We start from the raw sequence: 281,168 nt of genomic DNA, 5'->3' as shown, positions 1-281,168 counted from the left end.
CCAAAAAAAAAAAGAAACCCCAGAAACAGAAGACACACTTATCATCCATATACAGACACTCACATATGCACACACGGGCAGGACCTAACACCTAGGCTGAGAACCGGGAAAATCTGCCCTTCTGTAGTGGGTGCTTCAGAACACGTCACGTGATGACCTATGTGCGTTTAGAACTGTCAAACATCGTGGCACTCTTTTACAGTGATCTTTATTTTCTGAATGCTTTTAGGATAGTTGATGGTGTAAAATAAGTTTCTCTTGTTTGTTTTCTCTAGTTCTATCGTATACTATCTGTTTTCTTGATTGCAAGTGTGGAAATGTTGGGGGAAAGTGTGGAAGAAAGACTGTATTGATATATATATGTTTTTGTGTTTATGAAATGACCATGGCATATATTTATCCATATAATTACATATATAAAAATTATATACGACTGTCACAAAAGTCAGAGTATAAGCCTTTACTCTCTGAATCCGGACTCAGAAAAGACTCTTTGGCATAATTTTGGGACATAAGGTATTATGTATGGTGTTATGTTGACAGACTAATATCTGTAAGCCATACTCTTGAGTATGACTTCATCTCTTTAGAACTGGCATTTTGAGGAATATTCTGATTTCAGCTACGTTTCCTAACTTAATTTTTATTTTCTTAATTGAATTTATATATTGCTAGACATTAAACGGAAACTCTGCTGGCGTAGTGGTTAAGAGCTATGGCTGTTAACCAAAAGGTTGGCAGTTCGAATCCACCAGGTGCTCCTTGGAAACCCTTTGTGGGCAGTTCTTCTCTGTTCTATAGGGTCGCTATGAGTTGGAATTGACTCAATGGCAATGGGTTTTTTAAGACATTAAACAGCTTCTCTTAAAAATCAGCTGGCAGTTTTTGAGAACGAAATGTTTGGCGTATAGTTGCTAGTTCCTCAGATGCATAATCCAGTCACCCCATTTCTATTTGGAAGTTCTGTGATTGCCTCTGCGGGGTTTGCCCTGGTGCATACACACGTAGACGGTGATAACTAAATGACAACTGTCTTATTCGCCTAGTGCTGTAACGGAAGTACCAGAAGTAGGTGGCTTTAACAAACAGAAATATTTTTCTCACAGTTTAGGAGGCTAGAAGGCCAAATTGAGGACGCTTGTTCTAGGGAAGGCTTTCTTTTTCTCTCGGCTCTAAGCTTCTGTTCCTTGGCTCCTTGGTGATAGTCATGTGGTATGGTGTCTCTCTTCTCCTATCTCTGCTTCTATTGCTTGTTTGTTTAATCTCTTTTCTATATCAGAAGAGATTGACTGAAGACACACCTTATACTAATCTTGCCTCATTCACATAACAAAGACAACCCATTCCCAAGTGGGATTATAACCACAGACATAGAGGCTAGGATTTACAACACATATTTTGGCAGGATACAATTCAGTCCATAACAACAGCCTACTTCTGTTTCTGATACCAAAAAAAAGAAAAACAAATCAAACCCAGTGCTGTCGAGTCGATTCCGACTCATAGCGACCCTATAGGACAGAGTAGAACTGCCCCATTGAGTTTCCAAGGAGCGCCTGGAGGATTCAAACTGCTGACCGTTTGGTTAGCAGCCATAGCAGTTAACCACTACTCCACCAGGGTTTCCCCCTGTTTCTGATAGTCACATTCTATTTTCAGAAAAATTGTGAAAAAGCTATGTCTTAATATTGGGGACATAAAGTACTTCTGTGGTGAACAGCTTGCTGATTGCCTCTCTGTTTTGCTTTTTCTTATTATTTTTAAAAATTGATTTTGTTGGTGTTGAGGATGTATACAACAAAGGATACACCAACTCAACGGTCTCTGCCTGTACGATTCAGTGACACCGATGACATCCTTCAAGTTGTGAAACCATTCTCACCCTCCTTTTCTGAGTTGTTCCTCCCCTATTAACATAAACTCACTGCCCGCAAGCTTCCTATCTAATCCTTTGAGTTGATGTTGTCACTTGGATCTTATAAGAGCATAATGCCTAAGGCAGGCATTCTTTACAAGTTTAGCTAATCTACTGCTTGGTTTTAAGAAAACTGCAAGGGATATTGTCAGTTTAAGTTTTAAAGATTATCTCAGGACAATAGTTTCAGGGGTCCATCTACCCCGCATGACTCCAGAAAGTCTGGAGTCTGTGAGCATTTGAAATTCCGTTCTGCATTTTTTCCCTTTTGATCAGGATCCTTCTGTAAAATCTTTAATCAAAATGTTCAGTAATGGAATCAAACACTTATGCTCATCAAAAGATTTCACCAAAAGAGTAAAAAGAGAACCTACAGACTGGGAAAAAAATTTTGGCTGTGACATATCCAATAAGAGTCTAATCTCTAAAATCTGCAAGATACTAAAACATCTTAATGACAAAAAGACAATACAGTTACAAAATGGACAAAGGATACGAACAGACACTTCACCAAAGAAGACATTCAGGCAGCTAACAGACACATGAGGCAATGCTCATGATCATTAGCCATTAGAGAAATGCAAATCAAAACTACAATAAGATACCATCTCACCCCAACAAGGCTGGCACTAATCCAAAAAACACAAAATAATAAATGTCGGGGAGGTTGTGGAGAGACTGGAACACATATACACTGCTGGTGGGAATGTAAAATGATACAACCACTTTGGAAAATGATTTGGCTCTTCCTTTAGAAAAATAGAAATACCATATGATCCAGCAATCCTACTCCTAGGAATATATCCTAGAGAAACAAGAGCCATCACACAAATAGACATATGCATATCCATTCATTGCAGCATTGTTCACAATAGAATAAAGATGGAAACAACCTAGTGCCCATCAACAGATGAATGGATAAACAAATTGTAGTACATACACTCAATGGAATACTATGCAATGGTAAAGAACAATGATGAACCTTTGATACCTCTCACAACATGGATGAATCTGGAGGGAATTATGCTGAGTGAGATTAGTCAGTCACAAAAGGACAAATGTTATATGAGACCACTATTATGAAAACTCAAGAACAGGTTTAAACTCAAAAATTCTTTGGTGGTTACAAGGGTGGGGGATGGGGAGAGGAATTCACTAATTAGATAGTAGACATATAGGGGAATATAGGGGAAGTCAGCACAACTGGACCAAAGCAAAAGCTAAGAAGTTTCCTGGACACATCCAAACACTTTGAAGGAAAGAGTAGCTGGGACTGGGGCCTGGGGACCATAGTTTCGGGGAACATCTAGGTCAATTGGCATAATAGTTTGTTAAAAAAAATTCTGCAAGCCACTTTGGTGAGTGGCATCTGGGGTCTTAAAAACTTCCAAGCAGCCATCTAAGAAGCATCAATTGGTCCCATCCCACTTGGAGCAAAGGAGAATGAAGAAAACCAAAGATACAAGAAAAATACTAGCCCAAGAGACTAAAGGACCACACCGACCAGAGACTCTACCAGCCTGAGACTAGAAGAAATAGACTGTGCCTGGCTACCACCAATAACCACACTGACAGGGAACACAGCAGAGAGTCCTGGATGGAATGGGATAAAAGTGTGGAGCAAAACTCAAATTCTCATAAAAAGATCAGACTTAATGGTCTGACAGAGACTGGAGGAACCCCTGAAACTATGGCCCCTGAAAGCTCTGTTAACCCAGAACTGAAACCATTCCCGAAGCCCACTCTCCAGACAAAGATTAGACAGGAATATAAAACAAAAAATAATACACATAAGAGGTATGCTTCTTAGTTCAATCTGATACATGAGACCGAATGGGAGGCTCCCATCCGGAAGCAGGATGGGAAGGCAGGAAGGGACAGGAACTGGTTGAATGGGCACAGAAAACCCAGGGTGGAAAGGGGGAGTGTGCTGTCATATTGTGGGGATTCCACCTAATGTCACATAACGACATGTGTATAAATTTTTGTATGAGAAATTATCTTGAGCTGTAAACTTTCACCTAAAGCACAATTTAAAAAAAAGTTCAGTGGTAGCTGGGCACCACCTAGTTCTTCTGTTCTCATGGCAAAGGAGGCAGTTGTTCGTGGAGGCAATTAGCCAAACAACAGAAATGCATTGTCTCACAATTCTGAGAGCTAGAAGTCATGCTGTCTCCATAGTCTCTAGGGGAAAATCATTTTTTGCCTCTCCCACCTTATGGGGTCACTATGGGTCCGAGTTGACTTGAGGGCAGCGGTTTTGGTTTTGGTTTCGGAGTTTATGGTAGCCCCAGGCATTCAGTGGCTTTTAGAGGCATTTTCACATGGCTGTCCTTTCGCTGTGTGTCCCTCTGTACCTCCTCTTTTAAAAGGACACCATTCAGATTGGATTAGGGCCCATCCTACTGCAATATGACCTCTTGTTAACTGATAACATTTTGAAAGACTTTATTTCCGAACGAGGTCAAATTCACAGGTACAGGGGTTAAGATTGCAACACAGAACGAGGTCGAATTCACAGGTACAGGGGTTAAGATTGCAACACAGAACGAGGTCAAATTCACAGGTACAGGGGTTAAGATTGCAACACAGAACGAGGTCGAATTCACAGGTACAGGGGTTAAGATTGCAACAAATTTTTGGAGGACACAATTCAATCCATAACAGGTGGTAATAGTGTGAACTCGGCCTTTATTTTGGTGTCCATCTCATTCTGTTGAAGTAAAACCCGTATTAAGCCAATTACAGAAATTGATTAAAGTTTATTGAATATATAATTTGCAAATTGGAGAACAATGTGGCTGGAATGTTGAGAATGCTCCAGGGAAGAAAGATTTTTACAGTTTTATATAACTCAGTTTATCTGAGTCTATAGCTAGTGTTTATATATTATCGTAGAAACAGGGTCATAGTAATTTATAACATTAAAAAAAATAGTAAGTTAAACAATCAATGATCAGCCTTAAAGAACAGCTTCTCATCTAACCTTTCGAATTGCTGTTTTCAATTTGCTCACACACAGATAATTCTTTAAAAGAGCACGATGCTCAAGACAAACATTCTTTTGCGGAATAAGCTAAAGTATTACGGTTTCAGGGGCTACCTAGGTATCTTAATGCTGCTCTAACAGAAATAACACACTGGGTGGCTTTAATGAACAGAAATTTATTTTCTTACAGTTTAGGAGGCTGAATTCAGAGGGACTCTGAATTCTAGGGACTTTGTTGGCCCGGGGTGGGCGGGGAGATCTTTGTCTCTTCCAGCTTCTCTTCCTGTGTTCCTTGGTGAGCTCCGTGTGGCATGTGTCTTCTCCCTTTTGTCCTTGCTTTCTTCTGTGCATGAGCTCATCTTTTAGATCTCAAAAGTGATTGGCTTAAGACACAACTACACTGATATGGCCTCATTTTCACAGCAAAGAAAACCCCATTCTCAAATGAGATTACAATCATAGGTATCAGGGTTAGGATTTACAGCACATATTTCTGGGGAACACATTTCCATCCATAACACTAGGGCCATGGTTTCTGGGACTCATCCTACCTCAGTGGTTCTAGTAAGTCTGGATTCCATGAGGATCATTTTAAATTTGTTGTACGTTTTCTTCCCTTTTGATTAGAAATCTTTTATGGAATCTTTGATCAAAACACTTAGTTGTAGCCAAGCGCCATCCAGTTCTCCTGGCATTATGGAACTTTTATAAATTTGTTGTCAAGGGACTTAGATATATAGCTCAGTTCTTGTTTTGGTCCTTGTTCATTTTTCTTTTGCTGTTCCACACAAACAAACGAGTTGATACATCTTGTATAGCTGCTTGCAAGCTTTTAAGACCCCAGGCACTATAAAATGAAGTTGGAGATGGGACAGAAAAGTTAGAAGTAATACAAGGCCACTTGGTTGGAATACTCCATGAAACTATGACCCTATACCTCCAAACCAAGAAAATAAATCCCACATCTGTTCAGGTTAGGAATAAGCTACTTCTGCAGCTGTCTAAGCATATGTCACTGTATTTTTCAGCTTTAGTATCATTGATGTATACACAACACTTTGGCCCTATAGACTATTCTGTGTAAGGCCAACAGGTAATCTAAAGCTAACCTACAAAATCCTGGTTCACACTTCAGACAATTATTAATTATGGTCTTTACAGCTTTTCCAAGTTTAACAGTGGAAATTTCTAATTTGAAGACTGCAATATCTAAAACCATTGGAGGTTTGATTATTTTCCTTCCAATGCAAGAATCTGCTATTTTAGTAACTAATGACATTATGCCAGCTATAGGGCATTGTATAAGTGTTTCTACCATAAGAGGTTTTTCATATCTTAATTCTTTTAGTCTTTTTAGAGTTTCTTCTCTGCTTTCTAATTTTATGTTTGTTTTCATGTTCCTAAATTTTTCCTTTGGGTAATTGATTATGTATGGGCACTTAGGGAATAGCATAATCCATGAAGCAAGAACCAGTCCAATCTGTAGGCAGAGGACAAAAAAGCATTATTTGTCTGTAGTTTACAAAGACTTGTAAAGTGGTTTAAAGACAATGATCGAGATCAGGATCTGAGAGTGCACAAGGATTCCATACAATTTTTTATTGAAACATAAAGCTTCTCTCTATAATCACCCTCCTTTTGAGTTTTCTAATTTTGGAGGGATCAGGCAGGGAGAAAAAGATAAATGTCTCATTTCTGTTTATAAAACATAATCTACTAAATTGTTATAAGTTATAGATATTTTAGAAAAAGAGAGAAAGGGGTTTCCTATATTCATAAGAGTACTAAAATATCAACAATACCCCACACAAAACCCACAATAATCTTTCAGTCCATCTAGTCCTATGCTATTTGGAGACCATCTCAATAACCGATTTGACCCTTTGAACACTAATGACCGATGACCAGATGAGTTGTGAAATGACATCAAGGACATCATACATGAAGAAAGCAAGAAGTCATTAAAAAGACAGGAAAAAAAGAAAAGACCAAAGTGCATGTCAGAAGAGACTCTGAAACTTGCTCTTGAATGTCAAGTAGCTAAAGCTAAAAGAAGAACTGATAAAGTAAAAGAGCTGAATCAAAGATTTCAAAGGGTGACTTGAGAAGACCAAGTAAAACATTATAATGACGTGTGTAAAGACCTGGAGATAGAAAACCAAAAGGGAGAACACCCTCAACATTTCTCAAGCTGAAAGAACTGAAGAAAAAATTCAAGCCTAGAGTTGCAATACTGAAGAATCCTGTGAGGGAACTATTAGATGATGCAGGAAGCATCCAAAGAAGATAGAAAGAATACACAGTCACTATACCCAAAAGAATTTGTTGATATTCAACCATTTCAGAAGGTACCATATGGTCAGGAACCGATAGTACTGAAGGAAGAAGTCCAAAGCACTGGTGAAAAACAAGGCTCCAGGAATTGGTGGAATACCAACTGAGATGTTTCAACAAATGGATGCAGTGCTGGAAGTGCTCACTCATCTATGCCAAGAAATTTGGAAGACAGCCATCTGTCCAACTGACGGGGAGACATCCATATTTATGCCTATTCCCAAGAAAGGTGATACAACCGAGTGCAGAAATTATCTAACAATATCATTAATAGCACATGCAAGCAAAATTTTGCTGAAGATCATTCAAAAGCGGCTGTAGCAGTGTACTGACTGAAAGCTGCCAGAAATTCAAGCCAGATTCAGAAGAGGACGTGGAACCACGGATATCATTGCTGATGTCAAATGGATCCTGGCTGAAAACAGAAAATACAAGAAAGATGTTTACCTCTGTTTTATTGACTGTGCAAAGGCATTCAACTGTGTGGATCATAACAAATTATGGATAACATTGTGAAGAATTGGAATTTCTGAACACTTAATTGTGCTCATAAGGAACCTGTACATGGATCAAGAGGCAGCCGTTCCAACAGAACAAGGGGATACTGCATGATTTAAAGTTAGGAAAGGTGTGCATCAGGGTTGTATCCTTTCACCATACTTATTCAATCTGTATGCTGAGCAAATAATCCAAGAAGCTGGGGTATATGAAGAAGAATGGGGCATCAGGATTGGAAGAAGACTTATTAACAACCTGTGTTATGCAGATGATACAATCTTACTTGCTGAAAGTGAAGGGGCCTTGAAGCACTTACTGATAAAGATCAAAGACCACAGCCCTCAGTATGGATTACGCCTCAACATAAAGAAAACAAAAATTCTCACAACTGGACCAATAGGCAACATCTTGATAAATGGAGAAAAGATCGAAGTTGTCAAGGATTTCATTTTACTTGGATCCACAATAAATGCCCTTGGAAACAGCAGTCAAGAAATCAAATGACACATTGCATTGGGCAAATTTGCTGCAATAGGCCTCTTTAAAGTGGAAAAGCAAAGATGTCAGCTTGAAAACTAAGGTGCACCTGACTCAATCCATGGTGTTTTCAATTGCCACATATGCATGCGAAAGCTGGATAATGAATAAGGAAGATCAAAGAAGAATTGACGCCTTTGAATTGTGGTGTTGGTGAAAAATATTGAGTATATCATGGACTGCCAAAAGATCAAACAGATCTGTCTTGGAAGAAGCACAGCCAGAATGCTCCTTAGAAGCAAAGATCGAGAGATTACATCTCACATAGTTTGGACTGCTGTCAGGAGGGACCAGTCCCTGGAGAAAGACATCATGCTTGGCAAAGTAGAGGGTCAGCGAAAATGAGAAAGATCCTCATGGAGATGGGTTGACACAGTGGCTACAACATGGCTCAAGCATAATAATGATTGTGAGGATGGCGAAGGACTGGACGGTGTTTCATTCTGTTGTACATAGGGTTGCTTTGAGTCGGAACTGGCTCGACGGCACCTAACAACAACAGTCCTGTGCAGTTCATTTCTATCCTATATGATCTTGGGTTTGCAGTCTTGTGTACCTATCAGTTTCTCTACTAGAGTTCTGAAAATCATTATTAGTCTGATTATTTAAGCAGTGTAATTAGAAGTCTATGCCCCAAAAATTTGGTATAGTCTTTTTCGTGGGCCTCTGAGATTTTTTTTTTTGTTGGAATATTCTGGTCTGTGGTTGATTGCAAGTACTTTCAGTACGTCATCAAGGTAAAAAATAAAAACTGTATGTAGACAAACCTTTAAAAGACCATGTTTAACATACCACTAATATTTTCTTTTTAAGTGAAAGGGCTGATAGAATTCATTACAAAAGTAAGGAAATTGACAAAAAATTTTGGTTGTCTTTGTGATATGCAAAGCAAAATAAAGCCAATTCAAAAAACTTTAGACAAAATATGTCTGAACATAATGATTAACCTATTTTCAAAGAATAAAACCTAGTGCCGTCCAGTCGATTCCGACTCATAGTGACCCTATAGGACAGAGTAGAACTGCCCCATAGAGTTTCCAGGGAGCGCCTGGCAGATTCAAACTGCCAACCCTTTGGTTAGTAGCCATAGCATTTAACCACTACACCACCAGGGTTTCCATTTCAAAGAATAGTGGATATTATATCTAATTTATGGAAACTGATGAACATAACCCTTAGAGGGAAAAGAACTTTGAGATATAGCATATAATAATCCTGAGACATAGTATAATATGAATGTCCTAAGCATGTAGTTAGGATATACCAAGAATATACGAAGGTTATCAGTTAAAGAGATTTGGTAATCTGGAGTAAATCCTAAACACATTCATTAATAAAAATCCGTAGGTAACTGATATAAAGACCCAGTAGAAAACCATTGGCCTAGATGATGCTAGATTCAAATTACAGGAATAAAGTTAACAATTTTTAAAAAAGGGCTGAGATTATGATGATAATACTATCTACATTCTGCTTTGGTGATTAGCGTCTGGGGTCTTAAAAGCTTATGAGCAGGCATCTAAGATGCTCTACTGGTGTCACCCCACCTGGAGCAAGGCAGAAGGAAGAAAACCAAAGACACACGGGAAAGATTAGTCCAAAGGACTAATGGACCACAAGTACTACAGGCTCCGCCAGACTGAGTCCAGGACAACTAGCTGGTCCCTGGCTGCCACCACTGACTGCTCTGACAGGGATCACAATAGAGGATCCTGGACAGAGCTGGAGATAAATTAGAACAACATTCTAACTCACACACACACACACAAAGACCAGACTTACTGGCCTAACAGAGACCGGAGAAACCCCAGAGTATGGCCCCTGGACATTCTTTTAGCTCAGTAATGAAGTCACTCCTGAAGTTCACCCATCAACCAAAGATTAGACACGCCCATAAAACAAAATGAGACTGAAGTGGCACACTTGCCCAGGAGCAAGGACTAGAAGGCAGGAAGGGACAGGAAAGGTGGTAATGGGGAACCCAAGGTTGGCAAGGGAGAGTGTTGACATGTTGTGGGGTTGGTAACCAATGTCACAAAACAATATGTGTACTAACTGTTTAATGAGAAGCTAGTTTGTTCTGTTCAACCATGAAAAGTATATATATAAAAGAAACAAAATAGATAATTAAAAAAACTGAAATTGTAACTGATACTTTATTTTTTTGTCTAATATTAGAGAAAACATCACCAGGATGCAGGAAGGACACTGATACCTATACAAAATTTTAACCTGAAGAAAGTTAGACATGTCCCCCGATTTGACAATGCTTCCCATGCAATATAGCAAATAAACCTGATTATTTCTAGCACTTTTTCCCTCGCCAAACTTTCTTCTGCCATTAGTTTGGACTCATAGACACCCTCTAGGACAAAGTAGAACTGGCCCACAGGATGGTGGGTTCGAACTGCCAACCTTTTGGTTAGCAGCCGAGCTCTTAGCTACTGTGCCACCAGGGCTCCTCTCCCCTCACAGAAAAAAAAAAAAATTTTTTTTTTTTTTTTGGGGAAAAAACAGATCTTTTGTGACTTTCCAGCAACTCTCTGGGAAGTCCCAAAAGACAATGTTTTAGGTATAAAAGATATAATTTAGGATTAAATTTTGGGAGGGCAAAATACCAAAAGTTGTTAGGATTTTTAACATTTAGGTAAATAGGATCATAGGTCACTGAAAAAAAAATACCTGGATAGATATTTAACCAGAGTGACAACAAAAAGATTTTAAAAGTTAATACAGAAGGTGACTTGATTGTGAAAACCTCAACTTTTTCAAAATCAGGAAGGCTTGGTTCTCTAAGACAGTCAAGGACGTGATGAAGTCAACATAAACTGGGGAACTTATTCTGATGAAACACAGGATTTCTACCTTCTAGGCAGATTACACAGAAGATTAAGAGAAACTTTTGCTGCCATTTACTAAAAGCAATCCAGAAATTTTTTTAAAAAATGGTCAGTTTAGTAGAGAGAAAACCAAATTTTAGTTCTATGTACTATTTGATACTAAAAACTCTTTAAAAAATTATGACTAAGCCTATTAAATCTTAGTGCGTTTTGACCGCAAGAAATAATAGTCCTTATAGAGCTTTTTTTTTTTTTTTTATAGAGCAAATTTTCAGGATGGGGAAATAAACGGGGCATGTTCATTTGCAGACCCAAATAGATGATAGATAGATAGATAGATGGATGGATGGATAGATAGATAGATAGATAGATAGATAGATATAGGTATACGAGTATATAGTTATATATGTAGTCTTTTCGTGGCATATAAAATAAAAAATGAAAATATATAAACTTATGTAGTCTTTTTGTGGCATATAAAACAAAAAACAAAAATATAAACTTAAATCATAATTAATATCCATCAATTAACTCAATTTAGTATTCAAGATTTTAAGCTATCTAAAGGTCTTGGAAATTACTTTTAAGCTACAAAACATAATTACTATTGAAGTAAATTTTGTCAGAATTATAACATGATGTGTTTAAACACAAATTTATGTATTTTTATAATCTTAAATATTTAGTAGAAGTAATGTTAGTTTGTTCTATTAGTAAACTTGTGTAAGTTAGGAAAAGCACACACAAGGAGAATAAAAATGTACGCTTATATTATACCGAACAGTGGTAACTCAGAAAAACATGGCAGATTTTATTATATCAAAATTAAATGTTTAGTTTGTCAAATGTTTATCTAAATTATGTGAGCTTTAATTTTTTAAAAGTTTCTGTGATACCTGTTTTTTAAAATTGAAAAAAAAGCATTCAATGTTGAATTTCCTTAATTTCAGGGACTTTCAGGAATATTCAATTTATATAGAAAAAAATAAACCTGTTGCCGTCTAGTCGATTCCCACTCAATCTATATAAGGACTGTAAAAAAACAAACAAAAAAACCCATTGCCATTTCAGTTGATTCGGACTCGTAGCAACCCTATAGGGCAGAGAAGAGCTGCCACAAAGGATTTCCAAGGAGCAGCTGGTGAGTTCAAACTGCTGACCTTCTGTTAGCAGGCAAACACTTAACCACTGTGCCATCCGGCCTACTATTTTATTTCTAAACCAATCAGAATAAAGCTCCTTGAAGGGCTATTATAATCTAATTTTGTAATACTATCCAGGGGTAGGAACATTTTACATCTACATAACCATGTCTTCTTCAAGCTTTAAAGAATTTTTAAGAGAAGCAATTTTAGAATAATTTTGTCTTTCTGAGGCCTTGTTATACTACTCAAAATAAATGCCCCATCCTTTTCCCAGTGCACTTTTAAAATGAACCAATTTATATCAAAAGTTTCTCAAAGTGGCCACTGAAGGCCCAAATCATCCTTAGCAACATTATGCCACAAGAATTAGGAACAAGAGAACTCATAGGAAGCAGTTTTTCCTTAAAGAAGAAAATCGAAACTTAAATGAGCCCATGGAAACCCTGGTGGCAGTTAAGTGCTACGGTTGCTAACCAAGAGGTCAGCAGTTCGAATCTGCCAGGCGCTCCTTGGAAACTCTACGGGTTAGTTCTACTCTGTCCTATAGGGTTGCTATGAGTTGGAATCCACTCGACGGCAGTGGGTTTGGTTTTTGGTTTATGAGACCTGGCAACAGTCAATCTCAGGCCCCCAAACTGTCAGCAGACAGAAAAACCAGATAGAATGCTCTCTCTGGATTAAAGCCCAGCGTCTCAGGACAAAAACAAGATGTAATTTGTCTTAGGTTGGGCTCTCTAAAGAAGCAAAACCAGTGAAACATGTATATATGTGGAGAGAGAGAGAGATTCATCTCAAGGAAATGACTCAAGCAGTTGTAGAAGCTGGCAAATCCCAAGTCCATGGGTTAGGCTCAGGCTGGAGGCTTCTCCTGACTCACATAGCTGCAGGGGCTGACAAGTTGAAGATTGACAGGTCAGATGGCAGGCTGCCAGCTTATGGGCTGTGGAGGCTGACTAATCCAAGATCAGCAGGCAATACGGCAGGCTGCTGTCAGATGATGATGAGCTGGATGCAGGATACAGACCAAGCAAAAGCCAGCGAAAGTTGCCAGAATGTCCATATATATGTCAGATGTAGGCCACTTACAACTGATTGGCTAATCACATCAGATCACATCATGGAGATGATTACATTATATCACAAAATGGAGGATAACTACATCATTACATAACTGCCAAACAACATCATTGCATAACTGTCAAACCTCTGAGAATCATGGCCCAGCCAAGCTGACACATAACTTTAACCATCACAGAAGAAGACCCTGACTTGGTTTAATAGGTGACTCACAGCAAAGTTTGTCCAAGCAGACATTGGTCTGGTAAGAATCACAAACTCAACAGTCTGTGAGGCTAGATTGAACAATAGCTTATAGGGCCTGTGTTCCCCCACGGGTCTGTTGGTTTGTTGTTATGTGGAGGCTGGCATGTTGCTGTGATGGAGGAAGCTATGCCAGTGGTATTCAAATGCTAGCAGGGTCGCCAATGGTGGACAGGCATTAGCTGAGCTTCCAGACTAAGACAGACTTGGAAGAAAGACCTGGCAGCCTATTTCTGAAAAGAATTAGCCAGTGAAACCTTATAAATAGCAGCAAAACATTGCTATAGTGCCGGAAGATGAGCCCATCAGGTTGGAAGCCATTTAAAAGACAACTGGGGAAAAGCTGGGTCCTCAAAGTAGAGTTAACCTGTTAAGTGGTTGGAGTCAAGCTTTTAGGACCTGCATTAACCGATGTGGCATGACTCAAAATGAAAAGAAACAGCTGCAAACATACATTAATAATAGAATGTGGAATGTACAAAGTATAAATCTAGGAAAATTGGAACCCATCAAAAATGAAATGGAACACATAAAAATTGATATCCTAGGCATTAATGAGCTGAAATGGACTGGTATTGGCCATTTTGAATCAGACAATCATGTGGTCTACTATGCCAGGAATGAAAACTTGAAGAGGAATGGCATAGCATTCATTGTCAAAAAGAACATTTCAAGATCTATTCTGAAGTACAATGCTGTCAGTGATAGGATAATATTCATACACCTACAAGGAAGACGAGTTAATACAACTATTATTCAAATTTACCCGCCAACCACTAAGGCCAAAGATGAAGAAATTGAAGATTTTTACCAACTTCTACAGTCTGAAATTGAGCAAACATGCAATCAGGATGCATCAATAATTACTGGTGATTGGAATGTTGAAGTTGGAAACAAAGAAGAAGAATCGGTAGTTGGAAAATGTGGCCTTGGTGGTAAAAACAATGCTAGAGATCACATGATAGAATTTTGCAAGACCAATGACTTCTTCATTGCAAATACCTTTTTTCTACCAACATAAACTGCAACCATACACATGGACCTCACCAGATGGAATACACAGGAATCAAATGAACTACATCTGTGGAAAGAGATAATGGAAAAATTTAATATCATCAGTCAGAACAAGGCCAGAGGCCAACTGTGGAACAGACCATCAATTGCTCATGTGCAAATTAGAGCAGAAGCTTAAGAAAATTAACACAAGCCCATGAGAGCCAAAGTATGACCTTGAGTATATCCTACCTGAATTTAGAGACTGTCTCAAGAACTGATTTGATGCATTGGACTGTAATGACTAAAGACCAGATGAGTTGTGTAATGGCATCAAGGACATCATACATGAAGAAAGCAAGAGGTCATTAAAAAGACAGGAAAGAAAGATAAGACCAACATGGATGTCAGAAGAGACTCTGAAACTTGCTCTTGAACATTGAGTAGCTAAAACAAACAGAAGAAATGATAAAGGAAAAGAGCTGAACAGAAGATTTCAATGGGCAGCTCAAGAAGATAAAGTAATATAATGACATGTGCAAAGACCTGGAATTAGAAAACCAAAAGGGGAGAACAAGGTGGACATTTCTCAAGCTGAAAGAACTGTAGAAAAAAATTCAAAGTTGTAATATTGAAGGATTCTACTGGGATTTTGCAGGAAGCATCCAAAGAAGATAGAAGGAATATGCAGTCATTATTTTATTTTATATATTTTTTTTTTTATAGCAAAAGCAATTGGTTGATGTTCAACCATTTTAGGAGGTAGGATATGATCAGGAACCAATGGTATTGAGGGAAGAAGTCCAAGCTGCACTGAAGTCATTGGTGAAAAACAAAGCTCCAGGAATTGACAGAATACCAATTGAGATGTTTCAACAAATGGATGTAGCACTGGAAATTTGGAAGTCAGCCACGTGTCCAACTGACTGGAAGAGATCTATGTTTATACCTGTTCCCAAGAAAGGTGATCCAACTGAATGTGGAAATTATCAAACAATATCATATCACACGTAAGTAAAATTTTGCTGAAGATCATTCAAAAGTGGCTGCAGCAGTATATTGACAGGGAACTGCCAGAAATTCAAGCCGGATTCAGAAGAGGATGTGGAACTAGAGATATTATTGCTGATGTCAATAGATCCTGGCTGAAAGCAGAGAATACCAGAAAGATGTTTACCTGTGTTTTATTGACTATGCAAGGGTATTCGACTACGTGGATCATAACTAATTCTCGATAACATTGTGAAGAATGGGAATTCCCGAACACTTAATTGTGCTCATGAGGTATCTGTACGTGGATCAAGAGGCAATTGTTCGAATAGAACAAGGAGATATTGTGTGGTTTAAAGTCATGAAGGGTGTGCATCAGTGTTGTGTCCTTTCACCATACTTATTCAATCTATATGCTGAGCAAATAATCTGAGAAGGATTGGAGGAAAACTCATTAACAATCTGCATTACGCATGTGATGCAATCTTCCTTGCTGAAAGTGAAGAAGGCTTGAAACACTGATGAAGATCAAAGACCACACAGCCTTCAGTATGGACCATACCTCAACATAAAGAAAACAAAAATCCTTACAAATGGACCAATAAGCAACATCGTGATAAACAGAGAGAAGACTGAAGTTGTCAAGGATTTCATTTTACTTGGATCCGCAATAAATGACCATGAAAGCAGCAACCAAAAAATTGAAGGACACGTTGCATTGGGCAAATCTGCTGCAAAAGACCTCTTTAGAGTGTTGAAAAGCAAAGATGTCACCTTGGAGACTAAAGTGCACCTAACCCAAGCCATGGTGTTTTCAATTGCATCATACGCATGAGAAAGTTGGACAATGAATAAGGAAGACCAAAGAAGAATTGATGCCTTTGAATTGTGGTGTTCGTGAATAATATTGAATACACCATGGACTGCCAAAAGAATGAATAAATCTGTCTTAGAAGAAGTACAACCAGAATGCTCCTTAGAAGCAAGGATGGCAGGACTTCGTCTCACATACTTTGGACATGTTATCAGAAGAGATCAGTCCTTGGAGTAGGACATCATGCTTGGTAAAGTAGAGGGTCAGTGAAAAAGAGGGAGACCCTCAAGGAGATGGATTGACACAATGACTGTAACAATGGGCTCAGGCATAACAAAGATGGTGAAGATGGGGCAGCACCGGGAAGTGTTTTGTTCTTTTATACATGGGGTTGCTATGAGTCGGAATCGACTTGACGGCACCTAAAATGACATGCCTGTGTTACATTTGTTATTCTCCTTTTTATGACAAGCAACAGTTTTAGACATCACAAAACAAAACAAATGGAAACCCCTTTCTCTATAGTGGCCACTGCAATTCCAAATTACCTTTAGTATATTCAGTCATTCTTTTTTCAAAAACAAACAACTATGTGTCTTATAGTGCTTTGAACAGGAAGCTCAGCCCACATCTCGGTAGGGGAAACTCCAAGCTCACTTACCTTAGATCCCCAGGATTCCATCTTCCTTAGCTTAGAACTTTGGTTCCCCAGGAAAAAAAAAAAAACAACAACAACCAAACCTGTGGTTGTCCAGTGGATTCTGACTCATAGCGGCCTTATAGAATCTGTTGCCCTGGAATCAATTCCGACTCATATCGAGCCTTGGTGGTGCAGTGGTTAAGAGTTCGGCTGCTAACCAAAAGGTCAGCAGTTCAAATCCACCAGCCGCTCCTTGGAAACCCTGTAGGGCAGTTCTACTCTGTCCTATAGAGTCACTATGAGCCACCCTATACAAAAAACCTAATAGGGAACCTACCAGGGAGTTTTGTTCAGTGTTTTGTTTCACAGTGTTCCTTGGTTGCACAAGAATTGTTTTGTGGCTGGTGGATGACCTAATGTCATTGTGTCCATCCTTGCCTGAGAGCCTTAGATTATACTGGCGAGTGCCCTATTAGCTTTTTCGTGATCTGCTCCAGCCCACTGATTCTGCTGCTGAAAGGCTCTGAGACTCCTCCACGAGCCTAGTCCACCCCGTCGACTTTCTCGGAGACCCCGTCTCTCGTAAACTTCGTATCAGTTTCAGAGCTCTGAGTTGCGACACAAAACATGGACCTCATGGATTCTAGAGGACTTCCTGTGACTCTGACGAGACTGGAGACAAGCAGTGGGCAAAAAAAAATCTGTGGGTACCCGGCACTTGTTTCCTCCAAACCCCTTTTCTGCCCCCATGTTCTGTTGAAATAAAGCCAACATAAAGCCAATTGCAGAAATTGATTGAAGTTTATTGAATACACAATTTGAAAATTGGAGAACAGTCCGATTAGAATGTCGTAAGTGCTCCGGAGAAGAAAGATTTTTACAAACTTGTTTATCGGAGCCTATTACTAGTAATAATACATCACTGTGGAAATGGGGTCAGAATAGGGGCATGATGGATTGAAATGTGTCACCCAAGAATACGTGTTGGAAATCCTAACCCCTAAATCTGTGGAGGAGCCCTGGTGGTGCAATGGCTAAGAGCTCAGGTACTAACCAAAAGGTCAGCAGTTCAAATCTACCAGCTGCTCCTTGGAAATCCTGTGGGGCAGTTTTACTCTGTCCCGTAGGGTCACTATGAGTCGGAATTGACTTAATGGCAATGGGCTTGGGTTTGGTTTGTTTATCAGTGTAGAATGTGTCTTAAGCCAATCACTTCTGAGATAGGAAAGGAGCAGGTTGGGCACAGAAGCAAGTAGAAATGGGGGAAAGATAGACATCACGTGCAGATCGCCAAGGAACCGAGAAACAAGCTGAAAAGAGATCAGGAAGACCTTCCCCCAGAGCCGACACAGAGAAAGCCTTTCCTAGATGCCTGGAATTAGGACTTCTAGCATCCTAAACTGTAAGAAAATAGATTTCTGTTCATTAAAGCCACCCACTTGTGGTATTCTTGTGGTATTTCTGTTACAGCAGCACTAAGTAACTAAGACAAAAAAAAAAAAAACAAACAAGGAATTATCAAATAGCTTGTGGACGGGCAGGATCCCATGCAACATTTTTGAAAAACAAGTTAAATAATCAATGATAGATCTTACAGCATAGCCCTTATCTAGCCTTTTGGGTTGTTGTTGTCAATTCGATTAAAAAAATAATTCTTTTTTTTTTTTTTTATTACTCACAGATAATTCTTTAAAAGAGCACAATGTTTGAGGCAAACATTCTTTTACAGAGTAAGCTCAATAAAGTGTTTATGGTTTCAGCAGCTACCTAGAACCTTGGTTTCTGGGAATTACCCAGCTTCAAAGGTTCCAGTCTGGATTCCATGAGAATTTTAAATCTGTTCTACAATTCCTTAATTCAGCAAGTTTTTACTGGACCTCTACCACGTGCCGGGCACTGGGCTAAGCTCTGGGATTACAATGAATCAAACAGAGAACTTTGTTGCCCACTCAGACCTACATGTGATTGTACCCTGTGACAGCTGCTGGGAGAAAAAGAACGGAGTTTTATGAGAGCTTCTTTTTTTTTTTTTTTCTAAAAGAGGTCTGGGAATAGTGGTGGTTTAGTGGTAGAATTCTCACCTTCCATGTGGGAGACCCAGGTTCGATTCCTGGCCAATGCACCTCATGTGTAGCCACCACCCGTCTGTCAGTGGAGGCTTGAGTGTTGCCATGCTGCTGAATAGGTTTCAGCAGAGCTTCCAGTCTAAGATGGACTAGGAAGAAAAGCCTGGCAATCTACTTCTGAAAAATCAGTTGCTGAAAACCCTATGGATCACAACAATCCAAGTTGCAACTGATCATGGGAACGGTGCAGGAGTGGTAAGCATTTTGTTCCACTGTACATGAGGTTGCCATGAGTCAGGGCCCGACTCGGCAACAGCTAACAACAACAGGGGTCTGCACAAAGGCTTCCCAGAGGAAGTGGTCCATGAGTAGTGCTGAACCCTGGAAGGATGATGAAGGACAGCAGTGCAGGTGGGTGTGGTAGACATGAGGATGAGCCCTCCTTCTGCACGAGAGAACTTACAGATAGCCTCCACCTGGCAGTACCTGCAGGGTCTGTCTCACGTAGAGAGCTGCCTTGCCCAAGGTGGAGGCCATGCTGTCCCCAGAGAAGACTTCCCTAAACGACTGTGCGAGGCGGGCTGTAGGAGTCTGGCCATTTCAGCCCAACATGGGACGCATTGGAGCGGTGATTTCTTCAGAAATCACTGGGTAGGCTGAGTCTTTATCGAACCTACGTCATATTTTTTTCTTTCTTTTCTCTGCCAAATATCGCTTCCTCCCACTCCCTATTGTAGGTCATTGTTGTTGGGTGCTATCAAGTTGGCTCCAACTCATAGCAACACCATGTGACAGAGTAGAACTGCCCAACAGGGTTTTCTTGACTGTAATCTTTATAGAAGTATATTACCAGGTCTTTCTCATGTGGAGGCATTGAGTGGGTTCAAACTACCAACCTTTTGGATAGCAGTCAAGCACTTAACCATTATGCCACCAGGGCTCTTCCTCTCCTAGGATATTAGGGGTCAACTCTCTAATAAATGCCAAGGATTCCATTTTCCTTAGCTTAGGAAGGAGGAGTTGATCCCTAAAATCCATCTTTGAATGAGTTGATCCCTAATATCCCTAATAATATTAGGGATCAACTCCCTAATAGGTACTGAGGACCCCACTTTCCTTAGGTTAGGAAGGAGGAGTTGATCCCTAATATCCATTTTGTACAATATACTCTGTCACCACTGATGCTGATGGAGTGTAGGCTGCTTCCATAAAGATTATAGCTAACACTTTGGAAATCGATTTGGCGCTTCCTTAAAAAACTAGAAATAGAACTACCATACAATCCAGCAATCCCACTCCTTGGAATATATCCTAGAGAAATAAGAGCCTTTGCACAAACAGATATATGCACACCCATGTTTATTGCAGCACTGTTTACAATAGCAAAAGGATGGAAGCAACCAATGTGCCAAACGACGGAAGAATGAATAAATAAATTATGGTATATTCACAGAATGGAATACTACGCATCGATAAAGAAGAACGATGAATCTGTGAAACATTTTATAACACGGAGGAACTTGGACGGCATTATGCTGACTGAAATTAGTCAGTTGCAAAAGGACAAATATTGTATAAGACCCCTATTATAAGAACTTCGGAAATAGTTTAAACTGAGAAGAAAACATTCTTTTGTGGTTACGAGAAGGGGGAAGGAAGGAGGGTGGGAGAGGGGTATTCACTAATTGGATAGTAGATAAGAACTACTTTAGGCGAAGGGAAAGACAACACGCAAGACGGGAGGTCAGCACAACTGGACTAAATCAAAAGCAAAGAAGTTTCCTGAATAAACTGAATGCTTCGAAGGCCAGCGTAGCAGGGGCAGGGGTTTGGGGACCATGGTTTCAGGGGACATCTAAGTCAATCGGCATAATAAAATATATTAAGAAAACATTTTGCGGGGGGGCGGAGCCAAGATGGCGGACTAGGCAGACGTTACCTCGGATCCCTCTTACAACAAAGACACGGAAAAACAAGTGAATCGATCACATACATAACAATCTACGAACCCTGAACAACAAACACAGATTTAGAGACGGAGAACGAACTAATACGGGGAAGCAGCGATAGTTTCCAGAGCCTGGAGCCAGCGTACCAGTCAGGTACGGCACAAGCACAGAGACCTGCTCCACCCCCCTGAACTAACCCCGGGAGGGGGACCAGCAGGTTCCACGGGCGGCGTGGGACGCAGCCGGTAGGAGAAGTCCCCGGGAGGCAGTGACTGATCTTGGAGCAGAAAGAGCAGCATCCGAGCCGGGGAACCGTCCCGCAGGGATTTGGACTGCACGCAGGTACGCCATAAACACGGAGAGTTGCTCCACCCCCTGAACTAACCCCGGGAAGGGGACCAGCCGGGTCGCGCGGGCGGCGTGGGACGCAGCCGGTAGGAGAAGTCCCCGGGAGGCAGCAACTGGTATTGGAGTGGGGAGAACAGCGTTCCAGCCGGGACACTCGGTCGCGGCACAAGCACGGGGAGCTACTCCACCCATCTGAACTAACCCCGGGAGGGGGCCCACCTGGTTCACAGGGGCGGCACGGCCACGCGGCTGGAGGGACGAGAAGTCCCCGGGAGGCAGCGACTGATTTTGGAGTTGAGAGTGCACCGTCCCAGTAGGGGAGCCTTGACGCTGGGCGTGGGGCTGGAAGCGGAGGATCTGACCGTGACTCCAGAGGGCCAGACCCCCTGGGGGCAATCTCCACACAGCCAGCACACATAGGCGACGCGCCTGCGGGAATCTCAGATATAACAGTCATTCCAAGCAAGACAAGCAACTTTGGCTATATTCTGAGGTGCTACTCTCCTATCTCTCTGTTCCCTCCCCCACCCTCCCCAGGCGGCTTCATTAACATCTGAATAGCCTGAGCCAGAGGGAGAACTCTGATAGGGATCTGACTGCAGTTTTTTTTTAGCGGATTTTCTGGAAAAACTAGTTTCCCAGTGATGGCTCGGAGACAACAATCCATATCAAACCACTTAAAGAAGCAGACCGTGACAGCTTCTCCAACCCCCCAAACAAAAGAATCAAAATCTTTCCCAAATGAAGATACAATTTTGGAATTATCAGATACAGAATATAAAAAACTAATTTACAGAATGCTTAATGATATCACAAATGAAATTAGGATATCTGCAGAAAAAGCCAAGGAACACACTGATAAAACTGTTGAAGAACTCAAAAAGATTATTCAAGAACATACTGGAAAAATTAATAAGTTGCAAGAATCCATAGAGAGACAGCATGTAGAAATCCAAAAGATTAACAATAAAATAACAGAATTAGACAACACACTAGGAAGTCAGAGGAGCAGACTCGAGCAATTAGAATGCAGACTGGGACATCTGGAGGACCAGGGAATCAACACCAACATAGCTGAAAAAAAATCAGATAAAAGAATTAAAAAAAATGAAGAAACCCTAAGAATTATGTGGGACTCTATCAAGAAGGATAACCTGCGGGTGATTGGAGTCCCAGAACAGGGAGGGGGGACAGAAAACACAGAGAAAATAGTTGAAGAACTTCTGACAGAAAACTTCCCTGACATCATGAAAGACGAAAGGATATCTATCCAAGATGCTCATCGAACCCCATTTAAGATTGATCCAAAAAGAAAAACACCAAGACATATTATCATCAAACTCACCAAAACCAAAGATAAACAGAAAATTTTAAAAGCAGCCAGGGAGAAAAGAAAGGTTTCCTTCAAGGGAGAATCAATAAGAATATGTTCTGACTACTCAGCAGAAACCATGCAGGCAAGAAGGGAATGGGACGACATATACAGAACACTGAAGGAGAAAAACTGCCAACCAAGGATCATATATCCAGCAAAACTCTCTCTGAAATATGAAGGCGAAATTAAGATATTTACAGACAAACACAAGTTTAGAGAATTTGCAAAAACCAAACCAAAGCTACAAGAAATACTAAAGGATATTGTTTGGTCACAGAACCAATAATATCAGATATCAGCACAACACAAGGTCACAAAACAGAACGTCCTGATATCAACTCAAATAGGGAAATCACAAAAACAAACAAATTAAGATTAATTAAAAAAAAAAATACACATAACAGGGAATCATGGAAGTCAATAGGTAAAAGATCACAATAATCAAAAAGAGGGACTAAATACAGGAGGCATTGAACTGCCATATGGAGAGTGATACAAGGCGATATAGAACAATACAAGTTAGGTTTTTACTTAGAAAAATAGGGGTATATAATGAGGTAACCACAAAAAGGTATAACAACTCTATAACTCAAGATAAAAGCCAAGAAAAACGTAACGACTCAACTAACATAAAGTCAAACACTATGAAAATGAGGATCTCACAATTTACTAAGAAAAACGCCTCAGCACAAAAAAGTATGTGGAAAAATGAAATTGTCAACAACACACATAAAAAGGCATCAAAATGACAGCACTAAAAACTTATTTATCTATAATTACCCTGAATGTAAATGGACTAAATGCACCAATAAAAAGACAGAGAGTCACAGACTGGATAAAGAAACACGATCCATCTATATGCTGCCTACAAGAGACTCACCTTAGACTTAGAGACACAAACAAACTAAAACTCAAAGGATGGAAAAAAGTATATCAAGCAAACAATAAGCAAAAAAGAAGAGGAGTAGCAATATTAATTTCTGACAAAATAGACTTTAGACTTAAATCCACCACAAAGGATAAAGAAGGACACTATATAATGATAAAAGGGACAATTGATCAGGAAGACATAACCATATTAAATATTTACGCACCCAATGACAGGGCTGCAAGATACATAAATCAAATTTTAACAGAACTGAAAAGCGAGATAGATACCTCCACATTTATAGTAGGAGACTTCAACACACCACTTTCGGAGAAGGACAGGACATCCAGTAAGAAGCTCAACAGAGACACGGAAGATCTAATTACAACAATCAACCAACTTGACCTCATTGACTTATACAGAACTCTCCACCCAACAGCTGCAAAATATACTTTTTTTTCCAGCGCACATGGAACATTCTCTAGAATAGACCACATATTAGGTCATAAAACAAACCTTTGCAGAGTCCAAAACATCGAAATATTACAAAGCATCTTCTCAGACCACAAGGCAATAAAACTAGAGATCAATAACAGAAAAACGAGGGAAAAGAAATCAAATACTTGGAAAATGAACAATACCCTCCTGAAAAAAGACTGGGTTATAGAAGACATCAAGGAGGGAATAAGGAAATTCATAGAAAGCAACGAGAATGAAAATACTTCCTATCAAAACCTCTGGGACACAGCAAAAGCAGTGCTCAGAGGCCAATTTATATCAATAAATGCACACATACAAAAAGAAGAAAGAGCCAAAATCAGAGAACTGTCCCTACAACTTGAACAAATAGAAAGTGAGCAACAAAAGAATCCATCAGGCATCAGAAGAAAACAAATAATAAAAATTAGAGCTGAACTAAATGAATTAGAGAACAGAAAAACAATCGAAAGAATTAACAAAGCCAAAAGCTGGTTCTTTGAAAAAATTAACAAAATTGATAAACCATTGGCTAGACTGACTAAAGAAATACAGGAAAGGAAACAAATAACCCGAATAAGAAATGAGAAGGACCACATCACAACAGAACCAAATGAAATTCAAAGAATCATTTCAGATTATTATGAAAAATTGTACTCTAACAAATTTGCAAACCTAGAAGAAATGGATGAATTCCTGGAAAAACACTACCTACCTAAACTAACACATTCAGAAGTAGAACAACTAAATAGACCCATAACAAAAAAAGAGATTGAAACGGTAATCAAAAAACTCCCAACAAAAAAAAGTCCTGGCCCGGACGGCTTCACTGCAGAGTTCTACCAAATTTTCAGAGAAGAGTTAACACCACTACTACTAAAGGTATTCCAAAGCATAGAAAATGACGGAATACTACCCAACTCATTCTATGAAGCCACCATCTCCCTGATACCAAAACCAGGTAAAGACATTACAAAAAAAGAAAATTATAGACCTATATCCCTCATGAACATTGATGCAAAAATCCTCAACAAAATTCTAGCCAATAGAATCCAACAACACATCAAAAAAATAATTCACCCTGATCAAGTGGGATTTATACCAGGTATGCAAGGCTGGTTTAATATCAGAAAAACCATTAATGTAATCCATCACATAAATAAAACAAAAGACAAAAACCACATGATCTTATCAATTGATGCAGAAAAGGCATTTGACAAAGTCCAACACCCATTCATGATAAAAACTCTTACCAAAATAGGAATTGAAGGAAAATTCCTCAACATAATAAAGGGCATCTATGCAAAGCCAACAGCCAATATCACTCTAAATGGAGAGAACCTGAAAGCATTTCCCTTGAGAACGGGAACCAGACAAGGATGCCCTTTATCACCGCTCCTATTCAACATCGTGCTGGAAGTCTTAGCCAGGGCAATCAGGCTAGACAAAGAAATAAAAGGTATCCGGATTGGCAAGGAAGAAGTAAAGTTATCACTATTTGCAGATGACATGATTATATACACAGAAAACCCTAAGGAATCCTCCAGAAAACTACTGAAACTAATAGAAGAGTTTGGCAGAGTCTCAGGTTATAAAATAAACATACAAAAATCACTTGGATTCCTCTACATCAACAAAAAGAACACCGAAGAGGAAATAACCAAATCAATACCATTCACAGTAGCCCCCAAGAAGATAAGATACTTAGGAATAAATCTTACCAAGGATGTAAAAGACCTATACAAAGAAAACTACAAAGCTCTACTACAAGAAATTCAAAAGGACATACTTAAGTGGAAAAACATACCTTGCTCATGGATAGGAAGACTTAACATAGTAAAAATGTCTATTCTACCAAAAGCCATCTATACATTTAACGCACTTCCGATCCAAATTCCAATGTCATATTTTAAGGGGATAGAGAAACAAATCACCAATTTCATATGGAACGGAAAGAAGCCCCGAATAAGCAAAGCACTACTGAAAAAGAAGAAGAAAGTGGGAGGCCTCACCTTACCTGACTTCAGAACCTATTATACAGCCACAGTAGTCAAAACAGCCTGGTATTGGTACAACAACAGACACATAGACCAATGGAACAGAATTGAGAACCCAGACATAGATCCATCCACGTATGAGCAGCTGATATTTGACAAAGGACCAGTGTCAATTAACTGGGGAAAAGATAGCCTTTTTAACAAATGGTGCTGGCATAACTGGATATCCATTTGCAAAAAAATGAAACAGGACCCATACCTCACACCATGCACAAAAACTAACTCCAAGTGGATCAAAGACCTAAACATAAAGACTAAAACGATAAAGATCATGGAAGAAAAAATTGGGACAACCCTAGGAGCCCTAATACAAGGTATAAACAGAATACAAAACATTACCAAAAATGATGAAGAGAAACCCGATAACTGGGAGCTCCTAAAAATCAAACACCTATGCTCATCTAAAGACTTCACCAAAAGAGTAAAAAGACCACCTACAGATTGGGAAAGAATTTTCAGCTATGACATCTCCGACCAGCGCCTGATCTCTAAAATCTACATGATTCTGTCAAAACTCAACCACAAAAAGACAAACAACCCAATCAAGAAGTGGGCAAAGGATATGAACACACATTTCTCTAAAGAAGATATTCAGGCAGCCAACAGATACATGAGAAAATGCTCTCGATCATTAGCCATTAGAGAAATGCAAATTAAAACTACGATGAGATTCCATCTCACACCAGCAAGGCTGGCATTAATCCAAAAAACACAAAATAATAAATGTTGGAGAGGCTGCGGAGAGATTGGAACTCTCATACACTGCTGGTGGGAATGTAAAATGGTACAACCACTTTGGAAATCTATCTGGCGTTATCTTAAACAGTTAGAAATAGAACTACCATACAACCCAGAAATCCCACTCCTAGGAATATACCCTAGAGATACAAGAGCCTTCATACAAACAGATATATGCACACCCATGTTTATTGCAGCTCTGTTTACAATAGCAAAAAGTTGGAAGCAACCAAGGTGTCCATCAACGGATGAATGGGTAAATAAATTGTGGTATATTCACACAATGGAATACTATGCATCGATAAAGAACAGTGACGAATCTCTGAAACATTTCATAACATGGAGGAACCTGGAAGGCATTATGCTGAGCGAAATTAGTCAGAGGCAAAAGGACAAATATTGTATAAGACCACTATTATAAGATCTTGAGAAATAGTAAACCTGAGAAGAACACATACTTTTGTGGTTACGAGGGGGGGAGGGAGGGAGGGTGGGAGAGGGTTTTTTTTATTGATTAATCAGTAGATAAGAACTGCTTTGGGTGAAGGGAAAGACAACACTCAATACATAGAAGGTCAGCTCAATTGGACTGGACCAAAAGCAAAGAAGTTTCCGGGATAAAATGAATGCTTCAAAGGTCAGTGGAGCAAGGGCGGGGGTCTGGGGAACATGGTTTGCAGGGACTTCTAAGTCAATTGGCAAAATAATTCTATTATGAAATCATTCTGCATCCCACTTTGAAATGTGGCATCTGGGGTCTTAAATGCTAACAAGCAGCCATCTAAGATGCAGCAATTGGTCTCAACCCACCTGGAGCAAAGGAAAATGAAGAACACCAAGCCCACATGACAACTAAGAGCCCAAGAGACAGAAAGGGCCACATGAACCAGAGACCTACATCATCCTGAGACCAGAAGAACTAGTTGGTGCCTGGCCACAATCGATGACTGCCCTGACAGGGAGCTCAGCAGAGGACCCCTGAGGGAGCAGGAGATCAGTGGGATGCAGACCCCAAATTCTCATAAGAAGACCAAACTTAATGGTCTGACTGAGACTGGAGGAATCCCGGCGGCCATGCTCCCCAGACCTTCAGTTGACACAGGACAGGAACCATCCCCGAAGACAACTCATCAGAAATGAAAGGGACTGGTCAGCGGGTGGGAGAGAGATGCTGATGAAGAGTGAGCTAATTATATCAGGTGGACACTTGAGATTGTGTTGGCAACTCTTGTCTGGAGGGGGGATGGGAGGATAGAGAGAGAGGGAACCCGGCAAAATTGTCAAGAAAGGAGAGACTGAAAGGGCTGACTCAAGACGGGGAGAGTAAGTGGGAGTAGGGAGTGAGATGTATGTAAACTTATATGTGACAGACTGATTGGATTTGTAAACGTTCACTTGAAGCTTAATAAAAGTTATTATAAAAAAAAAAAAAAAGAAAACATTTTGCATCCCACTTTAAAGAGTGGTGTCTGGTGTCATAAAATCTAGCAAGCGACCATCTAAGATGCATCAATGAGTCTCAACCCACCTGGATCAAAGGAGAATGAAGAACAGCAAGGACACAAGGTAATTATGAGCCCAAGAGACAGAAAGGGCCACATGAACCAGAGACTACATCATCTTGAGACCAGAAGAACTAGATGGTGCATGGCTACAACTGATAACTGCCCTAACAGGGAACACAACAGAGAACCCCTGAGGGAGCAGGAGAGCAGTGGGATGCAGACCCCAAATTCTCATAAAAAGACCAGAATTAATGGTCTGACTGAGACTAGAAGGACCCCAGTGGTCATGGCCCCCAGACCTTCTGTTGGCCCAGGACAGGAACCATTCCTGAAGCCAACTCTTCAAACATGGATTGGACTGGACAATGAGCTGGAGAGGGATGCTGGTGAGGAGTGAGCTTCTTGGATCAGGTGGACACCTGAGACTATGTTGGTATCTCTTGCCTGGAGGGGAGATGAGAAGGTAGAGGGAATTAGAAGCTGGTGAAATGGACACGAAAGAGAGAGTGGAGCGAGGGAGGGAGCGGGCTGTCTTATTAGGGGGAGAGTAATTGGGAGTATGTAGCAAGGTGTATATAAGTTTTTGTGTGAGAGACTGACTTGATTTGTAAACATTCACTTAAAGCACAATAAAAATTATATATTAAAAAAAGAACAGTAAACAGAAAAAAAAAAAAAAAGATTACAGCCAAGAAAAACCCTATGGAGCAGTTCTACTCTGTAACACACGGGGTTGCCATGAATTGGAATTGACTTGATGGCAGTGGGTTTGGTGTTATGGTTTTGGCTTGCTGCATGGAGAATGGATTGAGGGGGGGCAGTGGAGGGTGCAGGAGAATGAATTGTGATGCTGATGAGGTCCCATGTTGGTCTGGAGGAGGGTGTGGGTGATGGGAAGTTGACAGACCCTTCTGTATCCCCAGCACCTAGCATAGATCTGGCACACATAGGTCCTCAATAAATTTTTGTTTCATAAATGAATGAATGAATGAACGAGGAAGTGTGTTCTCTCAAGCTGTCTACAGTTCAGCAGGGAGATGGGTGGCGAGTGATAAGCGAAGTAAGGGCAGCCCCAAGAGCGCAGAAGAGCCAGTCTCAGGGGTCAGGTGAGGGCTCTTCCACTTGGTAGGGACGAGGCAGGCTGTTGGTAAGTAATCACAGGGCAGCAGACAAAGGGAGGGGGTCTCCCCAGAAGAGCAGATGGGTGCTGTGCAGGGCTTCAAACCTGTTTATTTAAGTTTGACCCCCTGCTGAGAATTTGCCTTTCCACCCCAGATATACTAAATCAGAATCTACATTTTAACAAGATCACCAGATGACCCATAAGAATCACCTAGGAATCCTGTTAAAATGTAGATTCTGAGTTAGTATATTTGGGGTGGAAATGTAAATTCTCAGCAGGGGTTGAACCCAAAGGAACCGGTTTGAAGCCCTGGTGCTGTGAGGCTGCAGGGAGGGAAGAATGTCCTTCCCAAAAAAGGGAAGACTCTTTTTGGGCCTTAGCCTCCTCGTCTACAGGACTACCTGCATTTCTTCCTGATTTCTGAGTTACCTTGCTCTCCTGAGAAACTTGAAGACATTACAGCCTCCCCTTCCAAGTTAGTTTTAATTCCGTTTTACCATAATGCTGTGCAATGTGAATTATCTCAGAGTTGGCCGAGAAAGTGACACCAATGTCACAAGGAGCCACCTGAGGGTGGGTGGGGAGGTGGATAAGAGCATTGCATGCTGGGACCAGTAGCTCCCCACCTCCCAGATGTTTGGTTTTCCAGCTCACTTGTAAGACAGTGAGGTTGGACATGTGGTCTAGCAGAGTTAGGGAGTTCTTTTGTATTGCTGCCCCCGAGTAGGGTGCCTCCCACCCCAAGATATCCTAGATTGAGGATGTTGTGAGTAGCCCTTCTTGTCATTCAGATGAGAGGGGGCATTAGAGGGGCCTCCCAGAATACCTAACGAATCATGCTTGAATTAAGGGGCGTGGGTGGCTGCTCTTAGACTCTTCTGCCGAAGCATGGGGGTGTGACTTTGGGGACAGCCTGACTGACTCCTGCACTCAAGCTAAACCCTTGTCACACTGAGCCTCCATTTCCTCACGGTCAGTGTGTGATTAGGGTGCCCGCCTAAGAGGGTTGATGAGAGGATTAGAAATGGCATTCTCAAAAGTTATTTTCCTTATGGATATTTGGGTAGATTAGATGGTCTAAAAGGATAATGGTTAATGGTTATCTTTGAGTGATGGGATTATCAGTGACTAGTATTTCTTCTTTCTTTAATATATTTTCAAAGTTTTAAAAAAAAATGAGTGAAGATTTCTTCTGTAATTCAAGAAAATTTAAAAAGAGAAACAATCCAAACCCTGCAATGCCCGTGGCTTTGTTTAAGACATGGCTACAACCCATCTCTTCTCTCTCTCTGTCTGTCGCATTTCATTCCGCTCCCAACTTTGCCCGCCATATTTCTTTTTAAATAAGGGCCTCTTCTTTTTTAAAGTCAGGGTTGAGTTTTTAGGGGTAGATTAGGGAAAGTTTTCATTAAGATCCTACCTGCTCTGTCTTTTTAAAGCAAATCATTGTTTCTCTGTTGTCGTTGTTGTTAGGTGTCACCGAGTCAGTTCCAACTCACCGCGGCACTATGTACAACAGAAGGAAACACTGCCCGGGCCTGCACCACCCTCACCACAATCATTGCTATGTTTGAGCCCATTGTTCCAACCACTGTGTCAATCCATCTCGTTGAGGGTCTCCCTCTTTCTCGTTGACCATCTACTTTACCAAGCATGGTGCCCTTCTCCAGGGCCTGGGCCCTCCTGACAACGTGTCTCCTAACAAGTAAATATTGGTTGAAGTGAGCTAATAGTCAGGGCATATGTTTCAATAAGCTTTCAGTGTGGCGTGCAAAATAGGTTAAAGGTCAACTTGTGATACAAAGCCACTAGAAAAAGGCTACTGGCAAGCTCAACATAAATGTAATTTATGAAGATTGAGACTGAATAAAAGCAATTCACAAAAGCGGTATTTATCCAGTTCACTACTACACAGATAACATTTCAAAGAGAGGCAGGCACATTTTGGTCTTAGCAGCAGATTTAACTAAATCCAGGTGAGAATGAGGGGAGGCAGAGTGGAAGAGGTTAAAGAGTAACAAAGAACCATTGTATAAGCTTCATAAACGAAACCTCTTTCTTCAGAGCTTGTTTGTTTTTCTACATTTCTTGGTTTCTTGCTTCCTGGATTTGGAGGGACTCTAGGGCTCTTTGACATTTACTTCTGCTGTGGAGGAAATTTAGGAGTAATCTCTATTAATCTAGTAGAGAATCTGTAGCAGCAAACTCAGTGACTTCACCTGTGAGAGTGCCTAAAACACAGACAAAATATGAAGAATGGCTCAAATCAAATCAGTATTTCCAGGTATTTACTAAGTGTTCCCCGATATTGTCTTCGTGAAACACGATGTCTTTCACCTAGAGGAGCTTGCAAAGTAATTTTGAGACCTAAGAACTCAGAAGAAAAAGTATTGTGCAATGTTGTAAGCTATTATGATTTATAATTCTCTTTTATTTTTTTGAGTACTAGTACTTATTCCCACCACGCATCTGTCAGTGTGTTGTCCTGTGGTGGTTTGTATGTTGCTGTGACACTGGAAGCTTTGCCACTGGTATTTCAAATACCAACAGGGTCATACTCCGTGGACAGGTTTCAGCAGAGCTTACAGACTATGACCAGGAGGAAAGACCTGGTGGCCTACTTCTGAAAAAATCAGCCGTTGAAACCTTATGAATGGCAGCAAAACATTGCCTGATATGGCGCTGGAAAATGAGCCCCTCAGGTTGGAAGGCCCTCAAAATACAATCGAGGAAAAGCTGCCTCCTTAAAGTAGAGTGGACTCAAGCTTTCAGGACCTTCATTTGCTATGTGGCATGGCTCAAAATGATAAGAAACAGCTGCAAACTTCCATTAATAATTGGAACGTGGAGTGTACGAAGTATGAACCTAAGAAAATTGGAAACTGTCAAAAATGAAATGGAACGCATAAACGTTGATATCCTAGGCATTCATGAACTGAAATGGACTGGTATTGGCCATTTTGAATTGGACAATTATATGATCTTCTATGCCAGGAATGACAACTTTAAGAGGAATGGCATTGCATTCATTATCAAAAAGAACATTTCAAGATCCATCCTGAAGTACAATGCTGTTAGTGATAAGGTAATATCCATATGACTTCAAGGAAGATCAGTTAATAGGACTATTCAAATTTATGCACCAACTGCTAAGGCCAAAGATGAAGAAACTGAAGGTTTTTATCAACTTCTACAGTCTGAAATTAATCAAACGTGCAATCAAGACACATTGATAATTACTGGCGATTGGAATGTGAAAGTTGGAAACAAAGAAATGTCAGTAGTTGGACAATATGGCCTTGGTGGTGGAAACAAAGCCAGAGGTTACATGATAGAATTTTGCAAGATCAACAATTTTATGCAAATACTTTTTTTCGACTACATAAACAGCAACCATACACATGGACCTTGCCAGATGGAATACACAGGAATCAAATCAACTACATCTGTGGAAAGAGACAATGGAAAAGCCCAATACCATCAGTCAGAACAAGGCCAGGGGCTGACTGTGGAACAGACCATCAATTACTGATATGCAGATTCAAGTTAAAGCTGAACAAAATTACAGCCAGTCCACGTGAGCCAAAATATGACCTTGAGTATATTCCACCTGAATTTAGAGATTTGATGCATTAAACACTAATGACCAAAGACCAAATGAGTTGTGGGATGACATCAAGGATGTCATATATGAAGAAAGTAAGTGGTCATTTAAAAGACGAGAAAGAAAGAAAAGACAAAATGGTTGTCAGAAGAGACCTTGAAACTTGCTCATGAACAGAGAGTAGGTAAAGCAAATGGAAGAAATAGTAAAGTAAAAGAGCTGAACAGAAGACTTCAAAGATGGTTTGAGAAGACAAAGAAAAGTGTTATAATGAAATATGCAAAGACCTGGAGTTAGAAAACCAGAAGGGTAGAACACGCTTGGCATTTCTCAAGCTGAAATAACTGAAGAAAAAATTCAAGCCTTGAGTTACAATATTGAAGGATTCTACAGGCAAAAATATTGAATGATGCAGGAAGCATCAAAAGAAGATAACAAAAACCCAGTGCCGTCGAGTCAATTCTGACTCATAATAAAAGAAGATAGAAGGAAAAAAAATAAAAAGAAGGGATACACAGTCACTGTACCAAGAAAAATTGGTTGACATTCAACCATTTAAGGAGGTAACATATGATCAAGAACCAATGGCACTGAAGGAAGAAGTCCAAGCTGCAATGATGGCGTTGGTGAAAAACAAGGGTCCAGGAACTGACAGAATACCAATCAAGATGTTTTGACAAACAGATGCAGCGCTGGAAGTGCTCACTCGTCTATGCCAAGAAATTTGGAAGATAGCTGCCTGGTCAACTGATTGGAAGAGATCCATATTTGTGCCCATTTCAAAGAAACGTGATCCAACAGAACATGGAAATTATCTAACAATGTCATTAATATCTCACACAAGTAAAATTTTGCTGAAGATCATTCAAAAGTGGTTGAAGCAATATAGGACGGGGAAAAGCCAGAAATTCAAACCGGATTCAGAAGAGGACATGGAACAAAGGCTATCATTACTGATGTCAGATGGGTCCTGGCTGAAAGCAGAGAATACCAGAAAGATGTTTACCTGTGTTTTATTGACTATGTAAAGGCATTTAAGTGTGTGGATCATAACAAATTATGGATAAAATTGCAAAGAATGGGAATTCCAGAACACTTAACTGTGTTCATGAGGAATCTGTACATATGTCAAGAGACAGTCATTCGAACAGAACAAGGGGATACTGAGTGGTTTCAAGTCAAGAAAGGTGTGTGTCAGGGTTGTATCCTTTTATCATATTTATTCAGTCTGTATGCTGAGCAAATAATATGAGAAGCTGGACTGTATGAAGAAGAATGGAATGGAGGAAAATTCATTAACAACCTACGATATACAGATGACACGATCTTGTTTCCTGAAAGTAAAGAGGACCTGAAGTACTTACTGATGAAGATCAAATACTACAGCATTCAGTATGGATTCCACCTCAACAAAAAGAAAGCAAAAATCCTCACAACTGGACCAATAGGCAACATCATGATAAACGGAGAAAAGATTGAAGTTTTACTTGGATCCACAATCAATGGAAGCAGCAGTAAAGAAATCAAACAACATATTGCTTTGGGCAAATGTGCTGCAAAAGACCTTTTTAAAATGTTAATAAGCAAAGATGTCACCTTGAAGACTAAGGTGCCCCTGACCCAAGCCATGATATTTTCAATTGCCTCATATGCATGCAAAGGCTGGCAATGAATAAGGAAGACTGAAGAAGAATTGATGCCTTTGAATTATGGAGTTGATGAAGAATATTGAATATTCCATTGCCTGCCAGAAGAATGAACAAATCTGTCTTGGAAGAAGTACATCCGGAACGCTCCTTGGTAGCAAGGATAATGAGACTTCGTCCCACATACTTCGGACATGTTGTCAGGAGGGACCAGTCGCTGGAGAAGGACATCATTCTCAGTAAAGTAGAGGGTCAGCGAGGAAGAGGAAGACCCTCAACGAGATGAATTGACACAGTGGCTGCAACAACGGGCTCAAGCATAGCAACGACTGTGAGAATGGTGCAGAACCGGGCTATATTTCGTTCTGTTGTACGTAGGGTCACTATGATCTGCGACCAGACTCAAGGGCACCCAACAACAACAGTACTTATTCATTCTTCAGGCCCCTTCGTGTCTCCAGAAAGGAAATCTGTTTCTTTTTTTATGACTGAGGAAATAGGCACAGATCAGACGCTTGCCCAAGGGCGTATCTGTGATTTGGGTTTCGCACTGGGGTGGCCTGGCGCAAAGCTTCCTTTTTTTAATAATGATATTATTAAAATTGTAGCTAATATGTATTGAGCACTTTTCATGTGCTGGGTGCTGTGCTGAATGTTTTACTGCACCATCCCATATAAGCCTCAGAACCACCATAAACATACTTACTACCATTGTCCCCAGTACATAGATGGGAAAACTGAGGTTAAGAGACATTGGACTACTTGCGAAGATCACATAGCCAGTGGCAGAGCTGAGACTTGGGTCTGTCTGATTCCAAGGTCTATGCTGTAAACCACCATGATCTTTCTGATGGTTTATGGTTCAGCATCTTTCTAACAGTGCATGACCATAGTAAATTCTTTGTGGTCTTTGCCAGACAGGTCACAGGTGGAGAAGTGGGGCAAGCCAGGGCCTGTCAAGCACGCTGGTGTCTTCACTTCCGCATGTTGATAAAAGTCCAGAAGGTCAGAGCTGAAAGGCCCTGGCAATTATCAAGCCCCACTCCTCACTTGCTCTCAAACATCGAGCAGCTAAAGCAAAAGGAAGAATTAATGAAGTAAAAGAACTGAACAGAATATTTCAAAGGGCATCTCAAGAAGACAAAGTAAAGTATTATAATGACATGTGCAAAGAGCTGGAGATGGAAAATGAAAAGGGAAGAACACACTTGGCGTTTCTCAAGCTGAAAGAACTGAAGAAAAAATTCAAGCCTCGAGTTGCAATAGGATTCTATGGGGAAAATATTAAATGATGCAGGAAGCATCAAAAGAAGATGGAAGGAATACACAGAGTCATTATACCAAAAAGAATTAGTTGATGTTCAACCATTTCAAGAGGTGGCATATAATCAGGAACTGATGGTACTGAAGGAAGAAGTCCAAGCTGCTCTGAAGGCATTGCCGAAAAACAAGGCTCCAGGAATTGATGGAATATCAGTTGAGATGTTTCAACAAACAGATGCAGCGCTGGAGGTACTCACTCATCTATGCCAAGAAATATCGAAGACAGCTTCCTGGTCAACTGACTGGAAGAGATCCATATTTATGCCTATTCCCAAGAAAGATGATCCAACCAAATGTGGAAATTGTAGAACAATATCATTAATATCACCCGCAAGCAAAATTTTGCTGAACATCTTTCAAAAACAGCTGCAGCAGTATATTGACAGGAAATTGCCAGAAATTCAAGCCGGTTTCAGAAGAGGACATGGAACCAGGGATATCATTGCTGATGTCAGATGGATACTGGTTGAAAGCAGAGAATACCAGAAGGATGTTTGCCTATGTTTTATTGACTATGCAAAGGCATTCGACTGTGTGGATCATAACAAATTATGGATAACATTGCAAAGAATGGGAATTTCAGAACACTTAATTGAGCTCATGAGGAACCTTTACATAGATCAAGAGGCAGTTGTTCGGACAGAACAAGGGGATATTGATTGGTTTGAAGTCAGGAAAAGTGTGCGTCAGGGTTGTATTCTTTCACCATACCTATTCAATCTGTATGCTGAGCAAATAATAGGAGAAGATGGACTATATGAAGAAGAACGGGGCATCAGGATTGGAGGAAGACTCATTAACAACCTGTGTTATGCAGATGACACAAGCTTGCTTGCTGAAAGTGAAGAGGACTTGAAGCACTCAGTAATGAAGATCAAAGACCATAGCCTTCAGTATGGATTGTACCTCAACGTAAAGAAAACAAAAATTCTCACAACTGGACCAATAAGCAACATCGTGATAAACGGAGAAAAGATTGATGTTGTCAAGGATTTCATTTTACTTGGATCCACAATCAACAACCACGGAAGCAGCAGTCAAGAAATCAAAAGACGCATTGCATTGGGTAAATCTGCTGCAAAGGACCTCTTCAAAGTGTTGAAGAGCAAAGATGTCACCTTGAAGACTAAGATGCCCCTGACCCAAGCCCTGGTATTTTAAATTGCATCATATGCGTGTGAAAGCTGGACAATGAATAAGGAAGACCGAAGAAGAATTGATGCCTTTGAATTGTGGCGTTGGTGAAGAATATTGAATATACCACGGACTGCCAAAAGAACGAACAAATCTGTCTTAGAGGAAGTACAACCAGAATGCTCCTTAGAAGCAAGGATGGCGAGACTGCGTCTTACATACTTTGGACATGTTCTCAAGAGGGATCAGTCCCTGCAGAAGGACATCATGCTTGGCAAAGTACAGGGTCTGCAGCGGAAAAGAGCAAGGCCCTTAACGAGGTGGATCGACACAGTGGCTGCAACAGTGAGCTCAAGCACAACAACGATTGTAAGGATGGCTCGGGACCGGGCAGTGTTTCGTTCTGTTGTGCATAGGGTCGCTATGAGTCGGAACCGACTGGATGGCACCTAACAACAACAACAACAACCCCTCACTGTGAGGATGGGGGCAGCTGGGGGCAGTATGTCCCTGGCATAAGCCTGTGAGGTCTGAAATGAAATGTTTCTCTTTTTCATCCTGGGAATAAAATCAGGACAGCTTTATATGTCCTTTTTTTTTTTGTCCTCTCTTTCAATTTCCAACCCCCCTGAGGGACAGATGTTATTAACCTATTTTGTACAGTTGAGAAAACATGGACAGAATAAAGCTCAGGGCATTTCTTCACGGCCACACGCGTTACCTAGTGTCAGAGCCAGAACTTTTGATTAGAAACCCCCGTCTATGCCGAATGGCTGTAACTTCTGGGCTGGCTGAAGTCACACATTCAGTGTGGAATCACCATCTCTGCTTGGGTAGACAAAGGACATGATGCTACCTCCTGAAGGTGACAAGGATGAGGGGCAGGGGAGGCCAGATTCCAGGACAGGAAAGAAGGACAGACTTTTCAGGACCATTTGTGACTGGTTATAACACAGCAGTGATGCAAGGCTCAGATAGGCAAGGACAGGAGCTGCTGGGAACAGACCCCTTTCTTTTAAATGAAAAGTGTCAGTTCACAAGAGCTCCAAGCACAAGGAGGAAGTGAAAGTATTTCTATACTTAGAGAACCAGTGCCTTGGCCATCCAGAGGCAAGGCCCTGGCTCCTGGCCCGCGGTCCCCGACTTTTCTTTCTTGTCTCAGTATCAGGCCCTCATCTTGCTGAGTTAGACATTGACTGACACGTTGGTCACCAGCACAGAGCTCCCTGTTCTTGCTGCCTCAGCACATGGAGGACAGAGGTTCTCTGCTTTGGACGGGCTTAGGGAAACAGAGCAGACAAAAATAACACATGTGAGAAAAAGGCAAATCTTACAAAGACCAGACAATTTTGTGCCAGTCTAGAGCGTCCAGGTCCCAGCTACAGTCAGGGCAACTCAGAAGTCAAGAAAACCTCAAGTCAAGTACATTGTTTGAGAGTAACTGTTTAACTAATGGGGAAAGCCAAAGTAAGGTACAACAGTTGTGGTAAAGTTTTATTTATTTATGATGATTTTAGTAAACATTTTTCTATGAAAATTTTTAAACTCACATAAAAGTAGGACCCCATATATATACCCACCACCTAGATTCAACAGCTGTTAACATTTCTGCCATATCTGCTTCATCTATATTGTAATGCAATGCTGGAGGTACTCAATCATCTATGCCAAGAAATTTGGAAGACAGCTATCTGGCCACTGACTGGAAGAGATCCATATCTGTGCCCATTCCAAAGAAAGGTGATCCAACAAAATGGAGCACTTATTGAGCAATATCATTAATTTCCCTGAAGTGTCTGTCAGTTTGTCATACTGTGGGAGCTTGGGTGTTGCTGTGATGCTAGAAGCTATGCCACTGGTATTCAGATAGCAGGAGGGTCACCCATGGTGGACAGGTTTCAGCTAAGCTTCCAGACTAAGACAGACCAGGAAGAAGGACCCAGCAGTCTACTTCTGAAAAGCATTATCCAGTGAAAACCTTATGAATAGCAGCAGAACATTGGCTGATATAGTGCTGGAAGATGAGCCCCCCAGGTTGGAAGGCACTCAAAATATGACTGGGAAAGAGCTGCCTTCTCAAAGTAGAGTCAACTTTAATGACGTGGATGGAGTCAAACTTCCAGGACCTTCATTTGCTGATGTGGCACAACTCAAAATGAGAAGAAACAGCCGCAAACACCCATTAATAATTGGAACGTGGGGAAATTTTAAAATCATCAAAAATGCAATGGAACACATAAACACTGATATACTAGGCATAGGTGAGCTGAAATGGACTGGTATTGGCCATTTTGAATCAGACAATCATATGGTCTACTATGCCAGGAACGACAACTTGAAGAGGAATGGCATTAAGTTCATCGTCAAAAAGAACATTTCAAGATCTATTCTGAAGTACAATGCTGTCAGTGATAGGATAATATTCATATGCCTACAAGGAAAATGAGTTAATACGACTATTATTCAAATTTACTCACCAACCACTAAGGTCAAAGAGGAAGAAATTGAAAATTTTTACCAGCTTTTGCAGTCTGAAATTGACTGAACTTGCAATCAGGACGCGTTGATAATTACTGGCGATTGGAATGGGAAAGCTGGAAACAAAGAAGAATTGGTAGTTGGAAAATACGGCCTTCATGATAGAAACAATACCAGAGACTGCATGATAGAATTTTGGAAGACCAATGACTTCTTTATTGCAAATACCTTTTTTTTTTTACCAACATAAATGGCAACTATACACATGGACCTGCCAAGATGGAATACACAGAAATCAAATCGACTACATCTGTGGAAAGAGAAGATGTAAAAGCTCAATATCATCAGTCAGAATAAGTCAGGGGCTGACTGTGGAACAGACCATCAATTGCTCACATGCAAATTCAAGCTGAAACTGAAGAAAATTAGAACAAGTCCACAAGAGCCAAAGTATGACCTTGAGTATATCCCATCTGAATTTATAGACCATGTCAAGAATAGATTTGATGTATTGAACACTAATGACGGAAGACCAGACAAGTTGTGGAATGACATCAAGGACATCATACATGAAGAAAGCAAGAGGTTATTAAAAAGACAGGAAAGAAAGAAAAGACAACAATGGATGTCAGAAGAGACTCTGAAACTTGCACTTGAATGTCGAACAGCTAAAGTAAAAGGAAGAGATAATGAAGTAAAAGAGCTAAACAGAAGACTTCGAAGGGCGGCTCGAGAAGACAAAGTATTAGAACACGCTCAGCATTTCTCAAGCTGAAAGAACTGAAGAAAAAATTCAAGCCTTAAGTCTCAATAGCGAAGGATTCTATGGGAAAAATATTAAACAATAGAGGAAGCATCAAAACAAGATGGAAGGAATACACAAAGTCATTATACCAAAAAGAATTGGTTGTTCAGTCATTTCAAGAGGTAGCTTATGATCAGGGACTGATGGTACTGAAGGAAGAAGTCCAAGCTGCACTAAAGACATTGGCAAAAAACAAAGCTCCAGGAATTGATGGAATATCGGTTGAGAAGTTTCAACAAATGGATGCAGTGCTGGAAGCGCTCGCTCGTCTATGCCAAGAAATTTGGAAGACAGCTACCTGACCGACAGGAAGAGATCCATATTTATGCCTATTCCCAAGAAAGGTGATCCAACTGAATGTGGAAACTATTGAACAACATCAATATCACAAGCAAGTAAAATTTTGCTGAAGATCATTCAAACGTGGTTGCAGCAGTATATCAACAGGGAACTGCCAGAAATTCAGACCAGATTCAGAAGAGGATGTAGAACTGGGGATATCTTTGGTGATGTCAGATGGATCCTGGCTGAAAGCAGAGAATACCAGCAGCATGTTTACCCGCGTTTTATTGACTATGCAAAGGCATTTGGCTGTGTGGATCATAACAAATTATGGACAACATTTCAAAGACCGGGAATTTCAGAATGCTTAATTGTGCCCATGAGGAACCTGTACATAGATCAAAGGCAGTTGTCCAGACAGAACAAGAGGATACTGCATGGTTCAAAATCAGGAAAGGTGTGATTCTCTACTTTATGAAATATGGTGTCCTTCCCCAGTGACTGATCCCTCCTGACAACATGTCCAAGTATGTACTTGCTTCTAAGGAGCATTCTGGTTGTATTTCTTCCAAGACAGATTTGTTCATTCTTTTGGCAGTCCATGGTATATTTAATATTCTTTGCCAACACCACAATTCAAAGGTGTCAATTCTTCTTTGGTCTTCATTTATTGTCCAGCTTTCACATGCATATGATGCTATTGAAAATAAAATGACTTGGGTCAGGCACACCTTAGTCTTCAAGGTGACGTCTTTGCTTTTCAACACTTTAAAGACGTCCTTTGCAGCAGATTTGCCCAATGCAATGTGTCTTTTGATTTCTTGACTGCTGCTTCCATGGGTGTTGATTGTGGACTCAAGAAAATGAAATAATTGAAAACTTCAATCTTTTCTCCTTTTATCACAATGTTGCTTATTGGTCCAGTTATAAGGATTTTTGCTTTCTTTTTTTTTTTTTATGTTGAGGTGTAATCTATACTGAAGGCTGTGGTCTTTGATCATCATCAGTTCTCTTCACTTTTAGGAAGCAAGGTTGTTTCATCTGCATATCGTAGGTTGTTAGTCGTCCATCAATCCTGATGCCATGTTCTTCTTTATATAGTCCACTTTCTCGGATTGTTTGATCAGCATGCAGACTGAATAGGTATGGTGAAAAGATACAACCATGACATACACTTTTCCTGTTTTTAAACTACGCAGTATCCTCTTGTTCTGTTCGCATGGGTGCCTCTTGGTCTACGTACAGGCTCCACATGAGGACAATTAAGTGTCCTGTAATTCCCATTCTTTGCAACGTTATCCATGTATTTTTTATGATCCACACAGTTGAATGCCTTTGCATAGTCAATAAAACACAGGTAAACATGTTTCTGATATTCTCTGCTTTCAGCTAAGATTGGTTCGACGTCAGCAATGATATCCCTCGTTCCACGTCCTCTTCTCAATCCAGCTTAAATTTCTGGCAGTTCCCTGCAGATATACTGCTGCAACCTTTCTGACTGATTTTCAGCAAAATTTTACTTGTGTGTGATATTAATGATATTTTTTGATAATTTACGCATTCTGTTGCATCTCCTTTCTTTGGAATGAACACAAATATGGATTCCTTCCAGTCAGTTGGCAAGGTAGCTGTCTGCCAGATTTCTTGGCATAGACAAGTGAGCGCTTCCAGCATTTCATCAGTTTGTTGAAACATCTCAATTGGTATTTCATCAGTTCCTGGAGCCTTCTTTTTCTCTGGTGCCTTCATTGCCGTTTGGACTTATTCTTTCAAAATCATTGGTTCTTGATCATATGCAACCTTCTGAAATTGTTGCATGCTGACCAGTTCTTTTTGGTACATTGCCTCTGTGTATTCCTTCCATCTTCTTTTGAAGCTTCCTGTGTTGTTCAATATTTTGCCTATTGAATCCTTCAATATTGCAACTCGAGGCTTGAATTTTTCAACAGTTCTTTCAACTTGAGAGATGCCAAACATGTTCTTCCCTTTTGGCTTTCTAACTCCAGGTCTTGGCACGTGTCATTGTAATACTTTGCTTTGTCTTCTCTAGCCACCCTTTAAAATCTTCTGTTCAGCTCTTTTACTTCATCATTTCTTCCGTTGGCTTTAGGTACTCTACATTCAAGAGCAAGTTTCAGAGTCTCTTCTGATATTGATTTTTTATCTTTTCTTTCTTTCCTGTCTTTTAATCACCTCTTGCTTTCTTCACGTGTCATGCCCTTGATGTTGTTCCACAACTCGTCTGGTCTTTGATCATTAGTGCACAATGCATCAAATCTATTCTTGGCATGGTCTCTAAATTCAGGTAGGATATACTCGAGGTCAAAGTTTGGCATTGTGGACTGGTTTTAATTTTCTTTAGCTTCGACTTGAACTTTCATATGAGGAATTGGTGGTCTGTTCTGCAGCTAGCCCCCTAGCCTTGTTCCAACTGATGCTATCAAGTTTTTCCATTGGCTCTTTCCACAGATGTAGTCAATTTGATTCCTGTGTATTCCATCTGGCGAGATCCTTGTGTATAGTTGCCTTTTATGTTGTTAAAAAAGGTATTTGCAACGAAGAAGTTGTTGGTGTTGCAAAATTCTATCATGTGATCTCCAGCGTCATTTCTATCACAAAGGCTGTATTTTCCAACTACTGTTTCTTCTTTGCTTCCAACTTTCCCATTCCAATCACCAGTAATTATCAATGCATCTTGATTTTATGTTTGATCAGTTTCAGGCTGCAGAAGTTGATAAAAATCTTCAAATTCTTCACCTCTCGCCTTAGTGTTTGGTGTATAAATCTAAGTAATAGTTGTATTAATTGGTCTTCCTTTTAGCATGTGGATATTATCCTATCACTGACGGTTTTGCACTTCAGGATAAAAAAACAAAAGACCAAACCTATTGCCACTGAGTCGATTCTGACTCATAGTGACCCTATAGGACAGAGTAGAACTGCCCCATAATGTTTCCAAGGAGTGGCTGGTGGATTCGAACTGCTGACCTTTTGGTTAGCTGCTGAATGCTTAACCACTGTGCCACCAGGGCTCGTACTTCAGGATATATCTTGAAATGTTCTTTTGGACAATGAATGTGACACCATTCCTCTTCAATTTGTCATTCCTGGCATAGTAGGCCATATGATAGTCCTATTCAAAATGGCCAATACCAGTCTATTTCACCTCGCTAATGGGTATGATGGAAACCCTGGTGTCGTAGTAGTTAAGAACTACAGCTGCTAATCAAAACGTCAGAAGTTTGAATCCACCAGGTGCTCCTTGAAAACCTTTTGGGGCAGTTCTGCTCTGTCCTATAGGGTCATTATGAGTTGGAATTGACTTGACAGCAATGGTAGTGCCTACGAAGTAGATTGCCAGGTCCTTCTTCCCAGTCTGTCTTAGTTCGGAGCCCCTCTGAAGTCTGTCCACCATGGGTGAATCTGCTGGCATTTGAAATACTGGTGGCATAGCTTTCAGCATCACAGAAACATGTAAGCCACCACAGTACGACAAACTGACAGATGAGTGGTGGAATATCATTAAATACCTAGTCCATACTCAAACGTCCCTAAATGTAATTGTCATATGTTTTATTTTTGTTGTTTTTAAACTTAAAACACAGATAAAGTAAATTGTATGAAACATACATATATCTTAGTGACTTATTAGTAAGGTGAACGCACTTATAACCACCGTTAAGGACAAGAAACAGAGCCATGCCAGCCACCTCAGAAGCCATCCACACGCCTTGTCTCCATCACAACCCTCCTCCCATTCCTCAAAGTGACCACAATTCTGAGGAAGATTCCCTGAGTTCTTGCATGTTGATAACAGTTTTCCTGTTTCTGTACCCTTTAAACTCAGTTCAGCCAGATGAAAAAACCTTGGTTGGCACTTTCTTTCCTTGACTGTCTTAAATATGTCACTCCATTCTTCCAGCATAAAGCATAGTTGCTGAAAAATCTAATTACAATCTAATTTTCTTTCTATAGTAATTCATTTTTCATTTTTGCCTAGATGCTCTAGGAATTTTATTCTTTTTCTTTAAATTCTAGGGATTTTACTGGACTGTCTTGGCTATGGTCATTCTGGGTAATATTTTCAGGTACGCAGTGTGTCTTTTCAACATATAGTTGCAAATCTTTTTTATTTCAAGGAAGTTGAAATTATTGAATTATAAAACTGAAACCCATTGTCCTCAAGTCGATTCTGACTCACAGCGACTCTGTAGGACAGTAGAACTGCCCCATAGGCTTTATAAGGAGCGGCTGGTGGATTCAAACTGCCCATCTTTTGCTTAGCAGCCAGCTCTTAAGCCCTGTACCACCAGGGCTCCTATTGAATTACAGATTTTATTATTTGTTCTGTACCCTTGATTTGGTTCCCCCCTGCCTCATTGTCTCCTATTATAATATGTTGAATTGCCTTTGTTAGGCATCAGTATTTGTCGTCTTCTCTTGAATTATTTTTATTTCTTTATTCCGTTTTTTATTTTAAAACTTTTCTTTTGGTTCACTTTTTATTTCTCAGAAGGCATTATGTGTGGTATTTATTCACTCTCCTGTTCCTTCTAGTTTAGTCTTATTTCTGAAATAACTTTTTTCTTTGTTTCTTTCTTTTTTCTAAGCTGTATCACCTGTCATGTTTTTCTAGTTCTGATTTATTTTATTCTTTGCTATTTTGTATCTTTTTACAATGTCTTTCAGCTAGTTTTGAAAAACTAGTTTACGATATTCATCTGTTTTGTGAGCATGTCTTTTTGGTAGGTGTTTATTATCTGTAAGGATATTATTATTTTGCTCTTTACTCTCTTTTACTTTGTCTTCTATTCATTTCTGTGGCTCATTTTAACATGAAATTAGTTGTTCTGAACATTTAGAAAGAGGACTGGTTCAGGATAGCTTTTCTAACTTCACAGAGCTTCCTTTTCTGTTGTTGTTGTATGTGTAAAATTTAAAAATATATAGTAGCTTACTTCCTGGGCTCCCCTGCTTTTATCTGGATCTTTTCTTTACTTTGTATCTATTATCCCTTCCTGCTCAATTTGGATTCTATACTTAGTAGTTTCTCCTCAGAATGGGGTTTTGTGTGGAAGGGAGCTTGTTTGATTAGCTTTAAGAGTTCATGGTGCCTAGACTTCTTTAGCCCCTTCAGATCTTATCAGAGACCTCTTGCACTCATCCGCTATTGCAGTAGGCAAAATTCCTTCCACTTCAGCTGCTTTGCTCAAATTGATCCTCCGCATTTTCTTGTGAATATCTGTTTGCTGGCCTATCAGATGGCCTGTTTCTTCCCTCTGCTTCCTGCTGCATAACTGTTGTCATGGAGTGAATTGTGTCCCCCCAAAATATCTATCAACTTAACTAGGTCATGATTCCCACTATTGTATGTCTATCATTTTGTCATCTGATGTGATTTCCCTATGTGTTGTAAATCCTATCACTACAATGTAATAGACGGAGCCCTGGTGGTGCAGTGGTTAAGAGCTCAGGCTGCTAACCAAAATTTGGCAGTTCGAATCCACCAGCAGCTCCTTGGAAACCCTATGGGGCAGTCCTACTCTGTCCTATAGGGTTGCTATGAGTTGGAATTGACTCGATGACACATAGCAACAATAACATGATGTAATGAGATGATTTATGGCCGTTATATTAATGAGATCTACATAATTAGTGTCTTCAGCCAATCTACTGCAAGATATAAAAAGAGAAGTCAGCAGAGAGACAGGGGGACCTTATACCACCAAGAAAGCAGCACCAGGAGCAGAGCGTGTCCTTTGGACCGGGGGTTCCTACATAGAGAAATTCCTAGACATTGGAAAGATTGATGACAAGGACCTTCCACTAGAGTCGGCAGAGAGAAGAAAGGCTACCCCTGGAGCTGGCACCCTGCATTTGGACTTCCAGCCTGCTAGACTATGGGAAAATAAACTCTGCTTGTCAAAGGCATCCGCCTGTGGTATGTCTGTTACAGCAGCACTAGATGCCTAAGACAAATGTGGGTACATACAGATCTTATAGTGTTGGTGGTTTGTCCCCACCCACTCATATTTTGGAGTTCATGGGGACACCTCACCATCTGGATTTGTTGTAGATGTTGTCCATAGTTTTTGGTTTTACTGTATAGTTACTCTGTTTGCTTTTGGGGGGAATTCAGGAGATTAAAAAATATGCTACTGCTGTGTCTTTCCAGAATCACAGGGAAAGGGTAAAGAGCCAGGAGAACCCTGGAAGTAAATGATTATATTTAATCTTAATAATTATGTTTAATAAATTAGTGCTTTTAACTTAACCAAAAACATTATTGTATATATGACTTCATTTGGAGATAATGTCAAAAATCTAAATTTGAACCAAAAGTGTAGTGATTATCTCATCTCCCACTTCTCCCTTCCCCAATTTCTTGACCATACTATCCTTCTCTGGGCTGACTCAGTCTCAGGTAAGCTCTCCCTGCAGGCAGTGTAAATGGCCTCCAATAACACCAAGCCCACATTCTACCAGTGTGTCAACTGCATAAAAATTCAGCTCCTCTTTACCAATAGCTCCAGCTGAAGTCCCAGGGCAGCCCAGGCCCATGTGCTCAACCCTACCAGAACCACAGTCAGGTGTGAATAGAAGTAAGTGGTTCCCAAAGAAGTACTTGGATGCTGTTACCAAAAGTAGGCAAAACACAACAGATACTCGCTACAGTGTTTCATATAAGGTTTTATTTGAGGTGTTCCACTACCAAAATAAAGGTATGAAGACACTTATCTAAGATAGATAGGACATGACTTGTCCTTTATCCCCATCTTCCTAAAAGTTAATTTTTAATTACGCAAGTAATTCATAAATGCATTCCTTTACAAGCAAGTAGCACCTAGATAAGGCTAAAGTCCTCCTTGACCACTCACCACGAACCCAGGTCCCCTGGCTATTTTTTGAAGCCTGCTTGACTTTGCCCTGTCTGCAGCAGACTTGAGCCATGTGCAGGTAGCATTTAAAGTCATCTTAAACATTAAAAAAAAAAAAAAAAATTTTTTTTTTTTTTAGCCAGCATTAAGTGTAATTATGAAAGTGAACCCGTTAGCAGCAGTTTTAGGGTGTGGTCTGTGCTGTTGCTGTCCTCCATTTGTTCAAAAATATAGAAGTTGGGACTTTTAATAACATGTTCCCTTTTTCTGTCCTTTTCCATGGCGACGGCCTTGAGGCCCAAGTCTTGGTCAACTTTCATTCCCAGAACCTCGTCATTGAACTAATGGGCTTTCTGGCTTGGTTTTCACAAAGCTAACTGAGATCGTTTTCATTAGGATGTGTCATGATTCAAGTGGCAGAAAAACCTACTCTTATTGGCTTTTAAAAAAGATATTTATTGGCTTATGGAACCAAACGGTATAGAGTTAGCCAGCATTTCAGGAACGGCTGGACCAGTGGCGCTGCCCTGCCCAAACCAGACGGCCCATCTGTATCGTATGGCACCAGCCTACCACTGTGTACTCCCGGTGATGCCTCCCGGAGTCCTGAGCTGTGGCACCCGGGTGCACAACAGGGGTCTCTTTGTTCTGCTTTCTCTGTACTCCCCTCGGGCAGCTTTCCCTCATGGCAATGAAGTGGCTACAGAAGATCCTCATCCCGTCTCCTCCCATCATCAAAACCAGGGGAGAGAAGAGGACTTCTTTCTCCCAGAAGCCCCCAAAAAAGTCCCATCATGACTCACTGGCTTTGACTGGGTCACAGGCCCTGCCCTGAGCCAGTCACTGAAGCCAGGAGAATGGCGATGGGCTGATGGGGTCATGCCTGGTCAAGGGCTTCACCACTGCAGTTGGCAGTGGAGAAAGCAGCTTCTTCAGAACCTCTTGAATGAAGAGAGGGAGAAGGAAACCAGCCATGTTTAACAGGAACAGGCTGTGACAACGTATAGCTCAGCATGGCTTTGATGGCACCCGCTCACAGGAGGTAGCATATATAGTGGTTGACAGTGTGGACTCTGAAGCCAAACCACCTTGGTTCTAACATTGGTTTTATCATTTAAGGGCTGTGTGAATTTGGGCAAGTTCCCACACCTCTCTGGGTCTCGGTTTCCTCATCTGTAAAACAGTGGACAATTTGTTGTTGTTAGCTGATACTTCCCAAAATACTATTGTGACATAAAATGGATTTCATATATATGAAGCACTGTAGAACAGTGACTGGCATGGAGCAGGATCTAGATAAGTCTTTGCCATTATTGAGATTTAGTGACTCTGAGGGGAGAGTAGCCCTGGTGGTACGTGGTTAAGTGTTTGGCTGCTAACCAAAAGGCTGGCAGTTTGAATCCACCAGCTGCTCCTTGGATACCCTATGGGGCATTTCTACGCTTTTCTATAGGGGTTGCTATGAGTTGGAATGGACTCGACGGCAACGGGTTTGGTTTTGGTGGAGGAGAGAGCACAGCAAGTGTTACGGTAAAGGGTAAGGCTTCTTTGGCCTGGCACTGTGATAGTGACTGGAACTGACCCCTTTCATCAGCTCATCCATCTTATCCGGAAAGCTAAGGTTTCAGGTTCTACCAATTTGCATGCTTGGTGTGGTTTACCTTAAGGCAGGTCTAGGGCGTGAGGGCATAACTGCTGAGTACCATTAAGGACAATCTATTGTGAGGTTTGATTCACGCGACGTTGCTCTAGAGCTTTAAACTCTGATTCACAATTTTGCTGCCAACCTGGAGGAGCAGCAACTGCTTCAATCTGTGATGCAACACACCGATTTATAAACCGTTTATAGCCCTCCCCCGCATTTGAACACATCTGTTGCAAATCTCTCAGGTTGCAACTAGAGGGAAAATTGGGGATTGGGATTGAACTTTCTCTATAATGAGGTGCAAACTGTCCTTTGAATAAGTACTTTCTTCATAAATCCCAGGTCTCAAACATGATGATTAAGAGAAACCTGAAAAAGGAAAGAGGCTTGGGTTCCCAAGGATCCTCTACTACTGAGGCCCCAGTTTCAAGGCCCCAAACATTGAATTCTCTGTGCCTTGGGTTCTGGCCTGGCTCTGACTTCCCTCAACACCCTTCCCCCACCCCTTTCTTAGTAACCATCTCAGGTCCTGGAAAGAAGTGGTATGTGAAGCTGGACACATCTTATTTTACACAGACAGGGTTATATAAATCTTCCTGTTTCAAGGTAATTTCTTTTGCCCTTTATTTCTTTTGTGTGCCTAAAGGAGCCTGCCTGGAACCATAATGGGCCATATCCCTGACCGGCTTTGTTCTCTGTTTTAAGCAAAAAATAGAGACTCCAATTACTTTCATCCAGGCGTTCACACATTTGTTGAGGGTATACTATGATGCAGGTACTGGCCAGACACCGATGTCATCAGATTTTTGTCCAAAAACGGTTTACTTTAGATACCACCCCCTCTTTCTTTTTTGAAGGCACTGGCTTAGTTAGAGGATCTAGTTCCAGTATGAGTTACTTCCCTGTTCTAGAGGGTTAATGCCAACAAGACCAAGGTCATTGGGTCCCCCCTGAATTTGTAGACTGTGTGACATTTCCTTCTTCAACGTTTTCCAGAGAGCACCTTCTTCCTCTCCTACGTCTTGCTAATGCTTTCTCCTTCTTCTAAAGGTAGGCCAACATCATGACTCTTCAGAGAAACTTTCCTGGATCCCTCTGATTTAGGTATTCTTCCTCTAGGCTCCCTTAAGTCCACAATTCTTGGAGACAGCACTTGCCTTTGGACTGTGGTCACTGATTTACTTGCCTGTCTCTCTCACTAGCATAGAAGCCAGGCAGGGACCATGTCTCATTGGACTTACTATTCCCAGTGTCGGGTAGGTGATTATCAAATGAATGAGTGAGTGAATGAATTAATCCACTGAGTGCCTATTAGGTACCAGGCGCTCTGCTAGGCTCTGGGGACACCAAGACCTGATCCTTGTCCTTATGAAGCTTGTAAACCAAAAGCCAAACCAGTTGCTGTTGAGTTGATTCTGATTCAGAGCCACCTTATATCAGAGGAGAACTGCTCTGTAGGGTTTCCTAGGAGCAGCTGGTGGATTCAAACCATCAACAGCCTGGTTAGCAGCTGAACCCTTAACTACTACGCCATCAGGGCCCCGTGAAGCTTATGTACCAATACCAACACACATTGCCGTCAAGCCGATTCCGACCACAGCAACACTGTAGGACAGAGTAGAACTGTCCCATAGGGCTTCCAAGGAGCAGCTGGTGGATTTGAACTGCCAGCCTTCTGGGTAACAGCTGAACTCTTAACCACTATGCCACCAGGGCTCCGTGAAGCTTATAATCTAGTGGAAAGACACATACCAGGTTAATACAATCACACAAATCACTATATAGTTACAAGCTGATCAGGGCTTTGAAAGAAAAAGCAGGATATTAGGAGACTGGTGATGAGGGACCTAGAGGTTGGAAAAGCAGGGTGTTTTCCTGGGGGGAAGGGAGATGGAAGGCTGAAATGCTGCCAGGCAGGTGGCCCAAGGGTATGCTGAATAAGTAATGAGTGAGTGAGTGAGTGGAAGGCAAAGCTAGCTAGCTACACGGTCATCATGAGCATCTGCTGATCTGCTGACTTGGCTTGCCCTCTGTCCCCATATCGGGGGAAAGTGCCCTGATTTTTCTCTTGGGGATTCAAGCCTCCCTCATTCTCATCCTGACATAACTCTGTTTGCAGTAACGAGCACCAGCCTGGATCTAGCCAAACCAGGTGTGTCATCTCCTGGGCCTCCTCCCATGTGATTAATCTAGGGATGAGCTTGGACCTAAGTCAAGTCTGACTTGAAGAAACATGTTCTTTTTTTTTTTTTTTGCTGAGAGTGCTCAGCTAGAAAAGAGGCTTGGTCGCAATGTTGTCAGCATAGCACTTGAAGAGATTGTGCTTGAAAAAGAAGAGTAGAGATGGATGGAAATAGATTCCTTGTGGGTTTTTTGGTTTTTTTTTTGAGCACCTGGATCCAGCTATACCCGAAACTCATGGGGCTATAGTTGTGACTGAGTGCACATACCTATGGTACTTGGCTGCTAACCAAAAGGTTGCAGTTCGAATTCCCCAGCTGCTTTTGGAAACCCTATGGGGTATTTCTACTCTGTCTTATAGGTTCACTATGAGTTGGAATTGACTCGACAGCAATGGGTTTGGTTTTGGGTTTATGGTTCTTAAGGCTATCGATGAAATAACTCCCCAATCCCTTCATTTGGTTCGAGCTAGTTTATACTGGGCTTTAGTCACTTGCAAGTAAATGTATCTTTATTAATACTATATTAGCTAATGTCACTTAAATGTAAAGTCCAAAAGGAGGCAGAAGGCCAGCTAAAGCAATTGAGGAGGTCATCTAGCCAGGGGGAGTAACAACTCAAACACAAATATTTCCTGCACAAGGAGGGTTTTCCCTAAGACTCTAAAGTCCATAGCCATTTCCCTGGAGAGTTATACCCTTGGGTCTGCATCTATGCTTGCATGTCTAGCAACAGGTGCACTGAGGGAGGGCAGGTGGAGGGAGATACAAATAGGAAACCCAGGCTTTGGCAGGGTAGGGAGGTCCAGGTACTCTAAAAACTCTAGGTGCTAGAAATCCACGATGCTTCTACGTTGGAGAAATGGGCAATGACCCTGAGGTGAAAGTCGAGACTTGGCAGGAGAGCTGGCTTTGTTGGGCTGTAAATGTGAACCAGCAGGGCAGGGGAGCTGTGACAGTTAACAGCGGCTATAAACAACACTGGTGGGTCACGGCTGCCACCTAGAGCCAGAAGTCAGCCCTTGCAAGTTGTTTACTGGTTATTTCCCAGCCAGAGGACCTATTGAGGGTCTATGACCGGGGTTAGGGCGGGGTATAATTACTTCAAAATCAGGCTTTTGATATTATATTCAAATTAGCTTATTATACATACAGTCTCAGAGCCAAATCGACCAAATGAAGGGAAAGGGTAATCATTCCACAACCTTAAACTGTGTCGCATTTCAAACCTCTAGGGTACTGTGAATTTGATAGTTAGATGGTACATGGATGGATGGATGGATGGATGGATGGATGGATGGATGGATGGATGGATGGATGGATGGATGGATGGATGGGTGGATGGACGGGTGGACAGATGGACAGATAGACAGAGAGAGAGAGAGACAGACAGACAGATATGTAGAGAGATAAACCAGTTGCCACCAAGTCCGTTCCAACTCATGTGCTTACACAGGGTTTTTAATGGCTGTGATCTTTTGGAAGCAGATAGCTGGGCCTTTCTTCTGTAATACCTCTTGGTAGACTCCAACCTTCAACCTTTCAGTTAACAGCTGAGCACATTAACTGTTTGCACCACCTAGGGCTCTGGATAGATAGATGGATGGATGGATGGAGAGATTGATAGACAGATAATAGATACATAGATGATAGATACATAGATAGATGGTAGAAAGATTTTTAAACCTTTTTATTGTTGAAAATATACACAGCAAAACATACACTAATTCACCAATTTCTACATGTATGATTCAGTGATGTTGATGACATTCTTCAAGTTGTGCAACCATTCGCATCCTCCTTTTCTGAATTGTTCTTCCCCCATTACACTCCTTGCCCCCTAAGCTTCCTAGCTGACTTTCCAAGATGCTGTTGTCAATTTGATCCCTTATATACAGTTCTTCAAAAGAGCACGATGCTCAAGGCAGATGCTTAAGGGTTTCTATGAGTCTGAATTGATTTGATGGCACACAACAATGACAACATTGTTCGGTTTAAAGAAGACTTTAGGGGATAGCTTTGGTTTAAGTTTTTTTAGTAATATTTTATTGCGTGTTAGGTTCCCATTCAACAATTTCTACACAAACTGTTCAGTGACATTGGTTACATTCGTCACAGTGCATGAACATTTTCATTATTTCTGTTCTGGTTGTTCCATTTCCATTAATCTAGTTTCCCTGCCCCGTTACATTCTCATTTTTGTTTTAACGTAATTATTGACCATTTGGTCTCATATAGGTGATTTTTTAAAAAAGGAGCATAGTACTTACAGTTAATATTCATTATTTTTGAGCCAATTTGTTATTTAGCTATAAAGTGACCTCGAGGGTTAGTTTTGGTTCAAGGCTTGAAGAGTATCTCCGGGTGATGGTCTCAGGGAGTCCTCCAGTCTCAACCAGTTCAGTTGGCCTGGTTTTATTTACTTATTTTAGGAATTTCCAATTCTGTTTCACATTTTTCTCCCATTCCATCAGGGTCCATCTATTGTAGCCCTGATTAGAATGGTTGGTAGTGGTAGCCAGGCACCATCTAGTTCTTCTGGTCTCAGGGTAGATGAGACCATGGTTCATGTAGACTATTTGTCCTATAGACTAGTTTCTTCTTGAGTCTTTGATGTTCTTTTCTCTCTTTTGCTCCAGATGAGTAGAGACCAGTAGTTGTTTCTTAGATGTCCACTTGTAAGCTTTTAAGACCCCAGACACTACTTATCAAACGAGGATGTAGAACATGACTTTATGAACTGTATTATGCCAGTTGACCAAGTTTTCCCACAAGATTATAGTCCTAATCCTTCAAAGCCAGAAATGCAATCCCACGAGGTGTTTGGTTATGTCTAAGAAGTATCCATAACTGTGTGCTATATATATGTGGCCCAAGGTTTAAAGATTATCTCAAGGCAAGAGTTTTAGGGGTTCATCCAGCCTCAATGGCTCCAGAAGTCTGGATTCCATGAGAATTTGAAATTCTGTTCCACAATTTCCTCCCTTTTGCTCAGCATTCTTCTATAGACTCTTTGATCAAAAGGTTTAGTAACGGTAGCTAGACACCATCCAGTTCTTCCAGTCTTATGGCACAGGAGGCATTTGTTCATGGAGGCAATTAGGCTCACATTCCATTTCCTCCTCTTATTCCTGGCTCTCCCTTTTCCTCCACTGCTCCAGGCAAATAAAGACCAATTGTTGTACCTTGGAATACATAGATACTTTTACAAATAAATCCTGTAATGATAATATTTATGATTCAGAGTTCTGGCAAGAAACAAATAGTAAACTCCAAAGGAGTGATTGGGGAAAGTTTAATGAAGGGCTATTCACAAAGGTGTAGGAAGGGACTAAGGGAAACCAACAAGGTCCAGGGAAGCCCACCAAGGTTAGCAACTGCAGGACGCAGCTCCACCCATAGACCTGACAGGGCAAGGTGCCAGAGAGGTTACCAGGACCCCACAGGAGCTGTCTTGTAGGAAAGTGCCGCTTGACAGAGGCTGTGGCCCCACGTTCTGTGCCTTGGTTGGGTTTTCCAGAAGCACTCCCTAAGATCAGGATTCATTATAAGTGATTTATCAGGGAAGTGCTCCCAGGGGAGACAGGAAATGGAGTGGGGAAAGCTGGACAGAAAAGGGGAGGAGGCCAGGCAGGGTGCAATTTCAGGCGAAGTCCTGCGGAGGGCAGTGTTAGTTGGATCCCCTAAAGGAACTCTGGTGTGAACTAAGATCTGACTGGAGGCAAGGGAGCTTGGCAGGGGCTTGGCATTGATACGTCAGGTCATTTGCAGGGGGTGGGTGACAGTGGGGCACTGCTGACTTTCTAAAAGTTCGGTTATGGCAAAGTGTCTGCGGTGGATTGACAGCAGACCCTTAGGAAGCTAAGGCGTTGGGGATCAGAAGGGCGCACTGAAGGGCCAGTTGACAAGCTCCCATCGAGGCAATTCTGACTCATGGTGACACCATGTGAATCAGAATAGATCTGTGCTCCATAGTGTTTTCAGTGGTTGATTTTCTGGAAGAGGGCCACGTCTGGTGGACTTGAACCTCCAGCCTTTCTGTTAGCAGCCCAGTGCATTAACTGTTATGTCACCCAGGGACTCTGACTGAAAAGCAAGTGCACTGAAAAAACAGTAGAAAGGGATTCATGGAGGCTGGGTGAAGCAAGGACAGTATCTGCTTCAAATGGCAATGGGGGCCAGTGAGGTGGGTGGCCAGTTTACTCCTCCAGGAAAAGGACACTGAGATGATCCTGGAGTTTATTGCGGGGGGGTGGGGCCAGGGCAATGCCTATGAAAGATAAAGGAGGACAAGTAGTTTTGGGCAGGGAGAGGCTCAGACCACAGTTGGATCTGAGTCTCAGGTAACTCACAGAGAGCTACAGAGCAAAGATTGCCCGTTACAGGAAACTTGCACTGGGTGGAAGTGATCAGGCCCTAGGACCCCCTGCTGATTGTAGTCCTTGTAGCTGAGTGGCCAGTTATTTCTGAAGGGAGGTCCATGCAGAGCACGCCGCAGCTGCCACACTTGATGAAAATTAGGTATTGGGTTCTCCCCCTCCACAGCCTTCCCTGCGTACACAAAGAACCTGCCCGTAAGGGGTGCAGACTGAGGGACAGAGAGAAAAAAACAGGGTGCTGTGGCTCTTGTGAGCACATGGATCCAGCCGTGCCTGAAACTGGTACTATCATTGCTTTTTTTTTTTTTTTTTTTTGCTGTAGAAGCCAATGAATACCCTTTTTGCTTAAGCGTAAGCCATTCTGAATTTGGTTTCCCATTTCAGAAAAGCAAGATTCCTGACTGATACTCTCCTTGAGCCTCACTTTCCTGATCTGCAAACTGGGGCCCATGGTGCCACCTCGCAGGGTTTGGAGAGAAACAATGGCAATGTAAAGGCCAAGGCACAGAGCAGGCGCCCAGTAAGTGGTAGTTAATACTGTGAAAGGAAAAGGCAAAGGAGGCAAAGCAAAGTGTGGGAGGCCTCTGGAAGCCCCTCAGTGTCCAGGGCAGGCTCGTGGGCGGGGTTCAGTGCTCAGTGAAGGTGGTGCCTGGCTTGGACTGTCCGGAGTTCCCTGGCTGCAAAGGAGGCTGGCCGCTTGAGGCACTCTGGTTTACCTCTATTGAGTGCTCCCTGACCCCTTCTTTATTAGCTATGCAAGAGGACAAGAAAAGTCCTCTTTCAGGCGGAAGATGAGGCTTCTCACTCTCTTTCTCTTTACCTAGACAGTTCTTTGTTTCTGTTTTTGTTGCTATTAATCCTAGACTATACCTTTTTGGAAATATGTAAATTTTGTAGCAAAGTAAAAAGAATACACATGAAATGATCGCATTTGCAGCTTTGTGATAATTTCAGAGCATTGCAGGGTGGGGCAGGGAGAGAGAAGAACAAAGATCTCTAAGGTATAACTCCCGAGCTATTTTCATTTTTCTGTGAGAAATGAAAGTTTTTATACAATTAAAAGATTTGCTGAGCTTCCCACGGCTCTTCTTCCTCCAAAAATGTAAAAGCCGGAAATGGCTCCTGGTAGAGGATTTATGCTCCGAATGTTAAAACAGAGACAGGAATAGTGGTGGAGCTTCTGTGTCTCATTTCCTCCAGCCTCCCCAAGGAAGCGCACGTCCTAATTACCAGAGATAACAAAAAGTGGCCTTGAATAGCCATTTTGGTTCATCAAGCACATAATACCTGTTATTAAAGAAGCCCCTGCCTGGTCTAATTGCATATTGTGGGACTAACGTACCTACAGCCACTTTAACAGCATGCATGAAAGATTCTGAGTAAAATTAGGAATAGCATCAAAAGCCAGTGAAAAGCAGACCCCTTTGGCATCTGCCCTGGTTCTTGTTTTCTTTGTCTTTAAGTCTAGGCTGGACAAGGTGACTTCTATTACTCCTTCACATTTTTCTCAGGGTCAGTGGGACCCCAAAGCTCCATCTCTTATGTCATGTCCCCTCTTAAGCCCTCCCCCGTATGCCCTGGTAGAATTAGTTATTGCTTCCTCTCGGTACCTGTGGTAGCCGGCATCCAAGATGGCCCCCAATGATCCCTGCTTCCTGGGACATATGCCACATAGAATAAGGCTGACCTGTGTAACTGGTAGAATATTACAGGAACGACAGAATGTAACTTCTGAAGTTATGCCTTAAGAAACTCATGGATACTTCCTTGTCCCTTGGATCACCTGCTCTGGGGAAGGCCAACTGCCATGTCATACAGACACTCAAGCAGTCTCATAGAGAGGCCCACATGGTGAGGAACAGAGGCTTCCTGCCATCAGTCACTGTAGTGGTTTTAAAATATGTCCAACAATTCTTTGACATTCTACCCTTCAGGAGGTAGAACTTAATTCCTCTTCCCTTAGGTGTGGGCTGGTCATGGAGACTCACTTCTAATGGATAAAAAAAACCTGTTGCTGTCAAGTTGATTCTGACAGCAACCCGATAGGACAGAGTAGAACTGCCCCATAGGGTTTCCAAGGAGCAGCTGGTGGATTTGAACTGTTGACCTTTTGGTTAGCAGCCAAGCTCTTAACCACTTCTCCACCAGGGCTCCTCTAATGGATAGATTATAGCGAATGTGATGAGTTGTGACTTCTGAGAAGAGGTTGTGAAAGGAATTGCAACTTTACCCTTGCTGTCTCTCCTGGACCATTTGACCTAGCAGGGGCCAGCTGACAGGTTGTGTGGACACTCCAGCCTCCCTGTGGAGGACCCCACCAGAGGAGGAAAGGAGGCCTCCAGCCAACAGCAAAGTTAGTGAGCTATCTCAGAAGTGGCTCCTCCAGCTCCAGTCAAGCCCTCAGATGACTGCGGTCCTGGCTAATGGCTTGCTTGCAGCCTCCTCATGGGAGCCTCGTGTGCCAGAGCCAATCAGCTAAGCTGCTCCCAAATTTATAGTAATTTAAACCGTTAATCAAGCCTTTAAAAATATGTTTTAATATTATTAGCTAAATTTTATTTGAGGAGCCTTGGTGGTGCAGTGGTTAAGCACTTGGCTGCTAACAACAACAAAAAAAGGTTGGCGGTTTGAACCTACCAGCCACTCCATGGTAGAAAGCTGTGGCAGTCTGCTTCCGTAAACAGCCTTGGAAACCCCATGGGGCAGTTCTATTCTATCCTATAGGGTCGCCATGAGTCGAAATTGACTTGATGGTAGTAGGTTTGGTTTTAGTTATTTTATTTATTTTTTACACTAATATGACTTGTTTTTGCTTTTTTGGGGGGTGGGGGTTAAGAAAAGCCAAAATTGGTGGTCAAGAGCTAAGACCATATTGTGTTGTTTGTGAAGATGTATTGGCTAACGAAGCAATGAAACCATCAAAACTTAAATGACATTACATAAAAGACATAAAGAAATAAATTCAAAACAAAAACAATCTTTTAAAAGAAAGATTATTGAATGAAAAAGCCAACAGAAAATAAAATAGTTTGATAGTTCCTTAAAAAGTTAAACATAGATCCAGAATTTCCACTGCTAGGCATATACTCAAGAGAAATGAATATATATGCCCACACAAACACTTGTATATGGGTGGTCATAGCAGCATTATTCGTAGTAGACAAGAGTGAAAGAAAAAAAATTTTTTTTTTTCTTTAAGGGGGGGAAAAACAAATAAAAACCAAATGTCCATCAACCGATGAATGGCTAAACAAAATGTGGCATGTTCACACTGTTATCAGTTGAATTATGTCCCCCTAAAAATGTGTGTCAACTTGGCTAGGCCAGGATTCCCAGTGTTGTGTGGTTGTCCTCCATTTTGTGATTTAATCATCTTATGTGTTGTATATCCTAACCTCTATCATGTTAACAACGCAGCACAAGAGGCAGTTTTGTTAATGAGGCAGGACATAATCTATAGGATTAGGCTGTATCTTGAGTCAATCTCTTACGAGATGTAAAAGAGAGAAGTGAACAGAGAGGAGAGTGACCACCTACCACCAAAAAAGGAGATCAGGGAGCAGAGTGCATCCTTTGGACCTGGGGTTCCTGCACGGAGAAGCTCCTAGACCAGGCGAAGATTGATGACAAGGACCTTCCCCCAGAACCAACAAAGAGAGAAAGCCTTCTCCTGAAGCTGATACCCAGAATTTGACTTCTAGCCTCCTAGACCATGACAGAATAAATTTGTTTGTTACAGCCAACCACTTTTGGTATTTCTGTTATAGCAACACTAGATAACTAAGACAAATAAGATGAAATATTATTCCACCGTGAAAAGAATGAAACACTGACACGTGTTACAATGTGGATAGCCCCTGAAAACATTACGTTGAGTCAAACAAATCAGACACAAAAGGCAACATACTGTATGATTCCATTTATATTAAATGTCCAGAATAGGCAAATACACAGGGACAGAAAGTAGATTAGTGGTTGCCAAAGGCTGGGGGGAGGGGAATGGACAGTGACTGCTAATGGGTATGAAGTTCCTTTTGGGAGTGATAAAAATGTTCTCAATTAGACAGTTGTGATGGTTGCACAATTCTTTGAATATAGTAAAACCACTGAACAGTCACTTTAAATGGTACATGAATTAAATCTCAATAAAGCTGTTATAAAAAACACTTTAAATTTTATTATATGGGAATTATATCTCAATAAAGCTGTCATTTAAAAAAGCCACCAGAAGCAGACATTAAATAATTTCCATATAAACATTACTGCTTTTCCTACTTCTTATAAAATAGCACACTAGATTGCTAAGACAAAAATAATTGTATACAATTGTCATGCCATTGCTGAAAAACTGCATCAAAGATATTTGCTTGGAAATATTGGGTGAATCTGTACCAAAAAAGGTCAGATACTATTAGCCAGTGACACTATAGCCTGACATAGTCAGGGACTGGCTAACAGGACAAATAAAGCTAGTAAAGTATTTTTTCATTGCAGCTTGGTAAGTGATTATTGCTAAAACGTGCAATTTAAACGTGATTGTTGTTGTTAGGTACCATCAAGTTGGTTCCAACTCATGGTGACCCTATGTACAACAGAACAAAAAACTGCCTGGTCCTGTGCCATCCTCATGATCATTATTATGCCTTGAGCCCATTGTTGCAGCCACAGTGTCAATCCATCTCTTTGAGGGTCTTCCTTTTTTCCATTGACTCTCCACTTTACCAAGCATGATGTCCCTCTCCAGGGACTGGTCCCTCCTGATAACATGTCCAAAGTATGTGAGACCCAGTCTCCACATCCTCACTTTTAAGGAGCATTCTGGCTGTACTTCTTCCAAGACGGATTTCTTTGTTCTTTTGGCAGTCCATGGTATATTCATGGTATATAAACATGATAGTGATATGAAAAAAAAATTTTTCCCACTTCTTTGGCTGCCAACACAACTAGCTCTAAAGTGGATGCAACCATGAAAGACTGCATTGTCAACAAATGCGGTTTAGAGTTTAAGAACTCTGTAAAACTGTGCCTAGATGACGCAGTTGCAACAGGAAAACTCTCTGGAGTAGTTGACCAGATTACAGAACAAGGATCAGAATGTGAATCAAACAATGATTCCTTCATTAAGAAAGTCATACTATGAAAAAAATGCCAGCTGAAGTAAATAGTGCACTCAGGGAATACAGTAAAAACTGTGTACTATGGAAAAATGAATGCATTAGATTTGAGATTATTCTTTTTATTAGGTGATAATATGGAGGCTGATCATAAGCAACTGTTATTATATGCTTTGGTAGCTGGTAGTTAGTCTCCAAGGACTGCCCCCTAACGAACTAGGCCTCTGGTACATGTGACTTTGTGTAGTTGTCTCTTACAGTGGATATGGCGTGGCTCTGTGTTACCAGTAGAATGCAGTGGAAGTGAGATTGTGTGACTTTTGAGGCCAGGACATAAAAGCCTTGCATCTTCCACCTTGGTCTCTGAGAACACTCTGGAGCCCTGAGTCACCACATCAGAGATTTGACTATCCTACTGGAGGGACTATGTGGAGAGGCCCTAAGTCTATGTGGGGAGGAGAGGAGTTCAGTTGATCCCAGCATTCTCACCACCTCTGCCAAGGTACTGAGCATATGAGTGAATTTGGCTTGGACCTTTCAGCTCAGCCCAGCATCCAGATAAATACTGGTGAGTGACCTCAGTCAATGCCATGTGGAGCAGAAGAATCACCCAGCCAAGCCTTTCCTGATAGTAAATTGTGAGATAAAATAAAATTGTTGTTTTTAGCTACCAAGAAAGTAGTGCCAAGACTTCATACCACCAAGAGAGTAGTGCCAGGAGCAGATTGTGTCCTTTGGACCCAGGGTTCCTGCACTGAGAAGCTCCTTGTCCTGGGAAGACTGATGACAAGAACCTTCCTCCAAAGCCAACAGAGAGAGGAAGCCTTCCCCTGGAGCTGGCACCCTGAATTTGGACTTCTAGTCTCCTAGACTGTGAGAGAATAAATTTCTGTTTGTTACAGCCATCCACTTGTGGTATCTCTGTTATAGCAGCCCTGGATAACAAAAACAGAATTTGGTACCAGGAGACTGGGCTGCTGCTCTAACAGATACCTAAAATGTGGAAGCAATTTTCAAACTGTGAGTGGGTAGAGGCTGGAAGAGTTTTAAAGTGCCTAATAGTAAAAGCCCAATGTGTCTGTTAGTTTTTCATACTGTGGTGGCTTGCATGTTGCTGAGATGCTGGAAGCTATGCCATTGGTACTTCAAATACCAACCAGGTCCCCCATGATAGACAGGTTTCTACAGAGCTTCCAGACTAAGACAGATTAGGAAGAAGGACCCAACGGTCTACTTCTGCAAAAAATTAGCCAGAGAAATCTTTATGAATAGCAGCTGAACATTGCCTGATATAGTGCCGGAAGACAAGCCCCTCAGGTTGGAAGGCACTCAAAAATATGACAGGGGAAGAGCAGCCTCCTCAAAGTAGAGTCGACTTTAATGATGGGAATGGAGTCAAGCTTTCAGAATCTCCATTTGGTGTTGTGGCATGACTGAAAATGAAAAGAAACAGCTACAAACATCCATTAATAGTGAGAATGTGGAATGTACGAGATAGGAATCTAGGAAAATTGGAAATCGCCAAAAATGAAATGGACCACATAAAGATTGACATTCTAGGCATTGTTATTGTTGTTGCTAGATATTGTCAAGTCAGTTCCAATTCACAGCGACCCTATGCACAACAGAACGAAACAATGCCTAGTCCTGCACCATTCTCACAATTGTTGCTACGCTTGAGCCCATTGTTGCAGCCACTGTGTCAATCCACCTAGCTGAGGGTCTTCCTCTTTTCCGCTGACTCTGTACTTTACCAAGCATGATGTCCTTCTCCAGGGACTGATCCTTCCTGACAACATGTCCAAAGTATGTAAGACACAGTCTCTCCATCCTTGCTTCTAAGGAGCGTTCTGGTTATTCTTCTTCCAAGACAGATTTGCTCATTCTTTTGGCAGTCCATGGTACATTCAATATTCTTCACCAACACCACTATTCAAAGGTGTCAATTCTTCAGGCTTCCTTATTTGTTGTCAGGCTTTTACATGTATATGAGGCGACTAAAAATACCATGGCTTGAATCAGGTGCACCTTAGTCTTCAAGGTGACATTTTGCTTTTCAACACTTTAAAGAGGTCCTTTGCAGCCGATTTGCCCAATGCAATGCGTCTTTTGATTTCTTGACTGCTGCTTCCATGGCTGTTGATTGTGGATCCAAGTAAAATGAAATCCTTGACAACTTCAATCTTTTCTCCGTTTATCATGATATTGCTTATTGGTCCAGTTGTGAGGATTTTTTGTTTTCTTTATGTTGATGTGTAATCCATACTGAAGGCTGTAGTCTTTGATCTTCATCAGTAAGTGCTTCAAGTCCTTTTCACTTTCAGCAAGAAAGATTGTATCATCTGCATATCACAGGTTAGTCGTCTACCAATCCTGATGCCATGTTCTTCTTCGTCTAGTCCAGCTTCTCAGATTATTTGCTCAGCATACGTATTGAATAAGTATGGTGAAAGGATGCACACATTTCCTGACTTTAAACCATGCAGTATCCCTTTGTTCTGTCTGAACAACTGCCTCGATCTATGACAGGTTTCTCATGAGCACAATTAAGTGTTCTGGAATTTCCATTCTTCAAAACGTTATCCATAATTTGTTATGATCAACACAGTCAAATGTCTTTGCATAGTCAATAAAATACATGTAAAACATCTTTCTGGTATTCTCTGCTTTCAGCCAGGATCCATCTGACATCAGCAAGGATATCCGTGGTTCCATGTCTTCTTCTGAATTGGCCTGAATGTCTGGGAGTTCCCTGTGATATACTGCTGCAGCGCTTTTGAATGATCTTCAGCAAAATTTTGCTTGTATGTGATATTAATGATATCGTTGGATAATTTCCTCATTCGGTTGGTTCACCTTTCTTGGGAGTAGCCATAAATATGGATCTTTTCCAGTCAGTTGGCCAGGTAGCTGTCTTCCAAATTTCTTGGCAAAGACAATTGAGGACTCAACATCTTAATTGGTATTCCATCGATTTCCGGAGCCTTGATTTTCGCCAATGTGTGCAGGACAGCCTGGACTTCTTCCTTCAGTACCATCGGTTCCTGACCATGTCATCTCCTGAAATGGCTGAACGTCAACCAATTCTTTTAGTATGACTCTGCGTATTCCTTCCATCTTCTTTTGATGCTTCCTGCATCATTTAATATTTCCCCATAGAATCCTTCACTATTGCAACTCAAGGCTTGAGTTTTTTCTCCAATTCTTTCAGCTTGAGAAATGTCAAGCGGGTTCTTCCCTTTTGGTTTTCTAATCTTCAGCTCTTTGCACATGTCAGTATAATACTTTGCCTTCCTGAGCCGTGCTTTGAAATCTTCTGTTCAGTTCTCTACTTCATCATTTCTTCCTTTTGCTTTAGCTACTCGACATTCAAGAACAAGTTTCAGAGTCTCTTCTGAGATCCATTGTGGTCTTTTCTTTCTTTCCTGTCTTTTCAATGACCTCTTGCTTTCTTCATATGATGTCCTTCCACAACTTGTCTGGTCTTCTGTTATTAGTGTTCAAGGCGTCAAATCTATTCTTTTTTTTATAATTTTTATTGTGCTTTAAGTGAAAATTTACAAATGAAGTCAGTCTCTCACACAAAAACCCATATACACCTTACTGAAAAAAAAAAAAACCATATACACCTTGCTACACACTCCCAGTTACTCTCTCCCTCCACTCTCTCTTTTTGTGTCCATTTTGCCAGCTTCTAATCCCTTTCACCCTCTCATCTCCCCTCCAGGCAGGAGACGCCAACATACTCTCATGTGTCCACCTGATCCAAGAAGCTCACTCCTCACCAGCATCCCTCTCCAGCCCATTGTCCAGTCCAATCCATGTCTGAAGAGTTGGATTCGGCAATGGTTCCTGTCCTGGGCCAACAGAAGGTCTGGCGGCCATGACCACCGGGGTCCTTCTAGTCTCAGTCGGAACACTAAGTCTGGTCTTATGGGAATTTGGGGTCTGCATCCCACTGATCTCCTGCTCCCTCAGGGGTTCTATGTTGTGTTCCCTGTCAGGGCGGTCATTGGGTTGTAGCCAGGCACCGTCCAGTTCTTCTGGTTTCAGGATGATGTAGTTGGTTCATGTGGCCCTGTCTCTTGGGCTCGTAATCACCTTGTGTCCTTGGTGTTCTTCATTCTCCTTTGATCCAGGTGGGTTGAGACCAATTCATGCATCTTAGATGGCTGCTTGCTAGCGTTTAACACCCCAGACGCCACTCTTCAAAGTGGGATGCAGCATGTTTTCTTAATAGATTTTATTATGCCAATTGACTTAGATGTCCCCTGAAACCATGGTCCCCAGACCCCTGCCCCTGCTACGCTGGCCTTTGAAGCATTCAGTTTATTCAGGAAACTTCTTTGCTTTTGGTTTAGTCCAATTGTGCTGACCTCCCCTGTATTGTGTGCTGTCTTCCTGTTCACCTAAAGTAGTTCTTATGTACTATCTAATTAGTGAATGCCCTCTCCCACCCGCCGTCCCTTCCGCCTCGCGTAACCACAAAAGAATGTTTTCTTCTCAGTTTAAACTATTTCTCAAGTTCTTATAATAGTGGTCTTATACAATGTTTGTCCTTTTGCAACTGACTGATTTCACTCACTATATCAGACAATGTTCCGCTGCTATTCATAAGGTTTTCACCGGCTAATGCTTTTCAGAAGTAGACTGCCAGGTCCTTCTTCCTAGTCTGTCTTAGTCTAGAAGCTCACCTGAAGCCTGTCCTACGTGCGTGACCCTGCTGGTATCTGAATACCGGTGGCATAGCTTCCAGCATCACAGCAACACAGAAGCCCCCACGGTACAACAAACTGACAGACACATGGGGCATGGCACTCAAAAGATGACTGGGGAAGAGCTGCCTCCTCAAAGTAGAGTCGACCTTAATGACATGGATGGAGTAAAGCTTTCGGGACCTTCATTTGCTGATGTGGCACGACTCAAAATGAGAAGAAACAGCTGCAAACATCCACTAATTATCGGAACCTGGAATGTATGAAGCATGAATCTAAGAAAATTGGAAATCGTCAAAAATTAAATGGAACGCATAGGCATTAGTGAGCTGAAATGGACTGGTTCTGGCCATTCTGAATCGGACAATCATATAGTCTACTATGCTGGGAATGACAACTCAAAGAGGAATGGTGTTGCATTCATTGTCAAAAACAACATTTCAAGATCTATCCTGAAGTACAACGCTGTCGGTGATAGGATAATATCCATATGCCTACAAGGAAGACCAGTTAATATGACTATTATTCAAATTTACGCACCAATCTCTAGGGCCAAAGATGAAGAAATAGAAGATTTTTATCAGCTGCTGCAGTCTGAAATTGATTGAACATGCAATCAAGACACATTGATAATTACTGGTGATTGGAATGAGAAAGTTGGAAAACAAAGAAGGATCAGTAGTTGGAAAATATGGCTTTGGTGATAGAAACAATGCTGGAGATTGAATGAGAGAATTTTGCAAGACCAATGACTTCTCCATTGCAAATACCTTCTTCCACCAACGTAAACGGCGACTATACACATGGACTTCGCCAGATGGAACACACAGAAATCAAATTGACTACATCTGTGGAAAGAGACGATGGAAAAGCTCAATATCCTCAGTCAGAACAAGGCCAGGGGCCGACTGTGGAACAGACCATCAATTGCTCATATGCAAGTTCAAGCTGAAACTGAAGAAAATTAGAGCAAGTCCACAAGAGCCAAAATATGACCTTGACTATATCCCACCTGAATTTAGAGACCACCTCAAGAATAGATTTGATGCATTGAACACTAGTGATCGCACACCAGACGAGTTGTGGAATGACATCAAGGACATCATCTATGAAGAAAGCAAGAGGTCACTGAAAGGACAGGAAAGAAAGAAAAGACCAAGATGGATGTCGGAGGAGACTCTGAAACTTGCTCTTGAGCGTCGAGCAGCTAAGCAAAAGGAAGAACTGATGAAGTAAAAGAACTGAACAGAAGATTTCAAAGGGCCTCTCAAGAAGACAAAGAAAAGTATTATAATGACATGTGCAAAGAGCTGGAGATGGAAGATGAAAAGGGAAGAACACACTTGGCGTTTCTCAAGCTGAAAGAACTGAAAAAAAATTCAAGCCTCGAGTTGCAATAGTGAAGGATTCTATGGGGAAAATATTAAACGATGCAGGAAGCATCAAAAGAAGATGGAAGGAATACACAGAGTCATTACACCAAAAAGAATTAGTCGATATTCAAACATTTCAAGAGGTGGCATATGATCAGGAACTGATGGTACTGAAGGAAGAAGTCCAAGCTGCTCTGAAGGCATTGCCGAAAAACAAGGCTCCAGGAATTGATGGAATATCAGTTGAGATGTTTCAACAAACAGATGCAGCGCTGGAGGTGCTCACTCGTCTATGCCAAGAAATGTGGAAGACAGCTTCCTGGCCAACTGACTGGAAGAGATCCATATTTATCCCTATCCCAAGAAAGGTGAACCAACTGAATGTGGAAATTATAGAACAATATCATTAATATCACACGCAAGCAAAATTTTGCTGAAGATCATTCAAAAACGGCTGCAGCAATACATCAACAGGAAACTGCCAGAAATTCAGGCTGGTTTCAGAGGAGAACGTAGAACCAGGGATATCATTGCTGATGTCAGATGGATCCTGGCTGAAAGAAGAGACTACCAGAAAGATGTTTACCTGTGTTTTATTGACTATGCAAAGGCATTCGACTATGTGGATCATAACAAGTTATGGATAACACTGCGAAGAATGGGAATTCCAGAACACTTAATTGTGCTCATGAGGAACCTTTTCGTAGATCGAGAGGCAGTTGTTCAGACAGAACAAGGGGATACTGATTGGTTTAAAGTCAGGAAAGGTGTAGTTCAGGGTTGTATTCTTTCACCATACCTATTTAATCTGTATGCTGAACAAATAATACGAGAAGCTGGACCATATGAAAAAGAACAGGGCATCAGGATTGGAGGGAGACTCATTAACAGCCTGCGTTATGCAGATGATACAACCTTGCTTGCTGAAAGTGAAGAGGACTTGAAGCACTTTCTAATGAGGATCAAAGCCCACAGCCTTCAGTATGGATTACGCCTCAACATAAAGAAAACAAAAATCCTCACAACTGGGCCAATAAGCAACATCACGATAAAAGGAGAAAAGATTGAAGTTGTCAAGGATTTCATTTTACCTGGATCCAGAATCAACAGCCACGGAAGCAGCAGTCAAGAAATCAAGAGATGCGTTGCATTGGGCAAACTGGCTGCAAAGAACCTCTTCAAAGTGTTGAAGAGCAAGGATGTTACCCTGAAGACTAAGGTGCACCTGACCCAAGCCATGGTATTTTCAATCACATTATATGGATGTGAAAGCTGAACAATGAATAAGGAAGGCCGAAGAAGAGTTGACGCCTTTGAATCGTGGTGTTGCCAAAGAATATTGAATATACCATGGGCTGCCAAAAGAATGAACAAATCTGTCTTGGAAGAAGTGCGGCCAGAGTGCTCCTTAGAGGCAAGGATGGTGAGACTGCGTCTTGCATATTTTGGACACATTGTCAGGAGGGATCAGTCCCTGGAGAAGGACATCATGCTTGGCAGACTACAGGGTCAGTGGAAAAGAGGAAGACCCTCAACAACGTGGACTGACACAGTGGCTGCAACAATGAGCTCAAGCATAACAACGATTGTAAGGAAGGACCAGGACTAGGCAGTGTTTTGTTCTGTTGTGCACAGGGTCGCTATGAGTCGGAATCGACTGGATGGCACCTAACAGCAACAACAATTTCACTCAGCATAATGCCTTCCAGTTTCCTCCATGTTATGAAATGTTTCACAGATTCCTCACTGTTCTTTATTGATGGGTAGTATTCCATTGTGTGAATATACCATAATTTATTTATCCATTCACCCGTTGATGGGCACCCTGGTTGCTTCCATCTTTTTGCTATTGGAAACAGTGCTGCAATAAACATGGGTGTGCATATATGTGTTCATGTAAAGGCTCTTATTTCTCTAGGATATATTCCAAGGAGTGGGATTGCTGGATTGTAAGGCAGCTCTATTACTAGCTTTTTAATGAAGCACCAATTCGATTTCCAAAGTGGTTGTACCATTTGACATTCTCACCAGCAGTGTAGAAGTGTTCCAATCTCTCCACAGCCTCTCCAACATTTCTTCTTTTGTGTTTTTTGGATTAATGCCAGCCTTGTTGGAGTGAGATGAAATCTCATTGTAGTTTTGATCTGCATTTCTCTAATGGGTAATGATCGTGAACATTTCCTCATGTATCTGTTAGCTACCTGAATGTCTTCTTTAGTGAAGTGTCTATTCATATCTTTTGCCCATTTTTTAATTGGGTTATTTGTTTTTTTGCAGTTGAGTTTTTGCAGTATCACGTAGATTTTAGAGATCAGGCGCTGATCAGAAATATCATAGCTTAAAACTTTTTCCCAGTCTGTAGGTAGTCTTTTTACTCTTTTGGTGAAGTCTTTGGATGAGCATAGGTGTTTGATTTTTAGGAGCTCCCAGTTAGCTAGTTTTTCTTCCACATTCTTTATAATGTTTTGTATACTGTTTATGCCATGTATTAGGGCTCCTAATGTTGTCCCTATTTTTTCTTCCATGATCTTTATCGTTTTAGATTTTAGATTTAGGTCTTTGATCCATTTTGTTAGTTTTTGTGGATGGAGTGAGGTATGGGTCTTGTTTCATATTTTTGCAGATGAATATCCAGTTATGGCAGCAGCATTTGTTAAAAAGACTGTCTTTTCCACGTTTAACTGTTTTGGGGCCTTTGTCAAACATCAGCTGCTCATATGTGGATGGATTTATGTCTGGATTCTCAATTTTGTTCCATTGGTCCATGTTTCTGTTGTTATACGAGTACCAGGCTATTTTGACTACTGTGGCGGTATGATAGGTTCTAAAATCAGGTAAAGTAAGGCCTCCCACTTTGTTCTTCCTTTTCAGTAATGCCTTATTTATCCGGGGCCTCTTTCCCTTCCGTATGAAGTTGGTGATTTGTTTCTCCATCTCATTAAAAAGTGTCGTTGGGATTTGGGGGATTTGGATCAGAATTCCATTAAATGTATAGATCGCTTTTGGTAGAATGGACGTTTTTATAATGTTAAGTCTTCCTATCCATGAGCAAGGTATGTTCTTCCACTTATGTAAGTCTCTTTTGGTTTCTTGCAGAAGTGTACTGTAGTTTTCTTTGTATAAGTCTTTTACATCTCTGGTAAGATTTATTTCTAAGTATTTTATCTTCTTGGGGGCTACTGTAAATTGCATTGATTTGGTAATTTCCTCCTTGATGTTCTTTTTGTTGATGTAGAGGAATGCAACTGATTTTTGTATGTTTATCTTGTATCCCGATACTCTGCTGAACTCTTCTATTAGTTTCAGTAGTGTCCTGGATGATTCCTTAGGGTTTTCTGTGTACAAGATCATGTCATCTGCAAAGAGAGATATTTTTACTTCTTCCTCGCCAATCTGGATGCCCTTTATTTCTTTATCTAGCCTAATTGCTCTGGCTAGGACTTCCAGCACAACGTTGAATAAGAGTGGTGATAAAGGGCATCCATATCTGGTTCCTGATCTCCATGTGAATGGAATGCTTTCAGGCTCTCTCCATTTAGGGTGATGTTGGCTGTTGGCTTTGTATAAATGTCCTTTATTATGTTCAGGAATTTTCCTTCTATTCCTATTTTGCTGAGAGTTTTTATCATGAACGGGTGTTGAATTTCGTCAAATGCCTTTTCCACATCAATTGATAAAATCATGTGATTCTTCTCTTTTGTTTTATTTATGTGGTGGATTAATTGTTTTTCTAATGTTGAACCATCCGTGCATACCTGGTATGAATCCCACTTGGTCATGGTGAATAATTTTTTTGATATATTGTTGAGTTCTATTGGCTAGAATTTTGTTGAGGATTTTTGCATCTACATTCATGAGGGATATAGGTCTATAATTTTCTTTTCTTGTGGTGTGTTTACCTGGTTTTGGTATCAGGGATATGCTGGCTTCATAGAATGAGTTTGGTAGTATTCCGTCCTTTTCTATGCTCTGAAATACCTTTAGTAGTAGTGGTGTTAACTCTTCTCTGAAAGTTTGATAGAACTCTGCAGTGAAGCCGTCTGGACCAGGGCTTTTATTTTGCTGGGAATTTTTTGATTACCTTTTCAATCTCTTCTTTTGTTGTCGGTCTATTTAGTTGTTCTACCTGTTTGTGTTAGTTTAGGTAGGTAGTGTGTTTCTAGGAACTCATCCATTTCTTCTAGGTTCTCAAATTTGTTTGAGTATAGTTTTTCATAGTAATCTGATATGATTCTTTTAATTTCAGTTGGTCTGTTGTAATATCGCCCATCTCATTTCTTATTTGGGTTATTTGCTTCCTCTCCTCATTTTCTTTTGTCAGTTTGGCCAGTGGTTTATAATTTTGTTGATTTTTAAAAAAAATAAGCTTTTGGTCTTGTTAATTCTTTCAACTGTTTTTCTGTTTTCTATTTCATTTAGTTCAGCTCTAATTTTTATTATTTGTTTTCTTCTGGTACCTGTGGGTTTCTTTTTTGCTCTCTTTCTATTTGTTCAAGTTGTAGGGATAATTCTTTGATTTTGGCCCTTTCTTCTTTTTGGATGTGTGCATTTATTGATATAAATTGGCCTCTGAGCACCGCTTTTGCTGTGTCCCAAAGGTTCTGCTAGGAAGTGTTTTCATTCTCATTGGATTCTCTGAATTTCTTTATTCCATCCTTAATGTCTTCTATAATCTAGTCTTTTTTGAGCAGGGTATTGTTCAGTTTCCAAGTGTTTGATTTCTTTTCTCTGCTTTTCCTGTTATTGATTTCCACTTTTATGGCCTTATGGTCAGAGAAGATGGTTTTTAATATTTCAATGCTTTAGATTCTGCTAAGGCTTCCTTTATGACCTAATATGTGGTGTATTCCAGAGAATGTTCCATGTGCACTAGAAAAGAAAGTATACTTGGTTGCTATTGGGTGGAGTGTCCTGTATATGTCTACGAGGTCAAGTTGGCTGATCGTGGCATTTAGGTCTTCTGTATCTTTATTGAGCTTCTTTGTTGATGTCTTGTCCTTCACCGAAAGTGGTGTGTTGAAGTCTGCTACTATTATTGTGGAGGTGTCTATCTCACTTTTCAATGCTGATAGAGTTTGTTTTATGTATCTTGCAGCCCTGTCATTGGGTGCATAAATATTTAATATGGTTATATCTTCTTGGTGTATTGTCCCTTTAATCATTATGTAGTGTCCTTCCTTATCCTTTCTGATGGATTTAACTTTAAAGTCTACTTTGTCAGAAATTAATATTGCCACTCCTGCTCTTTTTTGATTGTTGTTTGCTTGATAAATTTTTTTTCATCCTTTGAGTTTAGTTTGTTTGTGTCTCTAACTCTAAGGTGTGTCTCTTGCAGGCAGCATATAGATGGATCTTGTTTTTTAATCCATTCTGCCACTCTCTGCCTCTCTATTGGTGCATTTAGTCCTTTTACATTCAGGGTAATTATGGATAGGTATGAATTTAGTGCTATCATTTTGATGTCTTTTTTTGTGTGTTGATAGTTTCTTTTTCCCACTTGATTTGATGTGCTGAGTAGATTTTCTTTATATATTGTCTTTTTCTCATATTTGTTGTTGTTGATTTTGTTTCTGCTGAGTCTGTATTTTTCCCTTGTATTTTATTTTGATGAGTAGGATAGTTTGTCTCCTTTGTGGTTACCTTATTATTTACCCCTATTTTTCTAAATTTATAACTAACTTTTATTTGTTTGTATTGCCGTATCATCCTCTCCATATGGAAGGTGTATGATTACATTTCTGAGTCCCTTTTTATTATTTTAATGTTGTCTTCTTTTATATAATAACATCACTGTTACCCTGTTTTTGGCTTTTTTTTTTTTTTAATAATCTTGCTTTGTTTTTTGGATTTCCCTGTCTGGGTTGACTTCTAGTTGCTCTGCCCAGTGTTCTAGTCTTGGGTTGATACCTGATATTATTGATTTTCTAACCAAAGAACTGCCTTTAGTATTTCTAATAATTTTGTTTGGTTTTTACAAATTCCCTCAACTTGTGTTTATCTGGAAATATCTTAACTTCGCCTTCATATTTAAGAGACAGTTTTGATGGATATATGATTCTTGGCAGGCAATTTTTTTCCTTCAATTTTTTAAATATGTCATCCCATTGCCTTCTTGCCTGCATGGTTTCTGCTGAGTAGTCCAAGCTTACTCTTATTGGCTCTCCTTTGTAGGTGACTTTTCGTTTATCCCTAGCTGCTCTTATAATTCTCTCTTTATCTTTGGTTTTGGCAAGTTTGATTATAACATGTCTTGGTGACTTTCTTTTAACATCTACCTTATGTGGAGTTTGATGAGCATCTTGGATAGATATCTTCTCAACTTTCATGAATCAGGGAAGTTTTCTGCTGACAAATCTTAAACAATTCTCTCTGTATTTTCTGTTATCCCTCCCTGTTCTGGTACTCCAATCATTCGTCGGTTATTTCTCTTGATAGAGTCCCACATGATTCTTAAGATTTGTTCATTTTTTTAAATTCTTTTATCTGATTTTTCTTCAAATATATTAGTGCCAAGTGATTTATCTTTGAGTTCAGAAATTCTAGCTTCTACTTGCTCAATTCTGCTCCTCTGACTTTCTATTGCGTTACTTAATTCTGTAATTTTATTGTTAATCTTCTGAATTTCTGATTGCTGTCTGTCTATGGATTTTTCCAGCTTATTAAACTTTTCATTATGTTCCTGAACAATCTTTCTAATTTCTTCAGTTGCTTTATCTGTGTGTTCCTTGGCTTGTTCTGCGTATTGCCTCATTTCCTTCCTGATGTCTTGAAGGATCTGTATATTAAACTTTTGTATTCTGCATCTGGTAATTCCAGGAATGCACTTTCATCTAGAAGATCCCTGGATTCTTTGTTTTAAGAGCCTTTTGAGGTGATCATAATCTGTTTCTTTATGTGGCTTGATACTGACTGTTGTCTTCGAGCCATTTATTAGTTATTGTATTAGTTTATGCTTGCTTACTGTGTCGGAATTGACTCAACGGCACTGGGTACTGTGTCGTAGCCGCTTGCTTTGTTTTGTTTTGGTATACCCCTATGGGCTGCTGGAGTGAGCTAGCTTGATTATTTTCACCTTTGGAGCTCTGGTGTCCTGTCCCCAGCTGGCTAGAGCTGTTATCAGGTATATCAGTCTAGGAGTCCATTCGGTTTTCTTGTATGAATTCAGCTCAGGTTTCCAGGTAGCTGATCATCAAGTCTGTGGTACAGGCTCTGTCGTACAGTCTTAGAGGGGCAGGGGTGATTGGCATATAAACTGGTATCTGATTGCAGCAGGGGGTCACGCTCTGAACAAGGCAGGGGTCTGAGAGCTGACCCCCAAGTGTCTCTGAGGAAAACGCATCTCTGTTCCCTAGAACATGCTGGTGGGTGGGTACTGCAGAGGGACCATGGGGACCTAAAGTCTTTTTTTGTAAGGACTGGGAGGTACCAGTTATCTTTGGACCCCTGTTGCGGGTGACTGGGTACCTGAGTGGAGCTCTGAGTCCTTAGGTCCCTGATGTGGGTAGGTGAGGACCTTGTTTAATGGGCAAAGCAATGTCAAATGTCAAACATCCACCTCTCCACCACACAGCTGAAATGGTTGGAGTTTGGCAACAAGGGCCTATTCTCCTGAAATAGCCCCATACAGGTCCATGCAGAAGGGAAAGTTGCTCAGGGTCCACGGACGGTTTATGCCTAGACAGGAGTCGCTTCTGCCCTGAGCTCCCCTGGTTAGTGGAGCTAGCAAATTATCTTTTTCCCTCACCTGTAAATTTTTTCCTTCCCCAAGGCCAGGAGGATGGCTCTAGGTGCTCACCAGGGTCTATCTCAGGCCCAGGGATTCAGCCGCTGAAGCCGGCTTCGGGGTGGGGGGGCGGTGAGGTAAAATATACACAAGTACTTAGGTTTTGTCGAGAGCGCCGCTCTCCTCAGGTTTTGGAGGTGTGAGTAGGCTGTTTGGCTGGCTGGTTCTCCCTGAGGCAACTGTAGACGAACGGTAGGACTAGCCCCCCCCCCCCCCGCCGCTGCTGCTGCTGCTGCCCTCACCACCACCACAGCTCCGGGAATGGTGCCTGGGGGCTCCCCGTGATTCATGTCCGGTAACTCCTCTCCACTTGTGAACGTCCTGCCCCTCAGTTTGTTGTCTAAGCTTGCCTTTGATGCTCAGGGCTCCCAGCTTGTCACAGATATACTCATTTCACTTGTTTTTTCAGGTCTTTGTCGTAAAGAGGGCTAGTCGGAAACGTCTGTCTATTCTGCCATCTTGGCTCTGCCTCAAATCTGTTCTTGAGGTGGTCTCTAAATTCAGATGGGGTATACTCAAGGTTGTACTTTCCCTCTGGTGGACTTGTTCTAATTTTCTCCAGTTTCAACTTGAACTTGCATATTAGCAATTGATGGTCTGATGTGCAGTCGGCCCCTGGCTTTGTTCTGACTGATGATATCAAGCTTTTCCATTGTCTGTTTTTTCTCTTTCAGCTCACTAATGCCCAGGATATCTATCTTTATGTGTTCCATCTCCTTTGTGGTGACTTCCAATTTTCCTAGATTTGTACTTTATACATTCCAGGTTCCAACTATTAATGGACGTTTCCAGCTGTTTCTTCTCCTTTTGAGTCATGCCACATCAGCAAATGAAGGTCCCCAAAGTTTGACTCCATCCATGCCATTAAGGTTGACTCTTTGAGGAGGCCGCTCTTCCCCAGTCGCATTTTGAGTGCCTTAAAATCTGAGAAGCTCATCTTCTGGCACTATATTAGACAATGTTCCCCTGCTATTCATGAGGTTTTTACTGGCTAATTCTTTTCAGAAGTAGACTACCTGGTCCTTCTTCCTAGTTTGTCTTAGTCTGGAAGCTCAGCTGAGACCTATCTGCCATGGGTTGCCCTGCTGGTATTTAAAATCTGGTGGCATAGCTTCCAGGATCACAGCAAAATAGAAGCCCCCACAGCACGACAAACTGGCAGATGCATGGCAATTCTAGGCATTAGTAAGCTGAAATGGACTGGTATTGGCCATTTTGAATCAGAGAATCAAATGGTTTACTATGCCGGGAATGACAACTTGAAGAGGCATGGCATTGCATTCATCATCAAAAAGAACATTTCAAGAGCTATCGTGAAGTACAACGCTGTCAGTGACAGGATAATATCCATACGACTTCAAGAAGACCAGTTAATAGGACTATCCAAATTTATGCACCAACCACTAAGGTCAAAGATGAAGAAATTGAAGATTTTTACCAACTTCTACAGTCTGAAATTGACCAAACATGCAATCAAGATAAAGCACAGGTGTTTAAGTTTACTAAACACCTGCTATAAGTGCCTTCCCTCGGCCCCGCCCCTTCCAGGTTTATTGTCTCCGCCTCCCTGGGGAGGGGGCATATCTAGCACCACGGCCACCCCGCCCCCTCACGCTCACTGTCTCCGCCTCCCTGAGGGGGCGTGTCCAGCACCGCAGACGCCCCGCCCTTTCTGTGTATTCGTTGGTCGAGCACGACGTCCGTTACTTCAGAGTCCCGCCCAAGCCACGCCCCCACGCTGGCCTCCGCAGCCTGGCCATTGTCACGCCGCCGGTGAAGGCGGGCTCCTCTGTCGAGACTCAGGGCGAGCCCGAGGGAGCGCGAGCTGTGCGGCGCGAGCCGGCGGGGGCGCGCGCAAGCCGCGGTCCCGAGGAGCCGGCGCCAGACGCCCGGGCCCGTCGCCGGCGCCCCCGGCGCCCCGCCCATCGGCACGCAGGCTCCGTGCGAGCTCACGCACGCGCGCTCCGGCCAGCTCCCCGGTCCGGCGCCGCGGGGACGGGCGGGCGGAGTTCGGGCGTCTGAGGTAGGAGGGGAGGAGCCTGAGCTGCAGCCGCCGTCGCCGAGGGGACAGGAGCATGTCTGCAACTCGAGCCAAGAAAGTGAAGATGGCCACCAAGTCATGCCCCGAGTGCGACCAACAGGTGGGGCGGGCGGGCGGGCGGCCGTTGCCTGGCGGCCGTTGGCTCCAGAAAGGCCACCGCGCCGGGTCCCGGCGGGCCTCGCTGACCAGCGCGGGAGCCCGGAGCCGGCCGGGGTCCCCCTGGCGGCCCGCGGGCGAGTCCGTGCTTCCTGTGAGCCGCCGCGGGAGGGCCGTGGGCGCATCGTGAGGGGCCGGGGCGCCGTGTCCGGACCCGCCCGAGCCCCTCGGCGGCCCGAGGGACGACCCAGCCGTGCGGCCCCTGTGCTACGGCCCGAGTGCCCGTGGTGCTGCGCTCGGAGGCCAGAGCCGGGCCCCCGAAGCCCCTTCCTGCCACCGGGCTGGCTTTGTTCCTTCAGACGCGGGCGGTGGACCCCCAGACGGTGGTCTCCCAGCTCCCTACCGCGACCTGAACATTAGCTTAAATGTGATAAAAGGATTTGCAGTGTAATAACTTCCTTCTCTTAGATTTAATTAGTGGTTTTGATATTCTTTAATATTTTATAACCCAAATAGTCATTAACCTCTTAAAAATTTTTCATAGAGCACTAAAGAAGCTTAAGTCCTGTCATTGAAGCCGTGTGTTTTTCTAGTCTTCCCTCTTAAAAATTGGCGTGGAGTCTAGTTTTTTTTAACTAAAGTTGCTGTTCCTGCAGGTGGGTATGAGTTGGAACTGACTGGAGGGCACCTAACAACGAATTTAATGTAGTTTTTGGAATTTTAATGTCTTCTTTCTACAGCAAATTTATTAGGTAATGCAGTGGCCTTGGTGCTTGACCATACTGGTAGTCTAGCGTTCAGCTAGACATTGAAATCCTCAAGGGCCCTGTCTTAGGCAGGGTTCTCTAGAGAAACAAAACTAGTGAAGCATGTGTGTGTATATGTATATATAGAAAAAGAAAGCAAGAGAGAGGGTTTTATTTCGAGGAAATGGCCGATGCAGTTGTGAAGATTGGCAAGTCCAACGTCTGTGGGTCAGGTGTCCGCTGAAGGCTTCTCCTGACTCTTGTGGTTTCAGGGGCTGACAGTCCCAGAATCAGCAGGTCAGAGGCAGACTGCTGGCTCTCAGGACTATAGAAGCTGGCGAATCCCAAAGTCAGCAGGTCAGACAGCAGGCTGCTGACTCACAGGGATGTGGAGCTGGCAAATCCCAAAGTCGGTGGTGCAGATAACAAGCTGCTGGCTCGTGTCCCAAGAACCGGAGGTCAGATGATGATGAGCCAGAAACAGGGTCCAGAGCAAGCAAACGAGCTTTGCTAGAAAGTCCATATGTATATCGGGTGCAGGCCACACCCCTGATAATTGCAAAATACTGAGAATCATGGCCTAGCCAAGCTGATGCATGAAATTAACCATCACAGGCCTTTATATGTCATTTTGGTGGCAGTTTATCCAGCTTTGCAGAAGGATACCTGACAGGGGACACTATATGTAAAGTGTACAGCATCAGAATTGTGGTTAATGAGTAGTCTCACAGCATTTCAGGGGCTGGCTTTGGATCTCCAAATGGCAGCTCACATGTAAACAAAGGAGACCACACTGGTGCCTGCAAGAGCAGCTGTGGCTTAGAAATTTCACGTTCCTTAGTCTAAATGTCTTTCAAGGCCTTGCAGGGAATGGCATGGTTATACTGTTCTTAGAGAAGTCCAAAGTTATGGGGAAATGGTAACCAATAGAGAGCTGGGGCGGTGATTTTAATATCAGCTAAAATAGATTTTAAGATATTTTATGAGAGACAAAGCACAGAATGATGAAGGAACGAATTCATTAATTAGATAAACCAGCAGCTCAAAATATAAAAGCAAATACTGTTAGAATGGAAGGAAGAAATAGACAGCTCTACAATAATAATTGTAGACTTTAATACACCACTCTTAATATTGGAGAGAACATCTAAAGAGAAGTTCTATAAGGAAATAAGAGGGCCTGAATGACATTATAATCTAACTAGACCTAACAGATATAGAGCACTCCACCCAACAACACCACAACATACATTCCTCTCCGGTGCACATGGATCGTTCTCTAGAATAGACCACTTGTTAGGTCAAAAATCCAATCTCAATGAATTTAGAAAGATTAAAATCATACAAAGCATCTTTTCTGGCTATAATAGAATCAAACTAGAAATCAATAGCTGAAAGAAAACTGTAAAATATACAAATATATGGAAGTTAAACAACACAGTATTAAACAACCAATAGGTCAAGGATGAAATAGAAAGAGAAATCAGAAAATACTTGGAGTCAAATGAAAATGAAAGCTCAACATATCAAAACTTACAGGATGCACGGAAAACAGGGCTCAGAGGAAATGTAGCTGTAAACACCTACATTAAAAAAGAAGATCTAAAACCAATAAACTATTTCTATAACTTGAGAAACTATAAAAAAGAAGGGCAAATCAAGCCCAACCTATAAGAAGGAGGGAAATAACAAAGATCAGAGCAGAGATAAATGAAATAGAGAATAGAAAAAACAATAAAATCAATGAAACCACATGTTGACTTTTTGAAAACAGTAGTAAAATTTAAAAATCTCTAGCTAGACTAACAAAATGCAAATATCTAAAATCAGAAATGAAAGTGAAGACATTACAACTGACCAGATTTAAAAAATAATGATAATACAAGAATACTAGGAACAATTTTATGCCAACAAATTAGGTAACTTAGAGGAAATGGTCATATTCCTAGAAACACATAAATTTCCTACACTGACTCAAGAAGAAATACGGTATCTCAACAAACCCGTAACAAGTGAAGGGACTGAATCAGTAAAAAAAAAAAAGAAGAAAAGCCCTGGACTTCACTGTGAAATTCTATCAAACATATATAGAAGTGACTTGAATTCTTCTTAAACTTTCCCAAAAAACAGAAGAGGGAACACTTCCTAACTCATTCTGTGAGACTAGCATTACCCTGATAGCAAAGCCAGCAAAGACGCCACAAGAAAACTACAGGTAATATCCCTTATGAATATAGATACAAAGATCCTCAACAAAATTGTAGCAAACCGAATCCAAAAGGATTATATATGATGATGAAGTGACCTTTCTCCTGGGAATGCAAGGGTGGTTCAACATTAGAAAATTGGTTGCTAAGAGAATCGACTTGACGGCAACTTTTTGCTTTTTTTTTGTTTTTTTTTTACATCACATTAATAGAGCAAAGAAAAAGATCTAAATGATCATTTCAGTTGATGCAGAAAAGGCATTTTACAAAATCTAGCATCCTTTAATGATAAAAATACTCAAGTTAGAATAAAGGGTATTTATGAAAAACCCACAGCTAAAGTTATACTCAGTGGAGAACGACCTAGAAATTTCCCCTTAGGATCAGGAACAAGACAAGGATGTCTGCTCTCACCACTGCTATTCAGTATTGTACTGGAAGACCTAGCCAGAGCAATTAGGCAAAATAAAAAACAAATATAAAAGATATCAAAATTGGGAAGGAAGAAATAAATCTATCCCTTTCACACATGACTTGCTCCTATATATAAATGACCCTAAAGAACCCAAAAGAAAGTTGTTAGAGCTAATAAATGAATTCAGCAAAGTGGCAAAGTACAAGGTGAACACACAAAAATCAGCTGGCTTTCTATACAGGATGTTAAAAAATGATTCCATGTTAAGAGTAAAATATCTAGAAATAAATTTAACCAAGGAGGTGAAAGACTTGTACATTGAAAGCTATAAAACATTACTGAAAGAAGTTGAAGAACTGAATAAATGGAACATTTTGTGTTCATGGATTGGAAGACTTAAGATGTCAGTACTGCAGTAATCTATAGATTCAGGGAAATACCTATCAAAATTCCAACAACCTTCTTTGCAGAAATGGAAAAGCCAATCCACAAGTTTATATGGAACTGCATGGGATCCAAAATAGCCAAAATAATCACGGAAAAGAACACGGGAGGGCTCACACTTCCTGATCTTAAAACATTTGAAAGCTATAGTAATCAAAACGTCATGTACTTGTATAGTGATAGACGTATAGCCCAATGGAATAGAATTGAGAGTCCAGAAATAAACCCATACATCTATGACTAGTTGATTTCTAACAAGATGCTAAGCCCATCCAGTGGGGAAAGAATTGTCTTTTTAATAAATGGTGCTGGAACAATTGGATTTCCAGAAGGAAAAAATGAACCTTGACGCATACCTCCCACCAAATAGGAAAAGTAACTCAAAATGGATCAAGGGCCTAAATGGAAGAACTAAAACATAAAACTTTTTTTTTAATTGAATTTTTTTTATATTACATATATATGACATAGTTTTAGATCTCACATTTAGGTTTGTGACACATTTTGAAGTAATTTTTATATACACTGTGAGGTATGGATCCAGCTGAAAGCCATAAAACTCTTAGAAGAAAACATAGGGTTAATGCTTCAGGAATTAGTTTTTAACAATGGTTTCTTGGATATGACCAAAACTACAGGGACAAAAGGTAAAATAGATAAATTGGACTTCATCGAAATTATAAACTCTTATTCATCAAAAGTCGTTACAGAGTGAAGAGACAACCTATGGAATTGGAGAAAGTTTTGGGGAACCAAATATCTGATAAGGGTTTTAATATACAGAATATATAAAGAACTCTTAAAACTTAACAACAAAAAGACAATTAAAAAAAATGGGAAAAAGAATAGACATTTCACCAAAGAAGAAATACAAATGACCAACACACCCATGAAAAGATGCCGAATGTAATTAGTCAGTCATTAAACCCCCCCCAGAAAATCATACCTGTTGCCATCAAGTTGATTTTGACTCATTGTGGCCCTATAGGACAGAGTAGAACTACCCCACAGTGTTTCCAAGGTTAACCACTGTGCCACCAGGGCTCCTTCATTAGTCATTAGGGAGATGCAAATCAAACAGCAATGAGATGTTACTTCACACCTACTGATACGGCTATAATGTAATAAAATGGAAAGTAACAGATGTTGATGAGGATGTGGAGAAATTGCAATCTTCATCCCTTGCTGGTAGGATTGTAAAGTGGTACAGCCACTGAAGGAAACAGTTTGGCAGTTGTTCAAAAAGTTAAGCCTAGAATTACCATACGATCCAGCAATTCCAATCCTAGGTATATTCTTAATATAATTGAAAGCAAGAATGCAAACAGATAGATGTACACCAGTGCTCATTGCAGCACTATTCACAATAGAGAACAGGTAGAAACAGCCTAAATGTCCATCAACAGATGAACGGATAAACAAATATAGTACATATACAATGGAATATTAGCCATAAAGGGAAATGAAGTCTTGATACATGCTTCACCATGAATGAACCTTGAAAACATTCTGCTGAGTGAAATAAGTCAGTCACAAAAGGACAAATGTTGTACAATCCTACTTATATGAAACACCTAGAATAGGCAAGTGATTGAGACCAAAGTTTCTTAGTGCTTACCAGGGTGGGCAGGCAGGAGAGAGAAAGGAGTACTCATTGTTTAGGGGCCACTGAACTTCTGTTAAAGGTGATGGAAAAATTTTGAAATGGAGAATGGTGATGCTTGAACAACATGTCAACTGAATTAATATCACTGAATTCTAAATGTGAAAAAAATTGTTGAAATGTTTCGTTGCATATATATTTACCACAATTAAAAAAAAAAAAAAAAGGATCAACAATCCTATAGCTTAGAGACACCGGAACCTCCAATGGCTCTTACAACACTAAGGCAATGTTGAAATATATAACATAAAGTAAAAAACAAGGTTCAGAAAAGTTGCTTAATAAGTACCATTTGTATTCAAAAGGAAGAATAAAAAGAACATATATTAAAAAAAAAAAGCACCAGTTGTTAAACCTTCATGGCCTTGATATTGGGGCTCCCATTATATATATATCTGACGATCACACTAAATTTAAACAATATACAACTCTTATGAGAGTTTCCAAATATAGAGGACAAAAAAGTATACCTCACCCTAAACATTGGAAATATCGCCTTGCCTAAATTTCCCATAGTCATAGTCAAGGGACTTAGTACTCTAAGTCCCTTGTGAGGTGCCATGGTGCTGGAGGTGGTCACCCCTCTTCTGGACTTCTTGGCTACCTGGAGAGCCCCTTGGAATCAACTTAGTGAGTAGCCAAGGGAATTTGTACAGTTTATGGATATCATCATACACGATGGATCCCATGGGAAAGTTGCTGCTGTCCATTCCTTAATCTGGACACTCTTAATTCAAGGACAGGACCAAAGGGTCAGGACACTTGGCCAAACTTCAGGCAGTTATCTTAGCAGTGGATGTCCTGGCGTCTGGCCATTTCATCTGGCCAGTGGCAGCAAGAACACTTTTTTTCCCAAGATTGCCCCCTGAGGTGCAATGAGTTAATACGGCCTCTCTAGCCATGGTCTTTGTGACTCGCACACAATGATTGAGTGGAGCTATACAGATAAGGTACATGGAACCTGTGATGGTTGGGGTTATGTGTCAGCTTGGCTAAGCCACGATTCCCAGTATTGTGTGGTTGTATTCCATTTTATGTGTTACGGATGCAGACCTCTACATGTTGATGAGGCAGGATTGATATAAGGTGTCACTTGGGTCACAGCCTCGCAGGAGGGCATGCCTTAAGCCCCACCCTTACTAAAGTTACACCCTTCCCTGTGGCCTGCATATAAGAAAGATATACATGTGTGTCCTGGCGAGGCTTCTCCTCTCTGCATTGGGATCCTGCTTCCAGGTTCATGATCAGTTGACCTCCCCAGAGCCTGCTGTCTGACCTTCCGATTCTGGGATTCACCTGCCTGCACAGCCTCTTGGGCCAGCAGCCCATCGTGTGACCTGATTGGCCAGCTTCCACAGCCTTGTGAGCCAGCAGCCTGTGGTCCGAACTGCTGGTTTGAGTTCTCAGCTTCTGCAGCCACATGGGTCAGGAGAGGCCTTCACCTGACCCGCGAATTTGGAACTTGACAGCCTCCACAGCCGCGTGAGCCATTTCCCTTATACGTTGCAGCAAATTAGGGAACCCAAAGACAGGAGGGAGAGTACTGAGGGGAGAGGGAGTAGTTGATGTTAGAAACGATGGAGTGGTACTGTAGCTTGGAAAAGCTGGACATTTGGGACATCTTTAACCTACGCCCCATAGGAACCAGCTTTGTGTTGATCTTCACAAAAGAAATTATTCATTTACCCCCTTTTGGAGTAAACAGCTTTGGAAATCTCTTACCTCACAGATATCCAAAATATAAATCAAGGCCACACAATGTCTCTGCACATACTAAGGCCAAATATGAGGCCTCACCAAAACACTTTATTCCTGTTGGTGTTCCAGATATTACTGATAGTGACCAAGGCACTCATTTCACTTTTCAAAATGCACAGTGCTGAGCGCTTGAACAAGGCATTCAGTGGAACTTTCACCTCCCTTAGTGGCCACAGGCTTCTTAGAACACCATAATGGTTTTGCTTAAACAAGTTCAAGTTCATTTAAATGAAACATGGCGTTTTTCAGTCATCACACACCAGGGGTAAATTATAAAGAGGCTGACTCTTGATGTTTGGTTGCTGACAGCTTTGAGGCCCCACTCTTGCTTTCCCCGTCTCCCCCACATAAGAAAGCTTGAGTGTTCTCTTCTGTAGCTCCAGCAGGAAGTTCAAACGACACAACTTCAGCTGTGCACTCGCAGGAGCCCTCACCCCACCCCACCCCACTGTGAAAACTCAGCCCAGTTTCCTTTCCTTATTCTCTTAAGCAATTTTTGGACCTGCTTGGGAGCCTGCCTTGCTCTCTTCATAAAGCCTCATTATGAAAGTCTTTCAGACCTCCTTGGTGCATGTGTGGCATCATCCATCTCAATACCTGAACCAAATTTTGTGTGTGGGGTTCATCCCTTCTCTATGGGGTGATCACAACGGTAGAGAAAGAATATTCTTTTCAACAAATAGTGCTGGAACAAGTGGATAGCCACATGTTACACACAAACACACACATTGATTCTTACCTATACCATATGCAGATATTTCAAGGTGGATCATAGATCTAAATTAAGACTTTTAAACTATAGAACGTCTGCAAGAAAATAGAGAAAAATCTTTGTGACCTTGAATTAAGCAAATATGTTAGTTAAGAAAAAAAAAATTTTTTTTTTTCAAAAAACACAGTGCAAACAAGCAAAAAAATTGTTAAATTGGGCTTCATCAAAATTGAAACTTCTGCTCTTTGAAAGTCACTGTTAAAAGAATAAAAAGAAGCCACAGACTGTGAGAAAACCTTTGCAAAGCATATATCTGATAAGAAACTTGTATCCAGAATATATAAAACCAAAAAAAAAAAAAGAAAAACCAAACTGTCTAGTTGGTTTTGACTCATAGCAACCCTATAGGACAGAGTAGAACTGTAGAACTGCCCCATATAGTTTCCAAGGAACAGCTGGTGCATTCGAACTGCCGACCTTTTGGTTAGCAGCTGAGCTCCTAACCACGGCACCACCAGGGCTCCAGACTATATAAAGGACCTTCAAACCTCAATTAAAAAACCAATAAAAGAAATGGACAAAGATTTGAATACTCAGATATATGGATGACAAATAAGCACAAGAAATGATGCTCAGCATCATCAGTCATCTGGGAAATGCAAATGAAAACTGTAACGAGAGCCTATTACTTATCTGTTATGGATCAGATTCTGTCATTCCCCACCTCCCCACAAAAAAAAGTGCTATAAGTCCTCCTATTTGGGGGTAGGGTTTTGTTATGTTAATGAGGCATATCAGTGTAGAGTGTGTTTTAAGCCAATCACCTTTGAGATATAAAAAGAGCAGATTAGGCACAGAGAAGCAATCAGAAACTGAGGAAAAGATACATGCCACGTGAAGATCACCAAGGAAATGAGGAACAGAAGCTGAAAAGGGACGAGGACCTTCCAGAGCTGAGAGAGAAAGAAGGCCTTTTCTTAGAGCTGGCACCCTGAATTTGGACTTGTAGCCTCCTAAATTGTGAGAAAATAAACTTCTGTTTATTAAAGCCACCCCCTTGGCGGCTTATGTAATTCCTGGGATAGCAGCACTAAGAAACTAAGACACCACCTATTCGAGTGGCTAAAATTAAAAAGGCTGAACACTCCAAGTATTGGTGAAGATGTAGAGACACTGAAACTCTTACTGCTGGTAAAAAGGAGTGTAAAATGGTGCAGCCACTTTGGAAAACAATTGGCCTATGATCCAGCCATTCCACTCCTAGGTATTTATCCAGGAGAAAAGAAAGCATATGTCTCCCCAAGAGGTGGCACAAGAATATTCATAGCAGCTTTATTTGTGATAGCCCCAAATGGAAAACAATCCAAATGTCCATCAGCAAGTTAATGAATATCCAAACGGCTATGTCCTTACAATGAAACATTGCTCAGCAATAAAAAGGACTGAACTTGTTACATGCAACAACATGGACAGGTCTCAAAATAATTATGCAGAGTGAAAGAAGCCAAATTAAAAAGTATGTACTTACAATTTCTTTATATAAAACTCTAGGAAATCCAAACTACAGTGACCATAAAGCAGATCAGGAGTTGCCTGGGGACTGGGAGTTAGGGAGGGACAGGAGGGAGAGATTACAAAGGACATGAGGAAACGTTGGGGGATGATGGGTATGTTCACTATCTTGATTGTGGTGATGGTTTCACGTGTGTGTACACGTGCCAAGACGTCAAATTGTACATTATAAATGTGCAGTTCATTGTGTATTCGTTATACTTTAGTAAAGTTCTTAAATAATAAAATTATTCACTTTTTTAATATGTAAAGATCATGGACATCTTTAGGCAGAAAAGAACCTTAGATATTTTACAGTTAAGGAAAAGAAACTTATAGGACTTACGGGATTTATGAAAGGCCTTTCCTGGAGCAGAGGATAGGAGGAACCGTCTGGACACCTTTTTTCACGTGCTTCCGTTTTCTTGCCCCTCGAAGTGGCTATCGTAAACGCTCCTTTTTCTGCCAGTGGGACTGGCCGTCCTCCCCTCTCATGCTTGAACTCTTGGAGTCATTCTCAGTTCTTGCTGCTTTATAACCAGTAACTGATTTGTTGATCCCCGCCCCCCCCCACATCTTTTTCCCTATTCCCTTTGAAATGTCAACTTTTTTTTTTTAATCGCTTTTTCACCAGCATCTCATTCTGGGATTAATGTAATAATTTTCTAATCAGTCCCTTTGATCTAGTCTAATCCATGTTGTAATCTATTCTAGGACTGACATTTAGGAAATACTTATTTTCTTCACATTCTTCAGGTTCTTTCCCTGGCCACTGACATTAGCATGTACAAACCTTTTACTATGCGCGTGACGCTGCTAAGCACTAGGAGAATGGGAAGGCTTATTGGGTATAATTCCTATCTCAAATAATGTTTTATGAAGAGATGGATTTAAATATAAATGTGATTCAGCTTCAAGTAACTTATTGCTCAGTTGGAGAGACCACATAAACACTTGAGAAATTTAATAGTAATAAATCAGTAATATAATTTTTCCTATTTTTCCCCAGGTTCCTGTTGCATGTAAATCTTGTCCTTGTGGTTACGTATTTATTACCAGAAAACGTCTAAAAGTAAAACATTCAGAGAAATCATCCCCCTTTACAGGTAATTGTTAAGAGTTTACCACTTTTCCACCTTTTAAAGTTTCTAGTGTATACATCTACTCCTCACCTATCGACTATCTCTTTATCCACGTTTCACGTTTACGACAATAGTAAAAATTCTACTATCTGACTATTTCATGCATTAACGACATACGTCTGGCAGTGATGAATGCTGAGGCCTGAGGAGAGTAGCACTGGTTCTGATGGCTAAGGCTGTGGTTCAACTTGGCTGGGCCATGATTCTCAGTGGTTTGGCAATGATGTAATTTGGCAATTGTGTAATGAAGTCATCCTCTGTTTTGTGATCTGACGTGGTCATCCTCCATTTTTGTGTAATGATGATTTTCACATAATGACCTGGTCTTTGGAACCTAACCATGTCAATAAGTGAGGAGTAGATGTATATTTGAAATTCATTTTTGTGAGTTAAATTTTTTTTTTGCTGGTGAGGTTAAAATATTATACTCTGGAAGTTCATCTTGGCTTTTACTAGATACAGTAAGTTCATTTATGTTGTTTATTTGTTCTTTATCCAATTTAAAAGTTAACTCTTTTACAATATTGATAAATCTTGTAACAAATTTTAATGAGAAATTTTCACTTGAAAATATTAAACGTGAAAGAAAAAGACCCTTGGTTTTAGTGTTAATATTTTTTAAAGTACTGGTTACTTTTTTCAATTCACTGATTTAGACTGTCTGAAAATTGCTGGTTTTAATTTTGTTTGAGCTTGTAGCATTCTCTTAAATGTAGACAAATCGAGATGTATTCAGTAAATGTGTTCAGAGAAGACACATTTTTGTTACTCTTATTTTTTCCTATGATAAAATCAGACATTCGGTTCATTTAATGAACCCAAATGGGAATTACTACATTTATTGAGGGCCTGAAATATGCCAGATACTGTAGTTCTGGGTCATAGAGCAGTAAATCTACTATTAGCACAGGTTCACTAATGTCACGGAGCTTACATTCTAGTAAAGAGAAATATACAATGAACATAGGAAAAATATCAGCTAATAATAAGTGCTGAATAGAGATTAAAATAGGGTATTGTGTTAGAGGATGACTGGAAGGCTACTGTTGATTGAGTGCTCAGGGATTGCCTCTCTGAGGAGGTAATATTTTAGCTAAGACCTGAATAGGGCGAAGGGGCTAAACATGCGAAACCAGGGGAAAGCAAATTCTAGACAGAGAGAAGAACAAATGTAAAAGTGCCAAGACTGGATTTATTCCAGGACTGCAAAGTTGGTTCAATGTTAGGAAATCGATTAATATCACAAGGACCCTAGAGGACAGAGTAGAACTGCTCCACAGGGTTTCCAAGGAGCGACTGGTGGACTTAAACTGTTGACCTTTCGGTTAGCAGCTATAGCTCTTAACCACTGTGCCACCAGGGCTTCAATATCATATACCATATTAATAAAGAGCAATCATAGGATTATCTTCATAGATGCTCAGAACCCTTTGAAAAAATTTAGTACCCATTCATGATTTTAAAAAATAGCTCAAGAAAATAGGAATTGAGGGATACTTTCCTACTGTGTTAAAGTATATATACCTTAGTGTTAAAACTAGTGTCTTATTTAATGGGAAAACCCTGGGGCATTTCCATTCAGATCAAGAACAAAGTAAAGTTGTCCCAAGGAACCAGTGATAAAACTGAACAGTAAAAGAATTCAGTAAAGTAGCAGGATAGAAAATTAATGTATAGAAAATTAGTAGTTTTTTTCTATGTGCAACCAATAAACAGAGGACATAATGTTAGAGAAAACCCCATTTACAATATATTGCAGCATAGAAGATTAAATATTCAGGAATAAATTAAATAAGAAATGTGCAAGAAAAATTTAAAACAATCCTGAAACACACCAAAGCAGATTTACACAAATGAAGAAACATCCCCGTTCTTGAATAGGATGACTCAACATTATAAAGATATCAGTCCTCATTAAGATAATTAACTTACAAATTTAGTGCACTCTTAATAAAAATACCAACAACCTATTTTACGGAGTTAGACAAGCTGATAACAGAAGTTCATATGGAAAAACAAACATGCAAGAGTAGCCCAGAAAATGGTCATTTGGCTTTCAACAAGGGTACCAAGGCAATTAAGTAGAGAAAGAATAGTGTTTTCAACAAATTGTGCCAGGACAACTGGATATCCACATACAAAAAAGTGAAGTTGGGCCTCTGCTTCACACCATAGACAAAAATGAAGTCAACTTTTAGAAGTAAACGTAACAGTAAATCTTTGTGACCTTTAGTTAGGCAGTGGTTTTTTAAATATGACACCAGAAGGCCAAATCACAAAAGAAAAAGTAGATAAATTGGACTACATCAAAATTTAAAACTTTTGTGTCGTAGATGATATCATCAAGAAAGTGAAAAGATAATCCACAGAATAGGAAAAAAAAATGGCAAATCCCATGTCTTATATGGCACTTGCATTCAGAATATTTAAAGAACAACTCAGTAATAAAAAGACAAATAACCCAATTAAAAAAAAAAAAGGCAAAGGATTTGAATATGTAGTTCTTCAAATAATATAAACAAATGGCCAATAAGTACATGAAAGATGCTCAACATCATTAGTCATTAAACCAAAAAAAACCAAACTCATTGCTGTCGAGTTGATTCCAAATCATAGCTACCCTCCAGGACAGAGTACAACTGCCCCATAAGGTTTCCAGGAAGTGCCTGGTGGATTCGAACTGCTGTCCCTTTGGTTAGCAGACGTAGCTCTTAATCACTGCACCACCAGGGTTTCCCATTAGTCATTTGGGAAATACAAATCAAAGCCACAATGAAATGCCACTTCATACCCATGAGGATGGCGATAATAAAAAAGACAGTAACAAGTGTTGGTGGAGAGATTGGAACCCTTCTGTACAGCTGGCAGAAATGTGAAATGGAGCAGCCACTTTGGAAAACAGACGTGATTGACTTATTTCACTCAGCGTAATGCCCTCCAGATTCACCCATGTTGTGAGATATTTCAGATTCATCATTGTTCTCTTATCGTTGCATAGTATTCCATTGTGTGTATGTACCATAATTTGTTTTATCCATTCATCTGTTGATAGGCGCTTAGGTTTTTCCATCTTTTTGCTATTGTGAATGATGCTGCAATGAACATAGGTGTGCATATGTCTATTCTTGTGATGGTTTTTATTTCTCTAGGATATATTCCTAGGAGCGGGATTGCTCGATTATATGATATTTTTAGTTTTTTGAGGAGGCGCCATATTGTTTTCATAGCGGTTGTGCCATTTTGCATTCCCATTAGCAGTGCATACAAATTCTAATCTTTCTGCAACCTCTAGTATTATTTTCTGCTTTTTTTTTTTATTAGTGTCAGTATTGTTGGAGTGGGATGGTATCTCATTTTAGTTTTGATTTGCATTTCTCTAATGGCACCTCAACATAGAAAAACCAAAATCCTCACAACTCTACCGATGCGCAACATCATGATAAACAGAGAAAAGATTGAAGTTGTCAAGGATTTCATTTTACCTGGATCCACAATCAACAGCCATTGAAGCAGCAGTCAAGAAATCAAAAGATGCATTGCATTGGGTAAATCTGCTGCAAAGGACCTCTTTGAAGTGTTGAAGAGCAAAGATGTCACCTTAAAGACTAAGGTGCGCCTGACCCAAGCCATGGTATTTTCAATCACATCATATGCATGTGAAAGCTGGACAGTGAATAAGGAAGACCAAAGAAGAGTTGACGCCTTTGAATTGTGGTGTTGGCAAAGAATACTGAATATACCATGGACTGCCAAAAGAACGAACAAATCTGTCTTGGAAGAAGTACAACCAGAATGCTCCTTAGAAGCAAGGATGGCGAGACTGCGTCTTACATACTTTGGACATGTTTTCAAGAGGGATCAGTCCCTGGAGAAGGACATCATGCTTGGCAGAGTACAGGGTCAGCAGAAAAGAGGAAGACCCTCAATGAGGTGGATTGACACAGAGGCTGAAACAATGAGCTCAAGCATCACTACGATTGTAAGGACAGACCAGGACCAGGCAGTGTTTCGTTGTGTTGTGCATAGGGTCGCTACGAGCCGGAACCGACTCCACGGCACCTAACAACAACAATGGCTAATGATGGCAGGCATTTCCTCATGTGTCTTTTAACCCCCTGAATGTCTTTGGTGAAATGTCTGTTCGTATCCTTGGCCATTTTTTTAATTGGATTTTTTGTCTTTTTGTTGTTAGGTGTTGAAGTATTCTGTAGATTATAGAGATTAGGCCTTTGTCAGATATGACATAGCCAAAATTTTTTTCCCAGTCTATAGGTTTTCTTTTTACTTTTTTGGTGAAGTCTTTTGATGCACATAAGTATTTAATTTTTAGGAGCTCCCAGTAATCTAGTTCATCTTTTGGTGGAATTTGAGATATCAGTATATGTGTGGGTTAGTATGCATGCATATATTTCCAAGCTCTGTCCACTGAGAGAGCAGTGACACCCCAGTAATAATGAACAAACCTCGCACCGGGATTTTGGTGTCTAAACAGCATTCTCCAATAAAAAGAGAAGTGATTGATTTTAGGACTGGGACAGGGAGAATAGCAGGGGAGCCTGAAACATCTTGAGGTGCCAGAATATAAGGAAAAAAAAAAAAAAAAGCCAGCCTGAAGGAGCTCCCAGTGGCTAAAGCTGAGACAATTTGAGTAACAAAATAATGACATTATTTGATTATAATGCATAGAATAAAATAAATATCCATGAATCCATACTGATATGAATAAACAGAAGAGAAGAAACAGCTTTTCCTTACAGTAGAATTCCGATTAATAAATGTAAAAGGAACGGGAAAAATAGAAAATTTCCATTAGCCAAACACTACAAAACAGTCAAGGTCATGAAAAACAAGGAAAGACTGAGGAACTGTCACAGACTGGAGAAGACTACGAAGACATGATAAATAAATGCAGTGTAGGATTTATTTTTTTTACAGTGGCCTGTTCTTTCCTAATGGATTTTATTTCTAAGTTTTTCTCTTTGAACATTTTAGACATACTTAGTTAAAAATGTCTGTTTCAGATTGTTCCATTATTTGTAGTTCTGGGATATGAATTCTTTTGTTCACATGTCCCTTCACGACCAAGGCTTTTGGTCCGCTTTCTTACTTTTTTTGCATTTGAGAAATTCTCTTTCTTGCTGTTTGGACTCAGCTATGTATGAAAACAAGTTTTGGTTTGGTTTTTGGTGGTATCTTAACTGGCATGTTTATTTGTTTGGGGTGGAAGGGGTGATTTCTTGCCTGAGTTAAATCTACTGTATTGACTAGAATCACCTCCCTTCCATTTTCACTACATTGAGGAACAGCAGGGTAATTGCTTTCAGTATATTAGGGATTAGAATAAAGCTACTAGCTTACCTAATATTATCTTTGCAGTATGTGTGCAGTGCAACTGGTTTTTCTTTACTTATGGCCTTTCTGGCTCTGGGTTTCTTGTTCTGCCAAGATGAGTTACTGGCACGATTTTCCAAAGGGATTGGACAGTTTACTATGGAAATAAGGTATGTAAAACCATTGCATGGATGAGACAGTTTACCATGCAAATAAGGTGACTGTGGCCTACCAAGGGGATTGGTCAGTTTGTGGTTTTGCTGGCTCGTAAAGAGCCAATCCCACAGAGGTTGAGGGGGGCTTTACTACCATCAAGAAGAAGAATTGGGAGCGGAGCATGTCCTTTGGACCCGGGATCCCTGTGCTGAGAACCTCCTAGACCCAGGAGACAGAGCTGAAACACTGGAGACGTAAGATGGTGCAAGACAGCGTGAGTGGTGAAAACCAGGAGACCATCACAAGACAGCTGCAGTGGGCTAGAACCCATAGTGCCAGGTGGCTGCAGTGGCCTCGCGGACCCATGGAGAAAGAAAGCTGAGCGCCTTAGGGCAGGAGGCTTGGTGATGGAATGGGGCACCCCTGGGCATTTGACAGTGGAGCCAAAAGAACCGGGAGTGGGGTTGGAAGGCTGAAGCCCAAACAGAGCAGGGGCCAGGGGCAGAGGCCTGACCAGGGCCAGGAGGCCGAGGCCCAGATAGAGCAGGGACCAGTGGCAGAGGCCCAAGCAGGGCTGGGAGGCTGAGGCTCAGACAGAGCAGGGGCCAGTGGCAGAGGCCCAAGCACGGCCTGGAGGCTGAGGCTCAGCCTGGGCATGGTCTGGCGGCAAAGACCAGAACAAGGCCAGGCCTGTGGGCACAGCAGAAAAGGAGCTGAGAACTGTCTTGGCTGGAAGCTGTCCTGATAAATGAACTGTATCCTGTCTCCTGAGTTGTTCCTGTTATTTCCAAGTTGATCCCGATCCCAAGTTGTAGCCTGTTAACTTCCCTAAGAAACTCATAACTGTGAGTGTGGTCTGTGAGTTCTGTGTGGCCATTGCAACAAATTACCAAACGCAGCAGAGAAGCGGAGAGTGCTGTGGGGAGGATGACTGGTGTCAGAATTGTTAAAAATTTGGAGAGTGGAGGCATCTCTGACCTCCACCTCACAGGAATGATCTTTGGGCTGTTGATCTTGATTCTTCTCTTCCTTCCCCCTGAAGGTAGAAGGCTTCTGACGCAACCACGTTACAATGAGTTTATGTGTTTTGGTACCAGTATATGATGGTGAGGTCAGATTTTTTTTTTTTTCTGCTAACCTGTCTGCATATTTGGAATGGTCCAATCTGGAATTCAAGTGAGGGCAAAAAGGAGTGGAGGCCTTTTCCATTCCCACTTCACCATCTTGGAAGCAGAGGGGAGGAAAAAGGCAGAAAAGTTGCTATGGAGGAATATGTGCTTATAAAAACCAAAAACCAAATCCTTTGCTGTCAAGTTGACTCTGACTCATAGTGACCCTGTAGGACTGAGTAGAACTGCCCCATAGAGTTTCCAGGGAGCACCTGGTGGATTCAAACGGCTGACCTTTTAGCAGCCATAGCTCTTAACCACTACACCAAGAGGGTTTCCGTGTCCTTACAGGGGGCCAGAATTAAAGCCACTGAAAAAGAAACATCCCCTCCTACTTCAAGATTCCTCTCAACATCAAGCATTGTGCAGACTTGAATTCTGCAGAATTTGTCGTGCTTTTTTTTAAAACCTTTTGGTGGGACACGTATGTCATTGTTGTAGTTTTTAAAAACACACAGGGTAGTGGACTCCAGTGCCATTTCGAATACTTGACTGCCAGGAGAACTTAGGCAAACAGTTCTCTCATAGCCCTAAAATATATATATTATTTTTATTCATACATACCAAAATTAAGCCTGAAGCCCAGAGGAGTCGAACTGAGGACTAGGTGAAAGAAGGTAAATTCTACAGTAAATAAGAATTTAGGAAACTGAAAGAGGTCATGAAGTAGAAGCCATTCAGATGGTATGAGTTGGGGAGGAGGAAGATCTAAAAATGCCTCTGACAAAACATGAGAAACGGGCATTTTGAACCCACTGTGGGGGAAATTTTTATAAGTACTAAATTGATCTGAGATCTTAATTTGATAGTACTGAAAAATCGTTCAGTGGACATTGATCTCCTGGTTTAAAAACATACCTCAGGTTTTAGCTTGAAAGCATTTCTTCCATGGTAGATGCTTATAAAATTGCTGGAAATTTTATTCTTAATGGAAAACCAAAAGGCTTAAAAGTAACATCCACCTAATATGAACCGATGGCAGCAGATACAGTGGTAAAAACAGGTAACCTCCGAGTGAAGTCGGTGATACTTGACCAATTAAAAATTGATTAGTAAAGTTGATATCAGGTCTGTTTTTGATTGTTGTTTCGTATTCATAATGGTATTATGCCCTTCAGTTTTCTTTGATGATTGCGCTTTTGTTGTTTATTTTCTCCACAGAAGTGAATACTGTATCGTTGAAAGATTTACGAATACTTTTTTTATATGAATTTAAACTGGGACATAGTGCAGCTGAGGCAAGCAGAAACATCAATTCCGTCTTTGGAGGAGGCTCTGTAAGTGAAAGGACTGTCCGGTGGTGGTTTGAAAAATTTCGTTCTGGGGTTATGAGTCTGAAAAATGAACCTCGTGGGAGACCCAAATCTGTTTTAAATGAAGATCAGTTAAGAGCTATGGTGGAAGCTAACCCCAAATCAGCAATTCGAGGTCTTGCAGCAGACTTAGGAGTTTCTGCTACAACAATTTCTCGACACCTGGCTGCAATAGGGAAGGTGAAAAAATTGGACAGGTGGGTAGGTACTACATCAGTTGATGGTTAGAGAGATTTCTTAAGATTTGAAAGAGCGAAGATCTATTTTGGAGAGGATCATAATTGATGGCAAAAAGTGGATACTGTATCACAGTTGAAACGGATCAGGACAACAGGCGGAAGTTGGTAAAGTTCCCAAACATGTCAAAAACCATCATGGCAACCAAAAAAGATTGTGGTGACTGGTGATCTGAAAAAAGGCCATTTCAGTACTGCTTTTTAACACTGGTAAAACAATAATGGTAGTATTTTACTTTCAATATGTTAGAAATATATATCAAAATTTGATCTAAAAGCACTCTGCATTGGTTAGCAGATACGGACCCGTAATTATCATGATGACATTTGACCACAGAAATCACAAATCACCATAGCAAAGTTAACTGCATTGGACTAAGAAATTTTGCCACATCCGTCATTCTCACTCGACCTTTTTTCAACAGATTATCACTTTTTTCATCATTTGGAGCTCTTTCTAAGAAACAGAACATTCCTCAATTGAGAAACAGTAATTGGAGGATTTGAACACATTCTGACAGTTTAAAAATGCTGAATTTTGTAAATATGGCATATATCATTTAATATCCCATCAGGGAAAGCGGTTACTGCCAGCGGTGCATATTTTGACTGAATAAATAATTTTTTTTCTTGAAAGGATTACATTATTTTGACTTAGAAAGAAGACAGTTTTATATGATTCAACATAATGCCTTCCCGGGCCCCAGCAGAGCATGAAGACTGAGAGGTACCCACGGTGCTGGAAGACTACAGGTGTTTCCAAGTTTTGGGACTTCTTCCTTGGAGGAAGGTGTCCCAACCCAGGGTGTGTGCTGTACGTGTGCAAAGATGGTTAGGAGTCAGCCATGCAAAGATCTGGGCAAAGAGGGCTCCCAGGAGATAAGCCGCTTGTGCAAATGCTCTTGGATTCTCAGAAAATACTTTTTTGAATGAAGAGGAGATGCTTCTCTCTAACACCCAAGTCATGCACAGAATAGATCTGGCTTAGTGAAAGTTTTTGGATGATACTTATTTGTCACAAAGAACCAATGCCTTCTTTTATTCCAATTTTTAAAAAACATAAATGGCCTATGAGAGACGAAAATTCATGGCTGTTTTATGATGTCGGTAGATTGGCAGTTACTCATTGTGACATCCAGGGACTAAGTTGGGGTAAGATACTGGGATGGTCCTCCTCCTGCCTCTCCCTCCTGACAACCTCATAAGTCTGTTCCATGAAAGAGAGAACAGTTAAGGTAGCCTATTAAAAAAAATTGAGCAGCGTGTAGGATACTTTTAGTCCTAAGGTTCCTACCCCCTTAGTTGGATGCCCTCACTTGGAGTCACCTGCCCGTCTACTACTCCATTCTTGTCAGGGAACCTACCCAGTACTTTGGGAGACTCTTCTTACTCCCAGTAGAGTGAAGCTTCTGATGTGGCTCACACTGACAGGGTTGCAGGGAACCCCACGTATGGGAAGGACTTCATGTCGAAGGTTAAAGGAGGAGGTTGAACAGCCACAGAGGGCAGAGCAGTGGCTTGGCCAATGCGAAAGGAGGTAGTTTTATATAGTTGGTCTCTTTGGAGTGGAAGGTAGTCATTTAATGGCCACCTGTCCCCCAATTATCAGACCTCTCATCAGACTTCCAGAGTGGGATGCCAGGCTTGGGTCTAAGACAGTAAGTGGATATCCTTGCTCCAGCCCAAAGGAGTATTTGGGGAATGGGTAGAAACACCCAAATGGAAGCAATAAAATATGATATGAGTCAGGAAAAGGAGCAGATACAGGGTAATGAGTTAGCCTTGTGATCTTCCTTACCACCTCCAAGGAGTGCTGACCTGAGTCAGAAACAGGCCTGCGGCTCTGTGAGCACATGGATCCAGCTGTGCCTGAAACTGGTACGATCACTTCGTTTTTGCTATATGAGCCAGTAAATACCCTTTTTGCTTAAGTGAAAGCCATTATGAGTTTGGTTTCCCATTTCAGAAAAGCAAGATTCCTGACTGATACTCTCCTTGAGCCTCACTTTCCTGATCTGCAAACTGGGGCCCATGGTGCCACCTCGCAGGGTTTGGAGAGAAACAATGGCAATGTAAAGGCCAAGGCACAGAGCAGGCGCCCAGTAAGTGGTAGTTAATACTGTGAAAGGAAAAGGCAAAGGAGGCAAAGCAAAGTGTGGGAGGCCTCTGGAAGCCCCTCAGTGTCCAGGGCAGGCTCGTGGGCGGGGTTCAGTGCTCAGTGAAGGTGGTGCCTGGCTTGGGCTGCAAACGAGGGCTGGCCTCTTGAGTCACTCTGGCTTACCTGCATTGTGCGCTCCCTGACTGCTTCTTTATTGGCTTGGACTGTCTGGAGTTCCTGGCTGCAAAGGAAGGCTGGCCTCTTGAGTCTCTCTGGCTTACCTCCATTGAGTGCTCCCTTATTAGCCACACAGGAGGACAAGAAAAGTCCTTTCAGATGGAATATAAGCTGCCTGCCTTTCTCCTTCACAATTATTTGTATCATTCCTAAAAATCATAGTCTGTTTTTGGAAATATGAAAGGTAAATGTAAACAGAATAAACAGTATTTTCATCATTGTGAAATGAAACTTTCACATCTCTCCTTTGTTTGGAAAAATGGAAACTAAAGCTTTACATTTATACCTATTTAATTTAGGAGCAGCTTTTGGATTTGTAAGGAAAATGAGAATTTTTTTGCACAGAAGACCAGCCAAGCATCTCAATGTGCTCATTTTCCTCTTCCATAAAATATAAAATAAAATTAAAGCTTTCAAAGGCATCTTGGTAGAACTTTTGTGTTCTGAGATAAAGACACATCTTACTTCCCCTGGTGCCCCTTAGGTAGCTTGGGTCCTAATTACAGGAGAGAACAAAAAGTGGCTTTGGATAGCCATTTTGGTTCATCAATCACACAATAAATTTTTAATCACATAAAAAAAATTTTTTAATGATTTTTTTGTGGGAAAATATACACCAGTTCAAAAATTTCTACATGTACAATTCAATGACGTTCAGTACATTCTTCAAGTTGTACAATCATTCTCACTATCCTTTTCCAAATTATTCCTCCTCCAAAACTCACTGCCCCCTAAGCATTTCACCTAACCTTTTAAATTGCTGTTGTCAATTTGGTCATATATAGATAATTCTTTAAAAGAGCACAATGCTCCAGGCAGACATTCTGTACTAAATAAAGTTCTGAACTATAGTTTGACTTGAAATAGACTTCAGAGGGGTAGTTTTGGTTTAAGGTTTAAGATGAGCTCAGGACAGTTTCAGGGGTTCACCTAGCCTCAATGGCTCCAGAAAATCTAGATTCCATGATAATCTCAAACTGTGTTCTGCATTTTCCCCCTTTTGATTGGAATTCTGCTATAGAATCTTTGATAAACATGTTCAGAGTGGTAGCCAAGCACCATCCAATTCTGGTCTCAGCAAAGGAGGGGAGGTAGTTGTTCATAGAGGCAATTAGACACATTCCATTTCCTCCTCCAATCATGCCACATTGAAGATGCCCTGCCTGGCCTAATTGTATATTGTGAGATTAGAACACTTAACAGCCACTTTAACAGTATGCATGAAAGATCTTGAGCAAATTTAGAAATATCGAAAGCCAGTGAAAAGTGGACTCCTCCAGCACTTGTCCTCTGCATGCTGTCCAAGACCTCCTGGGCCCACCTGGCCTTGCAGGCTCTGCCCCTGCTCACTGTTGGTGCTGAAGGCATAAATCCTTCTTTCACTTGCTCTGACCTCAGGACGTTTGCCCATGCTCATCTCTGCCTGAAATACTACCTCTCTTCTTAACTCTATCCATCATGCAGATTTTCTCCAGGAAGTCTTCCCCAGTGCCTCCCCCCACCAAAGGTCAGGTCTCCCTGCTGCGTGGCCTTGGAACCCGGGTATGATTCCTTTACAATTCTGATCACAGTAATCGTATATTTGTGTGATTATTTGTTCACAGTCTGTCTTTTGCTTTAGATTATGAAATTCACAACAGCAGGGGCTTTGTCTATTTTGTTCACTCGCTGGTATCCCCCTTTAAGAGCACAAGAGCCAGCTATACCAGTCGCCATAAAATAGATTCTGACTTAGGGTGACCCCACGTGTGTCAGAGCATCACTGTGCTCCATAGAGCTTTCAATGGCTGACTTTTCAGAGGTGAATCACCGGGACTTTCTTCCAAGGCACCTCTGAGTGTACTCAAGCCTCTGACCTTTCAGTTAGCAGCCGAGCATGTTAACCATTTGCACCACCTGGGACTTCCCAGTATACAGTACATACCCAAAACCCAGTGCCGTCGAGTCGATTCCGACTCACAGCGACCCTATAGGACAGAGTAGAACTGCCCCATAGAATTTCCAAGGAGCGCACTTAACCACTATGCCACCAGGGTTACATAGTTGGTAGATATTTGTTGAATGAATGTCTTAAGTGTAAAGGCAAATTTTATCCACTTAGAAGAAAACTCCTTTCTCTATAAGTAAGGAATATATTTGACAGCAAATAATTGAAAGCCTAATGAACCGTGGAACAGGGGCTTAAAAAGTAGGTTTTGTTTCCGATATGAAAATTTTCAAATGTACAAAATACTTAAAATTTTTTTCTAGTGAACACTCATACACCCACCACCTCAACTGCACCAGTGACATTTTACTCTGTACTTGCTTTATCGTTTGTCTAGCCCTCTGCTACATCCCCATCTATCCATAAAATGCGTATCTTTCAAAGCAAGTTGCAGGCATCAGCACATTTCACCTAAGTGCTTCAGCGTACGTATCATTACCTAAAGTTCAATATTTGCTTACGATTCTTGACGTAATATTTAAATTAACTAAAATGCCCAGATCTTAAATAAACCATTCAGTTTTGATAAATGCAAACATTTGCGTAACACAAACCTCCAGAAGGACACTTACCCACACCCAGAAGGCTCCTTCAGATGGCTCTCAGTTAATCTCCACCTCTACCTCTGGAGGCAGCCGTGCTCTGATTTTTTCCGCAGAAGAGTTTTGCCGCTTCTAGAAAAAAAGAGCTACATGTAAATGGAATCACACAGAACATTCTCATCTGCATAAGGCTTCTTTCACTCAAGATCCATGTTGTTGTGTACATCAATAATTTGCTCCTTTTTAATGCTGATTAGTATTCCATGGTAAACAACCACGATTTGTTTATTTACTTGTTTGACATTTTTTCCCCAAGTTTGGGGCTATTACGAATAAAACTGCTATGAATATTCTTGCACAAGTCTTTTCGTGGACGAGCTTTCAGTTTCTCTCGGGTAAATAACGTAGCATTGGAAATGCTGAGTCATGGACTATGCGTGGGTTTGGTTTCACCAGGACTTCTTCCAGAGCGATGGTGCCATTTTACCCCCACTCCCACCACCACCAGTGTAAGTGTTCCAGTTGCCTTACAGTCTTTATCAGTCTTTTCTGTTGGGTGTGGACCAGTGTTCCCCCTCTCAAAGGAGCCCTAGTGGCGCGTGGTTAAGCGCTCAGCTGCTAACTGAAAGGTCGGACGTTCGAACCCACCAGCCAATCTGCAGGAGAAAGATGTGGCAGCCTGCTTCGGTAAAGATTACAGCCTTGGAAACCCTATGGGGCAGTTCTGTTCTGTCCTGTAGAGTCGCTATGGCTCAAGTTGAATGGACTCGAAGGCAATTTTTTTTTTTTTTTTTTACCGTAAGAGATCTATAGAGAGGCAGGTCAGGACTTGGGTAGCTAACTACTCAACAATTCATTTGGGAACCCAGGCTTGCACTAATTTTCTCTTCATCCATTTAATAAACTGACCATTATTCCCATACATGACACTTGTGGTAGGCAGCCTCTAAGATGGCCCTCAGTGATCCCTGCCTCTTGGTATTCTCACCCTGTGTAATCCCCTCCTGCTGGATGTGAGCTAGACTTAAACTGACTAGCTTCTAATAACCAGAACACAGCAGAAGCAATGGGTGGCCATTTCTGATCTTAGGTTATAAAAGGACCGTGGCTTGCTTGGGTGTTGACTCTTCCTGCCTCTTGGATCGCTTGCCATAGGGGAAGCCAGCTGCCATGTTGGGAGGCAGTCCAGTGAAGAGGCCCACCTGGTGGCCTGCTAACAGCCATGTGAGTAAGCTTAGAAGTGGATCTCTCCCTAGGCAAACTTCAGACGAAACTGCAAACCCGGAGGCACTAAGCAAAGCCACGCCTGGATTCCTGAGCCACAGAAACAGTGAGATAACGTTGGTTTTTTAACCTGCTGGATTTTGGGGTGATTTGTTATGTAACAGTAGATAACAGAATTCCTCATCCCAGTAGGACAAGATGTCTGCTGTATCTTCAGGGCCTGTGTTCCTGTTCTAGACTGTAGGGAAAAGCGTGAAAGGCAAAAGACAAGGAGTTTTTTTAGATGAGTCTGTCCATTTTTATCAGGAAATCAAAAGCCTTGCTAGAAATCCCACCCAGCAGCTTTATATCTTTTTGGCCAGAGGTAATGCATTTGACCATTCCTGACTGGAAGGTGGGGGCCCTGGTGGTGCACTGGTTAAGAGCTCTGCTGCCAACCAAAAGGTCAGCAGTTAAAATCCACCAGCCACTCCTTGGAAACCCTATAGGGCCACTATGATTTGGATCAGCTGGGTGGCAATGGGTTTGGTTCAGTGGAAGGTGGTTAGAGGGGGATGTGGATGGAGTTTGCATCAGTCAGCTCTCAGTGTCTGCCACATCAGCCATTCAACAAACACCATGTAGGTAGTTAAAGGCCTCTTCCTTAACACCCACCCCACCCAAGTGGGGTTTCTTATTTTAAGAAAAAGTACCCATTTAAGTGAAATTGCTAAAAAAAATTGTCCTTAGCTTGACCCCAGGCTCCAGGGCCCAGATTCTTGATTCATGCTCTACTCAATTCTCCTCACGGGAAAGTTGAGGTATTACATTCCTTGGCTACCCCTATTCCTTTAGTCCCTTCCGACAGAAACTTGAGAGTCATCCTGGAAACGTCCTTGACTCCCTCACAGCAAAATAGCCCCTCGAGTCATGCTAATATTATGGCGTCTTTATTTTCAGCCCTGCCCCTTCCCTTTCCCCTATTCCCCTTTTTCACTCCCCACCTCAGGTCCGATATCCGAGGCATTTTGCTGGACAAGTAATTTTCATCTTCAAATCAGATCCTGTTACTCGTCAAATTAAAACCCTCATTGCTCTCAGGATGAGGCCCAAACTCCTTCCTAAATTACCTGAGGTCCTGCAGAGCTGGGTATGGCCACTCCTCCAGCCTTAACTCTGTCCTGTACTTGGTGTGCCCGCAATGCTGAACTACTGACCTCCCTCTCTTTGCTCACACCGTCCCATCTGCTTGCTAGGTATTCCCCTTTGGTTGGGTAACTCCACCTCATCCGTCAGCTTAGGAGACACCTTCTAGAAAGTCTTTTAGAACCTGCAATGCCTTTCATGCCAGGTTGGGTAGCTCCTTGGTAAACCCGCTGCGATCAAGTTGATTCTGACTCATAGCGACCCTATAAGACAGAGTAGAACTGCCTCATAGAGTTTCCAAGGAGTGCCTGGTGGATTTGAACTAATGACCTTTTGGTTAGTAGCCGTAGCTCTTAACCACTACACCACCAGGGTTTCCGGCTCCTTGGTAAAACAAATTATGTATAAATCCTCCCCCGCCCTTTTTCGTCTCAGTTTGACATACTGTGGTGGCTGGCGTGTTGCTGTGATGCTGGAAGCTATGCCACCGGTACTTCAAATACTAGCAGGGTCACCCACGGTGGAAATAATACAACAGGATATGGAATGAAAAGTTAAGCCTCTCTCCCAGTCCTGATCCCAGTTCCTGTTCGAGTTTCTCGTGTTTTTCCTGAGATAGTCAATACATACACAATCATAAACATCTCTCCATACTATTTTTACACAAATGGTAACATTCCAGACAAGGCGTTCTGTGTATTTTTTACTTACCACTGTATCTTGGAGATCTTTATATCACTTCATATAGATCTTATTCCCTCGAAGAGCTGCAGTGATACTCTGTTGTATGCATATACCTTAATTTCTGAAGCAATTTCTCATCCGGGCTATTTGTAAAAATTTGCTCTGGCAAATAATGCTGCAATGTGCAAATCGTTGCACAAATGGATTGAGCAGACGTGGGAAGCTTAGCTTTTTAAGCTCTTAGAGGTGGGAATTGCTGGATTTTAGGTATATTTTAAATTTTGACTGGCACTGTGTTTTTTTTTTTTTTTTTTTAATTTTGACATATATTGCCCTTTGCTATGAGTGGGAATGGACTCGACAGCAACTTTTTTTCTTTTTTTAAGATAGTCAATAGATTTAGTCTTCCCAGCAACAACGTAAAGGCAGTTCCCATGTTATCAGACTGGGTGTTCTCTGAGGGCATGTACCTCATTGTTCTAAGTTGCTGTTAATAGATTCTGGCTCCCGGTGACCCAATGTGTGCAGAGTAGAACTGCTCCATGGGGTTTTCACGGCTGTGACCCTTCAGAAGTAGTTTCTTGGGCCTGTCATCTGAGGCGCCAACCTTTAGAGCACTTAGCCATGTGCGCCATCCAGGGACTCCTCACAGCATTCACATTTGTCAGACAGAAATGCTCCTTAGTAAATATTTCAGTGAATTGATGAAATTTTTATTTATCTCGCAGCGCCGACTGCAGGACTTGGCATACAGCAGCCCCAGCAAATGTCTATATAACCTTCTGCGATCAGACTCGCCAGCACTTACTGAGATTTCCGGAACACCTGTGCTTAGCGCTTCCCTTGGCCCCGCCCCCTCACGCTCACTGTCTCCGCCTCTCTGAGGGGGCGTGTCCAGCACCGCAGACGCCCCGCCCTTTCTGTGTATTCGTTGGTCGAGCACGACGTCCGTTACATCAGAGTCCCGCCCAAGCCACGCCCCCACGCTGGCCTCCGCAGCCTGGCCATTGTCACGCCGCCGGTGAAGGCGGGCTCCTCTGTCGAGACTCAGGGCGAGCCCGAGGGAGCGCGAGCTGTGCGGCGCGAGCCGGCGGGGGCGCGCGCAAGCCGCGGTCCCGAGGAGCCGGCGCCAGACGCCCGGGCCCGTCGCCGGCGCCCCCGGCGCCCCGCCCATCGGCACGCAGGCTCCGTGCGAGCTCACGCACGCGCGCTCCGGCCAGCTCCCCGGTCCGGCGCCGCGGGGACGGGCGGGCGGAGTTCGGGCGTCTGAGGTAGGAGGGGAGGAGCCTGAGCTGCAGCCGCCGTCGCCGAGGGGACAGGAGCATGTCTGCAACTCGAGCCAAGAAAGTGAAGATGGCCACCAAGTCATGCCCCGAGTGCGACCAACAGGTGGGGCGGGCGGGCGGGCGGCCGTTGCCTGGCGGCCGTTGGCTCCAGAAAGGCCACCGCGCCGGGTCCCGGCGGGCCTCGCTGACCAGCGCGGGAGCCCGGAGCCGGCCGGGGTCCCCCTGGCGGCCCGCGGGCGAGTCCGTGCTTCCTGTGAGCCGCCGCGGGAGGGCCGTGGGCGCATCGTGAGGGGCCGGGGCGCCGTGTCCGGACCCGCCCGAGCCCCTCGGCGGCCCGAGGGACGACCCAGCCGTGCGGCCCCTGTGCTACGGCCCGAGTGCCCGTGGTGCTGCGCTCGGAGGCCAGAGCCGGGCCCCCGAAGCCCCTTCCTGCCACCGGGCTGGCTTTGTTCCTTCAGACGCGGGCGGTGGACCCCCAGACGGTGGTCTCCCAGCTCCCTACCGCGCGACCTTAAATGTGACAAAAAAAGAGATTTTAAGTTTTGACGAATTTGGAGATCTTTTTCCTAAATGAATTGTGTTTTTCTAAATACATGTATTTTGATGCTGTAAGTAAGTGTAAACCAATTCTTTGCATTGTTTTTAATAGAACATTATTGGATAACGTCCCCGTTGAACCCCCGTCCCCCCGAGGTAGCCACTATTATGAATTTGGCCTTCCTGCCTCCAGATTTAAAAAAAAAATTAGCATGTGTTTTCGTGGATGTTGAAAGACAGCTTTTTCCGCGGAATTCCTACCTTAGCTGTAATTTAAAAAATCTCATTTTACTGTTTCCTACGTTTATGCAAAAGATTCCTCAGCTAGAATAAATAGCCGTTCCTCTAAGGTTACAGGCTAGGAGCTAAATAAAACTGCCTCAGTTGAAACCATTCGTGAGGCCCCTTTCATCCCAACGTACAGATCTGGGTACTTTTTACACTGGGTGAATTTTTTTTATTTTCAAAATGACTACCTCTCCTCCCCCCCTTTTTTAAAAAAAGGAAGAGTCGTTTGAAATGACTGGAGGCTTTTTTTTAATAAGCTGAAAGCTGAATGTAGTGCATTCCTTCGGAGCAATCTTGTGGGCTGATCAAATCGGTTGCACGTTTTATTCCGTATCTTTTATGGGCAGTGGTGGAAATGCCGATCAGGAAAGGTTGGGCAAGAATAGTTTATTGAGCTCTGCCAGTATGCGGTGTAGAAACAATTCAGTCGTGTTTTCCAAAGTAAGGAGCTATTTCCGTCCTTATTAAATTTAGCAAATCCTGACAAAATAGGACTTTGAGATTTAAGTCGCTTTGCAGGAGATTATTACAATATTTAAATCATTTCCGTTTGTTGTAGGTAATTGTGTAGAAGTCTAAGGCTTATGTGGTATGCATCACGCGTTCCAGTTTCTGAAGGGCACAAGTCATTTCAAATTCTGACCTTGTTTTACTTGGCAGAAAGTAACCTTTCAGGAAACAGAACCTGCTTTTAATATCCTGGTTAAAGAGGAATGGAAAATAAACTTGTAGAAGCCTCTACAGCTGCTCAACAAGACATTACCAGCATTTTATTTGGAAAGGTCACATTAATTTTGTTACAGGCGCATGCACATTCTTTTATATAAAAGCAGCTTGTACACACTTTTAAATGTTGATTTTATGTTTTATTCTAAATGCTTAAGATAATGTGACATATGAAGACTGATACTTTTGGAAATTCTTAAAAGTCATTTTTGTTTTAGTAAAGATAACTGAAGAAAATAATAGATTAATTTTATAATTCAGCTTTCTCGTTATTTAAAACTACAGGATTTTTTTTTTTGCAATAATCTGAAAGATTTGTAATCCAGCAAGACTTCAGATATCGTAAAATATATTTGTGCACGTTTTAAGTGCACGTGTCAGTGACATTAATTACATTCACTGTGTTGCACAAGCATCACCCCTATTTCTAAAAGTTTTTCATCACCCCGTAGAGAAACCCAGTACTCCTCAAGTAGTAGCTCCCATTCCTCTTTCCCCGGAGCCCCTGATAACTTTTGTCTCTACGTCTTTGCCTATTCTAGATATTTTATATAAGCGGGATCATACGTATTTGTCCTTTTGTACAGAAAGACTTTTTTAACTTTAAAATATTGCTGTAATTTTAAATTGCCTGAAGAATATGAAATTAGGATTTAGTTATTGTTTATACATAAATGTAAAATCTTTAAAGTTGGAAGAGTTTCCCCAATTGAACAGATTTAATACGCTGTGTGTGTGTATGTTGTAAGTTGAAAAGGAAACGTAGGTACCAAAAAAACCCATTGCTGTCAAGTCTGTTCCACAACCGGCAAACAAGAAAGAGTTCAGAGGTTTTCACTGGCTTTATAACATCTCCTTTGCAGGCCTCTGTTGAAAATGTAGTTCCAGAACATCTAAGCCACGATGCTTTTCATTTTCAAAGGGTGTGTACTAGTAGTCAAGTTCTTACCTGTTTTGGCATCTTTTGTATTTCTGTTTTTGCCTTATATTTCTCTTAGAGAGCAGTTTTTTGTTTTCATTTAAAGGAAGTTTTTTTGTGATGTTTAGCAAACACTTCTGCTACAAGCAACTTTGGTTTTGTTGAGCGGCCAAGAATATAAATGAGTTGTGTAATGTGAGTATTTTAGAGCCTTTTCAATCAGTGAAAGCATGTAAGACTAGGATTTTTTCCTGTAGCTTTTTACTTATTTTCCTTATAAGGCAACAGAAGCATTTTAAATACACTGTTGAAGGAATGACTTGGTGTAGTACATCCATAATAAACCATCAGTAACAATACTTTTTTCTTTCATTTTAAAATTCTAAAGGTGTAGAATTAGGACTTATTGCAATTATCTTCATCGTTATCGACTGAAATTTGAAGGAAGTTTAGGATGTTATTTAAGATCAAAATTATAATTAATTTAAAAGAGATTAATATTACTGAAGCTGTCCAGGCTATTTCATAATTCTGTTTATAGGATCTTCCCCTGGAGGGAAAAGGAAACACTTTCCATCACAAAAACAAACTCTAGAATGAATTAGCTCAGACATCTGAGTGCTTCTTGAGCCTAAAACACTTTCAATTAGGGATGAAATTCAGCCTGTCAGTTAAATTAGTCAGTGTTAGTACTTTCTGTATCCCAAAGCCAAATGCGCACTTCTTATCTAACTGCAGCATTATCTGTTAGCTCTGGATATGGTTTGCTATGATTTTCTTCTGTGTAAGGCAGAGACTTACTATTTTAAATGTATTGAGCTTCAGTAGCAGGAAGAAAATGCTTGCTGAGTAACAAAGGAACTGTTGAATATGAACGTAGTGTTTTTGGATAGCATTAATTGTAAAACAATTTACGTTACTGTAAATGTCCTTAATTATGTGTTTAGGTGTAAAGGAAATGAGTCAGTATCTTTGAGCTTGGTTTCTATGAAGATGTGAAATAAAAAAAAAAAACAAAATAAAATGACAAATGTGTCCACTTACGACAAATTTTACACTGTTAAAAATACCCAACATTATATTTTCAGTCATGGTTGGAAGCAACCACATCACATTCTTAATAAAGCAAGTTATTGGGCATATCTGGGATTAAATTATATTTATAGGATTCATTGTTATTTTTCTTAAATACAAACTAGAGATCCTTTGTTCAGTATTTTTATGGAAAGAAAAAGAACTCTTCTGCCAAAATTTCAATTAGCTTAATTAGACCAAGTATTTATGTTCTAGAATATGAAGCATTTTGCACATACATGGATAAAAAGCTTTATAATTATAATTAAACTTTTACACAAGCAGAACCATGGGCAAATGGAATTTGTTTTACAAAGGGAACTGTAATTTTCTGACTAATTATTCTGTAAGTACTATTTTGTTACGATTAACTTCTGGATTTTGGTGAATATGTCTTGATTCTATGGATCATTAAGGTTAATATTAGTGAAATGATTATGGAGGAAATTTCCTTTAAATTTTTTACCAGTGATTTTCAATAAATTTGCATTAAAAAAAAATGTTTGGGCTCCTAGACTGCTTGAAACAGAGAACCAAGCCAAAAAAACCCTTTACTGTTGAGTTATTTCCAACTCATAGAGACCCTATAGGCCAGAGTTGAACTGCCCCATAGGGTTTCCGAGGCTGTAATCTTTTTTGTTCTTTTTCCCAGTCTGTAGGTTCTCTTTTTACTCATGTGGTGAAGTTTTTTGATGAGCATAAGTGTTTAATTTTTAGAAGATCCCAGTTATCTAGCTTATCTTCTGGAGTTTGTGTATTGTTAGTTATGGTTTGTAACCTGTTAATGCCGTGTATTAGGGCCTCTAGCGTTGATCCTATTTTTTCTCTTATGATCTTTATAGTTTTTGGTTTTATATTTAGGTTTTTGATCCATTTTGAATTAGTTTTTGTGTATGGTGTGAGGTATGGGTCTTGTTTCATTTTTTTGCAGAGGGACATCTAGTTTTGCCAGCACCGTTTGTTAAAAAGGCTGACTTTTTACCCATTAATGGACTTTGGGCCCTTGTTGAAGATCAGGTGATTGTAGGTAGATGGATTTACATCTGGGTTCTCCGTTCTGTTCCATTGGTCAGTGTACCTGTCGTGCCAGTACCAGGCTGTTTTGACTACCGTAGCTGTATAGTAGGTTCTGAGGTCAGGTAGTATAAATCCTCCTACTTTCTTCTTCTTCTTCTTCAGTAGTGTTTTATTTATCTGGGGCCTCTTCCCTTTCCGTATGAAGTTATTGATTAGTTTTTCCATCTCTTTTAAAAATGCTCTTGGTATTTGGATAAGGATTGTACTGTATTTGCAGATTGCTTTGGGTAGAATTGTCATTTACACGATGTTGAGTCTACCTATCCGTGAGCATGGTATGTTTTTCAATTTGTGTAGATCTCTTGGTTTTCTGCAGTAGTGTTTTGTAGTTTTCTTTGTATAGGTCTTCTACATCCTTGGTTAGATTTATTCCTAAGTATTTTATTTTTACAGGAACTATGAGTCGGAATTGACTCGACGGCACTGGATTACTGCGTTGTTATAAATGGTATTGCTTTCCTGATTTCCTTTTCATCATTCTCTTTATTAGTATATAGGAATCCAACTGATTTTTGTATGTTTATCTTGGATGCTGCTGCTCTGCTGAATCTTTCTATTAGTTTCAGTGGTTTTCTTGTGGAGTCTTTTGGGTTTTCTATATATAGTATCATATCTGCAAATGGGGCAGTTTTACTTCTTCATTATCAGTTTGGATGCCCTTTGTTTCCTTTTCTTGCCTTATTGCTCTAGCTAGGACTTCCAGCACAATGTTAAATAGGAGTGGTGATGAAGGGCATCCTTGCCTTTTTCCTGTTCTCAAGGGGAGTGTTTTCAGCCTCTCTCCATTAAGAATGATGTTGGCCGTTGGTTTTGCATAGATGACCTTTGTTATGTTGAGAAATTTCTCTTCTATACCTATTTTATTGAGAGTTTTTATCAGGAATGGGTGTTGGACTTTGTCCAATGCCTTTTCTGGGTTGATTGAGATGATCATGTGATCTTTCCTTTTATTTATGTGGTGAATTACGTTGATTGATTTTCTAATGCATACCTGCTATGAATCCCACTTGGTTGTGGTGTATTATTTTTTTGATATGATGCTGAATTCTGTTGGCTAGAATTTTGTTGAGAATTTTTGCATCTATGTTCATGAGAGATACTGGTCTGTAATTTTCTCTTTTTGTGGTGTCTTTGCCTGGTTTTGGTATCAGGGTTATGCTGGCTTTATAGAATAAATTTGAAAATATCTCCTATGTTCTGAAATAGTTTCAGTAGTACTGGTGAAGCCATCTGAGCCAAGGTTTTGTTTTTTTTTTAATTGTCTTTTCAGTATCTTCTCTTGTTATGGGTCTGTTCAGATTTTTCAACATCATTTTGTGTTAGTTTGGGTAAGTAGTGTGTTTCTAGAAATTTGTCCATTTCCTCTAGGTTTTCAAAATTTGTTGGAGTATAGTTTTTCATCGTACTCTGTTAGAATCCTTTTTATTTCAGTTGGGTCTGTTGTAATGTCCCCCATTTCGTTTCTCATTTGGGTTAGTTGCATCATCTCCTGTTTCGAAGGCTGTAATCTTTATGAAAGCATTTCACCAGGTCTTTTCTCCTGTGGGGTGGCTGGTGGGTTTGAACCACTGACCTTTCGATTAGCAGCTGAGCACTTTAACCACTGCACCACCAGGGTTCCTTTGAAACAGGAAGGAAAAAAAAAAAACCTATTGCTGTCAAGTTGATTCTGACTCAATAGCTACTCTTTAGGACAGAGTAGAACTGATACATTGGGTTTTCAAGGAGCAGCTGGTAGATTCCACTGCTGACCTTTTGGTTAGCAGCTGTAGCTCTTAACCACTGTGCCACTGGAAGGAACTGTAAATGTTTTGTAGATGATACAGATGTCTGAAGAATTCCTATGTTTTGTACAAGGTTCTTTCTGGAACTGAGACTAAAAGAACCTAGATCCCACCTCCTTTCTCCTGTGTTCAATTTTGGTTGTCCTATGCTTTTGCCCCTCTGATTGTTGTAAACTATTCTTTTTCTGACAGTGGTACTGGGCACCTTCCCTTCTCATGCTAGACCCCGGAGAGCCATTTTCAATTCATCCAACTTTATCCCCAGGAGTCATTTTGGGCCTAAGTCTTGTTTTCCTCCCTTGGAAATGTCTGTCAGAGTAGCTTTTGTCCATTTCTGTTCTTTATTACAGTTGATGAGTCCTTATAATCTAATGCTGGGAATACTTTAACAACTGCCTAACCAATGACCCTTTTCCAGTTTGTTCCGTATCATAAGCGTCTATCAAACTGACATTTTAGGAATTGCTGCCTTTTTTGAAATCCTTCCCCGGGCTCTGATTCTGGGAGACTTTTTTATTGGTTGCTCACATCAGAACATACTTAGCCTGTGTTTACTGTATGCGTGGTGTTACTAAGCACTAGGAAAGTGTGAAGATGTGTAAGACGTGATACCCATCTCAAATAAGTTGTTATAAGGGGTTGGGGACTTAAATACTTCAAGTAGTTTATCACCACTGAGTTGAGGAGACCATATAAACACTGAGAGGTTTAACAATAGAGAAATAATAATAGTATTTTTTGTCTTTTTACAGGTTCCTGTTGCATGTAAATCATGTCCCTGTGGTTACATATTTATTAGCAGAAAACTTTTAAATGCAAAACACTCAGAGAAATCATCACCTTCCACAGGTAATTTGTGAAAGTTTACCACGTTTTTAGCTTTTGATATAAAAATTTTAAATTGTGAATTTATTGTTACTCTTTTTCTAATGAAGTTAAAAATTTAAATCTATTGAAGTATATCTTTGACTTTTACTAGCTACTATAAATCTGCTTTTGATGTTGGTTTGCTGTTCATTACATTTAAACGTTACCTCTCTTACAATGCTGATAAAGCTTGTAACAATTTTTTTTTTGGAGGATGAGGAGCCATTGAAGGCTTTTAAGCAGAGGAATGACCTGATCTGATCTTTTTAAAACATAGCTTTGTTAAGATATAATTGACATGTAATAAACTGCATGTATTTAAAGTGTACCGTTTGGTAAATTTTGATGTATGTATAGACCAGTCAAATATTCACCATAATCAAAGTAATGAACCTTTTCAGCACGCACAAAAGTTTCCTCTTGTCGCTTTGTAATCCCTTCTTCCTCACTCTAGGCAACCACTGATCTGCTTTCTGCGTATTCTAGAACTTTATATAAATGGAGTCATACAGTATGTACTCTGTGTTTGTCTGACTTCTTTCACGGAGCATAATTATTTGAGATTCATTCATGTTATGAGTATTAATAATCATTTCTTTTTTTTTTTTGCTTAGTAGTAGTATCCTTGTGTGGATATACTACAATTTGTTTGTCTATTTACCTGTTGATGGACATTGGGAGTTTTCCCTCACAGCATTGGTAAAACTTTTAAAGTTTTTTCCTTTTGTTTTTTAAACTAGTAGCTGTGGAAAAATAGAACTTGGTTTTGTTATAAATACACTTAGATACGTTGGTTATTTTTCACAGCTCCCTGATTTGGAATATCTGAAAAATTGCTGGTTATTCTTGTGTTTGATTTTGTTGCTCTCCCATTGATGTAGACAGATTGGATTTATTTAATGGCTATGTTCATGAAAAGATGAAATTTTGTTATTTTTCTTTGATAAAATCAGAACTTCATACAGTAGTGATCCCAAAGTAAGAGTGGATTGACTACAAGTATTTATTGAGCACTTACTATAAGCCAGGCACTGTTCTAAGTTACAGGTCCCTGCGTGGTGCAAATGGTTTGTGCTTGGCTACTAATGAGAACGCATTTTGAATCCACCTAGCAGAAGAAAGGCCTAGTGGTCTGCTTCTGGAGATTATAGCCACTGAAGATCTGTGGAATACAGTCTACTCGGAAACATGTGAGGTCGCGTGAGTCAGAATAGACTCCACGCCATGGGTTTGTTTTTTTGTTTTATTCTAGGCCTTGAGCATAAAGCAGTGAATCTAGTACCTAGACAGGTTCACTGCTGTCATGGAGCTTACATTCTGGTTGGGCGGAAGATGTCAGTTTGTGATAAATGCCTTGTAGGAAATTAAAATATGGTGCTATCCAGCGCGTGACTGCAAAGCTACCTTTGATGGGGTGTTTAGAGAAGGCCTCCGTGAGGAGGTGACATTTAAGTTGAGGGCGGAATAGGAAGATGGAGTGAACCATGAGAAGGCCAGGGAGAAGAACACTCTTAAGCTGATGAAAAAACAAATGTAAAAGGTCTACGGCTGGAAAAAGTTTGACATTAAATTTTAGGAACAGAAAGACCAGTGTGGTTGCAGTGTAGACAGAGAAGAGTGCGGGAGGTGAGGGCAGAGGGACAGGCAGCGGCCAGGTGATAATAGGGCTTTGTAAACCAGAGCAGAAATTTAGGGTTTTATTTTTCACATGTAATGATGAGATGTGGGATGACGGAAAGGGAGGTGGCATGCTCTGATGTGCGTTTTTTAGATCACTCTGGCTGCTTTGTAGAGGATTGTTTGTAGGGATGCAAAGATGGAAGTGGGCTGTTGCACTTCGGATAACTAAAGAGGATACTGACTTAGACAAAGAGTGGTTGTAGTAGTAGGTGATTTAAGAATTATTTGTGTTTATACCTGTGAGAGGTCTGTTTATTCCAGGTCTCTTTAGAAGTGGCAAGAAAGCTGTTAAATTCCATTTCTGCTTCTGTTCACTTTGCTCCCTTTTCATCAGGAGAATGAACTTAATCCATTGGTTCTTAAAGACCGTTCCTGGATTGGCTATATAGCAGTCATTCAGGCAGTTTGTTAAAAATTGATTCTTGAGTCTTATTCCACGAGAGTTTGATTCAGATATGGGGACCCTGGAATGATGATTCATTCAGCAGACATTCTGGGATGGCATGTCAGCTCAGTGCCAAGTCTCCAAAGATGAATAAGACACGGTTCTTGCCCTTAATGGGACAAAGTGTTATTGGTTTATTTTTTCAATTCAGCAAGTGTCTGTTGAGCCTTCTTCTGGTATCAGTGACTCAGGTGAGAGATGAGATAAGGAAGAAATCCAGAGCGTTAAGGAGTCGGAACCAGTTGGACCAGAGGAAAGAATTCAGAATGATACCCAGGAGAAATCCAGAGCGTTAAGGAATCGGAACCAGTTGGACCAGAGGAAAGAATTCAGAATGATACCCAGGTTTATGACTTGGATTACTGGTTAGAAAGGGAATATAAAAGGGATGACAAGGTTTTTTTTTATTATTTTATTTATTGTTGAGAGTATAATAGCAAAACGTACACCAGTTCAACAGTTTCTGCATGTACCATTTAGTGACACTGATAACAATTTTTCAAGTTGTGTAACCATTCTCACCTTCCTTTTCTGAGTTGTTTCTCCTCCATTAACATAAATTCATTGCCCCCAAGGCTCCTGTCTAATCTTTCAAGTTGCTGTTGTCAATTTGATCCCATATTAATAGTTCTTAAAAGGGTGTAATGCTCAAGGCAGACCTGTTTTTACTAGTTAAGCCAAAGCATTGTTTGGTTTTAACAAGACTTCAGGGGATATTTTTGGTTTAAGGTTGAAAGATTATCGCAAGGCAATAGTTTCAGGGGTTTATCTATACTCCATGGCTCCAGGAAGTCTGGAATCCATGAGAATTTGATATTGTGTTCTGCATTTTCCCTTTTTTGATCAGGATTCTTCTGTGGAATCTTTGATCAAAGTGTTCAGTAAAGGTAACCAGGCACCATCCATTTCTTCTGGTCTTATGGCAAAGGAGGCATTTGTTCATGGAGGCAATTAGCCACACGTTCCCTATCCTCCTCCTGTTCCTGACTCTCATTCTTCCGTTGTTCCAGGCAAATAGAGACCAATTGTTGTGCCTTGGGTGGCCACTCGCAAGCTTTTTAGGATTCCAGGCACTACGCATTGAACTAGGAGGTAGAACAGACGCGTTAAACATGTCGTTAGGCCAGTTAACTGGGATGTCACATGAAAACCATGACCCTAAACCTGCAAACCAAGAAACCAAATCTCGTGAGGTGTTTGGTTGTACATGAGCAGCCTCAGCAACTACTCTTTTTTTTGTTGTTGTAAATATATCACCCAACTTTTGCCAATTCAACTCTGTATAGGTATATAACTTATTGACAACAATTATAATAACCAGATGTGCAACCCTACCCTTAATCAACGTGATATTTCCAACACCGTGAACTCCTCTTTTCCGGCTCCCTCCCGCCCTAGTAACCGCTAATAAACTTTGTTCTCTATACATTTGTCTTTCCTTGTTTTGTATAAGTGAGGTCATACAGTATTTGTTCTTTTGTGTTTGACTTATTTCACTCAGCATAATGTTTTCCATCTCCATTTGTATTGTATAGCATGTATCAAGACTTCATTTCTCCTACTGGCTGAGAAGTATTCCATTATAAATATATACCACATTTTGTTCATCCATTCATCTGCTGACGGGCATTTAGGTTGTTTCCACCTTTTGGATATTGTGAATAGTGCTGCAGTGAACACTGGTAAACAAGTCTCTGTTTGAGTCTGAGCTTTCAAGTTTTTTGGGTATATACTTAGGAGTGGAATTGCTGGGTCATATGGTAGTTACATTTTCTGTTTTTTGAGGAACTGCCACACTGTTTTTCATAATGGTTCTACTGTTCTGCATTTCTACCAGCAATGGGTAAGGTTCCAATTTCCCCACATTGGTTGTTTTCTGTTTTTTTAATCTTACCCATCTAGTAGGAGTGAAATGGTATCTCATTGTGGTTTTGACTTGCTTCTCTCTGATGGCTAAGGATGCTGAACATCTTTTCATGTGTTTGGTGGCCATTCAAGTGTCGCCTTTGGTGAAACGTTCTAAGTCTTTTGCTCATTTTATGATTGGGTTGTTTGTCTTTTTGTTGTTAGGTTGTTGAAGTTTTATAAATATTTTGGTTATTAGGTTCTTGTCAGATATATGGTTTCCAAAGATATTCTCTCAGTTCGTAGGTTGTCTTTTCACTTTTTTGATAAGGGCTTTTAATGAACAAAAGTTTTTAATTTTTATGAGGTTCCATTTATTTATTTTGTCTTTTGCTGTTTGTGCTTTTGGTATTATATTAGATAATCCATTGTTAAAAGCTAGGCCTGACAGCATTGCCCCTGCTTTTTCTTCTAGGAATTTTATGGTTTTAGTTTGCACGTTTAGATCCTTAATCCATTTTGAATTTGTTTCTGTGTTTGGTGTGAGGCATAGATCCTGTTTCATTTTTCTGTATGTGGAAATCCAATTTTCCCAGCACCATTTAGTGAGGAGACTCTTCTTTTCCTGTTGAATGAACTTGAAGCATCCTTGTAAAAAATCAGTTTACCATAGATGTGTGGGTTTATTTCTAGAGTCTCTATTCCGTTGGTCTATGTGTCTGTTGTTACCCTAGTACCAGGATGTTTTGATTACTGTAGGTGTATAAAACCAAATCCATTGCCATCGAGCCGGAAAGTGTGGGTTCTTCTACTTTGTTCTTCTCTTTCAACATTACTTTAGCTATCTGGGGCCTCTTGCCATTCCATGTAAAGTTGAGTATTGGTTTTTCTATTTCTGTATAGGCTGTTGGAATTTTGATCTGGATTGCATTGAATCTATAGATTGCTTTGGGTAGCACAGACATTGTAATACTAAGTTTTCCAATCCATGATCATGGAACACCTTTCCATTTATTTAAGTCTTCTTTAATCTTTTTCAGTAGTGTTTTATAGTTTTCATGGTGTAAGCCCTTCACATCCCTGGCTAGATTTATTCCTAGGTATTTATTCTCTTAGATGCTATTATAAATGGCATTTTTTCCCCAGTTTCCCTTTCATATTTTTCATTGCTGGTGTATAGAAACCCAACTGATTTTTGTTTCTAGACCTTGTACCCTGCAGCTTTGCTAAATTCCTGTATTCTAGAAGGTTTTTTGTGGACTCTCTTGGATTTTCTATATATAAGATCGTATCCCCCATGGGTAGAGATAATTTTACTTCTTTTCTCATCTGGGTACCTTTTATTTCTTTGTCTTAATGTTCTGGCTAGGACTTCTGATACCATATTGAATACAAGTGGTGAGGGTGTGCACCCTTGTCTTGTTCCCAGTTTCAGGAGGAAAGCTCTCAGCCTTTCTCTATTAAGTATATTGGTTCTCAAAATGAATACCTTATTACTAGTCCTTATACTTGTCTGTGTATTTCCCTTTATTAAAGATCTTTCTTTTTGCGTGTAGGTTTGTATTCTGGTGTCTTTTCCCTTCCTTCTATAGAATTCCCATTGGTATTTTTTATAGGACTGGTCCGGTGGATATGAACTCTCTCAGCTTCTGTTTGAGAATGTTCTGATTTTACCCTCATTCTTGAAGGATAGTTTCACTGGGCATCATTCCATTCCTTTCTGGCCTCCAGTGTTTCTGAGGTGAAATCGGCACCAAATCTTATTGGGAATCCTTTGTACGTGACTGTTTGCTTCTCTCTGACTGCTTTCAGGATTCTCTCTTTATCTTTACTTTTTGAAAACCTAACTGTGATGTGTCTTGGTGTAGATCTCTTTCAGATTATCTTGCTTGGAGTTCTTTGAGCTTCTTGGATTTCTACAAATCCATTCATGTGCTTCCTAAGATTGGGGAAATTTTGTGTCATTATTTCTCCATGCTCTGGTCAGATCTCCATGGAGTTCTACTTTGTTGCTGTCAGGGTCCGTCTGGTAGATTGTTGGCTGTGAGTGCAGCTTTCACTCAAGACTCCTGCTTAGCGCACACAGCCTTAGTCAGCAGTCCTCAGCACCAACCAGAAGTGGGGGCTGACTAACCCTAATTAACTCCCAGGGATGTTTGTCCTCTTGGTTTCAGAGGCTTGAGCTATGGGTGCGCAGGGAGGCAGGTAGAGTGCTGGCTATGTGAACAAACTCCAGTGCAGGAATCTTCTGTAGCAGTTCACAGCTGGCTTGTTGGTAACAGTGTTCTAGTGGGGGAGGTATTGGTACACTCCAAGTGGACCCACATGGAAGTCTGCCTTGGTGATTTTAGGGCAGAATCTCGGGGTCCTATCTCTTTGTACAGGCAGAGGCTGTGGTGGTTAGGGAAGCAGTTTCCCAATTAACAGCAGCCAGTGTCCTACGTGGCTTGGGAGAGGGACAGGGAGGGTGGAAGAAGCGATTTTCCTGCTTCTTCCTGACTTGTTGATTGGTTGATTCTTGCGTGTTTGCAGTTCTCCCTGATTTCCTGCGCTCCCGGATTCAGAGCCGCAAAGTGGAGGACCGTTTCCTTGTTGCATTTCTTGTTGTATCTGTAGGGGAGGGTCGGAACGATGGTCTGTTCATGCTGCCATCTTCCCAGAATCCTCCAGATGATGAGTTTTGAGGGAAAGCTGAGGAATTTAGTTTTGTATATAATTGTGAAACATGGTCCATGTGGATTCCCCCTCTCCACACACACGAACACACACACACACACACACAATTGGACATATAGTCTGAAACTCAAGGAATAATCTCAGCTGGAGATAAAGCTTTTGAGTCATCAGCAAATAGATGGTCGCTAACATTATTGAAATGTCCGTTTGACATTTGCACTTGCACTGGAGCATGTAGGGTAGAAGGAGAAGGGAGTTCAGGAACCAAACCCTGGCATCACCAGCCTTCAAGGGTGGATGGTGGGTGTGCAGCTTTGGTCAGCTGAGAATAAATGCCAGCTGGAGGAGAGCAGCCAACAGAGTGGTGTTACATGTGCCACCGCGGGTGAGTTTAAGAAGCAATTCATTATTATTGTTTTATGTATGGGATTTCCTAAGGGCTCTTTTATATAGTAATGGTGGCCTTGTGACCTCGAAGTGAAGATGGAACGAACTGAAGCCTAGGTATTTCAGGGAGGAGAGAAGGGAACCAGCAAAAGAAACCAAATAGTCAGGAAGGAAGGGGAAGCATAGGGGATAAGGGTCTGTGCTGCAGAAACTAAAGGCAGGGATTTTAAAGAAAGGATTTAAAGTATTCAGAGCCTGGAAAACAAGCCTGGCTTCAGATTCCCGTTCCAGCTCTGTCACTCTCTAAGTAATTGACCTCCATGAGCAGTTGCTGTTTACTTGTTTATGAGATTTATAGTTCCCACCTTAGAGTATTGATGTGCAGATGAAGTGCTTATGAAAATGTCTGACACAGGCAGATTTGGGCAAGTGATAGGTACTCAATAAAATAGTCATTTATATAATTAATTTTAATTTATTAAAAAGTAAAATTTGCTTTGGCTAATCTGTACGTGGGGAATGAGAAGAATATTATTTTTAAGGTCTCTTCAGTTTATTAAGTGGTTGATGAACATTGTCAATGAGATCTGGACTATTTCAGTTTTAAGGAATGTAAATTAGCAGGGAATTTATAGAAGAAGAAGAAATGAAAATGGGTATTATATATTTGGAAAGATAACTCCGCTAGTAAAGAAAGAAATACAGCTGGAGTGAAATACTATTATTTTTGCCCACAGCCTGGCAAAACATAACGGATTTCTTAGAAGTGCTTTGATGAGTATGTCCAAATGGGTGTTGTCGTGTCATTCGTAGGAGAGTAAGTGAGCATAGCCTTTTTGGAGAGCAATCTGACAGAATTCTTTCTCAGTGAATATGTAGCCTAGAGGTATGATTTTTTATGTACAAAATAACAAACTTTGTTAATAACCCAAATATCAGTAGAAGAATTGTTAATGAGGTAGAGTACATCCCTTAGGGAGCAGTATGTGCTAGTCAGAAAGAATGATACATGGAAAGAGCTGTAAAACGCTGTTTAAAAAAGGCAAAACAATGCTTGCAGTATGAGCCCATTTTAAAACTACAAAATGATTTCTACTTGTAATATTAACCAGTAAATTCTGAAGTAGATAGATCACTGGATAACGAGGGGGTCAAGAAAGATGTGTTTGCATAATTAAAAGTTTAAAAGGAAAAAGAATTGTCATAAAAGCTCAAATTGCACTTACTGGTTTTTAAAATAAAATCAAAGCTATAAAAGGTATTTTTAAATTTCAGTGGGCTGAAACCTTTTTCTGAATTTATTATTGTACACATTTCGTGACATACAGGAAGAATGTTAAGTTGAATAAATTTATCCAGGATTGAAATATTTAAAACTCATGTTTTAAAATATACTAGTTATCACTTTTATACCTTCATAACATACATAGAAATAGGGTCGTGGTAGTAAGTGGTTAAGCACTTGATTACTAGCTGAAAGGTCGGCAGTTGGAACCCACCCACAGGTGCCTCGGAAGACAGGCCTGGCAATCTGCTTCTGAAAGGTCACAGCCTTGAAAACCCTGTGGAGCAATTCTACTCTGCACATGTGGGATCACCGTGAGTGGGACTCTACTTGACAGCAGCTAACGACAACAACAGTATATAATTATATAGAACCTCGTCTAGCTGAGAATATTTATAATTTTTAAAACATTTATAAATAAAAGCTATTGTGGAAGTTAAGGATGTTTTAGAAATTTAAAATTAATTTTGGTGAGAGGAAGAAATGAGTGTTACAAATAAAGCTGTGTTAAGAAAATCTCAGTATTTTGATCCCCAAGCATAGATCCCCAAGGCAATTAATTATTCCTTGACACCCTCCCAAATGAATTAGGTGTGTGCTGTTTCTTTTTTGTGTGAAATGGAGGTAAGCTTTTAAGAATTAACTTTGTCATTCATGTAGGATTTCATTTCTAAATTAAATGGTTGAGTGAGGATTTAAAAGTAGCCTTGAGATTGTCCTAAAATTGTTGATTCGAAGAAATTTCTTTTAAAAAGATTACTAGGAAATAACCCTATTTCCTAAAATTGAGAGTACCTGTACTGTGTATAGACCTTGAACTCTGTAACAGTTTCCTAGTCAAATACTTGCTCAAACCCTCAGTTTGTTTCAGACCTTTAGTGTTCCAGATGGCATTCCTGGATGGTTAATGACATCTATTTTGCATTAATAACTATGGAGATATCTATTTAAGCACTTTTTTAATTATAAAAACTGTATGAAATTCTAAATGAGATACTAGTTCATAAAAGACTTCCTCAAAGGTAAGGAAAAAAGATTCAAAACAGTAAGAAATTGGAGTTGTTTATTAGCATATTGGAAACTCTGGTGGTGTAGTGGTTAAGAGCTACAGCTGCTAACCAAAGGTCAACAGTTCAAATCCACCAGGCACTCTTTGGAAACTCTATGGGGCAGTTGTACTCTGTACCATAGGGTCGCTGTGAGCCGAAATTGACTCGATGACAACAGGTTTTTTTTTTTAATTAGTATATTAATTGTTTATTTCTCAGTGGGGACAAGCTTTAGGTTAAGCTTGGTCAAATAAGCAACCTTCCCATTTTTTTATTGGAGGAAGGAAAAAAAATTAAAACTTAAACCTACTTTTCAAATGATTCACTTAAAAGAAGTTAGCAGGCAAAGGCTGACAAGCAAAGAATTCTATAAAGGACAAATTCACTTTTAATTAAGAAAAAATAATGAAAAGTGATTATAGCTAGTGAAACCTTTTATAAACCCAAAGTGATTGAAATTCATTTAGTGGTAAGTGAATTACTTGACAATAGAGTTTTGAAAGCTTTGTTTCTTACATACTAATTGCTTTAAATTGCTGTACATTCATATATGGGTATGGAACACGGCTCTTACATAATTTTTCTTTTGCCTTGTGATAAAAAATGTGTATGTTCACCTCATCATCTCTGAACCTGTACTTTTAGGTTCTGAAACATATGGTTTATGTAATGACATCCGTATTCATTGTTGAGATATTTTTCATCGAGTCCTCTTTTTATTCTAATTAAGCCTTACTGGTTTTAGGTCTGCTGCACAGCTGTCGTACTAGGATTTCTTTCCATCGTACTCCAGGGATAAGATAATCATGCTTTTCTTATATACCATGTGAAGTTTTTTTTTTTTTAAACTCACGTGTTTTATTTCTGGAACAAATTTTCCAGAAGTTGCTTCAGACCTGGAAAAAATTTGCAGAAGAGGCATGGTGGTATGTTTCCCCAGAGAATGCCTTTAATTTGCATTCACACTTAAATTATCCTTCTCATTCTTCCTTGGCATTCAGTGGGTCCTTTCCATCTGAAGGCTCAAATTTTCAGCTCAGGGCAATTTTGGTGCGTTATTTCTTTTTCCCTGTTCTTTTCCTTCTGGAATGCTTATTGGATCATATATCAGGATTACCATCCACAGGAAAGCTGAATGACCATGGATTGAACAAATAATTTACGTTACCTACTTAGTGAAGAAATATGACGGTAGGCAATCCAGGACTAAAGCAGTGGCTCAATGATATCATCAAGGCCTAGGCTAGGCTCTTCTGTCCATCCTAAGAAGATGTGGCATTCATCCTCATTGTTGCGAGGTAGCTGCCTCACCTCCAGGCATCCCATAAACATTCCGAGCAGGAAGAAGGAGGAGGGGCAAAGGAGGTATGCCAGCCATGCATATTTCATTAAAAAAAGCTTTCTGGAAACCTTACCTAATTCCACTTATATGTCACTAGCCAAACTAGATTTCCTGACCACCTTACCTTCAGTGAAGTCTGACAGTATATTTTAACTGGGCACATTGCCATTTCAAATAGAACAGGATATTGTTCTTACTAAAGAGGAGGAGAATGAATATTGGGTAGATAATTAGCATTTCTGTTATAGCTGAGTGTCTTAGGCTGGGTTCTCTAGAGAAGCAAAACCAGTAAAGTGTATAAATACACATAGAGATATCAAGGAAGGGGCTCATGCGATGTAGAGGCTGGAACGTTCCACGTAGCTGCAGGGGCTGGCAAACCCAAGATGGGCAGGTCAGAGAGCAGGGCTCCCACTCCTAGGCTGTGAAGATCAGCGAATCCCAAGATCAGCAGATAAGCTGACAGCTCAAGCCCCAAGAACCAGAGGTCAGACTGGAGGCAGCCACAGGGTCTAGAGTAGGCAAAAACCAGAACATCCGCTTATATTCAGATGTAGGCCACACACCCAAGGAAACTCCCCGTCAGCTGATTGGCTACTCACGGCAGATCCCATCATAGAGGTGATCACATATAAACACTGAGAATCATGGCCCAGCCAAGTTGATACACAGTCTTAACTGTCACAATGAGTATTAGATCTCTTGGATCTTCATTTTTCTGTCACATAATCTTTTTGTATTTTTTGCTTTGTTCTGGGTAATTTCGTTGACTTCTCTTCCTGGACCTGTAATTTACTTTTTAGATGTGTCCATTATTTAGCCTGTCTTTTGCACTTTTGGCATAGTGGTTAAGTGCTGCAGCTGCTAACCAAAAGGTCAGCAGTTCAGAATCACCAGACGCTCCTTGGAAACTCTATGGGGCAGTTCTACTCTGTCTTATAGAGTTATGAGTTGGAATCAACTCAACGGCAGTGGGTTTGGTTGGTTTTGGGGTTTTGCACTTTAATTTTAGCAGTCCATCTTGTTTTCTAATTTCTTCATTTTCATAGCAGCTTATTCTTATTTAATGATATATCTTCTCGGATCTGTCTGGAAGAATGCATCAGCATGTTTTAAAATTTTTCCTTGTTTCCTGAACTACTTGTTTCCCCCATTTTATCTTGGTTCTTCTCTATTATGCTTTCTGTTTTCCTCACATAGCTGATAATCCTTAGTTGCCTGTAGAGATTTATAAATGAAGGACTTAGTTTATCAGTGTAGATAAGTTGTATGAATATCCTACACTGTTTTAAAAGTCAGTTTTGAGAACAGCTGTCTTTAGTGTATCAATGGGAAGAGCTTATTGTCAGGCTTTTGGGTGTTTATTAGGTGAGCAGGTGAGTCCCGTGATTGCCAGAAGAAGAAAGAGTTCATTCTAGAGTGAACTGTAAGATCCCTTTCAGTATCTCATTCCTATGAGGAGCTGCCTTCCTTTTTGGTTTCTTCTTTCTCTTCTGTGAAGGTTCAGAGTTCCCTTGAACATTATTCTGCTTCTTGCTCTGGCCTGTACTTACAGGGCGTACTTCCTTATGTCAGTTGTGTTGTATGAAAAGGAATAGAAGGGGAAGTGCCTGGCCCAGCTGTTGGGCAGTAGTCCTCCTGGTCACCCCGTGGCCTGGTACTACTACTAGTACGTTTTTGTCCTGCGGTCTTTGGAACTCCATTGGGAAGAAGAGCTCTCACTTCTACAGGAACCATCTCTTATTCCTCTTTTGGACTGTAGTTTCTTCTAGTTTCTCAATCTGTACTCATCAGCTTGCTGGTTTGTTAATTTGAAATCTTTTCCTTGTTTGCAACACTACAGATTTATTTTCCTTCCCAAATTTCCTCTCCTTTCAGTGGGATTTTGAGAAGATGGTGAGAAAAATGCATGTGCTCAATCTGCTTTCATCATTTTAGAAAGATTTATCGGGTACTTAGTATATATAGATAACAGTAACTTCTATGAATAAGACAGACAAGGTTCCTACTTTCATACAGCTTATGTTTTGATGGGGAAAATATATGGAACATGTAAGTAAATAAATAACAGATTATCGTAGTAGTAGCATTTGCAATGCTGGCAGTGCGCACTCGTCTGTGCCAAAAAACTTGAAAGACCGCTACCTGGGCAGCCAACTGGTAGAGATGCATGTTTGTGTCCATTCGAAAGAAAGATGATCCAACAGAATGTGGAAATTATTGACCAATATCATTAGTATCACACACAAGTAAAATTTTGCTAAAGATTATTCAAAAATGGTTACAGCAGCAAATCAACAGGGAACTGACAGAAATTCAAGCCGGATTCAGAAGAGTACATGGAATGAGGGATATTGTTGATGTCGGTTGGATCTTGGCTGAAAGTAGAAAATACCAGAAACATGTTTACCTGGTTTTTATTGACCATGCATAGGCATTCAACTGTGTGTGGACCATAACAAATTATGGATAACATTGTGAAGAATGGGAATTCCCAAACACTTAATTGTGCTCATGAGGAGAAAATTACAGTCTTAGACCAAGAGGCAGCTCTTCAGACAAAACAAGGGGATACTGCATGGTTTAAAATCAGGAAGGGTGTGTGTCAAGGTTGTCTCCTTTCACCATACTTATTAAATTCAGTCTGTATGCTGAGCAGATAATCCGAGAAGCTGGACTATATGAAGAAGAACAGGGCATCAGGATTGGAGGAAGGCTTATTAACAACCTGCCATATGCAGATGACACAACTTTGCTTGCTGAAAGCGAAGAGAACTTGAAGCACTTTCTGATGAAGATCAAAGACTACAGCCTTCAGTATGGATTATACCTCAACATAAAGAAAACAAAAATCCTTACCACTGGACCAATAAGCAACATCATGATAAACAGAAAAGATTGAAGTTGTCAAGGATTTCATTTTAGTTGGATCTATAGTCAGCATTGTGGCAGCAGTGGTCAAGAAATCAAATGACATATTGCATTGGGGAAAGTCTGCTGCAGAAGACCCCTTTAAAGTGTTAAAAAGCAAAGATGTCACTTTGAGGACTAAGGTGCACCTGACCCAAGCTTATGGTGTTTTCATTCATCTCATATGCATGTGAAAGCTGGACAGTGAATAAGGAAGACCGAAGAAGAATTGATGCCTTTTAACTATGGTGTTGGTGAAGAATGTTGAATACACCGTGGACTGCCAGAAGAAGATCAAATCTGTCTTGGAAGAAGTGTAGCCAGAATGCTCCTGAGAGCGGAGGATGGTGAGACTTTGTCTTCTGTACTTTGGACATGTTATCAGGAGGTACCAGTCCCTGGAGAAGGACATCATGTTGTAGAGGTCAGCAAAAAAGAGGAACAGTGGGCTTAGACATAGCAACGATTGTGAGGATGGTGCAGGACCAGGCAGTGTTTTGTTCTGTTACATAGGGTGATTATAAGTTGGAACTGACTCGTCGACATGTGACAACAATAATAACGATAGCAGTAGAAGCATCAGAAATAGTAACTTGGGCTGTGAGACTCAGGGTGACCTGTAAGCTGAAGGAAAAACAAAGCCTATCTTAAGAAGATCTTTTGGGGAAAAGAGGTATGTATAGGCAGAAGGAATAGCAATACAAGACTCGAGGAGAGGGAGAAGCTTGTTTTATTGAAAGGAAGACATGTTGGAAGTGTAATGACTGAAGTGATGAGTGATATGAGGTTGGAGAGCCAGGCAAAGGTCAGATTTTCTAGGAACTTGTAGTCTTCAATAGGGAGTTTTGACTTTATTCTATTAGTTTTCAACAGGGAATTTTGACTTTATTCTAAATACAGTAAAAAGCTAATGAAAGGCTTTAGAAGGGGAGCAACTCAATTTGATTTTTTTAAAGATAATCTTGTTTGGCTAGGATGTTGCCGATGGAGATGGAGAGACGCAAAGAGATGATGGCTATGTTTTAGAAGGAGAGCCTATGGTATAAGAGGCAAGATGAGTCACAAAAGACTAAGTTATTCAGTTTGTGTAGCTGGTTGGTGCTGCTTACTAATACGATGAAGGCTGGAGGAGGAACAGGCTTGAGGGAGGGAAAATCAAGAGTTGTTTTTTGATATATATGAAATGCTTATGAGACATTGAAATTAAGATGTAGGAATTCTAGAGCTTTGGGAAGAGATGAGAGCGGCAGGAATGAATTTCGGAGCCGTCGTAACAGTAGTGTTTACTGCTTTGGGTCTTAGGAGATTACCCAGAGTGTCAGGAAGGGAAGAGGGGAAGATAGAAGGGAGATGAGGAGGAATGGTTGGTGAGACAGAAGGAAACCAGGAGAGCAGGTGTCGTGGGAATCAGGTGGAAAACAATCTCAAGGAAAGGAATGGTCAGGTTTATTGAACACTTCTGAAAGATGATGTAAAATGATAAGAGAGAAGTGTGTATTAAATTTGATAACAGAGAGGGTTTGTTTTCTTGATGATCAGTTTTATTGGGTTAAACTGTACTGGGGTATATTGATGAGTGAATAGGAGATAAGAAACTGAAGGCAGAAGGTACAGATACTGCTTTTGAGAAGTTTGGCTTTGAAGAAGTTTGCAGAGATGGGTGGTAGCTGGAAGAACAAACCTAAATTTACTGCTAAACTTTTGGAAGCCTACTCTAGAAAACTTTGCCTATCACTATTTCTTTCAACTATTTTATTTTAAGAAATTCAAGTTCATACAGAAGTATACAGTGTCCAACCCTGCCCCATACACACCCACATCACTCTTACCCTCGCATATTTTAAAGCAAATTCCGTATTTGTAATTCATTATATATTTCTAAAAGATAGACTTTAAAAGCATAAGCACAATACATTATAACAAAAATTAACAAAGATTCCTTAGCAACAAGTATCCAGTGGGTGTTTAAATTTCAAATTTTCTCATAAATGGTCTTAAAGTTAAAAAGATTCTATGTAAGGTCCACACGTTGTATATGATTAATACCTTTTTTAAGTCTCTTTGTATCTATTGTTTTCTCTTTTTTTTTTTTTTTTCTGGGAACTGTGTCATTTGTCCATTTGGATGTGTGTTTTGTGTCCCCACGGTGCAAGTCAACACATTCTTCTGACTTCTGCATTTTCTATAAATTGTAAGTTGGATCTAAAGCCTTGATGAGATCTTTTTTTTTTTTTTTTTGGACAAGACTACTTGATAGTGGTGTGTTCTCCGATCAGGAGGCACATAATGTCTGCTTATTTCTCCTTTTGTGATGTTAGCGGCTGTTGATGTTTAGCGCTTAGATCCTTTAGTTCATGGCAGGTTGAAAAACGGTGATACTCAGATTCTGTCATTCCTTTTCGTTTATTAGCTGCAGTAGTTTTGAAATGAGAAACTTCTCTTCATCTGCCCTTTGGTTTACCCAGCAGTACAGTTTGACTAGAAAAGGCTTTATCTTTCCCTTTAAGGTTTTGAAATATGAGTTGATTCTTTAGCATCTCCTGTGGTGACCAACTAATGTTTGCTTTTGTTTTTGTTTTTAATGTGGTTTTAAATGTGCTTGATACGTTTCAGCCTATTACAGTTACTGTTTTTGCTGATACTCAAATTATCCCTTTGTTCAGTGGGAGCCTCTTGAGGTTAGCTCCTGAGTTCTTTGACAAGAAAAGAGTTTGACAGCTTTCGTTCATTCTGGAATAATGAAATGTTCTTCCATCATTCAGTGTATGTCCTGTCTGAGACCTGGAATTTACTAATTCTACAAGGACATGGTATTTGGAGATAACTATGATTATTTTACTTTTTTTTTTTTTTTTAACAACAGCCTATTAAGCCTGTTTTATAGTCTCTCAAGTTGTTCCTTTAGTTCTTAGAATATGAGTTTTCCTGTTTGTTTTGACCCTTTACCGCTATAATTTTAAGCATTTGGGAAATTCTCTTTTGCTTTTGAGTTTCAGGTATGTATTGAAACAAGTGTGTTTGTGTGTATGTTTAATTTGTTATATATTATCCAGCATTTTGATTTGTTTGGAGTGGGAGGGATGGCTTCTTGCATTAATTAAATTTCTGTATTGAGTAAAATTCCCCTGTTGCATTCCACTTATATGGACCAACATGCTCTTAGTATGTCAGAAATTACTTCATCTGGGGCAGATGTGAAAACTACTCGCTTCCCTAGTGTTATTATATTTTCCATGGATGCTCTCTGTTTACTTTTTATTGGTAACCTTAATATATTATGGCTAAGGCCAGTTTTGCTTTTCATTTGTAATAGAAGATTCATTATTCACGTATTTGACATATTTCAACCTGGCATTTCAGTAGGGAACAAAAAGAAATGGAAAAAAAAATTTTTTTTTTTTCTGGTACTTCACCATTTTAGCTTGGAGAGAGGGGGGGGAAGGCAGAAAGGTTGCTGTGGGAATTGTGTGAACTTGTAGGAGCTGAAATTAAACTGCCAAATGAAGAAACGTGTCTTCTCTTCCAAGATTCCTCCTACCTCGTATGCTGTGTGGGTCCAAATTCCGTCGAATTTCTTTTTTTCCTGTGTGTGTGGCGGGGGGACTTGCATGTTATGGTTGTAGTTTGCCAGGCAGTGAACTCTAGTGCCATTTAGAAATAAGAAGGAAGAGAATGAGAACTTGGGCAAACAGTTCTGGCTAAGCCCTAAAATATATCATTTTTATTCATCCATACAGAAAACAAGCATGAGGCCAAGAGGAGGCGAACAGAGAGAGCTAGGCGAGAGAAGATAAATTCTACAGTAAATAAGGATTTAGAAAACAGAAAGAGGTCTCGAAGTAACAGCCATTCAGATCATATCAGACGAGGAAGAGGAAGACCTAAAAGTGCATCTGCCAAAAAACATGAGGAAGAAAGAGGTATGAATAAATGCAAGCAGTTTTTTCCCTCAAGTGTTAAGTTGATCTGAGATCTTAATTAGATATCGTAGTGAAGAAAGTGTTTGGTAGCTCCTGGATTTAAAATTGCAACTCAGATTTTAGTTTGAAAGCATTTCATCTGTGGTAGATGCTTATAAAAAGAATGACAGAAATGTAATTCTTATTGGAAACATAAAGGTGTAAAGGTCAAGTCTACCTGCTGTAACCTGACAGTAGTAGAGTTGAGAGATAATGTATGTGTAACACCTGGAGAAGCCTGGTAAAGTGCTGGTCCTTTTTTTTTTTTTTTAAAGGGACGTCTGCATTCCATGCAGACCTGTTTCAAAGTCTTATATCATGAGTTTAAAGTTTTTACCGTTGAAAGTATTCTGCATTACAAATTTTTAAATTGCTTCTTGGGAGATTTGTATGCTCCCTAGTTGGAGGTAGTTTTTGGATAGTTAGGTAGATTCTTCTTGGTCCAAAGAATATGTGTATATCTCCTTATGGATCTTCTCCTTTCTTCTGATAATGTATATACCAGGAGTTGTTTGTGACCATTAACTAAGACTTCTCTTTTTCTTTGATTTATACATCTTTTAGAAACTTTTTTAGCATGGACATTTTCAAACATATGCAAGAATAGGGAGGTTAATATGAGCCCCCAGAGACCCCTGTATATCTTTTTAAAATTTAGTTTCAAGCCAGTAATAATGGAAAAAAAAGAGTTGCTCTTTATAGTTTTTATAATTTCATACTTTATTTGTGAGTTATACTTTGCCTCTTTAGATATTCAGTCTTATGTACTGAAGTGATTCCTGTATAAATGTAAATTTTTCTTATTCTAGACAAAGAGGTTTTTTTTTTTTTTTTTGCCTATTCACCGTTTCCTTCTGCTTCATTTGCTTTTGCTTGAATAAAGTTACTACTTTTAGGTAAAATAATTTCACTGGTGTAGCTGTCCCTAGCCTTTATCAAACTTCAGTGTTCCTTAATATTGTGTGGCTAAAGGAATATGATTTATATAATATTTAACTTTATTCTGTGAAGGCTGTACTTAAAAAAAAAAAAAAGGTACTCTTTAATTCCTTGGGTAATTTTACTGCTTTTTCTTTTTCTTCATTTATGCCCTTCAAGAGAGTTTGAATTATTTTCTCAGTTTGAATGTACTTCTTTAACAATGGGATGATCAGGAAAATCTTTGCCAAAGGCTGTTTCAGAAGGGAAATTGGGTAAAGAAAAGTCAGCAGAGAAAAAGAAAAGAGGGAAATACTCCTTGGCCCAGAAAACAGAACATTCTTTTCAGTTGGTGTAAAGGGAATATAATCCAAAGAAAGGCGAAGGAATGCTTCTGGCGGTGGGTGAAAGGAGATGAGCAAACAGATAATGACACCGTTTTAGTCAGGATGTGAAGTCTGTGCAATTGTGATAGGACTCTAAAGTATATATATGCAGGCCTGAACTTTCATTTCATGATAAGTTGAAAAAAGAAAGAAACATTTATTTGGTTATGAATTTTTTTAGGTGTTTTTAATTTATTATAGAAAATTTTAAAGAAAGTTACCTATCTCTGTAGTAAGTTAGGCTTTTAGTTTATTTGCTTTTGTTAGCGATTACAGGAAACTGGTCAAAGCTATTTTTGTAGTATAAACTGCAATCTTTTCATTTAGACCAGGGGTCAACAGTCTTTTTTTGTAAAGAGGCAGATGGTAAATATATGTAGGCCATACACTCCATGTCACAGCTACACAACTCTGCTGTTGTATCTGGAAAGCAACCACAGACAATATTTAATAAATGGGCATGACTGTGTTTCAGTAAAACTTTATTTTTAAAAAGAAGTGGTAGGCCAGATTTTACCCACAGACTCTAGTTTGCTAACCTTGATGTAGACTGTTGTTCTCTAAATATAATACGAGTAAGAAACATGAACTTTTGAAATGTCCATTTATTTTAGGATAGATTTCTTTAATATGCTTCTTAGTATGAAGTAGCCATTTACTTTAGTTCAGTTTTTATTGACTCCCTGCTCATAAAAAAAAAAAGGCAGTTAGAAATCAGGAGCCAGGATTAACTTTAACATATGAGTTAAAGAAATCCAAACAGTGTGTTTAAATGGTTAAAAATGAAAACTGCTTTAATTGGCTTTTTTGTTTTCTATATTTTAAAAAAAAGGGAAAGAGAATGGAAAAGGAAAGCTTGTTAGACATCTAAGATAATAACTGTCTTAATAAAATAAAGCAGGTCATTAAACTCAGCATTTTTGGTTGGTGTAAGATCTCCATTTTACATGTGGAAGCATGATTATTCTGGGTGTTAGTGATGTAGGAGTAACATCTTGACTGATACATGTTGGGCAGTTCTGAATACCTTTTTAATGAAGGTCCAGAACAGAAACAGGCTTCAAGTTAAAGATGGTGGAGTGAATAAACATAGCTAGCTCTGCTCCCTTTCAAAATTTTAGTAAAATAACAATAAAGGAATTTTTTTGAAAGACAGAATCCCAGAAGGACAAAGAATGGGAGAAGAAACAACAGCAAAAAAATTATGGAAACTGGAAAATAGTAACTGTCTTAAAAAAATAGCAGACCCTAAATTGTAATCTCCTTTGGTGAAGGAACATACAGGTTTTTATTACAGAATTGCCAAAAGGTCAGGAGTGTGTACATCAGTTATGTCTGGAAGTGGAGGTCAAGATGGGGCTGAAAATAGGAAGACTGAAAGTCTGTTTATGAACATCCCACTAGGACTCTTCACTTCTACTCCTCTCCTCAGCCCCAAGCTTGTCCTTTGGAAGGGATAAGACAAACCAGAGACTCTCAGGTCTATGGGACACCAGGTGTCACTGAGGACAGTGTGCTACATTAAAATCAGGAAGATTAAATGAAAATTGGATTTGGTGAATCTTGAGTTCTCCAACCAGGCTTATATCTTCTGGGTAAGAGATTGGAAAGTTATATTCTCTAGGGAATCAGAGCAGCCCAGGAGAAAAGCTGTAAAGTAAATATATTTTTATCAGGGAGTTAGCAATGGTATGGCCCAGGCAGATCATCCCGAGGTGGCAGCCGCAGTGAGCTCCACGTTTGCACTGGCTTTCTTATCAGTATTTTTGATGTCCCGCTCCCAAATATGACATTTTACCAAGAATCACCCAGATACCTGTAAGAAAGCACGTAGTATGAAAGGCTGAAACCAAAACAAGAGGGGAGAAAATAACTTGGGGAAAACAAGTCTTTGTTGTATAAAAAAAAATTCAACTGTCACTGGTATCTTCAGCAAGAATAGATACTGTGGCCATGCTGATACTGAAAAGGAAATTACAGAGGCTGAAAAAGCACCTGGAGCCTGAACTTTCACATATGGGTAGCAGAAATGAAAAACTTAACTAGAAAGTTTGAAGATAAAACTGAAGAAATGTGCCAGAAAGTAGAGCAAAAAAAAAAAAAGAGGTGAAAAAATAGAATGGAAAAGGTAAGAAACTTAGAGAACTAGCCTAAGGTATAACATCTATAAACAATTGAAATTTCAGAAAAGGAACAGAGAAGAGGAGAGGAAATCACCAATGAAATAAAGAAATTTCCCCAAACTTGAAAGACGTTGACTTTCTGGATTGAAAGGGTCCACCAAACGCCCAGCCCAGTAAAAAAAAGATGGATAAAAATAAAAATTATACAAAGCCTACCATCATATTTTATCTCTCTTTGGTTAAAGAGAAAATCCTTCAAGTTTTCAGAGCAGAAAGAATCAAAATGGTATTAGAATTAATGCAATGGAATACTGCCCAGCAAGGAACAGAGTACTGATACATGAATGGCATGGATGAATCTCAGAAACATCATGTTTAGCCAAAGAAGCTAGACACAAAAGAGTACATATTGTGTGATGCCATTTATATTAAGTTCAGGAACAGACAGAATGAATCTGTGATGGTAGACATCAGAACAGTGGTTGCCAGTGGGGGTTGGGAAAGGATTGGCTGGAAAGGAGCATGAAGAATTTTCTGGAGTGACAGGAAGTTTCTATATTTTGATTGTGGTGGGTGTTAATGGGTGTGTACATTTGTCAAAACTCATCAAATTGTACACTTAAAATCTGTGTATTTCGCTGTGTGTAAATTTTAAAATAATAATAAAAAAGGTGCTGGATTTTCTCAGCGGCAGCACTACTAGTTGGAAGAAGATTTATTGCCTGAGGGGAATCCTAGAAGTCTGAATCAAACTGTGAATCAGTGTGAAAGTAGATGGAAGACGCTTGTGGACATTCAAGGTCTCAAAAAATTTGCTCCCGTGCTCCCTTTCTCAGGAAGCTACTACAGGATAAGTGCCAACAAATTGAAGAAGTAAACCAGATGAGGGTGCCATCGAGGACACAGCGGATCCAACTCCAGACTGAGATGAGGAGAATCTCTGGCATGATGTTGAAGAGAGATCTAAGATAATTGTGCAGCAGGCCTAGACAGCAGGTCAGAAGAAGGTCGAAGACTCGGAGAGATTCTTCAGGAAGATGAAGTTGATAAAATACCTAATGTGTGTAAACATTCTGAAAGACAGATTTATACAGTTAGAGGAAGTCTGGTTTGAATTAGAAATGGGTATATAGAAAACCAAGCAAATAAAATGAATCACTTCAGGACAAACAAAGTACAGGAAAGGAAAAGTGAAAATCATTTACGTACTCATAACGTGAACGTTGAAAATAGATCTTACCCCAGTGGTGATTTAACTGCAGTGGGGGAAGGAGGAAATGTGAAGAGTGTTTGGGGTGGGGCAAGACATGCAGGATCACGAAGTCCTCATTTTCCATGGTGACAAGTCAGTAAATAATGCCTCAAACCAGCAGGCAGCATCGAGTAAAAATGCTGCTTAGAGATAATAGGGAAGTGAAAAAGAAAAGGAACAACTAAAGTTAACATTTGGAGAGTGAGAAATGTGGCTGAGCTGAAAGAAGTCTGTTTTGTAACAAATGTTGTAAAAAGCGTTGAGTGTTTAACTATATGCATGCTTAACTTTGTCAAAACAAAACAAAAATAGAATCATAATAGAGCCAGAAAAAAGTCAGAAGAATGTATATCACGTTAGTTAATTGTGATTTTAACTGGTTCATGAGACAACAGGTGATTCTTCCTTGCTTTGCTTCTCTGTATTTTTCAAATTTTCTACCGTCATCTTGCATTACATTTGCAATCAGGAGGGGGAAAAAACCTAACTACATGGTATTTTTAAGATGTTTCTTCTCTCGTTTACTTTACCAAGGGTATAGCATGTTGGTAATTTCTTTTTTAAAATAGAAATAAATGTTGGCCATTGTTATTCACTGTCGCAGGGTTAAGGTGAAGAAGTTACTGTGTTTATAAAGTCATCATTGATACTCAGAGGGGACTATCTTTAGGGTGAAAAAATTTTTTGACTGAAACAGTGAGCTCACGCTAGTAAGGAGAAAAAATATTTGAGGTTTTTATTCTGACTCATAGGCAGACAACAATAGAAATGATATATGTAGATACTAGACTGTGTGTAAAAGTGTATTTTGTCGCCATTTAGACTTAGTAAGTTAATGGCATTTCACTTACTCCTTTGTGTAATTTTAAAAGTTTAAGTTCTGTAGAATAATACTTTATAATATTAATGTACAGCGTAGTGTTATACGTAAATACTTGGATGCTTTTTAAATTTTAAAATTATTCCATCCACTGCCCCTTATGTTAAGCTTTCACTTTTTCTTTTAACAGAGAAACAGGAAAAGGAAATTGACATCTATGCTAACCTCTCTGATGAAAAGGCTTTCGTGTTTTCAGTCGCCTTGGCAGAAATAAATAGAAAAATTATCAATCAAAGACTTATTCTCTGATCCTTATCTGCAGAATCTGTTGAAATTTTCTTCAGGATTGCATCAGCAAAGTCTCGAGCAGTTACGGACTCTCAGGAGCATTCCGAACGCATCAGTAAGGGCCAGTGGTTGTTTCCTCCCCGTATCGATTCTCCACGTCCTTTAGCCTGGGCTGCGCTTTGGGAGCAAAGCTGTAGACTTGGACTGTTTGGGGATTTCCTTGTTTACCAAGGAGCATTGTCAGTGTTTTGTGTTTGGGGTATAAGCAACTGTGTTTACCTTTTAAGAAATGCTGGATGGATGTTAAGGGGAAAGGGGGGTGGGGGTGGGGGTGGAGGTATGAAAAATAGGGAAATAAAAGACTTGATAATTTTCAGATTTGCCAGCAGAGATGCAATATTTTAAATACTTGCAGAAAGAGTGACTTTTAAAAATATATATTTCAGATTTTCAGTACTAAGAGATCACAATTCATTTACCTTTAATAAATTGGCAATTAATATTTTACTGAATGGGGAATTAAGGATATAAACTATAAATTTTGTCTGGAATTGATTTTTTTCTCCTTGGCCTTTATATTTATGACTTAAAGTATGAGTTCTATTTGGGGAGGTGATTTCTAGATATTTTGGAAGTTTGGGTGTGTAGGAAGAAAAATAGGATAAATAGGTATATCCTATTTTAAATAGCATACCTTCAGATATATATATCTTGTTTTCTTGAATGTAATTTATTTATTGGTTAAAATTTTTTTTCTGCTCTGCAGATGGTGCCTGTTAACCTAAACACAAAATGTATTTATTACATACAAACTATTTCTTAGGTAGCTACTTTTAAGCAGTAATGTTTTATCTGAATGGATAAATTATCATCCTGATAATTATTTAAATTGTTACTTACCCTCACTCTGGAAGAAAAAAATAAACCTTGATGTTGAACCTAAGTAGAATAAATAGTGTGGTAGCTTTTTCTAGTGAAGTTGTGGAATATATTTAAATTCTTAGTTTTTCTAGTGGAAAATCATAACTTTATAATTATTTTATATTAAATGCTCTTATGTTTTTGTGTATCAAATAATGATTAACATATTTAAACTTGATAATAACCCCCCCTTATTTTCAGCTTTTTTCCTGATTCTGTTTGGAAATCCTAAGGCTTTATTAGGTAGAATAGACATCAGTTAGACTTAGCCCCTACTTGAGAAAATCTCCCTCTCAGTTTCAGCATAGTCAGCTCATCCTGGTCCTTCCATCCCATCAGAAAAGAAAAAAAAGGTCTACATTTTTTTTCTGCTGTATTTAAGTGTGGTAGCCAGCAGAGGGAGCTTAAGGGGCACTCTAGGTAGGATGTACAGTTTTCCGTAGAATTCCTTTTTCCTTATCCCTCCTGTCTCTCCACCTGCAGGTACTTCTGCAGTTATCTTGGGTGCATTTTAAAGTCCTAGTAATAAACGTTACTCCCAAGAATACTAACGTGATTTTATCTTTGAAACGTACTACAGTGAAACCTGTGAGAGCTGGAACTCAGCAGGACTGCCTTGTTTTTCTGGATCTCACAAGTTTTCCGCGTTTGACAGAGTGCAGTTTTACCACTTTTCTGTCACTTAGTGGAAAATATTTGAATTTTCCTTCTCTGATAGGTTTCTGCCTTACGTAGATTGCAGTTTTCACAAGTTTTACTGTATGAGAAAATTATTTTCATTTTGAGAGGAAAAAGTACAAAATGGATACCGCAATTCTCCAACCTTTTCACCAGTTCTGACACCGGCTGTCTCTCCCATGCGTTTGATAATCTGTTGCAATGGCCACACAGAACTCACAGACCATACTTACAGTTAAGTGGTTTATTAAGGAAGTAACAGGGTACAACCTGGGACCAGGATCAACAGGCCGCAATTCACAATCAGGATCAGGAAGCACGTAGGCGAAGTCTGGAAAGCTCCTTTGAAGTGGAGAGCACATCCCGCCCTTCTTCAATGCAGGATGGCTCTCTCAGCTCCTCTTGGCCGTGCAGGCAAGCAGGCCCTTCTCTCTGCCATGTACGCCTTCCTCAGCCACATAGGCCTCCTCTCAGTCCCCTCAGGACAGACCTCCTCTCGGCCCCCTGAGGACAGGCTTTCTCTCAGCCTCCTTGGGACAGGCCTCTCTGCCTTTGGCCTCTCTGCCGTCACCACCTACTCTGACACAGGGCCCCTTCTGGGCCTGTCACACCAACTACTGCAGTCCCCTTTCCAGACCTCTTGCTGTCTTCAGTGTCACAGCCCTTGACTTGTGTTACAGCTTTTTTAGGAAGTTCCTCCCCTCCTCTCTCTGCAGCTTCTCTCTCCTTGCCTTTCTGGCCCTTTCTCCTTTCTGTCTGCCAACCTCTGTGGGGTTGACTACACATATAAGCAAACTCCTGGTCAATTTCTAAGGGTAGCCCTCCCACCAGGACCACAGACTGACCAGCCCTTTCTCAGTAGGCTACAGATACTTCATTTGCATAGTAGACTATATAGTGACCTCATTTGCATAAGCATATTGACCAATCCCTACAAGGTGGTTACATAGACCAATCACAGGGCGTGCTGTAGCCCAGGGTCAAAGTATCAAACTACAAGTTGTTTCCAATTTACTCAGGAATTGTCAATCAACCTGGACAAAAGTAACCCTCCGGAGTAGAAAACTAGGGTGAAGGAAGTCAGGATTTAGGGGAAATTTTTCTTGGGCTGTTTTTTCAAAGAACCAAGGCAAAAGAACACATAAAGGAACTCATTTCACCACAGATGCTCATTATTCATTGGCTTATTTAAAAAATACCTTGGCGGAGAACAAATCGGGCTTCCCCTGTTTGTGATATAGCCTATTTAACCAGTTTCTCTAAAAATTGTATTCTCTGATAGTACATTTATAAACTGTCTCATTATAAAGCTTAAAAAATTAGCCTAGGCATGTTGTAATGATCTTGAAAAAATTACATAGTTACTGGTTTAGAAGAAACCTCCCATCAGCAGATGTCCTAAGAAAGCGTAAATGTGACTCTTTAGTTACTTATTCCTAAGTTTGGTCTGCTCTAATATCTGTAGACGGTGTGATTATTCAGAATGTCCTGCAGTGGTTCCATGATTAGATTAGGTCTATTGAAAATCCGTTCATGCTTAAATGTAAGCAAGATGAAATAGAAATTATTTGGGAGTTGTTAGGCTAAACTGTTTAGATTTCCGTTACCCTTTACCCCCTTATCCACTCTGTGCTATTTCAGAATGTTTTTGTGATACTTACATGCTTGAAGTGTGATTTTTTTTTTTTTTTAAACATGGACACAACTTATGTTTTTTAAGTGTAGGGAAGTCTTAGGATGTGTTTAAATAAATTAAAAGTAAGGAAAATATTACAAATTGCTTCCTCTTTGGCAATCAGTGGAAAAATCACAACACCTGGAGGCAGTTTATATTGTGATGAGCTATAATTTAAAATTACAGGTGACTTAAAAGTTTAGTCAGAGTAAATTCACATTTCTTTTAAATTCCTGAAATACTTTTAAAAAATAATGGTCAGTGTAACATGATATTTGTGTCACTTCCTAAAAGTGACTGAACTTTAATAATTATATGCATTGTTTTTCTTGAGATAAGAATTCAAACTGAAAATTTTTTATTTCCTAAACCCTGCCAATTGTACTGGGTTCTCTAATTCTTAGTGTGAAAATGTCTCAATGATATATTTAATTTAGACTTGCCTTCCTACCTGCACAAGTTTATTCATTTAAATGTGGAGAAATTAAGTTCTTTAAATACTTAACTGCAAAAATATTAATTGAATTTGTTTGATTCTGCTTACAAAATATGCTCAGAATGGAGAGTCTCACAGCCTAATTTCCTGAGTTCTTCCCTAAAACAGTTGCCTATCATTCTTTGAACTCATTCTTTAAAATTATTCCTATATTTCCATTTTACCTTCTGTTTTTGGATTAATGTCTTATTTTCTTGCTACTTTAAATTTTACTACCATATTCTCTTTCTTTAGCCTTTAAAATGTATATAAATGTAATTTTTTTTCTAATAAAATTATTTTATTGTGTTTTTGGTGATAGTTTATACAGCAAATGAGATTCCCATTTAACAATTTCTACATTATTTGTTCAGTGACATTGATTACGTTTTTCATAATGTGTCAACTTTCTCATTTCCGTTCTGGTTGTTCTATTTCCAGTAATCTAGTTTCCCTGCCCCCTTGCCTTCTCGTTTTTGCTTTTGCATAAATGTTGACCATTTGGTCTCACATCGATGATTTTTTAAAGGTGTGCAGTAGTCATGGATGACATTGTTTATTTTATGAGCAAATCTGTTACTTAGCTAAAAGATGACCTCATGGAATAATTTTGGTTCAAGGTTTAAAGAGTTATTTCAGGGCCACCTTCTCAGGGAATCCTTCAGTCTCAACCGGTCCAGGCAGTCTGGACTTTTACAGAATTTAAGTTGTGTTCCACATTTTCCTCCCATTCTGTCAGGATCAGTCTGTTGTGATCGTGGTCAGAATGGTCAGCAGTGGTAGCCAGGTACTGTCTAATTCTTCTGGTCTCAGGGTAGACAAGGTCATGATTCATGTAGATTATTAGTCCTGTGGACTGGTTTCTTTGAGTCTTTGGTTTCCTTCTTTTTTACTCCGGATGTGTAGAGACCAATAGTTGTATCTTACATGGCCGCTCGCCAGCTTTTACAACTTCCCAAACTTAAATTTTTATAAACTAACTTTATTTTGTCAATTAAAATTAAAAAAAATTTTTCGTGTGTCCCTGTTTTATTTTTGCCTTTGGGGTTTTACATATATATACACACACATATATATATGTAATTTATATATTTATATGTATTCTTTCTAGTTATAGTTTTAACCCATTTATTTTAGTTCGATTTAGTGTTATTGCTCAAAAATTACAACTATAACAGTGAGTATTAGTGGAATTTTCACCTTCCTCGTGGGAGACCTGGGTTCGATTTCCAACCAGTGCACCTCGTGAGCAGCCACGATTCATCTGTCAATGAAGGCTCGTATGTTACTATGATGCTCTGGAGCTTATATGATTCAGTGGAGCTTCCAGACTAAGACAGACTAGGAAGAAAGGCCTGGTGATCTGCTTTGGAAAATCAGCCATTGAAAACCCTACGGATCACAAAGGTTGATCCACAACCAATCATGGGGATGGTGCAGGACTGAGCAGTGTTTTGTTCCACTGTGCATGAGTCACCATGAGCTGGGGGCCAACTCGCTGGCACCATTCACCCTTGAAACCATCAGGGCTTAGAGATTTATATTTCAGAAGGATTTTGAATTTGATTTCTTTCATAGCTATCGAACAACCCTGATTATTTGGGCAAGTTTTGGTAATTGGTGGTTTTCAAGGAATTGGTCCATTTCATCTAGTCTTCAAATATGTGTGTAGAATTGTCTGTAGTGTTTTCATAATTATTATCCTTTTCATGGTTTCAAGGTCAGTGGTATTCCCTCCTACATTCCAGATGTTGGTAATTCGTGTTTTTCTCTTTTTTCTTTGTTAGTCTTGCTAGAGGTTTATTAATTGTATTGTTCTTTTCAGAGAACCAGCTTATGGTTTTATCGATCTTCTCTGTTGTTTTTCTGTTTTAAATTTTATTGATTTCTACCCTTTATTATTTCCTCTCCTTTGCTTGCTTTGTGTTTATTTGATCCTGTTTTTCTAGTTTCTTACAGTGGAAGCTTAGCTAGTTGACTTGAAATTTTTCTAACAAAAATATTTAATGCTGTAAATTTGCCTTTATGACTGCTTCAGCTGTATTCCACAATTTTGGTGTTTTTGGTTTATTTTCATTTTTGTTCAATTCAAAATATTTTCTAGTTTTCCTTGACACTTCTTTAACTTCCAGATATTTGCAGGTTTTACCAGTTTTCTTTCTGTTACTGGTTTCTTGTTTAATTTCATTATGGTCAGAGAAGATAGTCTGTATGATTTCATTACTTCTAGAATTTTTAAGGTTTGTTAGAACTTCTAGGATATAGTCTTGTCTTGATGAATGTTCCACGTGTACTTGAAAAGAATGTGAATTCTGCTGTCATTGTTGTTTAATTCTTCTGTATCCTTGCTGATCTTCTATTTTATCTATTGCTGAGAGAGGAGTGTTGAAATCTCCAATTATAATTGTGGATTTGCCTATTTCTCCTTTTAGTTCTGTCAGTTTTTGCTTTATGTATTTTTGAAGCTATGTTGTCGGGTGCATAAGCATCTAGGATTCTTATATCGTATCTGTGAATTGACCCTTTTATCATTATGTAATGTCTGTCTTTATTTCTGGTAATTTTATTTGCTCTGATACTAAGACAATTTGCCCATCACTACATTATGGGTGCCTTCTCAGCCCTGGTTGCTGTGGCATTTATTGTCTGAGGCTGGGGTGAGAGAGAAGGAAAAAAATAATAAAACAGAAGAGCCTTACCCCACAGAGTGGTGAAGCCCTTATAAAAAATTATAGCCACTCGAATTTTCTTTTGATTAGTGTTTACATGGCATGTCTTTTTTCATCCTTTTAACCTACTCATATCATATTTGAAATGAATTTCTTTGTTCAGCATACGTTGATTCATTTTTTAAATTTCCTGAAATCCCTCTTAATTGGTTTATTTAGATCATATAATTTTGTAGACTTTGGATTTAGATCTGCCATTTTACTTATTTGCTTGTTTGTTTATTTATTTTTGACATGCCGAAGAGTATTTAATGCAGCCCTGTTTGTAATTGTAAAAATGTGTAACAACCTAAATGGCCATCATTGGGAGAATGGATAAATAAATTATGGTATAACCTTGGAAAGAAATGCACAGCAGTTGACATGAATGAACTGGAGTTATTTTATCAACATGGGTAAATATAAAAAATGTTGAATGAAAAAAGAAATTGCAAAATAATAGACTATGATGCTACTATATAAAATTTAATAAGCAAATAAAAAAAGTGTTGTTAATGGACATACACAAACAGAATAAAATGCAAAAATATGTATAGAAGAATAACATAAAATTCAGGTATTAGTTACTTCTAGGGGAGGCAGGATTAAGATGAACAATTAATCCTTATTTGTCTGGGACTGTTCTGATTTTGAAACTGAAATTTCTACATCCCAGGAGCCCTCAGTCCCAGGCAAATGAGGATGGTTGGCCACCCTAGGTGGGATATCACGTTGCTTTAAAATAAAGTTCCCTAATGATATATGATGTTCAATATCTCTTCATATGCCTTTTTGCCATCTGTATATCTTGCTCACTGAGGTGCGTGTTCAGATCTTTTGTCTATTTTGTAACTGGGTTTATTATTATTATTGTTGAATTTCAAGAGTTCTTTGTATATTTTGGACACAAGTCCTTCATGAGATATGCTTTTCTCCCAGTCTGTCAATTGTCTTTTTATTCTCTTTCACAGAACAGAAGTTTTTAATTTTGATGAAGTCCAGCTTCTGGTTTCTTTAATGGATTGTGCTTTTGGTATTGTATCTAAAAAATTATTGCCAAACCCACAGTCATCTAGATTTTATCTTTTGTTATCTTCTAGAAGTATTATAGTTTTGCATTTTGCATTTAGGTCTATGATCTATTTTGAATTTTTGGGAAAGGTGTAAGTTCTATGTCTAAATTGATGGTATTTGGATGTGGATGTCTAGTTTCAGCACCATTTATTATTGAAAAGATTATCCTTTCTCCATTGAATTGCCTTTCCTCTCTCAAAGATCAGTTGACTATATTTGTGTGTAATCTTATTTAAGGGCTGTCTATTCTGTTTCATTCATCTGTTTATTCTTTCATTAGCACCACACTGTCTGGAATACTGTAGCCTTACAGTAAGTCCTGAAGTCAGGTACTGTCAGTCTTTCAACTTTGTTCTTTTTCTTCCAATGCTGTGTTGACTTTTCTGGTCTTTGTCGTTCCACATAAACTTTAGAACTGGTTTGGCAATATCTGCAAAATAATGTGCTGGAATTTTGGTTGAGATTGTGTTGAATCTACTGATGAAGATGGAAAGAACTGACTTTTTAACAATGTTGAGTCTTCCTATTCATGAACATGGAATATCCATTTGTTTAGATCTCCTTTGGTTTCTTTCATCAGAAGTTTGTGGTTTTCCTTACATAGATCTTATACATATTTTGTTAGATTTACACCTAAGTATTTGCTTTTTTTGGAGGGGGGGGTTTAATGTAAATGATGTGTTTTTTCATTATTATTTCAAATTCCAATTGTTGATGGCTGGTATATAGGAAAGCAGTTGACTTTTGTATATTAACCTTGTGTCCTGCCATCTTGCTGTAATTACTTATTAGTTTCAGGCAGTTTTTTCTTGATTCTTTGAGATCTATGTCCCATAGATCATTGGTGAACAAAGACATTTTTATTTCTTCCATCTTTTTCTTATCTTATTGCATTAGCTAGGACTTCCAGTATAATGTTGAATACAGATGGTGAGGGGGGACATCCTAGCCTTGTTCCTGACCTTAGGGGGAAAGCATCTCCTTTCTCACTATGAAGTATGATGTTAGCTGTAGTTTTTTGGTGAATATTCTTTGTAAAGTTGAAGTTTCCCTCCATTCTTAGTTTGCTAAGAGTTCATCATGAATGAATGCTGAATTTTGTCAAATGCTTTTCCTACATCTATTGATATGTCATATGATTTCCTTCTTTAACCTGTTGATGTATGATGGATTATATTAGTGGATTTTTTAATGTTGGATCAGCCTTGCATATCTGGAATAAATTCCACTTGGTTGTGGTGTGTGTGACTCTTTTTATACATTGTTGGATTCAATTTGCTAATATTTTGTTGAAGATTTTTGTATCTATGTTTATGAGAGATAGTGGTCTGTAGTTTTCTTTTCTTGTAATGTCTTTGTGTGGTTTTGGTATTAGGGTATTCCTGGCCTCATAGAATGCGTTAGAAAGTGTTCCTTCTGCCATTTATGGAGGACATTGTAGAGGATTGGTATTTCTTCCTTAAGTGTTTGACCTTCACAGTTTCTGATGAAACCTCCGTTCAAATAATTTTTCCCCTGTGTTTTTCTCTGGCTGATTTTAGAAATGTTTTCTTTAGTTTTCAGCAGTTTGATTATGATATGTCTTGGTGTATATTTCTTTGAATTTATCTTGTTTGAGGTGTACTGAGCTTCTTAAGTATATGTCTTTCACCAAATATATATATATATATATATATAGTTTTCAGCCATTATTTCTTCAAATATTTTTTCTAGTCCACCTTATATTTCCTCCCCTTCTGAGATTCCTGATGCATGACTGTTAGACTTTTTGGTATTGTCCCATAGATCCCAGAAGCTCTATTTGTTTATTTTCAATCTTTTTTTCTTCTATTCAGATTGGGTAATTTCTGTTGATGTATCTTCAAGGTTACTGAGTCTTTCTTTTTTTTTTAATCTCCATTCTGCTATTGAGTATATCCAGTGAATTTTTACTTGTTTTTGTATTTTTCATTTCTAAAATTTCCAGTCAGTCCTTTTTATCTTCTGTTTCTTTGCTGAGACTTTCTGTTGTTCCATTTGTTTCAAGAGTGTTCACTCCTCCTTCTTGAAGTGTGGTTATAATTGCTGCTTTTATGTCTTTTCTGGTAACTCTACCACATGTCGTGCTACATCATGCCTTTTGATTGTTGAGATCTTCCTGGTTCTTTGTATGCTGAGTAATTTTGGATTTTATTATGGACATCTTGAATATTGTGTTGTGATACTCTAGATAACTAAGAATATTTTTTATTTTTAGTAGGCAGTTAACTAGGTTAGGTTCAGGCTGCAAGCTCCAGTGGGCCTTCTGTGAGCTGTGGTTCTAGTATCAGTTCTGTTTCTAAATGTTTGCAGTGCTATTGGATCATCCCTATATGAGCACTACCCAGGATAGACCTGGGAAGTACTCTATCCTAAAGCTCACTTCTCAAAGCGTGTTGTGGTGTGTTGTATAGGGTCAGATCCATACATGTGCAGCTTGGAGGCGAGCCTAGGAATTCAAACACAACTTTATAGGATCATTCGCTTCATTTTCCTGCTCATCACAGTACACTTTCCAACTTCCTGGGACCTCCCCAGTTCTCCATGCAGAAAGTTGAGGCTTTAGTTTACCTCCTCTGCTGTACGCTTCCTGTGCCTGCATCTGTAGCCAAGAGGCAACATTCCAGAGAAAGAAGAAAAGAATAGGGATCATAGCTGCTCTGGTCAGAGAGAAGGGTTCCACTTGCTGTCTTAATCTTTGGTGCCTTCCCAGTCCCAACTGCTGTGATACTGTCTGGGGCCTAGGAAAGAAGGGAGAATATTGGGAAAGAGAAGGCACTTAGCACCACTTTCTCTGATCTTTAAACAAACAAACAAAAAACATTGCTATCGAGTCATTTCCAACTTGTAGTGACCCTATAGCACACCGTAGGGTTTCCAAGGCTGTAAATATTTATGGAAGCATACTGCCACCTCTTTCTCCCATGGAGTGGCTGGTGGGTTCAAACCACTGACCTTTTGGTTAGCAGCCAAGCCCTGAAACACTGTGCCACCAGGGCTCTGACCCTTAGGAATCCCCTTTCCCACTCTTTGGACCGGAAAGAAAGGGCTTCTGTTGGAGTTCCTCTGTCCACACTTTGTGAACACTTCTGGGGTTCAGGCTGCTTTTGAGTCCAGACTGGGCAACAGTGTAGGAAAAAAAATTATAAAGTCATCACTGGTTCTGTGGAGTTTAGAATTCTGGTCTCCTCCAGTCTGCCTGTTACTATTTACATCTCAGAGTCCTTAGATACTTGCTTCATATACTCCGCTCAGGACTTACAGTTACATTCGGTGGGAGAGAGTAATGTGTACTTACTATATCTTTCCTAAAACTGGAACCCCACAGTTTTAGTTTTTAATTCAAATTGTGTCATACTGTCATGGTCAACACCCTGTCTTAGAGTTCTCCCCCATGTTTTGAAGTGTTCATTACTTTGGAACTTTATGAAGATAAGTTTTTATTGAGTCACTAAACTCATCAAATGAGATATATAGTTTACATACTTATATGCAAGAAGAAATATAACCCAAACCAGACGTGTTGACGTTGAGTTGATTCCGACTCAGCTACCCTATAGCTAAAGGACATAACTAAAACCAGTTGCCATCAGAGTTGATTCTGTCCCATAGGGTTTCCAAGGAGCAGCTGGTGGATTCAAACTGCTGACCTTTTGGTTAGCAGCCAAACTCTTAGCCACTGTGCCACCAGGGCTCCAAAGGATATATAGTAGATTCAAAAACCAATTTCCAGTTTTTCTTCACCAAGGAACTAATGATACTTTTTAACTGTGGTAAAAAGAATTTTCTGGTCAGCCTCTGTTAAATAGCTCATTCTTTTAATTCTGGAGCGTTTTCTTTGTTAGGATACTCAATGTTATAATTGTAATCTCTGAGGAATGAACAGAATTCCTGCCCTCCAATGTGGTTTGCAAAATGGTGGTCATATGATGCTGCACCTCTAACCTGAGTGTTTCACGTATCCCTTTGGTGGCATTGTTCTTTATGTCGGTATTCTTCCACCTGGGGAATGAAAAGACTTTCCAAGGGGATACAAAGGTACTGATAATTTTTGGAAATCAGTTTCCAGATCTCCAATTTCTGTTTGTATTATTTACTATAGCATCATTTAGGTTCTTTCCTACTATCCCTTTCTTAATAGCCCTTCTCACACCTGAATCTTACTGTGGTGCATTTTCTGGAGTACAAAAACTTACAGGATGCCAAACAAAGGGATAATTTGAAATACTGTAATGCTTTCAAGGATGCCATAAGCCCACTGTCATGAATTGAATTATGTCCCCCCAAAAATATGTGTGTCAGTTGGGCTGGGCCATGATTCCCAGTATTGTGTGATTTTCCTGTGTGTTGTAAATCCTGCCTCTGTGATGTTAATGAGGGAGGATGGGTGGCAGTTGTGTTAGTGAGGCAGGACTCAACCTACAAGACTGGATTGTGTCTTGAGGTACAAAAGAGAGAAGCGAGCAGAGAGACAGGGGGACCTCATACTACCAAGAAAGCAACACGAGGAGCACAGTGTGTTCTTTGAACGTGGGGTCCCCGCGCCTGAGAAGCTCCTCGATCCGGGGAAGATTGATGACAAGAAAACTTCTTCCAGAGCTGACAGAGAGAGAAAGCTGTCCCCTGGAGCTGACACCCTGAGTTTAGACTTGTAATCTACTAGACTGTGAGAGAATAAATTTCTCTTTGTTAAAGCCACCCACTTGTGGTATTTCTGTTATAGCAGCCCTAGATGACTAAGACACCCCCTATAGAGCTTTCTGTCCTCCTATGATGCAAATATCTGTTGAGGTTAAAGCAGTGTGTCAGGGTTCAAGAATCATCCAGTAAGAGATATATATATTAAGAGATGTTTTGCAAGGAATTTGTTCATGTGATTGTGGATGCTGGTTAGGTTGTGTCTAAATCCTTAGGGCACGTCATCAGGAAGAGCAGGTGGGAACTCCTAGACACAGGATAAAAACTGCTGTTCACCGGCAGAATTTCTCTTTTGCGGGGGAAGTCTCAGCTCTGCTGTTAAGATCTTTCAATGGATTGAATCAGAGTCACCCAAATTATCTAGGAAATTTTCTCCCTTAAAGTCAATTGATGATTTTTATATTTTAAATTACTTTCTTGTATACGTATAGTTAAAACTGTTGGCACAAAGTCGATTCCGACTCATAGCGACCCTATAGGACAGAGCAGAACTGCCCCATAGGGTTTCTAGGGACCAATTGGTGGATTCAAACTGCTGACCTTTTTTGGTTAGCAGCCAAACGTTTAACGACTGTGCCACCAGGGCTCCATACTTACAGTTAGGTGGTGTTTTTTAATCTGCTCTAATAACCTTTGTCTTTTAATTGATGTATTTAGACCATTCACATTAAAGTACTTATTGAATTGGGTTAATATCTACCATGTTTATGATTATTTTCTAGTCATTGAATTTGCTTTTCATTTTTTCTATTTTTCTTTCTGCCTTTTGTGATTTTAATTGAACACTTTATGATTCCATTTTCTCTGTTAGCATATCAATTACATTTCTTTTTAAAAAAAATTTTAGTAGTTTCTCTAGAGTTTGCAACATGTAGCCACAACTAATCTTAGTTTCAAATAACACAATATTTCATGTGTAACGCAGACCTTAAGAGTACTCCCATTCCTCTTTCCCATCCCTTATAACATTGCTGTCATTCATTTCACTTATCCATATGCTAGAACTACATAATATATTGTTACTATTATAAATTTCAATAGTAATCTTTCAGATCCATTAAGAAAAAAAAATTATTTTACCTTCGTCTATTCCTTCTCTGATGTACTTCCTTTCTTTACGTAGATGTGAATTTCCTATTTGAAGACATTTTCAACTTTATTTCTCCACTTTTGAAGGATAGTTTTGCTGGGTATAGAATTCTAGGTTGGCGTTCCCCCCTCCCCCCCACCCCAACACTTTAAATATTTCACTCCACTTTCTTTTTGCTTGCATGGTTTCTGATATGATATGTTAAGGAAGAAAAAAAATTTTTTTTTTTTTTTTTTTGGTATTTATCCTTCCTGGTGTTTTCTAAGCTTCCTGGATCTGTGGTTTGGTGCCTAGCATTAATTTTGGAAAATTCTTTATCATTATTACTTCAGGTATTTCTCCCGATTTGTTCTCTCTTTCTTCTCCTGATATTCCAACTACACATATGTTAACCTTTTGAAATGGCCCCATAGTTCTTGGACATTCTGTTCTGTCCATTTCTTCTCTTTGTGTTTCAGTTTGGGAAGTTTCTACCAACAAATCTTCAAGCTCACTGATTCTGTTCTTGGTCAGCCATGCCCAGTCTACTGATGAGCCCATCAAAGGTATTCTTTTTTTTTTTTCCTATAATAGGAAAAAATTGATTTCTAGCATTTCCTTCTGATTCTTTTTTTAGAATTTTCATATCTTTGCTTACATTACCTATCTGGGTACTTTTTCCATTAGAGCCCTTAATGTATCAATCATAAAAAAAAAAAAAGATTATTTTTTTATTTTTAAATTCCATGTCTGATAATTCTGATTGGTTTAATTCAGCTGGTCCAGTTCTGATGATTGCTGTGTCTCTTTACATTGCATCTTTTCTTACCTTTTAGCATGCCTTGTAAGTTTTTGATGAATGTTGGACATGATATATTGGGTAAAAGATGATATATTGAGGTAAAAGATCTTGAATGTGAGATTATATGTTAGTCTGGTTGGGAGTTGGGCTGTATTTAATGTTTGCTGTAGCTGTAAGTGCCAGAGGCTTCAAATTCCTCTAATGCTCTTGTTTTTTGTGGCCATTCTTTTATTTGGGCTTCCTTAAAAACTCCTCCTTAAATAGAATGTGCCTTGCAGCTTTTTTAGCCATAATTCACTGTTATTATACTGGTGCCCTGCTGATGTGGTGGTAAAGCATGTAGGGTGGGGAGATCATGTATTATTGAATCTGAGTCTTTTAGTATTGAATCTGTGTCTCTAAGCTATGATCTTCACAAGTGTTTCTTTTTTTTTAGATATTTCTTTAATGGGTGTTTGTTATTATTTCTGAATTTTTATTGTGAGTTAAGTGAAAGCAAATACACATTGTTTTGTGACATTGGTTGCCAACCCCACGATGTATCAACACTCTCCCTTCTCTACCCCAGATTCCCTGTTTCCATTCATACAGTTTTCCTGCTCCTTCCTGCCTTCTCGTCTTTGCTTTTGGGTTGGTGTGCCCATTAGTCTTGTACACATGATTGAACTATGAACCACATCCCTCATGTGTGTTATTGTTGGACCTATAGACCTGTCTGATCTTTCACTGATGGGTGAACCTCAGAGTGCCTTCAGTACTGAGTTAAAAGAGTATCCGGGGGCCATACTCTTGGGGTTTCTCCAGTCTCCATCAGACCAGGAAGCCTGTGTGTGTGTGTGTGTGTGAATTTGAATTCTGTTCTACGTCTTTCTTCCACCACAAGTGTTTCTTAACATTTTGCCCCTCCCCCCCATTAGTTGAGACAGGAAGACTAGTGGGGGCTGGAGTTGGGTAAATGTCTTTCCTCCAGGTGGGGTAAAGCTCTGATAGTCTTTTCTTCTAGGAATGTTATGGAGAGCACTGTGGGTGTATTTTAAAAAATGATTACTTTTTCCCCTTCCCCTGCCAGAGACATGAGAAGATTTTTTTTTTCTTGGCTGTTAACCTCGAGAACCTGGTGGGATTCTTGGAGGTAAAACCAAAAAAAAGTGTTGGGCCCTCCTAAGACTGCAGCTTCCAGAAATTTCTCACTTTCGTACTAGTCCACAACTGTCGTCAAGTCGATTCCAACTCATAGCGAACCTATAGGACAGGGTAGGACTGCCCCATAGAATTAGTCCACAATTAGCCTACAGCAGTTCGTCAGTTACCATTTCAGTGTTCCTGTCAGTTTATGGCTCAAGCATCTTCTGGTCCAGGAAGCAGATCTCAGCTATGATTATCTGTATTTGCCTATCTCTTCAGATTTCGAGATGGCAGTTTTCCCTAAGATATCAGTTCCCTGATGGGTCAAAAAAAAGTCATTGATTTTTGTTTTTTTCTATCCTTTTCTTGTAAGGATGGGAGAGAACAACTTTTGAGCTCTTTACATGTCAGAGCTGAAACCAGAAGTCTGATTTTGGATTTTAATCACATCTATAAAATGCCTTCACAGCAACACCTAGGTTAGTGTTTTATTAACTGGGAACTGTAGTGTAGTCAAGTTCACCCATGCATCACAGTTTACCCCTTGTCAGCTTGCCTCCTGTACACATCTCCTTGAACCGTACTTAATCTCCAAATAGGGACAATAACAAAGTCACATTTCCACCTAACGTGATACAACTATCCTGTGTAAAACTGAAAACATGTTAACCTTTTCCCAGAAGATGATGCAGAGTCCTTGGGTGATGTTGTCTTTTGATCCTGTAACTTAAATACTGTAATATAAAGTTAACTGTAATTAATACATCTTATATTACAGATGATAAGGGGATACAAGGGGGAAGAAAATAAAAATATGTGGTTAATATGTATACAAACATATAACAAAATAAGTGAGAGATACTCATAGTTACTACAGTCCTTGTTCCTGCAAATGGTTATGTAGTTATAGCTGGTATTTATACTACCTTCTTCCACTACCCGTTCCATATTTCCTTTGACTTCTGGAGGCACTTCAGCTGGTCATGGTTATTTACCTGGTGGGATGACCCAATCAGGGTCTGAAATGGGTCCCTTTGCAGTCCTGCCTAAACAGCAACAGTTTCCCATTTACTTTAATCACAGGACATGGTAATACTGATACCCTAAGGGATCTTCTGTATTCTAGACATACCCTTCCTTGTGTAGTATCACCCCAGTTCCCCATTGGCAATCAGCTAGTACAGTAACCCTCTTCTTTGCCTGTTGATTCTGAGGCATCAGGAACCCAAAGTGGCCAGGTAGCAATCTCAACTTCCAGTTCAATGGAATCATGTTTCTCGCTAGAAGCATTCTTCCCTTTGTAACTAAGACATCTTAACCAGCAGAGCCTAAAATGTTAGGGATGGGAAACAAAATTTTTCTAGTGGATCACTAGGGGGTAGTAGTGAGTTGAGCCACTCCCATTGTATACCCTTTGATTCCTTGCTATGGAGGAAAACATCATATATTGAATGCTGATTTAGAACATATTTAGCCTCCTGGTGGACATTGCCCAAGCCCTGCAAGATATTGTAATCTAGCTGTCACTGTAATTGAGTCTTCAAAAGGCCGTTTTACTGTTCTGTCAAGCCAGCTACTTCAGAATTGTGGGGGACATGGTAAGACCTAAGAATTCCATGAGCATCTGTCCATGAGCATCATCAGTGATTGTGAAGTGAGTTCCTTGATCAGCAGCAATGCCGTGTGGAAGGAACATGATGGTGTATGAAGTTTCTGTAAGTTCACGGATGGTAGTTTTGGCAGAAGCATTGCATTCAGAGAAGGCAAATACTTATCTAGAGCCAAATGTCTATTCCAGTAAGAACAAAGTACTACCGTTTCCATGATGGAAGCAGTCCAATGTAATCAACCTGCCACTAGGTACGTGGTTGCTCACCCCAGGGAATGGTACCATATCGGGAACAGTGCATTGGTCTCTTCTGCTGGCAGATTGAGCACTTAACAGTGACTATAGCCAGGTTGGCCTTCGTGAGTGGAAGTCCATGTTGCTGCCCCGTGCATAAAGTCCATCCCTGCTATCATGGCCACTTTGTTCATGAGCATATTGGTCAATGACAGGAGTGTCTAGGAAAAGAGGTTGACTGCTATCCACAGAACAGGTCATTATTATTAATATTTGCCACCAGTTTTCCAGTTGTATTCTTGTATTTCAACTTCATGTATTGTAGGCTACCTTTGGGCCCATGGTTCTGCTTGCCAACCAGCTAAACAAGGCCCTTTCTAACCCCTTAGGCTAAAACAATGAACTCAGAATCTCTGCTTCATGGACCCATATTAAGACATCCAACCTGATCCAACTTTATATTTCTTCTACCATGATCCACACTTTTAAGACCCATTCTCACACATATTCCCCAGATTCCTGTCTATAAATCATGAAATTCTTTTTGGTGTGTAGTGTACTTTTGGGGGTGTAGGGCATACTTTTTACCTCACTCTTTGGAACTTGGTGGGACTTGAATCTACTTATAGGACTAGCTGCAAAGAGGGATGATGGAGTCAGGTCCTGAGAAGAATCAGCATTGTTTTCCGAGGCAGCTCCTTCAAGGGGGGGTCCTTATCTGTTCTTTGGGCAAAGGAGGACTAGCCTCCTCAGGCAGGGGTGGAATGGCTGCTTATACTGCAAAGAGAACTTGGCAGAATTTAGGGGTTTGATGTCTATTCCTAGGTTCGTCGGGATTTGCTCATATGTCCCTATGCCAATTTTCAGGATCCCATTCCTTCCCAATCAATGCCCTCTCTTTAAAAGAAGACATCCTGTGAGGTTGGGAATTCCATTTGTGTTGTAATTCACCTACTTACAGAATGAACCTCTGGGTTTGGTTTTCAGGAATCTTGGCCCTGCTGGTACAAGAGATAGGGTGTTTCTTTCAAGGTAGATATAGAAACTTTCAGGTCATTAACGAGAAGCTTGAGCTGTGAATTCGAAACCCAAACCCTGAGCTCATCCTTCTCTTTCCCAACTTTCTCCAGCACAGTTGGGACCAACCATCCAATCTAATATTACTCCTTAGTTTGACTTAAATGTTCTCATGTAGCAAATACATGGTCACCTAGACACTTGATTTCTATAGATATTTGATTAGGAGTATTAGTTTTATTTTGCATATCTCTATTGCCACATCATGCTGTGGACTACTAATGCCCTCTTTACCACTGGAATTAAAAGAAAAAAAATTTTTTTTTTTTTTTTTAGTGCCTTTAAATCTAATAAAAGTAGAGAACTAATTCAAGAAAGCCCAGAACCAATTCAGAAAACTCATCCTTAAGATTCTGTTTTTCTAGAACACTTATGATACCAAAATCTGTATCAGTCAGGGTTCAACCAGAGAAACAGAACCAGTGGGGGACATATATTAAGAGATTTATTGTAAGGAGTTGGCTTACACCAGTCTGAAATCTGTAGGGCAGGCTGCAACTCTTGGGCATGGGGTGAAACTGCTATTCACAAGTGGAATTTCTTCTCTGGGGAAGCAAAGTGTGTTTGCAAAGTGTGTGGTATAGTGCCTGTAATAGGTGACAACAACAACATAAACCGGGAGGGGGGAGGAACTGTATAGGTATAGAGTTTTTGTATTTACTAAAGTTGGTATCAATTCAACTTGGTCGTTACAAATGTAAGATGATAAATGGAGTCACAGAACAAAGTATATATCTAAAGAAAATGTTCTACATCCTACTTTGGTGAGTAGTGTCTGAGGTCTTAGAAGCTTGCGAGTGGTCATCTAAGATACTCCACTGGTCTCACCCCATCTGGAGCAAGGCAGAAGGAAGAAAATCAAAGACAAGGGAAAGATTCGTCCAAAGGACTAATAGACGACAAGAACCACAGCCTTCACCAGATTGAGTCCAGCACAACTAGATGGTGCCTGGCTACCACCACTGGCTGCTCTGACGGGAATCACAATAGAGTGTCCTGGACAGAGCTGGAGAAAAATGTAGAACAAAATTCTAACTCACAAAAAAAGACCAGACTAACTGGTCTGACAGACACTGGAGAAACCCTCAGAGTGTGGCTTCCGGAACCCTTTTTACCTCATCGCTCCTGAGTTTCATCCTTCAGACAGAGATTAGACAGACCCATAAAACAAAACAAGTCTAAATGGGTACTCCAGCCCAGGGACAAGGACAAGAAGCCAGGATGGGACAGGAAAGCTGGTGATGGGTAACCCAAGGTCGAGAAGGGAAGAGTGTTGACATGTTATGGGAGGGGGCAACCAATGTCACAAAACAATGTGTATTATTGTTTAATGAGAAACTAATTTGCTCTGTAAATCTTCATCTAAAATACAATAAAAATATATATATACATATATCTAAAAAATGAAGAAGGAAATGAAAATATGGTTCATTACAAAAAATCAACAAGACAAAAAAGTTGGCAGTATTGGAGAAAATGAGGGACAAAAAAGGCATCGATACACAAAAACAGCAAAATGGCAGAAGTAAGTTCTTATCAGTAATTGCTGTGGATGTCAATGGACTATTCTAATCAAAAGTCAGAGAGTGACAGAATGGATAAAAAGCAAGGTCCAACTATATTCTGTCTACAAGAGACACATCTTAGACACAAGGACACAAATAAGTTGAAAGTGAAAAATGAAAAAATACTCCATGCAAATAGTAACCAAAAGAGAGTTGGGGTGGCACTTTAAATATCAGACAAAATAGACTTTAAGTAAAAATACTTCATAAAAAACAAAGGCATTATGTAATGAGAAAAGGACCAACTCATCAAGAAGATGTAACAATTATAAATATATGTGCACATAACAAAAGGAGCCCCTGTAGCACAATGGTTAAACAATAGGCTGCTGACTAAAAGGTTGGCAGTTCAAGCCCTCCCAGCAGCTCCATGGAAGAAAGACCTAATGATCTGCCTCTGTAAAGATTACAACCAAGAAAACCCTATGGGGCAGTTCTCCTCTGTCACATGGGGTCACTATGGGTTGGAATCCCAATAATCTCTATAAGGAAATAGAGGACCTGAACAACACTTATTTTCCAACTAGACCTAACAGACATCTATAAGACACTCCACCCAACAACAGCACAAGATACATTCTTCTCCAGTGCACGTGAGTCATTTTCCAAGATAGACCACATGTTGGGTCACAACGCAAGTCTCAATAAGTTTAAAAAGACAAACCATACAGAGTATATTCTTCAATCACAATGGAGTGAAATTAGAAACTAGTAACAGAAGGAAGGAAAATTGGAAAATACAGAAATACGTGGAAATTAACAACACATTATTAAACAACCAATTGTTCAAGGAAGAAATCAAGAGAAAAAAATAGAAAATTTAAGAGTTGAATGAAAACACAACATATCAAAACTTACGGGATGCAGCGAGGGCAGTGCTCAGAGGGACATTCACAGCAGTAAACGCCTACATGAAAAAAAAAAAGATCAGTAGTTTAATACTAACAACTTGAGGAACTAGAAAAAGGGGGCAGAGAACAGAACAGAGATAAAGAACAGAAAAATGATAGAATCAGTGAAACTAAGATGTTGGTTTTTTGAAAATCAGTAAAATTGACAAATCTCTAGCCAGACTGACAAAAAGAAAAAAAGAGGGAAGATGCAAATATCTAAAATAAAAAATGAAAGCAGAGGACATTATAGTCAACCTTACAAAAATAAAGATCCTAAGAGAATACTATGAACAACTGTACACCAACAAATTAGATAACTTAGATGAAATGAACAAATTCTCATAAACACATAAACTTCCCCACTGACTGAAGAATAGGAGAGCTTAACAAACCCATTACAAGCAAAGAGATTGAATCAGTAATTAAAAACTTCCCAAAAAAGAAAAGCCCTGGACCATACGGCTTAACATTGGAATTCTATCAAACATTTACAGAAGTGACTCCAATCTTTCTTAAACTTTTCTAAAAAATAGAGGGAAACAGTTCCTAACTCATTCTAGCCTTACTTTAATACCAAAGCCAGACAAAGATGCCACAAGAAAAACTATGGACCAATATCCCTTATGAATATAGATGCAAAAATTCTCAACAAAATGCTAGTGAACCAAATTGGAAAGCATATTATAATGATTATCCACCATGACCAACTGGATTTATCCCAAGAATGGTTCAGTATTAGAAAATCAATCAATGTATTACACTACATTAATGAAACAAAAGAGGAGATCATCTCATGATCATTTGATTTGATGCAGAGAAGGCATTTGACAAAGTCCAACTTTTTCATGATAAAAACACTCAACAAGCTATAAATTCCTCCATCTGATAAAGAGTATTTATGAAAAATTGACAGGTAACATCATACTCAATGGAGAAAGACAAAGTTTTCCCCTGAAGATCAGGAAAAAAACAAGGATGCCTGCTCTCACCACTGCTATTCAATATTGTATTGGAAGTTCTAGCCAGAGCAATTAAGCAAGAAAAAGAAATAAAAGCTATCCCAATTAAGAAGGAAGAAGTAAAACTATCCGTTTTCACAGATGACATGACCTTGTGTATAGAAAATTCCAAAGAATCTACAAGAAAGCTACTAGAGCTAAAAAGTAACTTCTGCAAAGTAGTAGGATACAAAGTCAACACTCAAAAATCTCGGGTTCCTGTACATCAACAATGAGCATTCTGCAAAGGAAATTAAGGAAACATTTCCATTTACAATAGTATCTGAATGAAAAAAAATATCTAGGAATAAATTTAACCAAAGATGTGAAAGACTTATATACTGAAAACTGTAAGTCATTCCTGAAACAATGGGCTAGATAAATGAGAGGACATTCCATGTTCATAGACAGAAAGACTTAATATTGTTAAGATCAATATTACCCAAAGCAACCTATAGATTCAATGCCATTCCCATCAAAATTCCAACAGCCTTCTTTGCAGAAACGCAAAAGCCAGTCTTCAAATTTTTATGGAACTGCAAGAGGTCCCCCAAAGCCAAAGCAATCTTGAAAAAGAAGAACAAAGTAGGAGACTCACACTTCGTAATTTCAAAAGCCAGACAAAGAACTGAAAGCAGATACACAGAAACTACAGACCAGTATCTCTTATGAGTATAGATGCAAAAATCTTCAACAAAATGCTGGTAAATCTAAAAATACTATAAAACTACAGTAATCAAATCAGTTTGGCAGTGGTAAATTTTTGTTGTTAGCTGCCGTGGAGTTAGCCCCCAACTCGTGGTGACCCCATGCGCAATGGAATGAAACTCTGCTGGTCCCTGTACCATCCCCATGATTGACTGTGGTCTGGACTGTTGTGATCTTTGGGTTTTCATTGGCTGATTTGAGGAAGTAGATCACCAGGTCTTTCTTTCTAGCCCATCTTAGTCTGGAAGCTCTGCTGAAACCTGTTCAGGATCATAGCAACAAACAAGCCTCCACTGTCAGACGGGTGGTGACTGCACACGAGGCACGTTGCCGGGGATAGAATCTGGGTCTCCTGCGTGGAAGGCAAAAGTTCTACCACTGAACCACCACGGCTTTTGGCAGTGCCGTAATGACAGACATGTTGAGGAATGAGAGATAATTGAGAGTCTAGAAGTAAGCCTGTACATCTACGGTCAATTGGTTTTTGACAAGGGGTAATTCTGTCTAATGGGGGAAAGAATAGTCTCTTTAATAAATGGTACAGGGATGACTGGATTTCCACATACGAAAAAAAAAAAACTGGACTCGTACCTCAGGGACAACTGGATTTCCACATGCCAAAAAAAAAGCTGTACCCATACCTCACACCATGTGTGAAAATCAACTCAAAATGTAAAACCGTAAAATATAGGGTAATGCATCAACACTTAGTATTTAACAGTGCGTTATTAGATATGATACTGAAAAAATGAGCAACAAAAGTCAAGATGGGTAAATGGGACTTAATCAAAATGAAAAACTTGTTCATGAAAAGACTATCAACAAAGTGAAGAGACAACTGACAGATTAGAAAAACTTCTCTGGGAACTATATATCAGATAAGGGTTTAATATCCAGAATATATAAAGAACTCCTGCAACTTAACAACAAGAAGACAACTCAACTAAAAAATGGGCAAGGGACTGTGATGGTTAAGGTTGTGTGCCAACTTGGCTGGGCTATGATCCTCAGTGGTTTGGCAGTTATGATGTAGTTTGGCAGTTTGTCGTATGATGATGTGATCACCTCCATGATGAGATTTGATATAATGTGATCACCTCCATGATGGGATCTGCCATAAGCAGCCAATCAGTTGAAAGGGAGTTTCCTTGGGGGTGTGGCCTGCATCCAATATAGGTGGATTTTCTGGCAAGGCTCATGGGCTTTCGCTTTCCCTGGATCCTGCAGCTGGCTCCTGTTGGTCAGACCTGTGGTTCTTGGGACTTGAGCTAGGCACTTACCTAATGTCTTGCCTGCCAATCTTAGGATTCCTTGGTCTCTGCAGCTGTAAGTGAGGAGAAGCCTCCAGGCTGACCCACGGACTTGGGACTTTCCAGCCTCTGTAACTACGTGAGCCATTTCCTTGATACAAGTCTCTTATATGTATACGCTTTACTGGTTTTTCTTCTCTAGAGAACCCAGCCTGAGACGAGGACTTTGAACAGACATTTCACCGAAGAAATACAAATGGTCAGCAAGCACATGAAAAGTCATGGAAACCCGTTGCCATCGAGTCAATTCCACCTCATAGCAACCCTGTAAGATAGAGTAGAACTGCCCCATAAGGTTTCCAAGGCTGTAAATCTTTACAGAAGCAGACCACCACATCTTTCTGCCATGGAGCAGCTGGTGGGTTTGAACTGCCGACCTTAACCACCATGTCACCAGGCCCCCTTCATTAGTCATTCCAAAAACCCACTGCTGTCAATTCCAACTCATAGCCCTAAAGGACAGAGTAGAACTGTCCCATATGGTTTATAAGGCTGTAATCTTCATGGAAACCAATTTCCACATCTTTGTGGCAGCTGATGGGTTCGAACCATCAACCTTTTGGTTAGCAGATGAGTGCTTTAACCACTGTGCCACCAGGGGCCCTCCATTAGTCATTAGAGAATGCAAATCAAACCATAGTGTGATCTCACTTCACCCCTCACTAAGGTGAATATGATAAAAAAGCAAAAACAGAAAACAGATATTGGCAAGGATGTGGAGAAATTGAAACCCTCCTCCATTGCTGGTGGGAGTTTAAGATAGTACAGCTTCTGTGGAAATCAATTTGGTGGTTTTTCAAAAGTTAAACGTAGAATTTCCAGATGATCCAGTGATTCCACTCCTAGGTATATACCCAAAAGAATTGAAAGCAGAAACACAGTTACGTGTACACCAATGTTTATTGCAGCATTACCTACAATAGCCAAAAGATGGTAACAACCTCAGTGTCCATCAGATGAATGGATAAATAGAATGTGGTACATATGTACAATGGAGTATTACTCTGCCATAAAGAGAGGTGAAGTACTGATCTATGCTACAACATGGATGAACTTTGAAAACATGCTGAGTGAAATAAGTCAGTCACAAAAAGGACAAATATTATAATTCTACTTATGTGAAATGCCATCCTCGCTTGTAAGGAGCATTCTGGCTGTACTTCCTCCAAGACAGATTTGTTTGTTCTTTTGGTAGTCCACGGTATAATCAACATTTTTTGCCAACACTGTAATTCAGAGGCATCAGTTTTTCTTTGGTCTTCCTTATTCATTGTCCACCTTTTGGATGCATATGAGGCTTGAAAACACCATGGCTTAGGTCAGGCACACCTTAGTCTTCAAAGTGCCTTCTTTGCTTTTTAACACTTTTTAAAGAGGTCTTTTGCAGCAGATTTGCCCAACACAATGAATCTTTTGATTTCTTGACTGCTGCTTCCATGGATGTTGATTGTGGATCTAAGTAAAATGAAATCCTTGACGAATTTACTCTTTTCTCCATTTATCATGATGTTGCTTACATGGGAATTCCAGAACACTTAATTATGTTCATGAGAAACCTGTACATACATCAAGAGGCAGTCGTTCGAACAGAACAAGGTGATAGTCCATGGTTTAAAGTCAGGAAAATTGTGCATCAGGGTTGTATCCTTTCACCATACTTATTCAACCTGTATACTGGGCAAATAATCTGAGAAGCTGAACTATATGAAGAAGAACGGGGCATCATAACTGGAGGAAGACTCATTAACAACGTGTGTTATGCAGATGACACAACCTTGCTTGCCGAAAGTGAAGAGGACTTGAAGTACTTACCGATGAAGATCAAAGACTACAGCCTTCAGTATGGATTACACCTCAACATAAAGATGAATGTAATTAATGTCACTAAATCGTACATGTAAAAAATGTTGAAATGGCAAATGTTTGTTATGATATACTTACCACACACGAGAAACTTCAACATAAAAAAAAAAAGGAGCAATAGCAAAAATGAAAAGAGCTAGCATTTATGAAATACCTGCTAGGCCCCAGACACTGTGCTAAATGCTCTCTGTGTATGATTGTGTCTGATAAGTGAAGTTCGGCGAATTAGTTAAGAAAGTTGCTCAAGGTCACATACCTGTTAAGTGGCAAAGCCTGGATACAAACCAGGTCGGTGGGACTCCAATTTCGTAATAGAGGTACTGACAGCTTGTCAGATGGAGGAGAAACAGAGATATATCACAAATACCTGCTGCCATCGAGTAGATTCCAACTTATAGCCACCCTGTAGGACAGAGTAGAACTGCCCCGTAGGGTTTCCAAGGAACCACTGGTGGAATTGAACTGCTGACCTTTTGGTTAGCAGCTGAGCTCTTAACCACTGCGCCACTAGGCTCCATATTACAAACAGCTTAATATTATTGCAGATTCAAAACTTTGATCCAAATATTTTGTTCATGTTTTGATCAGCTTTTACCTCATGGCCTCACCACCTCCCCCTGAACAAAACATCAGTTTAGAAATTTCCTTTCTAAAAGTTCTTACCATGTCTTCATCTTTCAACCTCTAAGCCTTGACTGGCTTCCATAAACCTGATTTTGCTTCTTTCTGAAAGTCTCCAGTTTATCTCTGCCTTGGTTCTTGACAAATATTCTTTTGAGCCTTTTGTCTTGTACTTCTTCCGTATGAGTGTGTGTGTGCATGTGCGTGCTTGTGTGGGTATGTTTTACCCTATCTTTCCATTTATGGGAGCTCATGGTCCCTCTCTTAGACTGAAGCTTCAAGACTACCTCTAGAAGCTCTGTCTTGCTAGACCAGTTTTCAGCATCCCAGGATGGAAAATGCAGTTGCATTAGGTTGATCAGAAGTCTACCCTTGAATCAGTTATGGCCAGTTTGGTGGGGGCCTGCGTCCCATAATACAGACTTGGCTGCTGTGAGTCCCCCTGTGAGTGTAATGGGCATTCCTGGAAAAGGCAGAATATTTGCTAGCCAGTCACTCAACCAGAAGGTGCCTACTACACTCTGTAGAAGGAGCCCTATTGGCGCAGTGGTTACGAGCTCGGCTGATAACTGAAAGGTTGGTGGTTTGAACCCACCCAGTGGCTCCGTGGGAGAAAGACCTGGAGGTCTGCTTCCGTAAAGATTATAGCCAAGAAAACCCTATGGGGCATTACTACTCTGTCATATGTGGTCACTATGAGTCAGAACTGACTCGACAGCACCTAACAACAACAACACTCAGTAGGCCAAGACGTTGGAAAAAGCCATGATTCCCTTGTAAACAAAATGGAAAATATGAGCTGAATCCCGGGAAGTTGGTTGGGATTGTAAGGCACTGAACTACCAAACCCAAAGAGGGTGGACTGATATCAGTCTGGAGGAGTCATCAGTGATGAGCTGAAGGGCTCTGCTCACCTGCCCTGCTTTCTGAGTTTCTCACAATGGCTCAAATAAGTTATCCCAAGAGTCCAAGTGTCCACATGAACAGAGGCTTCAGCCCTGGGCTCCTTGGCGCTATCAGACCACATTAAGGAAGTGATCGTCCTTTGTCATTTTCTCACCACCCTCCATCAGCTCCCCCTTCCTGAAAATGCCCTCCCGCCCCAGTCTTTCTTTTTTTTTTTAACACAATACTGGGAATCATGGCCTAGCCAAGTTAACACACATTTCTGGGGACACAATTCAATCCATGACAGCACCATTCATTGGTCTTTGTTGTAGGCCAAGTTCTCTGGGAAACAGACTCTGAAATTACCAAGTAGGAAGTTTATTGGTGGGTGCTCTCAGAAGCTACATTTAAGAAAAAGTAGGTGGCAGGATTGGGCAGAGGGAGCTGCTGAGCTATGATCCAGTCTCAAAAGTGGCTTCAGTCAGTCCTAGAGGGAGTCCTGGAGCTGGGATGGCCCTTTGAGGCCAGGGGACTTTTCGTGTGTGTGTGCTTTAGGTGAAAGTTTGCAGCTCAAGTTAATTTCTCATACAAAAATTTATACACATGTTCTCATGTGATATTAGTTGCAATCCGTATAATGTGATAGCACACTCCCCCTTTCTACCCCAGGTTTCCTATGTCCATTCAAACAGTTCCTGTCCCTTCCTGCCTTTTCATCCTGCCTCTGGACAGGAGCCACCCATTTGATCTTGTGTATCTGCTTTAACTAAGAAGCACTCTCTTCACGAGTATTATTTTATGTTTTATAGTTCAATGTAATCTTTGTCTGAAGAGTGGGCTTCGGGAATGGTTTCAGTTCTGGCTTAACAGAGCATCTGGGGCCATGGCTTCAGGGGTTCCTCCAGTCTCAGTCAGACCATTAAGTCAGGTCTTTCTACGTGAATTTGCGTTCTGCTCCACACTTATCTCCTGCTCCGCTGGGGACTGTCTGTTGTGTTCCCTGTCAGGGTGGTTGTTGATGGTAGCCGGGCACCATCTAGTGATTCTGATCTCAGACTGATGGAGTCTCTGGTTTATGTGGCCCTTTTGTCTCTTGGGCTAACATTTTCCTTGTGTCTTTGGTGTTCTTCATTCTCCTTTGTTCCAAGTAGGTTGAGATTAATTGATGCGTCTTAGATGGCTGTTCATAAGCTTTTAAGACGCCAGATGCCACTCACCAAAGTGGGTTGCAGACATTTTCTTAATAAACTTTGTTATGCCAGTTGACCTAGACTCCCCTAGTCTTGGTAGGATGATAAATTCGGGAGCCTACCTCCCACAGCAGCAGCCAAAAGGACTCCCAACAAAGAGATCACCTGGGGAGCAGACAAGTGACTAGAATGTTCTCTAGAATGAGTGATGCAAAGTTGGAGAAATGGCTGGGGTTCATTCGTCCCTTCCCTCCCACCCCAGCCTTTTCTCTGTTCTCTTCTGAATTCCGTTTAGTGAACGTCGGGCTCTTGGATTTGCCCCTTTGTGCCTAATCTGTTGTTCCACATTTTCTCTGTCTTTTTGCCCTGTGTTCTGAGAGAGCCCCTCTCTTTTATCTTACAATTCTTCTTTTGAGCATTTTATTTTAGTTATATTTTTAAATCTCCGATAGCTTCCTCTTGTTCTCTGATTATCCTTTTTTTTTTTTTTTTTTAAATCAACCTGTTCTGGTTTTATTGAATATTTCTTAAATCTCCAAGTTTTTTTTTCTAGTCCTTGATTAGCTGTTTCCACCAGAGTTTGTTTTTCACATCTATGTATCTTGATCTTTGTCTTTCAAGCTGGTGCTTCTGCTAATATCTCGGTGACCCTCAGTTTTCTGGGTGTATTTAAGAAAGAAGCCCCTGTCGAGATGAGAAGGCAGAGGGGTACAGGAGGTAGAAGAATGGTCACGGGGAATACAGGGTGGAGAGGAGGAGTGTGCTGTCTCATTAGGGGGAAAGAAGCTAGGAGTACAGAGCGAGGTGTGGATAAGCTTTTGTATGAGACTGACTTGTAAACTTTCACTTAAAGCACAATTTAAAAAAAAAAAAGGAAGATGACTTTGTAACTGGGTGGATTCTCCCCAGTGAGAATTCTGACTGGGTGCTGTAGGGGTGCTGTGGGGGAGGGGGAGGGGAGGGGGAACTAATTATTAGGCTGAGGCCACCTGATAGCCAGATGAGGAGAATTTTACTCCAGGGCACCAAGTCAATGACCAAAGCCTTAGATTCTCCAATAGAGATTAATTCTTTAGAGAAGAACCTTCAGGGATTTGTTTGTTGGCCTTTGCCATGAGGGTAAATACTAGCTGTCTGCACTTGCTGGGTGTGCGTATGAGGGGGCAGGGCGGGCGGGGCGGGTGGAGAAAAGCAGGTGGGTACAGCTGAGCCGCTGTTAGAGCTTGCCTGGGCTCCCAGGGGCTGCCTGGCGGCCTCCTCCAGCCTTCAGAGCTGGCCTGTGGGCTAAGGCTCTCTAGGCCTCCTGCGTCTGTTAACCCTCCCCGACAACGTCTGGCTGCCAGGTGTGTGTGGACTCTCTCATCCCTAAGCGAGACTCCCTTGCCTTGCCCTCCCTGAGGTATGAGTTATTCCTTTCTGTGCTTCCACTATAATATAACCAAACCAAACCCATTGCTGTTGAGTCCATCCCGACTCATGGCGACCCTATAGAACAGAGTAGAGCTGCCCATAGGGTTTCCAAGGAGTGCCTGGTAGATTTGAACTGCTACTTTTGGTTAGCTGCCATGGCTCTTAAACACTGTGCCACCAGGGCTCCCCTTTAATATAAAGGGTTAAGGAAAAGAGAACATTTTTGCTTCATTAATAGAAGTAAAAAAAAAACAAAACAAAACACATTTACTATTATTATCCCACAGGTGATATTTCCAACAAAAGATTTGTAAATTAATGAAATATTTCCATGAAGATATTTCTTATTGTTGTACACAAGTAATACGCATAAACATGCTCCTTATAAAAACACAAATACAAAACATGTGGACTGTAAAGAGAAAATGGCTTTTCCCTTCTTTTCCCTCGCCCCAATTCTGCCCTTTTCCTGAGAAGTTATCGCTGTTAACGACAGCGTGTAATTGGATGTGTGTCCTTTTGCTATAGCTAATAGATTTACATACTTATGTCCACCTGTCTGATTTCAGTCCATCTTTTTAATGTAGATGGGATCACTCTGCATGCGTTGTTTTGTGAATTGTAGTTTCTAGTTGTCCATCCGCCTTAGCTTTCCAGGCCGGTAGATGTAGGGCTGTCGTTCTTTCCCCGACTAGTTGATGTTTAAATAGTTTGCAGTTCTTCATTAATACAATTTATATTTAGTTTTTCTTCTCTAAAAAGGTAAAATCTGTGACTTTCTTGTTTTATTGACTCTTAGGGCATTTCTCATCCAAATGGAGGGATTCTTATCGTGTCTGTAAAGAATTTGAAAAACCTTATCAGATGGAATATAGCAGGCTGAATAGATCATACTGTATGATCATAAGGGAAACCCTGGTGGCGTAGTGGTTAAGTGCTACAGCTGCTAACCAAAGGGTCAGCAGTTTGAATCCGCCAGGCGCTCCTTGGAAACTCTATGGGGCAGTTCTACTCTGTCCTATACGGTCGACTCAACAGCACTGGGTTTGATTTGTTTTGGTATATGATCATAAGTAAGTGCAGTGCAAATAGCAACCAAATGAAATACTAAAACTTTTTTTTTTTAATTCATGTTATCTTATCGCAGTTAATAAACAGAACGGAACCAAATCACGTTTATTTTGCTCAGAGGTAAAGGAACATTTCAGTTTGCACTTTCTTCTCCTGAACATACCAAGAACAAATGCCCATAAAACGTCCTTATTTTTTGCCCACTGTTCTTTTTCTTCTCTCGTCTGTTTTCTGAGTTTATTCTACCATGCTCCAAGCTCTTGCTCTCTTGGTTATTCATTTTGTTGTAACTCTTGTAACTAGAATCAGTTTAACCTCAAGTTGACCATCGGTTAATCTCTGGACAAACCCACTTTAAAACAATGTATAGGAACATCTAATGACAAAATTCATTCTGGGGGCCCAGGTCCACATCTGCACCAGAGGAAGCTCACAGCCTCCACTTCTGAAGAGCAGACATGCTTCACGTGGCCACTTCTGGCAGGTCTTTATACTGCTCCACACCAAAAGGTTTTGAGAGTTCTACCATGCTTACATTGGCACTGGCTTTCAGTGGCTCTGTGGCAGAGTGATTTTACTCCTCATTTTTGTGTTTTTTCATCTAAAGCCGTCTGGAGCCCACCTGGGCTTCCCTCTGCAAGGTCAGTCAGAGCTCCAGCTTACACCTGCTTTTAACAGCAGGACAGACAACAGCTACCATCAGCTACCATTCATCGAACGTTCAACTACATGCCGGCACTGCTATGTGGGTTTCATACCCATTATCTCATTCAGTCCTCAAAACAGCCCCATGAGGTAGGCTTTGATGGGGAAACTGAGGCTCAGAGAGGTTAAGCTAACTTGCTAAATTCATGCAGTAAGAAAGTGACAGAGCTGGGCTTCAAACTCAGGTCTCCCTGACCCCAAAGCCTGAGCCATTAACCTCTATGTTACCATTTGCTCATTGAATCCTCCTGAGCACATGAGGAGTGAAACATGAAGGCAGGACCTACTAGCTGGATGACTAAACAAAGGCCCCCAGAATATCCAGGCCCTAAATCCCTAGAAACTGTGAGCATCGCCTTAAATGGCAAACACAGACTCTGCAGCTGCGATTAAATAAGGATCTTGAGATGGTGAGACTATCCCGGATTATCTGGGTGGTCTCTTATAAAAGAGCCAGAGGGAGATGTGAAACCCACACAGCGATGTGACCGGGAAGGCAGAGATGGGGTGATACAGCCACAAACCAAGGAATGCCAGCAGCCACCAGAAGCTGGAAAAGGCAAGGAAGAGTTTCTTCCCTAGAGCTTCCAGAGGGGGCACGGCCCTGCGGCAGCCTTGTTTCAGCCCATGGGTACCATGCTGATTTCAGACTTCTGGCCACCAGAGCTGTGAGCGAATAGATTTCTGCTGTTTTAAGCCAGGAAGTTAGTGGTAACATCTCACAGCATTCACAGGACACTTGTGGAGTGACTTGGTCACCTCTCTAGCCTGGTCTGTGAAATGAGGCGAACAGTGGCACACACCTAGAGTTAAAAAAACGGAACAAAAACTAACGAGTGTAACGTGTTTGGCAGGGTGCCTGGAATGAGGTAACTGCTCAGCAGGGATTAGAGATTATTGTCACTGTTACTCACGGAGCGAGTAGGGGCCTGTTGGGGTACTTTGGAAGCACGTGGGAAGGGCAACTACCAGCCTCTAGTTCACAGGATGCACATCATTACCCAGGAAGGTAAACAGGGCATTTTAGAGGCAAAGGAATCAAAATTAATTAAAAGTGACCGTACATGGCATTTATACCAAATGGCAGAGAATTGATAAAACAACAAGACAATCTCCACCCTCAATTTCTGAGTGACGGAAGTCATTAAAGCAGAGTCTCAAGGCCTCGCTGCCCGGTGGACGCCCAGCGGTGCCCTTGTTTTCCTGGACCTGATTTTCAGTGGCCATTCCCGGATTCGTTAATTGGTGAAACATAAAGGCAGCCCTGGAACTGGGAACTGGAGGTGTCAACTCAAGCAGGCCGTTGGCTATGGGGAATGTCATCAGGGGGCCATGCACTCTGCTGTCCACAGAAGCAAGCAGAGGGAGGGCCATGCTGGTTGGGGGGCCCAGGTCCCACATGTCTGAGGATGACCTCTCCCTGAGGATGGGACTGGAGCAGTGCCAGGGAGTTTGCCTTTGAGGTGTTCCCTTTTGTCCATCCAGCTTGGAGGTGTCATCGCCTTTATTGTGGGTTGCTCTGGGCAAGTGATGGGGTAGCTGGCAGCAAGGTCTGGAGTGGCTGTCAGCGGGCTCTGGCCAGCTGACACATGCTATTTAGGTTTCCAAGGAGCCAAGCTGTCCCCACTCACGCACGGCTGATGCACTTGTAGCTAAATGCGGTGCAGCCAGGGCCCTGGGCCAGACTCAGGGCAGGAAATAGAATGCCACCTCCGTCACCAGGGAAACAACGGTCTGCGTGCATGACTTAAACCCTGGCCAATGACAAGACAAAGCTCAAAGGGACGCTCAGCAGAGGAAGGGAGCAAGGGACACCAGAGGGCTGCCTGCAGGGATTTTGCCTTGGGTTGTAATTTTTTTTTTGTAACCACTGACAAGCCACTTAGCTGCCCCCATATTTATTTGTGTATGAGATGGAGGCAATAGTTTTTACTCATCTCACTGGGAACATCAGAAAAAATTTCTGAAAGACCACTTGGGACCCATGGATGGAAGGTGGTATGTAAGTGCAGATGCTAAACTTGCCGTGTGTGTGTGGTTATAGCAGGTGCCCTGAGGTGTGGAGACCCTCCAGAAAATGCTTTTAGAGCTGGTTAACAACAGCAACAACACCAGGAACAAAGTACAGCTCTCAGTTTTAGATGCATGCGTTTGTCTTTGGTTTTGTACAGGCTCAGAGGATTGCATGTGTAGTAAGTCACACATCAGAGCAGTTTCCAGACTTCCTCCAGTGAGTATTAATAATCACAGGTGCTTACTGGCGCAGTGGTTAAGAGCTCAGCTGCTAACCAAAAGGTCAGCAGTTCGAATCCACCAGCTGCTCCTTGGAAACCTAACTAGCTAAGTCGCTATGAGTTTGGAATCGACTCGACGGCAACAGGTTGGGTTAACGGGTTAAATCGTTTAAGAATGTTGTCATTGGTGGTTGTTCCCAAATCTTTGCCAACTTTGCTTTAAGCATTTCCCAGATTAATTAATTGCACTGTGTGCTGCCTGAGTTGCATATGGAGTTTGGAGCCTCTCTTCCCAAGTTGGAAAAATACAATGCAAAATGAGGAAGAGTTGCTTTTTCCCCCCGGGATTTGCTATTTCTGACGAGTCCTTCTGTGTTTGTTAAATGTACGTGCTTTCTGTTCATTTAAGGCTCAGCAATTGACCCCAGACCTCCCCACAAGATTATTAAAAGTTATTTTCTGTCAGCTGGGGTCCTGAGGAAGTCTATGGCTCTGTGTTCTTGGTTAATTAAACCTCTGTCTGGTGCATGTTTTCCATCTAGAATAATTCTTATGAGCTCAGGTGAATGGTGACTATGACATAAAAACAAACTTCTGTTTAATAACATGAACAACGCATTTCATGGTAAAAAAAATTAGAAAAAAGACATAAAACATAGAAAATTATGATCATCTGCAATCCTCTCATGCAGTGTTAACGATTCTTCCAGAAGATTTTCTGGGCATACGTGTATATTTTAAACAAAAATAGGATTCTAGTGTACTGGCTGTTTTTTGACCTGCTTTTGGGATGAGATCTTCACTTATTGGATCTGGGGAGAGCGTAATGGATCCTTAGGGTTTCCTGCCTGCAGTGGGGGGAGTCTTGCTTCTCTTGCCGTTGTGCATGATGCAGTGAGGGTCTCAGAACTTCTGTCAGCACTTACAGAACTTTCAGAGACTTCTTCTCTCAGATGTCTCTTCACTTCCTTAGTGCTCCTGTGTTTTGACAACAGCGCGCACCCCAGAACAGGCAAACACTCGAGGATTTTAACTTCTGTGTTGATGTACCCTGCAGCCAGCCCCCCAAAACCAAACAAAACTAAACCCATTTCAGCTGAGTTGATTCCGACTCATACCGACTCTATAGGACAGAGTAAAACTGCCCCATAGGGTTTCCAAGGAGTGGCTGATGGATTCAAACTGCCGACTTTTGGTTAGCAGCCGAGCACTTCACCACTACGCCATCAGGGCCCCCAGCCGTCCTTTCCCCTCCATGCTAAAAGAACATGATTAAGGTATAACTTACACACAGTGCAGTGCATAAATCTTCGAGCCTGTTGACATTTAGCCGATGGATACACTCACGTGACCACCCCCAGGTATATAACATCTGCAGCACCCCAGAAAGCAGCTTCCTGTCCCCTCCCAGTCACTCTCCTTCCCCTACTCTTAAACCCAGATTTACCATGTTGCTCCCTAGCTCAAAATACTCCATAGGATTGTGGTTCCTGTATCTTGCTGCTTCATGTCTAAATGTCTCTGCCTGATTTTCCCCATCCATCTACTAATTAGTCCCACCCATTGAATCAACTGGGATCCCATCAACACCACCTGGTCCAGAGGCCTGTCCCTGTACCCACACCCACCTGCCAGCTTCCATCTGGGCCTTCCTTCACCCTGTGCCCCTGCTAGAACAGCCCTGTCCGTGTCCTCCCCAAATCTCACCCATCCATCAAAGCTCTCCTCAAGTCCCATTTTGTCCAAGAAATCCTCCCCAATTTCCTGCTCTTCCTCCTATACCCGACTATCAGCTGGTGCCACGTGGCTGAGCGTCTGCAGACTGGCAGCCACAGAAGCCCAGCCAGCCACCACGCAATTCCTCCGTATGTTCTCTACCAATATTTGTGTCCTTTTTGGTGAATAAGGAAGACCAAAGAAGAATTGAGGCCTTTGAATTACAATGTTGGTGAAGAATATTGAATATACCATGGACTGCCAAAAGAGTGAACAAGTCTGTCTTGGAAGAAGTACAACCAGAACGCTCCACAGAAGCAAGGATGGTGAGACTACGTCTCACATACTTTGGACATGTTATCAGGAGGGACCAGTCCCTGGAGAAGGACATCGTGTTTGGTAAAGTAGAGGGTCAGCTAAAAAGAGGAAGACCCTCAATGAGATGGATTGACACAGGGGCTACAACAATGTACTCAAGCATAACGATTGTGAGCATGGCGCAGGACCGGGCAGTGTTTCGTTCTGTTGCACATAGGGTCGCTGTGAGTTGGAACAGACTCACCAACACCCAACAACAACAACATTTATGTGCTGAAGCAGACATCTTTCCATGGCCTCCTTTCTTGCCTTGCCCTCTCTCTCGCATCATGGGACTGCCCTGGAGTCTGTCATTCACCAAACCTCCAGACCCTGCTCGGTGTTTCTGCTCCTTCTCTCTTTCCTTTCCTGCTCTTGGCACTTTCTTACCAAGGCAGCCAAGTCCCCGCCAGACCTGGGGCTCTGGCTACCCATCCTTAGATTTGACACCAAAAAATCCTGGGACGAGGTTCTACTCCAAGGAGAGGGGTAGATTGAGGGGAGAGAATTTGAGCAGATGAAGATAAAGTTAGTTTTATCAGATATGGGAGGGCAGGAGAGAAGGCTGGAAGTGTGCACATAATATACAGTTTTGCCCCATTCCACCCATCCGCTTTGCTGGACTCTGTCTAGCAGCTCATGGCTGCCCTCGTTTCTCTGCCTGACATCTTAACCTTGCTCCCATCCCGACAGCCTCAGTTTCCCCAGGCACACAGCAGAGTTTCTGAAGCCTCAGAGGTCTGAGACACAGACCAGGGGTCGAAAGTACAGACTCAGGAGCTTGGCTGCCCGAGTTTAAATCCAGCTCTTACACTGATTATGGAAAAGTGGCTTAATCACGCTAAGCCTCAGTTTACTCATCTGTAAAATGAGGACAATAATAGTCCCTTCCTCCTCGGACTGTTGTGAGGTGCAAGGAAGATGATGTATGTAAAGATGTGTAGCACATAGTGCCACTAACAGGCAATAGTGTTTTATTTATTTCCTAGTGTTTGTTGACTTATTTAAGTGTAGGGTTTGGCACAGTAAATGTTGAATGAATGGCTGCTGGTCTGGATTTAGAAGTCCCTGGGTGGTACAAATGGTTAACACACTCGGCTGCTAATCAAAAGTTTAGAGGTTCGAGTCCACCCAGAAGCCCCGCAGAAGAAAGGCCTGGCCATCTGCTTCCAAAAAATCAGCCATTGAAAACCCTATGGAGCACAGCTCTACTCTGACACATGTTGACTCTCACCGTGAGCCTCTGTGTCTTCGTAAGTAAAGTGGGGATCCTAATACGTCCACCTCCCACGAGCAGCGATGACGCACGTCAGAGCACCCAGCAAACCAAGACACACAGCAGCAGCATGAGCTGGCAGGAGTGCCGACCACACTGTGTGCTGGTGTGAGACTGGTTGGCCCAGTTCCAACTTGCAAATACCATTGTGTTCTCTGACTTGGTAGTTGGCACTTGCAGCCGCCCAGGGACAAAGTCGGGTTCCGGATAGAAAATGTTTTAGTTTGGCTGTTTTCAGTCATGAGCAGTAGAAAAGGACTCTGACCATCCTAAGTGGAGACAGGGAGCTTACTGCAGGGCGACCGGACAGGGGAGACAACGTGCGGCTCCATGAAGGTGACCAGCAGGTGCCACAGGAAGGATCTGCCCAGGATGTCATCCCTGTCACACTGGGAGTGGACGCTCCATCTCTGCATCACTCTCCCAAGCTTCAAACTCCAGGTGGGATCCACCAAGCCTGGGTCCCCTGGAAGAGGACAACGAGAACAGCCTCCACGGAGCACTTGCTATGTCAGACTCAGTTCTCAGTGCTTTATGCAGGAGCTCTGCTTACTTCTCCCAGCAGCCCTAGGGGGTAGAACTTATTATTATCCCCATTCTAGAGATCTGAGGCTCAGAGAGGCTGCGTGGCTTGCCCAGGGGTGCCCTAAATCTGTCTGTCTCTCGAGGTGGCCGTTACTTTCCACCAAGGCTGTATATGTCAGGTAGAGTGCACCACAAATAGGAACTGGGAGTGGATACTGAAAAAGTATTTAAAAAAAAAAAAAAGATACAGCTTGGCTAAAGGAGGAGCACAGCGAGCGAGCTTGAGTGTGCTTGCGTATGTGTGTGTGCATGCGTGCGTGTGTGTGCATGCGTGTGTGTGTGCGTGTGCACATGTATGTGCATGTGTGCTTGTGTGTGTGTGTGTGTGTGTGTGTGCCTGTGTGCTTGTGTAGGGGTCAGCCTCCTCCAGCGCACCCTGGGGCAGCCTGGCCAGGGAACCCTCCCTGAGGGCAGCAGCTGAGTTGGAGCTGGCATCTCACTCAGCAGAGACCCTGGGTCATCTTCTTTCCCCTCTCACTGGGACAGGCCCCAGTCTGGGAGACTCTCTACTTCTTTGTTGCTTCCTGAGTAGTTTTACTTGGAAAAGGAATAGCCAGACCCGCCCATCCTGCTGGTGACTGACAAGGCTCCCAGCCAGGGTGCAATCAACCCCATTAAAGATCAGGCCTGGAGGGCTGCCTGGAGAACAGGATTCCCAGCTGACCTCCTGGGGCTCAGCCCCAGGATTCTGGGTTTTAAACTCAGGGCCTCTTTGCCCTGGGACTCCCTCCCTCTCTCCCTTCTAGGGGCACACGGTGTTTATTTCACAGCTGGACGCTGCTCTAAGTGAAGCAGGAAGTAGGCCCCCGGGGAGGCAGATAGAGCCCAGCAAAGCTGATAACCAGCGAACCCTCTGGATGCCTCTGGAGGCCTAGAGCAGAGGGTCACAGATAACGGAAATGCCAGGCTTATCACAGCCGCCCAAGTTCTAGAGACATTATCCCGCCAGCCAGCCCACCTCATTCCCGGCGCTCCAGGCAGCTGGGCAAAACCCATCTCCACGCAGAGTAAACGTGAGCTGGCGCGGCTGCAGGATGGGGACTCTGTGCCCTGCGCTGGCACTGCACGGCCCCAGCACCAGGGGCCAGCAGTGGGCGTCAGATTATACCCAGATATTTGCGGTAAGGGCAGCTCCAGGTCAATTTGCTTTGAAGTAGGAGCCTGAGAAGCAATCGTTAGGGTCACGGGACTAAGGGGGCCCCGGCGAAAATTGTTCCCCAGACCTGGGTCCTCTTGGGCCAGGAAGCTCAGTCAGCAGAAAGCTTTGGCTGATGAGTGCAGCCTGGGATCGCCAGCCTGGCCCTTTCCCAGCCAATGCAGGGTGCAGTGGGTGGACGGTGCCAAATAGCAGCTCACCCCAAAGTTGTCTGCATTCTTTCTCAGCTGTTTTCATTTCCTAAGTATGCGTGGCTTGACGGAGGCCATGCTTGCACTTTCTGAGTTCACAGTGCGACTGGAGGAGGCAGCCTGGGCTGGGCCAGGTGCCTGGGGGATTGGACTGGTTAGGATTGGGGAGACCCCCGTCTCTTTCTACTATTGTCTCACCCCGCAGTGAGGTGACTGAGCCCATGGCTGTCTTGTTAGGCTGAGCTTCTGGGGCAGGGAGTGGGCTGAGAGGGGTGCAGAAAGTAGGTGAGGTTGGCCTTAAGGATGGTAGCTTCAATCTACCATTGTCATGTATTTACCTTATGCCAAAGAAACCCTGGTGGTACAATGGTTAAGTGCTCGGCTGCTAACCGAAACTATGGCAGTTCGAACCCACCCAGTGGTTTCTCGGGAGAAAAAACCTGGCAATCTGCTCCTGAAGAGATCACAGCCTTGGAAATTCTATGAGGCAGTTCCGCTCTGTCATATAGGGTCACAACAAGTCAGGATCAACTCTACGGCCCACAACAACAGCCATGTACCAGCCACTTTGCTAGGTATTTTACTTGTATTTAATACTGAAATAGCCATGTGATTATTGCACTATTCTGAGCCTCCCTTACAGGTGGTGAAAGCCGGAATTCAGAGCTTAATTCTAGGTAGGCAGCTAGCCCATATGGCTCCTTAGTGCAAAATAAGAAACAAGGACGCTTTTCCTCAAGACACTTCTGTCAGAAGATTGTCCTGATGGTTGACTTGGTTAGACCAAGCCCTGTGACTGCCACGTCTGGAGCGTCCTTGTGATGCCTACACAGATCACGAGAAACAGGGTGTTCGGTGCCCCTTCAGTGTTGCCTTCCTAAGCTCTCACAACCTGCTTCTGGTTCTGCTTGCCCGAGGCAACCACGGTCACGTCTCCTAGCTTTTCCTTCTGGTCTGCCCTCCATATTCTCTTCAGCCACTTCATTTTCAGTTTTATACCTTATCTGTGGACTTCCTATTAGGATAAATGAGGATTTAGCTCTCATGCTCCCCACCCCACTCCCCATCCTCACAGTAGATATATTATTATTTTTCCTTGTGTGGAGTGTTTACCTTATCATAGCTTTACATATTATTCATTAGAAATCAATTATTGTACTATAATCTCACTCTTGTGAGAACCCTGATTTTCCTGGAATCTCTGCTTCCGTTTGCTCCCTTCCTGCCCCGTCTGTCGTCCTCATAGTCACAGCTAACACTGGTGAACTTACTGCGTGCCCTGAACCGCTCTGAGCGCCAGGCAAGTGTTCTCTTGTAATCCTTCCGACAACTCCAGGAAGTGAAAGTACAGTTAACATTCTCATGTTACCCACCAGGAAATGGAGGCTCAGAGGGGCTAAGTGAACCGGCCCAAGACTCCCTCTCATCAGTGGCAGAAAAAACCCAAACCCTTTGCCGTTGAGTTGATTCCGATTCATAGTGACCCTATAGGACAGAGCAGAACTGCCCCATAGGGTCATCAGTGGCAGAGGCAGGAGTTAAATGCAGACGGTCTGACTCTAGGCCCCATGCTCTCAACATTTTACTAACCTACTGCCATCGAGTCGATTCCAACTCATAGCAACCCTATAGGACAGAGTAAAACTGCCCCATTGAGTTTCCAAGGAGTGCCTGGTGGATTCGAACTGCTTTAATTCTGGTATTTTTCATCCTGACTTTATCACTCTGACATCCTCTGAGGGCTCTCTATCCTCCTGCTTTAATTTAGGTTCTTTGGACCAAGAATGAAGTTGTTCCCTGAAACTCTTTGTTTGTTTGCTTGCTTCCTTGTTTTGCTGGAGTATACCCTCACATCAGCTTCCTTTGAAAGGGTACATAAGCTTTCTGAATCTTTACAAGTCTGAAAACTCTTCATTCTTTCTCTGCCAGTGGTGCAATGTCTTCAAAGTTCTAAGACGGAATGTTTTCCAACCTCGAATTCTACGTTTGACCTGTCTTCCAGCATCCAGTTCTTTTTAGGGGGAGAAGTCTAATGTCATTCTGATTCTAGTTCTTTGGTACGTAATTTATTTTCTTTTAAATTTCTGGGAGCTTTTAGAATCTCCTCTTTATCCCTGTGTTCTAAAGGTCCCTAACGACTGTAGTATCTCTGAAGATTTCCTTCCCTTTCTCTTATTTCTCCTTTGGAGGTGCCAATTAATTAGATGTGGAACCAGCTGAATCCATTATCTAACTTTTTTATCTTTTCTCTCCTTATGTCTGTGTCTTCATCTTTAGTTCTATTTTTCTGGGATATTCTTCAACCCCTATGTTAGATTTTTTTAAAAATTTAATATTCATATTTTTAATTTCCAAGAGCTCTCTATTAGTCTACAACTGCTCTTTCTCCATAGCAGCCCCTTCTTTTTTTAATGGATGAAATAGCTTTGCACACTTTCTTGTGACTCCTAATGACAGCCTTTAAAAAATTTTTATTATTACTATTTTATTGTGCTTTAGATGAAGGTTTACAGAGCAAATTAGTTTCTCATTAAATAACAGGAGCCTCTTAGAAGCTTTCTTCTATGTCTGCATTTCCTGTGTCTCCTCCAGGGTTATGTTTTTACCTGCTTTTTTCTCCCCTTTTCATCTTGGGACTTTCTTCAAATACTTGGCTATCCCTTTTTGTTTGTGTGTAATTCAGAATAAGACACTAAAAACTGAGTGGGTGGTCGGGGCTTCTTGAATGGGTTTGTTGAGATGATCACAGGAGGAGCTCCCTGGGGAACCTGCCAAAGCCTGTATATAGAATCTATTGTACTGTGAACCCTTGGAGCCCTGGTGATGCAGTGGTTAAGAGCTTGGCTGCTAACCAAAAAGGTCAGCTTTGAATCCATTAGCTGCTCCTTGGAAGCCCCATGGGGCAGTTTTACTTTGTCCTGTAGAGTCACTTTGAGTCAGAATCTACTCAAAGGCAATGGGTTTGCGTATCCCCAGAAACAGTCCTCTGATCTGTGAGGGTCCAGGGTCTCTTGGCTGCGCCCATTCTGTGTAGAGGTGTGGCGACCCTCCCCCTTGTCCCACCCAGGGTCTCAGGGTCCAAAGGCCACTCTGGGGTTCTGCAGGGAAAGCTGACTCTATGCTTGTCTGAATCCACCAGTTAGACTGTGGGTTTCTCTTTCTTGCTTCTCCAGTTACCTCTTTTCTGACAGCTTCCTGTCTTCTAGAAGCTCATTGACCACACTCATCCCAGTGGCTCCTCTTCCATCCTCTCTGTGATTGAGGGTGTCTATTTTGTTTCATTTTTTCCTTTACTATCGTTTTAATGAGGTCTCTGGAAAGAAAGGAGATAAATATAGGTCAATCTTTCAACTTGAGTTAGAGTCCTGATGTCATTTTAAAATGAGAGGTTGTGGTATCTCCCTCCACGTGAGCCCAGACACTGTCAGGCCACCAGAAAGACCAGGAAGAGTCTAGTGGCTCAGTGCATGGTGACAAACAGAAGTCAGCCTGTGTTTTCCTGGGAGTGGACCAGCTGCCCTGCCCTCACCCAGGAAAGATGAGGTGTTATTGGGCTTGCTGCTCTGTGCCGACCCAGCACAGCTGCCTCTTCTTGGGTCTGCACTCTCTTGACTTGGGAGGTGGAATGCTTCCCTTCTCCTCTGGGCAGGCACCATTGTCCCAAAAGAACTCGAGAGAGTTGGAGCGAATGGCGAGAAGCATGGTACTTCCTGAGCCCTTTACATCAGAGGGTGTTGGAGAGAACCCATGAGCTCCCACTTGGGAGTTCATAAATGTGCTCATAAACTCCTGTTGACAGAAAAACAAAAGGGATTCAAGGCGGTCTTCCTGGCTACTCTTTTACATCAAAGAAGCCTCAAGGTCTTTTCCTGCTGGCGTATTCTGAGATTTTTCCCAGAGGTTCCCAGAGCTTCCTTCTGGGAATTGTCAGGTTTCCTTCCCTGTTCTTATTCGGATTGTTCTGGAGACCCAGGCCTCAGCTGCCTCCTTCTTCAGAAGTCCTTCCAGTGTCAACTCAGCCTCTTGTTTCCTGCTGTGGCCTCCTTAGTTCATTCCTTTGATACAGTATTGAATACTGCCATGTGCCAGACCCAGAGGGCAGCCTGGCACCGTTACTGTCCTCTGGGAGCTTCCAGGTGGTTCTGGAACAGCCAAAGTAGAAGTCTTATTTCTAGGAAACACTTAAGGGAGACCTGGGGTGAATCCACAAAAAATTTAAACTAGTTTTTGACATAGATACTTACTAATATGTCAGGGGGCCCCCTGGGTGGTGCAAATGGTTAACGAGCTCCGCTGCTAACCAAAAGGTTGGCGGTTCAGGTCCATACAGAGGTGCCTTGGAAGAAAGACCTGATCTACTTCCCTAAAAACCAGCCATTGAAAACCCTGTGGAGCACAGTTCCATTTTGATACACAGGGGGTCACCGTGATTTGGAGTTGACTTGACAGCAACTGGTATATAATGTGTCTGGAGTACTTGATTGTTTCCTTCGAGTTCTTCTGGACTTTTAAGGTATCTTTCCAGGCTATATTAACAGGGACTTGTCTGGATGCCCTTGCTTAGATCTCTATAGCAGCAGTAATAAGAAGCAGCCAGTAGTATGTATATTCTGGTGGGACGTCTCTCCCAAAGACCGGGATCTGACTCTTCAGACTGTTGAGGTTTCATTCACAAAAAATATTTGTACCTACCGTGGGAGAGGCATTGGGCTGGGTGTGAGACTTCCAGAAATTTCTCTAGGCAGTAATTTCCCAAAATCTGATCCAAGGAATTCTCTTTGTACAGGAAAAAACTGAGTGTGCTGTGAGGGGGAAGGGGTGATTCCCTAATCAGATGCCTGGTTCTTTTCTGTGGCAAAGGACATCCTGCTGAGGTGAATAGTAAATCCCCCAAAGGGGCTGGGGCATGAGGTGTTTCCCAAACTGCTTTTTCCAAGGAGGGTTCGTTTGTTTGCGTGTTCGTTTTAAAAGTACAGCAAATGTAACCGACTGGTGCTCTTTTAAATATGCTCAAGGCTATTCCATCAGAGACACCAGGACTGTGCCCCCGAAAATGGGTCTGGATTTCTACAAGGGCTGCACAGGGGCAGCTACCCAGATAGAGAGATGTGTTCGTGGCCAAGCATGCTGTTTTTGTATGTTGCTGTCTTAGGGTTTGCAGGAGCCTTGATGGCGCAGTGGTTAAGAGCTATGGTTGCTAACCAGAAGATTGGCAGTTCAAATCTACCAGCCATTCTTTGGAAACCCTATGCGGCAGTTCTACTCTGTCCTATAGGGTCACTATGAGTCAGAATTGACTTGATAGCAATGGGTTTGATAGAGAAACAGAACCAATAAGACATATATATTTTTTAATTTTATTATTATTATTATTTTCATTTGAAGGAATTGGCTTATGTGATTGTGGTGATGTTGTTGTTAGGTGCCGTTGAGTCAGCTCTGACTCACAGTGACCCTGTGTACAACAGAACCAAACACTGTCCCATCCTGCACCATCCTCATGATCGTTGTTATGCTCGAGCCCATGGTTGCAGCCACTGTGTCAATCCATCTCGTTGAGATGTGGGGCTAGCAAGTCCAAAAATCCATAGGTCAGGCAACAGGATGGAAATTCTGGCAGTCTTGTATTCAAAATATGTAGGACAGGCTGGAAATTCTGGCAGTCTTGTGTCCCAGTATTGGTAGGTCAGATGGTGAGGGAGAGAAAGGAATTCTGGCAGGATGTCTATTTATAGGTTTCCCTCAGGAAACCTTGGGCTTTACCCTTAAGGTCTTCAACTGATTGGATGAAGCCCACCACTTTATGGAGAGCAATCTGCTTTACTTAAAGCCAGTTGATTTAATCCCGTGTAAACACTTCAAAGCAGCATCTAGACTAGCGTTTGACCAAACACCTGGACACCATAGCCCAGCCAAGGTGACACAGAAAATTAATCAGCACAGTTTCCTATGACCTAAAATAGCAAGATGACCTAAAGCCGCTTGTAGATGTCAGATTTCTAGGTTAAAGTTTATTATCATAATCACTTTTATTTGGACTGGTGGAGATCTAGGGGGCCATTGAAAGAACCTCCCCCCCCATTTGGTGCCATCACTGACTATCCCTGGACCATCTTCAAGAGGCTACATGGCTGCATGGCTGGTTGACCTTGGACAAGCTTCCCTCTCTGGCCTTGCTCCCTCCAAATGAGGGGCTGGATGAAAATGGGGTTTGTGGCAACCTCAGGGTTCTGCGGTGCCCCCTTGCTTCCCACCTCAGCATCAACCTCTTCTGTCTGCTTTATTTCTGCTTCTGTAAAATGTTTCGTTTGAACCAAGGGGCTCCTAGGGCTAAAAGGTTCAGAGACCACAGGACGAATTCCTGTCCAGGATCCTACTGAGTCTGTTTCTGATTAGAAAGTAGTGCTGGCTACCTGCGTAGTAATTACCGGGGAGAATGGGGACAGCTGGTAAAGCTCCTGAGGGCTCTGCGAAGAATGTGACCTGCAGGGTGGCACTTGGTGAGCAGCCTGGGCTGTTGTCCCTCACTTCTATCTTTAGATACAAGTGACTAGTGACTGGGGGCTCTGGGTGGGGAGGGCCCTGTAGATTCACCCCGCAGGCAGCCTAAATGCACAACAGGGGACCGGCTAAGTAAAAAAAAACAAACCTAACCTGTTGCCGTCGAATGGATTCTGATTCATAGCGACTCCATAAGACAGAGCAGAACTGCCTCATAGGGTCTGCAAGGAGGGGCTGGTGGATCTGAACTGCCTGCCTCTTGGTTAGCAGCCGAGCTTTTAACCACTGTGCTTCCAGGGCTTCTCGGCTAAGTAAGGGCGCCCGCCGACTGGGCTAAGTGAGGGCGCCGAAAGTGTGTTTCCAATTTGCTAAAGCATTAACGTTTTCATTGTGGAAAAAAAAATGAGGGCTTTTTTGAACAGCCTCACATTTTGTTCTGTGTTGGTTTTGCTTTTCATGGTGAATTATGTGTATGTGGTAGGAAGACACCCCAGCAGACGGAGACACCCCTACTAGCCAGCGCTTTGGGCCTCTAAAGGTCTCGCTCTGCCCTGGAGCCCCTAGAGCCCCTCTTAGCACCTGGCTGACAAGGAGTTGCCTAAAGGACCCCTTGCTTCTAACCTTCAGTTTCAGCTTCTCAAGCCCCTGCCGGCCTCGGGCAGATTCTTAACATATTCACCCATCAGCAGCCTCTCAGAAAGGAATGTTAAATGCTGCCATGATGTCAAAGGGCCCAAGGAGAGGGGCCTGGGCCAAACCCAGCCCGCCACTCACGGCGTGGCAGAGTGGGAGATAAGCAGAGGCACAGAGAGGCCCTGGGCCACTGGGCTTCCCAAGCAGCCAGGCGACTGATGGGCTGGCACTGAGGGATGAGGCCGAGGCGCTAGTTTCCAAGGACAATGAACTTCCAAATGTCACTGCCCAAGTGACAACCAGGCGTCTGTGATTCTGCCATTTCTCCGGCGTTGTCAAGCCTGCATCAGGATGTCAGGAACCGCCAAGGAGAGTTTGGGGCCCCGGGGGCTGCCGGTGCTGGGCAAGGCCTGTATAAACACCGTGGACAAACAGCTCAACATGCTGAACGAGAAGGTTGACAAGCTCTTGCATTTCCAAGAAGATGTGACGGAGAAGCTGCAGGGCCTGTACCGTGGCATGGGCCACCTGGAGCAAGGCCTTCACCGGCTGGAGGCCTCCCAGGCTGGGGCTGGTGGTACTCCCCCAGCTGACCCTCAGGCTGGGAGCCCCGAGGTCCTGGAGCTGGTGAGGGCAGTGCGGCAGGACGCTGCCCAGCACAGCACCCGACTCGAAGCCCTCTTCGGGATGGTGGTGGCTGTGGACAAGGCCATCTCTTTCTTGGGGGCCATGTTCCAGAACTCAAAGGTGGTGGATTTCATCATGCAAGGGAGCGTGCCCTGGAGAAAGGGAAGCCTGACTGACGTCCCCGAGGAGGTTGGTTGCTGTTCCCTGCGCTGGTGCCCTGCTGGCTGGAAGGGAGGCCCAGGGGCCCGGGTGGGGAGACTGGAGGGGCAGCTGGTCTGAGGAGCGCTGGGAGGTATTGTCTGCTTCTGATGCCTCCTGTGTGACCTGTTGATGGGGAAGAGAAGAGTCAGGAAGCTTAGAGGTTAGAGGTGAATTCAGAGCTGCCTGTTTGCTGACGGGACACAGGACTGCTGCTCCCCCAGGGAAGGAAGGTGAGCATGGTGGGCCTGGGGCAGCTCCAGGGAACCCAGAACAGGGCCCACCGGCAATTAGGGAGAGGGGGCCTGGTCAGTTTCTTTGACATCCTGTGACTTCTCTTCTCCAAGGGCCCCTTTCTGCTCCTTCACACCTGGGGTGGGAGACTGGTGGGTAGTGGTCAGTGTGCCCTGACAAGGCCCCCTGCTCAGAAACCCAAATCTGCCCCCTTCCTCTACTTTCCTGCCCCCGCTCCTGTGCTCTGCCCCAGAGTGGATGGAATGTGTAACTGCCCTTGGACATGAGTGTTGACAGTGACCCACAGGGGACGACAGGTGGGAGCCGGAGCCTGGGGGTGGAGGGTGGCATTTCTGGGGGCGGCTGTTCCCAAGGGTTGCATAATCAAACCGGCTGGCTAATGGGCTCGGCTGGGGGGAAGAGGGGGGCGGGCGAGGTGTGTAGAAGCAATGCCCTGTTTGCAAACAGCTCAGTGATCAGCCACTTAGCAACACCCAGACAGCTGGGAGCCCCCATAGCAAATCCCTGCAGTTACCAGCCAGCCTCTGCAAGAGATAAGATGGGGTCTGTGCTGACTCTGTGTCAGCTCTGCAGGCTTTCAGGGTGAGGCTAAAGGAGTTTGTCTGTCCTCCCCACCCACAGCCAGGCTGGAGATCACCCCCCACCCCTTCTCTCAGCTGTCCTGCGGCGTTTCCCAGAGCACCCACGCTGGACCTCAGCTTCCTTCTCTCTGCCTCTTCTGAAGTGTGTCCTGAAGGGAGATGTGACCCTCCACCCTTGCACCGAAAGCCAATCTCAGCTTTTTTAAAAAAATTAATCTAATGTGTACACGTGTAATCTATTAGAATCCCTGGGTAGTGCAATGGTTAACACACTTGGCTGCCAATTGAAAGGTTGAAGGGAGATATGAGTCTGCCCAGAGGCACCTCAGAAGAAAGGCCTGGCGATTTACTTCTGAAAAAAAATCAGCCGTTGAAAACCCTGTGGAGCACAGTTCTACTGTGACACACATGGGGTCACCATGAGACGGACTCGATTGGACAGCAACTGGTTTGGATTTTCGGTTTTCAAAGGCTTTGTCTCCCTCCTACCGCATGCTCCCCTTCCCCCTGCCCCCGGGCCCCAGGCCCTGATCCCAAGGTGACCATAGGGACCAGTTTCCCCAGAGTCCATCCAGATACAGCCTGTGCATCCATAGGGACCTTGGTATACATGCTGCCACTTCGTTTTAGCTCAAATATTATTTACATTGTCAGTCTCTGATTTTTTTTTTTAACTTAATATATTTTGGACATTGTTTCTTATTTGTGCCTAGAAAATTTCCGCATTTTCTTTTTTTCTTGTTATTGCTGCAAAGTGTTCCCTTTTCTGGGATCTGTTTTAATTTGTTAACCAGCCTCACACCATTGTTTTTTTGAATTGTTTCTCCTCTTTAGCTTCTGTAAATAATGCTGCAATGAACATCCATAGATGTATGTCTTTGGACACAGGTATGGGCTTTCCTGTAGGAGACATTCCTGGAAGAGAATGCTAAGCCAAAGGGTAAATTTGTGCAGATAAAACCAGGCCCACCTATGAAGAATTTATTCCAGTCCAGTCTCCTGCCAATAACATACGGGGATGTTTGTGACCTCTACTGTGTGATTCTTTTCCCGTCTGGTGGATGAAAAATGAGATACTATTGTTGTATATTTCTTAATGTTTTAGTGTGAAAAATTTCAAATGGATAAAAATAGCGAGATTAGCGTAACGAACACTGGGAACCTGTCTCCCAGCGTCAGTCATCAGCTGGAGCCGTGTTGTTCCATCTGTCCCCACGTGGCCGCTTCCCCTCTCCAGATTATTCTGAAGAACGTTCGAGACAGTAGATCATTTCTTCCCTAAGTGTTTCAGCAGTTACATCTAAAAGACAAGAACTGTTTTTAAACACACAATCACACTATCATTATCAGACCTCAAAAGTAATGGGTTGCTTCATAATGCCACCAAAGTCAGTGTTCAGATTTCCCAGATGGCTTTTATCCTTTTTTTTTTTTCAGATTTTGTTTATTTGAATCAGGATCCAAATAAGACCTATGCATTGCAATTGGTTATATATCTCTTAAATCACTGTTTTTTTAAATTCATTAAACGTGTTAAAACTTTGTGCTGTGGGAAATTTCAAACATATGAGCAGTAGATAGGCTGATACAGCTCATCGTAGTTTTAATTTGTATTTCTTTTACTAGAAGTAGGAGCCATGGTGGCACAATGGTTGAGTGTTTGGCTGCTAACCAAAAGGTTAATAGTTCGAATCCACCAGCCACTCCTCAGACACTCTGTGGGGCAGGCCCCTACAGGGTCGCTGTGGGTCAGAATTGACTCGGACTCTGCGGGGCAGGCCCCTGCAGGGTCGCTGTGGGTCAGAATTGACTCGGACTCTGCGGGACAGGCCCCTGCAGGGTCGCTGTGGGTCAGAATTGACTTGGCCACAACGGGTTTTTTGGTTTATTAGAAGTAAGATTGTACATCTTTCGTAAGTTTAAAACCTTTTGTGTTTTTCTGTGAATTGCTGCTCATTCTTATCTCTCTTTTCTATTTTGGTGTTTGGTTCTTTTCTTATTGATTTGCACGAGCTCTTTGTATATTAATGACGTTAGTTGTCATACATGTTGCAGGTATTTAGGCACTTCTGGAAACCCTGGTGCCATAGTGGCTAAGTGCTGCAGCTGCTAACCAAGAGGTTGGCAGTTCCAATCCGCCAGGCGCTCCTTGGAAACTCTGGGGCAGTTCTACTCTGCCCTGTAGGGTCGCTATGAGTCGAAATTGACTCGGCAGCAGTGGATTTGGATGGGGGAGAATCATAGAACTTTCTCTTTTCTGAATCCTTGCAACATTTATTGTGTATACTGCTCCACTGGCACTTAGGTGATGTCTCTTCTGGTCCTTGTAATTAACGTAATAACGTGTTAGCAGCTGTCTGCAGCTTCGAGCCTAGCCTCCCGACCAAGCTGTCAGTTCCTTATTGGCCGTGGTGTGAGGCCTCCACTTCCCTCCCTGGACTGAGGCCCCACTGGCCTCAGAGGACACACTCTGAGAATGGGTAGTGAACTGAGACACGGACCTGGCTTTTTAATACATTGTCAGTGCTGAAAACTCTGCATCTGGATACTTCACCAAGACCCTTTTTGTGTTTCCTAAGCTTGCTTAAAAAAAAAAAATCAAAAAACAAAACCACTGCCGTCGAGTCAATTCCAACTCATAGTGGCCCTATAGGACAGGGTAGAACTGCCCCATAGGGTTTCCAAGGAGCAGCTGGTGGGTTGAAACTGCTGAGCTTTTGCTTCGCAGCCAAGCTCTTAACCACTGCGCCACCAGGGCTCTGCTTAGAGAGTAGGACTGTGGTAGTCATTTGTGGAATTGAATTGAATCCTAGCACTGGCTGTTAATTTTGAAAAATGTGCCAGGACTTGGGGAAGGACCCCCTTGGGTCTTCTGAAGTGTGCAGTGGCACTTGATTGATAAAGTAATTAGATTATGGCCAGAAGCCAGGTGCTCAGGCTCAGGCTCACCCAGAGGTTCATCACAGCCTTGTTCAGACACATGTGTCCTCTAGGTGTTGTCTGGGGTTTCTTCTACTTCCTGTGGGTGTGCAGGCTGAGGCAGGGGCCAGGAGGCTGAGCCCTCAGGACTACTGAAACCAGAATCCAGCAGGGTGTGCTCTGTGTGTGTGTGTGGTGTGTATATGTGTGTTTGTGGTGTGTGTGTACATGGTGTGTATAGATGTGTTTGTGTGGTGTGTATATGTATGTGTAGTATGTATATGTGTGTGTGCATATACGTATGTGTGTTGTGTGTATATGTGTGTTTGTGGTGGGTTGTGTGTGGTATGTACAGGCATATGTGTGCTTGTGGTGTGTATATGTATGTGTAGTATGTATATGTGTGTGTGCATATACGTATGTGTGTTGTGTGTATATGTGTGTTTGTGGTGGGTTGTGTGTGGTATGTACAGGCATATGTGTGCTTGTGGTGTGTGCCTATGTATGTGTGTGGTGTGTATATGTGTGTTTGTGGTGGGTTGTGTGTGGTGTGTAGAGGTATATGTGTGTATATCTGTGTTTGTGGTGTGTGCATATGTATGTGTGGTGTGTATATATGTGTTTGTGGTAGGTTGTGTGTGGTATGTATAGCTATATGTGTGTATATCTGTGTTTGTGGTGTGTGTGTGCTCTGTATGTGTATGTATGTGTGTGTGGTGTGTATATGATGTGTGTATGGTGTGTATATGCATGTTTGTGGTGTGTGTGTGCTGTGTATATGTATGTATGTGTATGGTGCGTATATGTGTTTGTGGTGTGTGTGTGTGCACACACGCAGGTGCCTACATTAAACACGGAGAGACGGTACATTTTGAACCCAGCAAGGTCTGCCAAAGGGCAGCCTGTACAAGTCCCCCTCCCGGGGTGTGAAACAGGAGGAGGCCAGTGATAATGCCTCCAGTTCCCTCAGCCACGGGGGCGGCAGGACAGAGTCTCAGAAAGAGGCCAAGACGGATGGGTCACGTTGATGATGGTGGTGACGACCCTGAGAGCAGCAGCTAACATTTGTTTATTAAATGCTGACACGCCAGGTCTGGGCCAGTCCTTGCCGTGCGTTGCGCCCTGGCATTTAGAGGGCAAAGGTGGGTGTTCTGAAATCCCAAGAGGATGAGCAGGTAATGGGACAGAGAGAAGTGGGCCTGGTGTAGGATGAACAGGGGAACCGACCCTCAGCCTTAGGGCCAAGGACCGGTGAGGACTGCCATCCCAGTTAAAAATCTAGAGATGTTTGCCACGGTAGCCTAGACTTGCCAGATCTTCAAATTTTTTAAGGGAAACTGAGAACCCAGAGTTTTTTTCTAATCAGTTTTCTTAAGGTATAATTCACGTAGAATTACCTATACACATACATGTAAATATACTACAGACATTTTAAGTATACGGTTCACAATGTATATACCCATCACCTCAAAAGGAAACCTTGAATTTTAATGTAAAATCTCCTAAAATTTTAAATATTGATAACAAAAATTTTAACAGGCACGTGCTGTGCAAGGCAAACAAAATGCACCTGTAGCTGCCTTTGGCCTCTGAACAACTAGTTAGGGTCCTCTGTGGCACAGCCAAATGTCCCTGGGTGGCACAAACAGTCTGCACTCATCTACTGATATAAAGGTTGGCTGTTTGAAGCTATCTAGTGGCACCACAGAAGAAAAGCCTGGCTATCTCCTTCCATAAAGATTACAGCCAAGAAAACCTCTTAGAGCACAGTTCTCTTCGGACTCATGAGGTCACCATGAGTCAGAATCGACTTGAAGGCAACTGGGTTTTTTGTCTTTTTTTTTGCAAAGCTAGGAAAAAGGCCCTCTGGGGTGAGTGCCTTGGGCCTAGGGGCCCAGCCTGGGCTCTGGACTGTGAGCAGACCTGCTGCTCTGACAAGTTTACCAGGAGGAGTCGTAGGACTTCACTGGTCGAAAGCTCAAAACCCCCAGAAGCATCAAGGGGAGCCAGCTAGGGGCTAGTCCATCTAGAAACCTTTGTTTGAACTCACTGTGGGGCTGTGCTCTGGACTGTTTCAGGGCCAGCACATGTGCTGCAGGCGCTGGTCTGGGTACGCATCGGTCAGCGTCAACCAAGAGCTGCCGAGAGCTTCTTGGTGCCAGGCACTCGGCTGGACGACCTTACACGTTTTTTAACACCGACAGGTCTTTGTCTCAGGCAGGACAGAATCGCCACAGCTGCTGGGTGGGCTCTTACTATGCACTGGATACGCTCCTCGGGATGTTTCACGTATTGACGCAGTCTATCCTCTCAACAAGGAGCCCTGGTGGCGCAGTGGTCAAGAGCTTGTCTGCTAACCAAAAGGTCAGCAGTTCAAACCTACCAGCTGCTCTGTGGTAGAACCACATGGCAGTCTGCTTCTGTAAAGATTACTGCCTTGATAACCCTATGGGGCAGTTCTACTCTGTCCTCTAGGGTTGCCATGAGGTGGAATCAACTCAACGGCAGTGGATATGGTTTGTTTTTTTGTTATCCTCTCAATAACTCTACCCCATACCTGTTGCTCTTGAGTCAATTCCAACTCATAGTGACCCACAGGGTTTCCAAGGAGTGGCTGATGGATTCCAACTGCCAACCTTTTGGTTAGCAACTGAGCTCTTAACCACTACGCCACCAGGGCTCATAATATTTTATCCCGTTTTACATATGAGGAAAGTGAGACACAGAGAAGTATCTTGGCCAAGGGGTTGATGTGGGATTCAAACCCAACACCTGTAGCTGGAGAGTCCGTTCTCCTGACCACTACTGGTATACTGTAATGACGTGGCCCTGGGATCTCCCATCCAGCTGCAAGGCAGACATTATTAATTTATCGTGGCTCTTTTTTCCCCCCAAGCACAGATTTATTTGACTTCAGAATCCAACTTAAACCAACACTCTAGAAGCCACAGCCAACTGATCAGAATTGACTTTTTAAGATTAAGTTTCTTTTCCATCCCTAGTCTAAGCCCTTTGAGCTCCAGTCTGTTGAGAGCCCCCTGTCAGGGCCTGGGTCTGCCCCTCAGTGGCAATACCATGATGCATTGGGAAGAGCTTGGGTTTGAAAGTGGACTCCCCCTCTTTTAAGTTTTATGACCTTGGGAAAGCTTCAGTGTCTCTGTCTCTAAAATAATAATGATAATATCTACTAATCAGAAGGCTGGAGGTTTGAGTCCACTCAGAGGCTCTTTGGAAGGAAGCCTCTACTTCTGGCCAATCTACTTCCAGAAAATCAGCATTGAAACCCCCTTGGAGCACAGTTCTACTCTGGTACACATGGGATTGCCGTGAATCGGAGTTGATATTAACTAGTTTTTCAAGGGCAGTGGTGGTTCAGTGGTAGAATTCTTGCTGTGGGAGACTCAGGTTCGATTCCTGGCCAATGCACCTAATGCGCGGCTACCACTCATCTGTCAGTGGAAGCTTGCATGTTGCTGTGATGCTGAACAGGTTTCAGTGGAGCTTCCAGACTAAGACTAGAAAGAAAGGCCTGGTGACCTATTTCCAAAAATTAGCCAGTGAAAACCCTTTAGATCACAGCAGCTTGACACCATTGCACATGGGGTCACCATGAGTCAGGGCTTACTTGACAGCAGCCAACAACAACAACAACAATATTGTAAACCACACGAGATAACCTAAATATCTCTATCTGAAGAACATGGTAGGTCCTCAAGAAATGTGGCCTAAATGATGATGTTGATGATGCTGATAGCTTTTATGGTTGTTATTTCAGAACAAAGAGAATGCAGAAGAGAAGGGAGCAAAACCAAAGTATGGGCTGAGCTCGAGGGGTGTGCAAGCCGAGATCAGGGGGCCTTGGGAAGGTGAGTGGGACCCCACTCTTCACACACAACAGCTTCAGAAGAAAAACAGCACCACCAGTGTCAACAGTACGATTACTGAAAAACCGCTAAAGCTTTATTCTTTCCTGTTCTCTTTGTCCCGTATATGTACGTCCCGCTGGAGAGAGACAGCCAGCTGCTGTTTTAAAGTCACCGGGGATAGTTCCTCTCCCAGCCGACTGTCCACCCACTCAGCACTCTGGTGTCTTTATTCCATTCTGCTTTCAACTTTCATAGATTCATTTTTTAATTTAATTTTTAAAATAATTTTGCATAACATTTACATGGTTCCTAAGTCAAATCAACAAAACAAGGCCTATTAAGATAAATCTAAGCCAAGGTTTTAAGCCAAGGATTAGACAGGCCCATAAAACAAACAATAATACACGTAGCTCAACTTTGTATACAAGATTAAATGGGCACACCAGCCCAGGGGCAAGGACCAGAAGGCAGGAGGGGACAGGAAAGCTGGATGAATAGAAATGGGGACCCAAGGTGGAGAAAGGGAGAATATTGACCCATCACTGGGCTGGCAACCAATTACACAAAACAATATGTGTATTAATTGTTTAATGAGAAACTAATTTGCTCTGTAAACCTTCATCTAAAGCACAATTAAAAAAAAAAACCTATCTGCTATCCTTGTTCCCTGCACCCTGTTTAATCCCTGCCATCCCCCGATGGGTAGTCATTTAAAAAAGCTTTGATCTTACCCTCCCATTTTTTTATTTTAAGAGTGACATTACACACACACACACACACACACACACACACCCTCCCTTCTTAGACAAACAGAAGCATACACCAGTTTCCCCACCTTGCTTTTTCACTTACCGTATATCCTGCGATCACTCCATTGCGGTGAATAGAGAGACTTGTTCCTTGTTTATGGCTGGTGATACCCCCTGTGTAGATGCGCCATGGTTTAGCCCACAGCCCCTACTGATGGCCACTTGGGCTGCCCCAGCCTCTGGCTACTATGAACGGTGCTGCACTGAATGGCCTTTTGCACGTTCTTTACAAATATTGTCAGGACAGGTTCTTCCAAGTGGGATTGCTTCCTAACAGTGCATTTTTATCTGGCTTCTTTTCCTGTAGAGAGCCAGAAGGCAGGCCCCCCAGAGGGGCCAGTGGAGCGGCTGCCCCCCATCCACACTTCAAGGATGGGAGCGGACCTCCTCATCCAGGCAGGGGCCTCGTCAGGGCAGGGAGATGGAGTCCCTGGCCAAGGCCAGGTGCCATCTGACCCCCTGCTGCTGCCCACAGAGGTGGAAGCCAGAGCTCCCAGGACAGCCAGCAAGAATCCCAGGACCAGCCTGGATTTGTCTGCAGCCCCTGGCAGGGCCAGTGAGGTTCTTAGCAGCCAGAAAGCTGCACCTGGCAGGCAACAAGGAGCACTCCCCTGCAGACCTGACTCTCGGACCTCAGAGGATGGGCTGAGGCTGACTTCAGGGACCAGTCCCCAGCCCCCCACACCTCCAGAGCCTCCAGTCCAAGCCAGGGTTGCTTATGGCGGTGGAGAAAGGCCTCCAAGGTAAGCGGGCGCTCTTCCAAGCTGAGCAAGGGAAGGCATTAACAGCCGCCCCTCAGCTGGAGCCTGGGCAGGCTGCACCTGTGGAGTGTCCGCTGTATGCACAGCACTGGGCTAGGCTGACCAGGGCAAGACCAGAGGAGGTCTAGGCATCGAGGAGCTTAGAGCACCCATACTTAACTGCCACTTGGTAGAATGACCTGGTGTCTTGGCCATCTAGTGCTGCTGTAATGGAAATACCACATGTGGATGGCTTTAACAAAGAGAAATTTATTCTCTCACAGTCTAGTAGGCTACAAGTCCTAAATCAGGGCATCAGCTCCAGGGGAGGGCTTTCTCTCTCTGTCGGCTCTGGAGGAAGGTCATCGTGCTCAATCTTCCCCTGGTCCAGGAGCTTCTCAGGCACAGGGACCCCGGGTCCAAAGGACACGCTCTATTCCTGGTGCTGCTTCCTTGGTGGTATGAGGTCCCCATGTCTCTCTGCTGGCTTATCTCTCTTATATCTCAAAAGAGATTGGCTTAAGACACTATCTAATCTTGCAGACCTTATGAGTATAACTGCCACTAATCCATCTCATTATAGAGTTAGGGTTTACATAGGGAAATCACATCGATGACAAAATGGTAGATAATCACACAATACTGGGAATCATGACCTAGCCAAGTTAACAGATCTTTTTAGGGGACACAATTCAATCCATGACATTTGGGAATTAAAAAAACACTGATGCTCAGAGATTCTGATTTAATTGGTCTGGAGTGAGGCTCAGGCATTGGTACTGTTTGTTTGTTTTTCACACAAGCTCCGCAGGTGAGTCCAACGTGGAGCAAGGCTGAGAGCCACTAGCCCTTAGAGCAACAGTAGCTAAAGGGTGGGGCTCACAGAGCGCTCCCCCTGGCTGAGCATCTTACGGCATCATCTGATTCTCACCACATCCCCAGGAGGCCGTGTTACTGCTGTCCCCACTTGATCGATGAGTGATGGACTCAGGCTGCCAGGCGTTCGCAGAGCTGGGACCCGAATTGAGGTCGAGTCTAGATTCTGTGTGTGTAGCAACTGCACCATCCTGCTTCATCAGGCCAGCATTGAATTCAACTGTGGTGGTGTAGTGGTTAAAAGCTTGGCTGCTAGCCAAAAGGGCCAGCAGTTCAGATCCACCAGCCAGTCCTCGAAAACCCTATGAGTCGGAATTGACTCAATGGCAATGGGTTTGGTTTGATTTTTGTATGGTGGGGAGAGGAAGGACAGACCACACAGACACGTGGAGATCAGTACAGGCTGGGTGACCCAGCAGGGCTTTCAGGGACCTGAACCTGGAGTTGTTGCCAGCTGACCCGACCCATAGGGTGCGGCCTTTGGACCTGAGCTCAGCAGACACTGCGTAGGAGAACCAGAATCCACAAGCTCCCAAGTCCTCCCTAGCCCTGTGTTCTTCACCCTGTGGGGCAGTGCCCCATCCTGTCTCCAGGGCGGCCTGTTGAAGGGCATTGTTCTTCCCAGGCTTCTCTCTGAGGGGCTGGTAACCCTCCTGCACTAGCTCTGAGGTACCCTGACCTATAACGGAGGCCCCCTGAGGCCTGGCTCAGGAAGGGGACCTGGGTCTGTGTTTGCTGGGGTGATTGGCAGAGAAGCTCAGCTCATTTGTCTGCCTTTGTCCTAGAAGGAAATGGAAGCCTCCCAGGAGGCCCAACAAGCCAGAGGGATAGATTCTTGGCAGGCATCACTGGATCCCCGCCAGGGTTTAAATATGGAATCTGGGGAGGGGGTGTACTTTCTATGAACTTGTTAGGAGCTCCAAAATATTCTGAAGAAGGAGAAAAGGTCTATCTCAGTTTCAGCCCTGAGCTGAATTTCAGGCACACCAGACCTACCACAGGGCTTAGGAAGTGGAGAGTCACTGCCTGCCCCACCTCACATAGTGTGTGGGTGTATTTCAAGGAAAACAGGTTTGAACTCAAGTGCTGGCTGATTGGCAGGGCTGCCTGTGCTGAGCATCCTGAAGCCATGTCTGGACTTGGTGAACAGAGTGCTGTAATTGATTAGCAATGCCTGCCATGGATGTGGGAAGTGAGAGTGGTGGTGTGCGTGTTGCATTGTAGGTAGAAAGTCTGGGCCACTCAAAGTGGTATGGGAATGTATCCTACCCTGCCATCACCAACCCCTCCTTAGTCCCCAGGGGCACAGAGCTGGAGGAATTCTGCTGCCTTCTGCCCAACGCTTGGCTGTTGGCAGGCTGCCCAGGCTTTCAGACCCACCCAGGGGCAGGCACTGCCCACAGAGGTCCAGCAGCTCCAAGAGGATGGCTGAGCCTTCAGGTGCTGGGGGAGGGCCTTGCTTTGTGAACCAAGAGATGGTCATGAATGCCAGCAGTAGGCCTCTGAACCCAGGTCTGTTCTGACTCCAGAGTCCTTGATTTGAACCAAAAGGTCAGCAGTTTGAATCCACTAGCTGCTCCTTGGAAACCTTATAGGGCAGTTCTACTCTGTCCTATAGGGTCAGCTATGAGTTGAAATCGACTCTTCGGCAACGGGTTTGGTTTTTGGTCTTAGTTACCTAGTCCTGCTATAACAGAAATACCATAAGTGAGTGGCTTTCACAAACAAATTAATTTTCTCACAGCTTAGGAGGCTAGAAGTCTGAATTCAGGGTGCCGGTTCTAGGGGAAGGCTTTCTTTCTCTGTTGGCTTTGGGGGAAGGTCCTTGTCTCTTCTGAGTTTCTGCTCCTGGGTGATCTTAATATGGCTTGGCATCTCTCTTCCCTGTCTCTGCTTCCTAGCTTGCATTTAATCACTTTTATATCTCAAAAGAGATACACCCTACACCAATCCCGCCTCATTAACATAACAAAGACAACCCCTTCCCAAATGGGGTTATAACCACAGGCATAGAGGTTAGGATTTTCATCATATATTTTGGGGGGACACAATTCAATCCATAATACTGAGGGCCACATTTCTCTCTGCCCCAGGATCTCTGTACTGGTGCAGGAGACTGATACTCCTGGGGAGCTGCTTGTGACACGAGGGGGTGCCCGCAGACCCACACCGTCTGGAGGGCCTCCACCAGCTGCTTGTTCAGGAGAGCAAGCCCCATTCGGGCCCAGGTGCTGTCCTCAGGCCCCTGGGACTGAGTCGGGAGAACAGACGCCCCAAGGAGCCAGGAGCAGCGATGGGGGAGTGAGGACAGAGAAGCCTGGGCCTGGGGCTGAGACCGGCATGGGACCAACCTTGGCCAGAAGGGACAAGGGAGGCGATGCTGCTGGGTCCCCGGACCCGAGGCCTGACAAAGGCCCAGGAGCAGGAAACCCTGAGCCTGGGAAGACCTGCCCTGACGGTAGCACAGGGAGAGCGGGAGCAGGAAGGAGGACACCCCCCGGGCCTGAGGCTGGCAGCGTCGTTCTGGGTAAGTGAGGCCGACACTTGCTGTGCACCCCAGGGTGAGCGGGTTTGGAGGTCCTACTCTGGGGCCCTTACTGCAGCCTCCTGGGACAATTGATGGGTGTCTCAGGGAGTCTGACACTTGGGAGCAGTCTGCCGGGACATCCTGGGTGGGAGACCGAGGCACAAAGATGCAGACGGCGGACTCTGATTGACTGTTGTCGGAGAAGAGGAGGTGAGCTGGGTGGCTCCACTGGGTGGGTTTCTCAAAGCCACCTGCTCGCCCAAGCTGGCCACCATTTCTATCATTTTGGGTTGAGATAGAAAAGGCTCCTGCTAAGAAGCAAAGACTTGAATTGACTGGTGTATAAAACCCACTCGCAGGTGTTCACACCCCGTGGGCTAACTAAAGGAGGCCCTGGGTGGTGCACATGGTTAATGCAGTCAGCTGCTAACCTAAAGGTTGGAGGTTTGAGTCCACCCACAGGCACCTTGAAAGAAAGGCCTGGTGACCTACTCTTGAAAAATCAACTGTAGAGAACCCTGTGGAAAACAGTTCTACCCTAACACGCACAGGGAGGCTGCGGGTCAGAACTCACTAGGCGGTAGCTGGGTGGGGCTCACCGAACCTGAGACAGGGAAGGGGGGGTGGAGGCTGCTGACCTCTTCCTTCCTAGTGGTGGTGGGAGTCGTCCTCGTGTTCCTGTGACCCAAAGACCCTCAGTCCTCCAGCCCATAGGGTTACGCCCTCCTTGGCCCGAGCCCCGTTCTGTGTGGCTGCAGGAAGGCCAGCCCTTTTCTGGTTCTCCATCCCAGACCTCCTGGAAGCCCCCAGGGAACAACTGCTTGTTGTGCAGGTCTGTCCTGCTGGTCTTCGTCACCTGTGGTCCTGGGCTCTGCAGGCCCCTATCATCCTGATCCCCCGGACTGCTTTCTGTCCCGCTGGATGACTTGGTCTACAGGTGGACACAGGCCTCCCTTACTTGCCAAAACAGCTAAGAGCAGGTTGTGACTTTTGGTGTCTTTTCTTGAGACTTGGGCGGCGATAAAGCCGACATTAGCTGAAGGCTCGCTGTGCACCTGTGTTTACCCTCACAAGCCTACGAAGTGGGGGCCCATCCTACAGAGAGGAGACTGGACACAGGCGAGACCAAGAAACACGCTGACTGCCACAGAGTTGGGAACAGCGGAGCCAGGATCTGACCTGACGAGTAAACCTCTTGGCTATAAACATCAAATCTGTTACACACACACACACACACGCATGCACGCACGCACGCACACACACACAGTGTTAACCCTTGTAGCCCCGGGCTGGAATCCTGCTTTGCAGTAAAAAGAATGAGTGAGCAACAGGGCCCAAAACAAATTCAAACTTCCACTTTGGGAAGCAGAAAACTGCTTGCATTAAACCGAACTAACAGAAAATTCATATCATCGATGGCACTGGGTTTTTTTTTTTTTTTAACAGAAAATAGCGTTATTTCCACTGCCCCGGGCACATGATTTCTGGGGTACTGGTGTTGTCAGTGGTGCACTCCGGGTGCTCCCTGTGGTCAGGAAGTGAATGGAGTGCTCCTACAGACGAGCCCTGAGCCAATGTCCACTCATTTGTGTGACTTCCTGCCTCCGTGTCTTCCAGCCCTTAACACACCGACTGGATTAAGTCATCGTGTCTGGGCACATTCTAGAGACTCTGTTATTCCTTTCCTCTATTTCATGTAACGTTTCTGGGTATTCATACCACCCCTGAAGCACAAGATTAAAAAAAAAAAACTCTAAGTCTTCCATTTCCCCTTCAGATCCGCTGTCCAGACCTCTCCCCTGTCCGTGCCCAGAAGCTGAGCCCTTGTGGGCTGCAGCTGCGAGCAATCTTGCCCTCTGGCTTCTGGCTGGGATCCGCTGTCAGGAGATCTGGGGGTGAGAGGAGGGAGAGAGTGGGGCATTTATTTCTCCAACTGGTTCCTTGTTACGCACCCCCCCCATGCTGGTTTCCATAAATCCACCTGTGCCTTTAATGCAGTCCCATCATTCAGGTCTTCTCAGCTACCTCTGCAGAGGGTCAGCAAAAAGAGGAAGACCCTCAACAAGATGGACTGACCATGGTGGCTGCAGCGATGGGCTCAAGCATAACAAGGATTGTGAGGATGGTGCAGGACCAGGCAGTGTTTTTTTCTGTTGTCCATAGGGTCACTATGGGTCAGAACCGGTTCGATGGCACCTAACAACAACAATACCTACCTCTGCTTCCTGTGGGCCCACATTGGATTCCCCCCTAGACTTCAGTGAACAGACAGGATGCAACAACTTGACTTTGCCATGATTAACTGCAAAAAGCGCTCCCCATCCTAGGTGCCTGGAGACTTGGGTTTGAGCTCCATGTGTCATTGGCTCACTGTGTGACCTTCAGCTAGCCACCTCACCTCTCTTGAGGCTCAGTTTTCTCCTCTGCTAAATGGGTGGCTCTAATGAGATGATTCTTGAGAAAGGGGCTTTCAGAATACCAGGGGCTGGTAAGAGGGGCAAAGTGCTTGTCACTCAGTGGAGCCAGTGCAGTTAAGTGGGCCTGGGGTGGGGTGCTGTGAGGTAGGTGCGGGCTGCGTATTGGAGGCTCACAGTACCTTGTTACCTCCTGAACAGATGACAGTCCGGCTCCGCCAGCCCCCTTTGAACACCGGGTGGTGAGTGTCAAGGAGGCCTCTATCTCAGCGGGTTATGCAGTGTGTCAGCATGAAGTCTTGGGAGGGTAGGTGTGCCTTCTGTCTCCATGAGGGTGGGAGAAGGGGGTTGGGGTAGAAACACCTGGAGAGCTGAGCTGGAGTGCTGCTGGGGGAGGTTCTAAGGAACTGGTTAATCGAGCCAAGGCCAGAGTGGGGTATCCCAACAGCGTGAGAATGAATGGGGTAGCCCACACAGAGTGAAATGGAGAGGATATTCCCCCAGGTGCAAGATAGCCCACGTGGAGTGATGAGGTGAGCTGCAGGGTGGTGAGGTGAGCTGCAGGGTGGTGGGGTGTAGGTGTATCCACAGTAGATGTGGGAAGCATATACCAGAAGGGGCAGGGCAGCCCACATGGTGTGGAGGTGACAACAAGGATGTCCTCTAGGGTACGAGATAGCTCACATGGTATGGGCATGGGGAAGGGGGATAGGACCAGTAAGCCCCAGGGTGCAGGACAGTCCGCCATGTGTGGTGGTGACCTCTTGGGCTCTCAGCTGGCCGTGTTGACATGTTTCTGCAGGGGCCGGTTTGGCCAAGTTCACAGGTGCACAGAGAAGTCCACGGGCCTCCCACTGGCAGCCAAGATCATTAAAGTGAAGAGCACCAAGGACCGGGTGAGGCATCTGCCCTAGGCCAGCCCTGTCCCTCTGGCCAACCTCGGGAATTCCTTCACTTCCTATAGGCTCCTTTTGGGCCCCACATTGCCGTGGTCCCCTCCACACTGAGCAGGAAATCTGGGCCATCTTTCCAGCCCCTTTCTACAACTCCTACTCTGTACTCAGCAAGGGACCTCACAGCCCTTTAGCCTTGACCTGCCCATCCACGCCCGGGCATCAGGCGTGGCTCTGCCATGATGCCTGTGTGATCCTGAGCAACAAGGCCCTTTTCTTCTTGGACTTCAGGATTTCTATCTGTGAAATGGGTGGGTTGGACTAAGATCCTTTCTTGTTTGTAAGAGCCTGGCTTGGGTGGCAAGTCAAGGAAACCTGGTGCAAGAGCCAGAAATGGAAGAAGGATGAGTGTGTGTGTGTGTGTGTGTGTTTCTGTCTCCTTGGAGGCTCAACTGGCTTCTCTTCCTGACCCATTTGCTTGGAAATTCTTTTTCTCTGCTGGCTCCACAAGGAGGATGTGAAGAATGAGATCAACATCATGAACCAGCTCAGCCATGTGAACCTGATCCAGCTCTATGATGCCTTCGAGAGCAAGAACAGCTTCACCCTGGTCATGGAGTAGTGAGTGTCTTGGGAGGTGGGGCGGCGATTCCTCCTCAGGGCAGGCTCAGGGCAAACTCAGGGTTAGGGTTAGGGCTGGCTCAGGGACAGGGTTAGGGTTAGGGCAGGCTCAGGGTGGACTCAGGGTTAGGGTTCAGGCGGGCTCAGGGCAGGCTCAGGGTTAGGGTTAGGGCAGGTTCAGGGCTGGCTCAGGGACAGGGTTAGGGTTAGAGCTGGCTGAGGGCTGGCTCAGGGCAGGCTCAGAGTTAGGGTTAGGGCTGGCTCAGGGTTAGGGTTAGGGCTAGCTCAGGGCTGGCTCATGGTTAGGGTTAGGGCAGGCTCAGAATTGGCTCAGGGTTAGGGTTAGGGCAGGCTCAGAGTTGGCTCAGGGCTGGCTCAGACCAGGCTCAGGGTTAGGGTTATTGTAGGGTCAGGGCTGGCTCACAGCTGGCTCAGGGTGAGGATTAGGCAAGCTCACGACTGGCTCAGGGCCTTGATTCCAGGGAAGACTCTCTCTCTCCTCTAACTCCTCCAGGGCATCTGCGGCCATGTCGTCCCCTCTTCTTGTTTTGGTTGCTTGACTTCCCTTATGTAACACGAAAAGCCGAGCCATTTTGTCACAAACTGTTGGCCAGTAAGCCTGACTTGACCTGCAGTTTTCTCTCATTTTAGCGTACAGAATTAAAAAAAAATTTGAATTAGTTGCCAGCAGTTGGAAATTAAAATATTTCACATTGAAACCTAGATTTCTGTCTTCTTGAACATGTAAAGGATATAGCATTGATGGGTCTGCGTTTTCAGCCAGCTGCAGTCTGCTTAAGCTCACAGTGGCTGCCCTTTTTACACTGGGCAGCCAGCCTCCCACTTGCCACAGTCTGCACCACTCCCCCCTACCACCTGACAGTGAGCCAAGAGCTCCGAGGCCATTATTTTTGTGCTTCTGTTGCTGTCGTCCTCTCAAAGTGCTGAGGAGATCAAGCACTTGTTGCGTCCATGTCTCTTCCAGAAGTGGCAAAACCAAAGACAAAACCAAGTGGCAAAATCAAAGAGAGCTGTGTTTCAAGAAAATGTTTTTCTTACATCTGTCTGATTCACCCATTTAGGTTTCTTGCCTTGTAGGTACTAGCTGGCACCCATAGGCGAATGAGTTTGCAACCCTGGTCTACATTATCCAAACTGAGCCTTCTTCTCTTTCTTTTTACCACTCACCCTCTGAGCTGGAAACGGCCCAGAGCAAAGGTCCTGATAAACCCAGATGGCAGTGGCAGTGGCCCCTGGACCCAAGGGCACACCTTGAGTTTACTGGGGCAGCCTCTTTTGGTCCCTGGTGAGTTCTCCCAGAGCCTTACTCAGTCCAATGGCTGTCTCTCCCTTCACCCTGGCAGTGTGGATGGGGGTGAACTCTTTGACCGGATCACGGATGAGAAGTATCACCTGACGGAACTGGATGTGGTTTTGTTCACCAGGCAGATCTGTGAAGGCGTGCATTACCTCCATCAGCACTACATCCTGCACCTGGACCTCAAGGTCAGGCTCCGCCCTGGACAGGTGGTAGGTGGGGCCCCAGGTCCCTGGGCCTCTGGCACTCTCATCTCTCAGAGTTCCACCAACAGGCACGCCTGGTTTCTCTGCTGTCTCCTAGGTCTGGAATCTTGGCAGGCAAGTCACGCTGCCTCCCTGACCCACATCTCTCCTGTCTGTAAGATGTGGTTAATTGTACCTCTTTAAATGTTATTTGAAGATTGTGATAAATGACTTTTCTTCTTTAAAAATATATTTTAAGATTAGCTTACAAAATTTAAAATAGGAACGTAGCAATATATAAACAGTACCAAATCCATTGCCATCAAGTTGATTCCGACTCACAGCGATCCTGTAGGACCGAGTAGAACTGCCTCAGAGGCTTTTCAGGGAGGAGCTGGTGGATTTGAACTGCTGGCCTTTTGGTTAGCAGCCAAGCTCTTCACAACTGTGCCACCAGGGCTCCATAAACGATACAGAAGTGTATAAATACACAGTGCAAGTTCTTCCCATTTCAGTCTCTACCTTGAGAGGTCTTTGCTGTTAGCAGTTGGGAATGGTAGGTACACAAACACACACATAAAGGAGATCTTATTAGGCCCCTTGTCTTTAAACTTACCTTTTTAGTTAGCAATACACTGTAAGCATCTTTCCTCATTCTCTTTAAAGGTGTGTGATGTTCCACTGAGTGGATGCATTACACCTTTTCTGTGTTCTACTGATGGATGTTTAGGTGTGCCCTATTTTTCAGTGGGAAACGTCCTAGCAGTTTCATGCATATAATACCCTGGGCACAGTGCGTGGCTGGTAGTAAACATTTGTTACGTGGGAACTGTTTCTGCAACATTCCACTCTGCCGGGCCAGCAGAAGGGTGTTTTTCCACGGCCCCTTTCAAGTCAGGGGTAAATTTCAGTGGCTCACTGTAGAAGACAGGAAGTAGGTTCACTGGATCTATAGGGGCAACTTTGTTCCTGCTGACCGTCTTTCCTAGCTGGGGTGCTCAGAAAAATGGTGGAGGTGGTGGGGAGTTGGTCTCAGGCTTCCCCTGCTCACTGGAGCTAATGCCAAGGCCTTCTGCCTGGGCTTCTCTATGGGGTGGACAATTAGGGGAAGTCCAGGAATCTTCTCTGTGGCTCTGGGTCAAGGAATAGCTTTGAGGGCAGCTCCCATGACTCTTCAGCAGAGAGGCAATCACTGCTGAGGCCCATTTCTCAGCCAAGAATGAGGCTCACGTTGGTTTAGCTTCTTCCTGGATGTGGTATCTTGGGTAAGATCCCGGGCCTCACTAGTTGCAAAATGGGCAACAGTGGCATCACTAGGGTTGGTGTCACCCAGTGCGGTGACTCATGGTGTCACCCACCCCACGGACCTCCTCCCATACCAGACCATACAGAATGCTTATTGTGCTAATATTACTGGGAAACCGTAATTCCCGTGTATCACTCCTTCTTTTCCCTTTAATTACTACTTCATTTTCAAAAAAGTTACTGCTATAGGTTTACAAATACTAATTGCCACAGTGTTTTAGCTAAAATACCAGAAAATTTGACAAAATCAGTGACTGTAAAAACACCGGAAGCAACAAAAACAACCGTGCATGTGTGTAGCATGCGCAGACGAGACCACAGGATTCAGAGCATCATAGTAGTTTGGTAATAATGGCAGCTCTGACCAGAGCACACGAGACAGTTCAAAAGTAAATTAGTATAGAGTGTTAGCCTTGTAGGTATAATGATACGTGTAAGCTGGGTTTACAAAAAATGGTTTTGCTGCTATAACGAACTACAGGGATATTTTTATAAAAACTAATAAATTTCTGTTGAAACACTGCATGAAAGTTTTATAGACAGTCATTTTGGTGTGGTCTGCACCCCCCACACCCGCCAGTGACAGATGGGGAACAATAGTAACACCCACCGCCTGTGGGTGTTGTGTGGGTTAGAATATGGAGAAGGAGCCCTAGAGCTACTCTGTCTGATACGCTAACCACCAGCAACAAGTGATTACTGAGCACCTGGACGGTGGCGATTGTGACTGAGGAACTACATTTAAAATTTTTTTTAATTTTAATTATTTTAGATAAATTAAAAAACTGACAGTTGATTCAGCTGTTGGAAAATGTTAAGTGTGTTTGGAAGAACTTGGATAATGTGAATGTACTTTTTCAGGTACACTGGATTTCAAAGACTTAATATGAGAACAAAGAATGGAAAATATCTCACCAATAATTTTTTATATTGATAATCTCTCAGAACGATACTATTTTGGATAATTGGGGTTAAATAAATTATGTTATTGAAATTAGGTTGTAGAGAAGTCACTCCTGAGGCTTACTCTTCAGCCAAAGATTATACAGGCCTATAAGACAAACAAGAACACACGCAGTTTGACCATGTATACGAGACTAACCGGGCACAGCAGCCCAGGAGCAAGGACGAGAAGGCAGGAGGGGACAGGAAAGCTGGACAAATGGAAATGGGAAACCCAAGGACTAGAAGGGAAGAGTGTTGACATGTTGCAGGGTTGGCAACCAATGTCACAAAACAATATGTGTATTAGTTGTTTAATAAGAAACTAATTTGCTCTGTAAACTTTCACCTAAAGCACGATAAAAAATAAATAAAAATTCAGCGTAGAAAATAATAAAAGAAAATGAAGACAGAACTTACCAAAACTTATGGGATGCAACTAAAGCAGTGTTTGAAGGAAATTTATAGCTATAAACAACTATATAATATAAAAGAAGAAAGATCTGACATCAATAACCTAACCTACCACACTAAGAAACTAGAAATGGAAGAGCAAACTTAAACTCAAAATAAGAAGATGGAAGGAAATAATAAAGATTACAGTGGAGGTATATGAAACAGAGGATAGAAAAATGATAGAGAAAATCAACGAAACTAAAAGTTGGCTCCCTGAAAAGATCAACAAAATTAACAAAACTTTAGTTAGATTGGCCAAGAAAAAAAGAGAGAAGACACAAGTTACTAAAATCGGGAATGAAAGAGGGGACACCACTACCAATCACACAGAAATTTTAAAAAAAGGATTATAAGGGAGTAGTATGAAAAATTACATATCAACAAATTATATAACTCTCACAGGCCATTTCTTTTGCCTTCTTTTTTCTGTGTATGGATCATGTCTTCATACCTCATAATTTTTTGTTGGATTTCGGACATTTTAGATAATATATTGTAGCAACTCTGGATATTTGTTACCCCCATCTGGGACTTGTTATTTGCTTGTTTATTTGTTTAATGACTGGCCCAATTATTTTAGTGAAGTCAGAGTTGACTTGAGGGCAACTGTTTTTTGTTTTATTGTTGTTATTCATTTCTCCCTCAGTGTTGAGCCTCTGATGTTGTTCCTCAGGGAGGCACAGCTTTTTGTAAGTCATCTTGGGATGACAGTGGTACTTCATTCTTCCACTCTTTCCCTAAACTCACCCAACTGTGGTCCACTAATTGCCAGACAATTTTCTATTGTTTCCAACAAAGCTCTGGGACATAAATTCTTCGACAAACCAGTCCAGTCAAACTGTGACTCCTCCAAAGGAATAGTTTCAGAGGTCAGTGTTTGATAATTTGTTCTGAGGCCAGGAGGGCTCCCCCAGTTCTTTTATTTCTGGGTTTTCTTCTGCAAACCTGGAGTCCCTGGGTGGTGCAAACAGTTAAGCACTTGACTACTAACTGAAAGGTTGACAGTTTGAACCCTTCCAGAAGTGCCTTGGAGGAAAGGCCTAGTGATCTGATTCTGAAGGGTCACAGCCTTAAGCACCCCCACGGAACACAGTTCTACTCTGCACATGTGGGGTCGCCATGAGTTGAAAGCAACTTGACGGTGGCTGGTTTTGGTCTCCCACAAACTAGGCAGCCTACAGTCTAGGCCACATCTTCTTTAATTCAATGAATTTCCTCCTAATTGCCTTTCACCGCAGCCTCCACTACTGAGAACACCCTTGAGTTTAACCTTCTCCAAGGTCTGTTGCAGATGAAGTCAGTTCCTTTGGTGAGGTTAGGAGCTGTCTGTTTTGTGGCCTGCTTCTCTCCAGGCCAAGTCTCAGAGCCCAGAGTTCTTGAGCTGGGCATGGGGACAATGCCGAGCTTTCTTTATCAGTAATGTCCTGATCTAGGAGATGAGCCCTTGGGGGGTGGGGGCAACAGCCTGGGGTCCTCTTGGCTTGTCCTTCCTGGCATGAACAACCTTTACATGAACTGGGGGAAGGGTTATTAGGGTACGCGGATTCTCGGTGTAAGGAGCCCTGGTGGCACAGTCGTTAAGTGCTGGGCTGCTGCTAGCCTAAAGGTTGGTGGTTCGAACCCACCAGCCAAGGGAGAAAGATGTGGCAGTCTGCTTCTGTAAAGATTTGCAGGCTTGGAAACCCTATGGGGCAGTTCTACTCTGTCCTATAGTGTCATTAGGAGTCGGACCAGGCTCAACGGCAACAAGTTTGGGTTTTTTTTTTTTTTGCATTTTTTATTCTCAGTGTGCACACTAAGTAAAGCCTCTATTCCACAAGTGGAAGCTGGGCAGAAGGAGAGAGCCTCCATCTTTCCACCACACTCACAGACTTGGCCTCAGCAGTAGGCAGCTGGGGCAAGGTGAAGAACACTGCAATTCTGCTGCTCTTGGGAAGGAAGCCCCCTGGCTGGAAGCTGAGGGGACAGACAGGAAGCCCTGTGCTCTTGGCTGCAGAAGTCTGAAAGGATGTCGGCTGGGAAGGAGAAGGGAAAGAACTGCCTTGGTTCAAATACCACAGACCTCTCTCACTGAATATCGTAGGCTTTTTTTGAGTAGATGGTTCCTCATTTGCTCTTTGCTCTCAGGACCATTTCCGGCGGTTTTGAAAGCTTTGAGTTTTTTTTAGATTTTTCACCAGTTTCACTGGGGAAGCAGGTCAGTGGTACTCCTCATGCTGCCACGTGGGAGCCCATCTCCCCTGCACTGTGAATGTGTTTAAACTTGATTTTGCTGCCAGTGTTTAAAAGCATGGACTTTTCATATAAAAACCTGGATTTCTGACTTCTCTTGAGGAACAGGAGCCCTGGTGGTGCAGTAGATAAGAGCTTGGCTGCTAATCAAAAGGTCAGCAGTTGGAGTCCACCAGCCACTCCTTGGAAACCCTATGGTGCAGTTCTACTCTGTCCCGTAGGGTTGCTATGAGTTGGAATCGACTCGACAGCAACGGGTTTGGGTTGGTCTTGAGGAATGAGAAACTCTGGCAATTGGGCCTGCACTCTGGGGTGGTAACCTATAGCTGGAGTTGAGCAGTGGCTGCCCCTTGACAAAGGACAGGAGTCCTCTAGTTCTTCACAGTCAACACCATTTCTTATTGCCTCACGCCAACCCACTTTATTCATTGTCATTGCCTGCCTAACCCCTGTAGGGCTTCCCTGACCCACTGCTTTTCCTTGGAGCCTGGGAAACTGAAGCCTATAAGCAAAAAACTGCAGGGGTGCAGACTTCCATAGTTGTTTATTGAGCTAAGCTGTCTTCCCTTTCTTTCCCAGCCCGAGAACATACTGTGTGTCAGTCAGACAGGACACCAAATTAAGATCATTGACTTCGGGCTGGCCAGAAGGTAAGGGGGGTTTACTTTGACACTTTGACAAACTCCTTGGGGGGCTATTCGTGGCTCGCTTGGACGTGGTCACCCCTGGATCAGCTGGTTGTGGTGTTAGTGGAGCCATCCAGGGAAGCTCTCCCTCTCAGAGACTTGTAACCTTCAACTGTGCAGATAGGCAGGGGTGGCTCTGTGGTGCGGGCAATTTAGCTCTACTTCAGACCACCCATCTAAGCAGAAAGGGGAGTGATGGTTAAATGAGGTCCACCAAATGGGGGTACTGGACAGCTTGATTCTATTCATTCCCCAGACCTTCCTTCAAGAGGGTCTCCTGGGACCAGGCACATCCTGTGTGATGCATCTGATACCATCTGTGCCCCCCAGGGAATGGCTGAGTTAAATAGGAAAGCATCTAAGTGATAGTGTGGAGTGGTAACCTGGATGAGTGGTTCTGGAGCCACTCAGAATTGGGTTGGATCTTGGTAAAATGGTGATATAATAACAGTACGTGCAGGCACAGGGCAGTTATGAGGGCCCATCTCGTCAGAGTAGGTAGGCTCTCAAGTTTCAGTGCATGAAGTAAACGTTGTATGTAATAAAAAATTATACTTAAAGTCCTTAAAAATACTTAAAGTCCAGTGAAGTATACACAGTTTTACCATACAATCCTGTCCAATGTACTTACACATGTATGACGAATACAGCAACAGGGGTTTATTGTCACAATACTGCCACTTAACAAGCCATCCCAAGACTCAGGAGCTGAAAACAGCAATCATTTATTCCCATTCACACATTTGAGGGCCAGCTGGGGGAGTGGTATGCCCGACCTGACTTGTACTGGCTTGTGATAAGGAATTTTGTAAGCCAGTTGTTAAACACAACATTATTACAAATTAAATTATATGAACTTATAATTAGAGAGGAGCCCTGGTGGTGCAGTGGTTAAGGACTATGCTGCCAACCACAAGTTCAGCAGTTCAAATCTACCAGCTGCTCCTTGGAAACCCTATGAGGCAGTTCTGCTCTGTCTTATGGAGTCACTATTAGTTGGAATCGACTCGATGGCCACGGGTCTCTCTCATAATTACAGAAATTAAAAACAAAGATACTCAATATTCAAAACACATCACTTCCTGGTCATCTTACTACATCTTATTGTCTGTGCTCATGAGGTTATTTTGTGCCTGTTGTTTCTGCATGGTGGAAACACTATAGAATGGCGAGCGGCTGCCCTTCTCCTCCCAACTGTGCATTTAGTGACGGCATCCTGGTAGCTGGAAGCTAGCCTTGCTGAGATCAGAATTTACACCACAGAAACTGGCGGATGCTATGAATCAGGGCTTTTTTTCCCTCAGAAAGCTGGTTGTCAAACATTTTCCAGCACACTGCTTGCTGAGGTCACTGATCTAGTCTGAACTCACCTGGGCTTGGATCCAAGATGCAAGTCGGTGAGCAGTTCTGCTCCGTGCGTCCCTCGTACCCCTCTCCTGGTTGCAGAGGAGGAGCAAGCTTTAAGGCCTAGCCTGGAACTGGCACATTGTCACTTCCACCCACATTTCACTGGCCAAAGCAAGTCACACGGCCAAGCCTGCCATCGACGGGTAGGCAACCTATCCTACCTCTAGTGAAGGATGTCGAGACTTCGTCTTAAGTGCTTTGGACATGTTATCAGGAGGGGTCAGTCCCTGGAGGAGGGCATCATGCTTGGTAACGTAGAGGGTCAGCAAAAAATAGGAAGACCCTCAGCTTGATGGATTGACACAGTGGCTGCAACAGTGAGCTCAAGTGTAACAACTATGGTGAGGATGGCGCAGGACCAGGCTGTGTTTTGTTCTATTGTGCACAGGGTCGCTATGAGTCAGGACCGACTAAACGGCACCTAACAACAACAGTGAAAGGAACTACGAAATCACGTGATAAAGGGTGTGGTTATATAGCAGATGAGGCACTGGGAACAGTAACACAATTTATCATCATGGCTACCTGGGACAGTGGCTTCCAGGGTTGAGAGATGGAGGGGAACGCTGTTCCTCTCAGCTTGGCTGCTCAGTCTGTCTCAGGTCAGTTGGTCAGTGCAGGAGAGGACCAGGCTGCCAGAGGAGGGCTTGTGCTCTGTCCCAGCTCCCCAGCTTCCCAGGGCAACACGAGTCACCAAGGTGATCCTTGCTGCCCTTTCGCCAGCAGGTGAAGGCTGTGTTGTCCTGCTGTGCCTGCCTTCAGCACGTTGGAAGAGGAGATGGCTCTTTGAAAACTCACTTCCCTGATTGAAAGGAAGCAGGACACAGCAACAGAATCCTCATTTTATTCCACTCTGAATCTCAATTGCCCCATCTATAAAATGGAGGCAGTAATCTCACCCACTTCACAGAGCTGTTGTGAGAATGAAATAAGGTGATATGTATGTAAAACTTTGAGCACAATGCCTGGAAAAGAGGAAAACCTAAGTTTTAGCTCTTAATATCCGGTCACTTTTTTCTCTTTCAAGGGTGCTTCTAAAAAATGCCTTTTGCTGCTCCCCTTCCTGCTCAGCCCTCAGCTGTCTTCTCATCCCTGCTCAGACTTCATGTTCAGAAAGCTCCTTCTCTTTCTTACTGTCACCCCCCAGGATGTTGGGCACCTCACCAAAGCAGGCCTCCACACCAGGCTTCTCTTCCAGTGACTTGTGCTCACTCATGGGGGTGTGTGCCAAATAAGACAGATTGAGCTTCTCCCCTTTTCAGGTGGCAGACGCCTCGAGAAGGACTGTGGCTTTCTGATTCTCCCCAAGTGACTTGGGAAAAGCCTGCAGCTTGGGGTTGGGGCGTGATGATTCCCCCAGGAAACCACATGTGTGATGGGGGTGTGAGGAAGTCCAGGGAGTGTCCCCCTCCCACCAGGAATTCATCCCAGCATGGCGTCTCCTCCCAGGACACACTCCCATGCCCTCTGCACCCCTGTTCCCAGGTACAAGCCTCGGGAGAAGCTGAAGGTAAACTTCGGCACTCCTGAGTTCCTGGCCCCGGAAGTTGTCAACTACGAGTTCGTCTCCTTCCCCACGGACATGTGGAGCGTGGGGGTCATCATCTACATGCTGTGAGTGTCCTGGGCACCTGGCTCCCCAGCAGAGGGGAGGGCCATCTGTCTTAGTTTGGGCACCCTCGGAGGCAGCAAGAATTTGAGTGCCAGTAGTTTATGGGGTGGGGGGGTGGGGGTGACTCCAGGAAGCATCCGCAGGAAGTGGGGAAGTGAGACAAAAAAGGGAAAGCAGGCAATACAGGGTGTGTTACTGAGCCACTCCACTGTGGGTGGCTGGGGCTCAGTCCTGCTGAGGAACACTGGTGTCCAGGTGGGAGGAATACCCTTTCAGGTTTATTCCATCCGAGGGAGAGGGAGTAAGGTACTTATACACCAACTCCTGGCAGTTACTGCTCGTGGGCTGATCCTGGTGGGCGTTCATTCCCTGGCACTTCTGGGTGCATCAAGCAGCCTTCGGCTTGAGAGAAAGCCCCCCAGGAAAGAAATGCAGGTGCTGGTGGTTACCAGGGGGCTGGAGGGCACTGCAAGAGTAAGCAGAGGGGACAAGCAGGGCGGGACACTGTCTGCTAGTTCATTTAACCTTGTCGCTCTTGGCCCTGCTCTCCCCGTGGGCTGATGGGACGGTGTATGGACTAAACACCCTCCTCTCTCTGCCACTGTGGACTTTCCGTGGCCGTTTCCTCAGAGGCCAACAAAGCCATGCTTTGCTTCCATGTGATATTAGCATATGGCACAACTGCTACTCTTTGTGTGTGGGGTGGGGGGGTGGCGCACGTGCCTCATCAGGCTGGGGGAGATGGGGCCAAGGCCAGTCAGTTAGGTTGTCCTGCCTCTCTGCCTAAAAAAAGTCAGTTTTCCTTTGGCTGCCGAGGCCTGCGTAGTATCTAACCCAGTCTGGCTGTCTCAGAGACACAGTAAGCTATTTTTAAATTAAATCGATAACACATAATAACTGGGTGGGGTCTCAACTGGCTCTCTATTTCAAGCATGCCAGGAAAAAAGGTGAGCCTGGTAGGAGACTTATCCTGAATACCTTTCCTGCCTCCAGATTTCTTTCCTTTCCTCTTCTCTTTTCCACCAGACTCCCTCCTGTGGAGAAGTCATGGGGGTGCTTTCTTTGAGCCCTCTTGGTTCTGGCTAGTTCTGCTTGAGCACTGAGGGTTTCTCCTCTATTACGTTGATCACGGTGGCAAACGTGACTTCCACGTACTGACGGTGCTTTCTCTCCTCCACAGGCTCAGCGGTTTGTCCCCATTTCTAGGGGAAACAGATGCCGAGACCATGAATTTCATCGTGAACTGTAGTTGGGATTTCGACGCAGACTCCTTTGAAGGGCTGTCAGAGGAGGCCAAGGACTTTGTTTCCCGGCTGCTGGTCAAGGAGAGGAGGTACCTTTGTTGCTTGTCACTGGAATGTGACTGCTGGTTTGGGTGCTGAGGACATTCAGGCGGGTGAGGGACTACTGGGTGCTGGGCAGGGCTGCCGAAGCTGAAGGCCCTTTTTCCCTGTGGACTGGCTCTGTTTGGGATCCCTAGTCTGCTACTTCTCTGGAGCAATAAAGGTAACAGGGAAAGGAGCAAAGGAAACCAACTCAAAAGCAAGGAGGAGCCTAATATTTAGAGTTTTAGATGGCAGCATATTTACAAAATGGTCCTGTTACTAAGTTAGTACTTTTGATAGACTAAGGTTGAAAAAAAGCTGAGCTGTGTAGATGCTCCAACCAGCCTACTGCCATCGAGTCAAATCCGACTCACGGTGACCCCGTAGGGCTTCCAAGACAGCCGATCTCTGCAGAAGCAGAGTGCCACAACTTTCCCTATGGAGCCACTGGTGGGGTCGAACTGCCAACCTTTTGGTTAGCAGTTGCTCGCTTTAACCGTTGCGCCACCAGGGCTCCTTTGTGTAGAGGCTATTCTCCAAAATAAAGACCAGAAAGATTTATTGGTGATGCAGGCCTCCTTTGTCTTCAGCAGCTGTATCAGGGCCGGGGTTGAGCTGCATTGAGGTTTTTTATACTCAGACATAAAACTGTGACTGAAAATAACCGGAGGTATAAGTGACCTGGGTGGTACAAATGATTTGCACTCAGCTACTAACCTGAAGGTTGGTGGTTCAAAACCACCCAACGGTGCTGTGAAAGGAAGGCCTGGCAATCTACTTCTGTAAGATAAAAACAAAACAAAAATAGCCCGTTGCCTTCCAGTCAGTTCTGTCTCATGACAACCCCATGTGTTACAGAGTAGAACTGCTTCAGAGGGATTTCTTGGCAGTAATCTTTACGGAAGCAGATCTCCAGGCCTTTCTTCTGTGGTAGGTACCACTGGGTGCGTTTGAACCATCAACCTTTAGGTTACTGGCTGAGTGCAGACTGTTTGTGCCACTCAGGGGCCTTTACGTAAGATTGTAGCCATTGAAAACCCTGTGGAGTGCAGGTCTACTCTGACATGAGTTGGAATTGACTCGACGGCAACAGGTTTGTGGTTTTTTTTTTTTTTTTTTTGGTTATAAATGACCTAGGAGTGAAGCCCATGAGTCGGGACTCTAAGACAGGCCATTTTTCATGATTTTGCTTCTTTCTGATTGTGAAAAGTTCAGAGAGAAAAACTATTTCTAAGTGAGATGAACAAGCTGGCATTGTTTTCCGGAAGGAGAAGTGAGTTCCAGTCCTTTCGCGTGTCGAGTTCCTTTACTTCTTCACAGCAACCTTAGTCTCCCTGGCCTTCCTCCCGCTCTGCCTCAGCTTCCAGTCCTCTGTGGGAGGTGGCGCTTCATCACAGCTATCCACCTCCTCTGCAGAGGGCAGGGAGCGTTCTTTAAGGAGGGGGATTTCAGACACAAGGCATTCCCTTTTTGGTACGTGGCGTGAATCTGCCTAAATGATCAATCTGTTCCACTGACTCAGGCTTCCTACCCGGTTGCACAGACTTTGCACGACCAGAAAAGACAGCCCCCCACTAAGAGTTTCAACTGCTGTTTGATTTCCCAGCTGCAGAATGAGTGCCACACAGTGTCTGAAACACGAGTGGCTGAATAACTTGCCTGCCAAAGCTGCAGAATCCAAAGTTCGTCTCAAATCCCAACTATTGCTGCAGAAATACATGACTCAGAGAAAATGGAAGGTACTCTTTTTCCTTTTAGTAAAGACAGCAGTTGTTTTCTTGATATATCCTTTGAAAGAATTGTAGCTAAGTTTACTTACATTTTGATTTTAAGGGGAAAGATTATTTAGGAAAAACAGAAAAAGAAAAAAATTCTGTCGTCATTACCTAGCGCTGCCACAGCACAAATACCATGAGTTAGCAGCTGTAAAGAACAAGAATTTATTGCCTTATAGTTTGGGTGGCTAAAAGTCCAAATTATGCCATCGACTCTGGGGGGAGGGTCATTCCTTGTCGGTCACCCTGGGCATTCTTGGCCCTTCTTTGGCTCTCAGAAGATCTTCACATGGTGTCTGTTTTCCCCCTGGGTCTGTGCGTCCCTATGTCTATTCTGCTCTTTAATAGGACACAGCTCAGAAGAGATTAAGTTTAGGATCCACCCTAATCTGGTTAGGCGGTTAAAAGCTCGGCGGCTAAGTAAAAGGTCAGCAGTTCGAATCCACCAGCCACTCCTTGGAAACCCTATGGGACAGTTCTACTCTGTCCTATAGGGTTGCTATGAGTCAGAATCAACTCAATGGCAACAGGTTTGATTTGGTTTTTGGAGGCAATGAGGCCTCCCCCCCGCCCCCGCCCCGGTTATCTTCATTGACATAACAAAATAAAACATCTATTTCCAAATAGGATCACAGTCACAGTCACAGATACAGGGGTTAGGATAAAACCAAAAAAACCCAGTGCCGTTGAGTCGATTCCGACTCATAGTGACCCTATAGGACAGAGTAGAACTGCCCCATAGAGTTTCCAAGGAGAGCCTGGTGGATTCCAACTGCCGACCCTTTGGTTAGCAGCTGTAGCACTTAACCATTACACCACCAGGGTCTCCCAGGGTTAGGATATCAACGTATATTTTTTGCGGGCGGAGGAGGGAACACAATTCTATCTATAATAAACTCCCTCATGTCAAAAGCTGTTGATCAAAAAATGCCGCAAACCAAAGCCTAACTGTTGTAAAAGTGGCATTGAGTTGGAACTGACATGGACACTTGAAGTGACAAGGGATTTTGAGAATATGTTCTCAGTGGCAATAGCTCTTGGAACTACTTATAGTTTGAGGCCCACTCCCTCCACGTTTCAGAAATGGAGGTAGGAAAGCTCTCCTAAGCTTTAAAAGCTTTTCCGTGTTGCTAACAATAGAACTCTTTGGCACTGTGGACACAAACCGAGCTTAAAAGCAATTGCCCCTCTGGGGAAGTGGCTTTCTGACATTTTGATATGGACTCAAATCCTGAGTAGTAAACAAAGACACAGCACTTTACCTAGGAAGGCAGCACACAAGCATACATGTATATGTACACACATGCATGAAATGAAATTTCATAATGTTTTCCCCAATGGAGTATGATGCACTTTGAGATTTTCTATTCTGTGCCACTTGGTTTCACTATAAAGAAAATGCTGGTTACAACCCACCAGTTTAATTTCATGATCTGCTGGTGGGTTGTGAGGCCACAGTTTGAAAAACACTGTTTTCCGTGCCCCATTTTTCATGTAAAAAGGGCAGGATGACACATCTTCTCGCTTCCTGTTTATTCCACCCGTGCCCCTGTGACTTTTCAGCTGTAATTACTCTAGAAACTTGTTTTTCCCTAAAGGAAAAACAAACTCAAGTGGCTAGACATATTTAAGCTCTTTCATTGTTTCTTCTTAAAGCAATTGGTCTAAATATACCTTTTCCTTTTCTTTTCTCTCTCCTTATCTCAAGAAACATTTCTACGTGGTGACGGCTGCCAACAGGTTAAGGAAATTTCCAACTTGTCCTTAATCCTCAGCTCTGCTGCTCCAATGGGCCTAGAAATTATTGAGAACAGTGGCGAAGTGATGACCTACGATTTTTAATAATCTGACCTTTTACTATTATTAATCCCACTAATTTAAAAAAAAAAAAAAAAAGGCTGTGGCTCTGGATTTTGTTGTGGATGAAAAGTGGCTTACAAGAAAGCAACCCAGGAACTTTGACACAGCGGTTAAGAGCTCGGCTGCTTACCAAAAGGTTGGCAGTTTGAATCCACTAGCCATTCCTTGGAAACCCTATGGGGCAGTTCTACTCTGTGCTATAGGGTCGCTGTGAGTCAGAATCAACTTGGTGGCAACAAGTTTATAAGATCACGAAGTTTGAAATGCTGTGTTAATTTTTTAAGCATACCTCCTTCTGGTATAGGCAGGCTCTAGGTAGGTAGACAAGTCCCTGTTTACGTGTGTCAAACTTAAACTCTAAACTTATCCTGATTAAAATTCTCAGTAGATGACTCTGCAGGGGCACCCAGGACAAAGAATCCCTAGAATTCCGATTTGCTCAGGTGTGAGCTGATCTTTCATGGCGCTACCTACACGAGTCTAGTGTAAAGCAACATGGATTTAGGACAGTGTTTGTCAAACTTGTTTTAACTCATGCTCCCTTATGAGAATCAACATAAAAAAAAAAAAATCCTTAAATGTTTTTTGAAATTTCAAAGTACATCAAGTGCCGTGGCTAAAAACCCCAGAGCAGTGATGATGAATGTGCTCTTTGGATCCACAGCCTCTCCGGCCTCTCTCCAGCTCTCCCATTCCTCTGTGACCCCCTTCCTCAGCTGGGAATGGCTGGTCTAGGAAGTCTGAAACACGGGGAGGCAGATAAGAATGTAAAGATGCACAGCTTTCTAAGAGAAACGGGGACGGGAGAGGAAATAAAGGCAAATGAGAAAACATTAATTAGGTACATAAATATTAATAAATTTAAATCTTATTAGAAAATAAGGAAACGTAAATGAGAAAATAAAGGAAAACTTCTCTTCTGCTTTATTAAGAACACACATCTTTCAATATTGTCATTTAACAGACTCGTAGAATGATCAATACGGAGAACTTATGACTCAAAAGTGGACAATTCTTGTAATTTCCTTGCTTCTAACCTGATCTTTGAGCTATCTGCATTCCTTTCGAGGGTCGGCAGTTTTAGTTAGAGCAGTTACTTTTTAATTAGATACGCAACAGTTTCTCGGCCTTTCAGGAGCTTTCTCCCTTGGGATAAAGACTTTTTTTTTGGCAGAGGACGTGGGTGGGAGGGAGGCGGAAGGTGAGAGGCTATCTTGCTGCCACGGGTCTCCAGCTGTAACTTTCCTCTGGAAAGCTGACCTTTGTCAGGACGCCAAGATTTTCAGTATCAGCAAGTCTAGGCCAGCTCCAAGTTGGTCCGTTAATGAATAAACAAAAGAGGTGGCTGTTGGAAACCTCCCTTTAATGAGAGCAACAGCGATTTGGCAAAATGTTTTATTTTTGAAGTGTCAGTTATCTCTCTGAAAAGGTTTTTTCGGGGCAGACCCCAGAAGGAGCTAAACGGATTGCCTTTGAGTAGACCCTGGCAACCTCTTGCGTGTCAAAGTAGAACTGCGTTCCGTAGAGTTTTCAATGGCTGATTTTTTTCCCAGAAGCATACCAGCAGGCCTTTCTTCCAAGGCACCTCTGGGTGGACTTGAACGTTCAACCTTTGGGTTAGCAGCCAAGTATGTTAACCATTTGCACCACCCAGGGACTCCCTCCAGAAGGAGCTAGAGAGGATATTTTGTAGTTCTACCTAGTAAAAAAAAAAAACAAAAAAAAAACATTTTTTTGTCTAGTATGGTGGTTCTTATCCTCTTTGGGACTTAAGATTCTTGGGGAATGCTATGGATCTTCTCCCTAGAAATATGTAGTTGATTACCCCTATATAAAACAGCACTGTCCTGTGGTGCAGTGGTTAAGAGCTATGGCTGTTAACCAAAAGGTTGGCAGTTCAAATCTGCCAGCCGCTCCTTGGAAACCCTAACGGACAGTTCTACTCTGTCCTATAGGGTCACTATGAGTTGGAATCGACTCGATGGCAACATATTTTTTATCTTTTGAATGTACATGATTTTTCTAGTAGCCCCTCTAAAGGAAACCAGTGAAAATAATTTATTTAACCCTATGTATCAAATATATTATTGATTCAATATGTAATCAATATAAAATTGAGATATTTTATATTCTCTTTTTCATACCCAGTCTCCAAAATCTGGCACGTATTTTACACTTAAAATACCTGTGAATTCAGATGCTAAGCTTTCATTGGACATCTGTATTTAGATTTTGTAAAAATTACTGTTGAAAAATATACTCGCAGGCTCAAGTTGTTTCAAATATACTTAAAGGTTTTCCAATAATTGAATTAAGTATCCATTTTTAATTTTAATCAAGATTAATTAAAATTAGAAATCCAGTTCAGCAGTCACACTAGCCGTATTTTAAGTGTTTAATAGCCAACATGGCTAGTAACTTCTGTATTGGCTAGGGCAGATCTAGGGAGAATTCTATGTCTAGCAAATTCTAATTATTTTCCCCCCTGTGTACTGTTATTCTTTACCTAGAGAAATAATTTCTTTCTAAAGTGCCTTTGAGGATATTCAGGTCAGGCCCACACAAGAGGTAATGTGGATTTTAGCCTCCTTGATCTGAAATTCAAGGAAGAATTTTTAAGAAGCTTGATTTTTCTGGATGTTTTAGTGTTCTCACTTTAGGAGAATGGACAATTTCTGGTGTGTACTTAGCTCAAAATTCTTTATGTTGACACTGTGCTGGTATCTATTTCTAATGGAACTTTTCCGGTGAATGAACAGCCTTTGGAGACTGCTGGACAGAGAAACTCTGCAAGGTAGTCAAAAACTAAACCAGCGGCCAACGAGTTGATTCCAACTCATAGCGACCATATAGGACAGAGTAGAACTGCCCCATAGGGTTTCCAAGGAGTGGCTGGTGGATTTGAACTGCTGACCTTTTGCTTAGCTGCCAAGCTCTTAACCAACATGCAACCAGGGCTTCAAAAGATAGTCAGGGCCCACTTTTCCCACCTATCAGGTTGGCAAAGATAAAGAATATGATGATACCTAAAGTTGGGGAGGGTATGGGGGAAAGTGGCATTCTTCCCTTCTGATAGGTATGTATCCCATTAAGTCATGCCCACACTTCCATCCAGCAATTCCATTTCTGGAAATTTATCTGTCAGCCATGCTTGAACAAGTAGACAGAGATTTCTGCAAAATGATGTTTACTGTAGCTCTTGTTCGTAACGGCTCAATGGAAACCACATACACGTGTATATCGGTATGGGTCTGGTCAAATAAGTTTTGCTGCACCCAGGTAATGGGCTATTTTGCAGCAGCTAAAAGCAGATCTAGATGTTCTGACAAACATCTTTTCAGTATAAGAAAAAAATTACAGAACCATACATATCGTGTCAGGAGCCCTGGTGGTGCAGTGGTTAAGAACTCAGGCCGCTAACCGAAAGGTCGGCAGTTCAGGTCTACCAGCCGCTCCTTGGAAACCCCATGGGACAGCTCTACTCTGTCCTATAGGATCGCTAGGAGTTGGAATTGACAACAATGGGTGTGTTTTTGTTTTTTAATATAGAGTACTGTCCCATTTGTGGAGAGGCAAATGCCTATCTATGCATTAACAATTTCTAGGATTTACAAGAAAATTAACAGTGGAGCATGGACCAGGTGAGAGGGGAGTTCCACTTTTCACTTTACACCTTTATGAACTATTTGAATTTTTTTTTTTTTTTTTACAATGAGCATGTATTGCTTTTATAATTAAAAATTAGTTAGCAGCCGCATGTCAAGTGTGAACTTTGTTTGGACCTTGATTCTAGAAATGAGTAATAAAAGGTATTTTGGAGACATTCAGGAAATTTAATTATAGATTGTGTATTTAATAATAGAAATACTATTAACTTCTGTGAGCTGTGACCATGGCAACGTGGCTGTGCAGGCTTAATGACTCCAGGATAAAGGGAGGCCTAGGTCAGCGAGTGTGGCAAATTCTTGCTAACTCTTGGTACTGGCTATGACTATGGGGTTTCACTGGACTGTTCTGTTTACTGTCATATATATTTGAACATTTTCATGATAAAAAAAATTTAAAAATTAATTAAATAAACCATGGGGAGCTGTTAAAAAAAAAAAAAAGAGCTACTAACAAGCTTTCACTAATTTAAAATGAAACAATTGGAACCCTAAAGCCTCTTTATCAATGAGATTTGTCTGACAATACTGGATCACTGACTCACTAAGTCCCATAAAAAACCCGTTGCTGTCAAGTTGATTCTGACTCATAGTGACCCTATAGGACAGAGCAGAACCGCCCCATAGGATTTCCAAGGCTGAAATCTTTATGAAAGCAGACTTCCATGTCTTTCTCCCGAGGAGCAGCTGGTAGGTTTGAACCACCGACCTTTCAGTTAGCAGTTGAGGACCTAACCACTGGACTGCTGACTCACTAGGTAGTGAGCGTGAATTAGAAAATTGTAGAAAGGATTCTTGCCCCAGGAGTGCATTTGGGCAAAATTGCTTTAAGGCAACTCCCAACTAATTTAAGAAATAATCAAGTATCTATTAGGTATTGCCAACTTTTAAAATATTTTTGTAGTGAAGAAATAATCAAAATAATTACCAACACCTGCTTTCAAGGATTATTGACATAAAGGGAAAAAGTCACCAACAGTACTTACGTTTATTTTCATACTGTATGTAAACAAGGGAAACCCTGGTGGCACAGTGGTTAAGTGCTGCGCCTGCTAACCAAAAGGTCGGCAGTTCACGTCCACTAGGCACTCCTTGGAAACTCTACGGGGCAATTCTACTCTGTCCTATAGGGTCGCCATAAGTCGGAATCAACTCGACGGCAACAGTTTTATGTAAACAAGGCTCAGAAGTTTCAGAATGATAGGAATCCCACCTCACTAGTGTAATTAAAAAGTGAATTTACTAGTTAATTTTACATGGTGCTGAGTAGATTGCTTTTGACCCAAAGCTTGAAATCTAATTCTTAGCATTAAATAAAAAAATAAATTGCAGACTTTCTTAAATGGGAAAAAGAATCGCTTATCCATTTTAGATCAAAGTAATAATGAAAGCTTCCATTCAGTGACTGTCTTCTAAGCGCCATGCACTTTACAAATATTACCTTTAACCCTCACAATGCAGATAATATTTCCAATTAAAAATGAGGAAACTGAGGCTCATTAAGATTTTGAGATTTTCTTAGGGTGGAAGTGGCAGAGCCAGAATTTAAACCCAACTGTGCATGGTTTTAAAACTCATAGCCTACTACAGGGTTTGCTGGACATTATGCCTGTACTGGAATCACTTGGTTATCTTACTTCTTTAGCCTTAGCCTAAATATCTAGAATTAAAAAGGGCAGGGAAAAAGAGAAACCACTCTGGTAGTGATTTAGGTAAATGTTCAGCAGGTGTATGTGTGCCTTACTCATAACAGGTAATTAAAAGGCTGCCACTCTTATGACTAAGGGGGCCCTGGTGGTGCAGTGGTTAAGAGCTACAGCTGCTAGCCAAAAAGGTCGGCAGCTTGTACCCACCAGCTGCTCCTTGGAAACCCCATGGGGGCAGTTCTACTCTGTCCTATACGGTCACTGTGAGTTGGAATCAACTCGGTGGCAATGGTTTTGAGTTTATTATTACTGATGCCATTCTGAGTAGACTAAAAAAAAAAATTCAGATGCAACCACTTTTTCGCATTCTTCATGGAAATATTTAACTGAATCATATACTGTTATTTTAGTTGGAATCATGTTGGGCATGATGCCTCAGAGCCTGTAGCAACTTCTTGCCATCCATAAAGGCCTTTTCTCATAGTTCAAATAAATAGTATTCGATAACATTACATTCTTCAATTTGTATATACATAGAAACCCTATGGCGGCAGTTCTACTCTGTCCTATAGGGTCACTATGAGTCGGGATCAACTTGATGGCAATGGGTTTGTTTTTTTGATTTTATATATGTGGATATCAAGAAAAATAAACCTTGGTGTATTTCTTGACCTCATAATATGCTGCTCATGAGTAATTTATTATGTGAGATCTCTATACGAGTGAGTCTCTTTATTTTGTATTTACTGAATACTTAGCTCATATCAGGTGCTGCGGTAAATGCTTTACATGCTACTACTTCTCCAAATGACTCTACGAGGTACGTACTGTTTTTATTCCTAATTTATAGATGAGGCACAAAGAAGCTAATCAACTTGTTCAAGGCTTCACAGGTACTAAGTGGCTGAGCAGGGTTTTACACCCCAGAGTCTGACTTAGAGACTGTGCCCTGCCGAGCAGTGTGGTTCAGTGCACAGCAACCGGGGCTTTCTTCTTGCTAGAATCAACACAGCTTTTGGCGTAACAAAGATTTTCCCAGGGTGATGACAAGTGCAATTCAAATGCATAGAAAAATAACATTTATTAACTTAGGCTACACCATCTATCGATTCCATCAAACCAAAAAACTTTTACAAAAACTTAAGAAAAATCTTTAAGACTCCTTACAGCCTGAATTTCATATTCTGGATAGGAGAGGAGACCGTCTTTTGCTTAAAAACAAGTCCAACTTCATTTTGTAGGAGAGCAGGCCTGTGGCGAGCCAAGTCTACACAAATCAGGCACTGTGGCTGACGTCAGGGGTCAGCACGGTGCCAGAACAGCCCCTGTGCTGGCTTCTTTGCCATAAAGTCTTACGATCCTTGTTATAAAAGGTACAAAAGTTCAAGCAAAGTTTCAGAGCCCTCAGCTCTTCCCGGAGGGGGAAGGGGCACTGCTGGTTTGTAGCACCTGCCAGTCTGGGTGCTGAAATCACTCTGCTGTGGCCTTCTGTGCTTTGGCAGCATTTTCCAGAATATTCCTCTTCCACTCTTCATAATCCTGCGTCAGATCTTCATCTTTCTGCGGTTTAGGTGGAATCTCTACTGTCTTCTCTGTTTCTATAGGAGAAAAATTTCAAAAGCAATTTAAAAATTCCTATGTTTACAGATGAAGTGTTAAAAAAAAGTAAACTTGTCGACTTTAAAGTGTCTTGTTGATGGTAGTAGAGTAAGTTGTTGAAATAATGAAATTAGAAACGGCAGCTACCACATAACATTTTTCTCTCCCACACTCCCAGCGCTCCACGATACCTTATCAATAGCTAACATTTACCAAGCACTTATCCTGTGCTTGCATTATCTCATTTAACCCTCACCAAAATCCTGTGAAACGGATGCTAATATTAATCACATTTTATAGATTAGAAAATTGAGGCCCACAGAAATTAGGTGATTTTCTTAAAATCACACACAGGTAGTAAAGCCAGATCTGAGCCCAGGCAGTTTGACTTCAGAATGCCTCCTTAATTACACCACACTTCCGTTAATGACTGCCTGGAGAACTAGTCTTGTCAAATGGTTTACTTAAAATCTGACTCGTCGGGCACGCTGCTAAGGTAGCACGGTCCTGTTTACTGCACTCCCCCTGCTGTATACGAATACCCATTAGTATACTACTAGGAAGCCTCACCTTTTGCTGTGGGTTCAACCACTGTCTTCTTTTTTTTCCGTGGTGGAGTGGCTAAATCTCTAGGCTCTCCTTTAAGGAGGGAACAAAAGCATCATCCAGGTTAATTTTTCTCCTATTCTCAGTTTTAGTACTGGGGCATGTTTTGGATCACAAATAAAAATCAGACACCTCGACTGAGTAAGCGCTGTTATACTAAGGCAGGGAGAAGGCAAACGATCATCCAGTTTCTGGTCTTTGCCTTCTCTTGTCAGACTTGAGAATCGCTTTTATTTTAGCCTCTGCGTATGGAGGATGGTGTTTAAAATCAGAGCATGTGGACAGAGAATTGACTTTCCAGGCATGGATTCGTATCTTTTTTTTTAAAAAAAGTTATTAAGCTACTTATTTGAAAAATAAGGAAAACAATTTCTCACTAAAAATGTATCAGGTCCACATTAAATAGAGACTTCAGAAAGCAGCCATTTTGCAAGTTTGAAAATATTCAACTTTCGCCAGCAGGTCTGTGTTTTCGAATGACACATTCTTAAACTAGGAGATACTCACTGTCAATCTGCTGCCCCGTCTTCTCTAACTGTTTGCACAGTCGATCAAATATGGCTTTTTTTACACCAGATGTGGCTACCATTTTATTTTTATCCACTTTTAGCTTTAGAATCCTACAAAAGAGTTCAGTAAATTACTTTTCTTAAGCCAGTACAGTTCACCTTCTCTGGCCAACCAGGTTATCAACTTATTTCTTTTCATCCATGCTTTATGAAGAGCCCCGAGTGTCTAGTTTTTCCTTTATTTCAAGCCTATGGTGTTAGCTATGACCATGGAAATGTGCCTTCTTAGTTGGCTGTTGGCCTGAGAGTTAAAATGCACATAGGATCTTTCTGGAATAAAAGGGGCACACAAGAAAATTTGCTATAGCGTGCTTCAGACCTTTTAAAACTCTTTCTTAGTAAATATCAGATGTCACTACAGTAAAACCAACTAAAGCTGAAACCTGTATAAGGCAGAAACCTGTCTGAGAAAAAAAACTGAAATATTTTTACCGATAGAAAGTAGTAAGACTGCACCCTGTCAAAGATGGAAAACTTGTGATACCTGGAAAAACAAGGCAGTCCCCTCGAGTTCCAGCTCTCACGGGTTTGCTGTAATTGGCTGAATGATAATCATAGCCTTTTCACGTGTCCAATAATGCTTATATTTATACTACAGGGATGTACCCCCACCCCCCAAGAACCCCCACCCAGTAAAACACCACTAACAACCTCTAACGAAAACTAGAAAACAAATTTCTCATTCAGGATAGCAGATCTGCTCAGACCTTCTCTGCTCAGTGTAATTTGGTTTGGAAGTGGGGTTTCTGGTAACAATTCTCACTACTTTCTTCAATAACAGCTACACTCCCCTCCCCATACACACACACCTTGGTGAGATCAAAGAAACAGTTTCCATAAATACCAATGAATCACGCTAAGTATGAGCTAGTAAAGCCAAGTACGCCAGAATGAGTGGCCGGGCAGTAAGAAACCCATTCTTTAAGTGCCAACTACATTTTTTGCTAAGAAGTTTTCCAGCAACACAAAAACAAGACAACTTTACACAAAGCTATCAATAATTACTAGTATTTCTAGGGTGTCATTTCTATACACATAGATAACCCACAATTTTAAGACTCAGGTGTAAGACTTTATAATGGAACTGTCTTATAAATGACTTGAAAAACAACTGCCATCAGTACTTTCTTTTTTTTAAATATGACCAGAAAATCACAAATGACCACTGTTAATGAACAGATCTCATCACTTATAAAAGGCAGACCCTGGAGTCAGAACAATCAGCTTACATATGAATGGCTGCCACGCAGCAAGTGGACTTCTCGTTCCAAGTGGTCAGCTACGTGACGGGATAAAGTGGGAATCTGGTCACTTAGCCACTACTCTTAACATCATTTACAGGGAAAAATATGTGCTGACTGCAATCAACTTTAATGAAGTGTTCTTTGGGACTGAAACACCCGTCTATAAATTGGGAAGTTCTCTCAGTATTAAAAGGCATACTCACTTGCATGCTGAAAGTAGTGCTGCACTGGTGAAGAGGGGCCTGGATAGGTCAAGGTCTACTTGCTGTGCCTGTGGGAGACTCGACTCATAGCTAAGAGAAAGCAGTGTTCGCAGAATTATTTGTTAGAAAATATTACTTCAAGAGGGACTGATAAATGCAAATCAGAACTTACAAGCTTTATTTTATTACATGAGTTATGCACCTGTCACTTTAGCATATTAGTTATCTTTTAAGATTGAAAATCTACCAGAATAGGACACTGGATAATTGTCCTTTATATAGCACTATGAATTTTCAGTTAAGGTCTTTATGTCCATACCTTTGCAGTATCTTTGAAGCCATGTTCACTGCTTCAGTACAGCTAAACTGTACAGCTAGGTCTCTTATTCCAATATTTGATTTCAGGCCCAGTAAACACTCAAAAGATTTAAGACAGCTCTGATACATCTTCTTGTTCAAACCAGAAAGTTTAATTAAATAAGCCTTTGAAAGGAAGCACACACACACAAATCATAAAAACTGTAAGCTCTCAGCTATTAGTGCCCTTAAGCACTTATTTAATAAAGTGGCACCAACTTCTCACAATTGATTAATTCCGTGACAAATCACAGTACCTAAAGGTCTAGTTTCATTTAGTCAATCATCAGTAATTATATCAGGCAAAGTATTACTCTTAAGCTTATAATATAAAAAGGTAATCAGGAAGAGATAATTTAAAATACAACATAGTGTCACTATAGGCAAACAATGAATAAAAAACCATGGAGACACATAGACGGTTACTGTACTTTTTTTTCAAAGAAAGTGTCAATGCAATTCATTGGGAAAGAAACGGAAAGTGGTGGGAGTGGGATGGGGAGGGTGTGTGTGCACAGGAGGGGAAAGGGAAGAGGGAAACGGGGGGAAAAACAGGAGGATCGACAACTGTGGGAGGCAACTCTGCCGGGGATAACCCAGGACAGCTTTACAGAGGATGTAACTGCAAGGCAGAGTCATGTAAGATGAGTAAGTTTTCCAGAAGACATTTTAGGGAAAAATGTTGCTGCCTTTACAAAGCCCTAAGTCATGAAAATGCAGGGGAGGGTGAGTGAACAGCGTACCTTAAATTTAGGATTCGAGAGCGGCGGGAATGTTAGATGAGGACAATGTTTGATGGCAATGGGGAGTCCACACAACTCTTGTTTTTGTTTTGCTTTTCACTGAATGGCACATGTTTATTCTCTCCCAGCAAAAGTTGCCATAGGACTTACCATCAATATGACTGCAAACACACAACATATAATGAGGCATATCTTACTCAAATGAGTGTGCAAATACGTATTACCCCACGGGGGCTGGCATTCAGTGCTGTCCTCTGCAAGGAGTTAACCCATTGCTATCAAGTCAGTTCCGACTCATGGTGACCCCATGTGTGTCAGAGTAGAGATGTGTTCCAAAGGATTTTTTTTCCTTCCTTTGTCTTTTTTATTGTGGTAAATATATAGGTAACAAACATTTGCTGATTAGCTTTGTTTTTAATGCCACCACTTAAAGTATATGATTATTTGCTAAAGAGGAGAGAAGGAGAGACAGAGAGACTGTGTGTCTGTTAGGATGGGGTCTAGTCCAGCCAGAAATTAAAATGCATGATTAAGCTTCAGTGTTGCACTGGATATTCAGACACTGACTGGGACCTACGTACCCTGTCCAAGGGGTACTTCATACAGGAAGCTGCGAGGTCCAGGCACATGACTGCATTGCTGGTTTCCGTGGTGTGCGCAGACAGGCCAGCACACTTCACCTGGGACAGTCGCAAATACTCTTCTGCTTTCCTGGTTGGAAGGGCAACACGGTCACTAAAACTCTTGTCCAGGAGTTTGCCCAGCACGTTGGTAAGCAATGATTACAGCCTTGGGGACTTCATCCTGAGCCTAATTACTACACAAGTTTATTTGGGGCTTGGAATGAAGCTCATGTCGTTTGGGGGGCTCAATAAGAACAATACTGCCCCCTGATTCCAGACGCCACTGGGATCAAGTGCTTTCAGGTAAAAAGCAAGTTCTTCAATTCTTCCAAAAAACTTCCCATCACTGGAACAAGTATGGACAATCACAGTGGCAGGCAGGTTAAACCAGGACTACTTTCTTCCCCTTCCTCTGAATCAGTGGTTCTCAAACCTTAGTGTCTGTGAAACTCGTGCGTGTGTGTGCGTGTGTGGTGGGGCTGGGTCCCATCCCCGCAGTTTCTGATCAGCAGGTCTGGGGCACGGCTCAAGAATTTTATTTCTAACAAGCGCCAAGATGATACTGATGCTGCTGGTCCAGGAGCCACACTCTGAGAACCACTGTTGGTTGCTGAGCCTAGCAGGTCTTACCACAAACCTTTTAAGAAAGGCTCCTCTCCTTTCCTTCACTCCCAACTACGGGGCACCCCGATTGGTCCCCTTCTCCAGCTTTACCTACACTGTCTTTGTTTCCACCCCCGGAGCAGGCAAAAGTCCGTCCCATCTCAAGGCCTTTGACGGGCTGTTGTCTCTGCTTGGGTCGCTCTTCCTATGGTGGCACTTCCCATCAATCAGGTCTCAGCGCAAACAGCACCTCTTCCGAGGCCTTTCCCCCACATTTTCAACGACAGCAGCCACCGGGCCGCGCTCAGCCCCACAGACAGCCCCAATTTTCTACAGGGACCTCCAGGGTCTGTACCGCGCCCGTCCAGCCCACCGTCGTACACAGACCCTCAAGAGCTCTCCCCGACTTCCCGTTTCCCACCACCGGGCATCCCACAGAACCAGCTGTTCCCAGGATGTCTACAATGGCCCCTTTCTCGCCATCTCATGGAGCCCTCATGGCGCAGCGGTTAAGAGCTCGGCTGATAACCAAAAGGTCGGCAGTCTGAATCCACCAGCCGCTCCTTGGAAACCCTCCAGGGCAGGCAGTTCTGCTCTGTCCTATAGGATCGCTGTAAGTCGGCGTCCCACTTGCGCTCCGGGGCTGCCCGTCGCGCTGGAAAGGCTGATCGGGCAGGGGCGCCGCCCTTGCCGGGCGCGGTCGGACTCACCTCAGCACACCTGGCTCGGCGATGCCCAAGCGCGGGGCGAAACGCACGATCAGCCCTGACTCCATGGCGCCGTCCCGAACGACTGGCTCAAGCAGCTGCGACGCGACGAAACCCGCGCGCAGACCCCTCGCCGGCCAACGAGAGCCAAGGCCCGCCCCCAGGCGCATCTTGATTGGTTAGAACGAGAGGTCAATGCCTTCCCATCAGCCAATCCTGAGCTGCTTTCTGCGCACGCGCATCATGAGGCACTCCCAAGGCAGAGGCTAAACGTGGACGGCTCCATCTCTTTCTAGTCTTTCCTTGACAGCTCATCAAACGTGGCCTTTCCCTTCGCTGTCTCCTTTCTCATGGCCACCGAGTGCTTCCCCGGTGCTCTCCTCGTAGGCTTCTCCAGGCCCCGCCCCCTCCCACACGCTGTAGAGAGACTGGCTGGCGCCCAGGTCCGTCAGCCCGGCGATAAGTGGCAACGGCCAGTAAACACGCGAGACTTGGGTTCGCAGAAGCGGGCCAATGGAGGAGCCCCCTGCAGGCCCGTGGGCGGGGCCAGGGAGGGCGGGGCGTGCGGGGGCCGCAGCGTCACCTGACCGCGGGAGGCTCCGCGAGGGGACGCTGCTCCGGCTGCGGGCTCGGTGTTTCGCCATGGTGAGTTTGGGGGGCGGCGGGCCCGGGCCCACCCTTCTCCCGGCCCCTGCGGTCTCCCGCCGGCCCAGAGCCCTGCAGGCAGGGTGGCGGCCGTACAGCCGGCTCGGGGCAAAGGCCAGCACGGCTTGGCCTGCGGAGCGGGGACGGGCCGGCGAAGGCCGCGGGCGGGCCGTTCCGGGCCGGAGTGGGCGGCGGCTCCTGGCCGCGGCCGTTGCACCGAGACCGGCGACCTCTCTGAGGGGGCGTCTTGGCCTGCCGGTTCTGGGGGCCATGGAGGCCTCGGCCGCCTCCGGCTGAAACCGGCCACCGCCCCTGCATGCGGGGAGCCTGCGTCCGGGTCTGGGCGTCGGCGGTCGGGGGCGTCGAGACCCCAGGCGGTAGGCGGCGGCCGGACCCGCCCAGAGGTCGCCCCTCGCTCGCTTGCTCGCGCGCCCACCTTTGTGCGGGGTGGCGCTCGGCCGGACCCGCGGCCTGTCCGGTGCCGAAATGCGGGCCCTGCCCCATCGGGGCCCCTGGGCTGTCAGGGCAGGTCAGCGAAGTCCAGGGCTGCAGATGGGAGTGCCCTGGGAGGACGCGTGCTACGGTCCTGAGTGCTGGCGGTCGGAAGGGAGAGAGCTGCTGGGGACGTTCGTCGTCCACGGGCACCATGGCTCTCCTGGCCTTCCGCCTGGTGAAATCCTAACCTTTGACTCGCTGCAAGTGGTCGTTCTCCTTGGCTCCTCTCCGTCGTGGAGGGGCTGTAGGCCGGTAGACTTGAACTTCCTGAAAATGCGAACCCTTGTGTCTGGTTCCTACCAAGGCAAGTCGACGCTTGGGTTTTATTAGCGTTTGACATAGTCTGCACTGTATAAATAATGTTTTTACATGCTAGGGTACTGTATGTCAGTGCATGTGGGCAGACTTCAGTAGGCCTGGAAGCAGTCTTCCTTTTAAATGTGTTAATCCCAGAAAGCAGAAAGGAATTTTTGATATGTAATTTTTACTATTTTCATATGTTGCCATGCAAGATGGATGATTCTGCGTATTTTCAGAACGTTTGCAGTTCGGAATTGATATAAGACTGGTGTAAATATTTAACTAGAATTTGTCTGTTGCTCACCGTTTATAGACTGACATGTGTTTTGTAATGGAAGGCACTTCACTGAGGTTCTGCTGTGCACCAGGTTCTGGCCTTGATGGAGCATTTTGAAGCAGTGAGCCAGACACGGCGGCCCTGTCTACATGAATTTTATTGGAAAGGAAACCTGGGAATCGACCTTGTCACAGCCTCTGTGTCTGTGACTTGGGCGAGTCACTCAGTCTTATGAGTCTCACTTTTGCATCTGAAAACAAATGTTGGCCTCTTTGGCCTGTCCCAGACCTAAAATTCTAGAATTCATCAAACACCTTGTGTGCCTTCTGTGTCGTGGATAGTGCTAGGCCCCGGGTACAGGCACAGTCCTTGCTCTCAGAGAACTGAAGCTGAACTTACTGTGATACAGTGTGAGGATTGCTTCACTAGCACTGCTCTCTCAGTGCCTTGGGACACGAAGGGAGCAGTTCTGTCTGGAGTTTGGGGAAGACTATAGGAAGTGACATATGGACTGAACCACCTGGTGAGCAGAATTCCTCCAGGTGGAGAAGAAAGGGTGTTGCCAGCAGGGGAAGCTGGTAGTAGTAAATGCTCATGGTGTGCTCTATCCCAGCATTCCTGGGGAAATGTCTTGGTAAAGGAAGTTGAACCACTTTGGTATCCGGATTTATTATGTTTTGAAGTTCCCAGCCCTCCTCATCCTTAATTCTCCCTATTTCATTTGTTAATTTGTGGCTTATCATTATTTTAAAAGTAGCGCTTTCATTAACATCATGAGATTTTGTATGTTTGTGAGATTAGTGTTTTCATCTTACAACAAATTTTCATAATATTGTTAGATTATATCTCCAGCATTCAAGTGAGAGGATTGACCAACAATTAGGTTAATAGGGTGGGTGGAAAGAATTGCTTGTATTTAAGGAGGATACGATAATGGAAACACATAGTGTTTATTACTCAGCGCTAGGCTGTTTGAGCTTTACTTGTATCGTTTCATTTATTCCTCTTAACAGTGACATAAGTATTCTTATTATCACTGTATTATAGAACAGGAAACGAAGGCATATTGCTTGAAAAACCAAACCTGTTGCTGTCTAGTCGATTCCGACTCATAGCGACCCTATAGGACAGAATAGAACTGCCCATAGAGTTTCCAAGGAGTGCCTGATGGATTCGAACTGCCAACCTTTTGGTTAGCGGCCATAGCTCTTAACCGCTACGCCACCAACGTTTCCGTTGCTTGAGTGGAGGGTAATTTTATAAGTTATCAGTTCATGCTCTGCTTTTCTTTTCTCTGCACCTTATAACTGTGTAGACTCGGGAGGGCTGTTTGACCTCGTCTCAGACTAAAATGGGTGTAATCACAAATGTTAATTTCAACCTTTTAAAAAAGCTTATTGTGGTAAGATATGTATTTTAACCATTTTTAAGTCTGCAATTCAGTGGCATTAGTTACACATCCACCATGTTGTGCAGCCAGCCCCACTGACCATTTTCCAAAGTTTTGCATCATCATCCTCAGTGGAAACTCAGTTCCCCTTGAACAGTAACCACCCCATCCCGCCCCCACCCCCACCCCCAGCCTCTGGTAACCACTGACAGACTTTTGTCTCTGAATATGCCCGTTCTTAAAAAAAAAAAAAGACTTTTTTTCTTTTTTTTTTGTTATTTCGTGGGATCATAAAGTATTTGTCCCTTTCTGTCTGATTTACTTCCCTCAGCATAATGTTTTCAAAGTCCATCCGTGTCATAACACATATTAGAACTTTAATTCTCTTTATGGGTGAATAATATTCCATTGTCTGGATATGCTACATGTTTTTAGTCCATCTGTTGGTGGACATTTGGGGTTAATTTCTGTCTCGATTATATGGTGTCTCCGTTTTTCTAGGATTCATATAGCCGATAAGTACAGAGGTTGTTCAGTCATTTGTGAATGAGAAACCATGTTCGTGAATGAGGAGACACTGGTTGTCTGGCTTGTGTTTTAATGATAGCATGTTTGTGTTGTAACCGTTTCTGCTGTATGTGATGCGTCCCATGGAGGGAGTCAGAATACTCCCTTAGAATAGCCATTTGTATCATAACTGTATTGTCTTATAAGTAACTTTTTAAATTGTACTTTAGATGGTTTGCAGAACAAACTAGTTTCTCGTTAAACAGTACATATCCTGTCCATGACGTTGGCTACCAACCCCACAACATGTCAACACTCTCCCTTCTCGACCTTGGGTTCCCTATTACCAGCCTTTCTGTCCCCTCCTGCCTCCTAGTCCTTGCCCCTGAGCTGTTGTGCCTCCTTATAGTCTCGTTTTGATTTATGGGCCTGTCTAGTCTTTGGCTGAAGGGTGAGCCTCGGAAGTGACTTGATTACTGAGCTAAAAGGGTGTCCGGGGGCCATGTTCTCAGGGTTTCTTCAGTCTGTCAGACCAGTAAGTCTGGTCTTTTTTTGTGAGTTAGAATTTTGTTCTACTTTTTTCTCCAGCTCTGTCCAGGATGCTCTACTGTGATCCCTGTCAGAGCAGTTAGTGGTGGTGGCCAGGCACCATCTAGTTGTGCTAGACTAGTCTGGTGAAGGCCTTGGTAGATGTGGTCCATTAGTACTTTGGACTAATCTTTCCCTCGTGTAACTCTTCACTCTTTTTGCTCCCGAAAGGGTGAGACCAGTGGGATATCTTAGGTGGCCACTCACAGGCTTTTAAGACCCCAGATGCTACTCACCGAAGTTGAATGAGAACTTTTTTTTATAAATTATGTTAATGCCAATTGAGCTAGATGTTCCCCGAGACCATGGTCCCCACAGCCCTCGGCCCAGCAATTTGGTCCCTCGGGGAATTTGGATGTGTCTGTGGAGCACAAGTTGTGCTGGCTTCCCCAGTATTGTGCACTGTCTTACCCTTCATCAAAGTTACCACTTATCTGTTTAGTGTTTTTCCATCTCCACCCCTCCCCTCCCTCATAACCGTCAAAAATTGTTTCTTTTTGTGTGTAATGAGTAATTTTTAAAAACACGCTTTTTTATTATAGCTTATTTTTTCATTTGTGGCCTACTTAGTAGTAAGTCGTCTTCTGTAATTTCCTACATATACTTATCTATTAGTTTTAAGTCCAGCTGATAGAAAGTAGAAGAATTTTGCTAAAATATTTTTCATTTGTTTAAAGACGACTAACTAATCAGCTATATTAAAATGTTTTTGGAACTGTTTGTAATCTCATTATAACCATAGTTTTATTTGCTATAAAAAAAAAGTAGTTATTATGAATATTATACCACTAATTTCTGGGGTGACACAGGACCAGTAGTGTTTTGTTCTGTTATACATAGGGTTACTGTGAGTTGGAACCGACTCAACGTCACCTAACAGCTAACAACGCTTATTTCTGAGCTGGCCATCTGAACGTAGCAGAATCCATTCATGCTAATAATTGTTAAATCTGTTACATTCAAAGGTAAGGAGCTAAAAAAATCCAAACTTGGGCCCACTGAAGTTCTCAGAGGATAAGCCCAGGGTGAATACTGAATTTCATTAAGTCAGAATCCTTGAATACTGGTGTTGTCTGGCCTCTGAAAACAGCATTTTGCACTAAAAATTCTGCTGTATAAATTCACGTTCTCTTCAAGTTTAATTTAATAGACCCTAACTTTTTCTTTCAAATTTAGTGTCATTAATGCTTCTGAGGAACACTTTAGTTCAGGAGACTCAGATTACTAGGGCTTATCATAGGTATGAAATCAAAGGAGATGCTTGGCATTGCTTGTTATTCAATTTTTTTTTCTTTTTCCAAAATTAGACCAAGAGAAAGTTTTCTATTTTTGTGAATGATTCCAGTTCAGAAGTGGGATTATATGGCTCATGTTCCTTTGTTGATCTCAAAATGACATGTTTTTATTGTCTGGGGGTAATGAAACAGACCAGATTTAGTTAGTCCTTGCTTTCTGCCTTTACGATTCATTGTCTTTTGTTATTTTTATTAATTGCGTAATCTAAATCTAAACATTCTAAAGCTAGTTCATTCACACCAAAAAAATCAAACCAAACCCACTGCTGTTGAGTTGATTCCTACTCACAGTGACTCTATAGAAAACCAGAATGAAACGAAACCTGTTGCCGTTGAGCTGATTCTGCTTCACAGCTACCCTATAGGACAGAGTAGAACTGTCCCTAGGATTTCCAAGGGTGTAAATCTTTACCGAAACAGATTACCACGTCTTTCTCCCATGGAGCGGCTGGTGGGTTCAAACTGCCAACCTTTCAGTTAGCAGCCGAGTGCTTTAACCACTGTGCCACTAGGGCTACAGTAAACACTTAGGAAGCATCCATTCGGAATCAGGCAATGCTGGATTTCAAGGATGTAAAAGTGACCTGTATTTGCAATGATAACACGCGTCCTGCTGAGTTAGGGGTATGAGCAGTGTTTCTACACCATGGAATAAGGAGTGGGTTCTGTTGTAGGGAGCTAGTTCATTGTGCAGGCAGAGCTTTGCTGATGGCAGAGAGAAGAGTTTCTGGGTATATCGTGTTCCTTAGAGCTGCAGATCTGTATATTTGAAATGATGTAAGCTAGGTGCTTGAGAAGAGGACTCTTTTTGGTGTTCTAATACTGATTATTAACAATTTCCACTACTTTATTTCCAAGCTGTTTAGTCCCTTGTTACATATTGCGTAAGAAGAAAGGGGGTTAGTCACCTCATAAACTAGTTCCTTGCTGTAACAGTAGACTGAAACACAGATGAACAGTAATCTGGAGAAAAAGAGTTCTAGAGATTTGGGTTAGACTGAACTTATAAGGGAAGGAGTCCTGGTGGCATAGTGGCTAAGAGCTTGGCTCCTAACCAAAAGTTCAGCAGTTCGAATCCACCAAGCTGCTCCTTGGAAGCCGTATGGGGCAGTTCTGTTCTGTCCTGTAGGTCACTGTAAGTTGGAATTGACTCGACAGCAACGGGTTTGCTTGTTTTTGTGATATACTTGTCAGAAGAATTAGACGAGTTGGGTGGCTGTCCGCTTCAGTTGGTTAGATTCAAAGCTTATTAACACAATACAGACAACCATAAACCACCACCACGTGTTTCTTTGAGGGCACTCTGCTCCAAGAATGTTGAGGTAGCTTCTGAAAGAGGAAATTCTCTGTACATGTTACTGTTACCCTTCAGCAGTCTCATGCTATTAAGTGACTGGGCACAGCCCAGAGTTGTCAGAAGTTGGGAAATAAGTTTGATATGTTGAACTAGAATGAGGCTTATATGAAAGCCTAGGAAGAGTTTTAGCCATGGCTAGAACTGTAGAAACAGCAGTTTTGGCTAGAAGAGAGTTCTAATGAGACGTTGGTGGGAGTTTTTTTTGTTTTTCAGCCTACGACACAGCAGTCACCTCAGGATGAGCAGGAAAAGCTCTTGGATGAAGCAATACAGGCTGTGAAGGTCCAGTCATTCCAGATGAAAAGATGCCTGGTAAGAATCACAGTGAGGGGCACACAGTTGCAGCCTACTTGGGGAAGCACCTGCATGTGTTCTGAAGCCACGTAGCACCGCTGGTTCTGGTAAAGCTAACCTCCAGCGTCCACCAGCATCTGTCTTCAGTGCTCACCTCCCTCAAGCACTGTGCAAAGCTGTTTCTGCAGCTGGCCCTGTTTACTCACGTTTATGTTATGATTAGGGATTGTCTGTCTACTGTAGCAGAATGTAAGTTCTGGGACTGCAAGAGACCCTGTCTGTATTGGCACACCACTGTGTTACCACCACGCCAGCCAGCATCTGCCCTGAGTTACTAGCCTCTTTGGTTCTCTACCCCAGACCGAGGGAGTGCTTGACATTTAATTTTTTTTTTTTTTCAGTGAGTGTTTATTGAATGAGTGGATTTCAGTAGTCTTTCAATTTGAATTATTCAGCTTCCCCCCAAATACCTTGCAAGTTTATTTTTGTCCTAAATAGTTATATTTATTGTAGAAACTAGAAAAATTATATATTTTCTTGTTCTAAAATACAGGCTAGGAGTTCATCTGTGTAGAAACTAGAGATTCTTTGGGTTAAAATTCATGAAATGGAACCAAATAGGCTGGTACTTCAGGTCATAAGTTGTGATGATGATAATAATATCTGCCTTAGTCATCTAGTGCTGCTATTACAGAAGTAACAAACAAATTTATTTTCTCACAGTTTAGAAAGTTATAAGTCCAAATTTAAGGCACCAGCTCGAAGGGAAGACATTCTCTCTTTTGGCTCTGGGGGGAAGGTTCTTCTCTTTAGCTTCTGTTCCTTGGCTCCTTGGCGATCATCATGTGGGATGGCATCTCTCTTCCCCGTCTTTGCTTGCTTCTCTGTGCTTAATCTGCTTGTTTGATATCTCAAAAGAGATTGATTTAAGCACACCCTACACTAATATTGCTTCATTAACATAACAAAGACTTACTCCCAAATTGGATTATAACCACTATAACCCATTGTCATGGAGCCGATCCCAACTCATAGCCAATCCCAGCAGATTAGAACTGCCCCATGAGGTTTCCTAGGCTATAGCCTTTACGGAAGCAGTTCGCCAGATCTTTTCTTCCGAGGAGTGTTGACCTTTCGGTTAGCAGCCAAGCACTTCAGCCACCAGGGCTCCGTATAACCACTATAGGGGCTAGGATTCACAACACATTCTTTTGAGACACAGTGCGGTCCATAAGCATACCTTACCTTTGTAAAGTGTCTTTAATAGTTTTCAAAGCTTAGTAATAAGCTTTTTAACGGATTGTACCTGTTGTATTGCTTTCCTTGCAAAAAAAAAAAGTATTGCTTTCCTTGCAAACAAGTTTGCAAATAAAAATAAACATCTTGGGATGAAGAAAATGGACGGGTATGGAGCTTGCTATTACTTCTTTCTCTTCCTGTCTATGGATAGTGTGTCCTTTATCTCAAAGGGGTTTTCTGTGTGTATGTGTTCAGTGGGACATGGGCCTCGTGAGGGCTTGAAGACTACAAGAGAAAAGGGGACTTGCATGGATAGTTGTTGTAGACGGCTCTGAGGAGTGGGCTGTGACAAAGCCACTGTCAGGATAGTATCTTGTTTCAGAAGAGTCATTTGCCAGCTCTCTTGGTTGTAGGTAAAATGTGAATTGATGGAGCTAGTTTTGCTGTCTCTAGGGCCTGACAAGACTAGAGCTGAACGAGGAAGCTCACAGTACTGGATATGTCAGACCTGTGAGCTCTGCATCCCTCCTCAGGAATCGTGCTTTTTTTTTTTTTTCTGTAGAGAAAAGACAGAGTGAAACTGTCTAAAGCTACTTTCTTGTGTTTTAAAAGGTTTTAGTAACGTATACTTTTAAAGCTTTGTAAAAAATTCTTGATGTAGAGAGTTCATATAACCGAGTTAAATCTCATTTAAGCTAAGCATTCTCATCAATTTTCTTGTTTCTGTAGGACAAAAACAAGCTTATGGATGCGCTGAAGCATGCTTCTAACATGCTTGGTGAACTCCGGACGTCTATGTTGTCACCAAAGAGCTACTATGAGCTTTGTATCTTTTGAACGGACTTTGTTTTTGATAAGGCCACTTTTTTTGTTGTCTATTAAATATTTGAGTAATTATATTATTCTTCCTTGTCTTAACCAAATGCTACTCCTTCTCTAAGCAGATGTGCTAAATGAGAAAAAGAAAAATTTACTTTTAAAGAATAACCTTTTTCTCTGCTTACGTGTCTTTAGAATGGGTGCTGTAATGTCTCAATTTTCAGAACCTTTATAAAGGATATTGAGTTTGCTAGGCAGTTGGCTCTTGAACACTTAGATATTGTCACACAGGGCTCTGAGATGGAAAGGAATTCAGTGATGTTGCTATTTCTGAACCCACAGCAGTCAGACAGACATTGTCTTTATTGCTTTGCTTCCCCTCACACCCTTGATTTCAGCCGTTACGTTTCAAAGTAAAGAAAGTTCAACAGACATTCCATCTTCACTTAAATCTGCCCTCCTAAAGGACTGGGTCCTGAGGTACCTGCCCACAAGTTTGTCTGTAGTCCTTCACCACAGCTGAAGATATGGCTATCTCTGATGAGCTGCACTACCTGGAGGTGTACCTGACAGAGGAGTTTGCTAAAGGAAGGAAGGTGGCGGATCTCTACGAGCTCGTGCAGTATGCTGGGAACATCATCCCCAGACTGTGAGTAACCGGGAGTCTCCAGGCTGTCATGGCCTCTCTGCATGTTGGATCTTTTAAAAGGAGTGGCTTGTTACTGACGTTAGAGATTATTTAATCTGTTACCAAATTGAGATGAATATTTAGAGTGTAATAAACTTTACTTTTTATATGGAGATTTGAGGAATTTTAGAAATGGAAAAAAAAAAAAGACACGCTATTTTGTTTAATGCCTTGACTATCAAAAAAATTTAGTATGACAGTTATTCTTAATGTGTTTAAAGGTGAGAGGGAGAAATAGGCAGGTATTTATTTAGGTGTCACTGAGTGGCTACATTTAAGTTAGAGAGCGTTTTCTTCATTGTGGAGGAGAGAACAGCATGATCCCTGTCTAGTTTATTTAATGTTTGTTTTCACTGTGTTTGGACATAGTCATTCTTGGTTTTTTAATATTTTTTTTCTAATTAAATGTTTCTTCCTAATCCTCCTAGTTATCTATTGATCACGGTTGGAGTTGTGTATGTTAAGTCATTTCCTCAGTCCAGGAAAGATATCTTGAAAGATTTGGTAGAAATGTGCCGTGGTGTTCAGCATCCCTTGAGGGGTCTATTTCTTCGAAATTACCTTCTTCAGTGTACCAGGAACATCTTACCTGATGAAGGAGAGCCAACAGAGTAAGTGAATTTTCTTCCTTGATTATACTTGTAATATTTTTTCATTGTAGAATATATAAAAAACATAAGTATAAAGAAGAAAATAAATATCTATAATTCTCCCACCCACAGTTAGCTGCTGGCAGCTTTTTGTGTATAGGTTTCCTTTGTGATAAAGAACTCATTGATAAAAGAAAATGTACTTTTATGCAAACAGGTCTTCATTTTTATAGTAATATAATTTTAGAACCTACTTCCTCAGCTAACATAACTGAGGACATTTTTCCAGTACATCAAATATTCTTTGAAAGTATGGCTTTTTAAATGAGTTACATTTTGAAAATTGTATTTGTGATGAAATAATGAAGTATGCTTAACATTTTCTCCGTGCTAGCCAGTTTTCATGTGGTTTATTGACTGTCAGTTTTTATTGTTACCAAATTTATGGAATACTTTTTACCCTAGAATTTATGTGATTTTAATGATCTGTGCACACAAGTTAGATAATTAACTCAAAAAAAAAAAAAACAAAACATTAAGAGAGATTCCTGCCTTTGGTGTGACCAGTATTGCAGTACCCAGATTCACTTTACTTTTGTCCTAAAACGGTGGCAGCCAGCCAGCCGGCAGTGGTCTGCAACCATCCGGGTGAGCTGACTGTTCATGTCAGAGATTGCCTAGATCTAGGAAATTAATTTCTTTTAAAAGAGTTAATTCGTAATTTTTTTAAAGGTGTATAATTTCAAAAAAAAATCGTAGTATAATTTTACCACACATGTGAAAAAATTTAAGCATCCAGAAAAGATAAAAACTTAACAGGTAAAGATGGTGAAGTTTTTTTGCTTTATTATGATATTGACTTTTAGTTTTGTACTTTAATTAGGCAATTGGTAAAAACATTTTTTTTCTTTAAGTTCCCCATCCTAGAGGGTATAGAAAAAGCAAGGAAATACATGATCACTTCCCTTAGAAAGCTTAGAATCCAACTGAGAACATAAACATATTCTACAATATAGTGATGTAGTTAGCAGTGAATCATAAGTATCAATTTCTTAAGACTTTTTGAATTAAGGAGCTTTTTTTTTGGTGGTGAGCTATGGAAACCCTGGTGGCGTAGTGGCTAAGAGCTGTGGCTGCTAACCAAAAGTTCGGCGTTCAAGTCCACCAGGCACTCCTTGGAAACGCTATGAGGCTGTTGTACACTGTCCTATAGGATCACTATGAATTGGAATCGACTTGATGGCAGTGGGTTTGGTTGGTTGGGTGGGTGGTGAGCTATGGCTGCTAACCAGAAGGTCACAGTTCAGATCACCAGCAGCTCCTTGGAAACCCTGTGGGGCAGTTCCGCTCCGTCCTGTAGGGTTGCTGTGAGTCAGAATCGACTCAACAGCAATGGGTTTTTTTGAATTAAGGGAGTTGCCATAAAAGCAAGGCATATTGGCCCAAGGAAGGGGCTTGGGAAAGGTCATTTGTCCCTTTAAACTTGTTATATGTGTCCTCCCCTTGGTATTTTTCCCTAGTCTCTTCCCCTTGAAATTTAACACTGAGCCAAATGAAGTTGAAAGTGGCCTTTAGAAAGCATTGGTGTATACAGAAATTAGGAAGAAATGCAGAAAGGGAGGCGTGGTAGTAATTTGATCCTGTAATTTAAATACCGTGTAAGGATTTTTCATTGTGTTTTTGCAGTGAAGAAACAACTGGCGATATCAATGATTCCATGGATTTTGTACTACTCAACTTTGCAGAAATGAACAAGCTCTGGGTGCGGATGCAGCATCAGGGACATAGCCGGGACAGAGAAAAAAGAGAGCGAGAGAGACAAGAACTGAGAATTTTAGTGGGAACAAATTTGGTGCGCCTCAGTCAGTTGGAAGGTGTAAATGTGGAACGTTATAAACAGGTTTTTATCTTTTTACTTGTTACCTTTTTTTATGTAATGAGATACAAATCGAAACCTGATTTTTTAAATGTAAATATTTTTTATTAACTAGCATTGCATTGAAAACCACTGTCGTGGGTTGGAAGACTCAGGATTATCAAAATACTAGTTTTCCTGACATTGATCTTTGCAGGCAGTGTAACCTCAACCAAAATCCCAGCAGGCTTTTTTTTTTTTGTTTTGTAGTAATCAATAAGCTGATTCTAAATTTTATATGAAAAAGCAAGGAACTCAGAACAGCCAAAACAATTTTGAAAAAGAACAAAGTTGGAGCACTCAAGCAACCAGTTCAAGGTTTACTGTAAAGCCACAGTAAGATATTGTGGTATCAGCAAAATGATAGACACATGAGTTATTGAGAGAGCCTAAAGCAGGGATCAGCAAACTTTTTCTGTAAAGGAGCAGATAGTAAATATTTTTTGGCCTTGTAAGCCTGTGATCCATCACAGCTACTCAGCTCTGAAGGTGTAGTGTAAAAACAGTCACAGATGATATGAAGTGAATAGGCATGGCTGTGTCCACTGAAACCTTGTTTGCAAAAACAGGCAGTAGGCCAGATTTGCCGATTCTTGGAATTGACAGTCCAGGTTAGACCTGCATGTGTATGATCAATTATTTTTGACAAAGGTACAAAGGCAAACTTCAACAGATAGTTCTGGAACAGTACAAAACAATAAAAACCAAAAAACAAAAACCTTTGACTCATCCCTAACGCCATGTATAAAAACTCAAAAATAGATCATAAACCTAAATGTAAAACCTAAAACTATAAAACATTTAGAAGAAAATGCTTATGACCTTGAGTTAGATGAAGATTTCTTAGGACCTAAAAATAAACACAAACCATAAAAGAAAAAAAAAAATTGTTAAGGTAGACTTCATCCTAAACGATTTTTAGTTTGAGACACCTGTGAACATTTGATCTACAAATGAAGTATGTGAGAAAAATCTGTAATATGATTTCCAGGTTAATAGATCAGATGCATTTTTAGAGGACTGTCTTAGGATTTTAAAAATAGTTTAACTGTTGGTTCTGTTTTTTCTCTTTTAGATTGTTTTGACTGGCATATTGGAGCAAGTTGTGAATTGCAGGGATGCTTTGGCTCAAGAATATCTCATGGAGTGTATTATTCAGGTAGTAGGAACATTTCATTTTTCAAAGGGACCCATTTTACCTTTTATTAATTTTCATTGTTTTGAAAAAATCTTGACAGAATACAAAATATGCTTTCCCGAGTAAAGAATTTTCCTTTCTCCACCTAATAACTTGGTCTTTGTATTGGTGTGATTTTTTTCCCAAATGTAGGAAAGGATAGTTCCAGATTTTCTGGGTCTCAAATTAGCTTTATTCTAATGGTAGGTGTACTTTGCATAATGGAATATTTCCATCTGGGCTTATGTTTAGTGAGGCTCAAGAGTAATGTACAGTTGAGTCTTGTTACCCATGATAGGACCTGTAAAGTCACCACAAATGCTGAATTAATGAACACTGAACCAGTTCTGGAAATATAGGATTAGGTTCCTGGGCACACGTCTTCATCAACTGATCAGTACGTAACTCTGTCTTATGTGAGTTTTGCTGATTAAAGACACCTCATTTAACATATGGAGCCCTCGTGGCACAGTGGTTAAGGACAAACAACTGCTAACCAAAAGGTTGGCAGTTCAAATCCACCAGCTGCTCCTTGGAAACCCTATGGGGCAGTTCTGCTCCGTCTTACAGGATTGCTGTGAGTTGGAATTGACTCTGTGGTAACGGGTTTGGTTTTTGGTTTGTTGTATATGTATTGTTGTCTCGTTAACATTGAACTCCTGACCAAGAGCACTATAACTCATGCCAGAATGCAGCTTATCTAACATATACATTTTCTTTGTAAGGCACATCACAGCCTTCCTGTACTTAGAGGAACCCTAGCCAGCACCTCAGCACCGTGCTTGGGGGCCATTTTAAACATCGAAATCACCTACAAGAAGCTTGAAAATGCCAAAAATGTGGCATTAAATAGATGGTGAAAAGGGCACTTGTTCAGAGCAGGAGAGCTGAAAAGAAGAGGCAGGGTCACCTTGTTGAGCCTCAGCTGGGAGCACGCGCTGCTCTCTGTGTGTCCACAGACGACCACAAAAGGGCCAAGAGTATTGATTTGGGGCTTACAAATGAATTCTAGCGAGCAGGCCAATTTGCAAATATGGAATCTGTGAATAATGAGGATCAACTGCGGTTGAGTTTAGTTGTAGAAGATTTAAAGTGATTTTTTTTTTTTACAAATAAGAATTTTAAATACTATAAATGAGCCCAGCATCTTATATGAAATACTTTGGCTTACATCAATCAATAATTACTTGATTTTCAGGTTTTCCCTGATGAATTTCACCTTCAGACTTTGAATCCTTTTCTTCGGGCCTGTGCTGAGTTACACCAAAATGTAAATGTGAAGAACATAATCATTGCTTTAATTGACAGGTAAGAGCTTAAAACACTAGAGGGCATAGTGCTCGGCCTTGGGAATCATGGATTGAAAACATTTTCGTGGATTATTTGATTCTGGTACCTTTTTATTAAATCAGTGACTTTAACGTAATTCGCTACAAATAATTTAGTTCAGTAGGTCTGAATATCTCCTGGGTGCTTGCCTCACTTAGGTGTGGCCAAGGGTTAGCTTTTAGCTGTGCAGGTGTCTGGATAATGAGTGTTGTTAATCTGTGACATTAACTGACATTTAAAGACATTATTGTACATACCCATCACTTAAATCTGACAAATCCAAACATCAGTGAAGAATAAAACTTGTTTTTTATTGTGATGAAAGTTATTTTTCAGTGCAAACTGATCTGATTGAATCTTTTCCATTGAGTAGCCGTAGATATCAGGTATTGAGAACGTTCACTCTGTCCTCAGAACATTTTCTTAAGAATTTTTAAATATCAAATATGTTTAGTTAATCTCCTTTAGGTTTGAGTTTTATTTTTTTAGCCATTGATGTAAAGGTGTAAAACCTGGCCTTTGATAATGGCTTTACCGAGTGACTGCTTGTCACCGTGCTGAGTGGTAAAGCAGCCTACTTCTGGGTACACACATCATTGTCACTATGAAACCAGAAACCCAAGTGCAGATTTCCTTCTGCACATACCTTTTATTATGTTTTAAATATCTAATTACTAATTTTGAAGTCTGAGATTCAGACAACAGAACTCTTCAAATTATCAGCTCAGTCCTAGGCAGGCAGAGTTCGGTACTAACTGGGTCTACTCTTAAAGGAAGCTACTAACTGGATTTTCTGTGTTGAATGTAGTGTCACTTAGCCATCCCTGTCAGTAGTGATCCTCTGTTCACAGCAAAACAAGCATACACCCGTGGCTGGGACAAGCAGGTCATAGTCATGGCTGTGCTGCTGGGAATGGGACAGATGTTGTTTGCAGTAGTTTCAGATTCGGAGGAGAGGAGCAGCTTCACTGCTTCTGGGAACCCTGGTGGTGCAGTGGTTCAGTGCTACAACTGCTAACCAAAGGTCGCTATGAGTCGGAACCGACTCGACAGCAACAGATTGTTACTACTTTTAGAACTAGGTGTGTTTCAAACTTTACAGTAGCAAAAATACGGTATCTTAAAACACTCTGTATTTTTTATCTTTTAAAAAGTTTTATTGTGGTAGAACACGTTTTTTACCTCTTAAAGATTAATCATGGCTGTTAAATACATTTGTTACTTTAATGCATTTTTAAAAATATATTGTTGAGAATATACGCAGTGAAACATACAGCAGTTACTGTTTGTACACGTTCGATTCACTGACATAGGTTACATTCTTCAAGCTGTGCAGCCACTGTCACCCTCCTTGCCTGAGCTGTTCCTCCCTCATTAACAAGGTTCCTGTCCAGCCTTTCGAGTCGCTTTTATCACTGTGATCCCATAGAGATAGTTCTTAAAAGAGCATGAAGCTCAAGGCAGACTTTTTTTTTTTAACCCGTTAAGCTAAACTTTTGTTTGGTTTTAAGAAGACTTCAGGGATATTTTTGGCTTAAGTTTTAAAGATTATCTTAGGGCAGTAGTTGCAGGGGCTCATCCAGCCCACGTGACTCCTGAAAATCTGGATTCCATGAGAATTTGAAATTCTCTTCTGCATTTTCCCTTCACCTTCACCTTTAATGCTTTCTATCTGTGCATGTCGTACCCCTTCATTAGGCTTCAAGGAGCTTGGGGAAATCGTCCTGTTTAAATTCTGTTCAGTGTGGTGAAAAGTGAGAAAACATGAAGGCATCGTGGGCAGAGCTGTTTAGAGGGAGTGGACATGCTGTGTTCCCTGTCCTCCTTGGTGTTCCAGGAGAAATACTCTGATGGTAGAAAATGCAGAAAAAGATAAAGTGTCATCCATGATCTCACTACCCAGCTCCCTGTATCTTTTCAAATAAAGATGATTTTTCTGCTTTAGATTAGCTTTATTTGCTCACCGTGAAGATGGACCTGGAATCCCAGCAGATATTAAACTTTTTGACATATTTTCACAGCAAGTGGCTACAGTAATACAGGTTTGTATGGCTTTTCTCCTAAGCACTAGAAAGTTTGAAACTTCTCTGCTGGTAGATCCTTTTGTCGTGTTTAAAATAAATGTTATGGTTTTCTGAACATTCCAGTCTAGACAAGACATGCCTTCGGAGGATGTTGTGTCTTTACAAGTCTCCCTCATAAACCTTGCCATGAAGTGTTACCCTGATCGTGTGGACTATGTTGATAAAGTTCTGGAAACAACAGTGGAGATATTTAATAAGCTCAACCTTGAACAGTAAGTCAAAGTTACGTTTTTGTAAAAACCCTCAGCACATTGTAGTCCCAGATTTGCTTTTCTCTCCCAGTTTCTTTTTGAAATGTCTGCATGTGTCTTAAGTGTATTAGGTCGTCAGGCTTGGTGCCAGTCAGGACAGAAAGTGGCAGCCAATTATATGGTTTTGTACATGGATGGAGTAGTAGCATTCATGGACCACAGCAGTCTTCAGGAGCTGCTCTCTCCATTTCAAACCCATTTCTATGTATGAATGAGTTTGTTTTTCATTTGCTAAGGGAACTGTGTATATCAAGCAGTATTTTATAAGAAGTGGTTTCCAAAAGAAGAATAAATTCTGAAAAATTAGAGGTCTGTACGTATAAGGTGTAGAAATTAAATTGGTTTAAAATATTTTTCTGTTTTGAGCTTTGATTTTTATTGCAACAAGGAAAGTATGATATTCTGTTCCCTCCTTGGAGCTTCCTCACTATGCTGTCCTAGACCCATGGCGTCCTTCAGCGGCCGCTGTGGGCAATTCTGACCCTGTTACCTTTTTCTGGGTAGTCTCCTTACTGCCTTTGCACCCTCCGGTCAAGCCAGGCCCCCACTTTCTCTCCGTTGTTTATAATCTCACATAGTCTCTCTCCTGTCTGTCTCCCTCCCAGTGGCTCAGCTGCATTGGGCAAATTTCTTCTTTTACCTATTTTTACTCCCCTTTTTTCTTTTGGTCACTCGCATTTTGTGGGAACTGAAAACAGTCCAGATTTTGAATAATAAGTGTGAGAGAAAACTTCAAATGGTGTGTATCTGTACCTTCTCCCACCAAGCGAGTTTTAAAGTAAAATTAGGCAAAATAAAGAGTTAGAAATCCTCATCTCTGAAGTCTTATAATGTCCGGATATGCTTTGGCCCCTACAGATTGCTTCCACAAGCTACTGCCTTAAATTCTATCTGCTTTTTCTTAATTTCCGTTCTCTGACATAGAAAAGAGGAGCCCTGGTGGCACAGTGGTTAAAGCACTTGCTGCTAACCGACAGGTCAGCGGTTAAATGCACCAGCTACTTAGCAGGAGAAAGATGTGATAGTCTGCTTCCCTAAAGATTGAGAGCCTTGGAAAGCCTAGGGGGCAGTTCTTTTCTGTCCTGTGGGGTCACTATGAGTTCGAATCTACATGACAGCAGTGGGTTTGGTGGATTTTGGATGTAGAAAAAATAGTTTGTGTTTTTCTGTTTTGTTGAATTGCAGTTTTTGTATGGCTTTTTTCTTTCCTATTTTCACCATGAATACTCAGTACTTATTGGGGGCCCTAGGAACAAAACAACGCTTCGAGTATTTTTCTTTGATATGTTGTCGAATTCTAGACAGTCACCTTAACTACAGATTGCCATCTGTCATGAGTTGGAAACTATTATAGTCGGCCCTCTGTATCCATGAATTTCACATCTGCGAATTCAACCAGCCATGGGTAGAGAACATTTAGGGGGAAAAGAAAGTTCCCAAAAGCAAAACTTGAATTTGCCACGCACCAAGCAAAATCCATGGGAGTGAAGTGATGTGAAGGCAGTCTGTGCTGCAGCCTCTCCCATTTCACAGGTCCTCAGTCTCTTTGTGGCCCTCATTGGAGCATTGTTTGCGTCGCATCTTGTCCTTACCCGTGCACGATACGGTACAACAGCTGTTTACATATCACCAACGTTAGTATTAGGTGTAATGGTAAGTTCTCAGAGGTGATGTAAAGTGTACGGGAGGACGTGCATGGGTCATGTGCGGATGCTACGCCGTAGAGTCATCGTGAGTCAGAAATGACTCAACAGCACCTAACAACAATGCCATTTTATATAAGGGATTTGAGCAGCCTCAGATTTGGGTATCCACGGAGGTTCTGGAACCAGTCCCCCTCAGATACTGACAACTGTATATCTTGCTTTGTATCAACAGTAATAACTGTTCAGGTAGGCATCTTTATCCTTTTGGAAGAAGGTCACTGGAGGATTTATGGATAGTGTGATTTCGCTTGAACCATTTCCTTCTACATGTAAATGAAAATTGTCAAATTTTTATGAAACAAGTGCTACTTGTATATGCAGAGTTCATTTTTTCATTAAAGGGCTGCTGTTTTTCATTTTGTAGTATTGCCACCAGTAGTGCAGTTTCAAAGGAGCTCACCAGACTTTTGAAGATACCTGTTGACACGTACAACAATATTTTAACAGTTTTGAAGCTGAAACATTTCCACCCACTCTTTGAGTACTTTGACTATGAGTCCAGAAAGAGTATGAGTTGTTATGTGCTTAGCAACGTTCTGGATTACAACACAGAAATTGTCTCTCAAGACCAGGTAAGGGGACACCAGCATGCCTGTGTCAGGAACTGGAGTCACCGTCATTACTTTGTGAACTGGGAACCAGGGCATGAGGTGGGAGGGGAGGGGAATTTAATACTTAAAAAAAAAAAAAAGTTACAGGTAGCTTATTTATTATGTAAATTAGAATGGAGATGTGTGAAAAACAAATGATAAAACACGTATAATCCCATCAAGAAGAGCGTAACTTCTGTTAGCTAATGCTTGATGTCTCTTTCCAGACGTTTGTCTCTGGATGTTGTATGTTGACGAGGTACATACACCTTCTTAGAAATGTTGTCACTGGACACCACTAGAAGCACTTTTGACAGTGGCTTTATATGCTGATGGAAAACCTGGTGGTGTAGTGGTTAAGAGCTTGGCTACTAACCAAAAGGTCTGCAGTTCAAATCCACTAGCCGCTCCTTGGAAACCCTATAGGGCAGTTCTTCTCTGTTCTATAGGGTTTGCTGTCAGTTGGAATTGACAGCAGTGGGTTTGGTGTTTTGGTTTTATATGCTGATGGTTTAACCCCACTGGGTTTCCTGTTCCCTGTTTACAGGTAGATTCGATAATGAATTTGGTATCCACGTTGATTCAGGACCAGCCGGATCAACCTGTAGAAGACCCTGATCCTGAAGATTTTGCTGATGAGCAGAGCCTTGTAGGCCGGTTCATCCATCTCCTGCGTTCCGAGGACCCTGACCAGCAGTACTTGGTAGGAGTCAGCTCCTGCTGTTGCCCTGCGTCAGCTCCTAGTGAGGAGACATGGAGGAGCACTCAGGGTGCTCCAGTGCAGCTTGTGGTCTTAGTCAGAAGGTTTGAAAACAATTGCAATTGAATAAAAGATTCTGTAAGTGGCACGTATGGGTTTTTACTCTCTATAAATGCTTCATTGTTTGTATACAACCTAAAACCCATTGCTGTCGAGTCTGTTCTACCTCACGGTGACCCTGTAGGTCAGAGTAGAACTGCCCCACAGGGTTTCCAAGGCTGTAAATCTTTACAGAAGCCGACTGCCTTGTCTTTCTCCCAAGGAGCGACTAGTGGGTTTGAGCCTCCAGCCTTTTTAGTTAGCAGCCGAGCACTTAACCAGTGCGCCACCAGTGCTCTTTGTTTGTAAACAAGTGAGAAACAAGTCAGTTGCTCTAGTGTCTTTTGAAGACTTAAAATGAATCTTAAAGAAAAGCTTGTCCTCCTTTAGTTGGGTATGTCAATTAGTCCATGTTCATTTTCTTTTTGAACCCTGTCACTTTTAGAAATGTTCAGTTATTTATCATAATAAATTTTATAAGAAGCATCATCTTTATATTCACTTGTATTTATGTTTGTAAGGTTTTTAAATATAAGTTATATTTGTTTGCCGCACTGGAAACGTATAAAAAGACTAAAATTCAAATGCCTTTTTCTTAACCTTTTTTTTTTCCGAAAAAGAATAATCAAATGAGATTGTGTCTTCCTTTAAAATTAAAAACCCACTGCCATCAACTTGATTCTGGCTCATAGCAACCCTATAGGACAGAGTAGAACTGCCCTGTAGGGTTTCCAAGACTATAAATTTTTATAGAAGTAAGCTGCCACATATTTCTGCCACAGAGCAGCTGGTGGGTTCGAACCGCCAACCTTTTGGTTAGCAGCCAAGCGCTGTAGCCACTGTGCCACCAGGCCTCCTTCCTTTATCGTTAGTCCTCAGTAAATGTTTGTGAAATGAGCAGAATGTGTTGCCTGAGTAGGAGTACTAGCTGTTGATACTAGGTAATTCACTGTAATGAAGGGTCCACGGATGATGGCTTAATTACTGTTCTGGCAAAGTTGTTTGACCACTGTTGGATGCGTGAGGCGAAGTGCTAGGCTGCTGTAATGAAGGACACCTTTATTTGAGGGCAAGATCTGATGCGTTCTGCTGACTTTCTTTGTCTCAGTTGACACTCTTGTCCTCCTTCATAATTTGTGTGCTAAAATAAGAGGCTGATTTCTGTTGCCGTGGGTGAGTCTTTCAGCTGGCTTTGTGACCAACATTCTGAGCGCTGTGCACTGTGTGATCTATACACAGTGAGTGGCTGATTGCTCAGGTGTTTTAACTGATTCCTTTATGTTTTTGTGTTTAATATACCAGTTTTTTTTTTTTTTTGTATGTATGTATATATATTTTGTTGTTGTCACGTGCCATCCAGTTGGTTCCAACTCATAGTGACCCCACGTACAACAGAATGAAACACTACCCAGTCCTACGCCATCCTCATGATCCTTCTTATGCTTGAGCCCATTGTTGCAGACACAGTATCAATCCATCTCATTGAGGGTCTTCCTCTTTGTCGCTGACCCTCTACTTTACCAAACGTGATGTCCTTCTCCAGGGACTGATCCCTCCTGATAACATGTCCAGAGTATGTGAGACACAGTCTCACCATTCTGGCTTCTAAGGAACATTCTGGTTGAATCATACCCATTGCCATTGAGTCGATTCCAACTCATAGCGACCGTACAGGACAGAGTAGAACTGCCCCATAGGGTTTTCTAGGGCATAATCTTTATGGAAGCCGACTGCCAGGTCCTTCTCCCATGGAGTCGCTTTTGGGTTTGAACCGCTGACCTTTTGGTTAGCAGCCAAGTGCTGTGTATATATAGAGAGAGAGAGGCATTCGTGTGTTTTCAGTTTCTGTTGTGTGCCTAATGCAGCAGTTAGGAAGATGCCTTCCCCGTGTGCCAATTGGACATGCCCCTGTGCAGAGGTCTCTTCTTGTCTCTTTACTAGATCCGAGAAATTCAGAAAACCTGAATATTTCACACATCTTTCGCATGCATTCTGGTTTTCTTGTAATTTTCTGAAACAACCAGGCATTTGTTTCACAGTGGCTCTTCTGAAGTGTGTTGGCATTTCCCTTGACGTAAGTGGTCCTGGTATTTTTCTGAATTAGGTGGGATGATAATGCCAGCAATATGCACGTAGCTGTCTTTGTATCATAACCATAGCTGACACTTTCTGAGCACATGCCTTGTGCCAGGTCCTGCTAACACTTCAGTATGATCTTACCTGATCTTCCCGACAACCCTCTGAGAAGAATAGTAAACCTGTGAGAGCTGAACGTGACGGGAATGCCTCGTTTTTCCCATCTTGCAAGGTTTCTGGCTTTGGCAGGGTGTAGTCTTACCAGTTTTCTATCCCTCCTTTTAGTGGAAATATTTGAGTTTTCCTTCTCTGACAGGTTTCTGCCTTACATGGGTTCCAGCTTTTGTAGGTTTTACTGTATAATACTCCCGTTTTTCAAATGAAACACGTTTAAGAGAAAGTAAATAAATTCCCCAGGGTCACACAGTAGTAAGAATCTACTTTAAATGTAAGTCCGTCTTATTTCAGAGCCTGTGCTTCTTATCAACACAGCATACTTGTACAGGTGTGTATGAAGATAGATTTGAATCTGATCTCTGCTCATGACTAGTTGTGTAACCTTGGATAGGGTACGTAACCTCGCCGAACCTCAGGTTTCCACACTTGTAAAACGGGATTAATACCTACCTCTGGGTAATGGTGATGACTTGGCGAGATTAGAAATGTGAAGTATGTACTGTTAAGCCTGACACATCATATGTAATAAAAAACAGTAGCCATGGTGAAGATTAGAGCCCTCGATTAATTTTATAAATGATTAACCATAGTACTGAAAAGATATGTGATTTTTTTTTTTTTTAACGGTCAGATTTTAAACACAGCACGAAAACATTTTGGAGCTGGTGGAAATCAACGGATTCGCTTCACACTGCCGCCACTGGTGTTTGCAGCTTACCAGCTGGCTTTTCGCTACAAAGAGAACTCTAAAGTGGTGGGTTTACTTTGAGTATCAACACTGTTTTTCCTTTCTCCTCACTGTGTGTGTGCTAGTTTTTATTATGGAAAACTTCTAACGTATACAAAAACCGACAAGAGTACAGTGAAAACCCAGTTTCAGTAACTGCCAATTCGTCACTCATCCTGATGTAAGTGTTCTAACAGTGATGTTCATAGATCCCATACCAGCTAAGGGATCGCATAAAAACATTTGGAAATGAAAGATTAAAGCGGTTTAAATCCAGGCTAGAACTTTTCCCCTTCCTGTGTTTAAAAATCACTTACGAGACATTGATGAATTCGTTACAGAGTAGCCCAGAATGTTTTAGTCTTTATAAGAACAATCTCATTTTCTTCTAGTACTTTGTTTAAAGTACTAATTCTAAAGTGATACGGGAATCTTCTGCAGACATTGCAAGTACTGAACGGGTAAGACCTCCTTTAAGTTAGCTTTCCCTCAGGAGGGGGCCCGGCATTGTGTAGCCACCTCTCCTCTAAAGGCATGTAATTGAATCATTGCATGAGTCGTGTGCATTTTTTATGAGCTTATTCATTTTACAAACAAAATCACAGCTTAAGTCTTCAGGGGTGTAGTTTTGAAGAACATCCCTCAGTTTATTATGAGTGAAAGTTGGCCAGTCAGGTTTATTTAAAGAAACAAATCCCAGTAAACTGAGTTTTCTAACAACAGGGAGGAGAGATTTAATCAGCAGCCCTGCCAGCACGATATAGCTGTGTTTGGCCAGTTTTTATCAGGCCAGCCTCTCTTTCACTCCCTTTTCCAGCATCTCATGGGTTGATAACTTGCTACTGTAACAGTAATGATAGCAGCTAGCATGTACTTAGTGTGTGTACACCCTACACCAAGCTCTGGATGCTTGGATTCTTATATTTAATCCTTGTAACAAGGCTATGACTGTTACCCTTTTTTTTAAATGGAAAGACTGATTGATACTTTGATTGCTTTCACAAGAAAAAATGTGGATGGTCAAATATATAGATAAAATATTTAACCATGGTAATTATTACTACAACAGTTAACCTTTTTAAAAATCAAGTTGGCAAAGAGAAAAAGAAAGTTCAGCATTGGCAACGGTGTGATGAAAACTCATTCTCATCTATTTCTAGTAGTGGGAGTGTGAATTACTACAGTCTGTATAGAAAACGCTGGCAATACGTGACTAGAGCCTTAAAAGATCCAGTAATTCCACTTCTAAGAACTTGTACTAAGGAGACAGGTCGGATAAAGCTGTGTGTGTATAGATCATGCATTATGGCGCTACAGATTATTTCCAAAAGGAAATAGGGAATAGTTAAATGAATTACACTACATCCAGTTTGTGTAATATTTTGTAGTGTTTGAAATGTTTTCATACAACTTTTAGTATCATGAGGAAGATTGTTTTGACAAAATAAGTGGGAGAAAAAGAAGTCGGATACAAATTATATGCAGTAAGAGCCCAGTTGCATTGAACTCTGATTTTCAGTGTCTTTTAGGGTAGATGACAAAACCATACACGACGATCCCTGTTACATTAAAATGCGTATTTATATTTGCATAGGAAAAAAGAAAAGATGATAACACCGGAATGTTGCCAGTGATTTTTGCTGGGCAGTAGATTTAGGGATGATTTTAATTGTTAAATTCTTTCGTGTGTTTTCCCCAATTTGGGAATGTGTTACTTTTCTGATCAGAGAAAACAAACACCAAAATATGTAAAAGCTGCAAAGCCGTTACTCTCCAGTGGATGTTTGAGAAGACATCCTGTCTGGCTTACCTTGTGTGTCCCATACATAAGACGTAGAAGGAAGGTGACAGGAAACCTGTGAGCACACCGCCGTGACCACCTTCACTGTGTATTCTGTTGGACATTTTAAATAAAATGGATATTCTCGAGTTTAAGGTAATTTAAAATATTTTTTCTCGTTTTAGGATGACAAATGGGAAAAGAAATGCCAGAAGATTTTTTCATTTGCTCACCAGACTATAAGCGCTTTGATCAAAGCAGAGCTGGCAGAATTACCCTTACGGCTTTTTCTTCAAGGGGCTCTAGCTGCTGGAGAAATCGGTTTTGAAAATCATGAAACAGTGGCATATGAATTTATGTCCCAGGTGATGATCCATTCTCCTTTCTGAGTTGTTCAATGAGTTTTGTTCAGTTCAGTTGCTTTTCTGTAGGTAATGGTGCTAAGTCACATGAATTTATTCTTCACCACCTTGGAACCTTTTAACACTATAGTCATATCGACTGGCTAGAGCAGCAGAATTTATCAGATGCTAATAAAATCTGAGATTTCCAGGTGTGTCATGGTGAAAGTGTTTCGTGGAAAAAAAGTTCCGTCGTCAGTGGAAGCTGCGGGCTACACAAAATTGAAACAGGTTTCTTTGTTGTAAGACTGAGTCGTGAGCATGTTTGCCATATCAGCCATATCTTGTGCCTCCCCGAGAGAGGGTGCAGCACGTTCTGATCGGAGGGGTCTGCAGTGTCTCCTAGGAGGAGGGTGTGGTGGAATGCATTTTGGACAGTGCCGGAGTGGATGGCAGGTCCCTAAAGTCCCTTGGGCTTTGTGTCTGCCAGGCCTTTTCTCTGTATGAAGATGAAATCAGCGATTCCAAAGCCCAGCTGGCTGCCATCACCTTGATCATTGGCACGTTTGAGAGGATGAAGTGTTTCAGTGAAGAGAACCACGAACCCTTGCGGACTCAGTGCGCACTCGCTGCGTCCAAACTTCTGAAGAAGCCGGACCAGGGCCGGGCTGTGAGCACCTGCGCGCACCTCTTCTGGTCCGGCAGAAACACAGACAGAAACGGAGAGGAGGTAAGGCAGGAGTCTCCTTGACCACGTTGCAGGAGAGGGGATCATTAACAGGGAACAGCTGCCGTGGCCTGGTGCCTGGGGCAGGGGGGACATTTGGAGTGCTTGGAAATCTGACCCCCCAAATTGTTTTGTTACAAAAATGGAAGTGGGCAGTAACACATTGAGAGTCTCATCCTGAGGTGAAACCCCCACTTTGAGGATATTGTAACAAAGCAAGCTGATGCCACTGCCCTTTGTTTTTAAACACAGTTATGTACTTGAAAAGGGAAGGAAAGAAGAGCATTTAAATTTGTGTTCCTTTAGACCGTGAAGAGGTGCTGTAGTGTCGTGTTTGTTTCCTTGTGTGAAAACAGGACTTTTGTGATTCATTAACCACTTTAGTATTCCCCCCACCTCCCACCATTTTTTTCTAGCTTCACGGAGGCAAGAGGGTAATGGAGTGCCTAAAGAAAGCACTAAAAATAGCCAATCAGTGCATGGACCCATCTCTACAAGTGCAGCTTTTTATAGAAATTCTGAACAGATATATCTATTTTTATGAAAAGGAAAATGATGCGGTAAGTGAACTATTAGAGTGTTTACTTTTACTTCTACTCCCAGTGACCCTACAGGACAGAGCAGAACTGCCGCATAGGGTTTGCAAGAAATGGCTGGTGGATTCCAGCTGCTGACCTTTTGGTTGGCAGCAGAGCTCTTAACCACTCTGCCACCAGGGCTCCATTAGAGCATTAGTGAACTAATACGAAAATGTTGAGTTCTGAGAGCATAAAGGTGGGCTGTGGGTTTCTGCCCTGAATCTGAGGCCTATCCTCTTGCTCTAAGAGTTACCAAGATGTTTCCAGTTTTTGTTGACTTTGCGTTCTTCCTTCTCCAAATCACTCTACTGTGTTCCTCTTTTTAGCGCGAGTTTGGGGATGTGTGTGGATGGTGCAAGTGGTTAACATGCTTACCTACTAACAGGTTCCAGTTCACCCAGAGGTGCCTTGCAAGAAAGGCCTGACAATCTACTTCCAAAAAAGCTGTCATTGAAAACGTGTGGAACGCAGTTCTTTGACACAGGTGCTGTCAGAGTCAACTTAGTGGCAGCTGGTTGGTTGGTGGTTGAATGCGATTGGCAATACAGACTACTCTTACTTAGATTTGGCTTTCACTTGGATATTTATCACTCTTTTCATGGGCCTTGTGTTATGTGTTAACAGCCTCTTCATATTTGGGTTCTTTGTGACCTCTGTGAAGGCAGGGATCATTCTGTATTTGCTCACTTCATCTCCAGCTGTTCTGTAACAGAGTGCCACTCATGTCGGTGGGTATTTTGTAAATATCTTAATTAGTGAATGGGTGGACAAATGGAATTCCTTTGCCCAGAAACTCAATTTTATACCCCCAAGGTTTATTTTGGAACTAGTTTTATGTCCATTTTGCTTTCTGTCAATTTTACATTTGTTTAGTGAGGTTTTCCTGGGAATTTGAATTCTCAAAATTCATCTTTACCGGAAGGCAGAGAGCACTTTTGCTTTCTTTGTGTGTATTGAATTGATCTGCTTTATTGTGTACACTACTGTGATCCAGTCTCATTGTTCTCAAATGGCCAGAGTAGGTGAATGTCTACCCGCAGCTCTTTATTGCTCAGATTTTCCTCGGTGATGGCAACCATGTGCCCTGTGGTCTTTTCTTGCCGAAAAACAAACTGCGCTGTGTAGAAGCCGTTTCCTTTCCTGCTCTTAGAGTCGATACGTAGAAAAGGTTATTGTTCTCCTACTTCCTTTTTTGTTTACAATGTCGGCATTTGCAGAGTGCACCTACTGGTTTCTTTCATTCTCCAAAATCCTTATAAATGCCCTTTGTAATTTTGTACTGTGAGGAAGGAAAGACTAGCCTTGTCATTGGGTTGTTGATTCATTCTTGGACAAATACTGAATGCCTACGTGGTGGCAGCTGTGTGACATCTGTGGGTACAGAGGTGAACAAGAGAGGTATGGTCCTTCCCCTCATGAAACCTAGAAGTTTTCACTGAACAGTCTTGACCAAATCAGTTCTTCTCTCTAATGGAAGACTAGTTACGTACAAGAAAATTCTTACTTCTTTTGCTTAGAGTATTAACATAAAATAGTCACTTGTCTGAAAAATACAAAATAATTTTAAAATGCCCAGTAGTAGGCTGACTTGACATTATGTGCAAGTTGAGAACAATTCCTAAATGCATTGTCTTTTACCAGAACAATATTGGTCAAGATGTAGGTTAAATAAGTTTGTGTTTTTGTTCTTCCATCGGTTCATGTTGATTTGAATTTTTTTATTAAGGTTTTATATATATACACACACACATACACATATATATGTACGCATGTATATATATAAAACCAATAGTTGTTGCTCCAGCCGGCAATCATGTTCTCATCTCTCTTCTCGTAGTTACTGTGGTGACTGATATGAGTAGCACAAGCTCCTCTGAGCAGTTTAGTGAATTACTTTTTGTGGCACACGCTTGATCATGAAATTGTACACACTCTTTTATAGGTAACAATTCAGGTTTTGAACCAGCTAATCCAGAAGATTCGAGAAGACCTCCCAAACCTTGAGTCCAGTGAAGAAACAGAACAGATTAACAAACATTTCCATAATACCCTGGAGCACTTGCGCCTGAGGCGGGAATCGCCAGAATCTGAGGGGCCAATTTATGAAGGCCTCATCCTCTAAAACACAGACGGGCTCACGTTCTCTCCATTTACATCCAGCAAGGGTTTTCCTGTACTAGTTTCCTGTCCGTAGATGGTGCCTTTCAGAAACGCTGAGGTAGGTTTCCCTTTCTTGCCCGTCATGTGGTTTACCTAGTACCTCCAGACTCTCACCTTCAAGACCTTAAGAAAGTTATTCACTTCATAAGTGTTCGGGTCTGTCTGACCACCCCAGGTAGCATGACTGATCTGCTATTTAAAATTCCCGTGATCTGTTCAAAAAAAAAAAAAAAAACACTTATCTTGGCTACTAATGAAGCTTTTCTCTCCTTTTTTTCTGTTTTTTTCCCCATTGTTGATTGTGTAATTTTTTTCATTACTGGGGAGTACTAACCCAAAAGTGTCTGTCTCTTTGTTCTCTAGTCCAGCCTGAGATAATTCAGAGGAAAGGAATACTGTATGTGGAATTTGGCTTGGGCTTTTCCCTAAATGCAAGACGAGGCCATGTGTAATATTTTCTCTAAAACTAGAATATATTAATGCATGTTTGAGGATTTTAGAGCACCACGGTCAAAACCAGAAGCTATATTTTGCATATTTGGACTCAGCTATCCGTTGAGAACTTTTGTTGTCGTCTGGGCGTATTTATCAAAATAATTTTGTTCTGAATAGTATAAAGTAGAAAATTTGTGATCTATATAATTTATGTAAACCTACCTTATTGTAAATTTAGGGGAAAATGCATTGCACAGTTAATGATTTTTTTTTTCCACCAGTGAAACAATAAAGTTGCTATTAACAATTTTGGACATTTTGTGCCTTCCATACTGTTTTGAGTCATAAAAGGAACTAGTAGAATATGGAGTTTAGTAAACATTTTCATGTATTCACAGAGTTCACTCGTTCGACTCCAGTTTTCGGCACATCGTGAGCAAGGCCCTAACTACCCTGCAGTCATTACTCCCACTTGCTTTCCGCAGCCTTACTCTGCACAGTGAGTCCACATTAGCTCCAAAAAGGCTCAGCACCTGTTATGTAACAAATTATCCCAAAACTTGGTGTCTTAGAAAAACAAGTATTCATCTCACAATTTCTCTGAGTCAGGAATGTGGGAGCTGCTTAGCTGGTGCTTCTAGCTCAGGGTTCTCATGAGCTTGCAAGGTGGTGCTGCAGTCATCTGAAGGTTTGGCTGGGGCTGGAGGATCTGCTTCTGTGCTTTCTCACATGGCTGTGGGCTGGAGGCCTCAGTTCCTCTCCATGGGGGCCTCTCTGTAGGGCAGACTGAACGTTCTCATAACATGGCAGCTGGCTTCTCCAGAGCGGGTGATCCAAGAGAGAAGGGAAGGAGGAAGCTCAAATGCCTTTTCATGACCTAGCCTTGGAAGTGACTGTCGTTTTCACCTTACTCTGTTAGAGGAGAGTCACAGAGTCCAGCCTACACTTCAGGTAAGGGGTGTCGAGCTACACTTGAATGCAGAAGTTGCAATTCTCCACGCCTCACCATCTGCCCACCTGATGATAGTTCTCTAGCACGTGGTAAGTTTTACAAGAGGAAATGTTTCCAACGTTTCAAAGTTAGTACCATTAAAAGCTATCAAGCATGCCAGGCTTTTCTGTGGTACCTCTTAGTCCAGCAAGGCTTTTCTGTTCTTTGCAGGTGTTAATTTACCATGTAATCCTGATTATACGTTTATAGATTAGAGGTTGACATGTCCATTTTATTCACATGATTCATGAAATACAGCTGAAAAACTAAAGAGATGATTCAAGGAAAATACTCAAGTTTGTGCTCAGGAGAAGAGGAGGGTTAGAGGTAAAATAATATCTGTATAGGGTGTAAAGTATTTCACATTCTCTGGGTTGATGGGAAGAAACCAGGTTTAAAAAATAAGCCAGAGATCTGCTAATAGTCATAACTTACTAGCTGCTTTATTGAACAAAAACTGATTGAGCACCTACTATATACCAGGCACAATTAGGCACTGAATATAAAGATGAACAAGATATGGTCCCTAGCTTCAAGAATTCTTATCTGACTTGAAGAAAGACCAGCTGTTGCAGATATGATAAAGGTAGACCCAGGAAAGCAAAGAAGAAAGGCTTTCGGGAGTTGGGGGGCATGAAGACAAGCCTGGAGTGGATTGTATGAATTCTCACGGGACTTCACAGTTAGTCTTACTGCCGATTTAGCCTGAGTGAGGCTAATGCTTGACCTGAGTCTTCATATTTAACGTATTTACCGCTCAGAGTAGAGCTTGAGGACTGAAGGCAGTTAAACTCTTAACTATCTGTGAATGAGTACAAAAAACTAAGCATTTAGAAACGTAAAGCAACGCGACAGTAATTTTAGTCAGTTGAATCTAATTATAAAAGATTTGAGCTTGTATTTTTATGTCTGCTTTTACCCCCATTGTTCTAGTAATTTTTATCCTACAGCAAAACCTGTGGGAGCCAGAACTCAACGGGACTGCCTTGTTTTTCCAGGTCTCGCAAGTTTTCTGCCTTTGATAGGTGCAGTCTTAACCACTTTTCTGTCCCTGTTAGTGGAAAATACTTGAACTTTCCTTCTCTGACAGGTTTCTACCTTACACAGGTTCCGGCTTCCACAGGTTTTATTGTATCTTAGAAAAAATACAAGTCCGTAAGAGATTTGGGGGGGAAATCCTTCTCAGATGGATAGAAACACTGAGCCAGAGGGCAGACTTGGTGCTCAATGGCATTGAACCCCAAGATGGGAGCATATTCCAGTCAGGAGGATGCATCTTGGCAGGTGGTTGGAGTTGGTGACCCTTTCTTTCTGAGATGTCTACTGAGGCAGGACATTTCTGCCCTCCGTCCCTACATCCCCATTTAGGAATCAGTGATTCTAGAAATCCAGGTGATGGCTGCTTCACCTACAAACTCATGCTTCCGACAGGTCCTCAAGCCATCACCCTGTCTGTCCATGAAGGGTCCTGGTTTGATTGTAGGCTAAGATACCTATCGGTGCAGCTGAAAGAGGGAGGCATCTCACTTGCTCAGGCATCACAGAGTACTCGGAAGGAGAGTAATGGGCGGTTGTAGTGAAGTTCACGTGCGCTGTAAGAACCATTGAGGAGAGTAACTGGGGGTTGTAGTGAAGTTCATGTTCACACTCAGAACCATTGAGAAGTCCTCTGACAGACATGGGGGTAAATGCACCATCAAGGGCACTGAGGGGATTTACACCAAGTCTTGGTTTCGGAGGGTTCTTCTATCACACCTGCTTTCTCGTTCTGGGAATCCAAGGGAATATGTTCAGGTAGAATGGAACTGAAAGGATTTCCCAACGGAATTGACTTTGATGATGGGAATAGGAGACCACATGCTGTGAGTGAAAGGTGAGGGGATCTCTGAAGAAGACAGCCTTTCTGTTTGCTGGGGTCGGCCCTCTGAAGGGTTCCCTGATATAACCTGACCCTATGAATGCCAGTAAATTTCCATTAGCCCTTAAACTAGCCCAAGCCAGATTTGGCACTTGTGACTGCTAATCGACACTGGACGCAGCAACAGGTGGAATGAATCAGAAGAAAAATCACCTGGACGCTATTCCAAAGCAAGAGGTCTGATGAGAATCATATCACCTCCTGTCTTCTGGCCGCCTTCTAGAATTTCCCCTTCCCGGTATGCCTAAGTGGCCGCCATCTTGCTGCCCAAATCACGCTTAAGTCCTGCTTCCCTGTAGCTCGGTCTGATATGAGGAACTTCCTCCCAGCTCCTTGCTCTGCGCATTGCAATAATGTTACTTTCTCAAAGACCAGTGTCCAGATAATTGGCAAGTCTGAGTGTGCTGGGCAAGGACCCACCTTCCTAGGTTGGGTAACACGGATGGTTAGCTGACCTTGAACCAGCTGCCAGTGTCTAGACATTTGTTGCACACTTGTTACCTAGAGCAGCAACTTGCCCTGGTTTTGATTAAAGACCAGTTTCCCGGCCTGTGGAAATTCAAAAGTAATTGGTAAGTGGGCTGGGCTGGATCTCACATTGCTGCTCACTGCTCCAGGTCAAGTGGCAGTGTGTCAACAAAGTTGGGCCCAGGTGTCCGACATCCCTGGAGAACGGCTGCATTTTCTCTTACACTCACTGCAGTGTTTAACTAGCCTGAGGTCAGAGATGCCTGCCTTCTGGCTAAGTGAAAGGCTGTGACAAATCCATGTTCCCCACCTTGCCAGCAGAGCTGAATGTAGATAGAAACCTTTGGTGGCTTCATGATCATTGGGGTCTAATCTCTTGCATTTGGCATTTGGTACGTTATTGTGTAAATAGATTCTTCTTTCAAGCCTTATTGTCTAATTACATACACAAGGGTGATGGAAAACACTCGTAGCATACTCCAAACAAAAGGGTTGAGATCTGTTTAAACGGGTGAGCCTTATCCAAGAGTGAAGTGGGTCGAGAGGATAGTGCGTGTACATTTGGTAACATGAGCGTGATGATTTTAAACGTTAAAATAGATGCCTCTACAAGAGTTGGGGTATCATGAAACCATTTTTATCCATCATTTTTATCTTCCTACACATCCCCTGGACCAGTGCTCCTTAACCTTTATTACATGTAGAAATCACCTGGGGATCTCAGGAAAGTGCAGGTTCTGGGTTTCAGCAGGTCTGGGTGGAGCCAGAGAGTCCTAGTGCCGCTGGTCCAGCGACTACACTGTGACTAGCAAAGCCCTAGATGACACTTCCATAGACAGCAGTTTCATGATACTCGCAGGATTTTGCATCACTCATTTCTGAGATGGTTTCCATGTGTCATTGCAGCAGAGACGATGAAAATGTGAAGTGGGTAGCAGTGGTCTGGGGGCGATGCTTGTGACTCTGCGGAGTGTAAGCTTGGGTGATCTGCCAGAGGCATTTCTGTTTCATGTCCACACGAGGGTGGAGCTTTTCTGAAACTCATGTGGTAGGGCAGGTATAGAGCAGGGCTGATAGCTGAATTCAGCCCAACGACATCTCGTAGAGAGGGTGCTGGACGCATGTCCTGGGGCAGGCAGCTCAGATGATCATGAGCAAAGTGTAGGGAGCCCAGCACAGGCCAAACACACTATAATGGCCAATGACTTGGCCACTCAGCTTGTCCCCGGAAAGCCAGGTGGCTGGCCATGGTGCTGGTGATTTCCAGCCGCCTCCCAGCGCTGCAGATCCTCTCTGTGGGCCTGTGGAGGTTCTGCCCTGCCCTGTGGCTTTGGCCCCGGTGTCCATCTGCAGACGTGGTGAATCTTCATTCCCAAGGATATCCAAGGAAAGACCCCTGCCCCTGGGGGAGAGGCCCTGGTCTCTTCCTGTTCCTCCTTTCAGTTGATTTAACAAAAACTATGATGTGCTCCTTTTTCCTTGGCAAGTTCGCCTGCAGGTCCTCTTGGCTGGGCGCAGTATTGTCATTCCTCAGGGAGGCACACCTCTGAATGTCGCTGTCCATGCTCGAGATGAAGGGGGTGAAGAACTCAACCACGACAGAAGCCATCACCAGAAGTACCAGCTGTAGAAGAACTCAGCATAACATTGCCCCTAGGGCAGGATACTCTTTTTGGCTGCATACTGCCAGCTGATGATGGCAGGCCTGTAGAGGAGAAATGCTGCCACCCACACCAGGGCCATCGTGAAGATGGCATTCCTGGTCATGCCCTCTGGGCTCTGTAAGCCTCCCAGAGGGCGACAACGGGGGCTGGTGAGAGGGGAGGCTGAAGCAGTATCGCTGGGGCTGGTAGAGCATGGTGCCAGCAACGAGACTGAAAATTAGTTGTTAACAGTGTGTTGGGGCTGTGGGTGGGTTCTGTGTGCATATCAGCCACTCTTCTCCAGCCATCCTGTGCACTGCACGTAGCCTCCTCGCAATAGGAAATAGCTTCCCTCTTGGGGAAATAGTTCAGGTCTGTCCTTTTGGATGTCAGTCATGGTATCTTCACATATGAAAGCGCGCACCTTCAACACTACCCAGAACATTTCGTCCATTAACTCACTCAGCGCTCACAGATGGAGCAGCACTGCAGTGCACCATGCTTTTTCTTCCAACTTTCAAATGCCTGCTGTAACTTCAGGTGCTCAGTATTTTTAACCTTGACCAATTCAGTGCCTCCTGCTTTCCTGAAGGTGGCGCTGCAGCAGCAGCTAAGAGCAAAGGCTCTGAAGTCAGGTGGCTTGGATTCAAATGCTGACTACCACTTGGCTAGCTATTTTCCCTAGGCAACTTAACCTCTGCGTGCCTCAGTTTTTCCGTGTGTAATATGGGCACTACTTTATCTAGACCATAAGGTTGTCGTGACCCTGTGCATATAAAGTTCTTAGATACCATTCACATAAAACTCTTAGAATAGTTTCCGGCTTAAACTAAGCCCTCAAATGCTAGTTGTCACTATTCCTGTGTGTAAAAATATCCGTAAAGACAGAAGCGTGAAATAAAAATCCTTGGATTTTACCCTCCTGTATCTTCGGTGTGCAGAAAAAGTTCTTGGGATGGTGAGAGATAAGGCGGGGGGCGGGGGGGGCGGAATTAAAAAGCTCTCTGGAGATTTGGGAGATGGACGTTTCCTCCCAACTGGGCTGCCATATTGGAAGCCCTCCCGAGCGTGTGTACTGGAGCAGAACCCTCAGCTCTCCACGTGGTTCGATGCAGAACATTTAATACTGGTCCTTAGTGGAATTCACTGTGTCTGCAGTGTACACAAAGGCTCTAGTTAGGAGCTGAGACACCTTATCCCCAAGGGAGGGTCTCAGGAGAGCGTGCCCAGCACATGCTTACTCTAAGCTCCGGGCCCTTTGAACATGCCACTTTAGATTGTTTGCACTTAGAAAATGATTTTGATCAAATGGAGCAGGGATATAAGCCAATAGAGAGTGACAGGGATGGAAGATATGAGCTCCAATACAGCAATGATGGAAGTGGTTCCTTTGGGTGGGGGAAATCCCTCTAGTAATTAAAAAAAAAATTGTGTTTTAGGTGAAAGTTTACAGCGCAAATTAGTTTCCCATTCAAAAATTTTACACATAAATTGTTTTGAAGCATTACTTGCAATCCTCAAAATGTGTCAGCACTCTCCCGCTTCCGCTTTCCACCCTGGGTTCTCCGTGTCCATTTGTCCAAGGTTCCTGTCCCTTCCTGCCTTCTTGTCTTTGCATTTGGGCAGGTGTTGCCCATTTGGTCTCATATACTTGATTGAACTAAGAAGCATGTTCCTCGCGTGTGTTATTGTTTGTTTTTATAGCTCTCTCTCATCTTTGGCTGAAAGGTGGACTTTGGGAGCGGCTTCAGTTCTGAGTTATCAGGGTGTCCAGGGCCCATAGTCTCAGGGGTTCCTCCAGTTACCGTCAGACCAGTAAGTCTGGTCTTTTTGTGTGGATTTGAATTTCATTCTACATTTTTCTCCCGCTCTTCCAGGGACCTTCTATTATGATCCCTGTCAGAGTGGTTGGTGGTGGTAGCAGGCACCATCTAATTCTTCTGGGGTCAGGCTGGTGGAGGCCCTGATTCATGTGGTCCGCTAGTCCACTGGACTAGTATTTTCCTTGTGTCTTTGGTTTTTCTTCATTCTCCTTTGCTCCAGACGGGATGGGACCAATAGATGTATCTTAGATGGTCACTCACAAGTTTTTTTTTTTTTAATAATTTTTATTGAGCTTTAAGTGAACGTTCACAAATCAAGTCAGCCTGTCACATATAAGCTTATATACACCTTACTCCATACTCCCATTTAATCTCCCCCAATGAGTCAGCCCTTCCAGTCTCCCCTTTTGTGACAATTTTGCCAGTTTCTAACCCTCTCTACCCTCCTATCTCCCCTCCAGACAGAAGATGCCAACACAGTCTCAAGTGTCCACCTGATACAAGTAGCTCAGTCTTCATCAGCATCTCTTTCCAACCCATTGTCCAGTCCCTTCCATGTCTGATGAGTTGTCTTCAGGAATGGTTCCTGTCCTGGGCCAACAGAAGGTTTGGGGACCATGACCGCCAGTATTCCTCTAGTCTCAGTCAGACCATTAAGCCTGGTCTTTTTATGAGAATTTGTGGTCTGCATCCCACTGATCTCCTGCTCCCTCAGGGGTTCTCTGTTGTGCTCCCTGTCAGGGCAGTCATCGGTTGTGGCCGGGCACCATCTAGTTCTTCTGGTCTCAGGATGATGTAAGTCTCTGGTTCATGTGGCCCTTTCTGTCTCTTGGGCTCGTAGTTATCATGTGACCTTGGTGTTCTTCATTCTCCTTTAATCCAGGTGGGTTGAGACCAATTGATGCATCTTAGATGGCCGCTTGTTAACATTTAAGACCCCAGACACCACATTTCTCACTGTTGCTGGTCCCTTAACTCTGCCTGCAAATTTGCAAGTGCCCCCATTAAGTTCTTTTAAGTTACCCCTTTTGAACACACTGCTTGCTTCCTGCCAGGAGTCTGACTCATGCGATACTCCAGACTCAGAGAGGAGCCCGTGCACCTGCCTGATGTGGGAGGAGGCATGGTGTGTTTGGGGAACTGAGGGTGGTCAGTGTGGCTGAGGGGCAGACAGCAAGGATAACAGGCGGACAGGGGAACAAGATGATTTGGGTCTATCTGAAAAGCAGTGAGAAGTACCTGAAGAATTTTAAGCTAAGAAGTAATAACATCATACTTGCAAATTGAAAAGATAATTTTGACAGTATTGTGAAGAACAGATATTTTTTGAGCGGAGTGGGGTGGATGTGGAGAGACTGTTTAGGAGGCTATTGCAATGGTTCAGGCAAGAGATGACGATGGTTTGGACCAGGATGGTGGTGGCAATGACAATAGAAATTAGGAGATGGAATTGGAAACCCTTGAAGGTGGATTGGATATGGGGGTTCAGGAAGATGGAGATGAAAAGAATGGCTCCTAGACTTTGGCTTGGATGGAAGGACAGTGATGCCACTCACTGAGACGCTGTGCATTGGAAGACGCTCGGGATTTTTTGGATGGGTGGGGAGAGGCCATGAGTTTGATCTTGAACATGCTGAATTTGAGGAGCCAGAGACTGCCAGATGGGGAGACAAGTGAGCAGCTGAACCTAGATCTATGCAGTCACCCAGAGGGGAGGTCTAAGGGGAGATAGGCTTTTTGGTGTGATTTGCACATACATAGGCAGGGATGAGATGCCATGGGGAAATAGAAGGGAATTAGAAGGAAGAAAGGCTTTAGGACTGAGCCTTGAGGAATTCCATCATTTAATGGCCTGGTTGAGGAGAGTGGGCCTGCCAGGAAATGGCACAGGGGAAGCCACATTTTAGGAGGAAAACCCAGAGAGCAAAGAGTCACAGGAGTCCTTGAAGAGAGGGCTTTCAGTGTGTGGGAGTGGACAAGAGGCCAAATGCTGCTACAAGGTGAAGCAAGATGAAAAGCGCAGGTGATGCTGGATCCAGTAAGAGAGAGGCCCTCAGTGACCTTGGTGAGACTTTTCTGGGTGAAGTGATGGGGAGGATGTCATCTTTTAGAGGGTTGTGTGGGTGGGAAGTGAGGCAGTGGGAGCCGTGAGATAGTCACATTCCCTCTCCCTCTCCTCTGCCAGCGGTGGGGACTCGGCTGGATTTACTCCAGGTGAAGGTGAACGCCCAACCTCCATGCCTGCTCTCTGAGTCTCTCTTCTTGGGCTCTCTCTGGGCTGGGACCGTGATTCCTGGCAGACCCCATGACCACTGCTGACTCCAGATCCCAGATTTCTCCAAAAGCTGGTGACGTGCCTCCCTGGTCCTGAATTTTTATCATTATTATTATTGTGCGTTAGATGAAGGTTTACAGAGCAAATTAGTTTCTCATTAAACAATCAATATACTGTTTTGTGACATTGATTGCCAACCCTGCGACATGTCAGCACCCTCCCCTTCTGGACCTTGGGTCCCCATTTCCATTTGTCTAGCTTTCCTGCTCCCTCCTGCCTTCTCATCCTTGCCCCTGGGCTGGGGTGCCCATTTAGTCTCACATACATGGTTGAGCTACACTTATTATTGTTTGTTTTATGGTCCTGTCTAATCTTTGGCTGAAGGGTGAACCTCAGGAGTGACTTCAGTACTGAGTTAGAAGGGTGTCTGGGGCCTGGTACTGTGTTTTTAAGAATCATTGGGGGACACTCATTTTACAAGGGGCTGGTTAAGAATCAAATGAAGAGTGAGTGAAACCAAAAACCAGACCCTTTGGCATTGAGTCAATTTTGACTCATAGCGACCCTACAGAGCTTGCAAAGGGTGATGGAAAGTGGTTCAGAATGGGAGTTAGCTTTGACTCCACCAGTAGGTCTGTGTGGCTCAGAGCCATGAGCATGGCAAAAATAAAGCATGAGTATGCTGTCCATGGTGCTGATCCACATTGTGCCCTGGAGGCTGAAGCACCCTTGTATCCCTTGGGAGGCATGTGATCTCACACTCCTCTGTGCCTGTCTTCTGCCTTAGGCAGATTTCTGACTTTCTATTGGCCTCAGAGTCTAACTGGATGGCTTCCCTGTTGAGCATCTCTTGTTTTTGCCTGCTGAGTATCCAGTCCTCTTCTGATAATGTTTGTTGTTAGGTGCCATGGAGTCACTTCCAACTCATAGTGATCCCATGTGACAAAGTAGAACTGCTCCATACAGTTTTCTAGGTGGTTCGAACCCACCAACTGCTCTGCGGGAAAAAGATGTAGCAGTCTGCTTCCATAAAGATTACAGCCTTGGAAACCCTATGGGGCAGTTCTATTCTATCCTATAGGGTCACTGTCATGGATTGAATTATGTCCCCCCCCCCCCCCCGCCAAATATGTGTCAGCTTGGTCAGACCATGATTCCCAGCAATGTGTGGTTGTTCTCCATTTTGTGATTGTAAATTTATGTTAAGAGGATTAGGGTGGGATTGTAACACCATCCTTACTCACCTCACCTCCCTGATCCAAGGTAAGGGAGTTTCTCTAGGGTGTGGCCTGCAGCACCTTTTATCTCCCAAGAGATAAAAGGAAAAGGAAGCAAGCAGAGAGTTGGGGACCTCATACCACCAAGAAAGAAGCACCAGGAGCAGAGCACGTCCTTTGGACTCAGGGTCGCTGCATAAAGAAGCTCCTAGTCTGAGGGAACATTGATGAGAAGGCTGACAGAGAGAGAATGTCTTCCCCTGGAGCTGATGCCCTGAATTTGGACTTTCAGTCTACTTTACTGTGAGGAAATAAATTTCTGTTTGTTAAAGCCATCCACTTGTGGTATTTCTGTTATAGCAGCACTAGATGACTAAGACAGTCACTGTGAGTCAGAATTGACTTGATGGCAATGGGTTTAATCTTTATGGAAATAGATCGTCAGGTCTTTCTCCTACAGAGCCACTGAGTTGGTTTGAATCACCAACATTTTAGTTAGCAGCTGTCTTAGTTACCTAGTGCTGCTATAACAGAAATACCACAAGTGGACAGCTTTAATAAAGAGAAATTTAGTCTCTCACAGTCTGAGAGGCTAGAAGTCCAAACTCAGAACACCAACTAAGGGAATTTGGACTTCTAAGGGAAGACTTTCTATCTATGTCAGTTCTGGAGGAAGGTCCTTTTCATCAATCTTCCCTTGGTCTAGGAGTTTCTTCGCAGGAACCTCAGGTCCAAAGGACACGCTCTGCTCCTGGAGCTGCTTCCTTGGTGGTATGAGGTCCCCTTGTCTCTCTGCTTGCTTTTCTCTTTTATATCGCAAAAGAGAATGACTCAAGACACAACCCAATCTTGTAGATTGAGTCCTGCCTCATTAACATAACTGCCGATAATCCCATCTCATCAACATCATAGAGATAGGATTTACAACACATAGGAAAATCATGTCAGAGAACAAAATGGTGGACAATCATACAATACTGGGAATTATGGTCCAGCCAAGTTGACAGGTATTTTGGCGGAACACAATTCAATCCATGATAACAGCTGAGCACTTAACCGTTAAACCACCAGGGCTCCTCTTCTAATGAAAGCCCCTTGAGTTTCCTTTTGGGAACCACTTTTCTCCTATTCTCTGGTATGGGCATGTGTCCTGGGATGGCAATTGAATCAAGGATGAAAGTGTGACTTGTTGGGTCAATGAGAGTCTATCTGAAATGTCTGTGGGAATTACAGTAGTCCCCCTTTATCCGTGGGGTTACGTTCCAAGATCTTCTGTGGATGCCTGAAACCATGGATAGTACCAAACTCTATATATACTGTGTTTTATCCTATACGTACATACCTATGATGAAGTTTAATTTATAAATTAGGCACAGTAAGAGATTAACAACAATAACTAATAATAAAATAGAACAATTGTAACACTATACTGTAATAAAAGTTATGTGAATGACAGAGCAGGACGGTGTGAGATTTCATCAGGCTACCTACTCATTTAACATTTTCGAACTGTGGTTGACTTCGAGTAACTGAAACCACAGAAAGTTGTGCCGCAACTAAGGGAGGGCTACTGTATTGGGAAAGAAGAGAACTTTTTCCTTTGTAATTGTTGTTTTGGGGGAATGTAAACCAGTGCTCTCTGGCCATTCCATGGGGAGGGGTTTGAAAAGCCAACATGGAAAGAAAACAGAGCTGAGAAATAGAGGAAAAAAGAAAAGGAAATGGACAGAATATTGTGACACAAGCTGAGCCCCTGGATGCAGCTGTACCTGAAGCTTAATGTCCCTAAGTTTTTCAGTTATGTGAGATCACTGATACCTTTTTTTTTTTTGTTAAACCATTTTGAGTTGGACTTATGTCAGTTTCCATAGAGAGAATTCTAACTAATCCTGCCAGCCAGAGCCCTTCCAGTTCTGTTGTTTTAGGAATTTGCATGTCCTCCATACCAGAGACACAACGTGGAATGTTGACTACAGTGGGTAGAAAGCAGCTGCCTTTCTAATGCCTTTTTCCCAGGAATGAGAGATGGGATTTTTTAAAAAACAGCTATTCATATATAATTTATATACAACAAAAGCACAGTTAAATGATTTTTAGTAAATTTATAAAGCTGTAAAAGCCATTTTTAGAACACTTTCATCACCTGCAGAAGATTTCTCATGTCCATTTGCAATCAATCCCTGTTTCTACCCCCAGGGCCAGGGAACCACTAATCTGCTTTCTGTCTATAGATTTGCTTTTTCTGGGCATTTCATAGAAGCCACACAGTTCGTAGCCTTTCGTGTGTAGCTTTTTTTTTTCATTTCACATGTTTTTGAGGTTCATCTGTATTGTACAGTTTATTCATTTTTATTGCTGAATAATATTCCACAGCACAGATAGACCCCGTTTTTACTTACCGATTTATCAGTTGACGGACATGTGGATTGTTTTCCCTCTTTGGCTGTTGTATATGAGACCAAATGGACGATATTTACTCTGAAGCAAAGATGAGGAGGTAAGGTGGCAGGGAAGCTAGATTAATGGAAGCAAAACAACCAGAATGGAAATAATGAGAATGCTGACACATTGTGAAAAATGTGACCAATGTCACTGAACAGTATATAAATTGTTAAACAGGAACCTAATTTGCTGTGTGAACTTTCACCAAAAATACAATAAAATAAAGAAGAAAAAGTCTGCCGGGGGTGAGGGGAGAGGAGATGGGAGCCTCAGCTCCAGGGCTCTCACCAGCTGAAGGACCTTGGTTTCTCCGTTTGTAAGAGGAGATAGGAATGGAGAAATGGTCCCCAAACTTGACTGCGCCATGAATCACCTGGGCGGGGGGTGGGGGGGGTGGTCTTGAAAAAATACTGATACCTGGTTCCCATCCCGAGGCGTTCTGATTTAATTGATGTATTAGCGCCCTCCAGCTGCTGTAGCAAATGACCACAAGCTACATGACTTGAAACAACAGAACTTTATTGCCTCAGAGTTCTGGAGGCTGGAAGCCCAAGAGGTCCCTACTCTCTCCAGAGGCTCCAGGGGGTGGTTCCTTCCTGACCTCTTCCAGCTCCTGTGGCCCCAGGTGTTCCTTGGTTTGTGGCAGCACAACCCCGTTCTCTGCCTTGGTCATCACATGGCGTTCTTCCTGTGCGTCTCTTCTCCTCTTTTTATAAGGACACCGGTTGTTTGGGATTCGAGCCCACCCTGCTCCAGGATGACCTCATGTCAGCTTAACTCGTTATGTCTGCAAAGACCCTATTTCCAAATAAGCTCACACACACACACCCCCCCACACACACACAGATACAAGGGTTAACACTTCAACTTGTGTTTTGGAGGACACAACTCAACCCCTAACAATGACAGGAGGTGTGGCTGAACACTGGGAGTTTTAAAAGCACACCAGGCTGTTCTAGTGTGCAGCCACATTTGGGAACTGCTGTAATGGAGGCTGGTTGTGAGGGTTATCTGTGAGAACCTGTGCAAAGCGGTCACCAGCGTCTGCCAGCTCAGTCAAAGGAGCTGTTAGGCATGAGGAGGTGGTTTCTCATCTGACAGGCTTCCCAAAGGCACAGGCAGAAGGGGGTTGTGGGTCTGGAGGGGGCATCAGGAGGGTGAGTGGTGAGGGATGGACCACTCTGTGTCTTTACACCAGGGAGCACTAGCTCTGTTTCCGCGTGAATAATTACCAGCTGCTAGGTCTCCCCTGCAGCCCCCCATCCCTGGAGAGCTAGCTACTTTCGGCTAGAACTCCATAAGCCACAGCCCCAGACCCCCTCTTCAATTTCTATGAAGGTCATGTTGTCCCTCCCACCTCCATGCCAGGGCCTCCATGGGCTGCCTCTGCTTCACATCACCTCAGCTAGATGCGAAATGAACCTTTTCACCCATTTTCAGGGAAAAATCATTCCCACCAGGTGTTTTATGCGTTTACTAGATTCCACTGGGAGTCTCTGGGTGGTGCAAATGGTTAACATGTTCAGCTGCCAACCAAAATGTTGGAGGTTTGAGTCCACCCAGAGGCACCTTGAAACAAAGGCCTGGTGCTGTACTTCTAAAAAATCAGCCATTGAAAAGCCTGTGGAGCACAGTCCTGCTCTGACCCACATGGGGCTGCTGTGAGTTGAAACCGCCTCCCGAGCACCTGGTTAACTGGTTAGATTCCACTGAAGATTTGAGGGTCACAAGGAGGGGGCACATCCTGAGCCTGCCAGTCTCTCTCTTCTCTGCCACACAACCCACCCCAGCAACACAAGTTCATTATGCACAGAGGTATGGGAAATAGACATTGCTCTCAGATGTTGTTGGTGGGAAAGGAAATTGGTCAGACATCTTTGAGAGCAATTTTGCAGTATCTACTTAAATTTAAAATGCGCTTACACATGGACCCAGCAGTTCCACGTCTAAGATTTTCCTGTGCGCAGGCTCTGTCGTACAGAAACAGCTTTTTCCAGAGCCTTCTGCAACAACAAAGAGATTTTTGTTGTGACATATCAGAAAAGAAAATGGGGAATTGGCTGCAAGCGCTTAGGCTATAAACGATCAAAATCCAAGTACAACCTATAAGTGCTTTTTATACAGTTTTGACAGGTGCCGATTCATTATGAGAAAGGGTCTTTCAACAAGCCCTTTACGGTCATTGGAACACACACCTCTGAGTAAATTACTTACAGACTCTGATTGGTTAAGTAAAGACAAAGAACTAAGATCACGGTTGGGTGACCTTTTCTTGTTTTTCTTTTCTAGCCCCTTGGTCTCTTGGCTCAGGGGTCCAGGATCTGTCATATGATGGTTGTGTTTTATTTGTCATGTGGGCTACCTGTGATACTGGACAGATCTTTAACTCACTTCCTGGGGTAAACTTTTACTTAGTTTTAGTACCCAAGTCCACTGAACTGGTTAGAGCACTCTGTCCTACCCCTTTGGTGTAGTTTCTTGTTGTCTGAAGTCCTACAGATTCCGATACTAAGTTGGCTTTTTGTGGTTATGGCCTGCTGTGGTTAGGTTAACCCTTTATCAACTCATACACCCGTGAAAGGGCAACTGCACAAGATTACTCAAAAGATTAGAAACAGCCCAAAATGTTCAGCAGCACAGAAATGTTCAGCATAAATTATGGCACTCGCATGTAATGGGATGATATCTGGCCTTAGACTGAAAGAGGAAGCTTATAGACTAATGTGGAATGGTTTCCAAGAGCCATTAAGTGAAAACAGCAAACCGCAGGCTTTACCCACACACGTTTGCTTGTCTAGGCATAAAACATCACTGGGGGCACTCAAAATGAAGCAACATTATGTTGGTGGGGAGGGAAACTGGGTGGCTGGGGGGCGGGTGTGGGATATTTTTACTATATGTATATTTATGCTTTTAAAATTTGGAACCTTGTAGTTTTTATTTATTTAAAAATTAGATTAAAAAAATTAGATTACAAGTAATAAAAACAAAAAAGACTCAGCCCAATGCGTGGCACATACGGGTAATCAATACGTGGTGGCTTATTAATAATATTATTGTTAGGGGCTTAAAAGACCCAATCCAATTTGGAGCCAGGTGAGGAAATCAAAGACAATTGTGACCGAAGAAGGTTGTTGGCGAAAACATTCTTTGAGGCTTTTTTTTTTTTTTCTTAAATGGCAGTAGGGCACTTTGACTCTGGCATTTGATGGACATCATTTTTTCTTAATGCCTGTTCTTAGTGGCCTCCTGGGCTGCATCTGCCCATCACAGTGGAGTGAGTGCCAGCTGCCTGATGGTGTGTTCAAGAAGAAAAGCAGCAGAAAACAGCGTAAAATTCAGAGGAAACGTAGTGGGGATGAGAAGATTGCAGTTTAATGGGGCGCAATATTTGATTACAACAGACCCCTCAGTCGCCATAGAAACAAAACCACCTCTCTGAATAAGACACTGATGGGCCCAGACAGGCACACATCCTAACAACAACAACAACAAAAAGACTAAATTAAAACGAGAGCAGAGAACGGCAGCAGGAGCTGCTGAAATTGCTCTTTCCCGACGGATAAACGAGGGACGCAGGAGGGTAGCAGGTTGGGCAGGATGCAGACACCTAACGCGGGCTGACGGAAGCAGCCTCCGAAAGGCAAGATGGAACGGTGTTTGAATCCGTGGGATTCCTGCTTTGAGATCAGACCCCAGATGCTGGTTTCTTCTGGGATTGTGGAGGAAAGGGCCATCTCGGGGGCTGGGAGGCAGGGCCCGTCAAAGAAGGGTCTGGATAACATGGGGGGAGGGGAGTGGAGAGAGAGAGATAGAGAAGGAGAGAGATGGAAAAGAAGAGAGAGAGAAGGAGAAGAAGAGAGGAGAGAAGAAGGGAAGGCAAGAGAGGAGTGGAGAAGAGGGAGAGAAAGAGAAAGCGAGGAAGAGATACAGAGAGAGAGACAGAGAGATGTTGCCAATGCCTGGGCGCCGCTGAGTGAGAAAGGGGTTCAGCCTGGCAAACTGTCCTGAGCGCCTTGAGTAAGTCATACTCAGGAATCCCAATTCCAGGAATCTCTGTGCTGGGATTTGCATTACAGAGCCATTTACATTTGCAAAGATTTGCAGAAAAAAACTAATGATACCAGTGAAAATTTAGAGACTTTTACTCTGAGCATGCCCCAATGCCAAGAGTCTTCTGTGCATCTTCCTGTTTCATCCTGTTGAGAACCTAAGAGGGAGGCATTGTTATTATCCCCATATTACAGATGAGAAAACTGAGACCCATGAAGGATAAGCAATATGCCCAGGGGCACTAAGTAAATGGTAGACTCAGGATTTGAACCAAGGTCCTTCTGAGTAGAGACTCCATTGGCATCAAGTGAATCACAAAGTTGTTGTAAGGTGGAGTATTCTACAGACATTAAAATTATGTTTTTTTTTTTTTATAACTTTTATTAAGCTTCAAGTGAACATTTACAAATCCAATCAGTCTGTCACATATAAGTTTACATACATCTCACTCCCTACTCCCACTTGCTCTCCCCCTCTTGAGTCAGCCCTTTCAGTCTCTCCTTTCTTGACAATTTTGCCGGCTTCCCTCTCTCTCTATCCTCCCATCCCCCCTCCAGACAAGAGTTGCCAACACAATCTCAAGTGTCCACCTGATATAATTAGCTCACTCTTCATCAGCGTCCCTCTCCCACCCGCTGACCAGTCCCTTTCATGTCTGATGAGTTGTCTTCGGGGATGGTTCCCGTCCTGTGCCAACAGAAGGTCTGGGGAGCATGGCCGCTGGGATTCCTCTAGTCTCAGTCAGACCATTAAGTTTGGTCTTTTTATGAGAATTTGGGGTCTGTATCCCACTGATCTCCTGCTCCCTCAGGGGTCCTCTGCTGTGCTCCCTGTCAGGGCAGTCATCGATTGTGGCCGGGCACCAACTAGTTCTTCTGGTCTCAGGATGATGTAGGTCTCTGGTTCATGTGGCCCTTTCTGTCTCTTGGGCTCTTAGTTGTCGTGTGGCCTTGGTGTTCTTCATTTTCCTTTGCTCCAGGTGGGTTGAGACCAATTGATGCATCTTAGATGGCCGCTTGTTAGCATGTAAGACCCCAGACGCCACATTTCAAAGTGGGATGCAGAATGATTTCATAATAGAATTATTTTGCCAATTGACTTAGAAGTCCCCGCAAACCATGTTCCCCAGACCCCCGCGCTTGCTCCGCTGACCTTTGAAGCATTCATTTTATCCCGGAAACTTCTTTGCTTTTGGTCCAGTCCAATTGAGCTGACCTTCCATGTATTGAGTGTTGTCTTTCCCTTCACCTAAAGCAGTTCTTATCTACTGATTAATCAATAAAAAACCCTCTCCCACCCTCCCTCCCTCCCCCACTCATAACCACAAAAGTATGTGTTCTTCTCAGGTTTACTGTTTCTCAAGATTTTATAATAGTGGTCTTATACAATATTTGTCCTTTTGCCTCTGACTCATTTCGCTCAGCATAATGCCTTCCAGGTTCCTCCATGTTATGAAATGCTTCAGAGATTCGTCACCGTTCTTTATCGATGCGTAGTATTCCATTGTGTGAATATACCACAATTTATTTACCCATTCATCCGTTGATGGACACCTTGGTTGCTTCCAACTTTTTGCTATTGTAAACAGAGCTGCAATAAACATGGGTGTGCATATATCTGTTTGTATGAAGACTCTTGTATCTCTAGGGTATATTCCCAGGAGTGGGATTTCTGGGTTGTATGGTAGTTCTATTTCTAACTGTTTAAGATAACGCCAGATAGATTTCCAAAGTGGTTGTACCATTTTACATTCCCATCAGCAGTGTATAAGAGTTCCAATCTCTCCGCAGCCTCTCCAACATTTATTATTTTGTGTTTTTTGGATTAATGCCAGCCTTGCTGGTGTGAGATGAAATCTCATCGTAGTTTTAATTTGCATTTCTCTAATGGCTAATGATCGAGGCATTTTCTCATGTATCTGTTGGCTGCCTGAATATCTTCTTTAGTGAAGTGTGTGTTCATATCCTTTGCCCACTTCTTGATTGGGTTGTTTGTCTTTTTGTGTTTGAGTTTTGACAGAATCATGTAGATTTTAGAGATCAGGCGCTGGTCGGAGATGTCATAGCTGAAAATTCTTTCCCAATCTGTAGGTGGTCTTTTTACTCTTTTGGAGAAGTCTTTAGATGAGCATAGGTGTTTGATTTTTAGGAGCTCCCAGTTATCGGGTTTCTCTTCATCATTTTTGGTAATGTTTTGTATTCTGTTTATACCTTGTGTTAGGGCTCCTAGGGTTGTCCCAATTTTTTCTTCCATGATCTTTATCGTTTTAGTCTTTATGTTTAGGTCTTTGATCCACTTGGAGTTAGTTTTTGTGCATGGTGTGAGGTATGGGTCCTGTTTCATTTTTTTGCAAGTGGATATCCAGTTATGCCAGCACCATTTGTTAAAAAGGCTATCTTTTCCCCAATTAATTGACACTGGTCCTTTGTCAAATATCAGCTGCTCATAGGTGGATGGATCTATGTCTGGGTTCTCAATTCTGTTCCATTGGTCTGTGTGCCTGTTGTTGTACCAGTACCAGGCTGTTTTGACTACTGTGGCTGTATAATAGGTTCTGAAGTCAGGTAAAGTGAGGCCTCCCACTTTCTTCTTCTTTTTCAGTAGTGCTTTGCTTATCCGGGGGTTCTTTCCCTTCCATATGAAATTGGTGATTTGTTTCTCTATCCCCTTAAAATATGACATTGGAATTTGGATCGGAAGTGCGTTAAATGTATAGATGGCTTTTGGTAGAATAGACATTTTTACTATGTTAAATCTTTCTATCCATGAGCATGGTATGTTTTTCCACTTAAGTATGTCCTTTTGAATTTCTTGTAGTAGAGCTTCGTAGTTTTCTTTGTATAGGTCTTTTACATCCTTGGTAAGATTTATTCCTAAGTATCTTATCTTCTTGGGGGCTACTGTGAATGGTATTGATTTGGTGATTTCCTCTTCGGTGTTCTTTTTGTTGATGTAGAGGAATCCAAGTGATTTTTGTATGTTTATTTTATAACCTGAGACTCTGCCAAACTCTTCTATTAGTTTCAGTAGTTTTCTGGAGGATTCCTTAGGGTTTTCTGTGTATATAATCATGTCATCTGCAAATAGTGATAACTTTACTTCTTCCTTGCCAATCCGGATACCTTTTATTTCTTTGTCTAGCCTAACTGCCCTGGCTAGGACTTCCAGCACGATGTTGAATAAGAGCAGTGATAAAGGGCATCCTTGTCTGGTTCCCTTTCTCAAGGGAAATGCTTTCAGGTTCTCTCCATTTAGAGTGATATTGGCTGTTGGCTTTGCATAGATGCCCTTTATTATGTTGAGGAATTTTCCTTCAATTCCTATTTTGGTAAGAGTTTTTATCATAAATGGGTGTTGAACTTCGTCAAATGCCTTTTCTGCATGAATTGATAAGATCATGTGGTTTTTGTCTTTTGTTTTATTTATGTGATGGATTACATTAATGGTTTTTCTGATATTAAACCAGCCTTGCATACCTGGTATAAATCCCACTTGACAAGGGTGAATTATTTTTTTGATGTGTTGTTGAATTCTATTGGCTAGAATTTTGTTGAGGATTTTTGCATCAATGTTCATGAGGGATATAGGTCTATAATTTTCTTTTTTTGTAATGTCTTTACCTGGTTTTGGTATCAGGGAGATGGTGGCTTCATAGAATGAGTTGGGTAGTATTCCGTCATTTTCTATGCTTTGGAATACCTTCAGAAGTAGTGGTGTTAACTCTTCTCTGAAAGTTTGGTAGAACTCTGCTGTGAAACCGTCTGGGCCAGGGCTTTTTTTTGTTGGGAGTTTTTTGATTACCATTTCAATCTCTTTTTTTGTTATGGGTCTATTTAGTTGTTCTACTTCTGAATGTGTTAGTTTAGGTAGGTAGTGTTTTTCCAGGAATTCATCCATTTCTCCTAGGTTTTCAAATTTGTTAGAGTACAATTTTTCATAATAATCTGAAATGATTCTTTTAATTTCATTTGGTTCTGTTGTGATGTGGTCCTTCTCGTTTCTTGTTCGGGTTATTTGTTTCCTTTCCTGTATTTCTTTAGTCAGTCTAGCCAATGGTTTATCAATTTTGTTAATTTTTTCAAAGAACCAGCTTTTGGCTTTGTTTATTCTTTCAATTGTTTTTCTGTTCTCTAATTCATTTAGTTCAGCTCTAATTTTTATTATTTGTTTTCTTCTGGAGCCTGATGGATTCTTTTGTTGCTCACTTTCTATTTGTTCAAGTTGTAGGGACAGTTCTCTGATTTTGGCTCTTTCTTCTTTTTGTATGTGTGCATTTATCGATATAAATTGGCCTCTGAGCACTGCTTTTGCTGTGTCCCAGAGGTTTTGATAGGAAGTATTTTCATTCTCGTTGCTTTCTATGAATTTCCTTATTCCCTCCTTGATGTCTTCTATAACCCAGTCTTTTTTCAGGAGGGTATTGTTCAGTTTCCAAGTATTTGATTTCTTTTCCCTCGTTTTTCTGTTATTGATCTCTAGTTTTATTGCCTTGTGGTCTGAGAAGATGCTTTGTAATATTTCGATGTTTTGGACTCTGCAAAGGTTTGTTTTATGACCTAATATGTGGTCTATTCTAGAGAATGTTCCATGTGCGCTAGAAAAAAAAGTATATTTTGCAGGAGTTGGGTGGAGAGTTCTGTATAAGTCAATGAGGTCAAGTTGGTTGATTGTTGTAATTAGATCTTCCGTGTCTCTATTGAGCTTCTTACTGGATGTCCTGTCCTTCTCCGAAAGTGGTGTGTTGAAGTCTCCTACTATAATTGTGGAGGTATCTATCTCACTTTTCAATTCTGTTAAAATTTGATTTATGTATCTTGCAGCCCTGTCATTGGGTGCATATATATTTAATATGGTTATGTCTTCCTGATCAATTGTCCCTTTTATCATTATATAGTGTCCTTCTTTATCCTTTGTGATGGATTTAAGTCTAAAGTCTATTTTGTCAGAAATTAATATTGCTACTCCTCTTCTTTTTTGCTTATTGTTTGCTTGATATACTTTTTTCCATCCTTTGAGTTTTAGTTTGTTTGTGTCTCTAAGTCTAAGGTGTGTCTCTTGTAGGCAGCATATAGATGGATCGTGTTTCTTTATCCAGTCTGTGACTCTCTGACTCTTTATTGGTGCATTTAGTCCATTTACATTCAGGGTAATTATAGATAAATAAGTTTTTAGTGCTGTCATTTTGATGCCTTTTTATGTGTGTTGTTGACAATTTCATTTTTCCACATACTTTTTTGTGCTGAGGCGTTTTTCTTAGTAAATTGTGAGATCCTCATTTTCATAGTGTTTGACTTTATGTTAGTTGAGTCGTTAACGTTTTTCTTGGCTTTTATCTTGAGTTATAGAGTTGTTATACCTTTTTGTGGTTACCTTATTATTTACCCCTATTTTTCTAAGTAAAAACCTAAATTGTATTGTTCTATATCGCCTTGTATCACTCTCCATATGGCAGTTCAATGCCTCCTGTATTTAGTCCCTCTTTTTGATTATTGTGATCTTTTACCTATTGACTTCCATGATTCCCTGTTATGTGTATTTTTTTTTAATTAATCCTAATTTGTTTGTTTTTGTGATTTCCCTATTTGAGTTGATATCAGGACGTTCTGTTTTGTGACCTTGTGTTGTGCTGATATCTGATATTATTGGTTCTCTGACCAAACAATATCCTTTATTATTTCTTGTAGCTTTGGTTTGGTTTTTGTAAATTCTCTAAACTTTTGTTTATCTGTAAATATCTTAATTTCTCCTTCATATTTCAGAGAGAGTTTTGCTGGATATATGATCTTTGGCTGGCAGTTTTTCTCCTTCAGTGTTCTGTATATGTCGTCCCATTCCATTCTTGCCTGCATGGTTTCTGCTGAGTAGTCTGAACTTATTCTTATTGATTCTCCCTTGAAGGAAACCTTTCTTTTCTCCCTGGCTGCTTTTAAAATTTTCTGTTTATCTTTGGTTTTGGTGAGTTTGATGACAATATGCCTTGGTGTTTTTCTTTTTGGATCAATCTTAAATGGGGTTCGATGAGCATCTTGGATAGATATCCTTTCGTTTTTTATGATGTCAGGGAAGTTTTCTGTCAGGAGTTCTTCAACTATTTTCTCTGTGTTTTCTGTCTCCCCTCCCTGTTTTGGGACTCCAATCACCCGCAGGTTATCCTTCTTGATAGAGTCCCACATAATTCTTAGGGTTTCTTCATTTTTTTAAATTCTTTTATCTGATTTTTTTTCAGCTGTGTTGGTGTTGATTCCCTGGTCCTCCAGATGTCCCAGCCTACATTCTAATTGCTCGAGTCTGCTCCTCTGACTTCCTATTGCGTTGTCTAATTCTGTAATTTTATTGTTAATCTTTTGGATTTCTACATGTTGTCTCTCTATGGATTCTTGCAACTTATTAATTTTTCCACTATGTTCTTGAATAATTTTTTTGAGTTCTTCAACAGTTTTATCAGTGTGTTCCTTGGCTTTTTCTGCAGTTATCCTAATTTCATTTGTGATATCTTTAAGCATTCTGTAAATTAGTTTTTTATATTCTGTATCTGATAATTCCAGGATTGTATCTTCATTTGGGAAAGATTTTGATTCTTTTGTTTGGGGGGTTGGAGAAGCTGTCATGGTCTGCTTCTTTAAGTGGTTTGATATGGATTGTTTTCTCTGAGCCATCACTGGGAAACTAGTTTTTCCAGAAAATCCGCTGCATCCAGTCCAAATCCCGGCGGGACGGTTCTCCGGCTGGGACGCTGCTCTTCCTGTTCCAAGACCAGTCACTGCCTCCCGGGGACTTCTCCTACCGGCTGCGTCCCACGCCGCCCGCGGAACCGGCTGGTCCCCCTCCCGGGGTTAGTTCAGGGGGGTGGAGCAGCTCTCTGTGCTTGTGCCGTACCTAACTGGTACGCTGGCTCCAGGCTCTGGAAACAATTGCTGCTTCCCCTTATTAGTTCGTTCTCCGTCTCTAAATCTGTGTTTGTTGTTCAGGGTTCGTAGATTGTTATGTATGTGATCGATTCGCTTGTTTTTCCGTGGCTTTGTTGTAAGAGGGATCCGAGGTAGCGTCTGCCTAGTCCGCCATCTTGGCTCCGCCTCCTAAAATTATGTTTTTGAAGTCTTTTTGTGACATGGGGAAGTGCTGATTATAAGTGAGGAAGCAGGTCAGAAAACTTTAAAAAAATTAGTTTAGTTGTTGCTGAGAGTATACACAGCAAAACATACACTAATTCAATAGTTTCTACATGTAGAATTCAGTGGCGTTGATTACGTTCTTCAAGTTGTGCAGCCATTCTCACCTCCTTTTCTGAGTTGTTCCTCCTCCATTAACAAAAACTCACTTCCCTCTAAGGTTCCTATCTGATCTTTCAAGTTGTTGTAGGTTTAAGGTTTAAAGATTATCTCAGGGCAATATTTCCTGGAGTTCATCCACCCGCTGTGGCTCCAGAAAGTCTGGAGTCCATGAGAATTTGAATTCCTGTCCTGCTTTTTTTCCCTTTTGATCAGGAGTCTTCTACAGAATCTTTGATCAAAATGTTCAGTAATGGTTGCCAGGCATCACCCGGTTCCTCTGGTCTCATGGCCAAGGGGCAGCTGTTCGTGGAGGTAGTTAGCCACACATTCCATTTCCTCATCCTATTCCTGACTCTCCTTCTTCCTCTGTTGCTCCAGGTGAATAGAGACCAATTGTGCTGTGGATGCCCTCTTGCCAGCTTTTAAGACCCCAGGAACTATGCTGTGAACTAGGAGGCAGAACAGAAGCACTAAACACGTTATTAGGCCAATTAACTGGGGTAGCCCATGAAACCATGACTGTAACCGTCCAAACCAAGGAACCAAATCCCGTGAGGTTTTTGGTTGTACGTAAGCAGACTCAGTAGCTACTCTTTTTGTTGTTGTTGTAAATATATCACACAACTTTTGCCAATTAAACTTTTTACACATGTACAGCTTACTAACAGCACTTAGAATAATCAACTGTGCAAACCTACCCTTTATCAATGCAATTTTTCATCACCATAAACTGAAACTCAGCACTTCAGGAGCAACAATCCCCCTCCGCCTTCCCTCCTGCCCCTGGTAACCACTAGTAAACTTTGGTCGCTATACATTTGCCTTTTCCTGTCTTTTTATATAAGTGAGGTCATACAATATTTGTCCTTCTGTGACTGACTTACTTCACACAGCATAATGTTTTCCAGCTCCCTCCATATTGTAGGATGTATCAAGTCTTCATTTCTCCCACTGGCTGAGCAGTATTCCGTAATACGTATATACCACATTTTGTTTATGCCCTCATCTGTTGATGGGGATTTACATTGTTTCTACCTTTTGCT

At 42.2% G+C, this 281,168-nt stretch overlaps 4 protein-coding genes across 12 annotated transcripts; 3 read left to right on the top strand and 1 right to left on the bottom strand.

Moving 5' to 3' along the window:
* The first annotated feature begins 76,835 nt into the window (after positions 1 to 76,835).
* On the top strand, positions 76,836 to 98,775 carry LOC111752351 (histone-lysine N-methyltransferase SETMAR-like). The gene is made up of 3 exons (XM_064274124.1): positions 76,836 to 77,001; positions 87,503 to 87,599; positions 95,453 to 98,775. Exons 1-3 carry the CDS (start codon positions 76,936 to 76,938, stop codon positions 95,830 to 95,832), a joined length of 543 nt encoding a protein of 180 aa, XP_064130194.1. The 5' UTR covers positions 76,836 to 76,935; the 3' UTR covers positions 95,833 to 98,775.
* A 6,176-nt stretch (positions 98,776 to 104,951) lies between these two features.
* Positions 104,952 to 218,235, top strand: LOC100660888 (UPF0547 protein C16orf87). Of its 7 annotated transcripts, XM_064274120.1 has the most exons (17): positions 104,952 to 105,126; positions 107,438 to 107,497; positions 112,181 to 112,277; positions 129,652 to 129,834; positions 135,695 to 135,775; positions 149,456 to 149,542; positions 190,050 to 190,140; positions 194,659 to 195,092; positions 197,708 to 197,813; positions 198,309 to 198,402; positions 198,911 to 199,020; positions 200,385 to 200,526; positions 206,038 to 206,108; positions 209,037 to 209,165; positions 210,344 to 210,496; positions 212,095 to 212,227; positions 213,972 to 218,235. In XM_064274120.1, exons 1-17 carry the CDS (start codon positions 105,061 to 105,063, stop codon positions 214,029 to 214,031), a joined length of 2,097 nt encoding a protein of 698 aa, XP_064130190.1. In that variant the 5' UTR covers positions 104,952 to 105,060; the 3' UTR covers positions 214,032 to 218,235. The 7 variants fall into 7 exon arrangements, with proteins under 7 accessions (XP_064130190.1, XP_023411435.1, XP_064130191.1 ...); XM_023555667.2 differs by lacking the exon at positions 107,438 to 107,497 and having other exon boundaries at positions 104,953 to 105,126; XM_064274121.1 differs by lacking the exon at positions 149,456 to 149,542 and having other exon boundaries at positions 104,953 to 105,126.
* Positions 218,236 to 220,490: 2,255 nt separating this feature from the next.
* ORC6 (origin recognition complex subunit 6) lies at positions 220,491 to 227,173 on the bottom strand. Of its 2 annotated transcripts, XM_003416341.4 has the most exons (7): positions 226,692 to 227,171; positions 225,337 to 225,466; positions 223,975 to 224,138; positions 223,656 to 223,745; positions 222,147 to 222,259; positions 221,604 to 221,672; positions 220,491 to 221,032 (listed from the first exon to the last, which is right to left on the bottom strand). In XM_003416341.4, exons 1-7 carry the CDS (start codon positions 226,856 to 226,858, stop codon positions 220,905 to 220,907), a joined length of 861 nt encoding a protein of 286 aa, XP_003416389.2. In that variant the 5' UTR covers positions 226,859 to 227,171; the 3' UTR covers positions 220,491 to 220,904. The 2 variants fall into 2 exon arrangements, with proteins under 2 accessions (XP_003416389.2, XP_064130193.1); XM_064274123.1 differs by lacking the exon at positions 221,604 to 221,672 and having other exon boundaries at positions 226,692 to 227,173.
* An 83-nt stretch (positions 227,174 to 227,256) lies between these two features.
* VPS35 (VPS35 retromer complex component) lies at positions 227,257 to 255,843 on the top strand. 2 transcript variants are annotated; one of them, XM_023555665.2, is made up of 18 exons: positions 227,261 to 227,333; positions 231,731 to 231,855; positions 233,756 to 233,854; positions 235,805 to 235,901; positions 236,420 to 236,543; positions 237,011 to 237,193; positions 238,859 to 239,072; positions 240,163 to 240,246; positions 241,463 to 241,572; positions 243,539 to 243,635; positions 243,741 to 243,889; positions 245,999 to 246,206; positions 246,772 to 246,927; positions 249,908 to 250,030; positions 251,969 to 252,148; positions 252,615 to 252,854; positions 253,268 to 253,411; positions 255,372 to 255,843. In XM_023555665.2, the coding sequence occupies exons 3-18, from the start codon at positions 233,840 to 233,842 to the stop codon at positions 255,549 to 255,551; spliced, it is 2,304 nt and encodes a 767-aa protein (XP_023411433.1). In that variant the 5' UTR covers positions 227,261 to 227,333; positions 231,731 to 231,855; positions 233,756 to 233,839; the 3' UTR covers positions 255,552 to 255,843. The 2 variants fall into 2 exon arrangements, with proteins under 2 accessions (XP_003416388.1, XP_023411433.1); XM_003416340.4 differs by lacking the exon at positions 231,731 to 231,855 and having other exon boundaries at positions 227,257 to 227,333.
* Positions 255,844 to 281,168: the final 25,325 nt, after the last annotated feature.

The sequence above is a fragment of the Loxodonta africana genome, chromosome 21, assembly GCF_030014295.1.
Source record: "Loxodonta africana isolate mLoxAfr1 chromosome 21, mLoxAfr1.hap2, whole genome shotgun sequence".
Lineage (NCBI taxonomy): Eukaryota > Metazoa > Chordata > Mammalia > Proboscidea > Elephantidae > Loxodonta > Loxodonta africana.
The sequence above is the reverse complement of the archived record's forward strand: the minus strand, read 5'-3'. Positions and strand labels throughout refer to the sequence as shown.

What these genes read in the sequence shown, in the direction of transcription:
- LOC111752351 (XM_064274124.1), top strand. Translation starts at nt 76,936, where the DNA reads ATGTCTGCAACTCGAGCCAAGAAAGTGAAGATGGCCACCAAGTCATGC. An exon ending in GCCCCGAGTGCGACCAACAG is followed by an intron (nt 77,002 to 87,502) that starts GTGGGGCGGGCG and finishes ATTTTTCCCCAG; the next exon opens with GTTCCTGTTGCATGTAAATC. An exon ending in GAAATCATCCCCCTTTACAG is followed by an intron (nt 87,600 to 95,452) that starts GTAATTGTTAAG and finishes TTTTCTCCACAG; the next exon opens with AAGTGAATACTGTATCGTTG.
- LOC100660888 (XM_064274122.1), top strand. Translation starts at nt 182,046, where the DNA reads ATGTCAGGAACCGCCAAGGAGAGTTTGGGGCCCCGGGGGCTGCCGGTG. An exon ending in TGACTGACGTCCCCGAGGAG is followed by an intron (nt 182,511 to 190,049) that starts GTTGGTTGCTGT and finishes TTGTTATTTCAG; the next exon opens with AACAAAGAGAATGCAGAAGA. An exon ending in GGCTGGCAGCGTCGTTCTGG is followed by an intron (nt 195,093 to 197,707) that starts GTAAGTGAGGCC and finishes CCTCCTGAACAG; the next exon opens with ATGACAGTCCGGCTCCGCCA.
- ORC6 (XM_003416341.4), bottom strand. Translation starts at nt 226,858, where the DNA reads ATGCGCCTGGGGGCGGGCCTTGGCTCTCGTTGGCCGGCGAGGGGTCTG. An exon ending in GCTTCAAAGATACTGCAAAG is followed by an intron (nt 223,746 to 223,974) that starts GTATGGACATAA and finishes GCTTTCTCTTAG; the next exon opens with CTATGAGTCGAGTCTCCCAC. An exon ending in GACGGGGCAGCAGATTGACA is followed by an intron (nt 221,673 to 222,146) that starts GTGAGTATCTCC and finishes CCCTCCTTAAAG; the next exon opens with GAGAGCCTAGAGATTTAGCC.
- VPS35 (XM_003416340.4), top strand. An exon ending in AAATTGTCTCTCAAGACCAG is followed by an intron (nt 246,207 to 246,771) that starts GTAAGGGGACAC and finishes CCCTGTTTACAG; the next exon opens with GTAGATTCGATAATGAATTT. An exon ending in CATATGAATTTATGTCCCAG is followed by an intron (nt 252,149 to 252,614) that starts GTGATGATCCAT and finishes TGTGTCTGCCAG; the next exon opens with GCCTTTTCTCTGTATGAAGA.